Raw genomic sequence first — 269,792 nt, forward strand, 5'->3', positions numbered from 1 at the left:
CTCGTTCAGACAGAAAGTGTTAAGGGGGGATTTGCAAAAGCACTTGGGTGATGCAGAAGTCCCATTGACCTTCAGTGTGAATAGGGCACCTTGTTTAAACACTTATGAAAATCCCATCTCTTAAACTTTATTCTAAGCAAACTAGGACAGGATCAATGTGTTATATTGTGCATATGTATATGTGTTTATACAGCACTTAACATGATAGGCCCTGATCCTTGACTGCGGTCTATAGGCACTGCTGTGATATAAACCAGAACAATTGCTAAGTGCATATCTTCATGAGGTAGAGTTCCTTCAACCTGGAAGAAAGTGGATCAAAAGTTCTATATTTAGAACTATAACTAGTAACATGGCTTTGAGAGACAAGCCCAGAAATTGAGTCCACCAAAAATGGTACCAATAGATTGTGTTTCTAATAGGATGGTCTTGTGAAGTGAAGAGCTTTAAAAGATATCAAATTTAAATGGATTCCATTTTTTCTATGTATTCCAATAAAGGCATTTAACTAATGAAGTCACATGAACAAAAATCTCAAACAAGCCACATGACTCTAAACAGCTCCAATAAGGATTGGGTAGATCTGCAAGGAGCCAATTACAACAGGCTATCTGGGAAAGATCAAAGATATTGAGCAATATTTTAGTTGTGCTCAGTCTTCAAATATATGGAGATGAAATGAAACACAAATGAAATTCCAGTGAAACAATAATACTCTGTAATTCTATAGCAATTTTCCTTCAAAGCATTCACAAAAATTAATTCATGAAAGCTAAGGTAGGTATGGGATGTAGATAGGGTGACCACACGTCCTGATTTTATCGAGACTGTCCTGATATTTACTTGTTTGTCTCGCGTCCCGACCGATGTTCAGTCGGGACACAAATTGTCCTGATATTTTGCCTTCCGGCACACAGGCGGAGGAGGCTCATGCCCCCAACTCAGCCCCGGCCCTGCCCTGCCTCTGCCCCCTCCCTGCCCCATTGTATCCCTCCCCAAATCCCCGCCCTGGCCCCGCCTTTTCCACAAGCATGCCGCATTCCTCCTTCTCCCCCTCCCTCCTAGCCCTTGCGCCGCTATACAGCTGATTAGCGCAAACCTGGGAGGGAGGGGGGAGAAGCAGGATGTGGCAGACCGCTCAAGTGAGGCGGAGGTGAGCTGGGGCGGTGGGGGGCAGGGAGCTGCTGGTGGGTGCTCAGCCCCCACCAATTTTTCTTATGCTCCAGTGGCTCTTTTTTTTTGGCTCCGCCGGCACCCCGCCCCCACCCCCCATGTCCCAATATTTCATGTCTCTCTTCTGGTCATCCTAGATGGAGAGAGATCAGGCACCAAAATGCAGCCACTTCCGCAGTAGAACACAGCAGCTGTGTAGAAAAGCAAAGAAATACCACAAAACAATTTTGAAAATTAAAAAAATTAACCCACAAAACTCTGCACCCACTGACATCATATTCTAATACATTCAATTGTTTTCCAGTGATAGCTTAATAATTTTATAGAGATTTAGTTAGGACTGAAAAATGCCTAAATAATGATCAGTAAAACCTTAACTCACATTCTAAGCGAGTAGTCTCATTGAAATAAATGACTACTTATACAAATGCTACTCAGTGAGAGTAAGGGCAGCAGAAGTGGGCACTATATTTGATCATTTCTGTTTGATCCATACATGAATTCTGCTTCACCTGTTACAGTCCTGTGTTAGCGAGTTCTATGTATAGTCTCTCTTTGCTACCTCTACACAAAGAACATAAAAATAGCTATTATTGAGTTGAACCAACGGTACATCTAACCCAGCATCCTGACTCCAACACTACCCACTGTCAAAGGGAATGAAAAGAACAGAGAAATTTCGAGTGATCTATCCCTTGTTGTCCAGTACCTGCTTCTGACAGTTGGAGGTTTATGTACACTGAGAGCATGGGTTTGTGTCCCTGACTATCTTGTCTAATAGCCATTGATGGGCCTAACCTCCATGAATTTATCTAGTTCTTTTTCTGAATCCAGTTATAATTTTGGCCTTCACTACACGCCCTCGCAACAAGTTCCACAGATAGATAGTATGTTGTGTGAAAAAATACTTCCTTTTGTTTTAAAACTGCTGCTTATTAATTTCATTGGGTGGCTACTGGTTCTTGTGTTATGTGAAGGGGTAACTAACACTTCCTTATTCACTTTCTCCACACCATTTGTGATTTTATAGATCTCTATCATATCCCCACCTTAGTCTCATTTCTAAGCTGAACAGTCCCAGTCTTTTAAAATCTCTCCTCATATGGAAGCTGTTCCATACCCCTAATCATTTCTGTTCCCCTTCTCTGTACTTTTTTCAATTCCAATATATCTATTTTTGAGATGGGGTGACCAAAACTACATGCAGTATTCAATCTATGAGAGTGCCATGGATTTATATAGTGGCATGGTGATATTTTCTATATTCTTATCTATCCCTATGGTTACTTTCTCTCTTCCTACCCATTCTCCACCCATCTCAAATGCAGACCTTCTTTTCAATAAGTGACCAAGCAACACTGCAGTTCTTTTATACACTACACAATAGCAACCTAATAATATCTATTTAGTCATATCAGACAAGTTCACATTTTTGACAATATTACTTAGGAAACTGCATCTCTAAAAGACTGCATGACAAAAGTCACAATGGGGGAAACACTCAACATTTAATAAAATGACAAGAAAATGTGAAATTCAGTAACTTTCTGAGAAGTGTTGTATGTTGCTCATTTAATCTGGGTTCTGCTATTTGGTGTATGGTAGAAGGAAGAGACTTTGGGAGTCCTTGTAGGAATGGCTCACATCACTCTGTATCAGCTGTTGACATACAAATACCCTAGTAATGAAAATATTTTCATTCTTTCATAACGACATTCCCTGTCTTGTTTAATCTTATTTTCTCTTTCCTTAAAAACAAGCTTCTGTGTGGTTTTTCCACGCTAAGAGAAAGTACGGATCTAATGCCATACCTGTAGAAGCCTTGCATGCCAATATATCTTCTTAGGAACACAGAAAAAAGAAAATGAACTGATGGAATAATAATTACATTGGGTTTTTTGGGGGGAAGGGAGGTTGGGCAAAACCAGGACATTTATACCAATAAAAATGGATTTTAAAACATTCGAAAACAGTGCTTTCTGGTCTGCTTAATCCTATTTTAACTTAGTATAATGCTAAGCAGTCATTCTGTTGCTGTAGTGTCATCACTGCAAGCTACAGTAAGGCAAAAAAAAGGACAGTTTTGCAAATTTCCAGAAATTTTGCAAGACAGCTTGTTTTACACAGTTTTACAACACTCCACTGCATTCACAAATAATTCCAAAAAGCACATGGATAGTCAGAAAACCAAGTTATTAAAGAGACGGTTTGATGGGAGTTTTATCTATGTTGGACTTCAGGATCAGACCCAGTAACTATGAGCACATAGTGGAGAGCAAAATAGGGAGAAAAAGCCCCTTGACATGCAGAAGTGGGAGGAGCAGTGCCTTCCTGCACGGTCCCCTTGTAATCTCATGGGAAATACCAATTTAAAATAATGCTCACTAGGATATCATCATCTTATGGTATTGCCCCTCCTATCACTCCCTGCAGGGAACTGCCACTGCAAGCAACCATGCCAGTGTAGGTCCTCTTTCCAGGCAGCTTGGAAACTAGTGTGCAATCATCTCCACAAGGATGGCTTCTGGGAGGTATCCTAGCTATCCATGGGATGTATGGGGTTGCACCCCTATTCTGTTCTACAAGCCAATAAAGCCTGACTTCTTTCTACCAGATCCTGATGAATTCCATCTAATGCATGGTACTTCTTGACCCCAAGCTGATTTTTCCACCCACACCCATGAAGGGAATGAACTGGCCCTATATCAATAACAAAATTTTAGAGCTCCATCTCTCCACCCACTTAGAGTCATAGACTTTAAGGTAAGAAGGGACCAATATGATCATCTAGTCTGACCTCCTGCACAATGCAGGCTGCAGAATCTCACCCATTCACTCCTGCAACAAACCCCTAACCTATGTCTGAGCCACTGAAGTCCTCAAATCATGGTTTAAAGACTTCAAGGTGCAAAGAATCCTCTAGCAAGTGACCTGTGCCCCATGCTGCAGAGGAAGGCAACCCCCGGCCCCGTGCCTCTGCCAATCTGCCCTGGAGGAAAATTCCTTCCGACCCCAAATATGGCGATCAGATAAACCCTGAGCATGTGGGCAAGACTGACCAGCCAGTACCCAGGAAAGAATTCTCTGCAGTAACTCAGATCCCACCCCATCTAATAAATAAGAAGAAACAAAGAAAGAAGAAGTGGGGCCGCTATACACTGAGGATGGAATGGAGGTTAAGGATAACCTAGGCATAGCCCAACATCTAAACAAGTACTTTGCCTCAGTTTTTAATAAGACTAGTGAGGAATCTAGCGATGATGGAGGGATGATAAACGGGAATGAGGATATAGAAGTGGATATTACCGCAACTGAGGTAGAGGCCGTACTTGAACAGCTCAATGGGACGAAGTCGGAGGGCCCGGACAATCTCCATCCGAGGATATTAAAGGAACTGGCGTGTGAAATTGCGAGCCCGTTAGCGAGAATTTTTAAGCAATCGATAAACTCGGGGGTTGTGCCGTATGACTGGAGGATTGCTAATGTAGTTCCTATTTTTAAGAAAGGGAATAAAAGTGATCCGGGTAATTATAGGCCTGTTAGCTTGACGTCTGTAGTATGTAAGGTCTTGGAAAAAATTTTAAGGGAGAAAGTAGTTAAGGACATAGAGGTCAATGGTAATTGGGACGAATTGCAACACGGATTTACTAAAGGTAGATCGTGTCAAACCAATCTGATCTCCTTCTTTGAGAAGGTGACGGATTACTTAGATAAAGGAAATGCAGTAGATATAATTTACCTAGATTTCAGTAAGGCGTTCGACACGGTTCCGCCTGGGGAACTGTTAGTTAAATTGGAAAAGATGGGGATGAATATGAAAGTTGTAAGGTGGATAAGGAACTGGTTAAAGGGGAGACTCCAGCGGGTTGTATTGAAAGGTGAACTGTCAGGCTGGATGGAGGTCACTAGTGGAGTCCCTCAAGGATCGGTTTTGGGACCGATGTTATTTAACCTTTTTATTACTGACCTTGGCACCAAGAGCGGGAATGTGCTAATAAAGTTTGCGGATGACACAAAGCTGGGGGGTATTGCTAACACGGAGAAGGACAGGGATACTATTCAGGAAGATCTGAACCACCTTGTAAACTGGAGTAATAGAAATAGTATGAAATACAATAGTGAAAAGTGCAAGGTCATGCACTTAGGAATTAATAATAAGAATTTTGGATATACGTTGGGGGCGCATCAGTTGGAAGCAACGGAGGAGGAGAAGGACCTTGGGGTACTGGTTGATAGCAGGATGACTATGAGTCGCCAATGTGATACGGCTGTTAAAAAAGCAAATGCGATTTTGGGATGCATCAGGCGGGGTATTTCCTGCAAGGATAAGGAGGTGTTAGTACCGTTATATAAGGCGTTGGTGAGACCCCATCTGGAATACTGTGTGCAGTTCTGGTGTCCCATGTTCAAGAAGGATGAATTCAAACTGGAACAGGTTCAGAGACGGGCTACAAGGATGATCCGAGGAATGGAAAACCTGCCTTATGAAAGGAGACTCAAAGAGCTTGGCTTGTTTAGCCTGGCCAAAAGAAGGCTGCGGGGGGATATGCTTGCTCTATATAAATATATCAGGGGGGTTAACGTTAGGGAGGGAGAGGAATTATTTAAGTTTAGTACTAATGTAGGCACGAGGACGAATGGGTATAAACTGGATATTAGGAAGTTTAGACTTGAAATTAGACGAAGGTTTCTAACCATTAGGGGAGTGAAGTTCTGGAACAGCCTTCCGAGGGAAGTAGTAGGGGCAAAAGACTTTTCTGGCTTTAAGACAAAGCTTGATAAGTATATGGAGGGGATGTTATGATAGGATCGTTAATTTGGGCAATTGATCTTGGATTACCACCAGATAAGTCTGCTCAATGGTCTGCGGGGAGATGTTGGATGGGATGGGAACTGAGTTACTGCAGAGAATTCCTTCTTGGGTGCTGGCTGGTGAGTCTTGCCCACATGCTCAGGGTTTAGCTGATCGCCATATTTGGGGTCGGGAAGGAATTTTCCTCCAGGGCGGATTGGCAGGGGCCCTGGAGGTTTTTCGCCTTCCCTTGCAGCGTGGGGCACGGGTCGCTTGCTGGTGGATTCTCTGCAGCTTGAGGTCTTCAAACCAATTTTGAGGATTTCAATAACTCGGTCCTGGGTTAGGGGTTGTTATAAGATTGGATGGGTGGGGTTCTGTGGCCTGCCTTGTGCAGGAGGTCAGACTAGATGATCATATTGGTCCCTTCTGACCTATGAGTCTATGAGTCTATGAGTCTATAAGACAAATTGGTAGCTGGAACTTGAAGTGTAGAGAAGTGTCAACTATAGAGGCTTAAGCCTAGTAATTAGCTGAACCATTGCAGGAAGGTACAATGAACAGCTGGACAACAAAATCAAAAAGCATTCTCTTTTATTCCATTCTCAGTCATATTGTGTAAGAGGCAATGGAGAGGTAAACGTGACAACATGTAGCTTTCTCCTTTCTTTTGTGAAATTAAGTCTGCTGTGTCAGTATCTAAGGCACCTGACACCTAAGAACCTAAATACTGAATAAAGGTGTTCACATGTCTCTTGCTACAGCTACTGAAAAAACAAACACAACACAACACAACACACACACACACACACACACACACACACACACACACACAAACAAACAAACAAACAAACCCCACCATCTCATTTTGCAACAATTTTGCTCATCTTGGAATCTGGCCATGTGGCTGAGAATCTGTGGTAATCAGAATAGAAACTATAGCTGACCCTGAGGAATCCCAAGCTCAGAGGTAGGTTTAAATCCATATTAGGTAGTTTGGATGTTCCAAATTAAAAATAATTTAAAAAATATGACTGAATAGAATTCCTACTTCCAACATGTGGTTTCTACCCATGCCTCTTCCTTTTTTGAACAGGGTAATTCTGAGACCTTTTGTGGCAGAGATTATATTTATTTTTTTCTTCCTTTTATTCATGCCAGTGTTGTACAGCTTTCAGATATTTGATACTTCTTTATTCTTAGACAACGACACTGTAGTGCTGACTGGACAATCACTTGCAGGCTTGTAAGCTAACTTTTATTTTTTGCCTATTGCTTTTGAATGTTTAGAACTCACCTTTCTGCAAGGCTAGTTATTTTATGAATATGGGAGTGACTATGCAGATAAGATTATATAGAGTGAAGTGACTATGCTAACGTCTGTGTTTAACCTCAGAGTAATGCCCAGTAACTAGATGTTTTCAGAAGCCTGAGCAGAGTTAGACTGAGCTGAATACTTGCTAACACAATTAAATGCTGTGCCTTTTCCCAACACACCCCACTCCTGAGCACTTACTTTAAATAACTTTACACTTACCTACTGCAGCATTACGGCAACTTCTACATCCATGATATGAAACATGATGCAAAGTCTCTCCCATGGGACTTTTGCCTCCACCCACATCCTGTTGCCCAGGTTGTTACATTCCTTTCTACACCCTGTCACTATCACACTTCAGTGCCTAGAAACAGGTGTAAGAAGATTAAAAACCCTCCAGAAGGGCCATTCAGCTGGGATTTTCATCTGTTTTCACCTTCCTCTTTGCCACTCCTATATGTCAACATATCTTGAGCAGATGGTGGTGGGAAGCTCCATCTCAGTTCATTTTATGCTGTTTCTTATGCACAATGGGTGCATTAAGTATTGGCTGTTTCGTGGGACTGGAGAGCAAGTAAGAAGTAAGGTTTCTAATATCCCTTGAGCTAGATGTCACCTTTATGGTTATAATAGTATCAATTCTTCAGATCAACTCTAGTAGTTATTTTTACCCTGGTTCTATATATGTGATTAGCTAGCTTTCTGGAAATTCCACATAGGATGACAGACTTCAAAGGCAGGGGGTACTTGTCTCCACTGGGAAGTTTACCAAAATAGCTATTCTGGAATAAATATCTTGGAATAGTTGTTTTGGTAAATTTCCAAGTGTAAACAAGCCCTAATAGTTAAAGTGATTTAATGACAAAGCATTGTTTCATCACTAACTGAAAGCTGGTGGTCTGTGTGACATGAATTGGTGGTTTCACTCTAGTTCCTGGTAGAAAGCTGTCCACATAAACCCCACTATTACAATCAGCATCCTAGATGGCAGTCTCACCAGAGATAAAAACTGAAGGAGCACTGAGAACAAATGACCTTTCCTCATCCCTGGAGATGTATCTTTCATGTGAGAGTGGTATCGATGGGACAAAGTGAGGAAGCTCTAACTACCACTGGCGATGTCACATCCCCTCTGAGCAGAGAGGCTGATCAGGCTCCACTTAAAGAAACATGAGCAGCCAGAGTGGAAAGGGGGTCTGCTCTGTCACAGGGCTTGTTCCAGGAATGGGACGGCATAGGAAAAGAGAGCCATAGGGACTGGCCCAGAGCTTTGAGGTCTGAACTTTTGGAGGTTTTTCTGAGATCTCATGAGGGTCCCATCTCTTTCTTTCTTTCTTTCTAAGCTAAGGCTGCTCTTATGATAAAAAGCTCACAGGTGAATACACAGCAAACAAGACAATGTAGCAAAAGTGTTCTTGTTGGGGCTGGTTGCAATTTATTGATCAGTGGTGGTAAATGTCCATTTCATTGAACACACACAAACTGATACTATTTCCATCGATAACTGAAATGTACAGATAGGCATAGAAAGAATAATGCTGCCTGAGCATTGTTAATTTTGTATATTTTGTATAACTTTGTATATTTTGACATGTGATGTTGAAAATTTGTGGTTTAATGGTTATGAAACTTTACCTTTTTGAATGTCAAGGTCTACTATCAATAATTATCTGATGCCCCCTCCCATCATTTCCCACTACTATGAAAGTTTAAAATCGATGACAATTAAAAAAAAAGCTTAAAAATAAACATTGATATTATCTGTTAAAATTACCAAAATTAAAAATTGGATTATGCCAACCTACCCCTAAAATGTCAATCCATATCTTAGTTTTAATTTTGTTGGGGGAAGCTAAGGGGGAAAATATTTTTAGCTGCAGTAAATGTGTTTAATTAAAAATATAAATGATTTACTAAACAATTTAATTGTGTTTCCAAGCCAGTGTTGGAAATGTTTGTTTACAAACTTCCAGCAAAGTTTCTCAAAATTTCTCAAAAATATGGGGAAGGGACTTCAGAGTTTGACATAGCGGACTGAAGCACTCCAGTGACTCTAGCTCCCAGTTTGGCCCCTTTCATTAACTTGATATTCATTTTAAAATAGAGATCTTTTCCAAGTACTTCTTATTTCTACCTGCCCCAGGTATGGACAGTCCTGTATGAAAGCCTCAGTCTAGTCACGAAAGGGGAAAGCATTCCTCGCTATGCATTTCAAGTTCTGCATAGAATTTTGGCCATTTTGGGCAGAGGTCCAGAGCCCTCCCATAGCTCTTATTGAACCATGGTTTATTCAGGAGCCAGGCAGTTTCACCTGGATAGCTACCCTAACCCCTTACATATAATACAAGTGGTTGTTCCTAAATCCCCTCACAGTGTTGAGAAAATCATGTAAAGTAATGCTGACTGGGTCAGCGCTAACTTTTCTGGGGGTGTCCTCCTGCCCTGGCTATTTGTCAGGTAGAACCAATGCCCTAGAAGGCAGCCCAAGCTCTGCGAAGCACTACTGGCTTTGGGGATGAGGCTACCAGGAAGCACTGAATATTTAGAATTTCCACCTAAATCCATAGAGTCTAGAATGTCACAGAGACTCATGGACAGTTTCTCCTCTGTTCTGAAATTCCAGACAAGATATCCAAGTCACAAAAAGAAAAAACTTAAATCTCTATCTGAGCAGTTCAGCCATGATGAGTGGGAACAGGGAGCATGCTCTGGGATGACTCAGCAGAAACACAGCACCAGTCCAAAGGCCTATTCAGCAGAAGAGAACTTTCATAACCATGTATCACAACAAAACCAAGATATCCCTAGCCTGTGAAATCAACCCAGTTCACAGAATCTGAACGCAGAGCCCTGCCTTTGCACAGGGAATTCTCTCACTTCTCTTCCCCACACCTGCTCAAATCAGGAATCCTTCCTATGTTTCTTCCCCTGCGCACAGGTCCGGCTCCAGGCACCAGCTTATCAAGCAGGTGCTTGGGGTGGCAACTCGAGAGTGGGGCGGCACTTTCAGGGATTCGGCAGCAATTCAGCAGAGGGTCCCTCATTCCCGCTCCCAGTGAAGGACCTCCCGCTGAATTGCCGCAGGTCACGATCACGGCTTTTTTTTTTTTTTTTTTTGGCTGCTTGGGGTGGCAAAACCCCCGGAGCCGGCCCTGCCTGCGCACATGGCAGAGATGGGGAAAGTAAATACAGAGTTAGCCCTGTGTGTACGGATGACCTCATAGCCCCATGCTGTGGTTTGCATCCTATATCCACATTTCAAGCTTTAACCTTTAAGTGCCAAGTCAAACTGCAATAATGCAAAAGTTGCCTAAGATACACATAGTCTCACTGAAGAATACCAGATTCAATATTGCCAGTTCTTGTGATTTTATTGTGTCTCATGAATTTCAGTGTTTTTGTTAAAGACCAGCTCCTGGAGTAATGGGATTACATGAGATCTCATATTTCATTTTTTAAAAAAGTTTCTAGTTCTCATGGCTGGACAGAAAAGTTTGAAAATGGGACCCCTCAAGGCTGAAAAAAGCAGAATGCAGAGGATTTTTTTTTAATAATGTGGTTTAAAAATTATTTCTCATGATTTTGGGTGGCCCTGATTCATGTTTAAAAAAAAAACAAAAAACAAACAAACAAACAAAAAACTTGTGATTACAATATTGCAGAATAGAAAGGCTGATATTTAAGATAGAGGATATGTGGACTGTTTCTTCCATAGTAGGAAGCTAGGCAGGACAGAACTGGAGAAATTGCTGGGCAAAAGCTTTGCAATGATGTCAAAGATGTGCAGTTCAAGAGAAAATACTCTTTATTCACTGTTTTGAAGAAAAAAATTTTCCTTTTAATTCTTTACCATTACTGCATGGCAGAGATAGCAAAATCAAATCAGAAATCAGAGTATGAGAAAATGGCTTGAATTCTTCAGGTATGTGCAAAGCTGCTGGATAAAGATTCTAATTGATTCACACTACAGTCACTACAAAATACTGCTGAAACTCAGCTGGCACTGTACCTGACAGACTCGAGATCAGGGGAAGTAGAATTCTATCAGATTTCCACATCTTCCAGCACTTGTGATATCCCTCCTCCGAGCTGCTGTGCTTTCTGAGAGGGCTGTTCAACTGTGCTGAGGATGTCTGCTTGAACAAGAGGTGCACATTTCTCCTAGAAAACAGAGACACTAATGTTTTAAATAAGTAATTTGCCTTCAGATATTAAATAGTCTAGTCGCATTCCAGCACTGATATCTATGAACACTGCCATGATTTTAAATTTTTCTGTAAAAGCATGGATAAAAGCATTAAATATGTTTACTATGATAGATATCTAGATAGATATAAGGAAGAATGTTTTCTGAAGTATTTACCAAAAGTGTTTTAGAAATTTTGTGTAGTTTTAAAACGTAACCCATTTTAATACACTTTAAATGTAGTGATTCTCTTCAAACCAGTATTGTTTTAAAGGCACTGAATTAAGAAGTGTACCACTGGCTTCCCACAAAATTACTTTATTGCATCATTGTCAATGTATTTAAAATAAATGTGACAGACAGTATCTGGTATTCAAAGGGATCTCACACAAATAGATTTATACTAATTCCTAGTGGAAACTAGTCCACAATACTAAACTGTTTCTTTTAGCATGGTTGTCAACCATCATAGAAGTGAGGTCCAGAACTGGCGAGATACAGAATTGCAGGTTTGGACTGAAGTACATTGACTGAACTTTGCAGAAAGGCTACACAGCTCCTGGCTGCACTAAGCCTAGAGCAAGCCAATGCTATGATGTATCCATGAACAATAAATTCACTGTCAAAATAAAAATGTCATTAGATCTAGGTCAAGTACCAGACTCTTTAAAAGAGATTTACAGTAGTTTGAAATAGTAACATTAAACATTAACACTTTTTTCAGGATGAGGTAAAAATATATAAGTTGCCACTGACGTTAAACCCTGTTACATATTTTATTTTGCTTTATGAAATAAGTTTATCACTGGATAAATTTAAAAACAGATTTATAACTGAAAGAGTCTAACTATGGCCCTGATCCTACAGTTGGACCCCACCTGGGCAAATCCAATTTTAGAAGTAGGGCCTTAAAGGGGCTCCATTATATTTAAGTTTAAATACATTTGAGCAGTTAAAATCATTCAGTTTGTAACTATATTTAAAGTTTATTCAGAGTCCTAATGAAATTACATCCATATACTGACATCCTTGTCCTTGTATAGTGGATCACATTGGTCCATGGTATTCAGTGTGTGAATTGCCATTCCTTTTCTGTTTTGTTTTTTAAAGTTTAGAAACATGGGGTAACTAGAACAGGAAACCTTTCCCCCCGCACCCTCCACCTTAAATTATTTCCTGTCAGTCCTTAGAAAAAGCAAACTCATCTTTCAGAGCTTGAAGAAAGAACTTTGGGTGGCTGGTGTGTGGAGAGGGAATAACAGGAAGGGGAGGATAAGTAGAGAGCTAATTAGGCCCTTTACACTTTGCCACTGTGGTCAGCATGCCATAGATAAGATTGCTTTACTACAGATACTCTGTCTGCCCCTTCCTCTCTTTCATTTGCTTTATTTTCTGAATGTGATCATGTCAGATGTGATTCCTGACCTATGCCCAGGGATAACAGAATGACCTTTTTTCAGCCTCTGCCTCCACCCCACAGCCACTCAGGAACGCTGCATTTATATGTTCCCTTATATCGTCATCACTTCCCATTTGCAGTGATAGAAAGAAGTCATTTTCCATTGCTGGCTTTCATAATTTTTTTAAAAAAATAATCATTAGGAAGAGCAAATGCTGAGTGGATCTTCAACAATGTCACTTATTTATTGGTCACCATTTCCTTAGTAAATTTGTCATATTCATAATTCAGTGAAAGTGACATGTTATATAAAGCACAGTACCTTTTTAAAGCCGCACACATTTAATTATTATATCCTTCTTTAAGAGAAAGTAAATTCCACGCAGTAGCCCTGTAAGAAGATCATATGTGGTTGTGTCGGCAATGACTATTGTACTGTGTATGCACTATACAGATCATACATATACATCCATGGCATATTCACACTTTACAGACTACATTTTCAGCTGTGGGCACTAAGTTTGGGGACAAAGTTTGTGCTCTCACCCAATTTAGAAACAAACATGCCTTTGTATCCATCCAGTGACAGCCCAGGCACACTAGGATTATGCATACCTTCCCAAGTTTGTGTGCTCCATTGTCAACATGCAAGTGTAAACAATTTTCGTGTGCACAAACTGGGTAGATGATGACTGATTAGCACACACTGGGTCAGATTTTTGCACACTGAGTACGCAAACTTGCATGTGCACACTTAAAGGCCAGATTAAAACCACTTTTCAAAATCAAGCTCTTATTGAGGTCTAGAGTATCACCTGTAACACACCAAAGAGTTATGTCTCACTGAATTAATGCCTTGAGAAAAGTACAGCTGTATACACAAGAGATATTGGATCAGGCTGGCTACCAGGCTGGGAATTTATTCTACTTACTATGCGCAATTATGCTACTTTACTTCGTTACAATACTAATCTTTGATGAAATATCATGGCTAACTCTTGTATGCTGAGTCGTTCCACCAGTTTATAGAAAGTTTGTCTGTGACCTTGACTAGAGTGTTCACTACCTGCTACAGTGGTTGCATGTAAAAATGTATATTGGTTTAAGAGATTTTGCTGGTTCCAGCAGTATTCTCCATTTTGAGCATAGTGAATCTGTCTAAAATTGGTAGAATGACAGAACCCAAGTTCAACCACTGATCAAGCAACCACGGTAGTGTTTTACCTTTTAGAAATGGTAAAGATCAGATGCTGTGCCCTGAATCTGGCCTCTTAGCAACCCTGGAGTAGCATAAAGGGGCCAGAACCTGACTTCAGACAATCAGTCCAGAATTCCCCCAGTAAGGGCGAGGAGAAGGAAGCCCGCAAATGACATAAGGGTGGTGGAGCAGTCTCTTTTGCCACCTACCTCAGCCCAGAGGTGAGTGAAACAGGGCTCAGTTCAACTCTCACTATTCACAGCTGCTGTGTGTCCCTTTAGGACCATAACCAGATGTTACAAATTAGAGCAGCATCTACATTGCTTAAATTCATGTTGGGGTAGTTTGAGAACTAGGAAGCCATAAACTAGCTCCCCCTCAGCCCTCCCACACACAGCAAACTTGACACAGGAGACAGCTGCTGGAAGAAGGACCAGCTGAGAGGAAGTGTTGGCAGCCAGGGTGGGTGATGCTCAGAAATTTTTCTGCCTAAAACCACATCTTCCTCTCATGCTCCTAGCTGTGTCAGGCATCCTCTGTTACCTCCCTCCTGTCCCCTGGATGAACAGATGGGGTAGTGGAGATGTCACTTTCCTGTCTGTCTGTGGGGAGGTAAAGTTTACAGCTGACCCCTTATTCCAAACCTGTCAAGTCTTCCCAGTTGGCTGGGACACCACAACAATTTCAACTTCTTGAGACATAGACCTGCAGAAACGCTCTAGTCTTCACTTTTAAGGGTATGATTGCTCTAGGCAGTATCTTGAAGGCAAGAGTGTGTTCCAGGATGCCAATCATAAACTACCTGCTGGAATGACTCACCACAGAGATACAGCCTAGAGCATAATCCCTTCCCACTTACCCATGGCCATGGTCTCAATGTTTCAGCTAGCATAACACTCAGCTGTGCTCTCTCCATGGCAACAGGGGCCTGGTAGTAATCAGAGAATAGCGGCTCGTTCCATGGATCAGAAAGCAGCTTCAAGACAGTGGCAGTCAGAGACCCCACAGCTACCAAGAAGCTGCAAGTGAGGTAATGCATATTCAAATGTTCATATTAAGTCACTAATCTTTTAACATAAAAGATTTCTGGACCTTCATTCAGCCTTAACTGGTAAAGTTCTCCCTTGCCTGGTATGGGATCTCAGTGTAACTCCTCCTCCAGAAGGCTGCCAGCTCAGTCAGTGATCAGGTTTCTGTGTTTGATGTGCACTGCTCTGCCTAAAATCAAAGTGAGGGGGGAGTGCTGAGCCTCATTAGTGAGCTTCAGTAGAAGACTATGTAATAGCTTCTTTAACAACTGAAAAGACGAAAATGATATTGTAGACGACCTGATACAATAGCAGTAAGCAGCCTTTATATATATAGTACTAACATGGTCCTCCTGATTATTATTGAACACAGTGAAAGCAGATTGGGTACCATTTCTGTGGCAGGGAGATGAGGATGATGAAAGGCAATGCAAGCATCATTGCAAGGTCGGCAAACCTCCCTTAAAATGATTTTTTCTATTTATATTTCTATGAAGTTCCAATCCAGAATCTAAACCTCTCCAAAAATATTACAAAAGTAAAGAGCAGGCCACTTGCTTCCCCTTTTTTAGAACAGCTCAACCTCAGGAAAGGCATAATTGAGCCCTACAAAATTGAGCCCTCTGAATTTCAGACACTTTCAACTGACCTGTAATTTAATTCCATCCCCTCCTGAATTAAATTAAAAATGAATTTCCTTTTCAGTTGTTTTCTCACAAGTAACAGTTCTCCAGAGCACGGGCTACAACACAAATGCCCAGCTCCCCAGTTCTGAAAAAAAGAAGGGTGTTAAAGGTTAACAAGTGCATGTACACTAGAAATGGGCCTCAGCAGCCAAATTTGGTCCTGAAACTGTGAACCAAGCACTCCACTTCCCTAAAATTCAGGGGTGTTTGGATGCAAGGTTTTGGTTCATTCACATGTATCATATCTTATAAAAAGGCCATTCTACTCTCTTGTAGCGAACAGGTAGGGAGACTAGACGGATGGTGCAACTTGCATGCACACATTCTGGGATCGTCTGAGGAGCTGACAACAATAGCATTGTTGCCAATGTTTACAGAGCTATAATATTTTTCATTAGCATTTCAAAATTAAAATTGTAAAGGTATAGAATGCAAACTTTGAGTCTTATTACAATCATGATTTTTTCTTGTAACATAGTTTCTCCATGTCAGTTGTATTCTGATGTCTTTAACTAGCAGTCATGGTAAAGTAGAAAACTCAGGTTTTCCTTCTGACACATCATATTTCATTCCCAGGTTGCTCTAAGGTACAAAAGCTTCCCTCCATCCCCGGCTCTGTCCCCATTCCACCCCTTCCATGAGGCCCCGCCCCTCCCTTGCTTCTTCCCGCCCTCATTCCAACCCCTTCCCCAAAGTCCTCACCCCAACTCCGCCTAGGGTGACCAGATGTCCTGATTTTATAGGGACAGTCCTGATTTTGGGGGATTTTTCTTACATAGGCACCTATTACACCCCAACCCTGGTCCTGATTTTTCATACTTGCTGTCTGGTCACCCTAACTCTTCCCCCTCCCTGCCCCTATTCAAACCCCTTTCCCAAATCCCTATCCCTGCCTCGCCTCTTCTCTGCCTCCTCCCCTGAGTGCGCAGCTCCCCGCTCCTCCCATCTCCCTCCAGGAAAGCACTAAGCATCTGGGAAGCACCTGGAGGTAGGCAGAGGAGCAGGGATGTAGCACGATGGGGGGAAGAGGAAAAGAGAGGGAGGTGGGTGAGTGGAGTTTGGCCGCCACAGGAAATAACTCCAGGGGAGCTTGGTGGGCCACAGGAAATAAGCCCGAGGGCCACATATTTGAGACCCCTGCTCTAATATCATATTTATTTAGAAGAATTACACAATCTGGGCAGATTGGTAGGATATTTCAGGTAGCTTGTGAAAGTTGAGTGCGTGGGGAGGGCACACAAAAAGCATATTCCAAAAAATGTTTGTTTTCCTCCACTGCTATCAAACTTTTCAAGTAAAAATGTTACCATAGTTGCACTTCAGCTAGGAGTTAAAGATGTTTCACTGTGCACTGAAGAGAGAGGGTTTTTTTTTCATGCTCCCAAAGTATGTTTCTAATTTAAGTTTGAAAAAATATTTCCATTGTGCCATATATGCAGTAACTTAAAACCAAAATGAAAGGATTAAAATTAGGACTGTGCAGAACGGTTTGAATTAAATTCAGGTAGTGGGAAAGACTGCCGTATCTAACGAGCCCATACTCACGGAGCTTTTTGGCCAAGAGGCAAATTAAAGCTTAGCAATTTCTACCTGCCAAGTCTGTAGTGATTTTGAAGACTTGATTCATCTTTAAAAATAAATAATGTAAATTGATATTGGAAACTTGCCTACCCAGGCAGTCTTCTTTCAGTCACCTGTCTTCTCTCTCCCCCATCCCCATATGAACATTACAGTAATGGTCCAAAATATTTATGCTGACATTTTCAAAAACAGCCTCAGGTATTTAGACACTTGTTCCACTTAAGTTGAGGGGAGATGTGATAGTCTTCTAGACTGCTTTGAAAATTTCAACATATCACTTACAATAGTGTTACCATAGAAGATTGGACCCTGATTGTAGAATACTGTATACTCCTATTCCTCCATTCCATCCCATCGCACATCTGCAAATTCCTCCACCTTGCCAGGATACTCACCAGCCACTAGTTCCACTTAGGATAATTTAAATTTATGATCTATATCAGTACTACAGTTAATATGGCCTGAATCCTAAATCTTCCACAATGTACTACATACAGTCATGCCCTTGAGTGGATTACACCAGGGCAGAAGGAGATAAAGACAGCCAGTGTTTTGATTTGAGGAGATCAAGCTCCGCAGCCTGAGGGTAAGAAAATTCTACCTTTCAGGAAAGGAATGAGTGCTAGAGAGATACTGAGGGTATGTCTACACTACGGGATTATTCCGATTTTACAGAAACCGTTTTTTTTAAACAGATTGTATAAAGTTGAGTGCACGCGGCCACACTAAGCACATTAATTCGGCGGTGTGCGTCCATGTACCGACGCTAGTGTCAATTTCCGGAGTGTTGCACTGTTGGTAGCTATCCCATAGTTCCCGCAGTCTCCCCCGCCCCTTGAAATTCTAGGTTGAGATCCCAGAGCCTGATGGGGCAAAAAACATTGTCGCGGGTGGTTCTGGGTACAGCCTCACCCCTCCTTCTGTGAAGGTGGCAGACAACCGTTTCGCGCCTTTTCTCCTGGCTGAACTGTGCAAATGCCACAGCACAGCAAGCTTAGACCCTGCTCAGATCAAGACCGCAATCATGGACGTTGTAAACACCTCGTGCATTACCATGCAGTCTATGCTGAACCAGGACCTGCAAAACCAGGCGAGGAGGAGGCAGCTACGGCAGCGTGGCGACGAGAGTGATGAGGACATGGACACAGAATTCTCTCAAACTGCGGGCCCCTGCGCTTTGGAGATCCTGATGGTAATGGGGCAGGCTGTAGCCATTGAACGCCGATTTTGGGTCCGGGAAACAAGCACAGACTGGTGGGACCGCATAGTTTTGCAGGTTTCGGACGATTCGCAGGGGCTGCGAAACTTTTGCATGCGTAAGAGCACTTTCATGGAACTTTGTGACTTGCTTTCCTCTGCCCTGAAATGCCATAATACCAAGATGAGAGCAGCCTTCACAGTTGAAAAGCGAGTGGCAATAGCCCTCTGGAAGCTTGCAACGCCAGACAGCTACTGGTCAGTCGGGAATCAATTTGGAGTGGGAAAATCTACTGTGGGGGCTGCTGTTATGCAAGTAGCCAAAGCAATCATTAAGCTGCTGCTGTTATGCAAGTAGCCAAAGCAATCATTAAGCTGCTGCTACGAAAGGTAGTGACTCTGGGAAATGCGCAGGTCATAGTGGATGGCTTTGCTGCAATGGGATTCCCTAACTGTGGTGGGGCGATAGATGGAACCCATATCCCTATCTTGGCACCGGAGCACCAGGGCACCCGGTACATAAACCGCAAGGGGTACTTTTCAATGGTGCTGCAAGCACTTGTGGATTACAAGAGACGTTTCATCAATATCCACGTGGGATGGCCAGGAAGGGTTCATGACGCTCGCGTCTTCAGGAACACTACTATGTTTAAAGAGCTCCAGCAAGGGAATTACTTCCCAGATCACAAAAAATAACAGTTGGGGATGTTGAAATGCTTGTAGTTATCCTGGGGGACGCAGCCTACCCCTTGATGCCATGGCTCATGAAGCCATACACAGGCAGCCTGGACAGTAGTCAGGAGTTGTTTGACTACAGGCTGAGCAAGTGCAGAATGGTGGTAGAATGTGCATTGGGCTGTTTAAAGGCACTCTGGCGCACATTACTGACTCACTTAGACCTCAGCTAAACCAATGTCCCCTTTGTTGTTGCTGCTTGCTGTGTGCTCCACAATCTCTGTGAGAGTAAGGGGGAGACCTTTATGGTGGGGTGGGAGGCTGAGGCAAATCACCTGGCCGCTAATTATGCACAGCCAGACACCAGGGCAATTAGAAGAGCACACCAGGAAGCGGTGCGCATCAAAGAAGCTTTGAAAACGAGTTTCATCACCGGCCAGGGTACGGTCTGACTGCTGTTTGTTTCCCCTTGTTGAACCCCCCACACTTGATTGACTCATTCCCTGTAAGTAACCCACCTTCCCGCTTCAATTACAGCTTTCTTAAGGAAATAAAGTCACTATTGTTTAAAAATCATGTATTCTTTATTAATTCATTATAAAAAGAGGGAGAGAACTGACAAGGTAGCCCAGGTGTGGTTTGGAAGGAGGATAGGAGGGAAGGAAAAGGCCACTAAAAAAATTTCAAAGTAATGACAGCCTTTGGGTTGGGCTGTCCACGGGGGTGGAGTGGGCGGGTGCACGGAGTCTTTCCCCACGCGTTCTTACATGTCTGGGTGAGGAGGATATGGAACATGGTGAGAGTGGTTACACAGGGGCTGCAGCGGCACTCTGTGATCCTGCTGCTGTTCCTGAAGCTCCACCAGATGCTGGAGCATGTCAGTTTGATCACACAGCAGCCCCAGCGTTGCATCCCGCCACCACTGATCTTCCTGCCTACAGCTCTAATCTTCCTGCCGCCACCTCTCATTTTGAGCGTCCTTCCTGTCCTCACGTTGGTCCCTCTTGTCCTCACGTTCACTGGCATCTTTCCTGTAATTTGATACTACGTCCTTCCACTCATTCAGATGAGCTTTTTCACTGCGAGTCACTTCCATGATTTCCGAGAACATTTCGTCTCGCGTCTTTTTTTTCCTCCGCCTTATCTGAGATAGCCTTCGGGATGGAGTAGGAAGGCTTGAAAAATTTGCAGCTGCATGAGGGAGGGAAAAAAGGGAGAGAAGTATTTTAAAAGATACATTTTACAGAACACTGGTTATACTCTTTCACAGTGAACAACACTATTCACCTTACACAGCACATGTGATTTCACTACAAGGTCGCATTTTGCATCTTAACTTTGAGTGCCTGGGCTCTGGTGTTACAGATCTCACAGACACAGGTCCGGGCATCAGAATTCAGCTTGCATGCGGCCATGGTAAGCCATTGTCTTTCGGCTTCTGCAACCTTCATATGCACAGTGCCCTCCTTTCCCAAATACCAAGCAAATCCCGTTGAGTGCTGCTGCTTTCCTGTTAACATGCAGCAGCAGAAACCACCCCCCCATCCAATTCTCTGGGATGATCGCTTTACCCCTCCCCCTACCGCATGGCTGGTATCATGGAAGATCCCTGCTAGCCAAACACGAAAAAGCTCAGCGCCAATCACTCCCCCTCCCCCTGCTTGGCTACCTGCAAGGAAGGATTTCTTTTAAGCAACAGGCAAACAGCCCAGTAGGAATGGCCATGTCTGTCCCCTTAATTAAATTCCTGAATTTCAACCAGGTTACCATGAACGATATCACTCTCCTGAGGATAACACAGCGAGATAAAGAACGGATGTTGCTTGAATGCCAGCAAACACCGGGATCATACGCAGCTAGGCTTTGTCATACAATGATACCAGATTACTTGCTACATGCATGGCGTGGTCAGATGTCCTACCATGGAGGACGGAATAAGGCTGCCTTGCCCAGAAACCTTCTGCAAAGGCTTTTGGAGTACTCCAGGAGAGCTTAATGGAGATGTCCCTGGAGCATTTCCGCTCCATCCCCAGACATGTTAACAGACTTTTCCAATAACTGTACTGGCCGCGAATGCATCCCAAAGTCCTCAGGGCAAATTAATCATTAAAAAACGCTTGCTTTTAAACCATGTTTTATATTTACAAAAGGTACACTCACCAGAGGTTGCTTCCATGGCTTCATTGTCTGGGCTAGTGGCTTGGGAGGGCTGGGACGGTCATTCCGTCTGGGTCAGAAAAAGCTCCTGGCTGTTGGGGCTAACGGAGTGCTGTGTGCTCTCTGCAAGCCCGTCCTCCTCTTCTTCCTCCTCATCTTCCCTGTCTGCAGAATCCTCAGCCATGGCTGAGATTACCACCCCCGTTTGGAATCCACGGACAGGGGTCGGGTACTGGTGGCGGACCCCCTCCCCTAGAATTGCATGCAGCTCAGCGTAGAAGCGGCATGTTTTCAGCCCAGCCCCGGACCTTCCCTTTACTGCTTTGGTTTTCTGGTAGGCTTGTGTGAGCTCCTTCACTTTCACATGGCACTGTACTGAGTCCCTGGTGTGGCCTCTCTGCATCATGGCCTGGGAAATTTTTTCAAATGTTTTTTCATATCGTCTTTTGGAACGGAGTTCTGTTAGCACGGAATCCTCTCCCCATATAGCGATCAGATCCAGTACCTCCCATGTGGTCTATGCTGGAGCTCTTTTTCGATTCTCAAGAGACTGCGTTGTGTCCTGTGCTGATGAGCTCTGCGTGGTCACCTGTGCTGATCAGAGCTCCATGCTGGCCAAAGGAAATGAAATTCAAAAGTTCGTGGGGCTTTTCCTGTCTACCTGGCCAGCACATCCGAATTCAGATGGCTTTCCAGAGCAGTCACAATGGTGCACTGTGGGATACCGCCCGAAGGCCAATACCGTCAATTTGCGGCCACACTAACCCTAATCCGACATGGCAATACCGATTTCAGTGCTACTCCCCTTGTCGGGGAGGAGTACAGAAACTGGTTTAAAGAGCCCTTTATATCGATATAAAGGGCCTCGTTGTGTGGACGAGTTCAGGGTTAAATCGGTTTAACAGTGCTAAATTCGGTTTAAACGCGTAGTGTAGACCAGGCCTAAGAGGGGCTTAACTTGAGAGCTCTCAAAAACAGTAATATACATTCTTTTTAGTACTCTTTATTTGGAAAAGGATACAGCAAAAGATACCTCAGATGAATACTGTATTTTCCACCATACAGCTTAAACTTTTTTTAACAGTACTATATAGTCAGCAGTCTGGCCCACACAAAATAATCATTGCTCTGCTCAGAATACTTACACCCGCAGAATTGTATTCAAAGCAGTATCATTGTGTCAGTCTAGAGACAAACAATTGCCACTTGCTTTTGATTTTGAGGCAGTATCACAGTGAACAAGCTGTACCAATGGATGATTTGAAGCCATGTGGCCAACTCTTGACATTTTTTCACAAGTCTTACAATATTTCCTATTTTTCTTAAAGCCTCAGCTTCTGGAGTCAGGTCATTACACGACAGTCTCAACTTCCATTTGTGAACACATTCAGTTTCTAAACCTCATAGCTGAAGAACAGAGTCTAAAAATGTAATCTGAATGTAATGGCTCAGAAACCAGAAGTCAAATAAAGAATATAGAATTTATTTTTTAGAATTCATTATTGAAGTCAATCTCATGATTTTGGGGGCCTGACTCCCAATTTTTGAACATTTGGGGCTTGGAGTACCCTGAAGCTTCCTGAAAACAGCTAATGAGAAATCTAATTATGTTGCTTAAATTCACCAGACTATTTATTCACAGTAGCACTACTGAGGACTGTAAGAGTTTGAAGGATTGGGCCTTACTGTAAGAGAAAATGAACAATGATAAACATTATAAAGAAACGTGGGTGAGGTAAATCTTTTATTGAACCAACTTCTGTTGGTGAAAGAGACAAGCTTTCAAGCTTACACAAGTCTCTACTTCAGGTTAATGATCAAGGAAGGGAAGAAAAAAAGCACTAAAATTACAATAAAAGAAATCTGGATGTTTTGTTTAGTTATGCACTGTTTCTTTGACACCATTTCAGTAAGTGAAATAATTAACCCCTGAAAGCCAGTACATACCACTGCTCTTAACTGGGAAGAGAAGAGGGCAGGGATGGCTGACGATAGAGGAGAGATGGTGCTGAATTAGGTGCTGATTCTGCAAGTTTCTCTGAGTGGATGAATATCTGTATGTGTGCAGAGCCCCACTGATGTCAATGGGCCTACCTGCAGAAACAGTGGTGTGTTCACCTGGATTTATTTGCAGGATCAGGACCTTACTATGTAATGCAGCTGCAGTGTTCTGTGCCACCATGTGAGGAGAGCAAGCAAAGAGGAGTGCAAGGATGCAAACTATCTTATTTCTGAAACATTTCAACTGGCATGTCAATGACCTTTGCTCTCCAAATCCTTTTCAGTATCATGGAATATTTATAGCTATTTGTGTGGATGTTGGAGTATTCATGTGCCAGACAAAAATTAAAGCTGCATTATAACTAGAGCTGTTCAAAAACTAGTATTTTTTGGTTCACTAGCAATTCTGAACAAATAAAAAAAATATATATAACAAACCAGAAAACCAAAACAAAACATATTGAAGGATCCAACAAAGGCAAATTTTTCAGCAAAACAAAAAGTTCAAAATTTCAGTTCAGGCTAAACAAGCTATTTTTTTAAATTAAAGTAAGTTTCCAAATTAAAAGTAGTTTCAAATTGAAAAATTAAAATGTTTCATTTCAAAAGTGTCAAAACAAAATATTTTGATTTTTCTGAATTGAATGTTTTTTTTTAACCCAGCCAAAACAATTCAGCAAACTAGACATGAATTTGAAAAATGTTTCATTGTTGCAAAATCTGCATTTTTCACTGAAAAAAGTTTTGGCTGAAAAATGTCTCAGTTCTAATGAGAATTATCTCTAGAAAATATCAGTCTCTTCCTTTCTCCCTTTAATTTGGCTCCTTGCAGCAAGAGGGAGACTGCTGGTTGATTCCTCCCACATTAGGTGTTATTTTATGGTTGTTTAAAGAAATACATGTTTAAACAGAGGCCTTGTGGCCAACAGTAGAGGTGAAATTCAGCCTGAACATGAACTCTTGTGGAGACTTGTTCCATAACTTTAGACATTTCACTGATAAGAATCTTCTCATACAATCACAAGATTAAACTTGGCCTCTCAGTCTAAACTGAGTATCTAGCAAGCAGGGTGGAGAGTGTAGAGAGACTGTTCTTGAGGTAACCCAGATCCAGTTCATTCATGATCTTGACAATGAAAATGGACCTTAAACAAGACCATACATTTGATTGTCAGGCAATCCAGTGCATGAAGCACTGGTATGAAGTGTTCACACAATTTGACATTGGTCAGGAATTGGGCTCCTGCATGTTAATACTCGTTTTGGGTGGGCAGGGGTAGCAGAACATGGAGCTCCAAGGTTTTTCAGGAAGCTAAGACTGGCTCTTCACTATGGGTGATGTTTTTACATCTAAGGCTTGGTCTACACTACGTGTTTATACCGATTTTAGCAGCGTTAAACCGATTTAATGCCGCACCCGTCCACACTACGATGCCCTTTAAATTGATATAAAGGGCTCTTTAAATCGGTTTCTGTACTCCTCCTCAACGAGAGGAGAAGCGCTAAAATCGGTATTATTATATCGGATTAGGGTTAGTGTGGCCGCAAATCGATGGTATTGGCCTCCAGGCCGTATCCCACAGAGCACCACTGACCGCTCTGGACAGCTATCTGAACTCGGATGCACTGGCCAGGTAGACAGGAAAAGCCCCGCGAACTTTTGAATTTCATTTCCTGTTTGGCCAGCGTGGAGCTCTGATCAGCACAGGTGACCACGCAGAGCTCATCAGCACAGGTAACAATGCAGTCTCCTGAGAATAGAAAAAGAGCTCCAGCATGGACCACACGGGAAGTACTGGATCTGATCGCTATATGGGGAGAGGATTCAGTGCTAACAGAACTCCTTTCAAAAAGACGAAATGAAAAAACTTTTGAAAAAATTTCCAAGACCAGGAAGGAGAGAGGCCACAACAAGGACTCAGTGCAGTGCAGAGTGAAAGTGAAGGAGCTCAGACAAGCCAACCAGAAAACCAGAGAGGCAAACAGAAGGTCTAGGGCAGGGCTGAAAACATGCCGCTTCTACGCTGAGCTGCATGCAATTTTAGGGGGCTGCGCCACCACTACCCTCCCCCCATCCTTGGATTCCGTGGTGGGGGTTGTAATCTCAGCCAGGCCTGAGGATTATGCGGACAGGGAAGGTGAGGAGGAGGAAGAGGAGGACAAGCTTGCAGAGAGCACACAGCACTCCGTTAGCCCCAACAGCCAGGAGCTTTTTCTGACCCAGACGGAATGACCGTCCCAGCCCTCCCAACCCACTAGCCCAGACAGTGAAGCCATGGAAGCGACCTCTGGTGAGTGTACCTTTGGTGAATGTACCTTTGTAAATATAAAACATGGTTTAAAAGCACGCTTTTTTTAATGATTGATTTGCCCTGAGGGCTTGGGATGCATTTGCGGGCAGTAAAGTTACTGGAAAAGTTTGTTAACATGTCTGGGGATGGAGCGGAAATCCTCCAGGGACATCTCCATGAAGCGCTCCTAGAGGTACTCCAAAAGCCTTTGCAGAAGGTTTCTGGGCAAGGCAGCCTTGTTCTGTCCACTATGGTAGGACACTTTACCACGCCATGCATGTAGCAAGTAATCGGGTATCATTGCATGACAAAGCATAGCTGCGTATGGTCCCGGTGATTGCAGGCATTCAAGATACATCCGTTCTTTATCTCGCTCTGTTATCCTCAGCAAAGTGATATCGTTCATGGTAACCTGGTTGAAATTCAGGAATTTAACTAAGGGGACAGAGATGGCCTTTTTCCTACAGGGGTGTTTGCCTGTTGCTTACAAGAAATCCTTCCTTGCATGTAGCCAAGCAAGGGGAGGGGAGGAAGGATAGTGCTGAGCTTTCTCGCGTTTGGCTAGCAGGAATCTTCCCAGCTACCAGCCATGTAGTGGAGGGGAAGGGGGGTGATTAGCAGTGATCTTCCATGATACCAGCCATGCAGTGGGAGGAGGGGGTAAAGCGATCATCCTAGAGAATTGGAGGGGGGTGGGGGTGGCTTCTGTGAATGGAAGTGAAGGCTGCTGAAGCCGAAAGACAATGGCTTACCATGGCCGCATGCAAGCTGAATTCTGATGCCCAGACCTGTGTCTGTGAGATCTGTAACACCAGAGCCCAGGCACTCAAAGTTAAGATGCAAAATGAGACCTTGTAGTGAAATCACATGTGCTGTGTAAGGTGAATAGTGTTGTTCACTATGAAAGAGTATAACCATTGTTCTGTAAAATGTATCTTTTTAAATACTTCTCTCCCTTTCTTCCCTCCCTCATGCAGCTGCACATTTTTCAAGCCTTCCTACTCCATCCCGAAGGCTAGCTCAGATATGGGAGAGGAAGAAGAGGACGCGAGATGAAATGTTCTCTGAAATCTTGGAAGTAACCCGCAATGAAAGAGCTCATCTGAATGAGTGGAAGGACGTGGTATCAAATTACAGGAAAGATGCCAGTGAACGTGAGGACAGGAGAGACGCTCGAGATGAGAGGTGGCGGCAGGAAGATCAGAGGTGTAGGCAGGAAGATCAGCAGCGGCAGAATGAAATGCTGGGGCTGCTGCATGATCAAACTGACATCCTCCGACGTCTGGTGGAGCTTCAGGAAGAGCAGCGAGGTCACAGAGTGCCGCTGCAGCCCCTGTGTCACCACCCTCAGAACTCACCATGTTCCATATCTTCCTCACCCAGATGTGTAAAAATGCATGGGGGAAAGCTTTGTGCACCCACCCACTCCACCCCCGTGGACAGCCCAACCAAAAGGCTGTCATTACATTGAAATGATTTTAGAGGCCTTTTCCTTCCCTCCTATCCTCCTTCAAAACCGCACCCTTGCCAGTTCTCTCCCTCTTTTTATAATGAGCTTTTTAATAAAGAATACATCATTTTTAAACGATAGTGACTTTATTTTCTTAAGAAAGCTGTAATCGAAGGGGGAGGGTGGGTTGCTTACAGGGAATGAGTCAATCAAGGGGGTGGGGTTCATCAAGGGGAAACAAACACAGCAATCACACCGTACCCTGGCCCGTGATGAAACTTGTTTTCAAAGCTTCTCTGATGCGCACCGGTTCCCGGTGTTCTCTTTTAATCGCCTTGGTGTCTGGCTGCACGTAATCAGTGGCCAGGTGATTTGCCTCAGCCTCCCACTCTGCCATAAAGGTCTCCCCCTTACTTTCACAGAGATTGTGGAGCACACAGCAAGCAGCAACAACAAAGGGGACATTGGTTTGGCTGAGGTCTGAGCGAGTGAGTAATGTGCACCAGCGCACCTTTAAACAGCCAAATGCACATTCTACCACTATTCCGCACTTGCTCAGCCTGTAGTTGAACAGTTCCTGACCACGGTCCAGGCTGCCTGTGTATGGCTTCATGAGCCATGGCATCAAGGGGTAGGCTGGGTCCCCCAGGATAACTACAGGCATTTCAACATCCCCAACAGTTATTTTCTGGTCTGGGAAGTAAATTCCTTGCTGCAGCATTTTAAACAAAGCAGTGCTTCTGAAGACGCGAGCGTCATGAACCCTTCCTGGCCATCCCACGTGGATGTTGGTGAAACGTCCCTTGTGATCCACCATTGCTTGCAGCACCATTGAAAAGTACCCCTTGCGGTTTACGTACTGGGTGGCCTGGTGCGCCGGTGCCAAGATAGATGGAACCCATATCCCTATCGCCCCACCACAGTTAGGGAATCCCATTGCAGCAAAGACATCCACTATGGCCTGCACGTTTCCTAGAGTCACAACCTTTTGTAGCAGCAACTTAGTGATTGCTTTGGCTACTTGCATCACAGCAGCCCCCACAGTAGATTTTCCCACTCCAAACTGATTCCCGACTGACCGGTAGCTGTCTGGCATTGCAAGCTTCAACAGGGCTATTGCCACTCGCTTATCCACTGTGAGGGCTGCTCTCATCTTGGTATTATGGCGTTTCAGGGCAGGGGAAAGCAAGTCACAAAGTTCCATGAAAGTGCTCTTACGCATGCAAAAGTTTCGCAGCCCCTGCGAATCGTCCCACACCTGCAAAACTATGCTGTCCCACCAGTCTGTGCTTGTTTCTCGGGTCCAAAATCGGCGTTCAATGGGTACAACCTGCCCCATTACCAGCAGGAGCTCCAAAGCACAGGGGCCCGCAGTTAAGGAGAATTCAGTTTCCATGTCCTCATCACTCTTGTCGCCGCGCTGCCGTAGCCGCCTCCTCCTCCTCGCCTGGCTTTGCAGTTCATGGTTCACCATAGACTGCAAGAGAATGCATGAGGTGTTTAAAACCTTCACGATCGCGATATTGATTTGAGCGGGGTCCATGCTTGCAGTGCTATGGCGTCTGCACAGTTCACCCAGGAAAAAAGGTGCGAAACGATTGTCTGCTGCTTTCACTTAGGAAGGGGTGAGGCTGTACCCAGAACCACCCGCGACAATGATTTTTGCCCATCAGGCACTGGGCTCTCTAACCAGAATTCCAAGAGGCGGGGGAGACTGAGGGAACTATGGGATAGCTGCGGGATAGCTACCCACAGTGCAACGCTCCAGAAATCGACGTTAGCCTCAGACCATGGACGCACACCGCCGAATTAATGTAGCTAGTGTGGCCGCGCGCAATCGACTTTATACTATCTGTTTTATAAAACCAGTTTATGTTAAATCGAATTTATCCCATAGTGTAGACGTACCCTAAGACTCTAACACTGAAATGTTCTTGGAAGTGAGGCATTGTTCATTCTTTCAGAGTAGGGTCCTTAAGCAGCAGACTACATCTCTCTTTGTGTAAAATGATCAGTATTGTCTCCCCTCTGCCCCCACAGAATTACAAATATACTGTATCCAGTATTAACTCCTGTTTACATGGCCAACACCTGTGGAAACTGAATGCTACTTTTTAATTTTTATTTTTGGATCTCTGATATGAGTGCTTCTGCCATTCTTATTCTAACAGTGTTTCACTTATATCACAAGGACAAGTGGTCTGCAATAGGAGTATGTTCACAATAAGAACTTGCTCAGCACACCAGGGCATAGTTATATTTATTTTCCTTTTTCAAGGAACAATCTAATTCTGTCAAGGTGATAAAGATTACAGCATGACGATGTGATGAGAAATCAGCAGTAACAAAAAATATGCTACACTAATTTACCAGTGCAATTCTCTGCTTAGCTTGGGGTGTTTGCAGGTGTGAGAAAGTTAGCAGATAGAATCTTATGCTATATAGAAAGAGGAACTGTAAGGATGATATGGGCTATAATCAATATAAATCCAAAACCTTCTCTCAACTAACCCCAATTCTCAGGGCTATCCCCATATCACTCAAGTTTAGTACACTTCAGCTTTCGATGTTGTAAACTTACTGCAGGTCAAATTGAAATAGGCACTATGTATAATGAAAGCATACAAGATTAAGGGAAACTTGCATAATGTGTGGGCGCAGAATGGCATTCAGCTTCGCAAATAGGCAGTGTGATGTAGATGCCTACTTCTGGAAATTTGAAAAAATATATGTGTATATTTAAATCACTCAAATCTTTAAGTATGTTGAAAAATCAGGTCCATTGAAAATGATTTCTAGAGAGAGATTCCACAGTATCTAACACTGCAAGCCACTGACTGCAGCCGAAGGTTGCCAGTCCAGTTTCTCTTGCTGCCCTCTGATCTCTCAGTTTGCAATGGGGGCACTGCAACTCTAGATCAATTCCTCTGTCATGCTGTGGTTCTTCAGAGAGTCATACCTTTAGTTCACAATCTCATCCTTTCACATCTTTGTTGCTTTATATTACTGTCAACATCAGCATGTTCTCTCTGCTACTCTGCACCTAACCACATAGGCTGCTAGCTGAAGCTTAAAATTCCTAGATAACAGAGCTAGTTTGTAACCAGGCCTAATGAGCTATTTTTTGCTCTCTCATCTATGCACTTGTGACACAAAGAACACCTAGCACTTCCAAAGGGTGAAGGTTCCTCTGCTGCTTCAGCACACAGAACCTCCAGGATTTTTGAGAGCTCCTTATCCTAATAATGCCAGCACTCCTTTTAGTTATTACAGAAGTTTATGAGAGCTCTAAGTTCCTGTTGACAGCAATAGTTCAATAGCCACATCGGAGAATTGACAGTCCCCTTACAAATTGCTCTTAGGCAGGTAACTGTTCCTATGACACATCTAAAGATTTGATCTATAATTATCACTGAATATTTCTACACCAATATCATCAGTTCTGTTTACTGCCTCCATGAAGCCAGCACAGAGAATGGAACGCTGAAGGGGTGTTTGTATTAATTCGTTTTTTTTTTAAAATCTGGGGCCTGATTCTATAGTCCTCACTCATTTGAGTAATTTCAGTGAACTAAAAGGAGCTACTCTCGTGTGAGTAAGGTTGTCAGGATTGGGCATCTGGTTAAAATTAGGAGGCTTTTCTCTGTAATGTAATAATTTTAAGGTACATTTTTGGGTATGTGTTTAAAACCTTTGAATATGTCCCTTTAAAACCAGATGTCTGCTATTAGGATTTCATTACTGCACACTGCAAGTGATTTTGGCAGGACTGAGTGACAATTAATACAAATTCTTGTGGGATTGATGCAGCACATGACATCATATAGTAAATCTTTTTCATTTGTACCCAATCAGTAATTGTCTGAGTAATGAACCCAATTGAAAAATCCAATTACATAATGCAGTGCTTTCTGAGTAATAATTTATTGTGTCATATTAACTTTTAGTACTGCAAGTATTCATGGTTAATTCAGCATTTGTCATATGATATTTGAAAGAAAGCCTACTAATTTGATTCTTTGGGAGAGATTTTAATTATTAATATCAATAGAGGATATTGATTTAAAAATACTTTGGACAGAGGAACCAGGTAAGATACTAGCAACAGTTAAAGAAAAGTTGCAATCAGTTGGCTCAGAGCAATGTTCTGAAAGGTCATGTAACAAGCACTTAGCAAAATGTAATTAAAAATAAAGTTCTCATTACAAGTGACATTTTGGAGCCAATTCCTAATGGGAACAGCTTTCAGAAAAGTGACATCATTGGTGACACTGGTAGGATAGGGAGCCAGTGGGAAAGTAACTGCTTTGCAGACAGAAAACATCTTTTTTTAAAAAAACAAGAGGATTAAACATTCACATTTTCTTTTTGGATACACATTAATTTACAATCTCTTACATGAGGTTCCCACAATACTAGGGCCACAAATGATGTCGCTTTTCAGCAAGATGTCCCCTGGGAACAGTAGTCTCAGAGATGCCATTTGCAATTAAAGACTTTATTTTGAAAAACAGTTAATGGTTTATAGATGCTGAGAAGTGGTTCTCATCATAAGAGCTTTCGGAATATAGATGAGCAGCAAAACAGGTGTAGGTTCCTTTGAGTTTATAACTCATTCTGTCTGAAGCCATCTTTAAGCCATCTTTAAGGCTCTGGTTGCACCCAGCCACCCACCCACCGAGAGCAGTTTAACTAAGGGTGTGTTTTCAAAGTGACATTAAAATTGGGGTGTAGACACATTTCAGTTTAGCTTAATCTATATTACCAGGCTAAGCTAAATTGAAATAAGACAAATTGAAATAAGAGTGTCTATGTGTGGACTTGCTTCAGTTTCACAAAATTGCTTTTAAAACCACACTTTTAGTTAAACTGGTGCCTATGTGTATAGACAGCGTCTTGCATCATAAATAATCTCTAGGATCTGTGCCCTTACTCTGACCAACTCCTTTGTGTTAAGCATCTGGTTTCTGCATGAAATTACTCTATTTGATTAAGGTTTATTTGCTCTTCTTTCTGTTTAGGTATTTCTATCACATAGATATGATGGTGATGGAGGCTGAGTAGTTCAAACATTAATCCGTCTTCAGAACAGCCCTTTGATGTATTAGTCCAACTTTACAGTTAGGCAACTGAAGCACAGAGATATTAAAGACCAGCTTTTCAAAAAGCTCACCCCTCATTTAGGTATCAGAGTTGTAATCAGAAATGTGCACATAACATTGTATTATTATTGTCCTGTCATAGGAGAAATTTAAAGAAATTCTCTACTACAAGTGGGTGTGGGTTTGGCTGAGTCTGAAGAAATGGTCACAAATATCTTGGATTATGGAACATATCTCAAATATCCATATTTCTTCCTTAGTCTGTCTCATACAATAGCTAGAAAGAGCTGAACATATGATATCTAGAGAGCTGAACAGTCCATATTATTTCTTCACACTTCACTGCTTCTCCTACTTGCTTGCATTAAGGATGGATGTGGTATTCCATTTGGAAAGAGACATATCAAGACAGAGGCTTAACAAATGAAACAAAAATTTAAACATCAAGAACTCGTGTCTCTTCAGTGGTCTAGAACAATTCTGCCACAATCTTCAATTACTCTGTCTAGCCAGACTGTAGTAATGCATTAAAACAAAAACAGGAAAAGTCATTCTGTACTATTTTCAGAACCAGCCTCCAAAATAAAATATTTTAAAAAGCACTTTTTGTCTAATTAAGATTGAGCACTCAGTAGCAGAAGCTTTAAACATGTAATCTTATGTCAGATGGGATCATTTCAGTAACCTAGGCTGGTGAAGTCCCCCATTCTTATCTTTCAGTATGACCTCACATGGATAAATCAATTATATAACCAGAAAAGGGTCACAGTCATTGTTGATTACTACTTTATTACAGTTCAATAAAGCCAGTAAAGTACAGTTGTCATTTTGAAAGATTCTTTAGCTACCTCATAACAATTAGTTCCTACCTTTTTCAGAAATACATCTTTTCAAATTATCTAGCATGAAAAAAAACTTTTCGATGGCAGCAAAGACTTCATTACAACATGTAACTTTCTCTTTCATAGTATTGGGGGAGAAATATTAAAATGGTGAACTCAGAGGAGCAGGATAGAGGTATAAAATTGTCTTAGCTCCATTGACTTCAACAGTTCTGATAAGTTACACTAGAAGAGAACCTGACACAAAAATCAAATCTGAAAACACTATTAATATTGTATTCTAGTTTGTTACAAATAACAGATGTTCAAAAGTTCAGAGAAAAAATAATGAGCATTACAGTCCTTAGATATTGTGAATATTTTATTCTATGTGTTTATATGCAATATAATATTGTACTTGGTTACTTAAAATAGCAGCCAATAGAAAAATTATTGAAAACATACTTACCAGTACTTTACATATTAATTCCACAGGTGAAGCAGTTCAAAAGCTATTCTGCCCTCTGTCAGTTTTTGAATGGTTCCACTATTAGTCCCAATTTTCAGCAAAGGTAAAAACAACTGGAATTTCCACATCTTATTTTAGTGCACATGAATTTGTATCAACAAATATATTCACATTATAATTTGCATCACAGCAGAAAAAAAGGGTGCATAGCATCCTGAAGGAATAAAAGAGAAAGCTATCAAGGTGTGCCGACTCCAATGGTTCTCATCTAGAGAAATTAAAATTCAGCATAGGGTATAGAATTACACTGCTTGATGCTGCATAATTTTCAAAGCTTACTATGCCATAAATATCCAGTCAGAATCCCGTGGTTCTGTTGTAATCCTCGTTAGTGTTTCTACTTGCCTAAAAACCTTACTTTTACATTCTACTGTTTTTCAGCTCTTTTCCGCTCTCAATTTTGTTTTCTTTCTTAAACTGCATGCATTTTACATCTGTAAGGCAGGTACAGCTGAGATCTGTGTCAGAGCTTGAACCAAAAGAGATAATCCTGGAGACATGCTCTAAAAGACACTACTGTAATCATAAATCCAAGGAGGTGGATGATAGCCTATGATAATAAATTCTTGCAAACGAAAACAGTAAGCAGTTGTCCCAGTTAATATGTGATTTTCTTGCTTCACTTCTGTTGAATGTATCGCAGTAGATTTTTTTTCTTGTATAATAGATTAAACCAGAATTTTGCATATGTTCTATTGGTGTCAGCACAAACAAGATGAGCCTAGTTTAAAAATCTTTAATACATAAAAAATCCTTCAAGGATTATATCTGTAAACATTTCTAGCAATTGCTGTTTTCTGTTGCCCGGGAGTCTTGTCCATGCCACAAAAGCTTCATTCAGAGGCCTCTGCTCCATAAAACATAAGTGCTTTTTAGGCAGTTTTCTATTACACAGGCCAAACCACCTCACAAACAGAGTAATCCTGGATGAAGAAATTGTTAAAACTGTAGAGGGCTAAATCCTCTCACTTTGCATAAAGTGCACGTACACAGGAGTGAGGCAGTGTGGTGTAGTGGCTAGGGCACTGAACTGGGGCTAAGAGACCAGGGTCTAACTACCTTGGTCTGTCAGTAACGTGCTGTGACACCTTGGTTCCTCTATTTCCCTTCTTGTTCTCAACCACTGTCTGGGTTGTCTAGTTAGATTGTATGGTTTCTGCTTCCCAAGAGGCTAGAAACAAAGGAAACTATGGGTGTGTGCAGTGCTGAGCACAATGGGATTCTGATCTCATTTGAGGTCTGTATGTCCTGCCATAATATAAAAATAATGTGATCCTTAAGCCTTACTTCCAGGCTGAGGAAGGCCTGGGCAAAACCTCTGTATCCACCTCACCTCCAGTTAGGAGGGGACTGGCCAGTGGAGCTGATTTCTCAATCATTATCTGCTGGCAAAGTCCTCCTTGCAGATCAAGCCTCTGAAGAACTGTGCTCAATAATATGCTGGGGTTGCAGATGCTCAAAATTGGGCATCATCCCACATGTGCAGCAGAACCTGACACATTAGTACACAGGAGCTGTGAGCCATTGGAGAGGGATGGGGAGGGTGTTTGGCTCACGCAGAGCAAATCTTTATGCCTGAGCCTGCTTCTTATTTTTCCATTTTTCTTTCATTCAACCAAATAAGATATTGGCAGCATCGCTCACAAAATCTAAGTCTGCATGTTGCTGAAATGAAGTGTAACCGGGCAGCCTCACCCCCGCACGCCTCCTGCTGGTCACTTCAGGAATTAGCTCAATATTAGAGCTCAGAGCACCCTCTGCAGGCCAGTAATCCACCTCAACTGGCCCCCGTGTCACTCCCTGGACCCGGTGCCCTTTTACATGGGGTTCTGCCCCCTGGCAGCAACCCCTTTTCCTTAGGGTTTCCCCTCCCTGGAACCCCCCTCCCCGCCTCTATCCCCACTTTGCTTCAGTATTGACTACTGCCAGTCATTGTCTAGCCCCATGCCCTGGGGCAGACTGCAGTATCAGCCACTCATCATCAGCAAAGGGGTTTGGACCTGCTGCCTTGGCCTACCCCTGGGTTGCACCCTGCAACCCCAGTACCTCTTGGCCAAATCCTGGCCTGGGGCTTTCCAGGCAGGAGCTCCCCAGCTCCACTGCCTTTCCCCAGCCCTGCTCCACGCTAGGTACCTTGTCTAGTTTCCAGCAGCCAGGCCCTTCTCCCTCTACAGCCAGAGGAAGATTCTCTTTGCTTCTGGCTCCCCTAGCCTTCTTATACAGCCTTATTGCTCAGTTTGGGGCATGGCCCTCAGCTGCAGCCACTCCCGCCATCAGCCCAGGCTTCTCGCTCCAGCTACAGCCCCCCTCCTGGGCTGTTTTAAGCTGCAAAGGGCAGGAGCGGATAACCACCCCACTACATGAAGTTTGGCATTTAGCGTAAAAGATTATATCGAGGTTTGAGGCAGACAGAAAAACACCCGAAGAAGCTTAGCAGTTCAGTACACCTATTTGCATATGTATGGCAGCTTCATTAGACAGCACCAAGATTTCCCTCATGAAATTTTTAGCATTGTACAAAAAATGTGGTTTTGTAAATAGTTGGAATGCTCTTTTTTCTTTTGTAACTCTAGATATAAATGCTCTAATATAGCCCCATCATCTCCAAAATTGTTACACACCATTTTCTGGACATGTCCTGGAGTTTGGACTACTGGGGTACAAATAATAGTGTGCACCAAAGAACTGCACTGTAACTCCCCTGCGTGGATGGTACGTGCACAAACTAAAATGTTCCTACTTCACGTTAGTCCTCTTTAAACAGGAATAAGTTATGTTACTGCAAAGTATGAACCTTTCAGTTTGTACCTGCAGTGTCCACACAGGTGTTACAGCACAGTACATTGGTGTGCGCTGTTATTCACATCCCCATAATCTGAATTTGAGGGCATGCCTTTAGCCTCATGTTACAAAAAGAGAAAATAGAGCTGAAAATTGCAAAGTCCTCTATTCTCAGATTTAAAATAGCAGCTGCGTCCCATTTTGCAGCAGATGTACTGCAGATGGCTGACTTGGGGGCCTGATCCTGCAAGATGCGGAGCGCCCTTGACTCTCATGGGTGTCATTTGGACTGGAGAATGTTGGAGCTTGTCTACATTTACCAGAGGATTGACACCGTGGCAATCAATGCATCGGAGGTCTATTTAGCGGGTCTAGTGAAGACCCGCTAAATTGACTGCCAATCACGCTCCTGAGAGTGTCTCCTGTTGACGTCGCATAGTGTGGACCCCGCTGTAAGTAGATCTAAGCTATGTCGATTTGAGTTACGCTATTCATGTAACTCAAATTGCATAGTTTATATCGACTTTTCACTTTAGTGTAGACAAGGCCTCAAACTCCTCTCAAAGGCACTCAGGAAGAGTGAAACATGTAACATGCTAGATTGAAATGGACTTTTCTGAAACTGCATGGTAGCCCTTTTATGACATTGCTTGTGATGCTGGCAACAGTCAGTCTATAATTTCAGACTTTGGGCTTTTCATCCTGCTACAGTACTGGTTTTAATAATCAAAAGTTAGCATTTCAGAGTTTTATTCAGGTAACAGACCTGAGCAATCAATGGCTATTCAGCAGGAGGCTGCTGAAATTAACCTCCCTTCTCCACAATATCACTAACAACTGATATTTGTCCAGCAAGTACCAGTCACAGGCAGGAGGTTTATAGATGTTGTATGCACTTTTCAAAAATTAGGTGCCCAGTGAAAGGTGCCGAGTTAGCCACACTACATACTTAATTCCATTCTCTATCCAATGACTTTGTGCAACATAGGCAGTGGCAGGGCTAGCCTTTCCCATAAGAGTGCTTCTGCCATATTCCAGAGGGGCCTCTTCTGTGGTAAAAGGATAAATTCATCTCTATGCTCATTTAATCCACAGCTAGGTTGTCAAATGTGATACTGGCTTTTCTGACGTGAGTATTATAAACTGGACAGAAACCAGCATCTCATTTCACATAGGAAAGCTGAACTGCCATCAGATGGTAACTATTATTGTTTAGTATAACTTTGGCTTACATCAGTACCAGTGACCTAGATAAAAGGCTCTATATCCCATTACCAATCCCGTGAGTCATCCAATCCTTAATAATCAGATCTTTAATTTCAGATATAATTTACTGTATTTATACACACAAGAAATGCTTCTCATGTACTTTCAGGATGCTACCTTTAGACAAGTGGGTTCAGATATCTATTATAAGATTCAAGTTCTGGAGATGTGAATAGTGTATGACACATTAAACACTCTTACTTTGAATACTTTAGTTCTTCTAAATGAGTAGACAGTGCATATCTATTTTATTGTTGACCTCTGAGGTCAGCACTGGTGTCAGTGCATTGTGCATTCCAGCAGGGCCGGCTTTAACAAGCGCGGGGCCCGATTTGTACTCACCCAGCGGTGCTCCGGATCTTCGGCGGCACTTTGGCAGCAGTTCCTTCGCTCGCTCCAAGCCTTCCATGGCACTCAAGGACTCGCTGTTGAAATGCTGCCGAAGACCTGGAGCAAGTGAAGGGCCTGCTGCCGAAATGTCACCGAAGTCCCCAGGAGTGCCACCAGGTGAGTAAAAATTAAAAAGGCGCTGGCGCAGGGCCATCTTAGGCACAGGGCCCGATTCGGGGGAATCGGGTGAATCGGCCTAAAGCTGGCCCTGCATTCCAGCAGATATCCACCATGAAATTGTACTCTGGTAAATACTGGTGAGGTTTGGGAGAGGGAGGGAGAAGACTGAGAGTCCTCTTGAATGGGCTTTCTATAGCCTGCATGCATTCACTGTATTATGTCTGGGCCCATCTGTGGGAACGTGGGCTAGGAGCTAGGATTTTTGCCATTGTGAGTCAAAGAAACAACTATGGAATATACACTACAGCAGGCGAGAGAACATGAACTAAAAAGAATCTCCTGTAGTAGGTACTTTACTGACTGATTGTCTCTTTCACTGAACACTGTTAAACCAGCAAACTGAATGAGGCAAGGGGTCCTGTAGAAATAACAGCATTGATCATGAAATTCAAGACTGATTGTGATGCATATACATAAGGAGGCAGAGTTAAGGTTACCAAGGCAATCTAAATTTTGGCATTTCCTAATTTGAGTGCTTCACTTTGCAACCTTGATATTTGCAGATAGGTTTTTGAAATGCAATGTTATTTTACAAAACTATATGGGCCAGATTCTGCCACCTTTACTCACATTGAGTGCTACCAAAATAAATAGGAATATTTGTAGAGTAAGAAGCTACTTAATATGAGTAAGGGTGGCAGAATCTGGCCTGATCTTAATATAAGTGAATTTACAAGTAATTTCCTTGACTTCAAGTGTATTTTAAAGAAAACCTTTTTTCTAGTTTAGAAGTTTCTCACCTTCTACCATCTGATGGAATTACCCAATATTACAAATACAGTATGGATTTTTATGAAGACTTGACAATAACATGCATGTATTTAGCCACTTTAAGTGACTCTTGGTAATAAAGAAAAATACCTTTTTTTAAACTTGATTGCTTTTATGCTAGCTAACAAGATACATAGGAGAACTTTAGGTTTGAACGTAATATATACAGCCTTGAGGGGTTTTATTTTATTTTTAAGATAATCCATCTGAAAACTGAGGCTCATTCTATGTCTGTTCATACTGACTACTAACTGGGATTATTGTACTATGACCCAATTGCTATTTATGTTATCAGTGCATGCAATAATTTCATTAGTGGAATTTAGCTTCCAGATTCATTTCATAATCCCCATGTCTATTACTTAGAGAGGAAAAAAGCACAAATCAAGATGACATTTTAAAAAGTGTAGCTGAGACTGGTCTTGTAGGAACCTCTAAATCCTTTCCCATATTAAATACCTTATCTCAGAAGCAGAGTACCAGCCATTTAGGAAAATTAAAGAGGGAGATAGCAAGGAGAGACAGCAGATGATAAAGTGCAATAGTAGTTCCAGTCATGTAGATAATGAAGGGACCCAGCACATGGCCTTTTCAGTTTATCCCTCTCTCAGCTTATCCTTCATCTGCTTACATTCAAATGGGTAAGTCATTATTAAAATGATTTTGAAATGGGGTGCTCTAGTTTCATATGACTTATTTGTGTGTATCCTATAATACAAAATACTTGGTAAATCTTTTGGCAGGCAGGTGATGTAGACTTTTACCATTATAATTCAGTTTGGGATTTGATTTCTAAATGGTGGCTGATCACTAATACTTATATTTAATTGAACTTTACTTACTGCTCAAGACATGTTTGTTTGTGTAGCAGAACCCATTGTATGGTGAACCACTGCCTGTAACAGACAGGGTTCTACACTATAAAGTATTGCACACTTTCTGCAAGGTGATCAACACCTGCTGTTCTAGAAGATAATGGATGCTGAGGGCATATTGAAGGATGGGACCCTTATTCTTTAGTATTACCAGAGACATACTCTTTGTGATGCTTACATTTGCTCTGGGAAAGTACACTATGGGGAAAGTAATGCTTGATTGCATTTAAAGCATTCCAGTTTTACTTCAGATAACTAGAAAATGTTACCTCAGTGTCGGTGGCATTCCCTATATATATTATTTTGCATAAATGAATGCTGAAAATACTGGATTAATATCCTTTAGTTAACCAAAGGAAACCTGGAACATTTTTAATAGCAACTGCTACATGCTATGCATGCATGTAGAGTCTCTTCACAGGCTTCCATGTGTGGGCCTGACAATTTTTTGTGGGGTTCTAAAATTAAATACTCCTCTAACTTTCTTCCTCACATCATGTCTGCTTCTCTACCCTGACAAAATGTAAAAGCATCCCTTAATTCTTGGCCCTTCTTGATATTGCTTCCCCCCTTCATGACTTATGTTGATTCCTCAGCACAGTCCAAGTGCCCACCCAGTTTCCCACTCCATTTCTTTTGATCCTACTTTGGTTTCCAGGTCAGGACAACCTAAGCACTTGTGTGCTATAAGACTTTTCTGGGGAGACTTCTGCCAATCTCAGGCAGTTAGGGAGACCAACAGCGGCTCCATAACATCCTCCTTGGGTAACAGCTCCCTTGTATCCTTCCCTTTCCACCTCCTCTCCTATCTGGTGTGGACTGGTGATTGCTGACAGTCACTGCAGCATGAAAACGCCCTTCTACAGCAGCTGACTCTACTTTTAACTCTCATAATGTTCAACATGAAATACTTTTATATCTGCCAAGAACCAAGGAGAGAGTAGTACAAAGGGAGAAAGCACCTGTTTCAGAAGAGTGCCCCCTACTGTAGCAATTAGATGGAGGCAGACCTTCAAAGATTGGGTAGTGGTAGCTGTGAGTAAAAGTTGGGTTCCCCCTCACATCCAAAGCAGTTGATCAGCACTGCCCTATTTGTTTAGCTTCTTAACATTCTGTGTTATGGGGTTTCTTTCTCATTCTTTCATTGGTGAGGATATATAAGAAGTAGAAGGTCGACCCCCTTCCAAACACAGTAGATGCCCTGGGCCTCAGCACTGGCTCCCTAGCAAGCAATGTGGGTCCTGGAGAACTCACATTGTCAAGAAAAGGAGCTTTCCTGCCATCTCTGAGAATTCCACCCTACCTGACTCTCCCACTTCCATCTCCTCCCGCTAATGAGGCAGAAGAGATGATCAGGTAAAATGTTAGGAAACATTGGGTTTTGATCCTTCTGGCATTGAAATCCATGGCAAAATGCCCAGTGATTTCAATGGAAGCAGGATTGGGCCCTCAATCATTAATTTTTAAACAGAATTGCATTATTTAACAAGGGAAAAACCGACTAAGAACATTAGCAAGAACATAATGTAATTTCAGATAGTATGTAAATATTTTACTTTTTAAACACAAATGAATTAACATGTCTGCACTGCATAAATTGTAAAAATATTTGCAAAAGTTAACTTTCTAGCTGAGTTAAATCAAGTGAAGTTTTACCTTTCATCGGCCAGCCCATTTCTTTGTTATTTTTTACGCCAAGATGAAATGGATATCTTAAACATCAAAACAACTCAGTCTTACATTCTGCTTACATGCCACTAACAATACCTCTTGCCACCTGTAGGTCACTGGTTCAGAGGTGAACAGGTCAATTCTGTCAGTTCTTCAAATCTAAATCTGGGAATCCTCAGTGCTTAAAGGTTTTGAGATCAGCTTCTTCAAGTCACCAAAGTTCCTTGCCACAGGTGCACACTTCTATTGTAACTAATTGCTACACAGATTGTGGAGATTTTTCTTCAAGTGATAGCCTTTTGAAGTTAACGTGTGTGCTTTCCTGTGACTATATACCACGGATTAAATGGTGACACCATTGCTTACACAAATGATCTGTATCTATGGGATCTGGGTTGGAAAGAAAGCAATGGACTTCCTGTGAATAATCATTGCCTAAAGCATTGAGTAATAAAGATGAAATTTTCAGCATCCTCTGTTCGTGAAAGGAAAAAACTGAAAATGAAATGGATTATTCTGTTTATTAGAAATGTTTGCACCTTGGAGGGCTTTGTTAATTTTTACATGAAGATCAGGCTAAACAAAGTCTTGTAAAATAACTAATTAAAAAGGGAGGCGTTAACTTGATTGAGAGTACAAAGATTCAAAGCTATGGTTCTTTGCCTTAGGGCTAGATTGAGTTTTTAGGCTCAGTCCTGTGTAAGAGGTGGTATGCAGCTGCATCATCCAAGGATTAGCCTTTGGAGAGCGTTGCGACTCAGCCCCTACTCCCAGGAATAAGCAAGACACAGGAGCCCCTTTCTACGTTTCTTCATGTTTTGATGCATCAGGACGATGAAAACACCAAAATGCAATGCAAGAACATCAGGCTGAGGGTCCCTGAAAGTGGCTGTTATAAATTACTATTTTAAAGAGCAAAGTACATTGATCTCTCAATTTTCTTATTCTGTCCACTGAAATCACTGAAGTGTACAGTGGCTATGCCATAACTCTATAAAGTTTCAAGTTCCAGTGTTTGTACCTGTGACCATCAGCTGATTTAATACTAGTCACAAACTATAGTGTTGTCTTCCAGTTTCCCAGTGACCTGTCTGGACCTGATGGGTCTTTAGATATATTTAGTAATGTCAACACCTAACTCTTTCCCCCACCCTGTTAAGAAACTCAGTCCCATCAACATAGCACACACAAATGACTCCATATGCATCATTTAAGATGAATGAAACTAGATTATATTACATTCCAAATCATACAGTTTCAAGATTAAATGATAAAAAATAATTTTACCTTTTGAACCTGCATTTCAAACTTATGGGCTAGATTCTGCCAGTTTTATTCACCTTAAGTAGTACCTTACTCTGTAAATAGTCCCATTAATTTAAATGAACTACTTGTGGAGTAAAGTATTAACAAAAAGAAGTCAAGCTCTGCCATACACACCTTGATGTATTATGGATCGGAATGGCTTTAAATAGCACTTCCTAATATCTTCAGAAGTTTCCCTCCCTAGTGACATAAACACTGGTATTTACTGATTTATATTTTCTTTAGGATTCTAGGGCCAGATCTTCCACTGGTGTAAATTGGCATAGCTCCACTGAAATCAACTGAGCTAAGTCAGTTTACACCAGTTTAGGATCTGCTCCTAATCTTTAAATCATTAAGTCAATGTAATGCTATTCTTTCTCTGAGCTTCTGATACTATAGTTTCAGATGGCATCAACTCATTTAAGTACTGCATTTAACTCTGAGCCATATGCTAACTTGGACACATTCCTTATCTTTCATCTAGATCCTGATTAAACTGTAAGGAGCTGCTTGGTTAGCACTGAGTTTCTCATAGCATGTAATGAGTTTCAATGTCTCAACACATCCTCAGTTCCTACACACCTGATGTGTAATTTGTCATTCAGACACAGAAAAACATAGTTAAAGTAGTTGCAATAATTAAGCCACGTATATGTTTTCTGTAATAAAAACAGGTCATCGGCTATATATATTTATAGGCATAAAATTCTAATACTTATTAAACTAACATTAAGTCCATATTCTACAAATCTATAGAATTTCACCCTCGAGGGTAAAGTAAATGGCAAGACATAATTGACTTCACTGAAGTGTTGTCTCAGAATTCTTTATTTCAAGCTGCTCTCAGATGTAAATCATTTTTACACCTTGAAAGCTTACAGCAAAAAACTGTCCTTTCTGCCTTAGAAAGCTGACTTTTCACAATTTATCAGAATCTGTTCTTTTGGTGATCCCGTTGGCCCTGTATCATACCAAAAGTGCTTTGGAATAAGAGGCGTAAGGCCCAGTTTTTTTACCAAAGGTTCACTCCAAGATTTAGCAATTCTTTCTCCAGCCTACAGTTGTTTGAAACAGGACAGAAGTTACTTTTTATTGACATGAGCAGCCATATGATTTGAAATACATAACTAATGTTACCTGATTCACCAGGTCTTTAACTTTATTACCCTGTATGAGATTACAAATGACAAGCATGATTATGTTTATGTTTACAACTGGTTGAAATTTTTTGACTTTCAACAATTGAAAAAACATGAACATTTTCAGTGTAAGCTATGTGAAAGTGTCCCCTCAGTTTTTTATCCTGCTATGGAATGTCATTAGATTTTTCTAATTTTGAAATGTCAAACATTAGAATTTTGGGGAAAAAAAAGGGGGGAGAAAGTTTTAAAAAAAAAAAAGGTCACTGGCTCTGTAGAATTTAACCTCAGGTACTCACAGGTAAAGTGACCCAATAGACTGTAACTCCTGAAACAGGACAGAAGAAGAGAAGCAATCTCTTGGAGAACTGGGGAATAGCCCACTTAGTGCTTTATAAAATCAAAGCTAATGGTTGTAATTGCACTAGGAAGGGAATATGTAGCTAATGCAACATATATCACATAGGTGGTTAAGTGGTTATATTACCTATCCCTAACCAAGAAGTAGGCTGCTGCATTCTGCAGTAGCAGAAGTTTATAGGTGCATTTCAAGGTTTATAATCAGTATATTGGGCCCAATTCTGCCCTCAGGGGGTACAGCTTTAATCCCAATTGACATCCAGGATGTCACATTTAAGTAATGAAGAGAATTTAGTCCATTATCTACAATATATTCACTAACCAAGAGCATTTGTATTGGGTAGATGCTCTCACTAGTCAATACCATCAGACTGTTAACACATTATTTATTCTTTGTTATCTTAACTCATAAGAGGCCGAGTCACAGACCTAATTGTTAAAAGGTGTAATATCTGCTCATTGACAAATCACCACATGAATTGGCATGCATAAAGAAGAGAAAATGGGGAATATATACTAGGATTAGAAAAGAAGCTAGCTCTTTTAAATATTAAGTTTCATCTTCATGAAAAATATATTGTAATCAGTCTTCTTATTTCCAGGCTCTCTCAATAATTTTTCAGAAACAACTTGATGCCAATGGGAGAAATACAAAGTGAATAAAAATTGTTCTATTGTGAAGTATGTTTCATGAAACAAAATCATACATGCAGATGTTAAATCATGCTGTATTTGAGCTCCTTCCATGTCAGAATAGAATTTCTCATGGTATACTTCACAATGATGCAGCCCAATAATATATTAATTGTCTTATCCGATGAATTGTAGTACTGCTAGTGATTTATTATCACGTGGCTTATTTTTACATTTCTTATTAATCAAAGATGTTCTGGAGTGAAATGTCATTGATGGCTTAACATGAGGAGACCAGACTACTATAGGGAAAAAGCAAATTACTTCTCATTAACAGACCAAGTACCATAGTTTTATCCTCTTTTGTCTGGAATATTAAAATGTCTTTTCAGGCCACATCCCACCCTCCAACACTGCTTATTTCCCTAGTTAATTAGCTCTTTAATCAGTTCCTTCTGCTTCTGAGAGCACTAGTAATTGAACTGGACTTCACGCAGTAAATCACGGTTAGAGATTAAAGAAATACTGCACCAAGGTGGTTAAGAAACATTTATAGTTTACAGATCTGGCATGTGAATGTGGAACATTTTCAGACACAAGCCACTCTAAAGGTTGGACATTTAGAATATTTCAGTCTTTTCTTTCCTAAGATTGCCATTCATAGCTGAAGAAACTGAAAATATACTCAACTTCGTTTGAAATTCCCTGTGCTGGATTGTTATGGTGCTTCCCATTGCAATAAAAAGGGTTAAGTGCTCACTAGGACCAAAACCTGTAGCCTGCTCTGAGTTCATCTCTTTCGTTAAAGTCAATGAAAAATTTGCCTGAACAAGTTCTACAGGATTGGGCCTATACTGCAGGTTTTTAAGATTTCCATGAGCACTCAGTGTTGGCCTAACTCTGCTCCACTGAAGTCAATCACGGTCAACAGAAATTGACCTCAGTGGGGACAGAGTTAGGCCAACACTGAGTGCTTTTGAAAATCCCGCCATCAAAGTTGCCTTGATATATTATATGGGGAACACACAATAAAATAAAGGCTGAGGCATCACAGTGTGCTTTGTTCATTTATTAGACAAAGGTGCTTTATGGTTTCAGATTTTGTAATACTCCATAGTATACTAGTACATTTTCAGTAGAATAGTTTGTGCAAGTAGCAAAGTCTCAGTAATTGTATTAAACCTCACTACTGTACTTTGGTATCAAATCTTTGCTCAGAACGAGGGGGAGCCATGACTTTTTGGTGGGTATGTAAACTAACCTACCAATTATCATGGTTCAGCTGTACTTAATTGTGCTATGCCTGATGCAATATAAGACATAATGGGACTGTTTCTAAGTGGAAGTTATTTGCTCTTGATCCATTTATTATAAATATTTCAAACATTTAGACAACAAAATATACAGATTGAACAAACTGGATGGGTCAAAAGGGGATAGTAACCATTACTGTATTCACCTCTTCAGGATGTTACAAGGCTTCATGTTTGTAAAGTGACATATCTATGCCTCAGTTTCCCTTTTTTATAAACTATGAAGATTGTTACTTACATTCCTTTGTAAAGTACTAAGATCTATAGAAGATAAGCACTCCATAAGAGCTAAGTACAATTATTACCACAGAGTAGTATTGTGGGAATTCATTTCACATCAGTTCCTCCATTGCACTTGGAGGATTAAACATTTTAACAACCAAGAGGTACCTGAAGAGCTACATTTCAGCAGCTGAACGACTGTGAGCCAGGCTAGTTTTAGGATAAATTCTGCTCTCATTCAGAGCCCTTCCATTGACATCAGTGGGTTTGGGATCAGGCTCTTATTCTCTCAGGGAGAGACGACAGGTGAGCAGCATTAGAGAATTTAAGAGAATATTAAGACTCAGAAAGGAGAAGGGTTAAACTTTTCTGACTGTGTGTGTATTCCTGTCAGATTCTTGTCTACTCTCTGTAGTTATCCTGTTGTATGGATTCTGGGAGTGGGGTTGGATAACCCTGTCCCCTTCCAGTATTAAGCAGTATCCCAACCCATATAAAACATACCAGGTCTAGTGCAACTACTTGGACATCAGTTTCAATTTCACTAACTATGAATACTCAAACTTAGCTTTCTATGTGCAGCAGTGCTAGTAAAGCTTGAGTGTCTGAATGTTTATGGACAGCCAGTGTAGAAGAGGAACTGGCATGACTTGCAAATTAATTTTTACATTCCAATGAATAACTACTGGAAAATGTGCTATTTCACTTGCTGTACCATTTAATCTTGTACAAATGGAAGCCAGGCCATTTTGTATCTGTGAAACCTGTCTATGGAATTCTCTGCCAAATAAAGTTTGAGATGCCCAGTCACACACTTTATGTAAGTGTTTAAGACAAGACTTTATTTATTTAAGGCAAGACTGTTGATTTTAACTCCTTCTCCATGCTGATAAATGTTATTGTTTAGTTTGTACAGTGCCCTGTGGTACTGTTGTGAAGGACACAATGTAACGATAAGTTGTTGATGACTGTGTCTTCTTTGTTATTTAGGAGATGCGAGAAGAAATTAATTAATAACTGATTTTCAAATGAGACATCGCTAGCACACAAGCATCTAGGCACTAATTAGCTTAAACATGCTTGTTTGATTTCCCAGGCAGTGACTTTGGGAATTAAGGACTCTGTTCAAAATAGCTGTCACTAAATAACTATGTACATGATTAAAACATAAGGTTATTAGAGAAATCTTAGCTAAAAAGTAGACAAGCTGGATAGATACCAGTTGCCGTGTGTTTTATTTTTAAATCATGGCTATGTCCCATCCTGCATTGGTGATTTAGATGACAAAGACAATGTTTCTTCTCTGTCAGGAGAGTAAATTAGTGGTTAAAGAACAGGATTACCAGTCACCAGATTTACATTCTACTCCCATCTTTACCATTGAATGAGCAGATGAGTCTGAGGCCACGTCCACACTACAGAGTAAAATCGAAATTAATAAAATCGATTTTATAAAACAGGTTTTATAAAATCGATTTTACGCGTCCACACTAGGGCACATTACTTTGGTGGTGTGCGTCCATGGTCCCAGGCTACCATCGATTTCCGGAGCGGTGCACTCTGGGTAGCTCAGTAAAAGAATGGGACCAATAACTTCGATTTCCGTCCACACTAACCCTAAATCGATATAGTAATATTGATTTTAGGGTTACTCCTCTCATTGAGCAGGAGTACAGAAATCGATTTTAAGACCCCTTAAAATCGATTTTAAGTGCCTTGTAGTGTGGACGGGTACAGCGTTAAATCGATTTAACACTGTTTAAATCGATTTAACGCTGTAGTGTGGACCAGGCCTGAGTAAGTCACTTGACCCTTGTTCCTTTGCACTGCCATCTGAAAAATGGAGATTCTATGATAACATTTACCTACTGTACCTTGTGTGTGGTGCACTAAAGCACTCAGAGCCTCCTGCAAGTTATCTTATTAAAGTACTAGGCCCTGATTCAGCAAGCAATCTCTGTTCAGCAAAGCACCTGAGCATTTGCCAGATAACTTGTTGAACTGGAGTCTTATTGCAAAAATATCAGGACAGATCTAAAGAGATCCAAAATAATTGCTTTTATGGGCCCTGCCCTGTGTGGTCCGTGCTAAGTTCTATTTTTCTCACCATTCTTATCATTAATAGTTTTAAATAGCACTTATTGGTATTTATACCCTAAAATTTCATATGGGCGCATCTTTCAGATCACAACTGACAGTTACATAAAAATTCTGACCCCCTCTACCAACCACTAATCACATGACACTTAATCTAAACCAAAGACAAACTGTTTAGCTATGAATGTATTTTCCTAGCCAGTGTCTAGATGTAATAATGGTTTTCAGAATGTGTGGGTCTGGCTCACTTCAAGCGGTTTTGCTCCTTCCTTGACTCCAGCTGCAAACTGCTAAACACATACTTTTTTAGGTCATTATGGCCTAATGTCTGTGGCATTACATTATTTCAGTGACATATCTTTGAACATACCGTAATTCCAAAAACTGCAGGTCATCTTTTAGCTAACTAGAAAGCAGGATTTTATATTAACTCCATCCTTTGCCTGTCTTTATTTTTTTTAAAAAGAGTGCTATGGAACTTCCCTTTCCCATTATTTTACATCCCTTCTTGGTAATGTGTCTTTTAAATTTGCCCTATTAGGGAAAACCATTGCTAGTGACAAAAAATGCACCACCACTGAGAACATCTTCCATCCCAATAAATGCCGGCACAGAGCCAGCAACAGAGAATAGCTCAAACACAACATGCATAACCAGAGATTCCTAAAAATGGAAACATTGCCAAAGATGACTTTTTTTTAAGCCACAGGCCAAGAGAGGATGACAGTTTGTCTTTGAACTGGTAATTTTTATGGTACTTTTCAAAAAGAAAAAAGGAAGGATTTTAACTTGTATTTTAACTCTCGATTTGGCAGAGTGAACCATTAAGGCATACATAGGCCATAGTGAGCCAATGTACTACCTTACCCAAAGAGGTATTAAATCTTAATTAGCTAAAAAGTGAAGTGAATTTGGTGGCCTCTATTTAAGATGAGTACAATCTGGAATAGCAAAATAATTGAGAGTCAGGAGTGAGGTGTATTGGTTGAACTCTGTGGTGATAGCTGCCTAATGGACAGTATATACAACTGGGACTCAGAAGACATGGATTCTAGTCCCAGTTCAGCCAATGGCCTGCTGTGTGATCTTGAGTCAATCATTTCACCTCCTTCTGCCTCAGTTTCCCCATCAGTAAAATGGGGCTATGATATTGACCTCTTTTGTAATTGATGAAGAGTACAATATCAGATGTAGGTATTATCATCACCCAGGACTTTCATTTCCAGATACACTAAAATCAACAAACTCAAATTGAAATTCTACTATAACCTGATGCTCCTTGTTGAGGGTCCTTAATGGAAGTTTTGTGATTTTCCATTATTAGGACATTAGGGAGCCAGACACATTGGATCACATTGGATCACAGCCTGTTAAAACATGACTTTTCTAAACCTGATCATTCCAGTTCAGTTCCGATTATTCAGATGCACAAAGTCTTGTATGAATTGGCTCCCATGGACTGTCATTCCCTTTTGTTGCAAAGTTCCCAGATTTCGCAGTAATTTAGGAGCAGAATGTGACTAAGTGAGACTGCTCACCAATAGGCATAAGGCACACAATCTGGCCCTTATGCAGTAGAATGACATTTCAGTGTGCTTACTTTTTAGAAGTGAATGTTTGTAAATTGCTCCATTTGGGCAGCTTCACTCCTATGAAAATCTTTCAGGCATTTCCTCACCACAGCTTGTTTATCAGTTGAAATCTCCTGAGACACATATCATCTCCTGGACAGAAACCACACTAGTATTTTTCACACACAAAGTATGTAATATTCTGCAAAAATTTAAGCTACATGGTGTGTAAATGAAGAATAATGTGCATTGTTCCATTGTGAGATCTGGAGGGAAGATGCCTAAAAAGAAATGAACTCCTTCCTTATTCCATAACCCACTGTTGACATTGAAAACAGGAGTAGCAGGACAAATACGAATAAGAGTGCAGTGATTTTCTTTCTAAACGAACAAAGTGCAGATGTAATATGAACGTTACATGAAATGGGCAAGATTGTCAGAGCCCCTGCAACCCAGGCACATTCAGACTGAAACTCCAGTTGGGGAGAGCAAGGGCTACTTGCCATAGACTCCACTGTGAGCTAGTGGGCAGGGAAGGGCAGTTCTGACACCCTGCCTTGGCCACTCATCAGCCAGCCACATCAGGGGAGTGAGCTGCTCCATGAAATGGTGTGCAGTGACTTGCTCCCTACCCAGAAGAAGAGGGGAGCATGGGAGGAGTCGCAACTCATTTTCTGGGCTGCTCCTGGGGCAAAGCAGTGATTTCATCCCCTACTCTAGCCCTGTGAGAGTCAGGTTTAGGCTAAGAGGAAGCCAGATTGCTCCCTTCAAGAGAGACAACTGAGGGAGGGAGAGAGGCTGTGGAGAAGGAAACTTGTGAAAGTTTTCCTCGATCGTTCTTTAAGGGGCAAGTACTCCTCACTGCCTCTACTAAACTGGCAAAGGGGTTGGCTCCAAAACCTGAGAGTTCCCAAGATCTGTGTTGCTCTCAGGAAAACCTACTGGAGGTAAGCCCTCTGTGGGCACTGGGGACACCTCTCCTCCATGAAGAGGTGGGGAGTTACCTGTCAAAGTGACAGCTTTCCAATCAATTTTTGAAGCAGCAGTATAAGATTCTCAAGTGTTCAGAGACATCGCCTTCCTCACCCACTAACTTCTCATTCCTTCTGCCAAGCTCCATGAAGCTGGTTATTATGGCATTTCAAGCTATGAGGCACTGAAAAATCTATCAAGAAAGCCTGTTTCCCAGGAGAATTCCTGCAGAATCAAGAGCTTTGGATAAGGCAAGTTTTGGATGTATATCCGAATTAAACCCAAACATCTTAATATTTCCCATTTATTAAATCCAAACGTATTTGATACGCTTAAACTCACATTGTATTCTGTCAGACAGAAAATAGCAATTTGCTGCTCCAAATAATCCAACAATTTATGTTGGATGATTAATCGGAATAATGCTTATCCAAAAAAAAAATCACATTTTTATTTAAATTTCAAGACAATAAGGACTTGATTCAGAGCCCAATGAAGCCTATGGGAGGTCTTACAGTGACTACAATGGACTTTAGACTGGCTCCAAATTATTTTCCTGTATTGATATGTTCATCCACTGAAGCCTGAGTCTACTGTTCATTTGTTCACACTACCGCTTTCAAAACTGATGAGTTAAAACTTACTCTCAAGGCCAGATATCAATAGGTAAACTGAATAATGAGACTTGTTTTCCTTACATTGGTTTTGACCTTGGTGAAATCTTTCTTGCTCTCTCATTTTCTTTGCAAAAAAAAAGTGAGAAAAGGGTCTCATTTTTTTTCAGTATTGGAATGAAAATAAATTCAGAACCTCAAAATTTCTCATGAAACCAAATTACTGTTTTCTGACCAGCCCAAGTCATCTCATACCTGCTCCAGACATCTTCATACCATACTATGTTGTGCATTCCTTCTTGTTTTTGATAAATGCAAACCAAACTCAGGCTCATGCCAAAAGTGATTGTGGAACTAACAATATCCAGGCCATTCTTTGTAAAACAAACCTAAATTGCATTTTGACATTATTTACCAAACATACACAATAATTTGCCTCTCCTGCTCCATCCCTCTCCCCCAGCTGTAATTAGTCTTACTTCTCAACTGAAATTGAAATCTAGGCAATGAATAGTTATACTTGTATTACAATACTACTACAATGGCAAAATATTAACTATAAGATGTTATTTACACCTCTTATTGGCTCATAAATGAGCCTTTCAGTTGCATTATTCACCATTAATCAGTGCCTAAGGATGAAGTTAGTTCTCCAGCTTCATAGGTATTATGTTACAAATCTATTTTGCAATCATTCTATCAATTGCCAATTATATGAACTAATTGAGATTAAACCATTTCTAAACTGCTCCTGTGCTATCCAACATTACAATTGATTCCAGAGTTCCATTCTAGGAATCTGTATAAAGTATCCCAAACCATGGGCTTTAATCAAAACATCTCCCTTTTTAATTGGTCACAGTTACATACTGCATACTGTAGAACATGATTATATATAAAAATTTAACTGGTTTGCATAGTTTTTCATCAGGGAAATAAAGCCAATTGCATGCATTGCGAGTATTTAAAAGATAATTCATAATCCTACAGAAAAACAAGCTCGTCTAGTATTATTATGCTATTTTTGTCCTTACTATTTTTACTATACATAGCGTATCTACAGCTGGGCAAGTAAAGGGAAAAATTCTTCATGAATTTTAATCACAAAATTATTCGTCCATCTTTATAAAGTGGGCAATTAATGAAAATGATAGTTACTGAAATTTTTAAAAGATTATGAAGTTTGTTGAATAATTTATTCAATAAATAATATTAAAACCCCACTATCTGTGAATGCAGGTTTCACAGTTATCATAGATTCTAAGTAGAAAAGCTGGTTGTTAACAGACTCTCTGCATCAGGATTCTCATCTCTGTAATACTCTAAGGGCCAGATTTTCAAGTGCTCAGCACCCATAAATGGGAGATTTTTCAAAAGCGCTCACCTTCCAGCAGCTCCCATTGTGACACATTGCACTGAGAACTTTTGAAATTCTGGCCAATAATGTTGGTGCTCAAAGAGAAGCTTAGCTCTTTTGTAAGAGAATCCAGCACCTGCAATTTGAGCCAGATTTGAAATCTGGCCCTTGATTTCACAGGAAGCTAAAATCTGCACTAAGAACTTAATTCAATGCTCACTGAAGGCACTGGAAAGGCTCCCAACTCTTTCTGTTCAAAGTAAGTGATTTTACATCAGGCTTGTCTACACTATGAATTTTTTGCTCCCACCATTGGTACCACTAGTGCTGCTCTCTCACTCCTAGCACTATGTTTCAAATCCAACATGTGAAAGGGAAAATAAATCACCACTCTGATGAAAAATGAAAGGGGAAAAAACACATCCACAATGCGTTTAGATTCTAATGTACCATACTATGTGTTCGATCAGTTGATTCAGAGTGGTCCAAGTTAACTAATAAATCTTATTTCAACAAGGGTGCTAAGGTAATGATCCAAAATATTACAGTAACAATAATGAACGTTGTGATGTGTTGGATTATTACCATAGAATACTGTATGATTTCTATTTTTAAAAGGGAAATAAATATATAGAAAAGTTGTGATCATTTCCCTGCAACGCATGAAATGCAAGGCAAAATAATCAGTGTTTGGCAAACACTCTGGGACTATCTTTTTGTGTTTCTAATAATTATGAAATAATGGAAAGCTAATAAAATGTCTTAATAGAAGTGAATATCTTTAAAATATTCAATATATAAACAAGAGAAATATTAAACATGAAGACAGAAAAATAATGGAAATATTAAAGCACATAAGCCACATAAGATTTGTGATCTCCTAAAAATCTAAGCAGTTCTGGGTCTAAGGTCAGTACTTGGTTGAGAGATTCAAGTACTACAGAAAGCTATGTAAATCAGTAGTTGCCACTCTTTCCTGTGAATTAGCATGAAACAAAGACCTGGTCTACACTACGGGTTTATACTGAATTTAGCAGTGTTAAACCGATTTAACCCTGCACCCGTCCACACAACGAAGCCCATTATATCGATATAAAGGGCTCTTAAAACCGATTTCTGTAATCCTCCTTGACGAGGGGAGTAGCGCTGAAATCGGTGTTGCCATGTCGGATTAGGGTTAGTGTGGCCGCAATTTGACGGTATTGGCCTCCGGGCAGTATCCCACAGTGCACCATTGTGACAGCTCTGGAAAGCCATCTGAACTCGGATGCACTGGCCAGGTAGACAGGAAAAGCCCCGTGAACTTTTGAATTTCATTTCCTGTTTGGCCAGCGTGGAGAGCTCACCAGCACAGGTGACCACGCAGAGCTCATCAGCACAGGTAACAATGCAGTCTCCGGAGAATCAAAAAAGAACTCCAGCATAGACTGCACGGGAGGTACTGGATCTGATCGCTGTATGGAGAGAGGATTCCGTGCCAACAGAACTCCGTTCCAAAAGACGAAATGAAAAAAACATTTGAAAAAATTTGCAAGGCCATGATGCAGAGAGGCCACACCAGGGACTCAGTACAGTGCCATGTGAAAGTGAAGGAGCTCAGACAAGCCTACCAGAAAACCAAAGCAGTAAAGGGAAGGTCTGGGACAGGGCCGAAAACATGCCGCTTCTACGCTGAGCTGCATGCAATTCTAGGGGGGTCCGCCACCACTACCCCACCCCTGTCTGTGGATTCTGAGGGGGGGTGGTAATTTCAGCCATGACTGAGGATTCTGCAAATGGGGAAGATGAGGAGGAGGAAGAGGAGGACGAGCTTGCAGAGAGCACACAGCACTCCGTTCTCCCCAACAGCCAGGAGCTTTTTCTCACGCTGATGGAATTACCCTCCCAGCCGTCCCAAGCCACTAGCCCAGACAATGAAGCCATGGAAGGGACCTTTGGGGAGTGTACCTTTGTAAATATAAAACATGGTTTAAAAGCAAGTATTTTTTAATTATTAATTTGCCCTGAGGACTTGGGATGCATTCGCGGCCAGTACAGTTATTGGAAAAGTCTGTTAACATGTCTGGGGATGGAGCGGAAATCCTCCAGGGACATCTCCATGAAGCTCTCCTGGAGGTACTCCGAAAGCCTTTGCAGAAGGTTTCTGGGCAGGGCAGCCTTATTCCGTCCTCCATGGTAGGACACTTGACCACGCCATGCATGTAGCAAGTAATCTGGTATCATTGCATGACAAAGCCTAGCTGCATATGATCCCGGTGTTTGCTGGCATTCAAGCAACATCCGTTCTTTATCTCGCTGTGTTATCCTCAGGAGAGTGATATCGTTCATGGTAACCTGGCTGAAATTCAGGAATTTAATTAAGAGGACAGAGATGGCCATTCCTACTGGGCTTTTTGCCTGTTGCTTAAAAGAAATCCTTCCCTGCGGGTAGCCAAGCAGGGGGAAAAAGGGAGGGGTGATTGGCGCTGAGCTTTTTTGCGTTTGGCTAGCAGAGATCTTCCCTGCTACCAGCCACACGGTTGGGGGGAGAGGGGAGTGTTTAGCACTGATCTTCCATGATACCAGCCACACGGTGGGGGGAGGGGTAAAGTGATCATCTTAGAGAATTGGATGGGGGGGTGATTTCTGCTGCTGCACGTTAACAGGAAAGAAGCAGCACTCAACGGGCTTTGCTTGCTATTTGGGAAAGGAGGGCGCTGGATATATGAAGGCTGCAGAAGACGAAAGACAATGGCTTACTATGGATGTATGCAAGCCGAATTCTGCTGCCCGGACCTGCGTCTGTGAGATCTCTAACACCAGAGCCGCAGACACTCAATATTAAGATGCAAAATGCAACTTTGTAGTGAAATCACATGTGCTATGTGAGGTGAATAGTGTTGTTCACCATGAAAGAGTATAACCATTGTTCTGTAAAATGTATCTTTTTAAATACTTCTCTCCCTTTTTTCCCTCCCTCCTGCAGCTGCAAATTTTTCAAATCTCCCTCCTCCATCCCTCAGGATCCAAAAAAAGACGCGAGACGAAATGTTCTCGGAAATCATGGAAGTGACCCCCAATGAAAGAGCTCATCTGAATGAGTGGAAGGAAGTGGTATCAAAGTACAAGAAAGATGCCAGTGACCGTGAGGACAGGAGGGATGAACCTGAGGACAGGAGGGACGCTCGAGATGAGAGGAGAGACGCTCTAGATAAGAGGTGGTGGCAGGAAGATCAGTGGTGGCGGGATGCAGCGTTGGGGCTGCTGCATGATCAAACTGACATGCTGCAGCGTATGGTGGCGCTTCAGGAAAGGCAGCAGGAACTTAAGAGTGCTGCTGCAGCCCCCGTATAACCAACCTCCCCCCTCACCATGTTCCTTAGCCTTCTCACCCACCAGACGAGTAAGAATGCGTGGGGGGGAGGCTCCATGCACCTGCCCACTCCACGCCAGTGGACAGCCCAACCAAAAGACTGTCATTATTATGACATTTTTAGTGGCCTTTTCCTTCCCTCCTATCCTCCTCCCAAACCCCACCCGGGCTACCGTGTCAGTTCTTCCCCTCTTTTTATAATTAATTAATAAAGAATACATGATTTTTAAACGAGAGTGACTTTATTTCCTTAGAAAGCAAGTTGTGTTTGAAGGCGGGGGGATGGCTTACATGGAATTGTCCCTGCCTGCAGGTATATGGGATCTTGGGGAGCAATTACCACAGAGGTGGGGTGCCAATTAATTTCTTTATTAAAGGGAAGAAGAAGTGGAGGGTATTTAACAATGAAATGTGATGGGATGAGGTGTATAAGGTGTTTACAATAGACTACGATGGGGGGGTTCTTCTTATTGAACAGTGTAGGGAGTTTTAACAGTGGATTACAGTAAGTGGGGTTCAGCACAATGGGATACAGTACAGTCAATAAGCAACTTAACTTTATATAGGAACAACTCTAGATACAGTGTGGAATGCAAAACGTACCCAAAAAAAATGCAAAATAAAATGGTAGCTTCTATATAAAAATGGTATACAAAGTATATTAGAAAAATGGAGGCAACTAATGGGGTGTTATAACCACAAGTAAAATGTGAGTCACAGTGCAATAATAGAATATGAGTGATAAGTGAAATTATGCAATGTAGAAAATTACTGACTTAATTTGTGAGGCTCTGATAGCAAGAGTGTACCTAAAAGCTGGGTCAAGAAACAGGAGGGGGGAGGGGAGTGAGTGATTAGTGGTATCTGAGGAGAGGAGAGTGCAGCTGCAAGCAGCGAGAGACTCTGAAGCCCAGAGCAGCAGTCTTCGGGAGCCTGCGGGCTGGAGGTATGGGAGACAAGAGCAGCTGGCGCGCACTTAAGGGGACTCTGGGAGCAGCAAGAGGGGAGGGCGCTGAACGTGTAAGCGATGGGAAGGCACGTGGAGAATGGGGGAGACGGCTGAGTGAAGAAACAGGCTGCAGCAGCGGAGTGAAGACAAACGGAGCAGTGTGATGGTGATCTTTGGTAGGGGAGGGGCAGCGGAGGAGCGGGGGCACGAACACAGGGGATACAGGGAGAGGCAGCAGAGAGGTGTAAAGAAGGGCTAGAGGGACACCCAACAAAAAAAGGAAAGAAAGCAGCAAAGGGTTTGGGAAGTTACACGGGGCGGGGGGAAGCAGCAAGGGGTTACAACAGGGAGACACGAAGAAGTACACGGGGGGGAGATTGAAGCGGGGGAAAACAGATACGGGAAAGTTCAGGGAGAGATTGGGACAGCGGGAAGACGAATTCAAGCAGTAAAAACCTGATCTATCCTCTAACTTAATCAAACTTATATAAATTACAAGCAGTTTATACAAAGTAATAAAACAGGTACAGAATACAACCAGACAATGGCTTTTTTAAATCTATCTTAATCAACGACTAGGCAAAACAACAAATATCACAATTCTAAGCAAACTATAACAAGCAACTACACAGAGCAAGAAAACAGCAAACTATAACAAGTCAGGTGAAACTTACAAGCTCTACAATCTTAGCAAACTATGATTTATTAAACTAAAAAGCAAAACCTACGGTGCACCTTATGCTATGGGGAAGTTACAGAGGGCAGAGTGGTATGTGCCCAGGATACAGCTCCCAAGGCAGCCCCTAAGGAAGCCAAGGGATGGTGGCTGCAGCAGTGGATACAGCTGAAAGCAGGGAGCAGAGCTTAGCAGCGGCACAAGCTTATTTTTAGCAACAAAGCCCCGGTGGAGTTTAAGAGAGGTATTAAGACACAGACCAAGGTTTAGCTTGAGTCTGTGTGCTAGGGAAACAGAGCCAGCAGCTAAAGTAATAAAATAAAAGTATGGAAAGTTTCACAGAGGGATTCTTACCAGTCCCCAAGGTAGCAGCAAAGGCAGAAGCAACAGCAACATCAGAAGAAGCAAGGAGGGCTCGGTACAGTCTCGATAATCAGGAGATCTCTCAGGCAGCAATTCGTTCTTCATGGGGGGGGGGTTAAAAATCAGGGATAAGCTGAAAAATAAAACGAGAGTGGAGAAAGGACCCCCCCAAACCCCTGGCTGATCAGGCCAGGTAGCAATGCAGGAACCTTTCTGATGTTTGTTTAAAAAATGTCTGTTTTTAAAGGCAAAGTTAAGCAGTTTCCCGCCAGTAATCCTGATAGGCTCCCTCTGTCACAGGGGAGGAGGCACAGGGAAAAAACTGCAGGTGAGCACAGAGACATGCCTGGGCAGAGTCCTGTGCAATAGGTGAGCACATGAGGCCTATGACTCATGCCCAGGATCTTAAAAACACAATAGGTCTTGCAGCTCTGGACATTGCCTGCCCTACACCAAGCCCAGGTTCAACAAGTTGATAACAGGACTAACCCTTTGAACAGGGCAGTGGTCCCACTTAGCACGCAGCACAAGTGGCCATCCCTTTGAGAAGGGCAATGGCTCTTGGTAAACAACTTAAGGGGCCCTCCCTTTGAGAAGGGCAGTGGCCCTGGTAAACAACTTAACAGCCAGGGAGGGGCGGCCACAGGAGGAGAACAAAAACAAAGTGGAGTATGGGGACAGCTGTAAGAAACAAAATGGAATAGGGGGATAGGTGTAACAGACAGGAATGAGTCAATCAAGGGGTGGTGGGTTTCATCAAGGAGAAACAAATACAACAGTCACATTGTACCCTGGCCAGTGATGAAACTGGTTTTCAAAGCTTTTCTAATGTGCAGCGCTTCCTGGTGTGCTCTTCTAATCACCCTGGTGTCTGGCTGTGCATAATCAGCAGCCAGGTGTTTTGCCTCAGCCTCCCACCCCGCCATAAATGTCTCCCCCTTACTCTCACAGAGATTGTGGAGCACACAGCAAACAGCAACAACAAAGGGAACATTGGTTTGGCTGCGGTCTGAGTGAGCCAGTAATGTGCACCAGCACGCCTTTAAACGGCCAAATGCACATTCTACCACTATTCTGCACTTTCTCAGCCTGTAGTTGAATAGCTCCTGACTCTGTCCAGGCTGCCTGTGTATGACTTCATGAGCTATGGCATCAAGGGGTAGGCTAGGTCCCCCAGGATACCTACAGGCATTTCAACATCCCCAACTGTTATTTTCTGGTCTGGGAAGTAATTCCCTTGCTGCAGCCATTTAAACAGAGTAGCGTTCCTGAAGATGCGAGCGTCATGAACCCTTCCCGGCCATCCCACGTGGATGTTGGTGAAACGTCCTTTGTGATCCACAACTGCTTGCAGCACCATTGAAAAATACCCCTTGCGGTTTATGTACTGGGTCCCTGGTGCTCCGGTGCCAAGATAGGGATATGAGTTCCATCTATCGCCCCACCACAGTTAGGGAATCCCATTGCTGCAAAGCCATCCACTATGACCTGCACATTTCCCAGAGTCACTACCTTTTGTAGCAGCAGCTTAATGATTGCTTTGGCTACTTGCATCACAGCAGCCCCCACAGTAGATTTTCCCACTCCAAATTGATTCCCGACTGTCCGGGAGCTGTCTGGCATTGCAGTCTTCCAGAGGGCTATTGCCACTCGCTTCTCAACTGTGAGGGCTGCTCTCATCTTGGTATTCTGGCGTTTTAGGGCAGGGGAAAGCAAGTCACAAAGTTCCATGAAAGTGCCTTTACGCATGCGAAAGTTTCGCAGCCACTGGGAATCGTCCCACACCTGCAACACTATGCGGTCCCACCAGTCTGTGCTTGTTTCCCGGACCCAAAATTGGCGTTCCATGGCTAGAACCTGCCCCATTACCAGCAGGATCTCCAACGCGCCAGAGCCTGCAGTTTGAGAAAATTCTGTGTCCATGTCCTTATCACTCTCGTCACCGCTCTGCCGTAGCCGCCTCCTCCTCGCCTGGCTCTGCAGGTCCCGGTTCAGCATAGACTGCACGAGAATGTGTGAGGTCTCTAAAACATCCATGATTGCTGTCTTGAGCTCAGCAGGGTCCATGCTTGCCGTGGTATGGTGTCTGCACAATTCACCCAGGAAAAAAGACACGAAACGGTTATCTGCAGCTGCTTTCATGGAGGGAGGGGTAAGGCTGTACCCAGAAGCACAAGTGACAATATTTTTTGCCCCATCAGGCACTGGGATCTCAACCCAGAATTCCAGTGGGCGGGGGAGACTGTGCGAACTATGGGATAGCTACCCACAGTGTAACACTCCGGAAATCGACGGTAGCCTCGGTACATGGACGCACACCGCTGAATTACTGTGCTTAGTGTGGCCGCGTGACTCGACTTTATACAATCTGTTTTAAAAAAATGGTTTCTGTAAAATCGGAATAATCCCGTAGTGTAGACATACCCAAAGCTTCAGCATGATGTTAGCAGGCATGGAACTACAGGAGTTAATTCAGGGAAGTCTTAAGGCCTGTGTTATGCATGAGGTCACACTAGAAGATCACAGTGGTCCCTTCTGCTTTATAATATATGACCACACATCAGTAGTGGCAAAAGTGATCTCTACGTAGAGTTTATAAATTAGGTATCTGATCTGCAATAAACCCGTTGTTGGTAGACATTTGTACAGAGCTCATTGCAGAATCGCAAAAATTACTTTGTAATATCTCAACACCACTTTAGCGTCTTTGGATGAATATTGTTACATAAATGAAAAAAAATTAGTTTACAACCAGTCACTGTAATAACCAATATATATTTACTATGTTTGGGTCTGAGCTGAAGCCCAATGAAGCCAATAGGAATCTTGCCAGTCACTTTAATGGGTATTATCATCAGGCTTTATTTTCAGCTAAAGATAAATATAATATAGCCATTAGAATTGGAGTCAAAAATACCCACTCCAAACTTTTTCCAAATGCTATTGGGCTGTGAAGATGTGTGTGTGTAGTCCTCAGTGGTGGCATGGGATTGTACTGGGTTGAATCTATTCTGATCAACATCTATTACTATGCAGCACTATCATGAGTCAGCTAATGAAAGAGATATAGGAGATGAAGAGAAGACTGGGGCAGTAGCAAGGAGAGAATGCTTCTTACAGGCCAAGTCCTGCTCATTGTATTCACCTGAGTAGTTCCATCGTGTGGGAGAAGATAGAGGGAGAAGGCTGCTGCTAATAACAAAAACAACAGGTAGTCTCAGTGCTTCATCCAAGATCATTACTCTCACTTCGTGACAAGGTGATGAATTCTGGAGATGGCCAAAACATTGTTAGTTGCTTTCCCTTTCTTCTAGTCTCTTAGTTAGTACATACTATTCTAAGTACCTCTTTGAACTCCCTACTGCCAGAGTGACATTGAAAAAGCTAAGTAGCCATTGACTTAGTACAACTGCATCACATTTTTGTTGATGTTAGTAACAGAGATTAATGCTATGTTGCTCATGTTCTTCACAAAAAGTTACTTTGCCAGAAACACATGACAGTGGCTGCAAGTAGTTTGACAAATTTACATGGATCTCTCTGCAGAGATTGAAGCTGGTTCCATATGTTTTTGCTAAATTGTCTGTGTAATTTTATGATTTTTTTGATAATCAAATTTCACATCCTATAAAAGTCCACTGGCAATGGTGACAATAGAAGAGTTATTAGAAGCACTGCTTTTATTATTGTTCATTACAGCACCCACCAGTGTTCTCTGTGTTGTGAACTGCCTAGAAAGAGGTGCCCATGCCGTAAACAGTATCTCTAATTTGGACAAGAACTGAGTGAGAGCAACAGGCAGTGGGGAATGAACGGAGGTTTGGAATGCAAAAGGTACAAACATTAGGTACTATATACTAGCTTAGCTATCTCATGCACATATCTTGAACTTTGACTGATGTGCAAGACTAGACTATTAATACCTAGTATTTATATACACAACACACACATCCTTTCATCAAGAAGAAAGAACACAATTTTAGGCCATGTTTTCAAAATATAGGAGCCTAAGTTCTGGTTTAGGCTCCTAAATATGTAGGCTGGTTCTCAGAAGTACAGAGCACATTCAGTAGCTCCCATTTAAGTCAGCTGGATGAGTTCAGTACTTTTGAAAATCAGCCCACTTATTCAGAATCCTAAATCAGGATTTAGGCTCCCTGTTTTTCAAAAATCTTGGCCCTTGATGCTGTTGTTTACTTGCTAATAGATGTGTATAGCCCTATTGCACTTTAATTTGAAGTAAATATTTATTCTTTATCAATGGAAAAAAATCCATTGCCCATGAAACAATATCTGGGTTTCACTCAAGAAGCAATCTAGGTTCATGGACAGTGTTTAATCTGGTATGATACATAGCAGACTAATACAGTATCTGCTCTCTTAACGTAGTTATGTTCCTGAAAAATGCGACTTTAAGTGAAACGATGTTAAGCAAATCCAATTTCCTCATAAGAATGAATGTAAATGTGGGGGTTAGGTTGCAGGGAAATTTTTTTTTGCCATACAATACAGTACAGTACTATAGTTGGGAGGTGCCCCTGCCTTACCCCACACAGGCACAGCCCACTGGCACTGGAGACAATGAGGCAAGCAAGGAGGCTGAAGGTGCCGTAGGCTAGGAAAAGCACGTTGTGCAGCAGCAGCGGCAGCTTTCACTACTCTGCAAGCACCAGGGGCAGGGGGCTCAACCCGTTCCCCCAAACCCCCATCCTTAACCTGCCTTTTCTTTCCCCCCCCCTTTACTCCGCATGCCACATCCTTGCTCCTCTCCCATCTCTTCCCTGCCTCCTGCCCGCAGCAATCAGCTGGCTTGCAGCATTCAGGAAGCGCATGCTCCCTCTCCCTCCCCTGACTCCTGAACATTGCAAGCCAGCTGATTGCCGTGGGCAGGAGAAGGGGGGACGAGGGGGAAGACACCGATCTGTGGGGTCTGCCGGCAGGCAGGAGGCACTGTGTGGGGGCACAGGAGAGCTGATGGGGGGCTGCCAGCTGTGGACAAAGCAGGCAGCCAAACGACATTATAACGAAGCATTGCACAATTTTAAACTGGGGGAGGGATAGCTCAGTGGTTTGAGCATTGGCCTACTAAACCCAGGGTTGTGAATTCAATCCTTCGGGGGTCATTTGGGGAACTGGGGTAAAAATCTGGGGATTGGTCCTGCTTTGAGCAGGGGGTTGGACTAAATGACCTCCTGAGGTCCCTTCCAACCTTGATATTCTATGAAATGGAGCATGTTCTGTAACTGAACAGGGACATAAGATTAAAACAACATTAAGCAAGAGGATGTTAAGTGGGGAGTTACTGTATTAACTTTTCTTTGTGAACAAGAGTGTGTCTATACTTACCACAACAGAGCAGGGATCAGATGACATCATCTTTAAGTACACTGGGATATGTAACTTGTAACCAAGAGGGCCTTTGAAGAGTTACTTTCACTTGACTTTCATGAGATACAGGGCCTGAAGATTCAACACCCATTGAAGTCAATGAAAAGATTGCTATACACTTCAACGGCTCTGAATTTGGCTCATAATCTGTATCCTTCTGTGATTCAGTATATACTAACTCTAATATACTAAAATGTATGTTGAAATAGTCTTCCTATTGAATGAATTTACTTTATCAATACTGTGCTCAATTAACACAGGAAAATATCCAACGCTTTTATTGTCAGAGTGCCTTAATAGTTATCAGAAACATCTCATTACACAAGATCAGCAATGGAAAGTGTATAATACATTTACTAAACACTCTCACGTTTTTGGTTAATAAAAGAGACTGCTGCTTTTCAGAATGGTCTTGTCTGTATCCCTAGAGTAGCCATTACCAAAGGAACATCCAGGTGTTGCTGAGCTTTAACAGAAGAGCAGACCTGGAATGAATGGAATTCTACTCCACTGCCCACCCCAGCTGCCACTGCCTTTTGTTCCCCTGCATCCTATTTTCTCTCAACTACAGCCATGTCCCATTTCTGAACAAATGACAGACAGCTCCCAAAACTTGACCACCTGGCCTTTATCAATAGGCAAAACCTTAAAGCCCCCAGGACCTGGGCCAGATGGAAAGTAAAATTCAGCAGCAATCATCAACAAAGGCACTTGAACATTACGAAGTTGTTGTAACTTCTTGGCAAAATTTGGTATTCTTTACTGACAGGTCAGCACTAAGGATAAATCATGTTCTGCAGGAATGTATATCAACACTTCTCCATTCAGTGCTAATTGTTATTCTATACTCATGTCACTTACAAATATCATCTTGGCAAAACAGAATTTGTAAATTACTGCAGTTTCATACAACAATCTCTTACACACAGCGAACAAAGTACCTGAGGTAAAATGCAATTTTCTCAGTCAATGTCTCATTAATGGATGAAACAGCCTATGTACAATAATCTACCACAAACAATGCCAGTTCCTCCAAAAGCTGAGATCAAGTCAGAGCTAAGTATACTAGTGCTGCATTCTTTATGATAATCAAAACTTGACAGTACAGATTTATTGTACACATAATCCATGAATACTGATAAATCTCCAGTGTTGATTAAAAAATGTTAAAGCATTAAAAATCTCTTGGCACTTTGAGCATTGATTAATCTTTTATTTGCTGTTCGATGAGTTTCAAAGATTTCCTATTACTCAAAATACTATTAATATGCTATCAGTTATATTATAAAGCATGTTTAAAAGTTGATTGCAAACATAAGGTATTGTGTTAATATTTATTCTTCTTTGAGTACTTGCTCATAACAATTCCAGTTAGGTGTTTGCGCATGCCGCATGCACGGATATCAAAAACTTCTTCCCTAGCAGCTACCTGTAGGGCTGGCTGTGGAGCCCCTTAGAGTGGCGCCGATATGGCACTCTATATATGACCCTGCCGGCCCGACCCCTCTTCAGTTCCTTCTTACTGCCTCTGAGGGTTGTTGGAAGAGTGTCTCCTGTTATCAAGTGCTCCACTACTCCCTAGCTTTTTCTTATCTTTGTACAGTTACCTTTGTTAGTTAATCATTAGTAGTTATCTTAGTGTTAAGTGTAGCATAGTTATCTTAGGCCTGGTCTACACTACGAGTTTAGGTCGAAATTACCAGCATTAAATCGAATTAATCCTGCACCCGTCCACACAACGAAGCCATTTTTGTTGATGTAAAGGGCTCTTAAAATCTATTTCCGTACTCCTCCCCAATGAGGGGAGTAGCACTGAAATCGACATTGCAGGTTCGAATTAGGATTAGTGTGGATGCAATTCGACAGTATTGGTGGTATCGATATTGGAGCTATCCCACAGTGCACCTTGTGACCGCTCTGGACAGCAATCTGAACTCGGATGCACTGGCCAGGTAGACAGGAAAAGCCCTGAGAACTTTTGAATTTCATTTCCTGTTTGCCCAGTGTGGAGAGCTGATCAGCACAGGTGACCATGCAGAGCTCATCAGCACAGGTGACCATGCAGTCCCAGAATCGAAAAAGAGCTCCAGCAAGGACTGTATGGGAGGTACTGGCTCTGATCGCTGTATGGGGAGACGAATCCATCAGAACTCTGTTCCAAAAGATGGAATGCCAAAACATTTGAAAAAATCTCCAAGGCCTTGATGGATAGAGGCCACAACAGGGACTCAATACAGTGCTGCGTGAAACTTAAGAAGCTGAGACAAGCGTACCAGAAATCCAGAGAATCAAATGGATGCTCTGGGACAGAGCCGCAGACATGCCGCTTCTATGCTGCTTCTTTGCTGAGCTGCAGGCAATTATAGGGGGGGCGCCACCACTACTCTACTCCTGTCTGTGGACTCCGATGATGGGGTACTGTCAGTCCGCCATGCCTGAGGATTTTGCAGATGGGGAAGATGAGGAGGACGAGGACGAGGACAAGGACGAGGACGAGGTTGAGGAGAGCACATAGCACACCATTCTCCCCGACAGCCAGGATCTTTTTCTCACCCTGCCTGACTGAAATACATTCCCAACCCTACCAAGGTGGTATCCCAGACCAGGAAGCTGTAGAAGGGACCTCTGCTGAGTGTACCTTTGTAAATATAAAACATGGTTTAAAAGCAAGTGTTTTTTAATGATTAATTTGCCCTGAGGACTTGGGATGCATTCGCGGCCAGTACAGCTACTGGAAAAGTCTGTTAACGTGTCTGGGGATGGAGCAGAAATCCTCCAGGGACATCTCCATGAAGCTGTCCTGGAGGTACTCTAAAAGCCTTTGTAGAAGATTTCTGGGGAGAGAAGCCTTATTCCGTTCTCCATGGTAGGACACTTTACCATGCCATGATGGGGCTGTAAGCATTATCACATAGATCGTGTGGAGATAAATGCTACAGGAAGTACCACCTTGTAAGATTGAACTGACAGCTTCCCTTGTGACTCCTATTTAAGCCCAGGATGAATTCCAGGAAGCATCCATGCATCAAGGTGGACTTCCTTGCCAGCCATAGTGATGGACCTGCCTCTTGGCTAGTTCTTGGATTCCTAACTCCAGCTCAGACCCTTGACTTCCACTCTTGAGCTCTAACTCTGATGTTCCTGATCCCTGGCTTCGATACTTGGTTCCTGACCCCAGCTCTGATCTTTGGCTCTGACTCCCGGATCCTGATGTCAGCTCTGATCTTTGGTGTTGTTCCAGGCCTTTGATCACCACTGCTGTGACCTTTAAACCTGACCACCCAAGCCTGGGTTGTGACAGTAAATCGTAAAAACACCACATTTTTCTAAATTAGGTTGGGCATTCAGCAAGGATGCATTGCTTCTCTAGACCTCTTCAGTGCCATCACAGACTATGTGCTTAACCAGACAATGGATTGCTCAGCAGCAAAAGATGGCCTGAAAATTAATTGGGGTAAAACCAAAATTCTTCCAGTCGGTGATTTCTAACATGCTGTGGGCTCTAGCATCTCAGTGGGTTACAACCTGGTAGAGATTGTTGGTGATTTCACTTACCTTGTCTCTGTTGTTAACACCTTGGGAAGCACAGAGAAAGAACTTAAAGCCCACACTGCAAAAGCATCATCACTAATGGGGTGCAGCACCAAGAAGTTCTTTCACTAACCAAACACCCTGATAAGTAGAGAGACAAAGCTGAGGATATATAATGCTTCGGTGCCCAGTATTCTGAGCTATGGGACTGGAACATAGCCTCTCACTGTCGAGATTGAAAAGAAGTTGGACACCATTCAGATGAAGCATCTCTGAATGATTGAAAACATCAAATGATACTAATTCATGCTGAATGAAGAGATCTGTTTTCTAACTAAATAGGTCACCCTCTCCAAAAGGTTGCCCAACCCTCTCTGAGTTGGTACGGTCATCTCAGAATGCCTATCGCCTTCCCTGTGAGACTCATCAACTTTGATTCAATGAAATCAGGATGGAAAAGACTCCTCTGAAGACCTAAAATGTTTGGATGGTGTGAACACCTGTCCCTTACAGGCATCGTTTCCCATAACATGCTAGATTTGTCTCAGGACAGAATATCATGGATAATTCATGTTTGGTCACCTCTACACTGTCCAAATGATAGCATAACAACTATTCTAACCTCTCAGATATATCACAGATTAATGCTAATTAAGTACTCTTTCTTGTGGGATCTCACATCCAGGGTATGTCAGGATTCCATTCTGATCCCACTCCTGTTTAAAGTATTAAAGTTTGACACCTCCTTGGGGAAAAGGAGTAGGACTGGTCAACAATTTTTAATCATCTCTTTCACTTAAACAAAACATTTCACTTAAAGTGGTTACTTTCCTTGAAAATTTTCAGTTTTCAGCAGCACATTTTTGGATGAACAAAAAATTGGGGGGGAGGGGAATAAAACTGCCAATAAACTTTAGCCCAAAATCTGACATGCTTTTGGTTTTCTATTTTTAATTTTTTCAATAGAGTCAAAATTTGGTTTGGGAGAGGGAAGAGAGAGAGAAAAATTTCTGACTATTGCTAGAAATTAGAGCATTTTGAAATGCTTTGGGCAATTATACTAATAGCATCTTGTCAAGATGGTTGAAAATCTTGGGTCCTTACTAGATATACCCTTGTGCTCTTCCCCAGTGTTTGGCTGGTCAAAAGGCTGAGGATGATATGGATCATGACCCAGATACTTATGTCTTTGACACCTTCATGCTGTTTGATTGCAATGTACTCTATTTGAGGTTATCCTTGAAGACCACCCAGAAGCATCAGCTGGTGCAGAATTCTGCTACCAACATGCTATGTGGAAAGAAGCCACTATCACCATATAACAACTGTGCTCAATGTTCTGCTCTGCCTAGCCTTTTGCTTGGTGCCAATCAGTGTGCAGGCTGCATCCTATAAAGGCTGAATAGCCTGGCAGCTGATTACTTGAAGTTGCCTCTCCCCTATACCACATCACGGGTTGCTTCTGCCATAACTTCCTTTGATAAAACCTTTAGGAGTGGAGGCAGATCATTTTGAGTAAAAGATCAAATTCATTCCTTCTGGCAGTTTGTCAGACCCAGAACTTGGTAGGGCACAGTGCACATTTGTTATGGCAGGTTTTTAATTACACCTTTTATGCAGATGTGATATAGCTCCATGTGTGAGAGTAATGCAGCTTATGCACGGCAAAAGAGTAGAGTTTTACAAATTTAGGCCAGACCTCAGCTTGTGTAAATTAACATAGTTTCATTGACTTGAATGGAACTTTGTCTATTTATAACAGCTGAGTATCTGACCCTTCATGGGATAGTATTAAATGTGTATTTTATAAAAATTGCAAGTTCTATAGCAATAAGTATCCTACAGAAATGTCTTCCCCCCTGGTTTTCCCCCTACCCCATCCAGAGCACATGATGTTACTAAACTGCTGGTGAACTTTTAGAAGAAGCAGACCATGTGTCGGCCTGTGTTAAACACATGAAACCTTGAAAATATTAGAAGGTTGCAGACTTTGGAACTGTGAACTTCAGCTGGAACTTCCTGCCGACTGCTTTCCTAGTTAGAAGGCATCAGGTCGAGTTTTGTGCTTTGCAGCATACGGCATGTCTGATCACAATTGACAGACTGCTTTAAAAGCATGCAGCACTGATGAACGCTTAACCTGCTGCATGATATAATTTTAAAAAACAGTTTCTGACCTTGGTCTGTGGACAAAGAAAAGAAAACTGTGTTTCCATTGCTTTAAGGGACATCTGTTTAGATGATAATTCTATTTGCACAATTTAATATTTATAAATGATAATGGCATTTTTGCTCCAAATCCATTTGTTTGACTGTGTCAATTCACTGTTTAATTTGAAATAAAATATAATTGAATACCACCAAACAGCCACTAAAAATAGCATAGTTAAGTTTTTAAACAGTATTCTCCATCAGTCTTCAAGATGATCATACAAATTATATATTGTTCAAATGATATATTTGTTTTAAATTCAGTAAACACCAATATAATGTCATTTAGATAAAATTAATGTAATCAAATTGTTCTAATGAATCCTGCTTAGTATTCACCTCACAAGCCCCAGCATCACATGACTGCTTTACACTGAGCTGGTGTAAATCAGCAGAGCTCTGCAAAGAGATTGAAATGGAACTATGCTCATGTCTACCAGCTGAAGAGATGGCAAATCGTTTTTATGCTGCAGACTGACTTCAGAGCAAGGAGTGTCATGTTGAATAGCTAAAATGGATGACCTCAGAAAGTTCTGAACTCCCCTGCCCTGTACCAAAGAGCTAAATGCTGATGCCCTTACTCATGTTGACCTAGACTTTACTCCACTAGCAGCCCTATGGAAGACAACGGGACTCTTCTCTGAGTAAGCTACTATTCACTGTGGAACCAAGGTATTAGAATTTGGATCTAAGTTAGGGCCTGATCCATTCTTTCTGTTACTTCTGTGGGTCCTAGATTGGCTTGTTAGATATCTTGTGTACACAAAGCAATATTACCTAGAGCCAGTTAGTTTTATGGAAGAGACTTTAAACTTCCTTTGTGTGAATGTAGGTCTCATGAAAATATGGGAATAATGAACAGCACTGCCAGCTCTGCCCTGATCTGAAATAACCCTTCTATTGCACTCCTGAATCTCTTTTGAGCAGACACTACCAAACTGGGAGTCTATTTACCCAAGCAGAAGGGAGCTGGGGTCCAGAGATTTGTGCCAGAAGAAGCACAGACTAAAGAGAGGTGGCTCTGTGGCATGTTCTCCGTTTTCCCTTAGCTGTAGAGAAGAAATCCTGATCCAAGATTTGGGAGGGCTTGGAGGCTAGCTGCAATTTCATGGGAGAAAGCAATGCCTTCAATAGCTAGCGTTACTTGCCATCTCCATTTTGTGGACCTCCAACACTTGATAGGGGGCAGGGCTGAAAGCCCTTGAGGGAGCAGTATAGTGGAGAGGAACAGGGAACAAAAGAAGGATATAGGGTGGAAGTAAGCAGCCTCTGTGCAGATGCATTTTGCTTTCAGTAGGTTGCCTAAGATCCCAAGAGAAGAGTTAGAGACTAGCCCCAGCCCCCATATGAGAAGGAAGGGAAGAAGGCTAAGATAGTTAAACATATGGAGTTTCAACTTCGCTATGCTGGAACAACCTTCCTATGGGATCAAAGGACAAAGAATAATGAGGCAGGTAGATGGGGTGGGGATGGATGGGATGACAGTATCAAACTTATCCTTTCATTTCATTGACATGATCTCAGTCCATGGCTTGGACACAATAGAACACCGAGAGAGTAGCCTGGAGGAAAAATTGACCCAAAAAGGAAATGTTCAGCTCTTGTGTTTTATTCCTGTTTATCAAACAGAACTCTCAACATTTCCAAACAGAAGATTTCCATTAATTTCTCTTTATATGTACGCATTTGTATAGAAAACAATCGAAAGCGTACTAAAAACGTCAACCACTTACCATGCTAGAGAAACAAGTGCCTTCATTGCTGCGGTTATTTTGTTTCTTTTTAAACCATTACCCCTCTTTGACCCAAGTTCAGGGCCTTGCAGAAGTGTTTCCATTAGGATGAGAAATCGGTGATAGGAGTCAGGAGTATTCTTGGTGTCATCTTGTTAATTTACAGAAATGTGCACAAAGTCCTGTCTCCCTGAATGCAGTAGAAACAAACAGCAACAGAAATTGCTACTCCAATGAGCTTTGGACCCTAACCTGCACCAGAGCAGGGAAGTGAAAGGGGGTAGAGGGAGAGAGAAACTGAGTTAATTCAGGGATTTTCACAGTACAATATACTGTTTCCATGTGCGCATGCATGGGGAGAGAATGATCCCATTGCAAAGATTTTTGGTAAGCCATATACAATACCATGCGCAAAATGATACAACTACAACAGATTTATGGCTGAACATAGACCATTAATTCACAACCACATTGTTACAAGATTATTTGGCTCCGTATGGCATTATTAAAAGCTAAAGCCCCAATCCTGAAAACAAATAAGCATGTGCTTAACTTTATGTTTATTATGAGTAGCTCTGCTGAACTCAATGAGACCATCCGCACGCATATTATTAAGCACTTACATAATTATCTGTAGCATCCAGGCCATAATTTCAGTCCAAGAAAGACTATACTCTCCACTGTCCCTCAGCGTTAACTTCTACCCAAGGTAAATTCTTCCAGCATGCTTACTATTATGAAAGGATCACGTAGAATATAATGGAAAATGATCACCTTTGAGCCATCCTATAGAATTCAATGGCAATAACATCCCTGCAATAGAATTATATAGGATAGTTCATAAACCTTTAGAAAGCAATCAATCTCTATTACATTTTATTGCTTTTTAATATAGTTTCTATAGATTCCTATCACATTTTATAGTTTAGTCCCTATCAAGTTCTACAGGACTTGCCTCATAGAAATACACTGGACCAATTCTTTGCTTTCTCCTTCTCCTTGTGTTATGGGGGATGGACTTTACCCCTTCATACAAGAGGCCCCTAATTCCATTTAAGAGATTTTAGGGAATCTGCAAAAGCATCAGCAAATGATATGTTATTGTTTACAATTGCCGATTAAAGCCCTGATCCTGCAACAAAGTCCACACAAGCAGGTCCCTGCCCTCGTGCAGCGCCCCTTTGACTTCAGTGGGGTTCTGAATAGGTACAGTGCTCCACCCAGATGGAGCCCATTTTGGGATTGGGGTGAAAATCAAGGTACTACATTTTTCCTATGTTTTTAATCCATTTTTCCCGAAATGGTTGTTTGGACTCTTCTCCTGTTTGGAAGTCTGACACTGAAATCAAGCTCTGCTAGATTTTATTTTTATCAGGTTGTTCTTGCATGCTGGGAAGCTGCTATTTACTCTGTTGTTTTTAACAGAGTACTAAAGAGTTTTTGGTTTAAGACAGACATGCAAAGATTCAGTGAGCCTGCAAATAAACAAAAGAATATGAGGATAGATGCCTTTTGGGTTAACATTTTATAAAAACTTTTCAAAGTTAAAACCAAATTAATTTGATGCCATCCCTTTAAGGAAAAAAAACGGAACATTTACACAAGAGAGATTTAATGCCCCATTTGCAAGAACAGTTTTTACATGATTTGTGTATGATTAATGGAGGAAAAAAGCTTCAAAGGGGGTTTTCTTCACTGAATCCCCCATAAATTATGCTGCTTTCCAATAATACTGCACTTGTCTGAAGTTTCTCAACCCCTCTTGATGTGCCTGCTTAATGTTCTCCCATCTGAATTTGCCACAGATGCGCAGGTCCAGCAGGGGGTAGAAGTCAGCTGGAAAAAGGAGCAGTCAATGCATATGCCAAGTGATTAAAGATAGTGCAAGATTCATGTAACATGCATTTTAAAAAAGTGATGACATTTAGGAAGCTATATATTCTAACCAGCAGATTTATCAGAACCAAAGAGGGTGCTCAAACAACTGTGTTTTTCTATTTGTGCTGTGGGATAAATTTGGGAAGGGGTAGGCTGTGAAATAAGTTTCATACAACGATAAGCAAAGGAGAGTGATTCTGACGATGATACATTTGGAACTTAGGAACTTGACAGTTATTTAGGACCTTTCAGTTTACAAACCTGATGAACTGTGGTCTACTTTTAAAACTCTAGACATCATTTGGCTGGGAAGATGGTAGCAGCTGCATGCAGTACCAAACATATACAGCATTCGTCAGAAAAAGATGTGGAAATAACCACAGCCCATAAGCAGCACAACACAAACACCAAAAATAATGCAAATGTATTTGGCATTGGTTATTTAGTCCTAGCCAGCATGTGTAAGAACAACTATTACTTCCAATAGTACTTACATCATCTTCTATATGATGCTCAAAACAGGGTGGGGTTTGGGGTTGTTGTTTTTTTTACAAAACCCAGTTGTCACCCATTGCCTGAAAATACGATGGTTGATCTAACTCCCATTGAAATCAGGTCCTTAATGTATATGAGTAGTTCCATAAGAGGGCAGAAGAGACAGTGGAATATATATCATAGTGACTTCTATGAAGTTTTGCAAACTTTTAGTTGTGAGACGAGGGAATATAATACAAAAATATGATACCTACTCAATTTCAGAGTTACAAATAATGTTCCAGTTATAGTTCTGCTTCAGACTAAACAATATACAGGTAAGCTTTTCCCTTCACATCTTTATAATAAAACAAAATACATCATTAAAAATGGTTACAATCCAGGTCAGAGAAAATAAGTGTTTTATATTCAATAATCTGGTGGATTACATGTTATTCAATAGTTTGATGTTGGAGTAACATTTTAATTAAGGTTCTATTTAAGATGTTGTTCTCTCTTTATCTTTTTATTTAGACACTGCCTATCACTCTAGTGCCCAGGCAATGAATATTTATTATTATTATTATTATTATTGAAAGGGTTACTATATCTATCCACATTCTTTAACATAGAAGAAAGCACCTTTCAAAATACATTAGTACAGTAATACAATTCGTTTTAAGTGATGATGCTGTTATTAGACATATCCTAATTTAGGTAGGGTTAAAACAAAGTATGTGCTCATTTAGAAACAATGTGCCCCAACGTCAATGAGTGTTTTTTCCATTGATTTCAGTGGCTGTGGACTGGGCCTTTAGTAGGACAAATTTTGTGCTCACTTATACCTTGTAAAGGCAGTGGGTTAGCCCTGTCAGAAATAACAAACCCAAAACATCTGTGCATAATTTGGTCCTGAGTAATGTAAGGTGACCCTTAAAACATCATCTAATTTAAAATAATTGAATGGTCAAGATAACATCAGAACTGAAATATTGTTACATTCTAGCATAAGTAGTCATTTAATAAAGTGGTGCTAGTTTTTGTGTACAAATATAAGTTTGCTTACACATGCCCTCATGATGATTCTTCTAAGCCAACAGAAGCTTTGGAACTCAAGGCCCGATTTGTATCTGATGCAACTCAAATAAAGGCAGTTTGGCTGCACAAAGTTTGTCAGGTACGTATGTATCCCTCTGAGTATATGACTACGAATAGCATCAGTAAATACACTAATGATTATAGAAATTACAAGGGCTACCAACTGTGATAGTTCAGAGCATAACTTGGGAAGGCTATTTGCCAGCAGATATATATACTTTGCAAGATGTGTGTGTGTGTGTGTGTGTGTGTGTGTGTGTGTGTGTGTGTGTGTGAGAGAGAGAGAGAGAGAGAGAGCGAGAGAAGGAGGAGGAAGAGTTAGTCTTCCTCTCAAGTATTAGCTAGAGGCAGGAACTACTCACAGAGCAGTTATCAATGTTTTGCTGTCAAACCTCGAAGGTGTATCTAGTGGGATCTTTCAGGGGTCTTGGGTCCAGTACGATTCACTATTTTCATGAATGACTCAGATTAATGAGTGCAGAGTATGCTTATAAAATTTGCAGATGACACCAAGCTGGGAGGCATTGCAAGCACTTTGGAGGACAGAATTAGAATTCAAAAGGACCTTAATATATCACAGAGTTGGTCTGAAATTAACAAGATGAAATTCAGTAAGACAACTACAAGGTACTTCACTTAGGAAGGAAAAATCAAATGCACAACTACAAAATGGGGAATAACCTGCTAGGTGATCATACTGCTGAAAAGGATCTGAGAGCTACAGTGGATCACAAATTGAATATGAGCCAACAATGTGACACAGTACCAAAAAATGCTAATATCATTCTAGGATGTATTAACAGGTGTGTTGTATGTAAAACAAAGCAGGTAATTGTCATATTCTGCTCAGCACTGGTGAGGCCACAGTTGGAGTACTGTGTCCAGTTCTAGGCACCCAACTTTAGGAAAGATGTAGATAATTGGAGAGAGTCTAGAGGAGAGCAACAAAAATGATAAAAGGTTTAGAAAACTTGATTTATGAGGAAAGGTTCAAAAATTGGGCATGGTCAGTTTTGAGAAAAGAAGATTAAAAGGGAGATCTGATAACAGTCTTCAAATATGTTAAGGGTTGTTATAAAGATGTCAGGGATCATTTGTTCTCCATGTCCACAGAAGGCAGGTCAAGAAGTATTGGGTACCATCTGCAGCAAGGCAGATTAAGGTTAGATATTATTTTCGACTAGAAGGGTAGTTAAACTGTACAATGGGATTCCGACAGAGACTGGAATCTCAGTTCCTGTAGGTTTTTAAGAACAAGTTGGATAATCACCTGTCAGGGATGGCCTAGGTTTACTCGGTCCTACCTCAGCACAGGGGGCAGGATTTGAAGACCTTTCAAAGGTCCCTTCCAGCCTGACATTTCTATGATTTGACTGTACACAAGGGATTACGATTAAGTTAATATGAAGTTAACTTAATTTAATATGGAAAAAAACTAAAAACGTTTCTGGGCTAGTGGCTTGGTGACAAGACACTGAGCTGCTGCAGCAAAGACTCTACAGTGAAGCATGGCCTTTGGATTCTGTCTTAAGGAGGGAGTTAAAGGTGCTTACCAGAGGCTGAGTATGTTGCACCTCCCTAAGTAACCTCCCTGCCAGATGATTCACCAAACTGTACTGCAAGATACGGTATATAGAGATGGCTCATGCTTATCATTCACCTCACTCTCTGCAGCCAGAATTGAAGAGTTACATTTGTAGCTGCTGATGTGTTGTGGGACAAGGTCAATACCAGAAAAGTAATGGTGGCCCAGAAGAAAGAAATAGGGATAGAGGTAACGTGAGGAACTCATCGGGACCAACTTTTGAATCAGAGCCAGATGCAGCAAAGAATAGCTCATGTATGGATGCCTAGAGGATGGAAGAGCATCACATATAAAACAACTATAATATTAATGTAATTAAGTAAATTTTCCACATTCTGCAGATAATGAACTATACTATTCAAATGCCAAATTGTAGGAGATGTTCTTCTAACTTAGACCATTTTATGTTTCTCAGGTTGTTATGGTTTGGCATGACTCCCAAAGTTTTATGTTTGGTATTCACTCAGTTGATCTTTCAGCTCCAAGTACTGGTATCATGTTAAATAGCTGTACTAGACAGGATAGCATAATGTTTACACATTTCCTCCCAAATACATGATGATGGGGATGTAAATCCCCAAAGATGAGTCCTTCAATGATCACTCCTGGGTCCAAACTCCTTAACATTTTAAAAATATAATCCTATTGTCATATTTAAAAAAACCAGTGGAAAGTAAATGTAAAAGTCTACATTAATGTAATATTAGGACTGAACAAAAGCCAGAAGTCAAGGAGTTCAGAGTCAAGGTTCCCAACTCTTAAATGACAGAGGGCAGCATTATCAGAATTACAATAGGGTCTTTAATTATATTATCATGTAATAGACTATTTTGGCCACTGGGTTTAGTTCAAAGGGCAATTACTGACACTAAATATGACCAGTGCATAGGTGACATCCACAGCAAACCCAGACAGGCGACAACAGTGAGCAGCCTGCTCCTGCAGATGGAAGAACGGAAGAGTCATAGAATGCATAGAGTTGGAGTGACCTTTCTTCTCCTGCATCATAGCATATTTGGCAAATGCTACTTCCTACATTGGTTCTGGCTCTTGGGAATAGTGGTGCAGTTAGTTCTTTATTCTTAGCAGTATCATATGGGAACTCTCCCTGAAAAGCTGAAACAGATACCTTAAACATGTGTTTGTTCATATGTGAGATTCTATTTCCTAAAGAGCATTTCCCCATAAAGATCTGTAAGGAATGACTGAGGATTCCTATAAGTCGTGTAATGGTTTGGGATGATCTTTTTCCTAAGAAAGCTCTCTCTTGGCTCTTAAAGAGATGACACATTTTGATTTCCTCACTAGTGAAACTAATTTAAAATGTCACAAAGCTAAAACATTTTTTCAAAGAGTACAGATAAAATGCATGGGGCCATCCGCAGTTTCAAGGCTCAGTATGCACTTATTTTTATTTAGATACAAACACAAAAGAATCCAGAGAGCCAATTCTCCCTTTGAAGATGCAACTGAATTAAGGATATTCCTTTAGGACAAAAGCAGGAGGATTGATCTCCCATATAAGAGAAGAGGTGATCTTATCTCTCCCACCCTTTATAGGAGAGAAAGAGATTCTTTCTGGTATTCTTGGGAGGTCTGGTAGATTTACATTTTTGGCTTAGACGAGTTTGCAACTTCCTAGCATCACACTGATATTGGAGATTCTACAATCACACACAATATTTTTCTTCCTGCAAAATCAGACGGCATGTGAGAGCAGAAAGTAATCATAATAGTGGATCCAGAAACATATCATTCACAATATGTTTGATCTACATAAAATTGGCATTAGTGTAATAATTCTCTGATTTATTTAGAAGTTTTCTTTCAGTGATTTCAAAGGATTTTTCCAGGATTAATTACTGTAAATACAATTCCCAGAGCAGGCTTGTAAGGTACATAAGCACTATAGCTACTTTTACGGTTGAGTTAACTATATGAATGAGTCAATATCAGGAGCTCAAAACCAAACTCGTTCAAATATGGACAGGTATGGAGAAGGCAGTTTGGAGTCAAATCACCAGATCCAGACCTATGTCTACTGCTTTGGTTCCCAAGCATATACATACAAGATCTATTTCCTGATTCAGATTCGGGTGTGGCCAAAACCTAGTAAATACAGCTGATCTCTCAAAAGTTCAACTAAGTAAGATGCTGGAATTCTCACAAGTTCAAGTGGTCTTCCAAGTTTCCCACTATTTCAGGTCAATCTCTTACAATAATTTATTTCCCAGACAAATTGTGCAAATTAGACTAATGTTTCTGTGCAGCAGTCTCCTGTGGTCCATTACTACTTGCAGTACTAGGTTGCAAAGCTGACGTTATGTTAGTTGTGCTCATTTTAGGGCTGTTCCCTAGCATCTGCATAAACAAGCCTTTCTGGAAGATGAAGACTCTATCTTACTTCTGCTTCTGTTATGATTGCTCATTTATTCATGCAATTGAAGACTTGCAATGTCTTCAACAGGCTTTGGATCAGGCCATTTGTGTGCACATGACTATGACAGGCAATTTTTAATGGTTTACTACTTAATGTTATTAACCCAGCAGGAGCATACACTTCTTCCCAAAGCCCTTCTCTACACCTTCACAGATATGGGTGACTAGGCATCCATAGACCAAAATTTTAAAAAATAAGTGCCTAAAGTTAGGAACTCATGGCCATATTTTGCACCTAAAAAGTGGCCTGATTTTCTTAAGTGCTGAGCATCCCATAGTTGTCACTGACTCCACCAAGCTCTGTATATTGGCAAGGTCAATTTGGCAGACAATAGGGAGTAGAGTGACCAGACAGAAATGTGAAAAATAGGGACAGCGGGTGGGAGGTAATAGGAGACTATTTAAGAAAAAGACCCAAAAATCGAGACTGTCCCTATAAAATCGGGACATCTGGTCACCCTAATAGGGAGATGGTTATTACAATCCTAGCAATCATTTCCTTTCACTTTCACATTTTTCTAGATAGATTCTATGTGGACAGTCCTTTACCTACCCAATCTCTGAATCTGTGTGACAAATTACAGAATCATAGGAGATCATTGATTTCCTTAATTGCATGTGTGACAATTTGTGAACTACATACAAATATAATTATTTCCTGTATTTATGCATGTTTTACAAATACTTTTTACACTAAAAGAAGTGACAGCCCTTGAGTGGACTCATGAAACTTGAATTTAATCTCTATCATGTAATACACAGTATACATTGACTATATGTGTGTTTTATTTTAACTGATGGTTGGTGACATTCAGCAGCTTGATAAACACTGCAGACATGCTCAAAAAAGGGGTTATATAGCACTTGTCATGTTCCAAATGAACAATGGGTTTGATTTGCTCTGTTGGCAGAACTCAAGGTGTATGCACAGGTGACAAAAAATCTGTCCAACTCAGGAGACTGAATTAACTTCAACACCCTTTGAATGGAGGGCTCTAAAGCCAGCTCAGCTCAGAGTGGCTGGGGTCAGGCAAGAAGGAGGCAGGACTGGGGCAGCCAGGAAATGGACTGACAGTATTTCTCAGAGGTAGCCTACTCCTGAAGGTCTTCCAAGGTGGGAAAAGGTGCTGCCGCCTTCTGTCTAGCTAGGAGTTGAATTCCTCCTCTGGCACTGCTTCCCTTGTGGGCACAGAGGGGTGCAAAATGCACTCGCCTCCACCAGCAACGTGAAGCAAGTCTATTTTCTAATTAGACCTCATAGCACCATGTGAGGTAGGTAAATAAGTGTAATCCTTCTGCCAGGTGTTGTTGGCAGCAACTAGGGCTAAGTTCAACTAGTTAGGGGTCCATCTTAAAAGTAACACAGTGCTACCACTAGCAAGGGCCTCCATCTAGAATTTCTGGGATCACTAGATGCTTTCTCAGGGTACCCCTTACTAGATAATACTTCCCCCTCTCAATCACTAAGTGTGCATGTGTGAAACTGCTGCAAAAGAGATTTGTTGCCCCTTCTTGTCAGTCAAAGATGGGAGAGATGCTGGCAGCAAATTATCTACTGCTCTGATCTATCTGATGAGCAAGCTATTGTCATAACCTTAGTCCCAGATTTGGACCTTAGCGTCCAAAATATGGGGGTTAGCATGAAAACCTCCAAGCTTAGTTACCAGCTTGGACCTGGTACCTGCTGCCACCACCCAAAAAATTAGAGTGTTTTGGGGCACTCTGGTCCCCCTGGAAAACCTTCCCTGGGGACCCCAAGACCCAAATCCCTTGAGTCTCAAAACAGAGGGAAATAATCCTTTTTCCCTTCCAAAATCAGGCTAGCAAATCCAACACACAGATCTCCCCCCTGATTTCTTCCTCCCACCAATTCCCTGGTGAGTACAGACTCAATTTCCCTGAAGTAAAGAAAAACTCCAACAGGTCTTAAAAGAAAGCTTTATATAAAAAGAAAGAAAAATACATACAAATGGTCTCTCTGTATTAAGATGATACAATACAGGGTCAATTGCTTAAAAGAATATTGAATAAACAGCCTTATTCAAAAAGAATACAAATTAAAGCACTCCAGCACTTATATTCATGCAAATACCACAGAAAAGAAACCATATAACTTACTATCTGATCTCTTTGTCCTTACACTTAGAAACAGAAGACTAGAAAGTAGAAACTACTTCTCCAAAGCTCAGAGAAAGCAGGCAGACAGACAAAAGACCCAGACACTCAATTCCCTCCACCCAAAGTTGAAAAAATCCGGTTTCCTGATTGGTCCTCTGGTCAGGTGCTTCAGGTGAAAGAGACATTAACCCTTAGCTATCTGTTTATGACAGCTATACAGAGAATTATTTGCATAAGCAGCAAAAACAGGTTCCCATTCAGTAATTAAATTTGGAATCTTTCACTTCTGGGTCACTGGCTCAGCTCCAGCTCCGATGGGAAGTAGCTGAAAGTTGTTACTTGATGAGTGTTTGGTTGCCAATATTAAATGTGTTGGTCATTTCGGTCCAGTTGCTAATAGGAAAATGATCATCTCACACAAACTGTCACCTAGCTAAGCAATTTCTTTATTATTAATAGTTTATTATTCTTTGACACTGTCAATGGAGATATCAAAAAAGACACCTGCTTCTATTGTTTAGAGCAGGGAACCGGGATTCACTATTTTTATTGCCAGGTTGGCACGGTCTTCTTGAATGACCTTGATTAAATCATGCAACCTGTAAATCAAGTTAACTAGCTTCACTCATGTCTGAAATAGTTATATTCAGCTGTTGCATAGTGAATCTGCATGCTGTGTGAGAAGAGTTAAATAATTAATGGTTAAAAATTTTGGAGCTCCTTTTATCAATGAGGCTCGTTAAGCACAAAGCATAATTATTTATTGGCCCTATTTGAAGATACAGAGGTTTAGATGCTAGTTTATCTTTCAAGTTTCATCCATGACTGAAGTTCTCTCCCTCAATCTTTCCTCAGCACGGAGGCTCCTTCTGGTGAATGTGAAGCAATAATACACCAAATGTGTTATCAAGAGACTATTATATATACCATGATCATTAACTGTAAAATGTCTCTTTCATAATGTTTCACTACTTGCCTGACAGGATAAGGAAAACAGGAACGACAAGATGAAGTTACTGATAACCATGGGAGGAAGAGAGGATATCTAACTAAGCTTGAATTTTAGATGTTTCCACATCATGCTGGCATATGCAAGAGCCACTGTGGTTATCACACAATTACTGTTGTTTTAGAGCACTGATTTGATTAAAAAACATCAACAAAAGCCAGACTTAAGTAATGTTATGATTATTACAGATGCCATGAAGTGCTAAGAAATATGAAGAAAGGGTTGATAATCCGTTGATGGAAAGAATTTAACTTCTACTTACCCAGAATTTGCCTACATGAATAAAGCATCTGGTAAATGTTGAGACAGAAAGCAGAGAATACATACATGAGTGGAAAGAGAGCAGGGAGAATTGTCTTGTTATTGTGACACAGAATGAGTCATTTGAATTCTATGCCTCAGTTTCCACATCTTCAAAATGGGGATCTGCCTCACTGGGGTGTTGTGAGACTAAATTCAACAATGCTTGCACAAGAAGAAAGATGGTCTTGTGGTCAAGGAGCTCAACTGGGACTCAGGACTTTGAGGTTCACCCTGCTGCTTTCTGTGGGATGTTGGGCAAGTGACTTAAGGAAAATCATGGCCTCACTAAAGTCAATGGGAATTTTGCCACTGACTTTGATAGGGCCAGAATTTCACTTCATCTCTTTGTGCTTCAGTTCCTTATCTCTAATATAGGAACAATAGTATTTCCCTTGTTTGTTTTGTCTATTTGGATTGTAAGCTCTTTGGGGCAGGAGCTGCCTCTCACTATGTGCATATACAGTGTTTAGCACACTGAGGCCTCAATCTCAGTTGAGGTCTCTATGGACCACTCTAACACAAATAACAGGAGTAAAATGCTTTGAGGGCCTCCCAGAGAAAGTGGTGTATATACAACTCAATCCACATTTTTCCTCATATTACAAAGGTTTCTATTGTTCTAATAGAGTGCTGCATTCTTCAGTATGGTCAGAAGAAAGATCCTGTGCTCTTGAACGCTGAAGATAGCTGTCAGCACCTAGCATATCAGCAAAGTTCCTAAGGACCTGATTGAAAGCCCACTGAAATCAATGGGACCCTCTGCTGCTTTCCATGGGCTTGGGATCATGCCAGGAACAGCTCTGCTATCTAAGTAAGGTAGTTGTTGGCTCCAGAAAAAAATTAATTATTGATAAACTCACACATTGATAGTAATCTTCTGAAGCAGGTTTGTAACAACAAACTCTGAGTCATACACTGAGATATATACACAGCGTGAAAAGGAAATTGGGTAAATATTTATGTTAGTTAATTGTGTTTATGTTAAAAAGTTACAGTGTTTGTTTAATGTCTTTGGGAAATCTGTAAACTTGGCTTCTGGATAAAGGCCTTCACCATAATGTTTAGTGTTACTGCCATGCGAACCTGTCATTCACTTGTAACACTTCTGTGGAAAAACCCATGACTATTGCTCTCTCAGGTATCCTCACACAATAAGACAGTACCTTTATAGGTGCTTTGAAACAGCCACTGAAGCAGTTCAAATGGTTCCATACAAGCAGGAAAGGGAGTTTTAGTTTTATTCGGCAGACTGTTCTATTATTCTACCCTTACATCCTCATTGCCCAAAAAGGGCTTTTTATATGGAAAGAAAGTGAAAGCCTGACTAGATTTGATTTTCTGCTGATTTGCAAATCCTTTCCTTGAGTCCCCTCTAACTGGCAAGACAGGCAAGGGTAACAATCATGCTAAAGCAAGTTTTCAGTTAGAGATGGTCTGGACTCTGCCACTTTACACCAGCAGAGAATTTGGCCCAAAGTGTTTGAGTCTAGATTAGACCGAGGTTAGGGTTTGGAATGGAAAGAAGCAAAGGATTTAATGGCATTGAAATTCATGACCTGTTTGTAATGTTCCAAGTTCCATTGAAGTCTATGGGAATCTTTCCACTGATTTTAGTAAGACTGGATCAGGCCTTAAACACTCACGAGTCAAGAGAAAAGGCATCACACCTTTATTAACTGAATAAGGACCTTGTTCAGTTTGACTCTGCTCAGTCTTCTGGATGGATCTAGCTCAGAATTGGCATTGTTTATACATTAGTATAAATGCACCCATATTAAAATCCCTTGCCTAAGCATTCCCATGCTAGAAACTTGATAAAACTTATTCTTACACTGTTCTCATGAGATTCTGGATGAGAATGGTAAAAATCTCATGAGGTCAACTGTTCTCACTATTCATCCACCATCTGGTTCTCTCTCCTTCAAGCATGTGCTTCTGTTTCTTGACAGTATTCACCATTAAAATGTTAAGATTCTGTCTTTGGGAACAGCTGATGTTAACAAAACATTCACAGGATTCCCTATGCTTGGTAATATTGTAGTTATTTGCAAAAGCATTTGCAAAAATTGCACTAGCCATGATCATGTAGCAATAGATTCTTTGCTTAGTAGCTTAAAAGACAACTCTCTATTCCTTACTATGGCTTATTACAGTCCAGCTTGCTACTGCACTTGTTCTGTACGTAGACCCTGATCCAGCAAAGCACTTAAGCACATGTACACCTTTAAGCATGTGTGTACTCTTCATGAAATTCAATAGGACTGTGCACATGCTTGAAGTTAAATGCATGCTTCAACACTTTGCTGGATTGCAGCCTTGTTCCACTGCTGTCCAGTGTAAATTGTGAATAAGTAACCAGTGCAGAATACGCCTTGGAAATGCATGAGAATCAAAATGAATTTTGACCTCATGGTGCACATAAGGATGCTTTATTTATTAAAAAGTCCATCATATTTTCTGTATATTCTTTCACAAGAAGAAGAATTTAATGGTGAGAACAAGCTGACATTGTTGAAGTTTGGCCTTAGAATGCAAGATAAATTTCAAATTCTTTATATCAATTGTTTTTAATAAGAAATGTAAACGAGCTGGATCGTTTTGCAGTGTCCTGGAACAGGGCCTTCCATTAATAATGATACGGCAGTCAGGGATTTACATAGTTGGTAGATCAAAAGTATTTTCTCACACCACATCTCATTTTGAACGAGGACTATTATGGATTATGAAAGACTGATTTAAATTGGGCTTTAAGGTCACCACCATTTAATCTCACTCTTATCCCACTATAGAAAATCGGGCAATAACATTTGAATGATAACATTTATAGTATAAACTTGAAAAAAGCTGACTGTCCATCACTTTAAATTAAAAGTAAACCTACCAAGATATTAGTACTGAAATTAGTACAGAGAACCTATAAAGAAAGGATTGTTTATGAGTAAGGCTGTAGATTGGGGCTCAGATGATTTGGGATCAAATGTTGGCATTACCACAGACTCTTTGTGATCTGGGGCAAATCATTTAGAGTGTTTTTTTCAAAAGTACCTAGTAGCTAGAATTTTAAAGGTATTGAGGTACCTAAAGAAACAGATAGGGCACCTAATGGGATTTTTAAATGCACCATGGAACCTAACTCCCACGGACAACTAAGTGCCTTTGAAAATCCTACTAAGAACCTATCTGCATCTTTAGGCAACTAAATAGCTTTAAAAATCTGGCCCTCAATGACTTAGGAGCCAATGTCCCATTTTCAGAAGTGACTTAGCCAGTTAGGAGCCTCATTGAAAGTCAGTTGGATTTAGGTTCCAAAGTACCAAAATAATTTTTGAAAGTGGACGTAGATTTGTTTGAAAATTGTACCCTTGATCTGACAGTGCCTCAGTTCCCTTCTGCAAAAGGGGGATCTTATGACTTTATCTTTTGTATGCAGTGTGGAAGCTCTTAAGGGCTTACAAAAATATCTGTTACTATATGACTGTACAGCACCTAGCCCAACGGGACTACAATTAAGTCAATGGGTCTACTTATGTGCTTAAAGTTCGGTACATGCTTAAGTTCTTTCCTAAATTCACCATGGGCAAGTAATGCCTGACTAACCTAATTGCCTTCTATGACGAGATAACTGGCTCTGTGGATGAGGGGAAAGCAGTGGACATGTTATTCCTAGACTTTAGCAAAGCTTTTGATACGCCCAGATGATTCAGGGGGCCTGGGGTCTTCGGCGGCAGGGCTGAAGACCCGACACGGGACCCGCCGCCAAAGTGCCAGAAGGACTCCCCGCCACGGGTCTTTGGGGCACTTCAGCAGTGGGTCCTGGAGAGGAAGGACCCCCTGCTGCTGAATTGCCAATGATGACCTGGAGCAGAAGCAGCTCCGGGGACCCAGGCCCTGCAAGAGTTTTCTGGGGCCCATGGAGCGAGTGAAGGACCCCGCTCCAAGGCCCCCGAAAAACTCTTGTGGGGGCCCCTGCAGGGCCCAGAGCCTGGGGCAAATTGCCCCTCTGGACGGCCCTGGTGATCAATGGCTCCAAGTCTAGTTGGCAGCCAGCATCAAGCGGAGTGCCCCAAGGGTCAGTCCTGGGGGCTGGTTTTGTTCAATATCTTCATTAATGATCTAGAGGATGGTGAGGACTGCACCCTCAGCAAGTTTGCAGATTACACTAAACTGGAAGGAGTGGTAGATACACTGGAGGGTAGGGATAGAATACAGAGGGACCTAGACAAATTAGAGGATTAGGCCAAAAGAAATCTGAAGAGGTTCAACAAGGACAAGTGCAGAGTTCTGCACTTAGGACAGAAGAATCCCATTAACTGGTACAGACTAGGGACCGAATGCCTGGGCAGCAGTTCTGCAGAAAAGGACCTAGGGCAGGGGTGGGCAAACTTTTTGGGCCAAAGGCCACTTCTGGGTAAGGAGATTGTAGGCAGGGCCGGGGCAGGAGGTTGGGGTGTGTGAGGGCGTGTGGTCTGCAGGAAGAGGTTCAGGGCAAGAGGTTGGGGTGCAGAAGGGGTGCAGGGTGTACGAGAGGGCTCCGGGCAGGGGGTTGGAGTGCAGGGGGGTGCTGGGTGTACAAGGAGGCCAATGGGAGTTGTATGGGGTTGTGCCTGGAGGCAACACATGGAGCCCTCTGTACTCCCACCTGGGGGCCGCAGTGATGTGGTGCTGGTGGCGCCGCAGGCCGGATCCAAAGCTCTGAGGGCCCAGATGCAGCCCACAGGTCATAGTTTGCCCACCCCTGACCTAGAAGTTACAGTGGATGAGAAGCTGGATATGAGTCAACAGTGTGCCCTTGTTGCCAAGAAGGCTAACAGCATTTTGGGCTATATAAGTAGGGGCTTTGCCAGCAGATTGAACGACATGATCATTCCCCTCTATTCGACATTGGTGAGGCCTCATCTGGAGTACTGTGTTCAGTTTTGCCCCCTCCCCCCGCAGCTCCCACTACAAGAAGGATGTGGAAAAATTGGAGAGAGTCCAGCAGAGGGCTACGAAAGTGATTAGGGAGCTGGAGCACATGACTTATGAGGAGAGGCTGAGGGAACTGGGATTGCTTAGTCTGCAGAAGAGAAGAATGAGGGGGGATTTGATAGCTGCTTTCAACTACCTGAAAGGGGGTTCCAAAGAGGATGGATCTAGACTGTTCTCAGTGGTACTAGATGACAGAACAAGGAGTAATGGTCTCAAGGTGCAGTGGGGGAGGTTTAGGTTAGATATTAGGAAAAACTTTTTCACTAGAAGGATGGTGAAGCACTGGAATGGGTTACATCGTGGAATCTCCTTCCTTAGAGGTTTTTAAGGTCAGACTTGACAAAGCCTTGGCTGGGATGATTTAGTTGGTGTTTAGTCCTGCTTTGAGCAGGGGATTGGACTAGATGACCTCTTGAGGTCCCTTCCAACCCTGATATTCTATTATTCTAAATCAGGGCCATAGTACTTACTGTCAAGAGGTGTCCTGTTGACTTCAATGGGACTATGCAGGTTAGTAAATTTACAGGACTGGGTCCTGAGTAACTTGTGAAAATCAAACATGTCTACAGCCAGCACTTATTGCTCTCGCAAACTCCCTCTTCCCCAACAGTACTTTTAAGATTTTAATTGATTGGGACTGGAAAAAAACTGCAACTCAGCAGGCTTATTTGAAGTAATGGATAATCTCCTAATATATGGCATTGATATTACTGCCCCCTTTGGGATTAAGAACCACAAAGCCCTGAGGGATACAGGAAAGTGTAGTCTGTGAAAGCAAGAAGTCAGGTCACACCATAAGCATGACTAGTGAAGACGCTGGAATCTGACAGTACATGGACGCAGCTTCCACAGCACACATGGCTTGGTAAATGTCAGCACCAAAGTCAGCATTCTGCTAAGAAATAAATATCCACAGAAAGGAATTTCATAGATCTTGCGTTACCAAGACTCCACAGCTTTCCTTCTTGGATCACTTTTCTAAAAGTGTTTTTTTTTAATCACACATTTGCAGGAATTTAGGGCCACATCTTACAAACACTCAATACCAGGCCTCGTGCTTACTAACATGAATAGTTTCAGTGACATACTGTAATGCAGGGATAGTCAATAGGCAGACCATGACCCAAATCCAGACCACCAAATGTTTTTGAACAAACTCCAAAATCTTTATTTACTTATGATAAGTATTGCTATTTTTTTAATTATGTTCTCTGGAGTCTGGACATTGACTATACCTTACCCTAGAAATTTGGACCCTAACAAAAAATAATTGACTACCCCTACCGTTATGGGTCCAATGGAATGTGCATTTCCAGTAGTAATGTAAAAACATGGCAGCCACTAACCATCTGAAAAAGCAGCAAAGAGTCTGAAGTATTCACAGGTAGATCAGGAATTTTGAGAGGCCATACCATGAGTGTATAAACAGGAAAATACCAAAGTATCTAGTCTCTAATTTTAGGTTTTAAAAGGTGCTGCATAATTACTCGTGTGCCCACAAGCCCCAACATTATTTCTATGCCAGTTTAGGTTGTGCTTAGATTGCCTGATGAGATAAATGAGAGTAATCTGTCTCAGAGGACACATCTCGGAGGTTGTCTCTAAAGGTAGGCTGAAAGAGGTAGATGTTTTCCATCATCCATTGGTAGTGAGATGGTAGTAATATTCCCTCACCATCCAGATGTTCTCTATAATAGTTACATACTGCCTTCAAATGGGTGCTAGAGCCTGTAACACGTCAAATTCCATTTTGTTGATACAACCAACTTCAGCTCTTTCTGTCAAAGATGTTAGCATGCTATAATTAAACTTGGTCAGGATTTGAGAACCTCATTAAAATATATTCCTATCTCTTTTTTTACACTGTATTAGTCTATAACACTCCGGCACAAAAAACTAAAAAAAAATTAAAAAGCAATGATAGCTTCTAAACAATAGTAACAGTCTTACAAATATAAATATAAATTAGACTACACTAGTACATTAGGATTTCCAAACGTAAACAAATGCATTAAGACAGAACTTGGTTTTCTATATTAATTCTGTAGAAGATATATTATGGTCCTGGGGCAAAATGCAATTTGCAGTGTTGACTCTTGGCCACAGAGCAGGGATAGTGCTTAAAATTCTGAAAATATAGACTTAACACTAGATACAGACTTATCTTCAGAGCCAATGAATTTACTTTTGCCAAAACACTGGGGAGCTTTTTAAAAGGCTTTTTGCTTATTGGATGTAAGAAGAAGGGGACAAAGTAGTAACACTAATGAAATTGATGGTTTGTGAAATGTCTTACACACTGGGACAGAGCTGTTACAGTGTCCATGAGAAAGGCACTTCATCATGAAGCAGGGTGGATAAAAATCAATGATTTAAAAAAAAAATTAAAAAATCAGATATTTTTATTTAAATTGGATTTTTAAAATTTAAACCAGATTTTTTAAATAAAATGTGTTTTGAGGAAAAAACTTATCTAAAGATAGTTTTAATTAAGATACAATATAGCTCAAAGATATCTCATCATGGAGTAGGGATTATAAATTCTAATTCTATACTATGAGACAATATATTCATGTAATGTTTAAGGAAAGCTTTATAAATGAGTTCCAATAGTTGATGGATTAGGGACTCAGTTTTATTGGGCTTCAGGGGCTTTTGTATAGATTATTTAGGTTAATCTTTCTACCTACCCAATGGGACTCAGTACTCAGTCTAGAAGATACCATCGGAGATGCTGAGTTTTGCAGTTCTCAAACTGCAGATTTGTGTCTCCAGAGATAACATGCTTGTTAACAGCAAAAATGTTTTAAAATAAAATAAATTATATACAGAGGTGAGAAATAACAGACCTCAACTCTATTGTCCCTCTGCAAATTTGTGTACACAGAGTCAATCCCTTACCTCTTTCTAAAAGTGCAAAGTTTCAAAAAGTTCAATGAATAGAAGATTGTTGGGGGCAGAATAGATCTGACAAGGAGAAGAAATCTGGAGATAAATGGGGGAAGGGAGGGACAGGCAGTAGAAACAAAAGTGAAACAGTTTAAGCAGCATATTCAAGAAGTCTGGAGGCCTTTCTGGGGTGTAGCGTTCATTGATTTGAGATCTACCATACCATTCTCTCACTAGAAGGGAAAACCTATAATGGCAGCAGGCCATAAAAGAGACCCAGTTTGGGAATAAAAACCATTCAAGAAATCTATGTTTGCTGATAATGTTTTAAAGAAAGTCACACCAGTGAATGGGTGGAAGTCACTTAAGCACTTGGATTCAGAGACTGTTGAAGTGATAATTTCACTTTTAACAGCAGTAGCTTCTTCTGCTGGCATAAAAAGTATATTTTCATCCTTAAGACTAATTCATTCCAAATTGAGAAATCGTTTGGGACCTGAAAAAGCAGAAAAGCTTGTTTTTCTTTTCCAGATTATGAACAAACAGGAAAATGAAGGTGAAGATGACTGAGTTAGCTGCAGAAACCAATAGTTTTAAGTTTCTCATGTTGGCCTCACTGACATCGTTTATTTAATTATTTTTAAATTTCATTTAACTATTTTAGTTAAAAACAATATGTTAACAAAAACAAACCTGATTTTAAAAAATTGAATATTTAACTAAATTTAAAAATTCATATGCTTCTTTTGTTAAAATATTGTCTGCTGTTGAAGAAAAAAATCCAGAATACATAACATTGTTGTTTTAGTTAAATAAAACAATTTAAATATTTGTCTGATGTTCTCCTCCTAATACAGCATGGCAAGAAAATCCTCCAAATAATGTAGATAGTTCACCTCCCAATGACTTCATAAATATCTGCTTCAATTACTTTTGGTAAATGAAATAACCAAACAATCATTCATTTTCTGATATAGCTGTAAAACTAATCTGAAAAGTTTTCAAAATAAATCACTTTAAAAATGTATAGTGTGTACCTTCTAAAAATGAAGCCTACATCTATCTCTGAGTTGTGAAGAATATGTATTAAGGTTATAACAACCAACAAGAATGTACTTTTATGTAGAAATCCATGATTAAATTGAGTCTTCCTGATTAGTGATTTAAATCATGATTTAAATCAATTTGATTTAAATCAAATCCACGCTGTCATGAATTACTATAACATATAGTCATTAGCACCAAAAGTCAGGACTGTCCCTATAAAAATCGAGCCATCTTGTCACCTTAGATAAATGTGAAATAGAGGCCCATCCACTATGCTTTCTCTCAACTCTCATTTGTCTTCTATGCTCAGCAAGCACAATGCTATTCTCAGCTTGCCTATTGAAGGAGAGTAGACCATTTGTCAGGGACCTCTGCACCTTGTATGACCAGCAAGTCTATGGCTTGGTCTACATTACGCGTTTAAACCAATTTTAGCAGTGCTCTTTAAAAGGCTCTTTAAAGGGCTCTTTAAATCGGTTTCTGCACTTCTCCCCAACGAGAGGAGTAGCGCTAAAATCGGTATTACTGTATTGGATTAGGGTTAGTGTGGCTGCAAATCGACGATATTGGCCTCCAGGCGGTATCCCACAGTGCACCACTGTGACCGCTCTGGACAGCAATCTGAACTCGGATGCAGTGGCCAGGTAAACAGGAAAAGCCCCGCGAAATTTTGATTTTCATTTCCTGTTTGCCCAGCGTGGAGCTCTGATCAGCACAGGTGGCAATGCAGTCCCAAATCCAAAAAGAGCTCCAGTCCATACGGGAGATACTGGATCTGATCGCTGTATGGGGAAACAAATCTGTTCTATCAAAGCTCTGTTACAGAAGACGAAATGCCAAAGCGTTTGGAAAAAAAAATCTACAAGCTACACAGTGCTGCGTGACAAGCGTAACGGGAAGCCAGAGACTCAAATGGACGCTCATGGAGGGAGGCAAGGGGTACTGAGGACTCCAGCTACCCCACAGTCCCCAGCAGTCTCCGAAAAGTATTTGCATTCTTGGCTGAGCTCCCAATGCCTGTAGGTTCAAACACATTGTTCGGCTTGGTTCAGGGAATAGCTCGTCAATTTACTCCCTCCCCACCACATGAAAGAAAAGGTAAAGAAATCGTTTCTTGACTTCTTTCAATGTCACCCTATGTCTACTGAATGCTTCTGGTAGATGCGATGCTGCAGCAGTGAAGAGCAGTATCCACTCCTTTCCCCTGCCCGGTGGCAGACGGTGCAGTAGGACTGGTAGCCGTCCTTGTTATCAACCCGTGAGTGCTCCTGGCTGGCTTCAGGTGAGCCTGGCTGGGGGCGCCTGGGTGAAAATAGGAATGATTCTCGGTCATTCCCAATAGATGGTAGAGAACAGCTGGTAACCGTCCTCATCATAGCAACTGGGGACTGAGCTCCATCAGCCCCCTCCCTTTCATGTGTAAAGAAAAGATTCTGTCCTGCCTGGACTGTCATAGCAGCGGCATGCTGGGCTTCTCTCCCCCGCACTGCTTAATGTCCTGCCTGGACTGTCATAGCACCGGGAGGCTGCCTCCCCCTCATTTTATCTCACTAACAAGTCACTGTTTCTTATTCCTGCATTCTTTATAACTTCATGACACAAATGGGGGGGACACTGCCACGGTAGCCCAGGAAAGTTGGGGGACGAGGGAAGCAACGGGTGGGGTTGTTGCAGGGGCACCCCCTGTGAATGGCATGTAGCTCATCATTTCTGCGAGATCTGACACGGAGCAGCTGTGCTCTCTGATACACTGCTTCTCTAGTACACTCGCCCCATGTTCTAGGCAGGACTGACTCTATTTTTAGAAACCATAAAAGAGGGATTGACTCGGGGAGCCATTCCCAGTTTTGCCTTTGCGCCCCTGGCTGACCTCAGCCAGGGGCACCCATGATAGCAGCAGACAGTACAGAAGGACAGATAACCGTCATCTCATTGCCAGTTTACACCGGCAGCAGACGGTACAGAACAACTGGTAACCGTCTCTGCTATCATGCAAAAGCAAATGAATGCTGCTGTGTAGCGCTGGAGTATCGCCTCTGTCCGTGGCATCCAGTACACATACGGTGACTGTAAAAAAAAAAAGCTGAACGGGCTCCATGGTTGCTGTGCGATGGCGTCTGCCAGGGCAATCCAGGGAAAAAGGGCGCGAAATGATTGTCTGCCGTTGCTTTCCCAGAGGAAGGAATGAGTGACGACATTTACCCAGAACCATTCGCGACAATCATTTTTGCCCCATCAGCCACTGGGCTCTCAACCCAGAATTCTAAGGGGCGGGGGAGACTGTGGGAACTATGGGATAGCTACGGAATAGCTACCCACAGTGCAACGCTCTGGAAATCGACACTAGCCTTGGACCATGGAGGCACACCACCGAATTAATGTGCTTAGTGTGCCGCGTGCACTCGACTTTATACAATCTGTTTTATAAAACCGGTTTATGTAAAATCGGAATAATCTCGTAGTGTAGACGTACCCTATGATAGCATTTCCAGGAAGCCTGTAATGGAGGAAAAGGAGGCATCTAATAAAGTACTAAGTCAGTGTCAGTCTCTTTACTTGGAGAAGGCTAACACATCAAGGAGACGTAACTTATCGTCAGCAGAGAACATGAGGCTCTGTGGATCCATGATCCCACATATGACAATGGGAGTTTTCCCATTGTCTTCACTGTTCCAAAGAAAAGAGGAAACATTTTACAAACGGTGGTATGCCTACATGAATACCAGCTCCACTGACTAATAATTGATGTCTTATCGCTCTCCACAGTTAATCCTGATATCCTGTCACATAAGCTATGTGACATTTCTAAATCAAAACCTGTAAATATTTTTTGTAAATCCCCAAAAAGGTCATTTTCCTTGCTACTTAAATGCATTGCACAAGGGAGAAAATTGCTAGTTGGGGCATTACCCCAATAAATTGACATAGATTTCTTACAGTTGCACATAAATACAATGTTTTTTCCTTTTTTAATAAAACTAGGAAATTATAAAACAGAACCAAAGCAAATCTATATTAAAAGAATGCTATTGTGGTTGCAAAATCAAGCTGTCAACAGTCAGTTTTGCAAATTCACAGTGGCAGAGCTACCGATTTTAATTTTCCCTTTCATCACTCAAATTTTCCTAAATTGGAGATGTTTCAAAAAGTTAGAGTAGCAAAAGAAAAATGGGGAAACAAGTTTTAAAATAATCCTGTAGACATCATTCATTTTATTGTACTCAGTGGCAGAAAGGCTTGGGAGAACAACATTTGAAAATTCAAAATTCTGAAGATTAAAAAAAAAATCACAAAAAATTTGGAAAACACCCACAGAGATGGTTCAATTTCAAATTCGCCAAAACAAACTTTGACATTTTCAAAATTTTCTACATTTTTTTTTCATTTTTTAAAACTGTTCTATGACTGAGGCTGTTGGATATAGAACCACTGCTTAATTTGCTCTAAAAGCTGGAAAGAGGATAGTGAATGGAGTAGGGGCCTACAGGAAGAGAAAGAATGGTCTTGTTATTAAGGCAGCTAAATGCCACTCAGATCTAGCTTCTACCTTGTCTCTGCTCCTTTGAGTTGCTGGGCAAGTCTCAAACCACAGTTTTCACCAGGCTTTAAGAGACTGGGGCATAGGTGAGCTGGCCTAGCAGTCATGGCTTGGCTGGGATCTGCATGTCAGGGATGATAGTCACTGAGCAGGAGTCAGAGGAATCGCAAGAGTCAGGGTCAGAGTCAAGCCAGAGTCAGAGACCAGAGATAGCAGCAGGCCAGAGTCAGGCTTAGATCAGAAATCAGGAGACAAGGCAAAGTCTGGAGTCACAGCCAGCCAAAGTCTGTGTGGTTGCCCAGACATCTTCCAGGTGCAACCCATAGTGTTAAATAGGGCACCTGGACAATCAGAGGCCTGTGGGGTACATTTACTTTGGGTATCTTGGGAGGTACTACATGTGACACTAACTCTCCACAGTACTTCCTGGGTATAGCCCTGCATAGCCTCCTGTTGGCACTGTAGGAACATCAGGCACCCTAGATTCTGCTGGACTCAGGTTCTAGTCCACAGGGTCACTGAATTACCATTCTAAAGAAAATTGAGGGCTGGATAAGAAAGCTGATCTCTCAGGGACATATAGTCTTCCTGAATACAACTTTTTTTCCTCCTCCTGTTTCTTAGCATCTTTTTTAATTTTCAAAAGGTTAATGAGTCCTCTGCATTGCTTACAGCTTCTTTCATGACTATTTCAATAGGAGGGCAGAGTCACTTTGTTGCATTAAAGCTTCTATCTAACTGCACTGGGAGCCCAGTTTTCACTAGTCTAACATTTTGTGTGTGGGGTGATGGTGGGGTGCTTATAGACAAATCCTTGCTTGACCAAAAACCTTATTTTTTGGCCATGCATGATCCTGATCAAAAAAAAGGCGCGAGGGAGCTGTCATGTTCACAGAGCTCCCTGATCAATCCAACTGGGAAAGGAGCAGCATTGCTTTTATTTTAAAAGACTCATAAGATGTGTTTAATTTGGTTCTGTAGTTATTTGTTCAGCATGCAGTGCAAATTTTCCTGGCTAGAGACATGGGATATGGTAAACCTTTGCCTGGATCAATGTCCAACCTCTTTTAAGTTATTGAGAAAGTCACTCTCTCATAAAGTTCAGACCTGCCAGACTCAATAACTCTACAAAAATGTCCAGATGAAAATTGCTTCAAGCAATCCTAGTAGAAAGCCAGCACCTCACCCCTAGTTTAAAGTTATGATCCTTATCATAATTAATTCAATAAAGAAGTAATGTACTTCAACCTAGGCATAAAGAATAATTTTCTATCCTGACTGGTATAAACTTTCAACTAGGGACATTTAAACTCTGGACGTGATCTCTTACTGCAAATAATAAATTACAGACCCAGAGCCAGCAGGTTATAGCTGAAGCTGAACCTTTTTAAATATGTTGCTAAGTACAAGAGAAAAACGTAGACTATGTAGTTGTGATAAATTGCATCATGCTATTTATAAACATAGCAGAAACTGTTTCTCCACTGATAAATTAAGCAGTAATAGCTTGTTTTTAAGCTTTGAACAAGTAGAAAAGCAGTTCATATGATACTTATAAGCGGATATACCATCTATCATGAATTTAAAATCAATTTCCCCCTGTCATTGAAACATAGGATTATTTCAGTGTCAAAACAGACTAACACTTTCCCTGATAGAAATATTTGTTTGAAAGATCTAGATAATGTGCTTTTTAAGTATCATGTTTTCCAAGTCATCTCACTTTTCTCCCCTTGTTGTTTTGCATTTTTATTCTGTAGGTTTAACTTCTCCTTTGAAATATGGAGTTGATCCTGCTAAGCGCCTGTCCTGCAGGGCACTCAACATCTCCGGGGATCAGGCCATTGACTTTTGAATATGTACATAGCTACACCAGATACCTATGTGAAGATATCAGAACTTTATTTCTGTAAAAACTATGCGCACATACAACACTAGGCACGTAAGCAAACATGCAGATGAAAGATTAATACTATACATGAATATTATACTAGTTGATAATGCATTCAGTAATATTTCTGCACGTTGTTAGAAACAAAAAGTATTTAGCACTTAGTGAAAAAGATATAATGAGCCTGATTCTACTCTCACTTATATTGTGTTCACAAAGATATAACTCCATTAATTTTATAAAAAATTCTTGATTTCTATTGGTGTGAGGGGAAAATCAAGCCCAGTGATTGAATGCAGAAATATAAGATAGATTTCATATGGACACTTATCTAACTGCTTTTTTCCTTGTCTGTTGGCTTAAATTAAAGCAAATCTCTATGTCTTTAAATTGACAGTAAGCGTGCAAAGGAAAAAATAAGTGTGTATTTCTTTAAAGTTTAGCTTTCTATTTTATCATCTCATCTTACATTCTATCCCACTGCATTAAGTTGTTTCTGTGCTGCACTGTGACATAACTTGTTACGGTGTTAACAATTCCAAAACATGCAAATTGCTTTCCAAGACATCTTATCCAAAACAAAAAGCCCATTCTAACTAACTTATTTTGAATATTCCTGGATAATGTCTGTCAAAGTACCTGAAATACACTTTATTTACTACTTATAAAAATGGTATTTGTATATTATAATATCCATCATTTGTATTATCTCCATCTATAGCTATCCAGATTAATTCCTTCTCTAAAAATGTACAGAATAGAACCTCTGTATAGAAGCAAAATATGTTAGGTTCTAATTTTAAAATAATTAAATGCAATAAACATTTAAGTATTTAAAACTTGAAATATTAGGTTACATTTGTGCCTTAATACTTCTATAACAGTCAGGTACAAAGATAACTTAAAATTACTACTATAGATAATTAGTACATAAGAACACATATTATGCTCAATTCTGCAAACATTTATCCATGTGAAAAATCCCAGTCAGTGGGACAATATGTGTTTAAGGAATTCTTTCATGCATAGGTGCTGGACCAATATGTGGAGGTGCTGAGAGACATTGGACCAAACTGTAAATGCTGTATATGATGGAAGCCACTTCAAGCCAGGGGGTGAGGCAGCACCTTTAGCATCCCTAGTTCCAGCATCTATGCTTTCATGAGTGAGAGTTTGCTCATGTACAATACCGAGAACAGTAATGTTATAAAAGGTATTTTTTCCCCAGTTTTTTAATAGAATTTAAATAAAATGGCTTCCAGTATATTTTATAATTGCTGGCAATTGTTGTCACGGGCTTGGTAGGTTATTTTTAAGGATATTTTGATATAATTTAATTTTTATTTTTTCTCTTAGCAGTTTTGTCAGTCATGTGTTATGGGCAGGCCCATACAATCTTACTCACACAAACAGTCCTTATCCAATCATGTGAATAGTCCACATAATATATAATAGCTATGATTATTCACATGAGTAATTGCTTACAGGATTAGGCTCAGATAATGTAAATATACTCTTCAATGTTGGTAAAATATTTTAAAGATAATAATGTTCTGATTTCAGGTTCTTTTACTCTGACATTGGTTCCTGTTGAGAAGTATCTTGAAATAAATGTAAGTGTATATTTTATTACACACACACCACAAAATATTATCCAGCAATTAAACATTTAGAAGTTGAAATGAGTGCTCAGTTATTTACAGTACACATATAACAACACAAGACAAAGTGGAGATTGGTTGCTGTTACAACAAATGCATTTTAGTCAGAATGTTTGACCAACACTTGCAACCCTGCACCCCCAACCCCTTTGAGTCCCCCTTGGATTGATTAAATTGGCTCAAGATGACACCAATAATTGGCTCAAGATGCCGCTTCGACAGACCCAATGATCCATATCTTTGCATTCCCTAAAATCAGTCCTTTCAGCTCTGTGTTAGATTTAGGATGGTTTACATTGGCTCTGTCACAAACATTTTAATAAAGTCCCAGAGAAACCTCAAACTGGTGACATCATTGGATGGTGTTAAAAAAAAAGTTCCATTTAGTTGGTTAGCTGTTAGAATCTGGTCAGAATCTCTTTTTGCTATATTTTGTCATTCCATTATAATCACCTGCAAATAAAGACTATAATATTAAAAATGAGAACAAATAATGTAGGCTAATAAGGAGAAAGCCATTCTAAATGGTTTGACATCAAGTAGCAAAATGAAAAAACAAACAAACAGTTATTATATCCTAAGGCTAAGGGGTGTTAAGTGCTGGGTGTGTTACTTTTTTAGGTATTAGATGGATAAATCGCACTGAAAAGCACTGGCTGTCCTTATGAGACTATTGTAAAAACAGAGTAACATTATCAGACTCATCAAAAGGGATAATGTTCATTAAACCATTTTTTGAAAGTAAATTGCAAACCCACTAGTGAGTGCCAAGCCTGTAACCATCTAGACTCAGTTAACACAGTTTGGGCCTGATTCTCCTCTGGCTTAACACAGGTGTAAAGTATAGCAGTTCCACCGAAGTCAGTGGAGTAATCTCAGTGTAAAATATGTCAGATAAGTATCAGGCTCCTAATCTTTTACCATTGTATCCTTGTGGCTTTTTAAAAATTAGCATTTTCTATTGTTAACTTTCAATGGCACAAAGACAGGAGTCATTAAAGAGCACCATGATGCAGGCACTCTTGTTATCTGATATCTAGCCTCCTAGAGCTTTCCAGTTTTTGAGCTTAAACAGATGACAGTCCCTGTGTCATCAGATGTTATTACTTAATTACTTCTTGCAATGGACTTTACATAAAGGTTACTCTGAGTATTTTTTTCCACAACACATTGGAAAATTTGACATGCTTTCTTTGTCAAACTGCAGGGCTGATTTCACATCCAGTATTTCCTCAGAATCATCCATAAAATATGGAAATCACTAGTAATTTAGAGCCAAAGTCTGCTCTTAGTTAAAGCCAGAGTAACAGCCCAAGTTTGCAAGGTGCCAAGTGCATCCTCTGATTAATTATTATTTATATACAGTAGCATCTTGAGGCCCCAACCAAGATCCATTGTGCTCGGTGCTGTACAAACACATAGCGAGAGTGGTCCCTGCCTTGGAGAACTTGCAATCCAGACAAGATATACAAAGAGTAGAAGGAGAACCAGAAGCAAAGGGACTTGCCCAAGGTCACCCAGTGACAAAGCCAGGATGAGAATGCAGATCTCCTGACTCGTAGTCCAGTATCCTATCCACTATACCCCACTAGAGATTTCCTGATTCACTCTATTAGACACTATTACCCCTTTCACAGATGCTCAGCTCTTTACAAGATTGTGCCCTAAGTCCATTCAAGTCAACTGAGTTACTCTAGACTTGCACTGATGCAACTGTAAGCAGAATGTGGCCTTTAGTTTTATTACAACTGGAGGTCACAAAAAAGCCAAATGCAACCTTGGTCTCTATTATGCTTGAGATATTTTAAGCTTGTGAGGGTTCCCCCCAACTCCTTTTACAAAATAAATGATTGGGTGTGGCAGCTCAGCTAGCGTAAATCAGTGTAGCCCCATTGAAATACTATATTGACACTTGTCACCAAAAAACAGGGAGGCCTTTTGATCACTATAGCAAATTTTAGTTTCTCTCAAAATTAAATACAAATAAAGCAGCCTATCAAAACAGAGAAATATTTATTCTTAACACTTTATTTGAAGCACGATACCATTTCTTAACTAGCTGAAAAAATAAACAGACTTTCAAAACTAAATCAACTTTTTCATCAGCTGTAGCACCAGTGGTCAACATTAAATAAGCATATTAACAATGCTGTTCAAAAGGACACTAACATATTTTAAAGTAAATACTGTTTATTCTTTTCCTCCTTGTTCTGCTCCATTCCCAATAGATTTCACAGCAGAGAGATCAAAATATAGTAGTTGCTTTAAGACAAAAACCTCTTTTTGGAAAAATATTTCTTTTAAATATAACCAAAAGTCTTTTTTTTTTTTTAAGATTTTTTAAAACATTAGTCTAATTGCAAACATATTTCCAAAATAAAATAAAAAAGGTGATTTTCAGGTTTCAAGATGTAACAACTTTTTAAATTATCCAATACGCTGTCTTGATTCTGTACAAATGTTCCCTTCCTTCAAAGAGACAAAAAAGCACATACTGCCAGATCTGATTGTATGTAGAGAGTGGATCTGATCCCCTTGTCACTAAGGTTACTAATCAAATTTCCATCCAATATGCTCATGCAGGATTTCCTGATCAAACACTTAAATCTGCCCCCTCTGCACCCCCATTAGCTAACATGTTTTATATGTAGCGGGGTCATAAAAAGTGTAATTCCCTTAAAGAAACCTAATCCTGCACTCTTGTCAACTAGCAGATAGCTAATAATGCATCTTATATTTTTCTAACATCAATAGCATACCAGAAATTAAGATCTTATTTTAATCTCACAACAGATGTTTAAAACACAAGGTATCCCATATATACAGTAAGTGTATTTAAAAACAGCCAGGTGAAGAAATATGAAAGTTTCATTTGAAATTAAATTGTTTTCCCCAGGATAACATAAAATAGATTTAGTTTCAGCTGGCAATGGAAAACATGAATAACTTTTACAGTCTAAAAAGGGGTATAATTTTGTAGACATCAGTATTATTTCACTGTTGGACAAGGTGATAGATGAAGAGAACCTGAGGCAGGTTCTGCAAACAGAGTCGTTCTGAAATCCTGTTGAAGGTTACACAGTAGAACAGATATCCTTTAGTTCGACCCTTGCAACACATACATACCCATATACACACAAACATACATGCATTTATATATGAATGACACGTGACCTATTGGATCAATTGTATATTGGATCAATTTTTATGTTACAGCATTCTATCTATTTCATGCTGATAAATAAAGCATTTAAAGAAAAGAAGAAAATGATGCCCAATGTTTAAAAATAACTCAAATACAAATGTTACCTAATGAAGCTGTTTTTCATTCTTGAAACCACTTCATTTTTTATTTTTAAAAAAGCTTTTGAAGATGTGGCATGAATTTTCTTGGTTATTGCTTTTCCTTATTAATAGGTTGAATATGGTTTTCGTTAAAAAAATTAACTTTTCTGATGATCCTTTCTGAGGTCTGTGTGTATTTTTATTGAAAAAAAAAACCAAATAATGGTCACAATCAGACTGGGACAAGTGAGTCAGGAAATTTAACTTGACTTGTCCAACCCTGGTCTGAATCTATAAGGTTTACAAGGCCGGAGTTTGTCAGAATTCAGTGGATTATATGCATCTGAATGGCAAAACAGATTTAAAACACTGTCCATTCTGACTTAACATTTGCCCTGGAAACTGCCAGATTTCAATTAATACAAACTCCTCTATTGACTTTACTTTCATATTCAGTGATTCTGGGAACCAAAAGAAATTCTTGCCTATGTATGCTCTGGCTTTAAGAATTTCCCCTGATATACACTGATTTAACAATTGGGTTAATGCATAAAGAGAGTAAAGAAAATGTAATCCTTGTGTTTTCTATCCTCGTTAACAATACTGTATAAAGTCAGTGTAAAACAGTGACATTCATATGGATTTCCGTTGAAGAGTTTAAAAATATTTTGAGTATAACTGGATCATTTCAGCTACAGTAGGTGAAAATAAAAGTAATGACGAGAAAAGGTATTTAAGCATAAAAGTAACATTTTTAAAAATGTTTTATTTCAGGTTTTAATTGATTTTAAGCAACTTTATATTTAACAGAGTTAAAGAGGAAATGTATAAAGGGCTGATTTAATATAAATCACTTTTTTGTTCTAAAATATCCTTAATGGAAAACAAGTGCATGTTTTAGTGTTTAACCAGAATAAAATTTGATATAATGCTATCTGGGAGGCATACTGTACTGTAAAAGCATTTACAGATACCATGGGAATACCAGATATAACAATACTATTAAACAGTCTACTTAATGTGCTAAAAATATTTTTTTCTTTTTTGTCAATGAGGTTTTTCAGTGTTCTTCCAAATATATAGGAATGTACACACTTTAAAAATTGAGATTATAAGTAAAACATTTTTTAGGTGGAGCTTATAGCTATTTAAATGAATTGATCTGATTTTATTTTTTTAAAAATCTCTTCATAGCACAGTTTAGAGGGGATTCAGGAAAACTGACTCTTTCAAACAATTCAGAAGAAGAACATGGACATTATATGTTTTCAATTGCTTATGTATAAAACACAAGTTCTGTTTACTTATAAGGTTGCAAGTTTCTCTGTTTCACAATTAATGTCTTTTTATATCTAGTAAATATCTTTGTGATCTTAACTTTTTTCTTTAATATTCATCATTTTCAGTATATTTCTTTCAGGAATTTTATCAAATCAGCCCAGTCATTTAAAAAAAAAATTAGCTTAAACTTCCAAATGGTAATTTGAGTCTGAGAGAGAGATTTCAAATGAAAACAGCAACGAGTTATGCGAAGGCAGCTGATATTGCATCATACTCCCAAATCTTCTTTAAATTAACTCTGTCAAGGGGCTACATTGAAAGAAGGAGATTTTGTGTGTATGTGTGTCAGATAAAGAAAAAGGTTGGAACAATATCAGTTTACTGCAAGATCCAAAAGATCATTTGGTTTTATTCCAAGAAGCAATGCTTTTTTTTAAAGCTATAACTACACACATGTATTACTTTAATCGTTTTTTTTCCTTACCCTTTGCAATACAACCCATTCTCTACTGATTGCAGTACCTCCAGAAACTAGATGAGTGGATCTTGTCTAAGATAAAAGCAATGGAAATTTAGAGCTCTTGTCTCACAGAAACTGTATCCACTGGGTATATAAAAGAGTGCTTTGTTTCAGGAATACTTGAACTGATTTTACTTTGTGTGTGGGACATGTAGAAGAGATGGTATAAAGTGGATATTTGGTATGCACCAAGAATTGTGTCTGTATCATTAAAATATATCTAACAAGTATGAATACTGAGCACTGAAAATTATGACTTTGGTATATCATCACAGACTGCACGCAACTCTTGTAAACATTCTGTGGAGTGCAGTTAAAAAGGGAAAAAAATGAAGTTAACAGAAATGTTAAATCCTAGGATAATTCCTATTAAAACAAGAGACACAAAAAATGATCTACTGCCTCTTTAGGCCTCACAAGATTTCCACATTTGCCAATGCAGCCAGCTACAAAAGACAGCCAGAACCAAGAGGCCTTACACAGAGTTCAGCCAGGGTGTAAAATACAGATCAAAATGATGCATAAAGGAAAATTCTTCTGAGATTTATAGCAGCCAGCTACTACACCCCTCACATGGCTACAGTGTTGTTGCTAGTCGAATTAAATGCCAGGAACACATGTAGGATGCAACAGATCGACAAAAGAAGAAGGAAGTGTATAAATATTAGAATTGCAGAGGTGAATGCTTGTTTTGTAATGATCTGGTGATTAGATAAGTAATTTATGTCTCAATATAGTAATATACAAGTCTTCCTAAGCAGTTAAAGTTCAGTTAATACATAAAGATTTTCTGGTGAAACTCAGAATAGAAAACATGATAATTCATTTTAATTATTTTTAAGAATGTTATTCCTCCACTCAGTGTGCATCTTCCATAAGAGGGGAATGAAAGACTGATGCAGTTTTCTATATAATGTCATAACCTCTTTTCTCACTGGGCTTTATCTACCTACCTACCTGTATGTACTCCAGCACTGTAATATGTGAGCATCCCACAGTGAATTAATCCTCCACACCACTGTGACGCAGGGAATGATTATCACCCTCATTTTACAGATATCGATCTCAGGCATAGAAATTAAGGGATTTCTCAGGTTACACAAGAACCCTTTCACAGAGGCAGAAGCTGAAGCCAGGTCTTTTGAGTTCCAGTCTAGCACCTTCACCACAAAACCATCCTTCCTTTCTCAAGTTCATTTGCTTTCATATGTCATCCTTGGAGGAGATTTGCACTGAGCAGCTTTCCATAGACACAGGAAGTCATGCTTGGTGGTACTTTGATCTTTGTGATGATCTATGGTATATCTCAGTAGAAGTCCAGACTGAAAGGTCATACCTTCAAGAACCTTCCCAGCAGCACTCAAACCACTGATGAGGATATCACATATTTCAATCTTTCCTAGCCCTTTTAAAAATTTTTGGGCTTGTCTACACTGTGCCTTAGCTCGTACAAGTGGAGGGTAAATTTTAGTCCCCACTACCGTGTCACACACTAACTGGAGCAGGTGGATCATGCTGGCACACACTATAAGGTGCTCTACTGCATGTTAATGTAGTACTGTTTGAAACAGGTCTACATTATTGAATGCTAGGGAGCTTTTTGTCCATGCCAGCAGGGTCTACACAGGCCAGTTAGTACATGACACACTAGTGCAGACTTAAATCTACACCCCTCTGGTGTGGACTAACCACCATGCAGACAAACCCTTAAAAAACATTGGTGCTTTTGCTTTTGCAAATATCCTAGGTCTTCAAGGACACTTCATCCATTTAAAGCCTGAGTAATAAGAATCTATGCAAGAGAAGTGCAAGTGAGGTAGCGTGATGAACTCCAACTTCAACTCTAGGCCAGGGCAAAAATCCAACCCAGCAGCCCCTACTCCAGTCTATGGACCAGACTAGCGAACTGCAGCCCCTTGCGCCACTTGCATGCATGATCAATGACACTGGCGGATTTGTGTATATTCAGAACCTATGGTCCATTCTTCATTGAAACCCTTCATGAGTGCATATGCAAAGCTCTTAGATACCCTTTCTACAGTGAGAGTATGGAGCACCCGCCTCTCTGCCCCCAGTTTATAGACACAGCATGAGGTACAAATAAATGATGGGAAGGGTCATCAGAAGGCTCCCTGAATCATAGGTGATTTTTAACCAGTCTTTCAAAGATAGAGGGGGGACTTTCAAAGAGAGTTAGGCCCTTAACTGCCATTTGTGTGAGGCCCTGACCTATTGGGGGAAGGACGGGGGGGCAAAAAAGGGACATTTGCCTCCCCAGTCTTCAAGGGCCCCAACTGTCAGAAAGACTAAAATACAGTGAAACAAGATGGTTACTCACCTTTGTAACTGTTGTTCTTCGAGATGTGTTGCTCATATCCATTCCAGTTAGGTGTGTGCGCGCCACGTGCACGTTCGTCGGAAGATTTTTACCCTAGCAACACTCGGTGGGTCAGCTGGGCACCCCCTGGAGTGGCGCCGCTATGGCGCCGGATATATACCCCTGCCAACCCAGCCACCCTTCAGTTCCTTCTTGCCGGCTACTCCGACAGCGGGGAAGGAGGGTGGGTTTGGAATGGATATGAGCAACACATCTCGAAGAACAACAGTTACAAAGGTGAGTAACCATCTTTTCTTCTTCGAGTGCTTGCTCATATCCATTCCAGTTAGATGATTCCCAAGCCTTACGTAGGTGGTGGGGTCGGAGTGAATTGTGGCAGAATGTAAAACTGCTGAGTCAGAGGCTGCAGCATCTCTTGACTGTTGAACCAGAGCATAATGCGAAGCAAAGGTATGGACCGAGGACCATGGAGCTGCGCGACAGATCTCGTGGGTAGGAACACGAGCCAGCAAGGCGGCAGATGAAGCCTGAGCCCTGGTAGAAGGCACGGTGATGTGGCTTGGGGAAATATGAGCCAAATCATAACAAGTGCGGATGCACGCCATCACCCAAGATGAGATCCTCAGAGGAAACGGGTAGGCCTATCCTTTGGTCTGCTACTGCGACAGAGAGTTGGGGGGGGGTTACGAAATGGTTTTGTCCGTTCAATATAAAATGTGAGTGCTCTACGGATGTCCAGGGAGTGCAACTGTTGCTCCTGTCACATTGAGTGTGGTTAACATGAAAGGCCGAAACCACCTTAGGGAGGAAAGCCAGGTGTGGTCGTAACTGCACCTTGTCTTTGTGGAACATAGCGTACGGCGGAACCACCGTAAGAGCCCTGAGCTCGGAGACTTGTCTGGCCGATGTAATGGCTACGAGGAAAGCTGTCTTCCAAGACAGGTATAGCAGCGAGCAGGTCGCTAACGGCTCGAATGGGGGAGACATAAGTCTGATTAAAACCAGGTTGAGGTCCCAGGTTGGGGCTGAGCGGCGTACTTGAGGGTATAAGCGCTCCAAGCCCTTGAGGAACCTCGAAACCATAGTGTGAGAGAACACAGAACGCCCACCTTAGCCTGAGTGGAAGGTAGAGATGGCTGCTAAGTGTACCCTCAGTGATGATACAGTTAGGCCCTGCTGTTTTAGGCCAGGGGTAGTCCAAAATAGAGGGGATGGAGACCTCAGTAGGAGTAAGATCAAGCATTTCGCACCTGTAGGAGAAACGCTTCCACTCGACCAAGTACGTTGACCAGGTGGAAGGCTTCCTGCTACCCTGGTTTAGCCACGCAGCAGCCACATCGTGAGGTGAAGAGACTGCAGGTCCTGGTGGCGAAGCCTGCCATGGTCCTGAGTGATGAGGTCTGGGTGGAGCGGCAGGGTAATTGGGTTGGCTATCGACAGGTCAAGCAACGTAGTGTATCAGTGCTGCCTGGATGATCATAATGATGCGCGCTCTGCCCCTGCGGAGTTTCAGCAGGACCCTATGAATCAACGGGAATGGTGGGAAGGCATAAAGGAGTTGGCCTTTCCACGGCATCAGGAAAGCGTTCGAGATCGATCCCGGGGAGAGACCTTGGAAGGAGCAGAACATCTGGCATGTCCTGTTCTCGCTATAAGCAAACAGGTCTATGTGGGGAAAAAATCCCCACTTCTGGAAAACAGAATGCATTACATCGGGGCAGATCGACCACTCGTGAGATAGGAAAGATCTGCCGAGTCAATGCGCCAAGGTGTTCCGAACGCCTGGGAGAAAGGACGCTACCAGATTTATCGAGTGGGCTATGCAAAAGCCCCAGACATGGATGGCCTCCTGACAAAAGGGGGAGGACCATGTCCCTCCCTGGTTGTTTATGTAGCACATGGCCGTTGTGTTGGCTGTAAACACTGAGACACCACGGCCTTGCAGCTGCTGCTGGAACCCCTGGCACACCAGGCGGACTGCTCTCATTTTTGGACATTTATGTGAAATGCCAGCTCCTGAGAAGACCAAAGGCCTTAAGCTCGAAGGTGACCAAAGTGAGCACCCCAGCCGAGAGATGACGCGTCCGTTGTCAGGGACATTGAGGGCTGGGACGGATGGAACAGCATCCCTGCACACACCAGGGAGGGAGTTAGCCACCATTCTAGGGAGTCTAGGGTGCTCGAGGGAATAGTTACTATCGTGACCATTGGGTCCCTGTCCGGGCGGTACACCGAGTTGAGCCAAACTTGAAGAGGACAGAGGCGGAGCCTGGCGTGTTTGGTTACAAACTTGCAGGCAGCCATGGGACCCAGGAGACTGAGACAAGTGCGAGCCGAGGTCGTTGGGAAAGTCTGCAGACCTCGGATGATTGTTGCCATCGCCTGAAACCACGGCTGTGGTAAGCCGGCTCCGGCTAGATCGGAGTCCAGGATAGCTCCTATGAAGGCTAACCTCTGCGTTGGAACCAGAGTGGATTTTTCTATAGTGATCATCAGGCCTAGTCGTGTGAATAGGTTGTTGACGATGCCCACATGCTGAGTGATTTGTGTCTCGGAGTCTCCTCGGATAAGCCAATCATCCAGATATGGAAAAACACATATCTGACATCGGCGGAGGTAGGCGGCGACTACGGCTATACACTTGGTCAATACCCATGGGGCTGTAGAAAGCCAAACAGCAGGACCGTAAACTGGAAGTACTGATGGTTGGCTAGAAAGCGGAGGTATCTTGTGTGCGGAAGGAAGATGGCAATGTGAAAGTCGCGTCCTTCATATCGAGGGCGGCTTACCAGTCTCCAGGATCCAAGGATGGGATAATGGTTCCCAGGGATACCATGCGGAACTTCAACCTTATCATAAACTGGTTGGGTCCTCGCAGGTCTAGGATAGGTCTGAGACCCCTGTTCGACTTGGGGATTAGGGAATAATGGGAGTAAAACCCCTTACCCCTTTTGTCCATCGGCGTCTGCACCTCTTGTAAGAGGAATTGCTTGTGAGAGGGATCCCTGAATAGGGACAGGGTTGGAACAAATTGGAGGTGGTACCCATATTCCCCTGTGCGTAGGACCCAGCGATCTGAAGTTAACTGGGACCCCGCCAGGAGGAAGTAGGAGTGGGATCCCAGCCTGTAATTGGTACGCCGCCCTCAGGCGCACCTTCGAAAGTTCATCTTTGGCCCCAGTGGTGGTTGCGAAGGACCTTGATCTTGGCCCTCTTGGGGTCCTGACGGTCGTCTGCGACCACCTCGGCCACGCCACCTACCAAAGTCCTGTCTCTAGCTAGGCACAGAGTACGGCAGTGTGGCTGGGGACGGAAAGGCCTGCGTTTGGTCAGCGGCGTATGCACGCTGAGAGAGCGCATTAGGACCCTGTTGTCCTTCAGGCTTTGCAGCCTGGGGCAGTCTTTGCCGCGAAGAGGCCTTTACCATCAAATGGTAAGTCCTGAATGGTATACTGCAGCTCCAGTGGGAGGTTTGAAACCTGAAGCTATGAGATGCACCTCATGGCAACACCCGAGGCCAGAGTCCTGGCTGCTGAGTCTGCTGCATCCAATGAGGCCTGGAGGGAAGTTCTGGCCACCTTTTTTCCCTTCCTCCAAGAGGGCAGCGAACTCTTGGCGGGAATCTTGAGGGAGAAGCTCCATAAACTTACCCACCGCCACCCAGGTGTTATAATTATAGCAGCTAAGCAAGGCTTGTTGATTTGCCACCCAGAGCTGTAAGGCCCCTGCAGAGTACACCTTGCGGCCGAGTAGGTTCATTCGCCTAGCCTCCTTCGATTTCGGGGCTGGCGCCTGCTGGCCATGGCATTCCCTCTCCTTAACCGACTGAACGACTAGTGGGCAGGGAGGAGGATGGAGATACAAGTAGTCATACCCTTTAGAGGGCACCATATATTTACGCTCGACTCCCCTGGCTGCAGGAGGGATAGAGGCTGGGGACTGCCATATAGTATCGGCATTCGCCTGGATGGTCCGAATAAACGGGTAGGGCCCCTCTAGCGGGGCATTCGGCGATAGAATGTGCACTACCAGGTCCTCTACCTCCAGGACCTCCTCCACCTGGAGGTCCATATTGAGTGCTACCCTCCTTAGCAGGTCCTGATGGGCTCTCAGGTTGTTGGTGGACACATCAGAATTGCGGTCCTGAGCATAAGAGCTGTCCACATGGGATGACACTGATGCGTGTCTGGATGGCCATGGAGGTGCTGAAAAGCCATGGGCAGAGTCTCTGTCTCTATTGGACCTTGCCCAACTCGGCACCGGGGACCGGTGCCTGGAGGCATACCGGTACCTGGAACGAGATCCGGACTTGCGGCCAGAGCAGTGCCAGGAGGTTGACCAAGATATCGAGGCTCGAGGTCGGGAGTGGCTACGGGAGTCACGATGCCTGTAGTGGTGCCGGGAGCTGGAACGGTGCCGAGAATAGCGGGTCAGCGAACGGGATACCGATCGGTGCAGTGAGTGCGACCGGTACCGAGGAGGAGAACAGCACCGGGACAGCAAGTGGCGTTGGGAGCGAGAGTGCTGAGAAGACCTGGAGCATCTGCGGGACCGTGATCATGAATGGTGCCACTCTGCTGTGCCGACAGAGGATGGTCTTATCAAGGGAGGCTTGCCAAGAGACTGCATTACCTGCACCGGCGGTGCCGGGGGTTCAGGCAGCATCGACTCCGTCATGGCAATGAGATCCCTCGCCGTTGGGAATGTCTCCGGCGTGGAGGGAATAGTAAGCTCAACTACAGCGCGTACCGGGGAGCTGTCAGGCACCAGATTCGATAGCCTTGGCAGTACCGGCGCGGTCCGGTGCCATGGAGGCGCTTCTGCCTGCCGAGTGACCAGCGCTCGGTGCCGAAGGTGGAGGGGTAAGTGAAAGTCCCGCTCCTTTTTGTTCTCGGCTTAAAAGCCTTGCAAATGGGGCACTTAGCTGTCAAGTGCGATTCCCCAAGGCACTTCAAACAGGAGTCGTGCAGATCTCCTGTCGGCATCGGTTTGTGGCAGGCCGAGCCCAGTTTGAAACCCGGTGAGCCGGGCATGGGCTCCGGCACTGGGTGCGGGGAAGGGGCTACTCCCCGAACACCACTAATTATTACTAAACTAACTATGCTAGTAAAGAAAAAACGTGTAACTATATATATATATATATATATATATATATATTATATATATATATATATATATATATATATATAAACCCTCTCACCCCTCACCCCCCTCTCACCCCTATATAAAAGGATTATAACTATATAACTATATACACAATAACGAACGAGAACTACATGTAGCTAGGGAAGTGGAAGTCAGCTAAGCCGCGCTCCACTGTTCCAACGACCGACACGGGCGGTAAGAAGGAACTGAAGGGTGGCTGGGTCGGCAGGGGTATATATCTGGCGCCATAGCGGCGCCACTCCAGGGGGCGCCCAGCCGACCCACCGAGTGTTGCTAGGGTAAAAATCTTCCGACGAACGTGCACGTGGCACGCACACACCTAACTGGAATGGATATGAGCAAGCACTCGAAGAACCCGTTATAACGCAATGTTTGGGGTCCAAAAACTTCCATCGCGCTAAATGCAGGGTCATGGTATAGCGGGGTTTCAAACCAGTCAGTTTGTCAGTGGTCCCCAAAGCAGTGCATTGATGTGTGCCACCTAGTGCCTAGTGCCTAGTGCCTAGTGCCCATCAGGGGAAAGGAGCCGTGGCCACCCATCTGCCGGGGTCAGAGATCTCCGAGGCTGCAGGTGCTGGTGCTCTCTGTCCCCGGCAGGTGTGGGGCCGCAGCTTCTCTCCGGTTTCAAGAGGAGCCGCGGCTCCCTGCCTGCCGGAGACAGAGAACTCCAGGGCTGCGGGCGCCGGTGCTCTCTGTCCCTGGCAGGTGTGGGGCCACGGCTTCTCTCCAGCTTCAAGAGGAGCCGCAGCTCCCCACCTGCCGGGGACAGAGAACTCCGGAGCTGCGGGCGCCAGTGCTCTCTGTCCCCGGCAGGTGCTGGGCCGCAGCTTCTTTCTGGCTTCAAGAGAAGCCGCGACCCCGCGCCTGCCAGGGACAGAGAAATCCGAGGCTGTGGGTGCTGGTGCTCTCTGTCCCCGGCAGGCGGGGAGCCATGGCTCCTCTTGAAACTGGAGAGAAGCCGCGGCCCCGCACCTGCCGGGGACAGAGAGCACTGGTGCCCACAGCCCCAGAGAAGCCGGAGAGAAGCTGCGGCCCCACGCCTGCTGGGGACAGAGAGCACCAGCCCTGCAGCCTTGGAGTTCTCTGTGCCCGGCAGGCGCAGGGCTGCAGCTTCTCTCCCCTGCCATGGTGTTGGGGACCACTGGTACAATACTGTATTATGCCTTAAAGGGGAGCCAACCTATGTTCACATTATATGCGATTTTGCGTTATGGAGGGACGCGTTATTGCGAGGTTTGAGTGTCTATGCAATATGTGCAGTGTTGTTGTAGCTGTGTTGATCGCAGGGTATTAGTGACACAAGGTGGGTGAGGTAATATCGTTTATTGGACCAGTTTCTGTACTCACTGTCCCAGACCTGAAGAAGAGCTCTGTGTAAGCTCTATAGCTTGTCACTTCCATCAACAGGAGATGGTCCAATACAACATGTTCCTTTTCCCACCTTGTCTCTACAATAAGTACAATTATCCTTTATATAAAACCACTACAAAACTACTCACACAGAAGCAAAAAATTTTACTTTTAAAAACTCTTAAAATCCAAGATTTTCCTCGAGATCTACCTAGCTTATGGACTCCTGAAAAGTTTTTGTTTTTTAAATAGTGATATCCAGGGCCCCCAAAATACCCAATTGCACCCTTATAATGGGATTATAGAACCGGTCCTAATTTGTGTCTTTGAAAATCTCACACAGAGATCTCTGCCTTCCATGCTGCAGAATTAACCATTTACCCTTCCATCTTTCAGACTAAATTCTACCTGTGATCACTGTAATCCCTGTTTATCACAAGCAGCATATAGTCCACATCCTGTAATTCAGGGGTGGCCAACCTGTGGCTCTGGAGCCACATGCGGCTCTTCAGAAGTTAATATGTGGTTCCTTGAACAGGCACCGACTCCGGGGCTGGAGCTACAGGAGCCAACTTTCCAATGTGTTGGGGGGTGCTCACTGCTCAACTCCTGGCTCTGCCACAGGCCCTGCCCCCATTCCATCGCTTCCAACCCCCTCCCTTGAGCCTGCCAAGCCCTCGCTCCTCCTCCATAATGCCTTCTGCATGCCACAAAACAGCTGATCAGGAGGTGCAGGGAGGGAGGAGGCACTGATCAGTGGGGCAGCCGGTGGGCAGGAGGTGCTGGGAGCAGGGGGTTGGAACTGATGGGGGGCTACTGACATATTACTGTGGCTCTTTGGCAATATACATTGGGAAATTCTGGCTCCTTCTCAGGCTCAGGTTGGCCACCTCCGCTTTAAATGTTTCGTAAGGCACTGAAATTGTCCTCATTCAGACATGCTGTATCGGGATTTTGGTTTTAAGCGGGTTTGAATAAATATTGTAATACCACTTCATCAGAGCAGATGGGGAAATAGAATGGTAAATTGGAAAATGCCACAAAACAACAATACCTTTTACATAGATCTATGGCTGAAAAGCACTCAGATAATTTTAAAAGGGTGGATAAGCATGAAAATGGAGGCCCAGAGAGCGTGTGATTTGTTCAAGGTCACCCAACTAATTAGTGACAGAATTCAGAATAGACCAAATTCTTGACATCATAAAAAAATCTCTTTTAAAACAAAAGCTTTGATTCTGACATGTCATTACATGACTCAAGCAGCCTGGGCCCAAGACATTTGCCTATTAAGCCAATGCCTTAATCCATCCCTAGTGATACCCACTGGTAGAGACTGCCAGAGGGGGCTGTGGTGAAGTCTTTCTTGCAACTGTAGATCCCAGGGTTTGTGATCCCAGATTGGCATGTAGGTCTTTGATCGTTTGGAGAGTTTTTAATGGTATAAAACCTATCTTCATGACCTTTAGGTGATTGACTCTAGCCACATTTTGGCATAAGAAGTGTTACCACCAACTCTGGCTATATTTGGTGGTTTCCTTATCGCTCAAGGAGTCATGTTATTACAGAAGACTCTCAGTTTTCATTTAAAAAAAATAGTTTCTAGCCTGCATAGTGGAAGAGAAAAGCTAGAAAATATGAGCTCTAAAGATTCAAAAACTATAAGGCAAATAAATAAACTTAAAATTGATTATTTTTTGATTTGTGATTTTTAAATCAATCTCACGATTTCTTGGGGTCTAATCCATTATTTCTGACCACTTAGGGCTGGCAATACTGTGCAAGAAGAACTATACACCAATTGTTTAAACAAATAAATAAATAATAAACAAGTAAAGTTGAAACCATCATATCAAAATTCAGTAGTACGTTAAATAGGGCTTTCTTTGTGGAGGTAGGATGGAGGGAGAAGGCAATTAGTTTTAAAACAACCAACACTGGAGGAGGAGAATACAAAATGCCAGGACTCTTAAGAAGACTCAAGAAAATTCATTTTCCATGTACTCTTTCACCGGCAAATTACAGAATGTATCATTCCCTGTTCTGTTTCTGCCTGGTTCACTTCTTGATCACACAACAGCAGCAGAGTAAGTAGCTTTCTAACAGGGGAATGTAGGATGAAATCAATACATTAGAGGGCTTAAAAACAACCCTTTAAAAATAAACTTCTATTTTATTGCTAACGGTGATTTCTCCTTACATTTATGCAATCACAATTCAAATAAACCTGTACTACCATTTCTGCTAGTAAGTTACAAGGGATGAAAGCTGCCAAAAAACAAACATAGAAATGAATAAAAATAGAAACCAAAACCCAGAATCCCTAATTGAAAAATAACAATTGTCATTTAGTGAAGCTTCAGCTTCAGTGAAATAACTGTTCAAATTTGTCAGTTAGTGCATGTTCCCTACTTTTGTTTTTACAATGGTTGAAATTAAATTAGTCAAATTAAACATTATATCTCTCCAAAAGCAACACGCTGAAAATTAGAGAAGCCTAAATTGCAAAACATATAACAAAAAAAAAAAAATCAGCTTGTTCTGCTCAGTGTACATACTAATGTCATAAATATGGCTATGGGGTACTTATAATTGGCTAATTAGCTGAAATTTAAAAGAAATGCTGTTGCAGAAATAGAAAAGCACAACATTCTCCTAAAAAGTGAATGCTCAGTCTGCATGGGAATTTTTCCTGAGTGATGACTGCAAATTTGTGCCCTTAATGTATTTTTTTAATCTCTTACCTCATATGAAAACAAATAAGAACCTCTGTGATAGCTGATGTAAGCTATTAATTTGGATGAAACCAAAATCGCAATTAAAGGGGAAAAAAATAATACAGCCCCAGGCTTTGTCTTTTTTCTGCAGAGTTCTGTTCCCAGTTTACTGAAACTTCAGCTCCCAGGCTATAACAACTGTATCAGGAATTTCTTAGCACTAACCCCCTTACCATCTCACTCCAGTACTTTCACAGAAGCTCTGAATGCTCTGATTGAAAACACCGATAAAGACCCCACACAATCTCTCTCTTCAATATAGCACTACAAAATATATACCCAAATCCTAACAAATAACTGAGATTCTGAACTCAAAACAGGGTTTGCTCCAGCTTAGGCCACGTCTATGCAGGGCTTTAAAGGGATTTTTCATCAGTTGTTTTACACACAGTTTAATGCACAAGGAATTAAAATCTAAGCAAAAAAAAGTACCCTATTCACAAAAGTGTTTGAATGTGATTTTTTTTTGGAAACATGACAGAATTTTGATCGCAGTGTGAACAGTACCTTTGTGTTGCTATAACTACTTCAATATAGCCGGCACGGTACGAGAGATTGAACACAGAGCATAAGGAGGTCTTGAATTCTGATCCCAGCTCCACTACTGATTCACTGCATTGGCCTGGGCAAGTCACTTCATCCCTTTGCTTCAGTTTCCTTCCCTGTAAAATGGGGATGATAATATTTACTAGAGCTGGCTGGAGAAAGCTAATTCCATTCCATGACAACTTCCAAGGTTTAAAACTTTGTTTCTGTTCCACATTGGGGTGCAGACAAAAACCTTCAAACATTTTAGCAAAATAGAATTGTGTCAAGTGCTGGTTTTGGATCAAAAAGGTCAGGTTTGGGGTTCAGGTCTGAAAGAGAGAGAGAGAGAGAAAGACACAGTGTTTAAGGCCAGAAAGGAACACTAGATCATAGAGTCTGACCTCTAGTATATCGCAAGCCAGAAATATCACCGTGCACCCACACATTAAACCCAACAACTTCTCTCGTCTCAAAGTAACCAGAGATTCCACCCAAGACCTCGGAAACCTTCCAACTGAAAACTTTATTGAAACTAATTAATTTCCACAAATCCTCTCAGCTTCAAAACAGCCTTTTTCAACAAAAACACTTATTGTCAAAAATATTCCAACTTGTTCTAATGTTTACCTACAGCACAGAGGGGTTGAGAGTCAGTTTTTGTGCCATGCAGCATCTTGAATAGGGAAGCATTATTTAAGTGTGGTTAGTAGTACAGATCATATTGACAGCGGGCACCCTACTACAGTTCCAGTCCCCCCCAGTTTGAATGAGATATTCATGACACAACATGCAATTCTGGTGCATAGGTTGAGTGGCCATCCAAAAACATAATAAGCATTATATAGACAATACCCTGACATTAGAAATCATACTTATTAGTCACAACATTTTTATTCTCTCCTTTATATGAAGATCTGCAGATGTTAGGAGGCAACTGAAGCAACATCAGTATAATCCAAAAGAGATGAACATTCCCTATTTTCAATTTTACAGTCTAACAAAATTTAACCAGCATCCTCTCATAAATCAACACCATTCTGCAACAAATTATTTTTGATCTTTTGCAAAAACTGACTCCAAACTAGGGAAGGAAGAATAGAAACATGTCAACAAAGAGTCGGGGAGAAGGGTCAGTATGATATGCAATGAGTCAACTTTCAGTCCTAGTTTGTTTCTTCTATGTTATGATCCTTGTCTAGAGCTGTGTTTCCCAAACTTGGGATGCTGCTTGTGTAGGGAAAGCCCCTGGTGGGCCGGGAAGGTTTGTTTATCTGCTGCCTTCACAGGTCTGGCCGATTGCAGCTCCCACTGGCTGCTGTTCGCTGCTCCAGGACAATGGGGGCTGCAGGAAGCAGCGCAGGCTGAGGGACATACTGGCTGCCGCTTCCAGCAGCTCCCATTGGCCTGGAGCAGCGAACTGTGACCACTGGGAGCCATGATCCGCCAGACTTCCAGATGCGGTAGGTGAACAAACCGGCCCGGCCTGCCAGGGGCTTTCCCTACACAAACAGTGTCCCAAGTTTGGGAAACACTGGTCTAGAGCAATGTTTTGGATAGTGTTAAATTACTAGAATGCTGATGTTTAGCCCCAGAATGCATGTGATGTATAATAAAAAAAAAAAGACTGAGGTTTTCCCAATAGACAATGGAAGCTTCAGCTCCTTTTTTCACAAAATTTCTAAAATAGTGACCCTTCTGTTAGCATGGATGGCTGGACTGAAATATGGGGAGAAAACAGCAGCTAGCCCTTTTGAAGTCTATATAGTTTATAGTGCATGCAGCAAGCAGATTTCCATCACAAACCCTTTGACCAGCAATGGCGCTTACTCCATGGGAGTTTTTATGGGCTTTTCCCACAAGAATGAAGTAGACTTCTTCCAAGCAGATAGGATCTTCTTTTTACATCAAGATTCATATCTTTTGGCACAAGGTTGTCTGTAAGAAAAAGCAGACCTTGCACTTACATTTCTGGATTGTACTTGGCTAGAATACTTAAGAAACCAACGGTCTCCAGCAATACTGTTCTTAACTAACTTTGTAGTCAGCCCTTATTGTCCAGGCACATAGCTTTTAGTTAATTTGATCTTGTGCTTTTTCCATAATGTTTTTCCATCCTAGCTTCCAGCTTATTACGTTTAGCAGAGATTCCCTCCATTTTATTTTTCCACAGAGGAGATGGCAGCAGAGAAGATCTTGCACCAGCATTGCTTGGACAGGAATAGCCACTCAATGAACATAAAGAGATGCAGCTGACCATGTGACGCCGTGAGAAGTCTGTGGTTCCTGATGATCATTTTTCATTATAGTTTTTAGATTTTACTGATCCTCAAATACACTCCTACCAAGCCCGAGTTTGAGGTGCAATCCATCATGCTAACCCCACACAGAACTGGTGTAATGACCACCGTCTTTGGGAACATATCAGGATTTGAACCAGGGACCTCCAGAGCTAAAAAGCATGAATTACAGCAGGTTGAACTAATGATCCAAAGTGCTGTCTAGCTACCGCTGTAATTGCCTCCTATCTGCAGACCAGCCCATGACACACATCAAAGGATTATATCTACAGACCTCCTCAAACAAATATATTTCCAGCTACCTGAACACCATCCTTTTCCCCCCAAAAAATGTCCCCTGTTCTTCCCATCGTTTTGTGATTTTCAGGAGGTCTAATGGCAACTGCTTTCTCTGCTCTATATTGGGTTGAGTGGTTGGGTCTTTGTAGAGGACTCTGCTAATTCCATCTCTTCAGAGGCCATCTACAGCATTCCAATTCCCAAAGGTCTTTGGGAGGCAGTAAGCGTCTGTAAGCAGAGTCAGGATGAGCTGTACTCTGACATCTGGTGGTGAATTGTGGCAAGTTGTGAAAAAGAACTTCAGGGGCTGGTCTTGTTTGCACAGGCACACCCTCCCCACCTAGCATGAGCCCATAGCTGCCCAAATGGTCACTTTGGCTGCTGTGGGATCCCCAGTTTCTCTGTTATTGGGGCAGGAAGAATAAAGTGTTGTTACCCTGATTATGTGAATAAGCCAGTGGAACTGTTTTATGACAGAGGGACTTACCATCAACTAAGTAGCACTCGCTGGACAAGAGACATGGTTCCAAAACCCAGTGAATTGAGAGACGCTGGGGACAGGTATTTGTACCTAATGGTATTGTTATAAATGGATAGTTAAGAGTTAATGGAACAGAAGTACTTCATATCTCTTTTGCCCGTAAAGAGTTAACAAGATCAGTGAGCCAGGCTGTCACCTGACCAGAGGACCAATCAGGGGACAGGATACTTTCAAATCTTGAGGGAGGGAAGTTTGTGTGTGTGCTGTTAGTTTTTGGTTGTTGTTCTCTCTGGGTTCTGAGAGTGACCAGACGTGCAACCAGGTTTCTCTCCAATCTCTCTGATACAGTCTCTTATATGTCCAGAATAGTAAGGACTAGGTAGATAAAGCGAGTTAGGCTTATGTTTGTTTTCTTTATTTGCAAATGTGTATTTGGCTGGGAGGAGTTCAAATGTGTATTTGGCTGGAAAGAGTTCAAATTTGTATTTTGCTGAAGGGATTTTAATTTGTACTTGTATACTTAGGCTGGGAGGGTATTCCCAGTATCTATAGCTGAAAGACCCTGTAACATATTCCATCTTAAATTTAGAAAGATAATTTTTACTGTTTTTCCCTCTTTAATTAAAAGCTTTTCTTGTTTAAGAACCTGATTGGTTTTTTATTCTGGTGAGACCCCAGGGGACTGGGTCTGGATCCACCAGGGAACTGGTGGGGAGAAAGGAGGGGAGGGGGATAGAAAGGTTAAATTTCTCTCTGTGTTAGGATTACTTTCTCTCTCAGGGAGAGTCTGGGAGGGGGAGAGAGAAGGAGAGGGGAAGGTGAATTTTCCTCTCTGTTTTAAGATTCAAGGAGTTTGAATCACAGTGATCTTCCAGGGTAACCCAGGGAGGGGAAGTCTGGGAGAGGCAACGGTGAGGGAAAGGGTTTACTTTCCTTGTGTTAAGATCCAGAGGGACTGGGGGTCCCCGGGCAAGGTTTTGGGGGGACCAGAGTGTACCAGGCACTGGAATTCCTGGTTGGTGGCAGCGCTACAAGTACTAAGCTGGTAATTGAGCTTAGAGGAATTCATGCTGGTACCCCATCTTTTGGACGCTAAGGTTCAGAGTGGGGAATTATACCATGACATGTATGCTGTCCCCGCACCCCCCAGAGGCCTGAAACACCCATTGCACCTCCTCCTCTCTCCACTGTTGAATAGCAGAGCTAATTATGATTCCATTAAGAGTCTAGTTACAGGCTGCTCTGCTGAATTCACTTTGGGCCAATGGTGCACCAGCAATGGGGCTCTCCTACTACAAGCAGAAATCACTAAGAGCTGAAATCACTAAAGAGCTAAAATTACTAAGAGCTAAGATCACTGAGTGCTGCATTAACTAGTGGGGGAGTCTGAAGATATATTGCTAAGCAGCTGGCAGAGCGGAGCAGTTTTTGGGATGGTTGGAGCAGCCCAAAGTACAGCGAATGAAGTGAAGTGGTGCAGAGTGGAGCAGTTCGTGGGATGGCTGGAGCGGCTCACGGGACGGCTAGTGGAGTGGAGTGGCTCATGGTGAAGGCTGCAGCAGAACCCCACAGAGAGGCAGGGCAGTCAGCTTCGGACCACGTAAGGTGCCCCTTAACACCCCGTGTGCCCCTTTCTTCCTCCCCATTTCCATCCAGCTGGCGGGGGGGGTAGAACTCTGCAGATAAACTTTTGAACTCTGGGGCTGCACTGACCAGGGACAGAGACTTTTGGGGTGTTGGACTTTTGGGACTTTGGGGTGATCTTTTCGGTGGTTGGACTTAAGACCCTGAGGGGAAAAGGATACTGCAAAACTTACTTGGGGGTGGGTCTTTTGCTCGTGGTTTGTGTTATGAATCCTGTTTGTGGTCTTTCCCCAACATAATGCCACATTGTTTCCCTCCTTTATTAAAAGGATTTTGCTACACTCAGACTCTTTCTTGCCAGAGGGGAAGTATTGCCTCCTAGAGGTGCCAGGGCGGTGGTATGTAATTGTCACAAGTTACTGGGTGGGAGCTCGAGCCGGTTTTGCATTGCGTTATTGAAACGGAACCCCTAGATACTGAACCCGGCCCTTGTTGCTGCCAACTCAGATGGGAAGAAGGGTTACACGTCAATAGCAGGAGTGGGGAAAAACATCATTGTTGTGACCACCCAACTGAGCTGAAGGCAAAGGTGCTCTGTATCGCTAGTGCAATAGGAACCATTTTGTTTGGCCCTGCCACTTTTGCACTGCCCACTTACGCTCCTCAGAAGCTTCCTATGAACTGGTCAGCAGCTCATCTTATGGGGGACCAACCATTGATGTGCCCTTCAACCCCAGGAACAACATGGGGTTACAAGGAACTATCTACAGGGATACATAAGGCTTTTAGGACTTCCTGGCTAGGGTACTACAACTCATGCTAGCTGGGTTGAAGGTAATTGACGCACAAAGGCTTCAACTGATGCAGCTCATAGCAGCCTGTATCACTAAGAACAAGATAAATACACAGTATCAAAACAGTGTTTCACAGATTTCTCTAGTTTCCCCTCCATTTCAGCACTGAATTCAATAACTTAGTCCTACTCTCAGTGTTGCCAACTTTCATAATGTTGTCCTGAGTCTCATGATAATTGGTATTTTCCTGGTATTTTTCACAGAAATCAGATATTAGGAATGGCAATATACAAAAACCTATAGGAGAACACTTCAATCTCCCTGGACACACAATAGCAGATTTAAAGGTAGCCATCCTGCAGCAAAAAAACTTCAGGACCGGACTTCAAAGAGAAACTGCTGAGCTTCAGTTCATCTGCAAATTTGACACCATCAGCTCAGGATTAAACAAAGTCTGTGAATGGCTAGCCAACTACAAAACCAGTTTTTCCTCCCTTGGTTTTCACACCTCAACTGCTAGAAGAGGACCTCATCCTCCCTGATTGAACTAACCTTGTTATCTCTAGCCTGCTCCTTGCTTGCATATATATACCTGCTCATGGAAATTTCCACCACACGCATCCAACGAAGTGGGTATTCACCCACAAAAGCTCTATGCTCCAATTCGTCTGTTAGTCTATAAGGTGCCACAGGACTCTGGTATTTTCCTTAAAGCTCCAGCTCCTGAAGGCATATGGTTAAGTGAGAAGATGACACTTTTTTCTTTTTAAAGTAAGTTTCTTGCCCACATGTTTCTGGAGAAAAACTCAATGATGTAACCCTAAAGACTCACAGCCAGATGGCAAATAAAAAGAATACAAAATGCATAGATGCTGGAACTAGAGATGCGAGAGCTGCTACTGCCACCCCCAGCTTGAAGTAGTTTCTATTATATACAAGCAGCAAAGAGTCCTGTGGCATCTTATAGACTAACAGATGTATTGGAGCATGACCTTATGTGGGTGAATACCCATTTTGTCGGACGCATGCACGAAAGCTCATGCTCCAATAAGTCTGTTAGTCTATAAGGTGTCACAGGACTCTTTGCTGCTTTTACAGATCCAGACTAACACAGCTACCCCTTTGATACTTGATTATATACAAGGTTTACATTTGGGTTCAATGGCTCTCAGCACTCCCACTATAAAAATTGTTCCAGCATCCCACCAAAAAATATTATTTTTAAGCCTTTTGTGATTTTTTGGGGGATCTGACTCATGAGTTTTGAGTGCTGGAAGTTTGCAATACTGGAATCTAAAAGTTTCATTTTAATGATTTAGGGCTTTGGTTGTTTCAGAGACTCCCTTATCACCCGTGACTTTCCGAGACATTTGCCCTCCAAAGGAACAATAGAGCTCTAGAGATCCAACACAAGAGACTTTAACGTGCAAGCTACAGTGGGATCCCAGTTATGCATTTTCTTGCCAGAGGAGATCAAACTGAATCCAACCATGACTTAGATCAAAATGTAAAATACACCTTCTCAATTAACCTCTTCCTCAATAGCATCTGCTATTTAAAATAATTCTATACCCTTACTGAAGTCTCAAAAATCAGAGAAAAATGCCTCCTTAGACTTTTTGTGCTTTCTTCTTAATTATTGTGCAGAACCTACATCCTCATGAAGAAAGATGCCTTAGCAGTGTCATAGAAAGGTTAGACAAACAACCTCACAGGTGGATCCTATGGTAAGGGATAACATGCACTCTTCATTTGAAAAAAAATTCCACCAGTCTGAAGATTGTTTTAAGGAGGTTGCACCTACTGGGAAAAGGGAGTGTGTTACACCTACAGAGTAAAGTTGTAGTTGTGGAGCTATACAGGCAGCTAACATAACAGCTGGGCACTGGGGGTGTTAATCACTCTCATGCTACAAAGCTGACAATGTTTGACCTAGATGAGGCTGCTAGAAGGTTGCTCAACAGCTGCTTGTAACCTCTTAGAAGAGCATACACTTAGTCCAGGAGGATTTCCAGTTCTTCAGGTACTTTACTTCTACAATACTCCCCAGCACAATTCCACTTGGAATGCTTGCACACCATAGCTGAATGCCTCAATCCAAGTGCAGTAATCATCTGAACTAAAAAGCAGTGTGTTTTGGATGTACGTCTCGAACAGCCTCAAAGAATCATTATTTCATTTCCTTAAATTCAGACTATAAGCAGTCATGTGTCAAACTCTTATATAATGAAGTCCAGGGGTCCCTCTGCAGTCTCCCATTTCACCATCAGGGGGGTCCTTTCAATCTCTCACTTGAGTTCAGTGCCAAGGAGGGGGGTCAACTGTTAACTAAAAAATTTGGTTCCGTCATCACCCATGGCCTCTCGCACACACAAAAGGAGAAGGGAGGGTGAGAGAAGGGGTGCGGCGGGGGAAAGAACAAAAGAGAAAGGGAAGAAATAGGAAAGCAGGGAGAATAGGATCACTGAGCAAGTTTCATAGGAGGGAGTTTCACAGGACAGAGCACTTGCTGTTGCTGACTCAGAAAAACTGAACAAGTTAAGAGTCCTTTTTTAAGCTCAGGGAGGGAAGAAGAGAAGAGGAAGCTGTTGAAAAACTGGTAGTTATGGATTCATTCTGCTTCCTACTCCATAGCGACTGCAAAAATCTTTATGGTGCAAAAACATGGGGTCAGAGCTCTGGATACGTGATGTAAGAGTCCTAGAATTTGATCGTCTGACTTGTAAGAGCCTTTTTCAGCTCTTCTGAGAACCCTAACATAGTCCCTTATAGCAAAAAGGGAGAAGAGCAGAGAGCAACATTGTCAAGGGAAAAATTATCATTCAATCATATGTGGTAATTAGTCTAACACTAGGCATCAGGCATTTTTTTATGCTATCACTTGTAGTACAAATTACAACAGTAATTCCATTTAACATGAACTAAGATATATCAGATGTAACCATAAAGAGATAGTGCAAGTATTGTCTATGCACCTACATTTAAAAAATCATTAGCTGTCGGCATACATCTTTTTAAACGTGCCTTGATTATATAAACAATGCTTGCAGCTGTTCTGGGATTAAATAAAATGGACCATTTCGCCATATCTGCTGCTGAAAGATTTAAACAAGGTAGTAAAAAAAGAGTAATGTTTAATAGAAGGTATATTAAATTTAGCAAGAGACAAACTGTTTTATCTGCTTTGCAGCATGAATGAGAGGCCCTGACACTGGAAAAGCAATGGGAACATTAATAACCACAAATGGGCAGGATTTTGGTTTTATGCCTAAACTGAAAGATAGGACAGTAGGATTTTGATTTTGTGAAGGTCTTTGCAAGGTACTGGAAACCTTAATGCAATCAGGGGTTCTTACTTCTGAGGGAATATGCAGTAATCTACACAGAGCAGTAGACACAAGGATATTTCAGACTACATTTTTTTTTGTAAATGGGGGTTTGAAAAATCCAAGTTTTATTGTATTTAGATGCCCTGGGGCTCCCCCTCCAGTGGCGGCTGGAGCAGCCACTACCTCTCCACCCCTGCGGCTGGGCTCCCAGGGGCTTCCCCCAGCAGCTAGTTCAGCGGGCCCCCAGGGCTGCCCCCACCCCGGCAGCTGGTGCTGTGGGCTCCGCCCCCACAGGCCCTCGCTCCCCCCGCAGATACAATCAGGGGTATTTATGGAATGAGTCATAGACAGGTCATGGGCTGTGATTTTTTGTTTCTTGCCCGTCACCTGTCCGTGTCTTTTACTAAAAATGTCCATGATTAAATCATAGCCTTAATTATTACTCAGTTCTGTGTGTATGGTTTATTGACATTTACCAATAAAATATAATCCTTTCAAGCCTACCCATGATTCACCAGAATTTCCCCTCTTGGAAAGGAGATGTGATATATTATGGGAACCCTTGGTTGTGGTTGTTCATGGGAGATGTAGTCCAGCTGGGAGTCTGTTTCCAGAGGAGAATGGGGACATCTGAGGCAAGCAAGCTATGAATCTCAGGAGGCACCATGGCAGCATTTTCAAGTTGAAATATTTCAGTTTGGGGCCATTCTGTTTTTTGATGCACAGTTGAAGTTTTCCATGTAAACCAGATATTTTTTTGTGAAAAAATTCATTTTGTCAAAACCCAATATTCCACCGGAAACTACTCTGATGGAAAGGTTTTAACTAGCCCTACTCAGTAGCCATTTCTCTTCCTCCCCCTAAAAAAATCTCACAGGCCACAGGAGAGGATAAAATCCTGGAATAGGCTAGTCTAGAACAAGAGACATCATATTCATTCTCCTTCACTACAGCCAGTTAAGAACTAGAGGTGGAAGTCCTCTGAGCTGACTGGAAAGCATAGGGTAAATCTGGTAAAAGAGCTCACATAAATACCTTTTGTTTGTCCAAACAGGAGTACCTGATTATCTCTCAAAGTCTAGGTTACAAACATTTTCCTGAAGAGTGCAGTACATTAGGCAGCTATGTTAACCATTGAATAATCAGGTTAGAAGGTGGATGAGTTTTTGTGAAACCTCTAGGCATCAGTTTCACAAAACTGCATTTAGACAACTCAGTTTCTGCCATCAAAAAATTCCTGTGGCATAAGATAGTAATTTGGCCCATTAACCACTCCATAGTGTTAGGTGTGTTGTCACGTGAGACACTCTGAGTGAAATCCTGGCCCTACTGAAGTTGCCTCCTGCCTCCAATCTGCCCGTGATGCCAGTCTCGATCACCTACTCATTACATTTTAAAAATAAGTACCTTTGTGTTCTCCCATGTTGCTACTCATACTTGGGAACAGCTCCTTGTAAACATCTGTAAAACTCCCTCTCCTTAAAACTTTCCTTTGCTGTGATGCATTAAAAAAACAAAAAAAGCCCCACACACGCTGGTGCATTGATGCCACTGCCTTTCATGCTGAGCAACATGGTCTCATTGTTTCATTGTTCCTCCCCATGTCATAGTATAATTCCCAAATCTGAACCTTAGCGTCCAAAATATGGGTACTAGCATGAATTCCCCTAAGCTTAATTACCAGCTTAGATCTGATAGGCTGCCACCAATCAGGATTCTGAGTACCTGATAAACTCTAGTCTCCCCAAACCTTCCCTGGGGACCCCAAGAGCCAAATTCCTTGAGTCTCACAACAAAGGGAAATAAACCATTCCCTCCCCCCTCTTTTCCTCCTCCCAGATCTTTCCTGCCCTGGGTACACTAGGAGACCACCGTGATTCAATTCCTTGAATCACCCCTTCCCCGGAGAGAGATACAGAGATAAACGCAGAGAGCAGGTTTTTCTTCCCTCCTCCCTTCCCTTTCCTTTCTCCCATCAATTCCCTGGTGAATGCAGACTCCTTTCCCTGGAGTCTTACAAAAGATAACCAAAAAAAAAAAAAAATCAGTTAGATTCTAGAAAAAAGAGGAAAACTTTAATAAAGAAGGAAAAACATAAAAATTGTCTCTGTAATCAAGATGGTAAATATACAGGGTTTTTATAGCTTATAGACAATAGAAAGAAGCTTTCTCCAGCAGAAACACAATTTAAGCTACTTCCAGCAAGTACACAACTGCAAATAAGAAAAACAAGTTAAAAGACTATAACCGCCTTTTTACTTACTAACTATTCTGAATAGATAAGAGACTGTAGCAGAGACATTGGCAGAAACCTGGTTGCACCTCTAGTCCTGTCCAGGACCCAGAGAGAACAACGTACAAACCCCAAATCCACAAACAAAGGCTTCCCTCCACCCAGATTTGAAGGTATCTTGTCTCCTGATTGGTCCTCTGGTCAGGTGTTGCAGGTCACACTGTTTGTTAACCCTTTACAGGTGAAAGAGACATTAACCCTTAGCTATCTGTTTATGACACCCCACCTGTGTGCAGTGACGGGTTAGCCACTGGCCAATGAGGCCTGTGCCCAGGGGTCCCAGCCAATTGGGAAAAATGGGCACCCCTGTGCCCTGCCCCTGCTCCCCAGCAGGAGTGCTTGGGGAGAGAGAGGGGAACTGCAGGTAGAAGGAGTGGGGAGGCACCCTCCCACTTGCCAGGGCCAGCTCCAGGCACCAGCTTAGCAAGCAGGTGCTAGACTTTTTTTTTTCTTTTGGGCTGCTTGGGGCGGCAAAACCCCTGGAGCCGGCCCTGCCACTTGCTCTGACCCAGGGCCCTACAAACCCTTAATCCGCCTCTGTCTGTATCCATCTGTTGTCTCTTGTCTTACAGTTAGACTGTAAGCTCTTTAGGGCAGGGCCTGTAGTTTTGTATATCACCTACACAGTGGAGTACTGGTCCATACGCAGGGATCCTAGATGCTATGGTAATACAAATAATAATTGAAGTCAATGGGGTTCTGTCATTGACTTCAATGGAGAGAGGAATTCAGCCTCTCTCTGCCAGTTTTTGCGGGTTTCCATTTAATGCTCCAGTTGTTGATGACAGTTGAGTCCCCAAACATCCCTGCCCCACTGAAATTTTGCACTGTAGAGGATAAAGAAACGTAAATCTCCACAAAAAGGAGATGCAAGAGACAGTTTTGCTTCAATTTTGTCTGGTTTCTTGGGCCTCCCAACTGTGGTGGCCTGTATTTATATTTTTCTGGATACTGTAAAGCTGCAAAACCTCATTGGAGAACTACAGTAATAACAAAATAATATGGCAACTGAGATAGAGATATTAGTAACAATTTCTCCTGCCCTGGTACGTGCAGAATTAAGCCCTTAGAGTTGCAAATGGGACAAGATTTCAGAATGGCAAAGCACCAAAATACTTCTTTCCTATTTTACAAATTGTTTGCTTATGTGGGTACAAGTTGTTATGCTTGGAGTCCTTTAACTGTGGTGTTAAACTACCTTCAGCTGTTCATCAAAGCCCATGCTAGGCTCCATTCCATACTGGTAAGAAAGAAATATGAAAATTTCAGTTATTTTAAGCATTAATTCTGAAAGGGATCTGCCTCATAGAATCCCATTAAAGTCAGGGAGTCTCAGGGCAAAGAGTATCAGATTGGAAGATCAAAGTTTTAATTTGTAAAATATAAATCTTACTAGAGGTAGGAAGGATCTTTGCAATACTTTTCTTGCATGCTATTTTCAATAAATAAATATTAATCTGCAGTATTTCAAATTTATTATAAAGTACTAAAAAGCTGTCCTAGGATAAGGCAAGCTAACAAAAGCTTTTGTAGGTCTCTGTTCCACTTACAGACCAACAAAACCCTTGGAATGGGATATACATTTCTGCTATCACACACACAATGAAAATCATAATTATTTATCAGGTTCATTAATTTGCTTTAGTGAGATCTGAAACTCAGACTATCTATAGCAGTGCTGAAATAGCACCCACGTCAAATACTTTGTATGTTGTTAGTCAAAGGTGAGAACTGAGACATGTTCCCACAAGCCACATGGTCCTTGCTGTGTAAAATGATCTGACATCTGCACCTTGAAAGAAGAGAGGAAAGAATTCATTTACAAAATCTAACAGCAAGCTATTAGGCCTCCATCCTAATAACTAAGGTCTTGCCTATACTATAGAGCAGAGATTCTCAAACTGTGGTCCATGGACCACCAGTGGTACACGAGCTCCATTCAGGTGGTCCACGGATAGTTCCCTCGGAGGTGCGCACCTCGGCGGCCACACATGAGAGAATGAAGGGCCACCCACCTAATTAGTGGAGCTGTATGGGTGTGCCTTCACTAATTAGGTACCCGGACCCTAGACAAGATGCACATGTAAGGTGAGGGGGTGGCCTTGGTGGGAAGAGGTGGGAGGGGGCAGTGGGATGAGAAGAGGGGAGGGGGAGAATTCAGCAAGTACAGGGCTGCGGTGGCCAGAGAAAGGCGACTTTCTCCAGCTCCAGGGCTGCAGCTGCCAGCGAGAGACCCCCCTCCTTCCCAACCTCAGTTCAGGGGCTGCTGTGGCAGGGGACAGAGAGAGAGACCCCCCACCCTCTTTCCCAGCCCCAGCTCGGGGGCTGCCACAGCAGGGGAGAGAGTGCACATCCATCGCATTAGAAAGGTAAGACTACTGATATTAAAATATGAGTTGTGTGTTTTTATTTGTAGAACAAAAAAAAATTATTTTTTTTCTTAGGTAGCACTTTTAGCCAAAGCACTTTACAATAGTTAGCTAACAGGTACAAACAACATTTGGAAAGATCATTAAGTGGTCTGCCAAGACCCTCAGCAATTTTCAAGAGGTCCATGAAAAAAAAAATTGAGAATCACTGCTATAGAGCCTTTGCCACTACAACTATGCTGTCAAAGCCCCCTAGTGGAGACGCGCCACCTGCCAGCAAAAGGAGCTGTTCTACTGGTATAGCTACACCACCTCCTTAGAACATATTAGGTATGCCGACAAAAGCACTTGGTTGGTAAAGTTGTGTCTATACTGGAGTTTTTGCCGGCATAGTTATGTGTGTAATTTTTTCCCATACACCTAGCCAACAAAACCATGCCAGCAAAACTCTGTAGTTTAGGCCAAGGCAGTATGTGCTTAATTTTAAGAATGTGAATAATCTCACTGACTTCAGTGGGATTGCTCCTGGGCTTAAAGTTAAGCACATGCATATTTGCCAGATGTTTACTTTTTTTCACAATTTGTTAACGTGGATTTATTTTTGGCAGATATTATGACTTGCTAGGATTGTATCAAGGGAACTCAGATCTCCACTAGAGTTCTGGAGTAGGAAATGGGGAAGGAGTGTATGTGAATTTCCGTTTTGCTTGCTAATAAATTTTTGTTTGTCCCTTTGTTTTAAAGAGGTAACCTGTGCAATCTTGAGCCATGCACCTCTCCGACTATGGCAGGAAGCAAGTGAATGAAACAGTTGTTTTGAGAAACCTTATAATTATGAAAAGTTTGGAGTATTTCAATTAAATTCTACTTATATTTTACATTTCCTGAGAGGCTAAATGTATATGGTAGTAAGTAACCTAAACACCATGTAGCTTGATTAAAAAGTATGCAGCCTGGTTTCCACACTGATTGGGTGTTTGTTCCATGAACTAATTAATGAGAGCTGGAACAAGGTTACTCATTCTGGTTATCATCAGCACTCCTTGTTACTGAATTAAGACATGCCTAAAGCCTGAAGTTTACATATGGAGGGGAAGTGGCTCCTGACCTTAGGCACCTCAGAAACACCGGGCGCTGTAGTTTAGTGAGCAGGTGGATGTTTTGTTTGGGTACAATTATCTGTAATTGGCTGAATTGAAGTTTGTGATTTTAAGGGCTTCTAAAAATTATTTAAATGGGTTATAAGTTGTCTCTTTCTGTGGACACTACATGCAAGTAAATGGGGTAATTATAATAAAGAGGTGGTTTTTCATGAACTTTTTTGATGGGTTACTAACGGTAAAAGCTTCCTCTTAGAAAGAAGGCTGGGTTAACAGCCAAAAGTATTTTTCCCCTCTAGCAGTGATCAGACAGAAACCTGGTTCAAGTAAGGAGTCCTGAGCTGTAAGTTCTATGCCAGCATCAGTTACACCTAATGCAGAACTCCTTAGCTAGGTACTGGTAGTGCCTATATTTTGTAGTTTCATAGTCTTTTCTGTTCATAACCATGCAAAACCAATAATACACAATGGGCAGCTCTACATTAGAACTGCTACACAGGTGCAGCTGTACCGATGCAGCTGCCCTGCTGTAGCGTGGCTGGTGAAGACACACTGTGACGACTAGAGAGTGCTCTCCCATCGGCATAATTGCTCCACCTCTGCGAGAGGTAGAAGCTATGTCAGCAGGAGAGTGTCTCCCACCAACACCATGCCGGTGTGGACAGCATTTAGGTAGCAGTAACTTGCATCACCAAGGGTGGTGTCTTTTTCCCTGTGCGACATAAGTTACATCGACTCAAGCGGTAATGTAGACCCGCCCAGAGCAAGCCATGTCCAATAAAAATTGTTGTACGTTGGAAAAGAAAATCAGAATCTTTGTTTGGTGCCCAATATTGCCAGTGTCACAAATAATGGCACTTGGCAGAAAGCGATAAACACAAGAACAACAACTTTCATATCTTTATAGTTTAAAATGTAAATCAGAGAAGTCTGTTGCAATGCAGAGAGCTGGACCTATGTTTCCCAGGTGCCAAGCTAGTACTCTGACCACTGGACCTGCCTTTCTCCCTAAACCTCATGACTTCCCTTTGAGGAAGTGGGGTATAGAATGTGTATTATTTCATTGAGTCTGCATGCAAAGATTATGAAAGAATCATTTTCCCCTTAAAAGAAAAAAATAACATCCAAAGGGTTGATGGGAGGAAGCTAGTCCAGAAATGTGCATACTTTTTCTGTTCTCACCACCCAAAAAGTAACTGCATATTTCCTGATACAGCCAATAGTTGGCATGAGTATCAACATGGGATCCATTTCAAAAAGGTTGCTTGGGTCTAATAAACATGAAAGTGACAATTTACTTCATGCCAGCAATACTGTGCATTACATATCCTCCTAAATGTTGACATTGCATGAAATTCAGAAAAACATAATAAATGGAGAAGTTCTCTGTGAACTGTTATGAAATGTGAGAATAACAGTTGTGAAGTGTTACATTTCTGTTGTGCAGTGGTTAAGTGAATGCTTATAAAATAAAACCTCATGATAACTGATCACATGAACAGATGCCTGTGTATATTAGTTTGTAATTTTCAGCTGTTCTGCCTGAAGGTGCTGATGAATTATTCCTCTTTCAGATTACCATATTAGTAATTTAGCATTATCTTCATTAAATTGCTTTCACAACTTTCTCCCTCATTTCCTCATAGTAGCTCGTGCTCTCAAAGCTGTGAAATATAGTGTTTTTAATATTTTTGCAGTTAGTATAACTTTATGGTCTTAGATGGGTACCTGTGTAACATTCAGGGCTGGATTTAGGCATAGGCCCTATTGGCCTGTGACTGAAGGCCCACGTCCTGGAGTCCTGTGATTAAATCAAAATCTCAACTTTCATTTAAATAAAAAAGCCTCATGGTTGAGATGAAAACATGATCCAAGGGCAACCAATGAAGTAAATGTCCACCAGAGTCTGCAGACAGTCTCAAATAATAGAGCTGAGAGGCATTAACTATCCTATTCATCTCAGCAGGATTGTTCTAGGGGTGACCCCACTAATATCATCCTAGCAGAGGACTGTGTGTGAGACAGAAAGAGAAGAATACACTGGGCCCTCTCCATTCACCAAAGCAGATACGTTCCGGCTGCTGAGTCAACAGTAGGAGACACCCTATTGACACCTCTGATTTGCCAGGATGAGAGGATCTCTGCTACTCTCATTTCCATTGACAGCCAATTGGAAGTAGGCTCCTAAGCACCCATATGGGACTTGAATGTCCAAGTAACCTAGAAACTTTTGAAATATTTACTCCATATTTAAAACACTTTACTGTAGGGCTTAGTTAGACAGCAAGCACTGAGCATCTTCTAAATTGAGGTGGATTCTGATATAATTACTAACATTTGCAATGTGCCAATACTGCATTCAGTACTGTAACAGAGACAAAATACACACAGACACATCCTGCCTCCATGAGTTTAAATTTATGAATCTGATGTAACTCCCACTGAAGTCGTAGGGAGTCTTTCCATTGATTGCAATGGGAGTTTGTGCAGGCCCTAAGCAAGGACGTCCATAATATCCTCATGAGCAGTTTTCATGAATTAGTGCATGCAGCAGAGAATCCAAGGCAACAATTTCTCTCTAAGTAACTTAAAATATCAATACAGTCTATAGCCCCTACGTTTTGTTTGATCTCTGCAAGAATGAAGCTGATTTTTGACAATAACAATAAAAATAGAAAAGAAAGCGCAGAATGGATTGGGATAGGCCAGGTTTTATATGGGAACCATTCTATCTTCACAGCCTTTGTAAGGAAAGGTGTAAGGCCAACACACTACTCAAAGATGCTGAAATATGATGTTGGTGTATGTGCTTTTTAAAATATATGCATGAAAGAGAGCCACTCAAATGATTCCCTTTTGTAATAAAATAGTTTAGCGCTCAGGGTAAAAAAGTATTCATAACTAGTTTTAAAGCTAATTGTTAAGTATCCAGCTGTTTATCTTTATTGTCTTTTGTTTTGGATCTAGTTAGCTGAGCATCTGTTATACAAAGCAAAAGGGTGGGATGGACAGAATTAAACCAAATATGAGATTTTTAAAAACATCTGTTGTCAAAGGCCATTGTTAATTTCTCTCTCTTTTAAAATCTGTACCTATTGCCTCTCTGTTTACTTTGCACAGAACCAGGAAATTCCCCAAATATTCAATAGTAAGAGATTTTGGATTCCTTGTGCACTGTTTCATTGTACATGTTAAGAACAAACATTTTTTAAAAGGTCAGGCAATTTGACTTTTACATTCAGCTTCATGAGTCAGTTATGTCCAAGTTAAAAGGAAGTTAATAGTAATATTATATTTGATGTGTCTCCAAGCAAAGCTTTCACAGCTTTGATAGCTGACACACAGAGAATGTACGTAGATGACTTAGTTATTTTGCCAAATTTTTCACTGTCTTCTGTAGAATCTAAATAAATAAAATAAATCCCATTAATGACAATAACCCCTTATTTTATATAAATGTTTGAGCATCTCTATTCTCCAACAGACATGGGCACCTTAGTGGTACACTTTATATTATGTCTCATGCCACTGGTAAATAAGAGCGACAAAATTTCCTCAATGGGACACTGCTCCAGTGGTCACCTGGCTTCTTATCACTTGCCTTTGCTCTACAGTTGCCCCACCCATGTCTGGCACTGCAGTTATTTTGAGTGCTTGCCCATCAGTCAAATAGGTGGCAGGGCTCTGGAGAAGTTGCCCACTAAAACATCATTCTCTTGAATGATGCAACTCACATAATTACCATTTATTTCAGTGAAATACAATGGCTTTTCAGAAGGTCCACTTGGAGGAATCTGTCAGTTATCTAGTTTCAATACCTGAAAGAATTGTAAAACAAAAGTCCAAGCATTGGGTCGAGAGAACTTTTTATCAGGATGGAAGTTCGTCTTGGAATGAACTGTTACATGCATTTGTCTTAACTGCTTCTACTGATCTTTCCCATGCACTGACCTTCCTGATTTTTTGAATAAATGTAATAGTGGAGCTCTCCAAAGACAACCTTGTAATCTTGCAGGCCAATGACAGAAGAGGGATATATTTTCAAGTGTTCTGAGCCAGTTATTCCCAAGGATATTTCCTATGGCAGACCTAGCAAGTATGGGAGCTTCTATAGTATTATTTTATGCTCAAATATGTCAAAAGACTGGAAGGATAGCTGACAAAAAATATGTCCCCAAAGCTCAAGAATGATGCAGCTTGTCATTTCTCTTTACTCAGCATGGTGAAAAACCAGGAAATAGTCTATTATTAATTGCCATTGCTGATACGTAGATGGTGTTGATCTGGAGAGAATTTACAGTCTGTTGAGTCCCCCAGCTAATGTCCACCTAAATATTGCCTAAAAATGCACTGCTATTTGGCCAGTAATAAAACAAAACTTGACTTGCAAGATCTAAAAATCTCTCATTTTCCACATAGCTCTAACTTGAGGGGAATTTCACTTCGCTTCATTTTAAACGTTGATATGTGTATAGTCATTATAATCCATTTTTTTGCACTTATATCTTCAAGTATCTCACACTGCTTTACAAATGAGGTTTAGGATTATTACTGTTAACTTCAGTTGAGGAAACAGAGGCACAGAGAGGGCATTTACTGGCCCAAAATGCCAGAATGAGTCAGAGAGAGTTAGGAATACAACAAAGATGCCAATTGCTCTAACCACTGGATGTTGCTGTCTCCAAGTCCTTCCAACACAGTGGAAAAAATACAAAGGATTTTTTTTAAGTTCAGTTGACTTATGAAATGCAATTTTTCAAAGCTAATGTAGATGGACTGCATGATTTCTATTGCCAGCAGGGTAAAATATGTCAACAAACTTGCAGCAAAAAGATAAGAGATTAATAATGGCTACTGAATAGTGGATTAATCTATTTTTTCTCATTTTTTTCACATAACCTTAAGAAACAACCCTGCAATGATATGCAGCCTTCATTTTTGGGTTCCTGCTCTATGAAATAGTGCACTGGACCTAGATGCATTAAATAATTCCTGAAAGCATATCATAGATTATAGAGCTTTTGAATAGGCAAGTCTTTATAATTTGCAAGTATGGGAAGAAAATGAATCACAGAGTATAACTGATATTGGAGATTTCTTAGATTTTCATTTCTATGAGAAATGACATGGGCTAGGTGCAGCGTAAACTCTGTTTTACTGTCACATGATGCAGTCATATCACTTAAATAGGCTTGGAAGGATTTTTTACAATTGCGGGAAATTATTGGGGTGGGGTCAGAGTTATTTAATGAGAGTAGATGTTGAGTTCAAAACGCTAAAGCTTTATAACCATTAAAACACAAATTGCCAACATCACATGTTAAAATATACAAAGTAAATATTCTTAAATCAAATTCTAAAATTCTGAAACAGCATTTTTCTTTCTGCGCCTATCTGCAAATTTTGATTATTATCCATGGAAATATTTTTCCATCAGTTTATGTGTACAGTTTATTGACATTTACCAATAAAAGTCTAATCCTTCCAAGCCTATATATAACTGAGAAGGTAGGAAAATTTTGGCAGAAATGTCATTGAAGTCTGCATGTGTTCAAAGACAACTAAGGAAATAAACACCCCACAGCAATCCTAAATATATCTAAATTATATGTCACTCTTGAAAGTACTTACAAAATCTCTTGCAAATCCAACCAAGTTCCAATTAGTTCTTTATTATTTAGTTTGCAAAGCAACGTTTTTAATCTAATTGCACATGAGCAAGAGTTTAAAAAAATATTTATGATGTAGGAAAAACTAGCCCATGATTTGATTTGTAGAGAAAAATGTGGCTAATGAATAAATTAGATTTCAATCTTTATGGCTATAATTCTATAAGGAAGTGACAAAGCTGTTGAAAGCAGAGATGATGTATCGTCCATTATTATGAAATTGATTATGTTACAAGATAATTACATAGAAACTGATGTAAATGGTAACCCAACAGCATTCACAATTGTAAAAATCCATTTGCTAACGGCTTTGCATACAATTATTTCAAAAAAATATTTAGATGCAATATGAAGAGATTACATGGGATTAGACAAATCTGTTGTGGATAATTTAGTAATTCCAATACTTTGTACAATGAGAAATTGTTTAAAACTCCAATGATAGCTGCATAGAAAGAATCATAAAATTACAATTTAGTTCTCAGAACATAGTCATCAAAGGACACCAGGCAAGGGACATTTCTTTGCTGATATTCAAGTGCAGTGATTGCTAGCTACCCTTGGCACTAACTTGAAATGAATACTGTCAGCTCTCTAATATGAATAAATTATTTTCAGTACTGAGGTGAAATAATTGAGGCCAGTTTCCACCCTCCTTTGACTTCTTCTGCACCATTCCAATCTGAGCTAGTGAGAACTATGCTTGCATATGCTAGGGTGTAATTTGGCCATTGGTGTGGTGTTGGTGATGCTATAATAAAATAACCCAATTTGGTCCACTGGGACCTAATAAACCCCTATGAGATCAGTGACAGGCTTTTCATTGACTTTAATCAGAGTTGGATTGGACCCTTGTTACATTTTCCTATTTGTTATCTTTAGATGATAACTCAAATGTAGTTATTCCTACTTAGGCAGGCTTATGCAAAGGTTCAGTTCAGTTTTCTATGACATTGAATATCCTCTATAATCTATTACACAAGGTTATCCTAGAAGAGTACCACACATTTTACAGTTAGCAATCAATTCTATTGCATAATCTCTCACCCATTCCATTCCACCAGTAATATCATCCTTCATTATCTGCTTGCCCACTTCTCCTGCAAGCATCTGCATATTGCTTTCCATGATGCTCCCCTCCCCAGATTAATCTTTAAGGCCAGTACTATGTCCTTCTCTAAATATCTCCTCAGGATCTACTTCTGCTGTGATGCCTACAATAAATTACCAACCGATCATGACTAGGCAACTGGCCAGAAGGGATTAATAATATTCATACCTCTAGTTTATTTATTTGAAAATAAAATGTTTTTATTTACTTAATCCTACTAGTAATCACATCCCCCGAATATGTTACCATATGTTCCATAAGACAACTCTTAAATTCTGAGTGGTAAAATCCTGGCCTCTCAGAGTCAGTCAATGGGAGTTTTGCCATAATTTCAACAGGATCAGGATTTCATCCAACAATTTGTTTAAATCGTTCTCTTAGCATGTGGCTTAATTAAAAAGGAAATACTGAAACTCTCCAAATATGACCAATAGGAATGAGAAAGTAGATAATTCTACAAAAGCTGACCTTTTAAGTGCCATTATCCAATTAAAAACAGTTTAAAATAAGCAAATTTCAGCCATAATTTAGGGTTCCATATATAAATGTTCTATAAAGGGTTAAAAGTATGAACAGATGGTGTAAAGATATTACAGGCATGAGTAGCCTCTGTTATAAATGGTTATAAGCACATGAGCAAATGGTATTATAGATGGTCATAAATCCTGATTATAAGCAATCTAATGATCTGCTGGAGTCTATAGGTTGATTACCTATTTATTAAAACATCTATTAAATCATGCATTAACAGAGGACAAAGAAAGTTGACCCATGAGATTGCGGGATACTTTTGGTGGACTCCCAGAGCACAAGTTGAATGGCGCTGTGTCTACACTGAAAAACAACAGGGCTTGAACTCTGGGTCCCAGCTTGACTCAAGCTTCATACCCACTGGGTCCTTGGACCCTGCAATTTGTGTATAGATATAAGGGGGGGTTAGGCTTGAACCTGAGTTCAAACCCTGGGCTTACATTGCAGTGTACACATACCCTATGTTGACTGGCATAAAGTCCTTTAAAGCATTCTGGGAGTTTATGATTCGGAATAAAGTGTGTAGAGGGGGCTTTGAAATCTCTGGCCTCCACTCAAAGAACCCCTCAAAATATCAACTGCTTACAGTAATAATTAAAAACAAAGAATTGCCCCATGCAGGGATTAATCTAATTAATCTACACAGCAAGGTACTTAGATATTATCACCAGAGAAAATTCTCCAGTCTCTACTTTGTATTTCTGATCTCCATTCTGAATAAGCAAAAAATCACTCCACTCTGAGATGGAAGCTCTGGACCCTGAGCATGCTCAGTAAGAATTTAGGATTTCTCTAAAAAAAAAAAAAATTAAAAAAGGTACCCTGGCAGAAAGCCCAGAATTTCCAAGAGGTCACCTTTGCAAAAAGCCAAGTGTGTATAGGGCACAGGCGCCGACTCCAGGGCTGGAGCACCCACAGAAAAAAATAGTGGGAGCTTAGCACCCAAATTCCCTCCTCCACTCCAGTGCCTCATGCCTGCAGGCAGCCCTGCAGATTAACTCCTACCCCTCCCCCCAGCGCCTCCCTCCCACCGCAATCAGATGTTTCCTGGCATGCAGGAGGTACTGGGAGGAGGGGAGACAGGGCATGCTCAGGGGAGGGGGTGGAACTAAATGGGAAGAGGTGGAGCGGGAGCAGGAAGAGGTGGGGTAAGGACTTTGGAGAAGGGGTGGGTGGGGACGGGACCGGGGATGGAGCAGGGGGTTGAGCACCCCCGGGGCTTGGAGGAAGTTGGCGCCTATGGTGTAGGGGTTGCAGAGTCCAAACTTGAAGTAAGGAACGACAATGAGCATATGCAAGAAAGGAAGGGGTGACAGAGAGGTCGTTCAGTTAAGCTGGTCAGAACCCAGTCATATCAGCCACAACCTATTTTAAAGGTCAAACCTGACAATCAGAATTCGGAGGTAATGGTCAAGACTGAACATGTGCAAGTGAGGTAGCTGTAGCCAAGAATAGGAAACTATATAAAGGCAGATATACAATGTAGCATAAAAGGCCAGCTGCCTGTAACATTTTTGAGAGTTTGGAGGCTGCGTCTGAAGAGGCAAGACCCGTGCAGGAGGAGCCGAAGAGCCAGCAAGAAAAGCCAAAAACAAACTGCTGCAAAAAGAGAGAGAGAGAGGAAAGCTGGAGTGGAACAAAATTGACTGACCAGGAGCTGAACAGCACCAACAGTGCTTCGATTTTTAAAGAAAGCAGCAATGCGTTTATAGAGTAAGCTTAATATTCTTTTAATTATTAGTTTTAGTATTAGTTTAGGATAGTTTTTATAATATTTAATATGCATGTGATAGAGAAACACACATCTCATTCTCTCGTCCACTCACGCCCTTTCTCTACCTACGCTACATTGATGACATCTTCATCATCTGGACCCATGGAAAGGAGACTCTGGAAAAATTCCACCACGAATTCAACAGCTTCCACCCCACCATCAACCTCAGCCTGGACCAATCTACGCAGGAAGTCCACTTCCTAGACCCCACGGTGCAAATAAGTGACAGTCATGTTACCACCACCCTATACCGAAAACCCACCGACTGCTATGCCTACCTTCATGCCTCCAGCTTCCATCCCAGACACACCACACGATCCATTGTCTACAGCCAAGCACTGAGGTACAACCGCATCTGCTCCAACCCCTCAGGCAGAGACCAACACCTACAAAATCTTCAACAAGCATTCTCAAAACTACAATACCCACATGAGGCAATAAGGAAACAGATCAATAGAGCCAGACGTGTACCCAGAAGCCTCCTACTGCAAGACAAGTCCAAGAAAGAAACCAACAGGACTCCACTGGCCATTAGATACAGTCCCCAGCTAAAACCTCTCCAACATATCATCAGCGATCTACAACCCATCCTGGACAATGATCCCTCACTTTCACAGGCCTTAGGTGGCAGGCCAGTCCTCACCCACAGACAACCTGAAGCATATTCTCACCAGTAACTACACACTGCACCATAGTAACTCTAACTCAAGAACCAATCCACGCAACAAACCTCAATGCCAACTCTGCCAACTTATCTACACCAGTGACACCCACAGGACCTAACCAGATCAGCCACACCATCACTGGTTCATTCACCTGCACGTCCACCAATGTAATATACACGATCACATGCCAGCAATGCCCCTCTGCTATGTACATCGGCCAAATTGGACAGTCCCTACATAAAAGGATAAATGGATACAAATCAGATATTAGGAATGGCAATATACAAAAACCTGTAGGAGAACACTTCCATCTCCCTGGATACACAATAGCAGATTTAAAGGTAGCTGTCCTGCAGCAAAAAATCTTCAGGCCCAGACTTCAAAGAGCAACTGCTGAGCTTCAGTTCATTTGCAAATTTGATACCATCAGCTCAGGATTAAACAAAGACTGTGAATGGCTAGCCAACTACAAAAGCAGTTTCACCTCCCTTGGTGTTCACACCTCAACTGCTAGAAGAGGGCCTCTCATCCTCCTTGATTGAACTAACCTCGTTATCTCTAGCCTGATTCTTGCTTACATATTTATATCTGAGTCTGGAAATTTCCACTACAGGCATCCGACGAAGTGGGTATTCACCCACAAAAGCTCATGCTCCAATACATCTGTTAGTCTATAAGGTGCCACAGGACTCTTTGCTGTGGTTTTAACTGTATTTTATCTATGTAAACTTTAAAGCAATTTAAGATCTGCTGTGGGCAACTTGTTGCAAATTGGCCAGTTGCAACAAATTGCTTTATCTAGTATCATTTGAACTATATGCTATCATGGTTCAAGTGCTCTTTAACTTGCAATAAGGAATTTGTGTCTCAGGGATTTTGTGCTTTATTTAGGATTTTTAGGATACACTGTATATGGGATTATTAGATATGTTAATAAAAAGATACTTTGTTTTGGAAAGATTACTGCCTGTCTCAATTACTTTATTGGAAGGTTATATCTGTGTCTTTTGAGTGTTTCCTTAGAAGCCCTGGGAACTTTTACCTCAGGAAGAATGGATTAAGGGGGGAATAGGCAAGTTCGTATAGCAGCACCCCAAAACTCATTTTACAGGATAACATCATGTAGTACTAAAGTTGTCCTACTTCAGAGAAGTACTTAAGCATACACCTAATTTTAAGCATATGAATAGTTCTATTGATTTCACGTGATTTCTATGGGACTACTACAGTTGCCAACTTTGTAATATTTAAAAACTGGACACTCCAACAGGAATGCCAGAACTTCCCCTGCCCCATCATTTCCCCTCAAGGCTCTGCCCCTTCCCCAGGCCCCATCTCTGCCCTGGACCTTCACCTGAGGTCACGCCCCACCTCTTCCCCCAAGGCCCCATCCCCCATTTGCTCCTCTTCCCCCCTTTCCACTGTCGCTCTCTGCTTTTACATTCTTCCTCCCCTCCCCCCTACCCTACCACTGCCGCCACCTGGGTTGGGGTGGACTCACCTGCGCAGGGGGAGCTGCAGCCACCCCATGCAGGTAGGAGGCGGTCCTGGCTGAGTAGGGGCTGGCATGAGTGATAACCCAGTGCCTCCCTGGCTCTCCAGCCTGCAGTAGCGAGACTTTGGGTCTCCGTTCAGTAGATCTGACTGACCACTGTCAGTTCCCCTTTTCAAATAGACTTTCAAACCAGGCATCTGGCAACCCTAGGGGCCAACTCATGTGCTTAAATGCTTAGCAAGGCATTTTTGGTGCATGCTGAATCAGGGCCCTGTAACAATTAGAAAATTGAAACTACCCAGAAAAAGTTTGTGAAAAAACAGAAATGGTTTTAACTCTTTGTTTCAAGAGAAAAAAAATTCATAACATGAAACTGTCAGTCACTAATATCCAGACACTCAATTTTCCTGTGCAAAAGAAACCATACACACACAAATGGCTTTCATTATTTAACTGCAGCTTTAAAAACTTTAGTCTTTTTCCCTGTGGAAAATCATAAGTCAAATTCAAATTTAAACCAGTTTAAAACCTTAGCTCCTGTCAGCACCTTTGTTTATATTAACATTATAGACATGAAATGCACTAAAATAAGAATAATGGTATACTGTCTTAAGAGTACATTGTTAACTTAGGCCTCACACAAAAACCGGGGAAGACAGGCTGAAGATTGTAAATGATTTTTATGTGTTTCTTATATTTATGTGAGCGGATTTTTTCTATCGATTTAACAGTTGCTCTTCGAATTCCTAAATATCTTTTCATCAAGCTGTTTCTTCAGGGTATTCTCTGCCTATCGAGGGCCAGATTTTCAAAAGGACTCAGCAAACAGGTGCACCACTGGGTATTGAGTCTTTTTTAAAACTGGACCCCAAGCTGTTTCAGAAACCTGTCCCTAAATATATAGAGCCAAGATTTCAGTTCTAGTCAGTGAACCTCAGACCCCTGTGACTTATTTCGCCAACCAAAGAACGTCCTTAGGAAGAAATTTAACCAACCTGTAAAACAAACCAGCTAACAACAGGGGAACAGAGATGATAGAAAAAGTCTTAGAACTGGTGGATAAGTGACCTTGGACAAACCCCAATATGGAATTTCATTAATCTTTCTGAATAGAAGCAAACTAGTCAAGTGACCAAAATCTTACCTTGAGAATAAAATTCAGGTTTGTTTCCACACTGAGTTTTGAAATTAATGTTTGTTAAGCACTTTAAGATTAAAAAAAAATGCACTGTTGGGATTATTTTCCTGAAGCCTGGAGAGATCAAGGGATTAGTAAAGCAACGTACAGTGAAGCATTTTACCTCCTGAGTCAATGATTCAAATGATGCCCAAAACACTAAGTGATTAATATGCGATGGCTATGTGAAATAAGCCTGTAACCTTTGTGCAATTTCTGATGGACAGATGTCCATAATATGGTGCCAGTGCTTAGCACTTGCCACTTGCTGAAAAAAAATCAGGCCTTCTTAAGGTATCTCAAGTTAGACATCCAAAATCACTAGTCACTTTTGAAATGTAGGTTAGTACTTCATAAGAGAATGAATCTGTTTCTGTATTCCTGATCCTGATGCATTCAAAACTCCCACCTACTTGTATGAAAGATTTTTGGCAGCAACAGTAGTGCAGTGCTAAGACCAGTATTAGATTTGTAAAGAGCTATACAGAAGAAAAATGCAATGTAAGTGTATATTATTTCAGCATATTTCCTGGCATTTACAGTTTTATGTGCTACTGCAATATAAGTATAATAATAGTTATAGTTTAGTAATAATAAACATATCCACACGTTTTCAAAGATGGGAACACAACCTCAGCTAGTGTAAATTGGCATAGCCCCTCTGAAATCACCTTGAAGTCACTGAGCATTTTGCCCTTGGTTTCCCTGGTATCAGGATTATAAATTTACAACTATTACACCTGCTGTGTCAATTGAGGACTTTTTACAGATGAGGTTTTGGAAACAGTCTTGCGTTATGAGTTAATTGTTCTAGCATTAATCTTGATTTTCTTCTTTGGTGGTCCTCTACATTCTTTACTGAGATTCTTCTTGATTCACAAATTATTAAAAAAAGCCTTAAAAGAACTGAAAATATTTGAAAACTAGGTGAGATTGCATTTCCTTTTAGGTAAAGTTTGCTGATGAGAATGATTACCACAACAGAAGTAGTTTCCTTCTACTTTTTATCAATTTGTTTTTGGTCTTAGGACATTATTTCCTCAGTAGAAAGGTATAACAAGAAGGGTAAGACATCAGAATTAATGAGATAAAGTTAATTATTGTTGGATAGTCAATTTGTGGAAGCAAGATGCAATTAATTGCTCTATTTAGTCTAATAGTTTTCATGATGAGTTTACTTATGACTGATGACTGTCTTAACTGGAATGGGGTTCAAGTTTTGTATTTTTTAAATGGAGGGTAAAACAAATTATGCTGTGGGTATCCTAGTATGAAGGGCCTCTGTGATGGAGTTGATAATGTCAAGGAACAATGTTCATAGGAAAACACTTTTCACAAAGACTACTTTCTGGTTTTTGAATTTTGTTTTTAAAGACTGCACTGGAGCAGGTACTCTGAAGCTGAATTTAGCATACTGGTATCCTGTTTTGCTTTGGCAGTCTGAATGTGGGTATTGCAAACACACAGTCTGGATGCTCCAAATGCTTACACTTATAGACCTGTGACTGGTCTCCTCCACTATTTAATTCAATGAGAATTTTGCCAGCATCTAGAGTGGAAACAGGATCAGGACAATATAGCATGTTTCATCTGTGGATCTAAAAGAACCATATCAACAGAGCTGGATGGAAAATTGTTTTCGTATTCTCTGAGAATTTTGAGATTTTAAAAATATTTTGCTTTATTAATCATTTTGTTTTGATGACTTCAAAATGTTAAATTTTGACTTTAACTTTTTTAAAAAAAATCAGCTTTTTTAAAACTACAGATTAACTTAAAATTTGGAAACAAAACAGAATGTTTCAACAATTTGACAACTTTTTTCCCCCAAAAAAGTTTTCAGAAGGGAAGTTTGTCAAAAGCAACCCTTTCCCACAAACCATTTTAATGAATTGGTATTCAACAAAACAGTTAATAAAAATTTCATAACTATTCATACTTAATATTATTTAAATAAGATTCACACCACTCTTGGGAGATTGCAAGTGTTCTATGCACTTTACAGATAGGTAAACCGAAGTACAGAGAGGTTATCTGTCTTTGGTCGTGAACACTGAAATTAATTCAGACAAATCTCATGCAAAGATATTTTTAAGTTCAAGAACCTCCCACAGAAGCTGAAAGTAAAACATATTGCTTTCTCTGGATAATGTTCAAAACTCGTTTCTGATATTATACATATTTTGCTGAACCTTGTGATAACTTTGTAACAAACACACAGTGCACTAAGCTTAGTGAAACTCCCGTTTTACCTTTGCCACTTTGGTTTCCAAAAAATCCTTCTCTTAAAATGAAACTAGCAGGGAGTGAAACCATGATATGACTTCAAACTGATGGGTAAGTTTGAATAACACATGTAATCCAAAACCAGCAATTCTTACAGAATTGTAGTTTTGATCTGAAATCAATACATCCATTTCCTAATTATTTTAACCGTGACAACAAATGAATTATTACTGTTGGAATAAATACATTTTCATTTAGATTCTCTGGATAACCCTCAAAGGGTTAATGAGCTTCTTAAAATACAAATAAGGTGTTACTAAATGTACATATGATACTAATGAGCTACAATACAGAAAATACAGTACAAATAATAAAGTGGATTTATTGCCATTAGCTCAGGGCCATTAACAAAACATCCATTAAATCAATCACTAGTCAGATTTTCTTAATTTAGCATAACGATACTCTAAACAATCTCATTTTATTTTGTCATGTGCTTTTTCTTTTAAAAAAAAGCTCACTGTGTTCTACTCAGTGGAATTTGTCCTTCTGTGGCAGTTTATTTAGGAAGTATGCTTTGCCTCCCTGCTCATGCCATCTTTCAAATCCTCAACAGCACACTCTCTGTGGAACTCCCATCTCTTCACAAAGCTCAGCTAACTATAATCAGTATGACTGGACCTTCTTCCACACAGTCTTCCAAAAGTAATTATTGTACATATTAAATTCCCTTCTCACTGCTACCCAGATCACATTCTTTAAACAACTATGTAATAAATTACCCTTCCCAAATTCCTTCTCACTTTCCTCTTTCTCTTGCCTCATTTTCTTACATCCGTCAATGTCTATGACCTTTACTTTGGATTTGGAGGCAGAGTCACAGCCGGTATAAGTCACTGGAGCATATAATGGATTTACACCAACTGAGAATCTAGTCATCAGTGTCAAGATTCTATTGCACCACTTACATGGAGGGATCCCAGTGAATCATCACACTAACTACTTTGCAGGGCACAGGAAGAGAATGATCAGATAGAGGTTTATATATTGATTGTGTGACTGTGTTACAATGTCTTGTAGGCCATTTGATAAGATTACAAAAGTTACAGCAATTCAATGAGGAATGTAAAAGACACACAATGTCTAGCAAGCTACTTCATTACATTATTTTGTTACAAATGAATTGAAATTGGAGTAGGTAATTTTATTCTATTACAAAAAAACCCACCTGCATAAGCGCTACCAATTCAAATGCCAAGTTTCCGACACTCTGTAGGACTGGTTATAGAATTGTTCTCAACTATACTTTGCTCTCATTTGCCTTCAAAAATAGTAAGATAAAGCTATATCTGAACAGTTAAGCTTTCTGGAAAAGACAAGAAGGCGAGCCCATGCCTCATCAGTGAGATATAAATTCCAAAGTTGAAGTTTGTGTCCCATTTTTCTTTGTTATCAGTCACTGGTGCATCCCTATTTAGATTCACATGGGACTGTGGTTCAGTTTTCATGTTGTGAATCTGACCTGCCCCAGCTGCAATTCACTTATCTACATTCAATTTTTTACAGTGTAATCTTCAGCACTTGCATTTTAATTGCTTGGAAACGCAGAGTTGTTTTGGTTCAGTCAAACCACAGAGGCGACATTTATCACAACCGTTACATTGCGAACTGGTTCAGTTCTCACCAAAAGGAACTGTTATTCCCATCAGTGACATTGTGTTCTGAAAACAAGGCTACTGATTTGGCTAAAGTAAACAAAACAGCCTCTCTCACTCCAAGATAGCTACTAGACTCTCATCTCAACTGCAGAATAGAAGGGAGGTGCCAAAGGACCAAGGATATTACAGCTTCTGGAGGACCATGTTACTGATATAGGGCCCAGTTCATAGTGAGTGAAAGAAAGTTGCTTCATTTAGTTCTGTCCTTCTCATGGATAAAAAAGAACCTTAAGACTTCTTTATAAGAAAACAATATGATCCATATTTATGTTGGGGCTACTGTAAAATGTAAATATGGCTTAATAATACTATTCCTGCTCATGTATAATCACCAGAGGGGAGGTAGGGCAGAGAGAGCATCATTGTTTAGGCTACAGGTGGTTGTATCACATGGGGGCGGGGGAGGAATCAAAAAATTATTTTAAGAGCCTAAAGTTAGGTTCCTAAATCCATGGTTAGGTAGCCACCTGATTTTCAGGGGAGAGCACCCAGCAAGTCGACACTTTTGAAACTCAGGAAGTTGCCTAAATACCAGCCTATCTTTAGGCTTTTATTTTTGAAAATCTTGGCTTGGTGTTGTTGGGATTTTGTGGTTCCCAATGAGTCAGATGCTGGGGAGAATCAAGGGTCTTCGATTCAATTCAACAAGGCTTTATTCAATGTGCACAAAGGAAGCGCCCCTGGTACAAAAATCAGGCAGAGTCCCTCCAGCAAGGAGCCCCTCCCATTGCTATTTTATAGCACATGGCACTTACACAACAATTTACATAACACAAACCTTTAACCAATCATATTTAACCTTTCTATATATGGATTTGTTCATCACATGCCCATAGTTCTCCATTCCACTTGCTGAGCTCACCCTCCTCCCGTTGGCCTTCTCCAGAATGTTCCCAGGGTGGCGAGCCACAGCATGCTTCCCTATGCATAAGCACCCTGCAAACCACATTTTATCGAAAATGAACACAAGCATACCCTTCAGTATCATAAGTGGTCTTCGCTGGTGGTCTCAGAAGAGAAATCAAGGACTGAATGGGCATGGGATAGGAATTTCAAAAATGTCAGCACTGGCCTAACTTTGTTCCCACTAAAGCCAGTGGCAAAACACCCACTGAGATCAATAGGAATCAGTCAGGCCAGCATTTCTGAAAATCCAACCCATGGAGACAACTACTTTTCTTCCTAATCAGGGTTATCACACATTGGTGGAATGCCATAAGGACACTTACACTGCCACTATGTGTGCTGTACCCCCATTCTATTGCTAAACAGGAGACTCTAATGACAAGGACTTAGATCCTGCAACTTCTTCCTGCATGGCTCCAGTACACAGCTCTGTTGAAGTTAGTTAGCAGGGACAGAGAGTGCTATTTTTTCCAGGTTTCAGAGTAGGAGCTGTGTTAGTCTGTAGCCGCAAAAAGAACAGGAATACTGTGGCACCTTTGAGACTAACAAATTTATTTGAGCATAAGCTTGAGTGTGCTACGGACCACTTCATCAGATGCATAGAATGGAACATATAGTAAGAAATATATATACATACAGAGAACGTGAAAAGGTGGAAGTAGCCACACCAACTGTAAGAGGCTAATTAAGATGAGCTATTATCAGCAGGAGAAAAAAGACTTTTGTAGTGATAATCAAGATGGCCCATTTTAGACAGTTGACAAGAAGTGGGCTGTAGCCCATGAAAGCTTATGCTCAAATACATTTGTTAGTCTCTAATGTGCCACAAGTACTCCTGTTCTTTTTGCTAATTTTTCCAGATCCTGAAAACTGAGGCCCACATTTTTTAAAAGAAGATTTGACAGGGTACAGGCAGAAGCAACACACTATTATCCTGCAAAACTCCATGTTACCTAACAAACTCAGAAAGATGTTCCTCTTGATTTAATTATAGCTCAATTGTTTTTGAAGCTTCCTAAGGTAGAGCCAGCTTCTGACATTGTTACTCACCTCGAGTGTACCTGGTTTGCTTTGATGTCACTGACACCACTTGTGGATTAAGGTGGCGCTCCATACTGTTGCAGCCCTAAGGTCTTTATCCCAACATGGTGTCTGTATGGCCAATTGTCAGTCATCTAAAGGTCACACTGGTACTATGTGCAACACCGTGGTGCGGTGTGCAACATTAGAGTGCCGTGTGCATTTTCCCGCTCTTTTTCCTGGTCACCTAGGGGTCAGGCTAGTGTCGTGTGCAGTCTCCTGTTCTTCTGCCTGGTAACCCAGGGGTCAGGTTAGTGCTGTGTGCATAACACCAGCGTGCCGTGGGCAAAGGGACCCAATCTGACCAATCATAGTTCAGTTCAAACGGTCAGATTAGGGTTGTGTGCAAAACTATGCTAGTGTGCTGGGTGCAGCTTCTAGCAGCTTCTAGTGTGCCGTGTGCAAATTCTATCTACGTAGGGGGCAACAGCTCGGAACCTGGAGGGCGTAAGAGCTAGGGACCAATCAGATCCTGACAAGTGTAAAAAGGGCCTTTGGATAAAACCATGCCTCATGCCAGGATCTGCAGGAGTATCCACGTACTGACTGAAGGAGCTGATCAACCCTTCGGCCAGGGGTCTCCTCCAGATATAGCCGGCTCGGGACGTGTCGTTTTATTGCTTTTTTCAACGTTATCTTCTACGGATTCGGTACGCTTCTGGTGTCTGTTCTGCTGGTTAGCTGCGCCTGGAATACGGTACTTACTTTCTAATTTTCCTTTCTGTGCTTTGCTTGGCCTCTTCTCCTTTCCCCTCTCTTGTTTGGTACAGAACCGCATATATTGTTATCTGATGTGAAGTTGTGTATATATGGTATATAAAAACTGAGTTCTTGTATTGACTCCTATTGAAGTTAATTGGTGTATTTAATAGTAGTACTTGGTTAGTGTGCACACAGTTTATTTTATTTGGTGTATTCGTTTACCTTTTCCTAAAGAGCAGTTAATTTTGAATTATTTGGTTCCTTGTTGATAAATGTAAATAGATTGTTTCAGGTTGTGTAAAGGTTTCTTGTTCCAATAGTACTGTTAGTTGGTAAAAGTGCTCCTCCCCAGCCCAAGTTGTGATTTTCTCCCTGTTAATAAACTGCCACGTGGTGTTTTGAAATTTACATTTGTCTGGTGTTAATTTTCCTCTCTCAATCAAACAATTCACTGAACCTGCATTAGGGACGGACACGTACAAGTATGGGTATCACAATTTGGCCCTTTAACATTAACTGAGGTCCAGTCTTTCAACCTTTCTAAATATTCTTACTTCACAGATTTTTATGCAGAACATCCTTAGCTACTGAATTTAATGGAGTTGTGAAAAATGTTACTGATGAGCAGAAAGCCAGTTCCATTAGAGAAATATTACAATATCTGTCACTTGCACCACTATGATTCAGTTTCTTGGCATTGAAGGGTATGATTGTGTTTATTTTAAATAAAATGTGGTTTACAGGGTGCTTATGCATAGGGAAGCATGCTGTGGCTCACCGACCTAGGAACATTCTGGAGAAGGCCACAGGGAGGGGTGAGAGCTCGGCATGTGGACTGGAGCACTATGAGCATGTGATAAACAAACCCATATATGGGTTTGTTTAACTCTGATTGGTTAAGGTTCATGTTATGTAAGTTGTTATATAACTTGTTATATAAGCACCATGTGCTATAAAGTAGCGAGGGGAGGGGCTCCTTGCTGGAGGGACTCTGCCTGATTCTTTGTACCAGGGGCTCTCTTTGTGCACACGCTGAATAAAGCTTTATTGAATTGAATCGCATTGGATCAAAGTCCCATGATTTCTACCCAGCATCAGACTCACTGGGAACCACCAAATCCCAACAGCATCTACATACTTGTAGTCTATTTAGATTTTGTAATAATTTTCATGTTCCCCCTCCCACTTCTGCGGTTGTATTAACTGTAATGTGCAAGCAAATTCTTCATGTGGTGTTTTAAGAACTAATATTATATATATAAATATTTGTATAAAAAAGCTTGGATCTCAGAATAACTCCATGACCAAAAGCTGATGAAACCCCCAAATGATTATGTCACTCTGTTAGCTCCATTTCATTATACTGAAAATATGGGATTAAATGCAGCATTTACAAGGTGCTGCCCAAAACTGGGCTAGAAACTTCCTGAGAACAAGTTTACTCCTCAGAATGCTATTATAACCTCATTCTGGTCCAACTGGAAACACATGTCTCAGTGGTCTCTTTTGTGCTTTATGTTGGCATTTCTGAATTTTGAGCCTGAACTCAAAACTGCAGAATCAAATCAGAGGGAAAGTAAAAAGGGAAGTGGCAATAGAAGAATAGTAGCCAATCTTTCTCACATCACAAAGTGGTTTGGTTCAGTTTCAGTTACTTGGGCAGGTGTGTAGGGGGAATTCATATTTTATGCAGGCTAGTGTGTTGAACTCTACAGCATCCACTATGCTCATGGGTGGAGGAGGGCGGGAGAGAGAAAGACACACCGAGATAGAGAGTAAATAGTGATCCATTGATAATTTGCACTATATTCAAAAAGCTAAGTACTGTATGTACCTGCTTAATAAGGATTCAATGGCACATACAGCTTGTTTTCTATCAGTTTACTGACCAGAGTTCCATACCACAGAACAGATGTTCTGAACTCAGATTGGATTTCAGTTACCTGAGCTAGTACTTTTATCTTGCCTAATTCTGCATAAACTTGAACTCACAAATTCTGTGTGTTTTCCCCTATATTTATATGTCATTACATATGTTGTTTCCCAAAAGTGGGTGAAGCTTCAAACAGTCTCTAAGCCTGGAAGAACAGAGATGTTGCCCTACGCCTGAACTAAGTTCAGCAGTGCTTAAGTCCTATGGAAAGAAATCAAACAGAGCAGAGTTTCAGGTATCTGGTCCCAGAGCTGTAATCATTATGTATTAGTTCTGATTAGACCAGCGTATTAGAATGGAGCAGGGCTACACACCATGACTGCTAAAATGTCCAATCACATTTGTCAAATGTTATGTTGCATTCATATCAGGAACACCATACCAAGCTCACATTTCTGATTCTGGAAAAGACCTGGAGAAATCTGTCATCTACCTACATTTGGTCAGGAAATAAATACTGTTTTATATAGTTGTGCTTTCAAAAGCAACCAGACTGTTTTGTTTTTAATGTGAAGGAGTTTTTATTTAAGATGGATTTTTCTTTGCCTACGGTTTCTTCTGGCTCAATTGTTTTGGCTCTCATTTTTTTAAAAAATTATTAATTGCCAGGACACTGTCTCCTTCAAGAGAGGAAGGATGATCTTGTGGTTAAGGCACAAGACTATAACTCAGAAGATTGAGATCTGCATTCTGGTTCTTGTCTTTGTTTTGGACAAACCTTTTAACCTTTCTGTGCTTTCATTTATCCCTCTCATAGGGACACTGAGAGACTTAATTCACCAAATGATATAAAGCACCTTGAGAGTTTTAGCTGCAAAGCATTTCAGTGCTGGCAAAGTTATTATTCAGAGAAGGTGACACTTTTGTCCAGCTATGCTGAAAGAAGGACAGGAGACACTTGATATGGATTTAATCAAGCCGCAACTCTACTATTAGATGTCTGGAACTACCTGGCAGATAAAAGTGTACAGTGCATGTAACCCCTGGTTTATTCTGTAATTATCTGGGGGGCATCCACTAGCTGCCCCTCATTTTTCCATCCCAGTCCTTCCAGTAAATCCGTTGCCAGGACCTTACCTCCACCCTCCCATTGTAGGAGGGTTAAGTAGGCTATAAGAAAGCGGGGTTGGCTCTCTGCCATTCCAACAAAAGGAGTCCCAAGCCGCCCATCATTCCATTCCTTTAACCAGCACCTCCTTTTTAAGTCCTTTACCAGGCCATTTATCTGGTCACTGGATGCCTTCCCTATGCAGTACCTGCACTGGACATCTGCCCCACACTTACAAAATGAGTTGCGACATACAGCCTACCACCTTTTGTGCTCTCCATAATAGGTCTTCCCTGACCCTTGCTGTGGGGAAGGCAAAAAAACCCCACTCCACCAAAGTCAATAAGGTGCGTCCTCAGTATACGTTGGGGTAGTGCTCTTGAAAAGGACGATGGACACCAAAATAACATATACCAGGGACCTGCTGATACAATGGTGGCATAGGCAGGAGGGAACACCTGGGTGGACGGGCAATGACGGATATGAGCAATCAGGCCACCTCTCCCCCACTCCAGCAGGCTTTGCGGGAGGTGGGGGGAGGGAAGATGCTCTTGCCAGGGGCTCCTAGAAAAACTGTGGGGAGCCATAAAAATGTGTGACCGCGCCACCCCACCTGCTCTGCCCCCCCCCCACCTGGCCTCGGCTCAAGGCTTGCCCTGCTCCGTCCGCCTGGTGCTCCTGCCGAGGAGCAGGATTGGGGCCCAAGGGCTTGCCCCACTCCACCAGGTGCTCCTGCCGGGGAGTGGGATCGGGGTGCAGGGCCTCGCCCTACTCTGCCTGGCACTCCAGCTGGGGATTGGGGCACGGGGACTTGTCTTGCTCTCAGGGAAGTGGGATTGGGGTGCAAGGGCTTACCCCGCTCTTCCCAGCAGCGGAGTGGGATCTGGGTACGAGGGCTTGTCCTGCTCTATCTGCCCAGCGCTCCTGCCAGGAAGTGGAGTTGGGAGCTTGCCCCGCTCCACCTACCCAGCACTCCATCTGGGGAGCAGGGTTGGGGCGCAAGGACTTGCCCCATTCCCCCTGCCCAGCACCTGGAAGCCCCCACACCCTAACCCCGCTCCTCAGCAGGAGGGCCGGGTAAGTGGAGTGCGGCAAGCACCTGACCCCACTCCACGGCTGGAGTGCCAGAGCTGGGAAAACCACTGCATCCCAATCCCGCTTGCCGGCTGGAGCACCAGGCAGGTGGTGTGGGGCAAGCACTGGGCAGGAGCAGTGCCAGGACTGGGAGGGTGGGCCTGGATATAAAGTGGCTATGCATATCTGTTACTCATCAATAGGGAAACGTGTTTTAATTCACGTTGGTCCCGATCCTCATATCCCTCCTTTGCAACTTACAGTACAATTCTGCAAATGAGGGATGTGTGGATTGGGACTGACGTGAATCAAAACACGCTCCCCTATTGATGGGTAAGAGGGAGATGTATACCGGGGACCCCCTGTATGGTGGTCGGCAAAAATTCCTTTCCAGCCCCTTAAAAAGGAGCGACTAGTGCAATGACCACAGCAGGTTCAAACCCCAGCTCATAATCACACCTCAAGGTGCTGCCTTGCCTGCTACATGGAGAAAAGGGTTTCCAGTGCCAGGGCTTGCACCTTTAAAGCCTTCTGCCCTTACATTCTCAGGGGGTGAGTCAGTGCTGCAAAGCTGACACCTCCCACCCTTTTGCAGCAGGTTCTCACCTTGTCTCTTCCCCCTCCCTTCCCCCCCCCCCCGGCCATAAAGTACTACTGCCTTCCTCTGGCAAACCCTTCCCCCTTCCCCTCTCCCCCAGCTTTAGGTGCAGCGCAGTCATTCTGAAAACTGGAGTTGAACACAAAGGTAAAGTGACCATATTTTCAAAATAAAAAACCTATGCCATCATGTGCCAGCAATGGCCCTCCACTATGTACATCAACCAAACTGGACAATCCCTACTTAAAAGGATAAATGGACACAAGTCGATATTAGGAATGGCAATATACAAAAACCTGTAGCAGAACACTTCAACCTCCCTGGATATACAATAGCAGATTTAAAGGTAGCCATCTTACAGCAAAAAAACTTCAGGACCAGACTCCAAAGAGAAACTGCTGAGCTTCAGTTCATCTGCAAATTTGACAATATCAGCTCAGGATTAAACAAAGACTGTGAATGGCTAGCCAGCTACAAAAGCAGTTTCTCCTCCCTTGGTGTTCACACCTCAACTGCTAGAAGAGGGCCTCATCCTCTCTGACTGAACTAACCTCGTTATCTCTAGACTGATTCTTGCCTGCATATTTATACCTCCCTCTGGAAATTTCCACCACATGCGTCTGACGAAGTGAGTATTCACCCACAAAAGCTTATGCTCCAATACGTCTGTTAGTCTATAAGTCTGTCGCTTTTTATAGACCCAGACTAACATGCTACTCATCTGATACAAGACACGTGTATGTCCACATGTTTTTTAGTACTGCAAAATATTCCTACAAAACATAAAAATATTCTTTTTAAAAATATGTGCTTGAGTTGTGTTCTTCCAGCTTCTGAATCAATGATTACACATGCATACTCCTTGATCTAGAGGTTTTTCTAGGAATCTAGTTTTCTGAATGAGTTTACCATGAAATGTTGAACAAGGATTCTTAACATTCCTAGAGCAAAAGAAGAGCTCTGACAGTATCTACACTTATTTTACATTTCTCTTCACTTCAGACTATACATAATGCTAAACACTTGTTCCATTGGACTGCTTTTTCCTGGTAAACACAGAGCACTTCTACTTGGCATGTCAATACATCTTGAACAAACATTTCTGAGTTATAAAATATCCAAATGTTTTGATTGATTAAATTAAAAATTGGGATATTGCAGTTGTCTTTCAGAAGGGTCCTGAGATAGTAAGATATTACATGATAAAACATGACTGTCATGTCCAATAAGACATAATATACCTTCTAAATGTTATCAACTTTGTTGATGTTTATTTTAAAAAGCAGTTTCTCACCTAGATGTTATATTTTGAAATGTCACTTTCTTAGAGGTCCATCGAAAGGGACCCTGACGATGTACTAATATGCATTCCTTTTGAGGCTTTCAGCCAGATAGATACCAAAGCAACTTACAAGAAGGACTATTCAAACTACAGTATGTACCAGATTCACCATTGTATGACTCTAGATTTATGCTAGTGTAAATCCAGTGAAATCAATTGCAATAAAGTTCCTCCTCTACCTTGGTGAGTCCTGCGCTTATTGGAAGGTCCTGCTCTTACTGGCGGATTTGCTCGCTTCAGAGATTCACCATGTGGGTCAGGAAACAGCCCAGAAACCTTCCCCTCTGATAAAAGCCACAGTCCAGGTCAGTTCCTCCTGTATCTGATGAGGAGTTGGGAGGTTTGGGGGGAACCTGGGCCTGCCTTCTACTCTGGCTTCCAGCCCAGGGCTCTGTGGACTGCAGCTGTCTAGAGTGCTTCCTGGTACAGCTGCGTGACAGCTACAACTCCCTGGGCTACTTCCCTATGGCATCCTCCCAACACCTTCTTTATCCTCACCACAGAACCTTTCTCCTGGTGTCTGATAACGCTTGTACTCCTCAGTCCTCCAGCAATAGGCCTTCTCACTCTCAGCTCCTAGTACCTCTTGCTCTGAAGAGAGGCCCTTTTTAACTCAGGTGCCCTGATTAGCCAGCCTGTCCTAATTGATTCTAGCAGTTTCTTCTTAATTGGCTCCAGGTGTCCTAATTAGCCTTCCTGCCTTAGTTGGTTCCAGCAAGTTCCTGCTTGTTCTGGAACTGCCCCTGTTACCTTACCCAGGAAAAATGGATCTACTTAATCTGGGACTAATATATCTGCCTTCGAACACTCTCCTGCAGCCATCTGGCCTGACCCTGTCACACAACATTTACACTATGTAAAACTGGATTAACAGTATGAGAGTCAATTTCCTTATATATTCCAAGACAAGAACTACATTAAAATGTAGATAAGGTTGAGACTACTACCACATATCAGTAATTTAGGTTAAAATACTGTCATGAGCTAGGTGAAACTGTGTTATGGGTTGAGTTAAAACCTTCTTAAAACTGATGTGTGAATGCATCCTTCACTTAAGATAGTTGTAAGAAACACTTAGGGGGCCACATCTACAATAAGGTCCAACAGAATCTGCCCAGAAACTAGCACCATGTGGGCACAGAGTTCCACTCAGTATTGCAATCAGGGAGTGTGTGTGTATGTCTACACTGGCAGAGTTACAGCATCACTCAGAGAGCGCTGAAGGGAAACCGCTGTTGTGTGTTCACACTGACAGCTGCCTGTGCTATAGTGTGTTCACATTTGCGGCACTTGCAGTGGTATTTGGAGCGGTGCACTCCGGGCAGCTAACCCACAAAGCATCTCTTCCTCTTCTGCCGCTAAGAATTCTGGGAAGGCAGAGGGGGTTGCGGGGCATCCTGGGTCCTGTTCCAATGCCCCATAATGCACTGCTTTGCATCCCAGCAATGCCTGTGCTTCTGTCCGCATTTGGCACCATCTTTCAATGATTTATGTACTGCATACTCTGTCTCTTCAGTCTGCAGGAATGGATCCCAAACTGTTGGCCAATATGCTGCTCGCTCTGACTAACATGTCACCAGTGGCAGGGGAATTATTCCTTAAACTACAAAGGCAAGAGGAGTGAGACATTGATCTCACCATGCGTACTAGCTATGACATGAGATTGCTTGTGGCATTCATGGAGGTGCTGATCACAGTGGAACAAGCACTGAGTGGGTGGGATCACATCATCATGCATATCTGGGATGACAAGCAGTGGCTGCAGAACTTTCAGATGAGAAAAGAAACATTCATGGGACCGTGTGATGAGCTCACCCCAGACCTGTGGCACCAGGACACAAGAATGAGAGCTGCCCTGCCATTGGAGAAGCACATGGAAATTACACTTTGGAAGCTGGCTATTCCAGATTTCTACCAATTGGTTGCTAACTAGTTCAGAGTGGGAAAGTTGACCTTTGGGCTGATGTTGATGGAAGTGTGCAGGGCCATTAATCACATCCTGCTCCGAAAGACTGTGACTCTGGGCAACATGCATGACATTGTGGATGGCTTTGCACAAATGGGCTTCCCTAATTGCGGAGGGGCGATAGATGGGACGCATATTCCAATTCTGGCACCAGATCATCTAGCCACAGAGTACATTAATCGGAATGGGTATTTCTCAATGGTTCTCCAGGTGCTTGTGGATCACCGGGGGGGTTTCATGGACATTAACGCAGGCTGGTCCAGAAAGATGCATGACACACAACTTTCGGAAAACTGGTCTGTTCAGGAAGCTGCAAGCAGGGACTTTTTTCCTGGACCAGAAGATGACGATAGGGGAAGACAAAATGCCCATTGGGATCCTGGAGACCCCGCCTACCCCTTAATGCCGTGGCTTATGAAGCCATACACGGGGCACCTTGAAAACAGCAAGGAACAGTTCAACAACAGGCTGAGCAAATGCAGAATAACTGTTGTGTATGCTTTTGGCTGTTTAAAGGCCTGCTGGTGATGCCTATACGGGAAGCTGGACCTGGTGGACGACAATATTCCTATGCTTCTAGTTGCATGCTGTATGCTCCATAATATTTGTGAAGGTAAGGGTGAAAGCTTCACTCAGCGCCTGGAGACTGAATGTGAACAGCCAGAGACCAGGGCTATTAGAGGGGCGCAGTGTGGGGTCAGAAGGATCAGGGATGCCTTGAGGCAGCAATTTGAAGCTGAAAGCCACGAATATTTGTTGCTATGCTCGGGAGTGTAGTAAATGTAATGCTAGGAGATGATTGTGATTGGTGCAGATGATGTAATATGAAGGTTTAAGATAATTGTCTGTGCTTTGCAGGGCTCTGTTTGCTTCAATTAATAGAATAAAGATTGCTTTCAAATGCATGCAATTCTTTTATTAAAAAACACCAACTGGAGGAGAGAGTCAAACAAAAAAACCACATCAGCTCTGAGGCGGACGTGGAGAGGGAAGGTCCCAGGAGGAGGTGGGGTCCCGGGACGGCTAAAAATTTGTATATGTCCAGGGATCATATCCAACCTTCTCATTTGGAGTACAGAGCAGGGGGTACTGTACTTCAGCAGGGCCAAACTGCAGAGGGATGGGTGTTGAGTGCAGTGGGTTCTGGGAGTCCACAGGGCTGGACTGTGAGGAGGAAGGCGTGGAATGCTGCTGGTACAGACTGGAGCCAGGAGGTTGATAAGAGTGTGCTGGTGGTGTCTGGGGGGGTGCATGGGAAAGAGTTTTGTGACAGTGGCTGCAGGGGAGGGCAGGCGCGGAGCTGCTCGGTTTGCAGTGCTAGTATTGCCTGGAACATGTTCGCTTGGTTCTCCATAATATTTAAGAGATGCTCTTTGTGGCTTCATTCTGGCATGCTGCGTTCTCCTTTCGGTTCCTCTTCTCACTGTCCCGACACTCCTTCGATTCCTGTTTTTTGGCCGCAGAGTACATCATAATGTCACAACGAAAGTCCTCCTTAGTTCTTCATGGCCACTTTCTAATTCTTCACAGCCATTCAGCTGGCAATAACAAAGAGGGAGGCTGGGCTCCCAAGGTCACCTTTGTGAAGCCAAAACGCAACATTTTACAGAAGCAGTGTTGTTTGCAACACACAGAACACTGATTCAGTGATTTAAAACACAGCCAGTATTCACATATCTGTCACTAACTGGCTGACCCCAGGCAAGCACACATGGGCCACAAGACCCCCAAAATGGTGAGTAGCCGCAGGGGCAGGGTAAATCGGTGTTCCCAGACCCTGCTGCACACTGGTCATGTGGCTCTTGGGGACAGCCAGCACTGTGCGGGGTGGGCTGATAATCATTCCTGTCCCCATATTTTCTATAGGCTGTGATCATTATGGAAGATATCTCGCTGCTGAGTGTGAGCAGGGAATCAAGGGAAGGTCTTCTCCAAGACTGTGGCTTCCGCCATGGCCCTTATGTGGCTCACCTGTGTGCAGCAATGGTCTCCCACTCCCACCCCATGACGACACAGTGGTGCAGGAAAGGTACCATTAATGGGGCAAGAAACAAAGCAGCTTTGAGGAAGAACCTGTGGCAGCGGATTTCTCAGTATCTCCATGAGAGTTTCCTGGAGATCTCTGAGGTCAATTCCCACATACTGAGGGAGTCAATCAACAGCCTGTTCCACACCACTAGACTAGGCATGTAGTGGTACATGCATCATATAGACACAAGTCTGCTTTCTGCAACCCTCCTGCTCCCAACAACTCACTTCAGTGATTCCCAAAATCAAATCCACTTACCAGAGACCTCCTCTCATGTTTGCGCTTTGCCAAGATCCGACATTTGTGACTGGCTAGCCTCCTCAGGGGTAAAAAAGAGCTCCTGGCTGCATGCATCTCTGATCGCCAAGTCATCCTCTGCCTCTGGGTCGCATTCCCCATCCACATCCTTGTCCAAGATTTCCTTCTCCTGGCTCGGTCCACTCTCGACTGGCATGCAAGCCACCGAAGTATCCACAATGGCCTTCACAGTGGAGGTGGGGTCACCACCAAGTATTGCATCCAGCTCTTTGTAGAACCAGCAGCTTGTGGGCACAGCACCGGAGCAGCAGTTTGCCTCCTGTGTCTTGTGGTAGGTGTTCCGCAGCTCCTTCACTTTGACCCTGCATTGCAGTGTGTCCCAGTCATGGCCCCTTTCTGTCATGCATCGGGAAATCTGTCCATAGGTGGTATAATTCCTATGGCTGGAGTGCAGCTGGGACTGGACAGCCCACACCCTCCAAATGCTGATGAAGTCCAGCAGCTCAGCATTGCTCCATGCAGGGGATCGCTTGGTGTGTGGAGCAGGCATAGCCACCTGGAAAGATGCGCTGAGACCACTGCATGCGCCACCAAACAGGAAGAGGACTTTCAAAATTCCAAAGGAATTTATGGGATGGGGATGACAATTGGTCACCTAAGGGCAGGGCAGTAGAGTTTAAACCGATGACTCAGAGAGACAAGAACAGGCATTGTGGAACACCTCTCTGAGGCCAGTCGCAGCACTGTAATCGACCAGGGTGTCTACACTGGCACCATGGTGCTGTACCCCCAGTGCAGAAAGCTGTACGCCTCTCATCGGGGTGGTTTTTATACAGCGCTGCAACTGCACAGTTTCTGCACACTAAGTGGCTTGGCAGTGTGTAAGCCTTGGGAGTTACAACACAGAGAACTGCTTTACTGCACAGAAACTTGCCAGTGTAGACAGACAGACACTAAAAATGGAAACTGGGAGAGATCGAGAGGCAGGAAGAGAACCAAGCGGGCACCTGTAAGCACAATGTGATCCTGGAAAAAGCTAGAGAGAGCATTTTTGGATCTGTTGGCTAAAGGGGCTTGGGGCTGTAAACTAAGAAACTACTCCTTCTGTTCTTGTTTCATTCAGAGAAGCAGGCCTTTGTACATTCCTTGTAAATAAACAAGGTTGCATCTTAGAAAATACCAGACTCCATCAATTTCTACTTCCATCTGGAACATCCCAAGGGCCCCAAACTTTGACTCAGGTCAAAAAGGGGCAACAGTACATTACAATGATGTTGTGTTTATCCCCAAACAAAGCATTATAAATTCCTGCAATTCAGAATTAAAGTTACATCTAAAAGAAGGCCAAACATGTTAAGGTATAGCAACACATTCTTAGGGCATTCAAACAACCCTAACTCTGCCCTGTAGTGACACTATCCAATAAACATATTATTATGATTAGCACATTTTAGTTCTTGTCAACCAAGTTAGATTAAACTGATTTTAAACACATTTTCCACTCCCATTGTGTCACTACAGGGCACAGTTATGATTGTTGGGTGATGGCAATCAATCATTCTACATGGATTTCTCTGTAGTAGAACATGATCTGTCAGCCTCTGCTGAAGGAAAAACTTTCAGTTATGAAAAATAACAGGAAAAAATATCTTTAATCCTAAAGTATCTTCAAATGTAATGTATGCACAAGATTTCAGTGGATTTTAACTATCAGGGAAGTTTGATGGCACCTATGTTGTTATTAAGATCACTCAGGAGAAAGAAATGGTGTGATTCTGGGTGCTAAATTTCTTAAAGGACCACTTTACTTGTAAAGTCTCAGCAAATGTATTCTTTACTCAGAGACTAAGCGTGGTAGTTTCAGGGAGGACATGTTGTATTCTTCAGATGAAAGAAAATGGCCGATTCCCTACTTCATATTGCAAGGTTCTGAGTACTCTATCCCATATCAACAAAACTTGAAGCATAGGAAGGGTTGACTTCATTAAGGCAACTTGTTGGCCTAAATACTTTGTTGGATTGGTTCCAGAGTGGATAACACCTTGCAATATTGAGCCTAAAGTACAAAACTCAACCTCAAATATGGAGCTATGACCAGAACTTCCATAATTAAGCTGTGAGTATATGCTAGTAAGCTAAGGAAAAAATATTACAAGAATATTGTAACTGCTATTCCAAAAACAAGGTTACAAACCCTATAAATTCAGATTTAAAGTTAAACTTAACATGCCTGGATTTCTACTAAAGTGTGGATATGCACAGCTGAGGAACTCAAACAACCTTAACTCTGCCCTGTTGTGACACCATAAGGGGAACATATGACAATAACCCAATGTATTTTAAGAATGAGTTGCATCCAACCACTGAAGTACATTTTCATAATCACATTGTTAATGTATTTGTACTATGTACTCTGAAATGCAATGTCTAGGAATTTCCTAAAATTATTGTTTAAATTATTAAAAAATACATGAATACTAAATAAGAAAACCAAAGAGGATGTAACTATGTGATATCTCCAAATAAACTGAATAGAAAATATTGCGCAGCAACTTTAAACATTTTTGTAATTTTTCATTTTTAAGGTACAGTCCTTGCATCACTGACTATGCAAATAAGCTAGAGGAGAAGATTTATAATTGGTTTAGTCACTGTACTTCTGATGTCAAAGTGGCCACACTGAAGAGAGATGTGAATTATTGACCCGGTTCCACATGGGAAACTGTTAGTTAAATTGGAAAAGATGGGGATGAATATGAAAGTTGTAAGGTGGATAAGGAACTGGTTAAAGGGGAGACTCCAGCGGGTCGTATTGAAGGGTGAACTGTCAGGCTGGAAGGAGGTCACTAGTGGAGTCCCTCAAGGATCGGTTTTGGGATCGATCTTATTTAACCTTTTTGTTACTGACCTTGGCACAAAGAGCGGGAATGTGCTAATAAAGTTTGCGGATGACACAAAGCTGGGGGGTATTGCTAGCACGGAGAAGGACAGGGATACTATTCAGGAAGATCTGGACCACCTTGTAAACTGGAGTAATAGTAATAGGATGAAATACAATAGTGAAAAGTGCAAGGTCATGCACTTAGGGATTAATAATAAGAATTTTAGATATACGTTGGGGACGCATCAGTTGGAAGCGACAGAGGAGGAGAAGGACCTTGGGGTATTGGTTGATAGCAGGATGACTATGAGCCGCCAATGCGATACGGCTGTTAAAAAAGCAAATGCGATTTTAGGATGCATCAGGCGAGGTATTTCCAGCAAGGATAAGGAGGTGTTAGTACCGTTATATAAGGCACTGGTGAGACCCCATCTGGAATATTGTGTGCAGTTTTGGTGTCCCATGTTTAAGAAGGATGAATTCAAACTGGAACAGGTCCAGAGACGGGCTACTAGGATGATCCGAGGAATGGAAAACCTGCCTTATGAAAGGAGACTCAAAGAGCTTGGCTTGTTTAGCCTGGCCAAAAGAAGGCTGCGGGGAGATATGCTTGCTCTATATAAATATATCAGGGGAGTTAACGTTAGGGAGGGAGAGGAATTATTTAAGTTTAGTACTAATGTAGGCACGAGGACGAATGGGTACAAACTGGATATTAGGAAGTTTAGACTTGAAATTAGACGAAGGTTTCTAACCATTAGGGGAGTGAAGTTCTGGAACAGCCTTCCGAGGGAAGTAATAGGGGCAAAAGACTTATCTGGCTTTAAGACTAAGCTTGATAATATATAGATGGGATGTTATGATAGGATAGTTTAATTTGGGCAATTGATCTTGTATTATCACCAGATAAGTCTGCTCAATGGTCTGCGGGGAGATGTTGGATGGGATGGGAACTGAGTTACTGCAGAGAATTCCTTCTTGGGTGCTGGCTGGTGAGTCTTGCCGACATGCTCAGGGTTTAGCTGATCGCCATATTTGGGGTCGGGAAGGAATTTTCCTCCAGGGCGGATTGGCAGGGGCCCTGGAGGTTTTTCGCCTTCCCCTGCAGCGTGGGGCATGGGTCGCTTGCTGGTGGATTCTCTGCAGCTTGAGGTCTTCAAACCAATTTTGAAGATTTCAATAACTCAGTCCTGGGTTAGGGGTTGTTATAAAAGTGGATGGGTAGGGTTCTGTGACCTGCCTTGTGCACGAGGTCTGACTAGATGATCATATTGGTCCCTTCTGACCTATGAGTCTATGAGACCTGGCCCTGTCTACTAATGATAATTGTAACAATTAAATACAATTGTTAATAGCTTGATTACAATCTAATCTCTTCAATTATAGTTTATGTACCAGATTTTCAATAAATTTTAGAAAGTTTAAAGACTGTTATTCTATTGGAGCAAAAAAGCTTTGACATCAAGCGATAATTTATTAAACGGTCCATTTTTATTAGTTTCAGTTAAAATTAATAGATTTACTTGTATATTCTCAGAAAATTCATTATATGCTCAAAAGAGTAAAGGGCTTTACCACTACTGAACTGCAGACATTTCTGGTGTAAAATACTTCAGCAATTCTATCCTTTGTTACTTTGAAATAAGTAAGTGTCAGGGTGAGCAAGTGGCCAGTCATTGCTATTTTAATTATTTTTAAATTTGTCAGTTTTGAAAACCTTCATCAGACCTGCTCTTTTTCTTCCTCTTTGCAAGTAAAAGCCAACCCAGGTATTCTCCTATACCAGTGGCTGTAGCTTCCTAAGGAGAAATGAAGGACTTCTGTGTCAGCATCCCACAGATCTAAGGCCCAACTCCTGCAACAAGCACTATTCAGGCAGATCCCCGCATCCAGATGGAGCACCAATGAATTCAATGAGGCTCTACATTGGCACAGAATACCCTTATACAGGGCTCACTGCAGACTTGGGACCTAAGATATACAAGGAAGGGAAAAGTACCTGCTCCTCTTTCCTCCCCACCAAATAATCTGTAGCAGACAGGGAAATTGGATTGCTATTTGCAATCAATGAGACAGAAAGCCAGCTGGGAGCACCTAACCATCCCAAATTCATATTATAATAATTTTTAAAGAGCCCTAAAATTCTCATTTACTCACCTGCTATTAAAAAAGTGCAGCCACAGCTTAACAGTTTAGAACAGGAAAGGAAGAATATTATATCCAGCTGAAACTACAGGGGGAACTTATATTAGCAGGATATAATTAGCTAAGTTGGAATTTGGCCAGGACACTAGGGTTAACATCCTTATGCTTATAAAAAGTGTCATGGGATCTTTAATGATCACATGTGGTCAAGACCTTAGTTCTCCCTCTCACAAAAACCACAAGTGTTAAATCATTATTTTCTTTGTTATTCTCTCTCATTTTGTCATTAGCCATCAAAACCTCTTCTGGTATCATAGGCTCACTTTATATATACCTTTGTCACTTGTAACAAGAAATTTCACTGTAATATTAGTTACCAACATTTTTTTAAATTGTAAAGTACTGCTGGATCATCTTTGAAATTAAATCCTGTCAACAGACGATATAGCCTATTATAGATCTTAGTAGCTTTAATCTTATTCAGTCCATGGCTATGGAAATCAACAAGTGTCTATAGTCACAAAATAAGATTGATTGCTTTTCTTTCTGTGTTTAGTCCTAATGACCTACTGTCGAAAGCTATGAACATGGGAATTTCAAAGTTTGATAAATTGTATATAGACAAACATACTTTGCTAAATGTCAGAATTTCAAGGAATCTGCAATGGAATGTTACAGGGAGTAAACGCTAGACATAAACTCACTCTTCCCAGTTATCTGTAACTAGCCAATTCTCAGTACCTTTGGTTCTCCAACTGGCTTCTTTGCATCCACAGAGATAGCTGTTTAATTGCTTTAGCTGATTAGCCTTCACAGCTGCATCTGTAGTGAGGAGGCTCCTTTTAAAATTAACTCATCTATCAATCAGCAAAGTAATTTGCTAAGGTGAAAATGCAACTGCTGAACTATACACTTATCAACACTGAAACAGCGGAGATCTTCTCTGGGAAAATGTATTTTTATATTTGCTGGAATAATTATAGCTTTCCCCCAAACACTTATAACATCAGTATAATTACTAGCTGACAGGGCATAAAAATATTTTAACAGTATTTTGAACTTTCTTTTTCTTGCCTTCTCCCCACATACAATCCTACATTCCACCAAAATTGCCAAAGAAAACCTTCTTATTTTAATATGTAATGAAAGTCTGTCACACATCAAAGGCACTTTGGGCTTATGTCACAGATTTGAAACTTAGTGATAGCTAATTTTCTAACCACAAAGTAGTCTCCAGTCCAGTCTCAAGTAATGCCACCATTTAGTCTGCTACCCAGGAAAACCTCTCTCCTCACGCAACATTTGTCTATTCACTGCCAGAAGCTCAGTAACCATTCTTTTTGCCAGCCACATTTATATGTTGCCACATTCAAATGTGGAGACACAAGAACTCCTACAAAATATCCAGCAGCAAAAGTTAGTAGGTTCTACCAGGCAGCCAGTTTGAAAACTCTCATCCTGCTGAGCTGAGCTGTTCATTACCAGCCCACTGCTGATTGACAAGCTGTTCATCCTGTCAGCGAACAGCTACCCTGCCCTGCCCTACTTCCAAAATCTTCCCAAACTTGAGCAGCAAGGTGGATAGGAAAAGGGTAAGAGAGGCAGCCTCCTCTAATACAGCTGTGTTTTTAATGAAAGGGACAGAGGCCCAGATCCTCAACAGAATTTAAAGCACCTAGCTCTCAAATCACTGGGAGCTAAGCACATAAACACCTCTGAAGATCTGGGCTGGAGCACCTAGCCTGTGCAGGACCAACAGCTGCATCCACCCATTGTAGTGAGGAAACAGATTCTTGCCATACAAATAGAGATACAAGTTGAGAGACAGACTAGAGGGTCTGTTGAGGAGAGAGCTTTTCTCCACATCCATGTTGTTGTTTTTTTTCACAGCTCCCCAGCTCTGGCTGCTGAATGCCAGATTCTGTCATTAGCCTGGTGAGACATGGAGATTTTTTGACATAACTGACATACTCTTTTCCACCCAAAATCCACCATGTACCAGGTGACTTTCTTGGAGGAAGCATCTATTTTGTGATTTCCACAGTGGGCACTATTAAATTGGGTTCCTGGTTTTGTTTCCCATTTATTACAGTTTATTGTCCCTGTCTTTGGCACTCACCCTCTTTTTTCTTTATTGAAGGTGTTTGGAGAGGTGTAATTCTCTGATTTTTTATTTACAAAACCACACTTCAATGTGCTGGTCACTTGGTGTGCCAGGATCTTTTATTTTCTATTCCCAGAGCATGGAGAGCAAGGGTCTAAGTGGGAGCTTGAGTAAAAACTTTATTTAGTTTAGGAACCTCTAAAGTGTGACCAAAAGGAAATATTCTGGTGTCCCTACAACCTGGCCTCTAATACTGTCTGGAACACCCAACATTAGGGCACACATGTAATAGGCTGAAAAAATGGTTACATAAGACCAAATGGGACAGGTAGAAAGTAGGAGGACAAACATGTTGGATTGTGCCGGGGTGTCACTACTACCCATTATTTTGTTCACTGACCTTGCCATTTTGCTTAAGCAAAGCTTTTAAGATAGAAATACAGCTCACTCCTGTTGGATCTTAATTAAAGATCTTGTTGCCTGTATTATTGTATTTCTAATGATCTTCTGGAGGCTTGAAAAAATATCAGAACAGACCAGGACCAATTGGTGAAAGCTGCCATTATATTTTCTTCATGATAAATCAGCATCAGAGCAATTTCAGAGACTAGGGTGGGCCTAATGCATCCTACCATTATGAGCAGTTTTGTATTCAGTTGGGTATTCAAAATGTTGCAGAGGGCTAAGTAGAGGCAGAGCACCCAGCAAGGGTTCAGTGTAGTACACTTCCCCACAGGGGGCCTGAATCAGCTCCTTAGGAAATGCCTGCAAATCCAGAAAATAAATTGTTTCACATTTCCACCAATCTACCTTTTCCAAGTGTTGTAGAAATATAAACGTTCTGTCCAGAGTAAAATAGAGATGCACTGCTCAGAGCTCTCTCAATCTGGCAGTCAAGCTGTCAGCTTGCTTCAGCATAGTACAGCTGGAAACAGCTGCCAGTGGTGTTTATTAGGTCTAGCTTGACTTGGCTTGGCTTTCTAACTACAGAAGAAATTGACCATGATTCAGATATTGTCACATAAAATGACAAAAATTCCAGCCTGTCTGTGGTTCTTTGAAGACCTTGTATACTTGTGTCACAGGGATATAATTTATTATTTCTGAGCATATGGGACAATTCTGCAATCTGCACAATAAAGGAAATGGCTTGTGTGGCAATTCCTCCTCCTTCCTCCAAGCCAAGGAAGATGATTAAGGTGGACTGCTGCTGCCTTTGTACGATTAAGTGAAAATCAAAGTATTCCATACATATACACCACAGAATAATAATGTACTTCTGCTTCATCTCTTCTTAGAAGTCAAAATATACAATGCAATTTTGTAGACTATTATGCTGGTGTGTGGTAAACAGAAACTTCAATCTCCATGTGATCACAAGACCAGAATCAAGTTCTCTCTCATGATGAGTGAGACTGCATCATATCTATGTACGTTTGCTGTAACTATGTAAATAGGTTAGGGATAAAAGAAGATCTATACTGGATCAAACCAGTGGTTCATCTAATCTGGTATCTTGATGGTCAGTACCAGAAGCTACAGAAGAAATATCCTCATGATAGGCAAGTAGGAACAAACTTTCCCTACACTTTCAAGATTGCAAATCTTGTTATTGGGATTAGAAACTATTATCTTTCCACAGCAGAGGCTTCTCTGTGAGTCTTCCACATTGGAATTTAGGGAAAAGTTTTTGTTTTCTTGTTGTGGTTAAGTACTTGCCAGAGTACTTTTAGATGCTAAAGAGCTTACACTTACTGTCAGCCCTATTAAAAAGAAAGTAGGGCATATGAAAATATTAATGAAAGATGAACACGTTCACTAATGTATACATCAACAATTATGCAGTGGGCCACTTTAGTGCCTCAGATTTCTAATTTAGCCTCTGACATCAGTAATTTACAGCAGTAAAATGGAAATACACTACCCTGATATGAGGTGAATTTCAGCTTCATATTAGGGATGTCAAGAAGTATGACCAAGACAAGAGAAAAATGTTAGCTAACACAGCCTACTTTAGTTTAGGATAGGTAGCGATTAGCTTTAGGCTATTAATCCACTTGAAATAAATCAATAGTTGATGCTGTGACATACAAAGGTAAGACCCAGGCTGTTTTATTTACCTACGTCCTACCTGCCCTGGTGCAAACCTTTTGTGCCCTACTATTCTCCTATTGAAGCTAATGGGAGTTTTGTCATTGACTTCAATGTAAACAAGTTAAGACCTTGTGTCCATGCAGAGCTTATTGTAGGACCAGAGCCTTAGTTGTACAGTGATTTTGTAAAGTATTTTGGGGCAAAATTTGTACAGAGTAAAGTAACAGGAAGAGAGGAAATTAACAGGATCTAATCAGGTGCAATCCAGTAACAAGAGGCAGAATATTTTAGAGGTTACTATTGCAAGTTTATATGCAATATGCTGGTAAATATTACTGCTATAATTCAATGTACTTCAGTATTCCCTCCATACTCATTTAGGGCTATTTCCCAGGAGCTAATTGAGAGGAAAGTGGAAACCTTGACAACAGCTGTGAGCTGGCAAAACAAAAATAAATCCAAAATATGCAATGTGTGATGTAATCCACATGATCAGACAGCATGTCAGACTCATTTTGGGCTTTGCTGTGTTACCGATACACATTTTATTCAACAGTACATCTTATAATCAGGGTTTGAACTAAATCATTTTAAAAGAGAAGAGAATAGAACATTAGATAAAAATTCTGCTCCTGTTGCCTATAGCTTTTTCTAGATTTTTATCAGGCTGGAAGAATTTGTAAGGTTTTTAACTCTTCCATGGATCTAATTTGCATTCATTTTATCCTCCAGTCCATTTTTAAAAGGGGGGGTTAAGCTTTTTTGTATCTATAATCCTGAGTCTCTTTTCTGTATGCAGTACAACTACACTTCCTGTATGGGCACTGACCCATAACTGTGAACAGATGTGCTTCTTCGGTACAGACGGAGGTTACAGATGTTCTCTGCCAGAAAAACTGCTGTTATTTCAGTGCAGCAAGAGGAACTTAGAGCACCTTGACCCATCCAAGGAACACCTTACCCTTTGCTTTACTGTGCTGCCAGGTTTTTCTTCTTTTCACATAATGTCGTTGATGAAGCTTTAATGTGTGGGAGACAAGGCTATTGCTGTTTATCAAGCCCTTTGAAATGTCCAAAAACTTTGCCAGAACTGGGAAGCACAAGTTTTATTGAACTGACTCTGCAGTGAACTCTCTACACTAGGGGTGCTTCCCTTGTCCCTCTCCTCCCCTCCATAGGCTTTATTACAAAGTGGCAGTTGCCTCAGTTGACACACCACTCTTGCTGCTCTTCTGATTGGGGGCTGCTGCACAGAATTTTTTGGTTTGAGGAGGGAGACTTTTTTTCAAATACAGCTTCTTCACAATTTTGAGCCACTCACTGCATTGCTCCTTTGTATCTGATGTCATTTCTACATCACACTGAGGAGATGCATGTGATACAGGCATGGAAAAAACAGGACAGGGAAAATAGTCCAGCAGCAGACAAACCTGCATTAACAATTGACATTCCCACTCTGTTGGTAGTTTCCCTCATTCAGAAGAAAGGCTCCTGGCCAGGTGCAGAAGACCTTTTAATTGTCACTGCTATTGGAGGTTGGTTTCTAATTTCATGCTAACATCTGTCACTAGACTTAGCCCAAAGAATCTATCAAGAGACATTTTTATAAAGAATTGTCTCAGCAACCACCTTGTTAGAGCCAACAAACTCTGCCAATGAGAAACATCCAATGGAAGGAAACTAAAAAAAGTTTCTGTGCTTCAGTGGCATCTGGTCAAGCAATACATAGAAATTGTTTACTTTACAGATAATAAAAGAAGTTCAATTTATTCTTGTTCTATTTCATATAAGAGATAAAGGATTTTTTTCTTTCTTTAGTATTACAAGAGGTAAAAATAACTTTAGCCAAAATTTCTACAAGCAACCTGTTGTTTTTTTGTTGAATGCATTAGCTTTCTACGCAAAGGCAGATTGTATGCTAGATTAATTATATTTTATTTACTTCCATTCTTCATTCCTGACCCCTTTTTCCACCTTTTTTCACTCAACTCCTAGGATACTGTTCTCAAGGTAGAATTATAAATCTGGACACCTACACAATATTCTGTGAGGAATTCACTTTATTTTCCTTACCTTACATTACAGCACACATATGTAATACATAGATATGGTTGAATGACAATTCCTTATAAAACACTCAATTGACATGACTGTTATTTCATTTTGTGTGCCACTGCACAAAAAGCCAAGTCAACACTCTTCAAACTCTACTGTGGCCTTTCAGAGTCCTAACCACAAGTTCTGGCATACAAACAAGTTCACAGATTAGCAAACAATGGTGCCTGGTAAAGTATCAGTCTTTGCAACAGAACATCAGAGCTGCCCATTCTCAAACCCTGCCTCCTTTCGTGCAGCAGAAACACCAGTCCCACTAGCTCAGGCCCTTAGAAAGCTACAGAGGCGAGGACAAGGTGTGTTCCATTGCAAATGATCTCTTTTTGAACATAGAGAAACTTTACTGACAATACAGTGAACTGTTCATATTGCAAATGAACTCTCCATCCCCTACCTACTCTAGTAGATCTGAAAGATTTTCAAAGTGGATACAAACCTGTACATGTAGCTTCTTAGGATGAGGGCTCTGATCCTGCGTCTTGTGTGCGGGCAGACCCTTGCTCCTGCACTGAGTCCCATGGAGTCCAGTTCAGTCTCACCTAGCCGAACTGGCTCTGCAGTACAAGTACGTGTAAGGAAAAAAAAAGTGTCAGTCTTTAATTTGGTCACTACAGTAAGCAGCTGGAGGACTCTGAATACACACAGAGTAAGAAGGAGCTGTTTTGCAGAGTAGACTCAAACTTTAAAGGTGCATCAGGCCACATATTCTTCTACAATCTGATGAGAAGGGCTGGGCTTATACATGCTTCATCGGGTTTGGCTGTACTTCTGACTGGGTATAATATCTTCCCCTCTAAGGTTCCGGTCCTGCAACTGGATACAGACTGACTCTTGAACCTGCACAGAACCCCACTGACTATGTTATCTTCCTTCTTTACAATAATTTATGATATAAATGAATATTGTTTTGTATGCGTTTACTTAGTACTGTACAAATAAAAGAAAAATCACAACCAATTTTCTTGTCTATGCTTAGCAAAGTGCACATGGCTAAAATGTTCACTGTATTCCTGTCCCTAAGCCTCAAATGGCATCTTACTCAAGTATCATTTTGGAAATTAATTTTTGTAAAAAGAAAGGGGTTTGTGAGTCTCTGCCAAATCAGCTAGGAAGTAAAATAGAAAGATGACAAAACCCAACATTTTTAATGATGTGTCGAAAGAAAATGATGTTATGTGGTTCTCCAGTTGCACCCAGCTGTTAAACAGCGATACTTCTAATTCTTCAATCTGTACACAGTATCCCCAAACTAAAAGCTGTCTAACAGCCTGTGGATTTGTGGGTTTTTGTTAATTGTGTCTGAACTAAGATCATCTAATTATAAAATAGATATTCTTCAGAAGAAATCAGACTTATAAAAAACAGTATGAAAAGAACCTAATGATTTATTGGAGTGACAATATTAAGTACAATTGCACAAAGCACACGGAGCCATTTAAATCAATGTCCCTAAATGTGGAGTAATATTCCCTGTGAGTAAGGATGACAGAGTCTAGTCCATACTGTTTTACATGTTCCTTCACTTGTTTTAATTTCAACTTTTTCAAGCAAAACAATGACAGAATCTGATAATCATATTACCTTAGATTTATATAGCATCACACTCTAAAGAACAACAAACCTCTCTTCAAAGATAATTTAGTATTTTTAAGATGAGACAGATGTTAAGGGGGAGATTTTCAAAGGCCCAAAGGGAAGGTAGATACCTAGCTCTCATTGAAAGTCATTTGTGTTTTTGACAATCTCTCTCTACATGACCTGACCAAGGTCATACAAGGCCAAATTGTGATACCCTTATACTGAGCAGTACCTTACATCCTAAGTGATCTCAATCAAAGTCACTGGGTCTACTTGTGCAGTAAGGCACTGCTCAGAGTGAGTAAGGGATCACGTTACACAGTGAGTAAGTGGTAAAGAACAAGCAGACCTCATGAATACTGAGTCCCAGTCAGTAAAAATATTGTCTGTAGGTGCATAATAAAATCCTGGAACTTCAAACTATACTGTTTACCTAAAATAAAGCTGTGTCTTCATTCATGTCTAATACCCTAGGACAATAGACAGTAAATAGATTTCTATATTCAAAATCTAGACTAAGGCTTATATGTTACCAGACCAAAGAGAAAATGTATTTACTGTATCTCTTCCTATATAGTTTGCAATTTTGTATGTAAAAGTACAGGGATGTAGCTAAACTTTTATAATGCTCTCTAGAATGTAGGCCTAGATGGCAGGGAGTTAGGTGCCTAAATATCTTTCAGGATTAGGGTCATAACTCTTTGATTCAATAAAATGAGAGAAAGTGTGGTCAAGAGGAGGAAAGCCTAGTATCTCAGGGCCAAGGCACTTGGTGCAGACATTTGGCTCCACTGGCACTGTTACCTACGCTCTTTGGTGCATTAGACAGCAGCTTCAGGAAGCCAAATATTTTCACTTATATTTATATACCTTCCAATGACACACCCCACCTTCTCCACTGACATACCTGCTATGCTAGAGCTTCTTAGGAGATCTGTTGAAGGCAGCCATATGGCTGTCTTACCCAGTGCCTACATTAGAGGAACACTTCCCAAGCCAGCTATGACACTCTGGCCCTTTTATTTTTTCCTATATAACCTATAAACGTGGTTGGTGATCAAAGTTTGGTTGTTCAGGGCAGGAAAATGTGGTGGTAGAAAGGGAGGTAGTTGAGGCTGAGAAGGGCAATAGGTGAGTGGAATACAGATGGGGTTTTGAATGAATGAATTGCTTATTTCCTTGCCTTTTATACTTTGCATTAATAGCTTATGTAGTCTAGGAACCTTAATTCAAAGGTAACAAAGTGTGTGTTGAGAAACACGCATACATATGTACTCACACATACACCCTTTGGACTCTGTTGATATTTGTTTCTTAAAAAATAATTTCCTAATATTTTGATCCCTGAAGAGGACTCATCAGAAGCTGACAGACAGGATCCCTCCCTCATCAACTGTAAAATTAATCAAAACACAGTTCCTTATTCAAAGAGACACTCAAATTTAAATTATATCTTTTGTGAGATTACTTTTCCTAATGCTTTGTTGCAGTCTAAATTTGATAACCACCTGGTTTAGGAACCTTCAACTTTACACTGTTTTAAGCCTGCAGTTCCATATCTGGATCTCTGCCACTTCATTTCCACATTCATCAAAGCTTTGTGTGGGGGAACAAGATACACCATCTCCTCCAACTCTTCAGTCCAGTAAAAAGCAGATGGCTAATTAAGTAGACTGTCACTTTTTAAACTTTTATTTTTTATCTTCTGAAGCATTAGGCCCTGATCCTGTGCAGGGATCAACCCCATGGAGCTCACTGCAGTACTGAAGCCTTCATTTTCTTTTTAATCTATGCAAAGGCGGCTCTAGACATTTCGCCGCCCCAAGCATGGCGGCATGCCACGGGGGGCGCTCTGCCGGTCGCCGGTCCCGCAGCTTCGGTGGACCTCTCGCAGGCGCAGGACCAGCGGACCCTCCACAGGCATGCCGCCCCAAGCACGCGCTTGGCGTGCTGGGGCCTGGAGCCGCCGCTGAATCTATGTACAATAGAGGATAATCTCTTTCCCACGAGGCATCAGATAGATCTATTCACTTACCTACATGGAACATATTTAACCCCTGATAGAATGCATACAGTAAAAACGATTTGCTATTCTAACTCTGAGAGAAAGGGTATCATCCTGCCTCCTGTCCGCATGGTGAACACTGAAGTCAATGGGAATTCTGGATACAAAGAGGTTGCAGGTTGGTGCCTATAGACTGCAATACATTTTGTACTGTAACAGGTGTATTTGGGTTTGTTACGGAGATTGCCAAGTTCAGGTACCTCATCTAACATAATAGCAATCACTGCCATTTATGACTAAGTATGTTAATAAGCAACTTAATTGGCCACCTTCCCTAGACTTCAAGACTAGGAGTTTCAAATGTGCCTAACTGCCATTGGAGTTGGTGTCAAATTCCTTTAGGCCCCTTTGAAAAATCCCAGACTAAATACTGTTTTGTGCCACTTCCTGAAGTCTTTTCACACGTCAGTGCAATCTTTATTTAGTTGCAGATCTGATTGACATTACAATGACTACACTGAAAAGATGTATCTTCACTGTCCCATTCAGTTCGGGAATTTAGCAGTCAGGTTACTCTTCTCTGAATGCTTCAATACCCCTTTGCTTTCTGAGTTGAGAGTTTTTGCATATCACTGCTGCATTCCAATGAGTAAGGTCACAGTACAAGAGATTCAAAACTATGAAAAAAACACCCAATTTATTTTTTATGAAAAACATGGTTTGTAGAATAAATTCATTTTATAAATCTGCTATTCTATAGTTCTGTTTATTTTAGCTCCAGTGGTCTCCACTAAACAGTCAACTTTTACCAAAAGTGGTAACACCAAGTGGCTTCTGCAATACTGTACTTAGGTCCTGCTCAGCAAGATACTTAAGCATATTTACAATTTTAAGCATGTGTGTATCTCACTGACTTTCAGAGGACTATACATGCGCGTAAAGTTCCATATGTTCTTAATCATCTTGCTAAATCAGAGCCTTACTGATTTGATCCTACTCCCCTTGAAGGCAATGGCAAAACTAAAGTTGACTGCAATGAGCACATGCAGCCCCTAAATTTTTACTTTAGTTATGGGGACAGATATCACTGAGCGGTGGTTGCTGCCTTTTTTGAGAGAGAGAGAGCTATTCTTGTATCTATAAAATATTCTGGGTCTCATCATCACTTCCTTAAATACCTTTAGAACCAAATCTTTCAACAATTCAACCAAGGTCTATGACGATTTTGCAGGCAAGGAGATTGCAGATCTGGTACCAGATTTTTGTTTTATATGTGCTTTAAGTATCACTCTTTATGTAGATAAGTGGGTGCTTAGCACAGCCCATTTCCCCCTGAGTTAGTAGAATTTCTGTTAAGTTATTTGGGAGTAATTTAGATAACAAAAAGGTAGAATGGAATTCCATAAGCTGCATTGCATTATAAATGCCATCAAGACAGGCTGAAAATTACTGATCCTGCTTCAGTTGGAATTTGTACAAGTAATGTTATCTAAAGAATAAACATATGATGGCAAACTGAGCAGTACAGAATGAAAGCTAGGAAAGCTGAAGCTGGAGGCAAAGTAACTAAAAATTATCATATGTTCAGCCATATATCTGAATGTCTATCTAGATACCTTATGAGCAAACTACAGTCCTCTGATTTTCCTATGACAAATCACAATAAAGTATCTATAAAATGTTACCACTCAATTTTAGCTGCACAATGACATATGATGAAGAGTGCATCAGTCTTTCATGTTACAAAATGCCACATGTGCACAAGCAGATATATGTTTTATGAATCAAAGAGGTACTGTAGAAGTATATTTATTATTGTAGCATAGCTATTTATAAGCTGATTCATACCAAATTTCTCCACAGTATGTTGTTTAGATTAGCAGAAGTATGAGCAACTGTGATGTTGGCAGGGAAATCAGGCAGTGAATTTCTGTGTATCCAAACTATCCCTGGTTAATTCAAAATATCTGCTTTTATTTAGTACTACATTTGCTCAAAGCATGAACAGTATAGGTATTGAATGGTAACAGTATTTCATACAGTATCCATTGCATGTGTGTTGGACAGCACATCATAAAGTGTTTGTGATGGGACTAACCTAACACAGAACAATATGATGTAATATGCAGTATAGTAACTGTAATGAAAGGCTATCAGAAAGACAATATGCTGTGTAACGTCTTCCTCAGCAAACTAAAAGAGGATGGGAGGCCTTGTGGTTAATGTATAAGCCTGGGAGACAGGAAATCTGGGATTTATTCCTGGCTCTGTCTTGGATTTCCTGTACACCTTTGGGAAAGTCTCTTTGGGGTACATTTCAGTCAGGTTGCCTGCCATTGGATGGGGGCGAGGATGGTAATCTGTGCTCACATTTTGGCACCCGCACCTCATTGTGGGCTGAGATATTCGCACTTCCACAGATGCCTACCTGATCTGCACAAGGTGCAAACATTGTGAATGCATCTTTTGGGCCCATAATCTCTGAAGTTAGCAGAACAAGTCTCACCAGATATGGCTCTTGGGTGATTATGAGCAGCCAAGTAAAACATTTTGAGCAATGGAAAAATGAGCAATGAAAAAAAGGTTAGAAACAATTTTGATTTAGGATTTTAATTGGCCTTGTAAAAAGAAGCATTTATTAAACTTCTGAAGTTAAAAAAATGCTAGTCCCTTTAATACTAGAACTAACTCCTCAATTTCAAAATAACTGTTCAATCTTTTACATTTAGGTGATGGAGACTGGAATCTTATTCCAGCTTTAAGCAATTCTCTTGGTTTCAGCTCAGTGGGATTTTGGATCTGGGAGATCTCCCTCTGCTCTAAAGCACTTATAAAGAGGGACATGTGAACTGGAATATCTAGGCACAACCTCTGGCTCCTTCTTTCTGGTCTAAAGCATTTCCATAACTGAAGAATCACATCTTTTGTTTAATAAATAATTTTTAATATATTTATAGACTGGGATCAGGTTTCCAGAAGACCTTGGCTCCCATTTAGGCACTTCAGTGAAGTGTCTAGTTTCTCAAAAGTACTGATCACCACCCAACAGCTCCTGTTGATCTCACTGGGAGCTGCTGGGTATGGATGAGTACTTCTGAAAATATGGATATTTATTTAGGTGACTAAACGGGAGCTGTTAAGTGCTGAGCTCTTTTGAAAATCTGAACCATAAATGACTGCTCTAAGTAATGGCAACTGGTCCCAGCAGCAGAGTTCTCCAGAATGTCCATAAAAATATGTTCTGCACTCCCAGTCTTGTCATTTTCCATCTGGCTCCTGGCCCTAACCCTAGAATGTCCCCTGCGCCAGGATTTGCAAAGGGACTGCACATAGTGCCTGTACTGGAGAGATCTTCCCCAAATGGCTAGGGTGGCATACAGGTGCCACAGCAAAGGCAACAGTTTCTGGGTGACATTATCTATTGAAGTGAGCTGGGAAACATACAGAAGGCTAGAGTTTATGCCATACAGGTCAATATCCCATGGAATTTATAGTAAATATTTTGCATGAATTTTTTTTTTTTTTAGAAATGGACTTTAGCAATAATGTTTTTGTTGAGTGATAATAGGGATAGTTTATCTCACTGCTGTAAGTCAAAAGAAACTATTGCCTACTATGGAGGAGATTTGTAGCAGATTTGTACAGCAGAGCACAATTCAAAACAGTTGCACTGAGAGGGAGGCATGTAACTCAGCGGACATGTACAGTTCACACTGCTGGGTTTCTTGTGGGTTTGGGATGGAAATAGATCCAGAATAGTGTTAATCTATGTAGGGGAGAGAAGCATGGTGGTAAGTAGGTGTATCCCAGACAAATTCCAACTTGGGTATTTACATTCTGCCTATCTAAACTCCCTCCTGCAACTCCCATTGAATGTGGTGGTCCCAACAATCATGTAGTTTTGCACTGGACTACTAGACACTTTCTGCAGTTTTACCACGAGTGACATTATTTCTGTGTACTCTCAATACTGCATAAGCTACTTTGACATCTTTCTAGATAAAATAAAATGTAAGATACTGTTATAACATTGATACTACAATGACCAGAAGACTCAGCTTGGGTCAGCCTGCTACTTTCTAACAAAAATAGAAAGCGAAAATGAAAAGCATATTGATATAATTTCCCCACTACAGATACATCAACTGTAGGCAAAAGAAATCCTTCATACTAAGACATCATCAGCTTAATTTGACAACAATAAGCCCTGACATGTAGCAGCAGGCACATGTGCTGGTGGACGACCCAGCCTCTCAACTGTTTTTTTCCACTGCAGCCTGACCATAAAAAGATACTCAGTGTTTGTCTCCAGCAATTCTGCAGGACTTTCTTCAATAATGAAACATAAGGAAATTCCTCACAATCAAAGCTAACTTATGGGAAAATAAAATGCACAAGAACATGACAGCCCAGCAGAAGACTAATCACTTGTCTGCCCCAAAGGCTGTTCAACAGCTAACAGCCAACCTAAGACAGGGTGCTGCTGACCCATCTTTACTAAAGACATGTGATCTAAAGTGTGACATCTAGATTTGGAAGTTGACAAGGTCAAACCACCTGGAATAGGGTGCACACTGGCATAAAACAAACCTTTTTTAATTTTCTGAATGCTTTTAAACTCCCATGACTATTAACAAAAGACCATAGCCTCATTTTGATAAGCATCTGTGTTGTATCTGAAAGGTATCATGTTCAAATCCTATCAAGGATGAAGCACTATTGACTTTTTCCATCAATTACAAATTAATTCTGATCACTTTTTAGGTGACTAAAAGAAGCAATGAGAGCTGATGAAAGAACCTTTCATGTTAAAAAAAACAAGTTGGAAAATTAATTATTCGATTATGCCATGATGTGGGGCCAGAGACTTGGGTACATTACAGATGCTTTGTGTCACATTTCAGCTGCAATAGCAAAGAAAATAGCTCAAAGAGGTTGACCCCACTCATCTTCTCTGCAGCCGGTATAGCACAGAAGGCAAGGCACAGTTACCAAAAAGTGGGCTTATTCAGGGTGCAATTCCACACCACAGTGATCTTGAGCTAGGTGTTTGTCCCCTTATTCGGAGCTATTGTCATACAAATCACATTTGTAAATCTGCACCCACATGCCATCTTTGCATTGCACATTTTGTGAAGCGCTTCAGCTACAGAGACAGACCAGATCCAGAAAAGTATTTAGAATCATAACTTCCACTGAAATCAATGTTTGCAGTATTGTTGTAGCTGTATTGGTCCCAGGATACGACAGGTAAGGTGGGTGTGAGGTAATATCTTTTATTGGACCAATTTCTGTTACTTCAGCAATTGAACCATTAAAAGATATTCCCTCATCCATCTTGTCTCTCTATTGAAATAGATGGATGTTAGGAGCCTAAATATCTTTGTGGGTCTGGTCCAAATTGTCAAATTCACCACTTGCTTATGCAGGGGAAATATCTTTGTCTTGGCCCAGAGTTGGAGTTTCTACTTAATAACTAGCACTACTGTAGAGTGACATACAGTAACTTACTTTATTTAATGTGCCCTTTCCAGCTCCTTTTATCATGTGGTATATGGCATAAGCCCTTTTTTATTATTCTGCAGTTCACCTTTGACACTAGTTTTGCTGTTATAAAGGGTATGAACAAGATCCACAGCAGGTGTAAATCAGTCTGTCCCTCAACTTCAGTGAAACTATGCCAGTTTACACAAGCTGAAGATCTAGCTCTGTTTTTGTATTTAGAAAAGTGCAAACGATCTATCGTTTATTCTGAAAAGAGATGACAATTTTCCCATTCTTTCTAATTACTGAACTTTGACATCCCTAGATGATTCCTTCAACATCAGGGTTTGTTTATAATGCAGTCACTGTTACATTGGTTTAGTTTATTATTCATCCATTTGAATTTTGTGTTCCAAGGATGTTTCACTGAACATTCACTGTAAGACCTTCAACTATGACCACCCACATCCTGAAATTCTCTCACATAATCTGAGGTCTTTCCTTTTGTTGGGACAGAGTAAATAAGTAATAAATTCAAAATCTTTTACAAAAACAGACCACATACATTTTTTTCCAGCCACGTGTATTAATCCTACAGAATAACTTATGGTATTCTGAAAATTTGTGGGCTTTTTTGTACTGTGTATTTTTTATATATATATGGACCTATTGTTGAGAACTTTAGTTCAATCCACATAGAGGAAATCCAGCTACCACAGCTCAGGATGTCCTGTTGCTATGAAGGATGTTGGCCACTGATTGGCCAGTCTGTCATTGGAAATATAGCTATTTATGAGAGACATTTTTGTCATTTTACCACTACTAAAGAACAGCAATTTCTAAAAATTCATTTTGTGAGAGGCTCTCTTTTAATAAACTAAGAATTATTGAAGGAGACTGGGGGAAATACAAACCCTGAGGGTCTCAGTAGGAGAGCACCTTGTCCTGATTTTGACATTGTGTAGGGGGAAAATAAAACAAAAACAATTAGCTCTGTAAATAGCAAAGGGATGTCTTCAAGTCACCAGCAGTGATCCCAGAAGCCAACTGCTGTTCCCAGGGGATCTCTATGGACTGGGTTGCCTTCCAATCCAGATCCTAGCCCAGTCCTGTGCGTTCCTAGGAGCAGAATTCCTGTAGAGTGGGTGGGTTGGAGTTCTTACCTCTCCAGCCTGGCCAGGCTGAGGGAAAGCAGCTGTGCTTCTGACTAATCTACTCAGTCAGAACAGATGGACCTCATTAGCCCGATAACCCATCAAGGAACAAAAACGGCTGGTCTCCTGTCAGATGGGAGAAACAGAAGGTCCTTTGGGGAGAGGCTCCTGATGAACAGTTGGCTTGTGAAGGCAATGTGGACACAGCTTGGGGTTTAAGGTCTCCTTAAAACCTCTCTTTTGCTTGTATTAAAAGGTTGGTTGCTACAGAAAGGATGAATACAGTTCAGTAATTAATCTGGACATTGTTTGTTAAATGACTCAAAATGAAGTCAAATAAATACAACTCCTAAAAAGGAAGGATTCTCTTTCATGAGCAAATACTGCGGGGACTGTCTCTTCAGTGCTGCTGTCTCAGGCCTTCTACAGATATTCAATATTAACTTGAGTTGATTTAGATCTTTACTAATCTTCCTGTAGGAGGGCGGTCTATTGCACAGAGGTCTTTTACTAACCATGTTCTTGGAAAGAACAGCCCAGTTCCTCAGGTTTAGCCTTGTCTTGCCTGCAGACATCAAGGCCGGCTCTATAGTTTTCGCCACTCCAAGCAGCGCACCAAATTGCCGCCATGGACAGCGGGGGCAGTCCCTGTGCCCTTAGAAATTCCAAATAAAAAAAAGTGTTGACCACCTCTATAGGCTTGTCAGAATCAACCAAACTACTTCTGAAAAGCTTTCATCAAAAGGTTTGTAAGTCCTAATTAAAATGAATAAAACAACATGTAGAAGAAGTGACACACACATGGCAGGGTGGGAAGATCCATAAGCAAGATGGAGACATACAAAAGTAAAATATAGATGGGGAAAGGGTTCCGGTGGCAGTAGAAGGGTGTATGTGAGTGAGAGAGAGGTCCCCCAATGCACTAAACCTACCTAATTAGGGCCTGATTCTGGATCCAGCCCTTGAGCAACATTTATGCACTCTGTATACAAATGAAGTGATTCTGAATACTTTGCTTTCTGTTTTAAGCTATCCAAAATAAAATACTAATTAAATAGGAGTAATTACACTCAGTCCTATACAACAGATTTCACCACAGAATGTTTTTTTCCAAACAACTTTTGTTTAAAATATTAACATTTCCCCCCTCTCTTCAAAGACTTGCATTGTGTTAAAGGTCATTTGAGGGGAGATGGGAGGTTGGCATACTGGCCACATTATTTCTTCCTGTTCTACAGTAAGGAACATTCTGATGATATCAGGAACTGAAAATTCCCCTTTTCTGTAGATTTGTCAGCTTGATAGGATTACAGTAGATGAAAGGAAAGCAAATGATGTACTCACTAGTCTAACAAAGAAATGTTCCCCATTAATCACACTGCAGGAAAATCGTGTCTGCAATGCATTCGTACTTTTCAGGACAGAAACTGAAAATTTCAGTGTTTTAATTGTTTTCATAATAAAGACACAATATTACAAATATTTTTAGAGGATGAAGATTCTTTCATGTATGAAAGTTCTGCTACTGTAGTTTTTGTGAGACAAAGTCGGACAGTGCCATCTAGCGTTCCTTTGGTGATAAAGGGTATTGTATTTGTGTTGAGGATTTAGCTTTAAGATTGTAGCAACAGATGTTCCAAATTACTTGGGTAGCAATGCATGCTGACCAGATTTGAATTTTCAGGTATATAGCGCTACCAGTTACTACAATCCCAGCTATTAACAATAAGACCACGTACTATCAGGAACTGGTATTCTCATTTGAGAAACGTGAGAGAAAATACCAGGTTTTATTCTTTAGAAGAGTAACTGAATGTGAACTAAGCATCATTTAACTATAATCCTGCCAACAGCACAACTGGTATAAGATGAACAAGACAGCTGTATCTGCAGCACACAGTGCAGTATATGTGATTAAGTATTCTGAAAGAAGTCAGTATTTAGAAGATGGTTGCATAAGCGTGTAGTGAAAAATATCAGACAACTTATTCGAAAGTTGCCTGGCTTTCTGGCCATTGCTAATCTCTACACTTTCAGTTGCAAGTGATCCATTCTTATTCATAGCAAAGAAGTGCACAACACAAGTATATATGGCTGGTTTAGGGCCCAATCCTGCAAACCCTTACAGTGCTCAGTATAGTTCAGATGGTCACAGAATATGGAGAACTTGAGTCCCGTGAAATTAAGGCTATAGGAATGCAATAAGAAAGAGGCAATAAGTTGTTGTGTGGATTGTTTGCCTTCCAATAAAAATCTATGGAAGCTACACGGGGATTTGCAGGGGGAAGCGGGAGCCCGGCATGTGGCATCCTCTCACCAGCAGCTGGGGCTCCCCCATTAAGCAGGCCCATCGAACCCTCATCCTGACAAGTCCCACCCCCCTTTACATGGACCCCTCTGACGAGACCCATCTACACCCCTCTGATCCCCAACCAGCTGCACCTGGACCCCCACCCCACAAGCCCCACTCCCCCAACACCCAGACCCCCCCACTAAGCCACACACAACCAACCAGACACCCCTGCTCAGCCTCATCTCCCCACACCCAGACCCCCCACCCCCACTGAGCCCTAACCACTTACACCTGGATCTTGCAGAGTCCCATTGTCCCTGCAGCCAAAACCCCTCAATGAGCCTCTGTGCATCCAGATCTCCCCCTGAGCTGCCCACACCCAGACTGCCCCACACAGAAACCTCATACCCCACACCTGGATCCCCCCACATTAAGCCCCTTTACACTTGGGTCCTGCTGGGCTGAGCCTACCCACCCACACCTGGTGCACTGGGCACAGATGGTGTCATAAACAGATAGTTAAGGGTTAACGTCTCTTTTACCTGTAAAGGGTTAACAAACAGTGACCTGCAACACCTGACCAGAGGACCAATCAGAAAACAAGATACTTTCAAATCTCGGTGGAGGGAAACCTTTGTTTGTGTTTTTTGGGTTTTGCTTTGTTCTCTCTGGGCTCTGAGAGTGACCACACGTACCTACAGGCTCTCTAATCTTCTATTCCAATGTTGTAAGTATAAAGGTAGAAAGGTGGTATAGTCTTTTTATTTGTTTTCCTTTATGTGCAAATGTGTATTTGGCTGGAAGTATTTTAAATTGTATTTCTATTGGAGGAGGCTATTTCTCCAATTTCTTAAGCTGACAGACCCTGTAACTTTTTACCATCTAAATTGCAGATAGACCTTTTACTTTTTTCTTTCTTTTTATTAAAAGTTTTGCTTTTAAGACCTGTCTGATTTTTTTTCCCCTGTTGAGGTTCAAGGGAATTGAGTTTGTATTTAACAGGGAAGGAGAAGGGAGGGGAAGGGTGGAATCCCTTTGTTTTAGATTCATGGAGTGTGAATCTGTCTCTCTCTCCAGGAGACCTAATTTCTCGGTGTTGTGATTCAAGGGGTTTGGATCACAGTAATCTTCCAGGGTAATCCAGGGAGGGGAAGGCTGACAAAAGCAATGGTGAGGAAAGGGGTTTACTTTCCTTGTGTTAAGATCCAGGGGGTCTGGGTCTTGAGGGTCCCCACGGAAGGTTTTGGGGGGATCAGAGTGTATCAGGCACTTGAATTCCTGATTGGTAGCAGCTTATCAGATCTAAGCAGGTAATTAAGCTTAGGGTAATTCATGCTAGTACCCATATTTTGGATGCTAAGGTTCAGAATTGGGAAAGACACTATGACAGATGGGCAGGACCCCAGGTGTTTCTGGGGTAGGCCAGGCCCTTGCACTGTGTCAGGATCAGGTACCGAGTGGGGAGGAGGGGGCTTTAGGGTGATCTCCCACCTCTGTGCAGATGGTTTGTACTCCCCACTGCCATGCTGGAGCCACATTTATTTATTGACAAATAAAATTTGCAGAATTTTAAAATATTGTGCACAGAATTTTAAATGTTCTAGCACAGAATTCCCTCAGGAGTAAACTGCTGAGCAATACCAATACTAAGTAATGGGGGGCAGTGGAGGGAGGGAAGTGAAAAACTGGTTTTGATAGATAGTCACTTTAGTCCAGATTCTTATCTGTGATGTCCCCTTTGTGCTGCTCCAAAGGGGGTGGAATCTGGCTTTCTCCCTCTTGCTGGGGATCAAGGTTATTTACATCTTTAAGTCTTTGTAGGATTAGGGCCTGAGTTTATAGATGGTATTATCATGCTTTTACTGCAAATTGAGAGAGGAAATTTTGAGTTCTATTTAATGGCTGTCATGGGAACATACTGTTCCAGTTGTAGAAAAAGATGCCTAAACCAGACAGCAAGTGAAACATTCAAACTGCATACAGGCAGAGTCCAGCACTTCCAACTTTGAAATTTAACTTTAGGTTTACCAGCTACAGCATATGAAATATCTCAGGTTCAGCACATCTCCAGAATTATGCTTGTATTAGGGATGCCTTCCATCCCTAAATAAATATATCCCACACTTGGACTCCGCATCTTGTACATTCATTTCTGACAAGTGGGGGCAGCCAGCATGGAGCGTGTGAGGCAAACCCAAGCCTGCAATTTTTACATTCCTGTGAGTGATATTTCTTCTGGAGTACTGGCAGGGGCTTTGTTTGTTTGGATTTTTTATTATACTTTCTTTTAGAAACTCACTGCCACATCTCCCCAACTGCTCCAGCTGTGTTATTTATTTTATTTAAATATGTAGAATGTCTATACTGAATACTAGGCATTTACACTAGTCCAAGTTTAAAAACAGACATATTAATGATCATATTGTGCACTGTATACCAGAATGTTTAAGCAATAGGAAAAAAAAATCAGACACACTGGATGAGACAATAGATTAGCAAACTGATGGACTAGTTTGATTACAGATGTCTAGCTGCACACTTGCTTTCACAGAATTAAAGCCACCTGTGATTCTTTAATAGCCAATTTTAAAAGTGGGCTTTGCAATATACATATAGATCACAGTCTCACCAGTATAAATTGAAGTAGTTTTCTTCCTGATATGGCTCTCCTGGAATCAGCTACTGACATCTCATCTCTGTACTGTGTGAAATTCTTCTTTCAGGATTTGATCCAAAGATAATGGAAAGAAAGACTTCCATCCGGCTTTGGATCAGGTCACTAACTACACCTAGCAACTCACGTGATATCAAGAGAGTTACATGGGTGTAACTGTAAGCAAAAATGCTGTCCAATAATTATGTTTAGTTAAAACAATTATATGTGTATTGTATTTTTTATTTCTAATATCTTGACTTGCTGGGTTGGAGTAAAATAAGAGCAGTGAACATAGCCAGGGACTGTTATTGTAAGATGAAGACTGAAACAAGTAGCTGACTATTCATTTAATTTTGGGAATAAAGGCAACCTTTAGTTTTGACCAGTAGACTCAAAAATACATTGAGGATATTGGAGAGGTACTTGCTCTTTTCAAGTGAAAAAAAGGAAGTACTGTCAGAGACAGAGGTGGGGTTGGAAGAAATTGGTAAACTAAGCAGCAACAAGTCACCAAGAGCCAAGGGTATTCCTCTGAGTTCTGAAGGAACTGAAGAATGAAGTGACTGAGCTTGCTAACAAAATTACACAATCTCTTATTAAAATCAGCTATTAAAATCTGCGAACTACAGGATAACAAATATTGCACCTAACAAAGAGGTGGTAGAGTGATTCTGGGAATTCCTGACTAATTTTATAGTTTAATATTGGGTGAACTGATTGAAACAATTATAAAACATCTAGATCAGTGGTTCCTGTCATGGCGCCCGCCAGGGCATTTATGTGCGCCCGCCTGGTGCTCAGCAGGGGAAAGAAGCCGCAGCCCTGTGGTTGCCAGAGACAGAGAACTCCAGGGCTGCGGGTGCTGGTGCTCTCTGTCCCCAGCGGCTTCTTCCAGCCCCGCGCCTGCCGGGGACAGAGAACTCCAGGGCTGCGGGCACCGGTGCTCTCTGTACCCTGCAGGCACGGGGGCGTGGCTTCTCTCCGGCTTCAAGAAGAGAAATCACGGTCCCACACCTGCTGGGCACAGAGAATTCTGAGGCTGCAGAGAAGCCACGGCCCCGCGCCTGCCGGGCACCGAGAACTTCAGGGCTGCAGGGCTGCCACCAAAAAAACCTCAAAAAAACACTCTGCCTCTGCAGAATGGACCGAATGATGCCCCGTAGCATGTGCTGACACAGGCACCTGCTTGGTCCACTGGTGCCTGGAGCCAGCCCTGTATGTGAGTATTCTTCATGTACTGATACTGCTGTTTTCTTGTGCTTTGCAATTTATTATTTTTTTAACATTTTGCTCCAAAATGAGTGGTTCAAATAAGAGACAACATACGTATTATTTCAATCCAGAGTGGGAAGAATATTAAATATGATGTACAAATACAAAATAAGCCTTGAAAAATTGTTGGCACCCGCCACACTCTTCTGAAAACATGAATGTGCTACTGGCCACAAGAAGGTTGGGGACCACTGGTCTAGATGAACTGGGACAAACCAGCACAGCTTCTTTAAAATAAAATTATACCTCTCCAGTCTACCAGAGTACTTTGAGAGTGTCAACAAAATAATAGCTAAAGGAGAACAAATAGATACAATTGATTGGGGTTTTCACAAGACCTTTGGCAGAATCCTTCACAAGAGGCTCATGGTGTCAGAGGGTAACGTCAGAAAATGGGCTATGAGAGAAGATAAAAAGTAGGGTTAAATAGCTAATATATATATATATTGTACTAAAGTTGCTCTGAGACTGACCTCCAGCCTATTTTGAATGATACAGAATCATAGGACTGGAAGGGACCTTGAGAAGTCATCTAGCCAAGTCCCATGCCTCCTAGCCGGACTAAGTATTATCTAGACCAGTAGTTCTTAACCTTTACTACAGCCTGAACCCCTTTGGTTCTCAAAAATATATTCTCACGCCCCTTATCAAAAATTGTTGAAGTAGGTCAGTTCTTTAAACTAAGATATATCATAATTAAAGAATGAAAGAGAGAGAATTATATATTTATTTTAATTTTGCAGTTAAAATTTAACACAGTAATAGTTAAAAAATGTAAAATGTTAATAAATACATAGGTTTGATGTATCAGAGGGGTAGCCGTGTTAGTCTGGATCTGTAAAAGCAGCAAAGAATCCTGTGGCACCTTATAGACTAACAGACGTTTTGGAGCATGAGCTTTCGTGGGTGAATACCCACTTCCTCAGATGCATGTAGTGGAAATTTCCAGGGGCAGGTATATATATGCAGGCAAGCTAGAGATAATGAGGTAGTTCAGTCAAGGAGGATGAGGCCCTGTTCTAGCAGTTGAGGTGTGAAAACCAAGGGAGGAGAAACTGGTTTTGTAATTGGCAAGCCATTCACAGTCTTTGTTTAATCCTGAGCTGATGGTGTCAAATTTGCAGATGAACTGAAGCTCAGCAGTTTCTCTTTGAAGTCTGGTCCTGAAGTTTTTTTGCTGCAGGGTGGCCACCTTAAGGTCTGCTACAGTGTGGCCAGGGAGGTTGAAGTGTTCTCCTACAGGTTTTTGTATATTGCCATGCCTAATATCTGATTTGTGTCCGTTTATCCTTTTTCGTAGCGACTGTCCAGTTTGGCCGATGTACATAGCAGAGGGGCATTGCTGGCACATGATGGCGTATATTACATTGGTGGATGTGCAGGTGAATGAACCGGTGATGGTGTGGCTGATCTGGTTAGGTCCTGTGATGGTGTCGCTGGTGTAGATATGTGGGCAGAGTTGGCATCGAGGTTTGTTGCATGGATGGTTCCTGAGCTAGAGTTCCTATGGTGCAGTGTGCAGTTACTGGTGAGAATATGTTTCAGGTTGGCAGGTTGCCTGTGGGTGAGGACTGGCCTGCCACCTAAGGCCTGTGAAAATGTGGGATCATTGTCCAGGATGGGTTGTAGATCCCTGATGATGCGTTGGAGAGGTTTTAGCTGGGGACTGTATGTGATGGCCAGTGGAGTCCTGTTGGTTTCTTTCTTGTGTTTGTCTTGCAGTAGGAGGCTTCTGGGTACACGTCTGGCTCTGTTGATCTCTTTCTTTATTTCCTCATTGTAGTTTTGAGAATGCTTGGTGGAGATTTTGTAGGTGTTGGTCTCTGTCTGAGGGGTTAGAGCAGATGCGGTTGTACCTCAGTGCTTGGCTGAAGACAATGGATCGTGTGATGTGCCCGGGATGGAAGCTGGAGGCATGAAGGTAGGCATAGTGGTCGGTAGGTTTTCGATATAGGGTGGTGGTAATGTGCTCCATCACTTATTTGCACTGTGGTATCTAGGAAGTGGACCTCCCATGTAGATTGGCTGAGGCTGATGGTGGATTGGAAGCTGTTGAAATCATGGTGGAATTTTTCCAGACTCTCCTTCCCATGGGTCCAGATGATGAAGATGTCATCAATGTAGTGTAGGTAGAGAAGGGGTGTGAGTGGACGAGAGCTGAGGAAGCGTTGTTCCAGGTCGGCCATAAAAATATTGGCATATTGTGTGGCCATGCGGGTGCCCATAGCGGTGCCACTGATCTGGAGATATATATTGTCATCAAATTTGAAATAGTTGTGTGTGATGATAAAGGCACAGAGTTCAGCAGCCAGTTGTGCTGTGGCATCATCAGGGATACTGTTCCTGACAGCTTGTATTCCATCTCTGTGTGGGATGTTCGTGTAGAGAGCCTCTACATCCATGGTGGCTAGGATGGTGTTTTCTGGAAGGTCACCAATGCATTGTAGTTTCCTCAGGAAATCAGTGGTGTCACGGAGATAGCTGGGAGTGCTGGTGGCATAGGGTCTGAGTAGAAAGTCCACATATCCAGACAGTCCTTCAGTGAGAGTGCCAATGCCCGAGATGATGGGGCATCCAGGATTTCCGGGTTTGTGGATCTTGGGTAGTAGATAGAGTAACCCTGGTCGGGGCTCTAAGGGTATGTTGATTTGTTCCGGTGTTAGTGTAGGGAGTGTCCTGAGTAGATGTTGCAGTTTCTTAGAGTATTCCTCAGTGGGATCTGAGGGAAGTGGCCTGTAGAATTTGGTGTTGGAGAGTTGTCTGGCAGCCTTCTTGTGGTAGTCAGACCTGTTCATGATGACAACAGCACCTCCTTTATCAGCCTCTTTGATGATAATGTCTGGGTGGTTTCTGAGGCTGTGGATGGCATTGCGTTCTGCACGACTTAGGTTATGAGGCAAGCGATGTTGTTTTTCCACAATTTCTGCCTGTGCACGTTGGCGGAAGCATTCAATGTAGAGGTCCAGACTGTCATTTCGACCTTCAGGAGGAGTCCATGTGGAGTTCTTCTTCCTGTGCTGTTGGTGGGAGTGTACCAGTGCACTGTTCAGTGTTGTCCTGAAAGTATTCTTTGAGTCGGAGACGGCGAAAGTAGGCTTCCAGATCGCCGCAGAACTGTATCATGTTGGTGGGGTTGGCAGGGCAGAAAGAGAGTCCCCGAGATAGGACAGACTTTTCTTCTGGGCTGAGTGTGTTGTTGGATAGATTGACGATATTGCTGGGTGGGTTGGGGGTACCACGATTGTGGCCCCATGAGGCAGGTAGGAGTTTAGCTTACAGTCCTTTTTCCTTTGTAGAGAGGTGAAGTGAGTAATGTAGATCTCCTGTCTTATTTTAGTGAAGTCCGTTTTTATGGAAGTTTGGTTATTAATGAGAGTCTCCAGGTTGGAGAGCTCTTTTTTGATGTTTTCCTGTTTGCTGTATAGGATGCTGATCAGGTGGTTCCTCAGTTTTTTTTATAGAGTATGGCATAATCTCTCACTGTGGTCTGTGTAGTATGTAGATAGCAGTGGATTTTTTATCTTTGGTCCATTTGGTATATGATATCTGTCTGTATTTGTGCAAGTTTCTTCATGAGGTTGATGGATTTCCACTCTATACTGCTAAATGCAGTGCCTTGCATGGTGTCAAGTATCAGAGGGTAGCCGTGTTAGTCTGGATCTGTAAAAGCAGACTAGGTTTGATGAAACAAAGTAGTTGTACTTATGTGCCTGTGATTAATTTGTGTTTTCGATGATTTACTTTCTAAAAAATCTGGCATGTCTCACACCCCTAGAAAGGGCATCTCGCACCCCCAGGGCGTGAGTGTACCCCAGGTTAAGAACCACTGATCTACCATCCCTGACAGGTCTTTGTCTAATCAGCTCTTAAAAATCTCCAATGGCAGAGATTCCACAACTTCCCTACACAGTTTATTCCAGTGCTTAACCAGCCCGACAGTTAGGAAGTTTTTCCTAATGTCAAACCTAAACCACCCTTGCTGCAATTTAAACCCATTGCTTCATATCCTATCCTCAGAGGTTAACAAGAACATTTTTTCTCTCTCCTCCTTCTAACAACCTTTTATGTCGTTGAAAAGTGTTACGCTGCCCGCCCTCCCCCTGGCCTCCTCTTCTTCAGACTAAATAAACCCAATTTTTTCAATCTTCCCTCACAGGTCATATTTTCAAAACCTTGAATCATTTTTGTTGCTTTTCTCTGGACTTTCTCCAATTTGTCCACATCTTTCCCGAAATGTGGCGCCCAAAACTGGACGCAATACTCCAGCTGAGGCCTGATCAGTGAAGAGTAGAGCAGAAGAATTACTTCTCATGTCCTGCTTACAACATTCTTGCTAATACATCCCAGAATTGTTCACTTTTTCTTTTTGCGCCAGTGTTATCCTGTTGACTCATATTTAACTTGTGGTTCACTATGACCCCCCCCCAGATCTCTTTCCACAGCACTCCTTCCTAGGCAGTCATTTCCTATTTTGTATGCATGCAACTGATTGGTCCTTCCTAAGTGGAGTACTTTTCATTTGTCCTTACTGAATTTCATCCTAATTTACCACTATTTGTTCTTAATATAAGTTTTACATACAATTCATATAAGACCCCAAAAGAATCAATAACCTTTATTTGAACACTATAGACCTAATCCAAAATTCACTGAAGATAACACAAAGACTTCCAGTGGCTTCAGTGGGCTTTGGAACAGCCCTAACAGAATGACAAAGTAAGCAATATGAACTTGAGTGGGATTCATTTATCTAGTACAGAAGTGGGCAAACTACAGCCCGGGGCCACATCTGGCCCTTCAGACATTTTAATCCAGCCCTTGAGCTCCTGCCAAGGAGCGGAGTCCAGGGCTTGCCCCGCTCCCTGTGTGCCATGACTCCGCGCAGCTCCTGGAAGCAGCAGCATGTCCCGCCTCCAACTCCTATGCACAGGGGCAGCCAGGGGGCTCTGAGCATTGCCCTCGTCCCACACGCCGCCTATGCGCCGCCCATGGCTGGGAATGCGGCCAATGGGAGCTGCAGGGGTGGCGCCTGTAGACAGGGCACTGCCCCCGCCCCTGCCATGGGAGGCGCTGGGTGGCGCCATTGCCCACGCCGCCCATGGCTGGGAATGCAGCCAATGGGAGCTGCAGGGGTGGCGCCTGTAGACAAGGCATTGCGTAGAGATGCCTGGCCGGAGAGGGGACATGCTGTTGCTTCCAGGAGCTGCTTCAGATAATCGCTGCTCGGAGCTTGCAGCCTGTACCCCCTCTCCTAGCCCTGATCTCCCTCCTGCCCTCTGAAACCCTCAGTCCCAGCCCAGAGCACTCTCCTGCACCCTCAACTCCTCATCTCCAGCCCCACCCCAAAGCCCACACCCCCAGCTGGAGCACTCATCCCGCTCACCACCCCAACCCCCTACCCACTCTGGAGCCCCCTCCCACACCCTGAACTCCTAATTTCTGGCCCCATTCCAGAGCCCTCACCCCCTCCCACACCCCAACTCCCAATTTTATGAGAATTCATGGCCCACGATACAATTTCTATGCCCAGATGTGTCCCTTGGGCCAAAAGGTTTGCCCACCCCCGTTCTAGTACAAACATTTTACATTATTTCAGTTGTTGGAGTCAATATTTGTATATACATTTATAATTATTAATGTGAGATAATGGAAGCTTTGTGAGGGACAAAGGCAAATTTGGGGTCATTAATGTCAGTAGTTAATAAATTTACATTCACATCCATTAATGAACTTTAATTCTCAATAGATCTTTGAAAACTCCATCATGCCCTCTTGTGGCCCAGGAATATAACACAAGTACACAGTGCTTCATTTTAGTCTAAATTAAAAATAAAAGAGCCAAAGATGTTTTTATCAGAGTGCATACATTTCTTCTTAATGTGTTTTGCTTTTTTTTCATATCTGCAGTGTAAATTACAAACAAGTCATATAATTTAGGCACAAGTAAAATACTAAGGTATATTTTCTCTTCTATATTTACTAATTATACTCATCAGAGAGCAGCAGATAAGGAAAATTTAGAAAACCATTTTGTGTATTTCACCCTTTTTCATCACTAACAGTGTATATATAGATTATAGGAGACAGATGAGAGAGACCTGTTAGATCACTGATGCCATCCACCTACTTATATAGGACAGAGAGATGCACTTGAGATCAGGGTAATTTAATTTCTTCAGACATCTCCATAACCACTGCAGTCTACCACTGGCAAATAATCTCTAGTCTGGCATAAATGAAGCAGTAGTGAAGTGGCTGTTTGTCCCGCTGTTGGGACAGTCACAGTTCAGTTTGGCAATGTCAATAGACAATTCCACATTTAGTCTCTGTTTCAGGTTACATCTGAGCAGGCTCTGGGTGCAGATAGCATTCCTGCCTTCTGTATCCATGCTGTCAAGTTTCAAAATTCAGACGCTGGACCATGGAGCAGCGTCAGTACCAGTAAAGTCTCCAGGATGCAAAACGGCCACTATGACCCTACAAAACAGGAGATTATGGGGTTTTTTTGGCTTTAAAAAAAAAGTCTATAATCCTCTGTGGAAGTGGAGATAAAAATTGCTTTTGGCACAGTCATCTGCTGCTGTGTGACTGTGGGACAGCTGCCTAGAAAGTTTCAATCAAAGGGCAATGCTAAAAGATGGTTAGGCAGAGTGAGAGGTGGATTTGGGGCAAATCAACAATCATTTTTCCTTAAACTGAAGTGACAGATATATAGTAATTTATTTAGTACTATTGTCCACTTTTAAATATTGCTCCAGTTAGCTGAGCAGGTAAAACAAAATTCAGCAATGAACCTTGTACCATAGATGGAATCCACAAGAGGGGAAAAAAGCAGGCAATTAAATATATTATTTTACCACTGAACTATATTATTTCATTCAAGACATTTTTTACAAGCTTATTAACCTTTGTAAATGTCATCTCCATCACACTTCAGTACTCTCTCTCCTTAGTAAGAAATAACTTCTCATCAGACTAATGGATGCAGATCTGATGGAAACAACTTCCAACCTAGTCCAATGTGTCCCTCAGAAAAATGTTCCACAGAACTGCCAGATTCTCTCTTATCAGGAACAAGCAAAACAAATTAATTTTTCAAAATCATCCCATCAAACGTGGACACGCAGCACACTTACACTGGGTGCAGTCTGTTTCCTCTTAAAGAGCAGCTGGAAATACAGCTATAAACCATTACATTTTGCATTTTAAAGTGTTTATGCCAGAGAAGAATCCTTCCTTTCCTGAAGTTATTTCTCTTGCTGATTTTAGTGCTCATGAAGGACGTCAGATTGAAGCCTTGTAGATTGAAGGCCTCCATTTATCTAGCTACCAAGCAGGGACACTAAAGAGAGCAGCAAGGCAGATTTTTTTGCCCACACACTTCCTCCATGAGACTCTAACCAACCCAGGAAAGACAATTCAGTCTCCATGGACATTTAATCATTTTTCCTCCTGAAACTGCCAGCAAAAAGGGCAATTAACATGAACTGTGGAGGTAATTTTGTGTTGTTGACACTTAAAGAGAATCCAAACTTTGACCACCAATGTTTTTCACATGGCACACCAAGCAGACATCAGCTGGTTACAACTTTTTGTAAGCAACTGTCCTGGGCAGAATTCAGAACACCAACAGATAACAAAACAGCCCATGTCCCATTACCAATTGTTAGACTATTCAGTATCCCATCCTTGTGAAATCCCTTAAGTGTATAACTGTAAATCAACACTGGCTACTACACGCACTCTCTCAAAATCATTGCCTTACTCTGCCTCTGAACTAAACAAAAATCCCATCCACCAACCTGGTATAATCACTTTTTAAAAAAACCCATAAGGTGTAGTAACTAGCTATACCTCCATCTATAGTATTTGGTATTTTCTTTCTCCGACTGGCCAAAAGGCTAATCCTCACAGCAGCTGTTACTACTCCAGTACAGAATGAATGTGAATGTAACTTCTCAAGGATCTAGTCTAATAAATTCTGTTGTTGCTTCAAGCACCTCTGTGAATTAAAATGAATGTTGGATTGCCATCCAAATGCATGAACAGGTCTGAAGTGGCTTTTAGGCATGTAGCCAAATAACTTCCCAATCCCCTTATAGGGTATAGCTCTCACTCCAGAGATCTTCCTAGCAAAAGTTGAAAGACAAGCTCTTTTCCATTTCCTCAAAACTATGTTTTAATTTTCTTAGCATCATTCAAATAAATTAAACACAATAATTACATTATAACAACAGTAAGAACCAGATCTCCACTGTTACACTCTCCTAACCCCAGTGATTTCACTTGATTTGTATCACGGTAACTGAAGAGAAGGTGTCCTTTTGGGTCTGTTTTGCAATGAAAAAAAAGCTATGATAGACAAGGCTAAAGCTGAAACTCAAACATACTGTGTCCAAGTACTGGAATAAAATAAGAACATTCCAATACAATCACAACCCATTATTACAACCAAAATATATTTTAAGATGTTGCTTAACTTCAGCCTAACTACAATCAAGACATGCTTTAAAACTTTTTCTCCCAAAATTTTAATTCCCATTTTTCAAGAGGCATGCAAAGAATTTAGGCAGAATTAACAAAGCACTTAAGCATATGCTAATTTTAAGCCACTTGGAAGTTAATGGAAATTAAGCATATATTTAATTTTAATCATGCACTTGGGTATTTTGCTGGTTCATGGCTTTAATCTGTGACTGAAAGACAGAGGAGGAATTATGAAGGCTGGCTGTGGCATTTGGGGGCATATAGTTTGTCTATTTCCATCTTTACTCTTGCTGAGTGTGCAGTGATTATCAGCAGAGAACAGGAATGCGAACCCATGTACCTTAAGAAAAAGCTTGTGCAGTATTTTAAGACCTACTATGTAAGAGCAGTTAGTAATGTTATAATAGTTTAGCTAATAGGGAGTTCTCTTTAGTTCAGGTGGTAGAAGCCTATGATTTTGGAGCAGACGGTATTTCTATTATAGTGTGAATTGAGTATACTAAGTAAGAAGTCCATAAAGACATTGGTAGAAGTAGGCCAGGGTTCAGCAACCTTTCAGAAGTGGTGTGCCAAGTCTTCATTTATTCCCTCTGATTTAAGGTTTTGCGTGCCAGTAATACATTTTAATGTTTTTAGAAAGTCTCTTTCTATAAGTCTATAATATATAACTAAACTATTGGTGTGTGTAAAGTAAATAAGGGTTTTTAAATGATTAAGAAATTTCATTTAAAATTAAATTAAAATGCAGAGCCCCCAGACCAGTGGCCAGGACCTGGGCAGTGTGAATGCCACTGAAAATCAGCTCGTGGCACGCGTGCCATAGGTTGCCTACCCCTGAAGTAGGCAATGAAATGTGCTGTCCTTTAAAAATGGATTGCAAAGGTTGAATGGCAGGTCATTGGCTTCTTACTGACATTCCAGAAGGAGGAAACCTAGCAACAAGTATAAGGGTACTACAGTAAATCTAGCATGAGATGAAAGTTGAAGAGAAAAATAATGGTACAGCAAGGAAAACCAAGATAGATAGAAAAAGTACATGGAGATTGAGAGAAGCAGCTATAAAGTTCCAGAGTTCAGGGCTTTTAGAAGTAAAGCTAGAAACAACATTTTATCAAGAAGTAGTTTTAATCAAAGCACAGAGGGAGGAGCTGAAATATAAAATTGCTTCTCACAATAAATTTTTGGGCAGTCTCAGAGTGTGGCCATCAATTTTTGCTGGTGGCCACTCTAACAATTTTTCCTAAAATACTTAATTAACTTTAGGAAAAACAAATAAATATGCACATATACACGTCCAAGTGCCGACCCGTCTCTCTGTCCCTGCCTTCCGCGGCCCTTCAGCCAGAGCCTGCCCTAGAGAAGGTGGGTTGGGAACTCACTGGATGCCTGTGGAGTCCCAGGTTCCCTGTGCTGCAGCCAGGTGGGAGCAGGGGAGCGCCTTGGCGACTGAATGCCACAGCCACCACCACTCACAAGAGCCACCTATGGTGGCATGCACACTGGCCCCATCTGTCTCCAGAGGTGCTGCCTGGAGCCCCTGAGGAGACTGCATGGTTCTAGACAGGAGGGATAGCTCAGTGGTTTGAGCATTAACCTGCTAAATCTAGGGTTGTGAGTTCAATCCTTGAGGGGGCCACTTAGGGATCTGGGGCAAAATCAGTACTTGGTCTTGGTAGTAAAGGCAAGAGGCTGGACTTCATGATCTTTTGGGGTCCCTTCCAGCTCTATGAGATAGGTATATTTCCATTTATTATTATTAGGGCACCAACGCAAACATCACAATGACACATCTTGCTGCACTGAGTAACAGCTATTCAGGAGCAACAGCTGGGTGATACAGGGAGGGGCTGCTGCTGCTGCTGCTTTCTGGGAGGGGAGACTGAGGTTACCCTTAAGGGGAATAACTGCCTATGGGAGCTGTGACTTGACCTGTTCATGGGCAGACGAACCTTTAAATTGTGCCCCTCTACTATCAACGTATGCAGATTGGGGGAGAAAATGCCCACCCCATGCTCCTCCCCAATCTCTGTCCATGCTTTAGAGGCTGTTGTGGCCACAAAAAAGTCCACTTGTGGCACTATTTGAGAAATTCTGAGTGTTTAAGATATTTAAACAATAAGGAGGGAAAATTAGGGCAGATACCTGAAAATCTTCAATAAGTGACATCTTTAGGAATCATTGGCAAGACTGCAGACTGGAACAGCTAGCACACCACCACTTCAGTATCATGAGGATTAAATTGTTACCATTTAAAGAACTGGCCATGCAACAAAAGCAAACTAAGTTTACAAACTGGATTTAACAGGAAGCCCAAGGGATAATTTCTAATTCGATCTAATGTTAATTTATTATGCTGTGCCTCACAGTTTCAGAGGAACTATGCCCCCCAGCAGATCTTAGCTCAGCACCTGCAGTTTTGCTTTCTCACAGGACTACGATAGGGTTATCAGAGACCAGCCAGCCCTCACAAACCAGGACAGATTTACTTTTAGGACAAAAGCATTAGAGAAATGTAGCATATATGTGTAGGTATTTGCTAGGTAAGATCTAAGTAAGACATAGGTAAAAGTTAGAACACTAATGCAATAACCCTACAGGTCTCAAAGCCTGTAAGGCAATAGCTTAGCCAAATTGAAGCATAAAGTCCAAAAGTCTTAGCATAAATAGCAACAAGGAATAAACCTAAGGCACAAGAGAAAGTGCTGTAATAAACACATATGACTGCTGATAGGTAATTGCAGAATATCAGTTTATGCTAGTTTTGAATATTTTAGGATAGGAACATCAGAAGATGTACAACTTCAATAATGTTATGGTAACAACTGACATATATGATAATGACCTAGAGGTAAATGACATATTAACCTATAAGAAAAGAGCACTCCAACATTATGAGGGTGAGGAAGTTTAGATACAGATTGAGGAGGTTTATCATCCTTATGAATATTAATGGTAGCCAGAGAACTTTATAATAAACTATCCAGGGCTCCAGCCATTGGGATCTTCTTGGCTTGCCAGAGACAGGACCACTTGAGGATCACCTGTCTCATCAATCCTAGGAATGGTGTCACTATACAAATGCTCTGATGGGAGATGTATTGATCATTTTGTACTATCTCTACCCACTTTGCTGGGTTAGAGTGTTTGTAATTTTGCTGACTATGTTAATTAAAGTATTACAAGGATAGAAGGCCTTTCCCTACTGTGACTGTCTCTCTCACGCACACTTGACTCCTCGTAATAACTAATACTTCTGATTACGAGGCAAAACCCTGTCAAAACTTCAAAGTGTAAATTGGGATTCCTAACTGATCAATATAATTAATTGGACATCACTAGATCAGGCAACAGAAGACGTATCATAAAACAATAAAAGATTTATATGCTTGCTAAGAGACTCCACACAGAGTTTTCCACACAGAGACTCTGCAAGGTTCTAAAGTCCTTCAAACCCTTCCAGCAGGGTTTTCCTTTGTGGTTAATTCAAGTTAGTTCATGTCAGTTTGTTCAAGCTGTCCTCATTATTTGTCTCTGTGGCCTTGAACCTGGTCTAAGTCAGTAGATGCATGTCATCCCAGGCAGGGCTGGTGCAAGGATGTTTCGCACCCTAGGCGAAACTTCCACCTTGCACTCTCCCTCCGCCGCGGCCCTGCCCTGAGGTGCCTCCCCCATCCCCTGCGGCAGCTCCCCACCCTCCCCATATCCTGAGGCAAGCCCCCCGGCCCCAGCTCACCCCTACTCCGCCTCCTCCCCAGCGCACACCGAGGTTGCTTCACTTCTCCTGCCTCCCAGGCTTGCGGCACCCATCAGCTTAGGTGCCGCAAGCCTGGGAGGCAGGAGAAGTGAAGCAGCTCACCCCTGCCCCTGGCGTGCTTGGGGAGGAGGTGGGGCAGGAGTGAGCTGGGGCGTGGAATTCCTCTGCATGCCTGTCAAGGTATTTTTCCCACTTTGAACTTTAGCGTCCTAAAAGTAGGGACCTGCATGTACCCTTCTAAGCTTAATTCCTAGCTTAGCTCTGATAGCGCTGGCACCAACCAGAAATTCCAGTGTCTGGTACACTCCCTGTCCCCCCAAATCCTTCCCTGGGGGACCCAGGACCCAAACTCCTTGGGTCTTAAAACAAGGAGAAATAAACCGTTCCCTCTCCTTCCCCCTCCCAGACTTTCCCCTCCCTGGGTTACCTTGAGAGGCTACACTGATCCAAACTCCTTGGATCTTAAAACAGAGAGGAATTAACCTTCCGCCCCATCTGCTTTCCCCCCACCAATCCCCTAGTGAGTTTAGACCCAATCCCCTTGGGTCTTAAACAAGGAAAAAAAATCAATCAATCAGGTTCTTAAAAAAGAAAGCTTTTAATTAAAGAAAGAAAAAGTAAAAATTATCTCTGTAAAACCAGGATGGAAAATGTTTACAGGGTCTTCAGCTTATATAGACTAGAGGGACTCCCTCCCCCTTAGCCTAAGATACATGTTACAGCAAACAGAGGTAAAAATTCTTCCAGCAAAATACACATTTGCAAGTTAAGAAAACAAACATAAGACTATTCCGCCTTTTCTAGCTAGTACTTACTATTTTGAACATGAGAGACTGTTTCAGAAAGATTGGAGAAAGACCTGGTTGCACATCTGGCCCCTTAGCCCCAAGAGCGAACAAAGAACAAAAAAAAACAGCACAAACAAAGACTTCCCTCCACCAAGATTTGAAAGTATCTTGTCCCCTCATTGGTCCTCTGGTCAGGTGTCAGCCAGGTTCACTGAGCTTCTTAACCCTTTACAGGTAAAAGAGACATTAACCCTTAACTATCTGTTTATGACAGTGCCGCCCGCCCCCCACTTGCTGCAGGCGGCCCTCCCCCCGATCCCTGCCCCAGCTCCCTCCGCCTAAATGCCAGCAGCGACCGGGGCGGCCGAAGATCCGGCTGCTGTGGTCGCTGCCGAAGAAAATGCCGCCCCCCCCCCAAATCCTAACGCCCCAGGTGACTGCCTAGGTTGCCTAAATGGTTGCACCGGCCCTGATCCCAGGTGGTGCTACTTGTCTGGAATTGTTTACCTGTCCCAGGTTCTGCAGTAGGTACCCCAAACTGATATTAGTTCCTGGAAGGAGATCAGTAATTCATCTCAGAAAGCCAGTATACAATCTCTGGATCACAGACATACAAACCTTTATGAAGTTGATAAGTATTTCAAAGATACTGAATGTGTCTGTAATATGTGAGAGAGAAAATGGGTGAGGTTGCATCTTTTTCTGGACTAACTTCTGTTTGTGAAAGAGACAAACTTTCAAGCTACACAGACCTGAAGAAGAGCTCTGTGTATTGTCTCTTACACCAACCGAATCTGGTCCAATAAAAGTTATTACCTCATCCATCTCGTCTCTCCAATATCCTGGGACCAACATGGCTACAACAACTTCATAATATGTCACATTTTGCACTGTTATTAGGAGAGAAGGGAATGGCATTTGGTATATTATTTTTAAGTTCTGGGGAAAGGCCTATATTGTTAACGCTTTTGTTTTCTCCCTTTCTTTTCCTTAATAAAACCATTTTATCCTCCAACTGAACAATTCTTGAGTGCATCAGTTCATGTTCTCTCATTTCATTGGTGGTGTAATTGAAAGAGAGAGGAAGATGTGTCCACCACACTATTCCCTATTTCACAGGTCATGAGATGTAGAAGTTAAAAGGAGTAAAGCAAACCTGGTGCTAGAATCTGCTTTGTTCAGGAAGTGGGTTCCCAAGATCATGGGTTAAGATGATTGGAAGTTAGCAGATATCGCTGTTCAATTTACAGAAGATAAAGACAGCTAGTCACTTGGTCTGGAGAGTAGGGATGGTAAGTAACCATACTCTTTAGCTGCTTAGTGCTAAAGGATAGCTATTTCAGGAGGAAAGAGTCATCATTTTTTGTAGGACTCAGGGTTTTTTTTAAAAATTGAATGGGATGTGCAAAAGCCCACACTCTAGACAGCACAAACTTGTCTATACTCTGCTGCCAGAAGTGCATGCATTTTGATAGTGGATTGGGGCCTAAAGATAAAAAGTAGTTAGACATTTCTCTATGGACATTAATGTCCAGTTTTATGTCCATATGTATTTTTAAGTGCTCTAGTATAGCAGTGTTTTGGGGAACATGTTGGGCAGAAGCAGACATGGACACAGTGCAATTCACTCTGATAATCATCAGCTGGTGAAATGTAGAGAAACTCCGAGGCTCTGAAAAGAAAAACAGTAGAAAAAAAACAGAGCAACCAGCTCTACTCCATAAGAAGGAAGCCAGTGCTACAAAACTTTTAAAGTTGGTCAATAATTATATTTTAAAGGAAATAATTTTAAGACCTACTAACATACATATTTTGATTTTTTTCTATTAGATCATAATATTTCATGTGCTATACAAAGAACCAGCCATCTAGTAAAGAGACTGCACCCCTAACATATGATGTAAAGAGGGAAATAAAGTGGTTAAAGCAAAAGTGCCATCTTAATTTTATGAATATCATCTCAAATTTTCTTCTGTGATACATGGTCAAACTCAGAAGACAAACTCAGAAAACGAGGAAGGCACCAAACCAGCTAGTCAGATGGAAATTGTACCATATTACAAGTTCCACAAATATGATGTATAGTAGAATATAAATTAATAACACAAACCTGCAAATTTAATCTCCTATTTTCATTTTTCCTTTGAAATACTCTACTACATAAGACAGAGAAGTAGACAGACAGTGGCTCTAGCCTGGTCATTTAAGTAGGAAATTAAGAAAGATGACTGTACTTTTAGATATTTATAATTTTTATGGATACTCACGTTCTTCTTTGTCACACATAGTTAAGATGCCAAGACAACAAGAGGCCACAGCATAAGATGACCAAGCAGCTACCCATGGTGACTATGCCAAGTCCAATTCTTTAGGAATAAGGTAGGATTTGTAGAACATAGATTACTTTGTGACAATAAAATCCATGTTTTGTCTTCTCTCTCCTTTTCTTTTACCTACCTAAACTTATCAGCCTGCCAACCATGAAACAGCCTCTGCCATTTCACCTACTGTAAGCATACTATTAAAAACATAATGTCCCTTTTTCTTCCCCCTCCTCTCTCCCAGATGATGTAATTCCTTTTGTGACATGATGCCAACAAGAGACAGCAACCCAACACACCAGTGGGAGAAGACCCAAACCAACTAATGAAAATAGAACCTATTCAAATAACATTTTGTATAAGTCACAGGTTGTATTAAAATGAAAACAACACACGTTTTAACAGTTTTTCGCTGTTTCATGTCTTTTAATCCTCAAGCCAACTATGCCTCTAGGAAACAGGATCTGCCACATAAAGAATTCTGTAAATCTGATATTACTGAGGGTTACAATTTCATTTGTTTATAAATATGCTTGGCATTTATGACTTTTATCTTTCTAAAGACTAAATACCACAGGCTGCATGGAGGGCATAAGAAGACTAAAACCATCACAAGTCAGATAGCTACTGCTTCCAGAAAAGAGAAGAAAACTGGTATCTCAACTCAAGAGACATTCTTTCCTAAGGAAATTGATTTTTAAGTCATTAACATACATGATTAATTTGCCCATTTCTTTGGAATTATACCTTTCTATGTGCCAGACAGAGAACTTGCCATTTAGGATATGGATTTATCCCCTAATAGGTCATGAAAGTCTCAAATTCATAAAGAAAACAATAGCATTTTAATATTATGTAAATTACTACAGAATTTCCCCCTCTCAGGCAGATAATAAAGCTCAGAACAAGACAAATACCGATACCAGAAGCTGATTATGCGGAAACCAGATAAAATAGCCAGCAAGAAAATTATGCCACATCATGTTTTCTGTATATATGATAGTAGTTATGGAATATGGATTAGTTAGAGTCAGCAACATTCAAGTTTTAGTCACCTTTTCTTTTCCATTTTAACCATTCCACTGCACCTGCTAGCAAACATACCAACTAGGAGACATCCTCCATCCTTTTAATAGGATCTGTCATGTGACAAGGAAAGAAAATAGTGAGGCAAATCATTCCATTCACTTTTAAACAAAGTCCTTATTGAAGGATATGTGGCACTTTGCTTAAAAATAAATGGGGCATGATGTTGTTAATATTTCTTAATTTTATGTGGATTTTAGATTTTTCCCTGTCTCACAGTCATGCTCCCAATTTAGGAAGCCAGAAACTCAACTTCTCAAACCAATCGCACAGGATCTCAACCAGAGAACCAGAAAGAGAAACACTTGAACATTTCCAAATCAAAAGGAGTATTTTAAAAATTTGTGTTCTGTGAAAAGTTTGATGTTGTGGCTTTTTTTGTCTGGATGAAAACAATTTCCAAAATATTGGAGTTTCCCAGAGTGTGGAAATTCTGTTTGTTGATCAGCTCTGTAAGGTATGATTTGTAGAATGTGGATTATTTTCAAGAAAATAATTGATATTTTAATTGACTCTTCTTTTCTTATTTTTTTCCATCCCAGTTTATCAAACAAGCAAGTCTGCTGTCCATATGAGACTGTCATATCAGATTTGGTATGTTATTATTGTAAACACAATGCATTTACAATGTCTGTTGTAATGTTTTCTTTGAATTTTTTAAAACAAATTAAACTGAAGCATTTTCCGATTTTCCCCAGTGTAACCCATGTGCCTAATAGGGAGATATCTCTTTAAGAGACCCATTGGGGAAGGTAGAGTGAGTTGTGTCTGGGTCATTGTTGCTAGGCAGATTAAGCACGCCACAGCCAGAAGCTTCTGGAATTGGGTGTGGTAGTTTTGGGTATGCTCCAACAGGTTCCCTGTTGCTGGGTCAAGGCCAGGAGTCAGGGCAGCTGCTTTGCAAAAGGCTATGTGCCCTGTGTGAGTTGGGAGAAGCTGAATCCAGGAGCAGAAAGCAGGCTGTTGTCCCCAACTCTGAAATATTTTGCAGCAGGTTAGTGATATTGTTACCCTCTAACAGGGAAGCATGGGCAATGCTACTTATAGGAAGGGGAAATTGGGAGGGGGAGAACTTATTTTTTAATTGTATGCTTTGAATGTTGTTTTGATTTTTGCCAAACTGTTCTAGTTAAATTGTCTCAACTAGTCTGAGTCACCAACTTTTCTTTAAATGTAGTAATGGGGAAAGAGTCATTTATATTTTGCTAATCTCAGTTTTGTATTTTCTTGTAACAGGGTTTTCTTTAAATCTATGCACTTAACTGAGTGTTTGGTTAATCAGTTAGTTGACTGGCTAGCAATGATTTCAGCAGAGGAAGAGTCTGTATGGATTCCAGCTGAAGATTCCTACAAGCAAGTGGAGGGAAGATGTTGTTTTAGACTCAGCAGACTGTACAGATTTGGTGATGAAAGCCTCTGAGACTTAGGTGAACAAAACCTAAGCTTTTGGGAACTTGCAGTTTTTTCTCACTGTATTTCTGTGGGGACTGAGCTGTTCAGATTTTAATTTTTCTTTGTTTATGTATAACTGTGAAGATGTCATCAGTGGATTATAAAATAGGAATGTCATGCTGTAAAAATTAGATTATAAAATCTTATTATAAAGAAACATTATTTAAATAAATTCATTTTAGTTCCTTTGGGACTTGAATGTGGAGAGATGGAACTCCAGGTCTCCAGCTACTTTCTATGGGAGCTGGGGTTCTTAAATCACTGGAGATGGGAAATGATGTGAACTCTAGCTCACCCAAAGGTTACACTAATACTATTGTAATCCTTGCTTTGACAATAAGCTACCACCCCTTTTAGCCAGTGGTCCACACAAGCTAGTCAAAAGAGAACCTGTGTTAAATAACATTCTCTATAAGAACCAACTCCAGGATGATGGTTACTGTGTCAGTGAAAACAACATGTACATTTTAATTACTTTTTCTTTTTCTGCATCTGATGAGTCCACAGGCTCTGCCACAAACAAGTTTCTGTAAGTATGACGTTATTACGGATACAAGGTGTAGAAGTGTCACTCACCAGCCAGCACAATCCAGAATGGCATAGCAGGGTCTTCTCTTCCAGCACACCCTGCAAACAGTTGTTGCAGCAGTGTACTACTTGTGATTCAGTTCTCCAGCTAGTTCACGTACAGTCCCACCCCTTCAGGGGTAACAGAGTCCTATGGAACAAGAATCCACCAGTCTCATATTACGTCTTCAGCCTGAGCCTAGACCTGCAAAAGGATCTTTGAGTTACCTTCCTCGGGGCACTTGTGGGGGAACCCAAGCCCTTCCTTTTACTCTAGCTTTCAGCCCAGGGACCCTGTAGCAAGCAGCTAAGATCTGTCTAATCAAGCCCTCTGGGGCTACCTCTTTAGTCTGTCTCTAGGTTTTTCCCATAGCCCCTTCCCAGGTTTGTATTTCCATAGATCCCAGAGGAAAAACAGACTAGTAACAGAGAACAAAGGAAGCATAAAAGTTCTGTACCAGGCCTATCTACCAGTCCTCAACCCCCAGAAGATCCTGGAATCTAAAAGCAGTTAGAAAGATTCTGGCCCCAGCCAGGCTTTCTTTCAGGTAGTCTCTGGATGGCTACTAAGACCTAGGCTTTCTTTCTAGTGGAACCACACAAAAGGTTCATTCCTTTTCTAAACCAACCATCACTGTACAGAGCTTTCCTGCTTTCAGTCCCCTCTTTCCAGGCTTATCATCTCTCACGAGTATAGCAGAGGAGGTCTGATTGAGCCCACACTTTCTCATTAACCCCTTTCTGGCTAGTGCCCACAATACTCCCAAGGGATTGGGGGCTTTTTGTTGCGTTTTCAGAAAATATATTTTACAAACTTACTTTTGATACTAGTTTATATAGAAGACCCAGTTCCCAAAACTGCAGAGAGAAGCAGGGGGAGAAACAACCAGCAGTGATCAGCCTAATGACTGACCATGGCAGGCAGAAGTAAACTGCTGCTTAGAGCTGGTCTAAAATTTTCTGACAAAACATTTTTTCCATTGGACATCAGTTCATCAAAATGAAAACACTCCATGGGAATGTGTCTGTTTGACCAAATTTTGTTTTGATAATAAAGTTTTAAAAATAAGAGTTGCAATAAGAGTCAACTGTCGCAAAAGGGCATGTTTTGATTTTTTCATTTCAAAGTGGCTTTTCATTTAGAAATCTATGTATTTGTTGTGTCTGAATTATCTGTCTATTGCATTTCAGCCACTGCTCTGAGCTGGAATCCACTTTTTTTTTCCCCTCAGGAAACTTCAAAAATTTCGACTGTTTGTTCCAATCCAGAGGTTCCCGCTCCTCCCAAACGTTGCATTTCTAACACATCTCTACGCCTGCCTCCGCCCTCCCAAGGCTACGTATCTAGATTTAGAAAACTGACCTCAATGAATATTAATATTCTCAATAGCTCCGCCTCTGGCAGTGTCCCATGGCAGACACTGACCCGCCCCCTCCCCGACTCTTCCCCTCCCGCCATCGTCTTGAGGCCTAGTACTGACGGAGTGTCCCCGGGACTACACGTCCCAGCGAGCCTAGCGCGGTCACCCGGAAGCCGCTTTGTGGGCGAGGCGGACAGAGTAGCGCACCAACATGGCGGGTTTCGGAGCGCCCAGGTGGCGCTTTCTGTGGCGCTGCGCGGCATCTCCTCTCGCGCTCCGGCGCCCAGGGCGAGCCCTGTTGTGGAGCCGCGGGTACGGCCAGGACGCGGGTTCGGAGGCCAGTAGGTTCTGGGCGCGCCGCGAGCCCCTAGCCTGAGGGAGGGACACGGAGCGAGGCGGGAAGCGAGCGGGTGGGTGTGTTGGCGCAGCCCAGCGTCGTGCGACGGGGTGAGGGGCTGGGAGCTGTGCTACGAGCCGAACCTCGTCTCCGTCCGCGTCCGCTTGGGCCCTTGGACCTCGGGCAACAGCCCAGTCCCCGACCCCGCGCCACCCGCTCCCGGTCCTGGGTGGGAAAGCCCTGGCTCGGTAGTGCAGGCTGACTGGAAAGCCGTGGAGAGCCTGCAGTGACAGAGCTGTGCCACCCCGTCGAGGGTGCTGGAACAATTTGCGTAGTGGGGTGCTGAGAGCTATTGAACCAAACTAAACCCTATACATGACGGAAACCACTTCAAGCCCCGGGGGTGTGGCAGTACTAGTTCCAGCACCTATGCACCCCTTCATCTTCTGAATGCTTGGAGATCTCGGGTGGGACAGGATAAACACAAACTCAGTCTGTTGTAGACCTGAAAATGCTCCAAAGTGATTCTTTCCTGAGCACTGCCTAACTTGCTAACATCAGTATGTTTTGGAGTTTTACCTTCTAGACTAATGCCTTGAATTTTGAAAGTACTGAAGGAACTTGTCACTTGCACACTTCACTTCTTGGTCTGTTTCATTCTCGGCTGGCATATGCCTAAACTACACAGGTCTGGTAGTCAGACCTTTGAGTCTATTGGATGTTAGTCTAAGCACAAGAAAATAATCTAACTTTTATAAATCTCTTTCAGACAAAAAAAAGTCAGATGTCACAAAGCCTTGTTTTATGGATGAACTGGTTCAGAGTTTACTCTCTAAGATGACAGGGTTGGATTTACAGAAGGTTTTTAGACCCATTAAACAGGAGCTTAAGCCACCCACTTACAAGTTAATGACAGAAAAACAACTAGCAGAGGTATGGTGCCTTTTTTTTTTTTTAAGATATATTTGTTTAATCAAAAGGTTTACAACAGCTAAAGCTCTTGTATACTTTAACAAACACAGCTGTCATAGTGACAGACCTATGTTAAACATTATCTAAAATATATTTGAAATTCTGTGCACTACTACACCATTCCAGCCCATTTTATAAATAAAATATATTTTACTGGTACTCTTAAGTTACGGTCAATTTCTTTGATTACTTTCTTCTATGTGGGGAGTTGAATGTCAGTAGGCATACACTTTTCAAAAGATTAATGGGAAATGTTACCAGGAAAACAAAATTTAAAACATATATTTTTTAATTTGTTTAATATCTCTGAAATTCAGTACCAAATCTAATCAAACAGTGTGAATCAGACTCCTGATTTCTTTGTTCTTACCGGTTATGTCCTTAGCAGTCTGTCTTTGTTTAGTAAAAGACTGTAGTAGGTTGATAACTTCACAATCATTAAGGCCTGTGCAAAAGTTGAGATTCAGCATAACTGTAGGGTGAAATACAATTTTTTTTTTTTTTTTTTAAGGAGAATGAAACCTATGGTAAATTAACAGAAAAAAGGCACGGCAACTTGGGCACAGATATATTGTAGTACCAGAAATGTGTTTAACTTTTTTAATTGACAAGATTTCAATGTAGTGACATCCTTTTAAGTATCTCAGAAGATATTTTGCCTTGAAGTCTCTTTCTCCTTTTCTCTTTGGTTTTGGTTTATTATATATGGATGGGAGTAAACTGCATATAGTTCTGTTCCTCTGGAATGATGATTTTTTAAATTAAACTTCATTTTTTTCTTTGAGGCTCTGTGTGTGTGTGTTTTCTATGTATGTTTGTTTCATGTCTAAACTACCTAAAATTCTGGAAGTTTTTGTCCGCAGTGTCTTCTCTGTTCCCTGGCTGAACCTCTGGATGGTTGAGATTCCTAACTTAAGCCAGTTTTGTTACTACCACAATCCTGGGTCTTTCCTAAGCGTGTGGTAATGTTATAATGCACCTTGGTTAGAAATCTATCTAGGGACTTAGCTGAAATAAATTAGGTGACTTCAGCACCTTCCTTATTCTCTTTGAATCTATTGTCCACCTTTCCCAATTTCTGGTCTTCTGTCAGAAGCACTCAGGTGTCTGACAAAGCAGTGTTTTTAAGTCAGATGGTATATTATTTATTTAAGAATTGCCTGCATAGTATTTTAGCCAGCCTGTGTCTCTCTCCAGAGTACATTTCAGTGTAGTAAAAGTTGAGGGAAGTTTATTTTTTAAACATGTTCTTACTGGTGCTGAATTACTCTCCAACACAGTGTGATATTTCATTGTAAAGTTACTGGATTTTCTTTTTTTAGGCCACAAGAAAAGCCATTGAGGAAGCTAAAGAACTATTAAAAATGCCCCCTGTTCTGAGTGAGCGAGAGCCAATTGATGATGTGTTAGCAGAAGACAGGATCCTGGAAGGAACTGAAACTATCAAATATGTGTTTACTGATACAACTTACAGCACTCCACATCGTGTGAGTAACTTATTAGTATATTCTGCAAAAGAGCTTCTTAACTATTTACTTGCAACTTCAAAGGAACAGTCTTGGGTTTAAATAAAATGTTATCGCAGTTCAACCTCAGGTAAGTACAGTATAAAATTACAAGGAAACATTTATTGCTGGCACAACTAAAAATTACGTTCTGATGCTGTAGTACAGGAATTTCTCTTGAAGGGAAAGGAGGGGAGTGAGATCTCATTTTGGGGTGTTCAGAAGAAAGCCAGATATTTGCAATTATTCAGTAAGTGTTCAGTGAATTTCCTTGTAACTAGTTTTTTCCATCTCTAGAACATGACTAACAAGCATAAATATGAATGACATTGGACAAGTTTATAGTTGTGAACAGGAAAGCCTTTTTCTAGCATTTCTGCTTATCCTGAGCTGCTGTGCAGGAGGATTTTTCCCAGCCAGATTTCTCACCTTACCTCTGAATACTAAGGGAAAAACTAAGAAAAAGATGAAATATGAAAAAAAAAAAATCCCCCTTGATTTCAGGAGCGTTTCATTGTAGTTAGAGAACCAAGTGGTGTGTTACGTAAGGCCACCTGGGAAGAACGGGACAGGATGATTCAGGTGTACTTCCCGAGAGAGGGACGCAAACTTGTTCCACCACCAATATTCAAGGATGAAAACCTTAAGGTAATTATGTTTTTGGCTTTGTGAAGATTCATCACTAGTGCTGTTCTTCTGGTATAGTGTGATTCTGAAAGGAAAGTTTAGAACTGTGTTGCAAAGGCCTGTTTTTTGTACCAGTTCAGTGATACTGGTTTAGAAACCTGTAGCGTGCATGCAGTTAGTCTTGTATGAAGATATTTATTGGCATAGCTCACTTTCATAAATTTACAGGTCTGGTAGTCAGGAACAAGCAAATTTTGTGCAGATGAATCAGATGGAATGAGTTGTCTGTTACAGGTACACACTTAACTACTGTGTGTACTAACAAGACTACATGCCTGACCTGAAGCTGAAACTGCAATGTGGCTTCTGGCAAATAAATTGTTTTTCTTTTCTTTCATGTATTTCATTTAATTACTGCAGTAAGGAATCTGAGGGCAATTATTGCACTCATGTGGCTTGTCATTCTTGGCCTTGTACTTTGTTGACATTTCCTGAGAGGTGTCATTACCTAAAATAGAAATGTACTGGCTGTTTAATAATAGAAATGGTTATTCATTTTAGAATAAGGAGTAATATAAAATTTATTCCTGAATTACAACTATCATTTTAGACTGTGTTTCGTGAGGACCGTCATGAAGAGGTACTTAACCTGTGTATTGCACAGTTTGAGCCAGATTCAGCTGACTATATCAGAGTAAGTCTGTTTTATTATTTCTAATAGGAAGGCTAATGCCAATGACAACTTGTAGGTTTTCATTTATGAGAGTATGAATTCTCTGTGGACCATAACTCTTGAAAAATCATATTGCCTTTTAATAGCTGCATAGATTTAAAAAAAAGCAGCTGGAAATTTAGTGAAAAGTATGTAAGGGTCTTAATGTGTGTCTATGAGACCAGCATGTTATGAAAACAAAAAAAAAGTCATTGACCAATTGTATCTAACTCTGATTCTATATTTTCACATTTTCTTTTTGTAACATTGCTATACAAGATGTTTACCATTTCAAAACAAATTCAACTTTAGTGAACATAAACAAAATTGTATAATATGTACAAAATTCTGGTAAGTTAAAGGGACACTACCAACTTGATATCTAGTGAATGTAATGCGTTAAAAATGGCTTCAGATACTACACTTACCCCAGCTATAGGCTCTTTGTCAATATTTTTCTCTCCATTGTGGCTATGTGAAAGACCCACACAGATTGACAGTGTTGTCAATTACACAAATTAAGCGAACTAAAAATCTCTTAACTACTTACAGTGATGAGATTCCCAGAAAATTTTTGTAAGTATAAATTAGTGTCACTTAACCGTAGTGAGCAATGAACCAGCAAAAATATAAGCTTTGAAATATGAATATTGAATTTTATACTGTTAACATTAAGATATTCTCCTGCATACAGTTAGGCATGTGTGTAATTTTATTTGTATAATAGTCCCATTGACTTCAGTAAGACAACTCAAATGAGTAGAGTTATCTTATATTTACAAAATTTGACTGGAGCAGACACAAATTGACCTTAAGATTCCAAGTGAAAAAAGTAAGTGGTACTTTTGTCAGTATTAACTACTTGAAATTATTTAGGGGTACAAGTTAAGATTTATAAATATTAATTCCTAACTTCAAGCCATGCCTGTGGCCTGATCTTCAAAATTGCCAAGTGCTCAGTAACTCCCAGTTGGAATAAAGAATTTAATGTTCTACCTCTCCATTTTGTTTAACTCTTGGAACTTGTATTCTTAATTCAAGTGCACGATATAGTTGTAAAACTTGTGTTCATTGAAAATGTACAAGAACATAGTTCCATATTTAGCAGTGTTTCCCTTCTTAACCTTTCCTATACTCTACTGTAAGATTAGTTATTTTGAGCCTGATGGACACTTACACTGAATAGCATCTTACCACAGCAGTTCCTTGAAATCCACGTTAAACCATTCCCATAACCCAAACATTGAAGCTTCCTGCTATGTCAGAACTTAAAAGTGAAACTGATTTACAAACCAAAGAGTAATTGTCTGTTTTTATTATTCAAACTGGGATATAGTGTGAAAAAGAAGCTTAAGTAGATATAGTTGAAAAAGGCAAATTTGACTTCTAAAAAAAATTTTTTTCATGAACTATTAACACATTTTACCTCACAGCATCAATTGAAGCTTTGAGGTCTGAGACTGCAGGTGCTCTGCTGGTTCCTTGCATAGATATGACAAGCATACATCTGCTTCCTTCCTGCTTTTTTTCCTCAAAGCTTAGTGTGTAGATCCTGTCACTTGAGCATAGCTAAGGAGTAGACGAAAGGCTTCAAACTAACATTTTCACACAGTAATGAAAGGATTAGTTGTGACTGTATTTCCCTCTAATTAATTTACCTCCTAGAATTAGGATATCTCAATGCGCTGTTATCTAAAATTAAGACTTTTACATACAATAACCTAGGTTTGACATTGCTTTGAGGCCATCTGTGTGCTGTCAGCACTATTCTAGACCTTTGCAGGTGTTGCAAAGATAAATCTTTATAACTCTTCTGGCAGTTCAGCAAGATTTGGAGGTTAACAGGATTATAAACTAAAATCTCATTCTGGGTAGGTTCATCATCAGACATATGAGGACATTGATAAACATGCCAAATATGATCTTCTACGTTCAACAAGACACTTCGGAGGAATGGTCTGGTATCTGGTAAATAGGAAGAAGACGGATGGCTTATTAATCGATATGATCCAGAGAAATTTGTAAGTGCTGTTTGGACACTAGATTTGCTTTGTTTCCCTAGCATAAAAACAGTTAAAATAAAATCTGATTTCAAATAGTCATGAAAATACCTACTGCAAAATATTTTTTGCTGTGATTTTTGGTTTATGCGAATGAATATGCATGCAAAAAAGTTATGGGTTGTATTGAGCAAATACTGACCTGTACCTCTTAGTTCCTGCAGAATTTAACTTAAACTGTAATTTTTTTTTATAACTGTTGGCACATCTTAACTCAGTGGAGTGTTAAGACTCAATCTTAAATTACATGTATATTTTATAAACTGATCACTTCATGATTTTAAGTGGCATTTTAGGATTGGCCTTATAGTTTAGGAGGACAGGGTGAAAATGAAGTACAGTAACTCCTTTCTTAATGTTGTAGTTATGTTCCTGAAAAATGCGACTTTATGCAAAATGTTAAACAAATCCAATTTCCCTATAAAAATAATGTAAATGGTGGGGGGAGGGGTTAGGTTCCAGGGAAATTTTTTTTTCACTAGACAAATGACTCAGTGTAAAGGGTTAACATGTTAACAAGGCAGCACAAATGGAGGGAGGGGAAACAGCATGGCAGAGACACACTCACCCTGTGTGTGAGAAATGTGCATTGCCCTTTTAAGTACGCTGACCTCACTCTAAGTATATTGCCTTAAGTAGATCAGCAAGTTTCCTCCATCCTATGGAGATGGGGTAAGTGGGGGGCAGGGGGACACCCTGATGTTAGCCCCTCTCTTCCTCCCCCCCCTGCACAGTAAGCAGGAGGCTCCTGGGAACAGCTCCAAGGTAGAGGACAGGAGCAGCACGTTATGGCAATGGGGGGAGGAACAGCTGAACTGCCAGCAGTTGATAGGCTGCTGGTCCCCTGGATCCAAGCCCCCACCAGCTAGCTCCAACAGGCTGCTCTTTCTGCAAGCAGTGGACAAAGCAGCTGGCTGCCAAACAAGGTTATAAGGGAGTATGTTCGCTTATTGATCAGCAGTGAAATTACATTAACCAGGATGACCTTAAGTGAGGAGTTACTGTATCATTAGTCCTTATTGTATACGTACTCAAATTGGGGAAATGACTGACTTTTTGGGCAGTTGGTGGTTTTTGCCCTGGAGTTTCCAGGGCCTTAGTGAGGTACTTTACTTGTGTAAGAGCATCTGCACTAAACATGTCTCATCCCAGCCCCTTTCTTGAACACCAGAAAAAAAAAACTATTCCAGCAGAGCAGTTTCAGCTAACACTAGCTGAGACTACCATATGGCTTTTAAGTAGCTGCTAATACACTTTTTAAATTTACAAATCCATCTTTAAAACTCCAAAACAACCTTGATGGAAATGTTGGTGCAAGACCAGGGATAGTTGATACATGTTCTTAAATAGATGACACATCATGACTGATACTCTCCAGTTCCCACTGTTTCACTTGTCCATTAAAATCAAGTATGTTTTGTACCCTACAAAAAATCTAAAATCCTAGTTTTAAATGGGAGATGGGACTGTGATAGTGGCTCCCACATTGACTGAAATTAATCTCAAGGAAGTCATTTTTCCCTAAGTTCAGTAGTGTGTGAGGCTTACAATTAATTATGTAGGACTGGACAATATTTAAAGGAAATCTATTTGAAGAACTCCAGTTACTAAAAAACTGTCTTCCCTTTCTGCTTTTTTGTGAGGTGATAAGTAGTCCTAAATGTAGATAACATGATTAATTCTCATTTGCTTTTGAGTTAAATTTTGGGAGATGTTAGTTTCCCTATTAAAAATAACTGACTCACATTAGATCAGAGAAAGCTCTGGAAACTGACTGGATTGCTAGCAATTTTACACTCCAGGATTGGTGAAGATAAATATTCCCCTTTTTTGGCAGAATACAGAGCTATTGTGTATTTTGAAACATATGCTAGGGAGAGACTAATAGCACAGGCCTTAAACAAGACATAGCATAGGTCAGTGCTCCTTAGCATTCTTATTCTGCATATAACAAAGAATGTGACACCACTGATATAGAAGCTCACTTACACTGTGGAGATGTGTTCAAATTTTTGCTTGGATCTTAGTTATGGGCTGGTATACCTACATACTTTCACACACTTGTACTAACACAATGCTACAGTATTTTAAAAAATAACTGAGAAATGAGTCTTAACTTGTTTTTAGAATAGATGATGCTACATGCTTAATCAACCTCTATCATATGCTCCATCCTGACTGTCAATCAGCAAAAGAAGTTAAAGAAGAGGACGCTTATGGAGTAGATTTAATCAAGGTATAGTACATTTTTCTGCTTTGGATATAATAATGGAAAGGTGAGATTCACATTGATACCTACTTTCTTTATAGCTAGCCACAAAGTCTTAGTTCTTTAAGGAACGCTCCTTAACTAGCTAAATGTTTATACACTCATATTTGCATGTATGTATAAAATCACTACACCTGACTTACCACTTACTTTGTTAAAATTGTTATGCTGCGATGCCACAAGGAATAGTGTTGTACAATTTCTGATGCATAGAAGGAATTCTTCTGTACCCTCTGTCACCATTTTAATAGCTGTTGTCTTTAACAGGTGTTCATGAAAACAGAATCAAAGAAGGTAGGATATATAGAGCTGGCTCTTCAGGCCTATCAAGAAGCATTGGCTAGTTCAGCAGCTTTGTGAAATAAAAAGGGCTTATTTAATCAAGTATTAATATTCAAGCATTCCATCATGTTAACATCTGAGAAGTACAAAATGTTGCTAATGCTGTATAGAACTCTAAAATAAACACAAGTGACTGAGGTATGTGGTTCAGACTCTTCATAAAATAGCAAACTGTAGCTACCAAGGAATCAGTAGGGTGATGCAAATTAGTTCCTTTACAAGAATTCTGCAACTAGAAAACTAGCATGTCACTCTTGCTAAACAGGTCAGTACTAAAACAAACAGTTTGTTTTTACACTTGAAAAACTGGCCTTTAGAGAAGCACCAGACCACAAGTGGAAGAGGTGAATGCAGTCATTAAGTATGAGAGAGGATGACTACTACACAATACCTTTATATAGTTGAAAAGGGACACTTCTGCATGCAACTTTGTGTTAAACTTGTGTTCAAGTTAATTTATTTCAAGGCAAGATGAACATTAGTACAGCAGTTTTGATTCTTTGCACAGGTTAGTTTAAAGCAGGGGTAGGCAACCTGTGGCACAAGAGCTGATTTTCAGTGGCACTCACTTGCATTTTAATTTAATTTTAAATGAAGCTTCTTAAGCATTTTAAAAACCTTATTTACTTTACAGACAACAATAGTTTAGTCATACATTATAGACTTATAGAAAGAGACTTAAAAATGTTAATGAAACCTTAAATCTGAGTGAATAAATGAAGACTCAGCACACCACTTCTGAAAGGTTGCCAACCCCTGGTTTAAAGAGTGAGGCAGTAGATAAACTGACTTGAATTAGGTGTCAGCCCCTTATATCTAAGCCTTAATGCAGTGAAGCTACATGTGACCTCTGATATAAGTTAACAAAAAAGTTTATTCAGCTAAACCTTCATAGGCAGTTGCCCAGCAGCGGTTAGAGTAATAAGTCACTTAGGGCAGCTGGGGTAAGTGATCCAGTTTACCAGATACCTGTCACTTTAGAAAAAGTATGCTACTGCTGTTTAACACTGTAGGTGCCCACCTGAAGATAAACCAGTTCTAAATGCTGTAGTTACAGATGCTCAGCTCACCTGAAAAAGTAGCATGTTGCACACATAGATGTAGGCTAAACTGCACTATAAGGAAATGGTATCCTGGCTTTCTTGCCTTTTACTCCACTCAGATTGTAGGTCATGGTTGCTTTAATACCTTAATATAATGTTCCCTATAAGCATTCTTCCCTAGAAGGGGTAAGCAAGAATACAAGTGGAATTCTTAAGTGTCTCTTTAAAACACTTTATTTTGAGTTTCTCTTGATAAATGTGACAGAGCTTAGGGAGAACTGCTTAGTTGCTACACTAAATGAATTTCAAAATGTTGCAATCTGAAAATTCTCTATGTGCAGCTGATAGGCATACTGTACCAGTGTTGTCCAGCTTCAGTATAAAAATCAAGCTAGTTTCCAATCGCTGTAGTCCATATAAATGTAATTCCTCTGTGTAACAATTATGAATTAAAGGATTTGGTCACAAATAAAAATCAAGTTCAGTCATCCAAGATCTCTTCATCCAGATTGATATCTGTAGTATCAATATCCTCCAGATCCAAGTTATCCAAATCATCATCCAAGTCTAGTAGTGCCTGAGAGAAGGAAGGCATTTAGGGTTAGGTGCCAGGAAGAAAGAAATGTTATTAGTTATATATGTTGTAAATCCTTTAGTGGGTGATGTTTGCAAACAAACTTTGATGCAGCTCTTTAGACCCAGCCACAAATACTGCTGCAATTTAAAACTACAAATAGAAACTGCATTGCTACTTGGAGTAGATACCTTCTGTTAAACATACTCTACTACTGCATGTGCAGCTGTTCGACTACATGGGACCTACTTTTGATTGAGCGAGCACACACACCCTTTCCTAGCTGGGCATTTTGCAAACTTCAACACTGACTAGTGGTAAGTTAGTATCCTCACAAAATAAAGTGAAACTTTACGGTACAGTAGTCCAGATATGCTAATCTACGTATCACCTTTTCCCTGGGAGATCATCAAATATCAAAACTTGTGCGTTTCAGATTAGCTTTCCTTCCCATCTCAGAGCTATACTTTTGAAACTGAAGTATACCTTTTCATCTTTTGTCATTGGAAGAGGATCAGAGTTTCCTGGAACTGGAGGAGCCACTACTGGTTTAGGAGATGGAACTAATTCTTCCTCTTCAGATTCCTTATGAGATGAAAATGAGATTTCATATTCACAAGTCTTTTTATATTTATTTAAAGCTCTGCCTAAAAGTCCGAATTAAAAATGCTAGCAAATCATGCCTTCTCGCAAAGGTTTGGTTTTTTCCACTTAAAGTCTCTAAGGTTTCCCTAAGTAGCTTTTGAACAGCACTTTCCAGTTGCTGACATTTGATTTTAGGCTTCTCTTGTTACAGTGGAAGTCACAACTGAGACCACAAAATAATGCAACTTTTTACACAACAGCAGCATAGAAGCTTCTCATATTTTCAATTTAAGAAGTTTCAGTTCACTTTGGAATTTTGTTCTTGATTTATGTTTTCCAACATAAATCAAGGTTTATTTAGGGTTTACTATGGTAGAAGATAAATAGGACCCTTTGTTTTTTATTTTTCCTGGGATTTTCAGTGTTTACTACAACAAAAACAGCTGAAAAATCAGTGTAAAAGTCTAATAATTTTTCTAGGTAAATATCAATTTATTTTGGTGGACAGCAGGATGGAAAAAAGTATTCAGTAGATTAATGCTCTGAACAGAAATCAATGTGGTTTGCTGCAAAACTGAAATAGAAATCAAAACTATGCCACCTCAGAGTTAAGAAAACAATACATCTATTCAAATAAAAAGTTTGATTTGGGGATTAAACAGTTTACTGTTGTAGATGGAGTTATTTGACACTAAAATGGGTTATCTTTAAACTACTAGCTAACCACTTGAAATGGTGGGCATGAGCTTCATCAGTACATTCAGATGCACATGCGCTTGTGCCAGTTTGTTTATTATGTGTATCTTCTAGACTAACACAACCTTACTTCAACAGGCAGCTTTGCATATACACAGATTAATGTATTATCATACATATATTGTGCAATGTATTGTATTTTCCTAATAAAATGAGGTTTTATATCTTTGAATGATATAAAAGTAGGGTTAAAATCTGAAAAACACTTTGTAAAACTGGTGATTTTTAAAGTAAAATGAAGGGGCTTAAAGATGAAGAATGTGCCTACAGCAGAAGGTTCAATTTACTCCCTGGGCCTTCTACAGGATGCTTGGAAGGGGGAACATTTAATGGCATAAGTCTGAGAAACACAAAGCAGGACTAGGTCAGCATTCTCTCTCTCATTAAGAGTTCAGGGACAGTTGGTTGTGTGGTTTAAAGCTCTCAAAAGGTAGTACCTGCTTAAAAAGGCAGGCCTTCCAATTACTGCAGGAGAAATGGAAACTGATTTCCCTATCTGGCAATTTGTGCTATTTTATAGTAGTACACTGGCTATTAAAGAGGTTAATTTATCTAGTCATGATTTAAAAATGTGTTATCACTTTAGACTACTTAAGTTTCAGGCTGTTGGAAACAGTACCACAAAGGAAGACCTAGCTCTGAGTGATTCATCCTGCTGAAATTTATTAGATATTTGCACTTGTAATCAGAGCAACAAGCTATTCCTCAGATGTAGCAACCATACAAGATGTACCACTAAGAATTTCTCACAATCTTTCAGAAATCAAAGAACCGTCGTTTAGCTCACAATACCAAACTTAGTTTGTTTTTGATGTCATGTTCTTATTTCTAGTGCCCCAGTTGAAGTACCACAACTTATGCTAGTGGAACAATCTGTCAGTAATAGCTCAAGAGGTCAATAAAACTTGTGAAAGTATATTTTGATGAGGCAAGAGAAATGTGACCCGAAGTAGTAACAAAAGCAAACTAGAGCAATAATTTGTCCATTAAAGGTGGGTGTAGTGTCCCCAGAGCAGCTGCTATATTGCATAATACCAGATCCTCTTCATCCTGGAACTTTATTGTACAGTTGTATCACTGACCTGGGATACTACTACTCCTGAAGGTTTGAAACCTTTTGCTTCTTCCAGTAAATTTCTTTCTTCATTTGGCTAACAAAACAGTAGAGAGAAAAATACTCTTACATGAAAGTTCTTGCAGTAAAAAATTAAAATATCAGAGCTCCATGTATGGAATCATTTATATTAATGAAAACAAAATATATTACTTACAGTGACAAGTGGGTATTCCTTAGCTGGCCGTAAGTCAGTATGAGTTTCCTTTACGTAGTCTTCAACAACAAAAGCTTCTTTTAATCCAGGGAAGAGGTTTTCATACTCTGTGGGATCAGCTAGGGACTCTGCAGCTTTCTGATTGACTTTAGAGAGATTCTCTCGCCACATTTTTACAACCCTGTTAAACGAACAGATATGCTGTAAGCAAAAAGTTTTTAAAGGAACGTACTTCTATTTTAAATACATTAAAAAGTTACCTTGAAACTTGGCTTGGCAAATATGTACGTGCTAAGAAGGCAGCTTCTGGCAAACGACCAGTTTTAATCAAGAGTTCCAAACAACAGTCAACTCTGGAAGGTTAAATATTGAAGTTGTCAATACAGTAACACTTTTTTTCTGTTAAAATACAGAAAAGCAAGTATTGCATTTAATTTATACTTTATGATAAAGTTGCTGAAGTAATGAAAACAAAATGTTAAGTCTTTCTGCTCAAAAGATGTAGGATCATCAGTCTTTCTGAAAGGCCACTTGCAGTAACTGGTAGGCACCCCAGAGTAAGCAAAATGTAGCATGGAACTTTAATCCTGAATTTCATTTTGAGAAAGTTTTATGGTCAAGTACAATCCTAGTATAACATTATAACCAAGAGTTCTGCCAGGGATTAATTTGGCATTGATCTAATTTGTGTTTTTAGTCTCTCTCAAATATGACTTAGAAAAATACTAGGTAAACCTTATATTCAAAGTAATACTGAGTTGATAGAACAAAAATAAGGTACCAGTCCACTAACCAAAAAATTTATATACATGCTTTATGACCCATTGGAACTTTACAGATTAGAGTGGCTTTAGTATTATTTCGGCTGATACAGAAGACAAAGCCCAGTTCTACTTTAAGTCAGCAGCGGTTTTGCCATTGGCTGCAATGAGAAACATCTTTCCTTTTCTCATTGAAGAGGAATCAGCGTGATCTAACATCTCTGCACCATGAATTAAGATTTATAATCTTGTTCTGGAGGTACAGGAATTTGAGTGAGGTGTTCTGACAAGGCCAAAAAATGTCAAATGTCTTCATAATTTTACCAAAACAAAATAGCTCTTTGTAAGACTAAGTTTTAGCAGACAGGAGAATTGTAATGAAATGTCAAAGATTTTTCTTCTAATAAAAGAAATTTCAAAATATCAAGCTTGTCACATTAAAAACTGAGCGCTTTTGATTTTGTTTAAAATAAAGCATTTGAAAGCTCCAGAGCACAGCAAACTGTGTAGAGCCACCAGTCTCTTGGCATTCTTGATTGAGATGATGCCCTTCCCCCTTTCACCATCTTAAATTTTTGAGTAAATAGTTTATATCAAGGCTTCCATCCCTGTATGACCACAACAAATTTATCTTTTGCTTTAAAAAAAAAAAAAGTGTGTGGGGGGTGTCAGTTATCAAACTTCTCCCTAAAATGGAAGCGACAGATCCTCCATTGTACCCAGGCTAGTGAGCACTAATAAGCATGTCCAGTTACATTACATTATAGCAACAACTCCCAATTAGAACAGTCTGTTAGTCACATGATGCCGGCTCTCTTCCATTTTATAAGGGATAGCTAAACAACAGGAAAATATTCTATTTCCACATAAGCAATTGTAGCATACCTATGGCAGCCATCTGATTAGGAATTTGAGGTGTGGTCCACTTCAGTCTGAGTATTATAAAAATAGTGAACGTGAACATGAACACAATTCAAGCCTCGCTTTGCTACTTACTTTCCCTGCAAAAAGTAGCTCATAAAAGCTACATTGTTCTTGCCATCTTTTTCTGCTCCCTCTGCTAGCTTGTTCACCATGTTAGCATTTCCTGAAGCAGTGGCCAATAGCAATAAACCTCCATAGTCCTGTGCATGGTGCAGACACTCCTGGGCTAAGCCGAACTGGCATTTACTGATGGCAAGCTCAGCAAGTTGCTTCCACTTCTGTTCTGACTGTAAGAGATTTTCCATATTTAAGTGTTTTAAATTAAAGACCAACACATTTTTCACATTATGGTTTTCTTTTTTAAAAGAAAGACTTCTTTGAAAACTGCAGATTAGCAGGAGTATAAGTTCAGTCAAGTTCAGGTCTCCTGTCCCAACTTCATTTTTATTAAAAAATAACCTAACAAAATCTTAGCCTTACGTATAAGTCACTGTCAAGTCACAGGCAATCCAAAAAAAATTCACAGAAACCTGTGACCTGTCCATGACTTTTACTAAAAATAAAAGTGACAAAATAGGGAGTAGGAGGGTCCAACACCCACCACTGCTGTGGCTTGCAGTGGCTGGGGAGAGGGGCCCCTGCCGCTGTGGCAGCTGGGAGCTACGGGGCAGGAGGCTCCCAGCTGCAGAGAGTTCCCCAGCTGCCCATGGCAGCTGAGAGCTCTGGGGCCCCCGCTGCATGACAGCTCCAGCCCCACAGCCGAAGCAGAAAATGTCATGGAGATCTCTGGCAGTCACAGATTCCATGACTTCCATAACATAATTGTAGCTTACTTATATGTATTTTCCCCTGCACTCAGGATGTTGGAGTTCAAATATCCGACCAAGATGCCAATATAACGGCTATAGATTAACACAGTTGTAGCACCACACAGACTATTTTATACACACACAGTTTCAGTGACTTTCATGTGGCAACTAGTAGGATCTTCCCTTTAGTAAGGGGAGGAAAGCAAGATGAAGAAGGCACATTAGAGTATTGCCAACCTGGTGTTTAGTAATTTTTTGTTTTAAAACTAAGACTTTCAAAATATTTGTAATAATAAAAAAGCATATTGTAACTTAATTATGTGTCCATCCTTAACTTCAAGATGGACACTTTGTTCCTCTTACAAAATAACACGAATGACAAGGGAGATGATAAATCATCTTCTATTGGATCAACAATGGCGGGGAGAGGGATAGCTCAGTGGTTTGAGCATTGACCTGCTAAATCCAGGGTTTTGAGCTCAATCCTTGAGGGGGCATAAATCTGCCTGGAGATTGGTCCTGCTCTGAGCAGGGGGTTGGACTAGATGACCTCCTGAGGTCCCTTCCATCCCTGATACTCTATGAACGTCTGTTGGTGGAAGGGAAAAAAATTTTAAGCTTACACAAAGCTCCTCTTCAGGTCTTGGAAAGATAACCAGCACGTCAAAGATCAATCAAAATTGGTACAGACTGCTAAGCGTAAGTAGTTCACACATACTGTAGGAGATCACGTGAAGCGGGCAATTAAAGAGACTATCCTCAAAGTTAGTTATGGGCCAGATCATCTATACTGAGCACTAGAAGTGGAGTCTTGGTGTTCAGCACCTGCAACTGGCAAGTCTTTGGAGTCAGTACCCATCCATTCAGAAGTCCTGCTTCTATGCACCAATTCCTGGCTGCATTTCCCTTCCTTCTAGTCTCCACTGTAGCTCCAGTAAGAGCACACAAAATTGGAAGGCAGTTGTGATCCTGACCAAATATGTATTCTCAGGAAATTTAGGTAGGTTTCCAGAGGGACAGCAAACAGAACATCCTCCCTCCCAACCCACAGAGCTCAAATCCCTATACAGCACCTCCAGAAAAGTTTCCTCTGGTCACTGGAGGGCGGGGGGAAGGGGGGGAAGACAGTGCAGGCTCAAGGATCTGATCTCCATCCCCAGATCCTGATCCCTCCCCTTTACATGAGGCCTAGTCCTCTGTTAAATTTATCCCAAGATGTGCAGGTTTTGCAGTATGAACTTGACTTCCTGTTAAAATTAATCTTATGTTTACCTCTGCTTCCACTGCAAGCTGGTATGCAATCTTTAATTCTCCAAGCTGAAGAGCAAGCTCAAAGCGATGTTCAGGATCTGTGGATACTGCAAGGGCTTGTTGTTTGAAGCCCTAAAAAGATTTTTCAAGAGTCAAATTGTAGTCTATCAAGTTCATCAGCAATCTCTGAAATTTCATTCTGAACACCAAATCATCTCCCTTTTCCCAAGCCAAATTGACTGTTGTATAAAGAACAGAAATGACTGCTTCATTCTTAATTACTAATGTACAATATTTAGTAACAATTTTTTTAATAAGTGTTTGGTTTATGCATGCAGTAATGTGAGAATTCCCTACTGAGTAAACTGAAAGGTTAAATTGGAATTACAATTTACATTTACACTGTTTACAGTTGCAGAAACAGTTCTCTTGCCTGTTTTTCAAGAAAATGTGCAACTCTGGTCCTCTGTTCCTTTGGAATTGTAGGAAGAACTTTGTCAGCCATACCAAAGTCTCTCCTCATTACTGCTGTCTGGTACTCGAGCACAGAGACCAACAAGGAGTAACTGACGATGTTTAGCTCTTTATCACCCAGATAAAGCCTGTTGTCCTTGGGGATATACCCTAATAGATACATCGTCCTATAACAAAAACAATTTTCAACAGAAGATTCAGTAGATTTTATGATAGCAAGACAGTACTTACTATTCTAAAACTTACTGCAGTTTTACTAATGAAAGACGTACTATTAGACAATTTTTATTATTCTGTGCAATATTGCAGCAATGTTACTCAATATACATTAAACTCATGTGGTTAGAAAAAACTAGTGCATGCTAAGAAGTCAAACAACTTAGTGACAAGTTGAACTGTTTCATAACATGTTTTAAAAAGCATTACAAAATATATTGACAGAAGAATATAAATACATCTCACCTATCCAAATGGGCAATAGTGACAATTTCTCCTCCAACATAGTAATTCAGTCTGTTCACAGAACTGGTGTAAATAAAACAGTCGCCAACCCACAACCCTGTTTTTACAATCTCCTGAATCTCACCAAGAACCTGCCACAAAAAAAATAAAGCAATTTTGGTGATTAAAAAAACTAAAACACACCAGCTACATATAAACATTAGGACTGGGACAGCCATGAAAAGCTCCCCCCGCTCCCAGGTGAGTTTAAACACTCCATCCTCCACAACAGGGCAAGTTAAAGATGGAATTCTAGATACAAACTGGAAACATGCACATTTGTTTTAACATTTACAAATATATTCAGTAAAAAGCTTTCACGGAGGATTATTAAAATCTGGATTAAATTATTCCATTTTTGACCTGGACTATGTACAGCAATAGGTAGAAAAAAAAATCTTTGTTAATACTGCTGTCTGATTTACTTGTTAGACAAGGGCACAGCATTTTCTTCTTAAGTGCTTGTTAAGAACATTATTCAGCACATACCCACTAACCAAGTCTTGAACTTTAATTAAATTTCAACATTTGAAAATTGAAGAACTTGCACTACTATTTCACCCAGTTTTATGTCTGAAAATAATAATTTTAGTTACCGTATATACTCATTCATTAGCCTGTTCATTTATAAGCTGACCCCCCAAGATAGTTAGGTAAAAATAGCAAAAATTGTATGACCCTTTCATAAGCCGACCCTATATTTCAGGGGTTGGAAAATTTTGGCTCCCGGCCCATCAGGGTAAGCTTCTGGCAGGTCAGGACACTTTGTTTACTTGCAGCATCTGCAGGCACGGACCCCCTCAGCTCTTAGTGTCTGTGGTTTGCCGTTCCCAGCCAATGGGAACTGCGGGACGTCCCGACCCGCCAGCGGCTTACTCTGACAGGTCGGGAGCCAAAGTCTGCCGACCTCTGCTATATTTTAAAAGCTGGCATCACAAGAAACACTCAAAAGTTTTGCTAGAATTATTTTCATGTAATCTAATTAAAAATCTGTTATAATAACTAAACAAATATGTATTCACCTTCAAAATTACAGTAAATATTTAAAATCAGTAAATGGATATTTAAAAACAAGTCTCCTAGAACAATATGAGACTTTAAAAAGTCTTAAAATCCTTCAAAGTCTGAATCAGTCTCTGATTCACCAAACAGTTCATTAAACTCTGCTTCAGTCACAGGTGCCCCTGCATTGTCATTGTAGATGTCGGGAGCGTCATCTTCAGAGTCAGATTCCTTATCATCAGCAACCTCTGTTGTGTCATTATCAAATATGGCATCATCTTCTGACCCGTCGAGTGCATTGCTGAGACAGCATTTCCTAAATGATTTTTCTACCATTTCTGAGGGAATGGACACCCACACATCCTTGATCCACTGGGCGAGCAGACTGATTTCGGGCTTCATAAGATTCCCGCCTTTTGTCAACTTCACCATGCCTGAGCACATCCATTCAGACCACATTTTACGTAGCCTGTCTTTAGGCAGACATCAAGTGGTTGTAGAACTGAAGTTAAGCCTCTAGGTATTACAGCCAAAGTAGTTTTCATATTTTTGGCCACATTTTTCACCTCATCCATCTTGTGTGCCCTGAACATGTCCCGAACGAGCATAGCAGGTTTCTTGAAAAGTGCTCCTGGTCTCTTATTCCACACTTTTTCCAGCCATTCAATAGTCCCACTTTCATCCATCCATCCCTTTTCATGGGACAATGACACCAGCAGGAAATTTCATGTTTTTAAGCAAGGTTTTTCTTTTAAAAAACCACCACCACAACAGAAGGGAGTTTTCTCATGGCCAGTAGTTTTAATTAAAACTGTTTTTTCACCAACCAGTTACCGTTCTGTTGCTCAGGAGATTGAATGTCATTGGTGTTTCATCCATATTTCCTATTTGTGACATTTCACATGCATATTCCTTTCAATATTTTATAATAAACCTTTGGAAAGATTCGATTTTTTTCTGCCAGATCTCTAGGCAGCTTTTGCGCTATCTTTGTTCGCTGACTAAGACAGAGACCATGACAGTTCGTGAAGCGAGTACATCAACCTGCTGATGCAACAAACGCTGACGGCTTTACTGATGTGTATTTGTCATCTTTCGACATTTGCAGAGCACACAGACGAATTCCAGTTCTAGTAACAATATACCCATTTGTCGACATTCAACAACTCAATTATTGAGATCCTTCTCTAGCTCAGGAAATGAAGCGCACCTCGTTGGACATTTTTTCTTGCTTCTTGGCATGTCTTTTAGTGTTTTTTCCCCACCCCCACCATTCTCTTACTTGCTTCTCACTGATACAGAATTCATGAGCAGCAGCACAATTATTGTTTGCTTCTGCATATTCAACAACTTTAAGGTTGAACGCTGCATGATAAGACCTTTTTCTTTTGATTTCACCGTTCATCTTAAATACTAGTATGAAAATAGATCGTTATTATAGTTATAGATTTTGTAGGACTTTATATAGGAATGTTACCTGCTTTATCACTGTCAAATTATTACTGTTCTTTGTTTATTTCAAAGCAGCCCTGTAGATTGGCATGTCTCTAGGGATAACAGACTATTTCAATTTTATTAGAGATTCCATCAATTCTGCACGTTATATTTTCATATTGGCTCAAGGACTTGTGAGGTCCATTTCAAGCCACTCTAGTCCACTAAACAAAGGCTTTGCAACTTTAAAAGGCTGCAGTATTGACATGAATAAATGGGTCGGCAAACTTTGGCTCCCAGCCTGTCAGGGTAAGCCACTGGCAGGATGTTTTGTTTACCTGGAACATCTGCAGGCCTGGAGCCCCTCAGCTGCCTGTGGCTGCAGTTCACTCTTCCCAGCCAATGAAAGCTGCGAGAAGTGAACAGTGAACCGTGGCTACAGGGAGATGAGGGGCTCCAGGCCTGCAGATGCTCCAGGAAAACAAAACGACAATGTATTAGATATTCAATGATTCCAGAGAGTTTAAAAATCATCAAATTTTGGTGTAGACCTCTTTATAAGCTGACTCCTACTCTCTGATGCATCACTTTTTTACCAATAATATTCTACTTATGAACGAGTATATACGGTTTATTAGAACAGTGGTTCTCAACCAGGGGTCCAGGGCCCATGAGCAGGTTTCAGGGGATCCACCAAAATAAACTCAAGAGCAGGGCTGGTGTTAGACTTGCTGGGGCCCAGGGCAAAAAGCCAAAGCCGAAGCCCGAGCCCTGCCAAGGCCTAAAAGTCAAAGCCAGAACAACTAGCTTCCTAGGGTCCTCTGTGGTGTGGGGCCCTGGGCAATTGCCCTGCTTGCTACTACCTAACGCTGGCCTTGGCTTTTAATCTATTGGATATGCAGAAGAATAGTTGTGGCACAGGTGGGCTGTGGAATTTTTTTAGCGTGTTGGGGGGACAAGGGGGCTCAGAAAGAAAAAGGTTGAGAACCCCTGTATTAGAACACAATGCTGTAGGAGTTAAAGTAGAAAAATGGTAACAATTTTTTTTTTTAAAAGACATCTTTACATTTATTATAAAGGCCAAGATCTTTTATACCAAGTTTCAACCAGAAACAAATTTTTCTCCGTTAGCTGCTAACACCTCAAAATAGAATTTCCAACAGATGTTAGGGCACGTTTATAGTAAGACTATAGTAATAATTATTCTGCATGATATGCTAACCTTTTACAGACTAAAAGTCAGCTATTACTGCACTCAAGGTTTGATCCAAAGTACACTGCCCTAACTGCATTCCCACTTTTAACAGCAGTTACCTCAAAGGCATCTTCAATACCATCTTCAGTGACTCCCTCATGAGTTTCTTGCGCCGCTGCAACTTTTTCAGAGAGATATTTCAGAATGAAGAATGATTCCTCTGTGGCAATACAGACCAGCTCACCCGAGTCAGACCAGAAAATCTAAATAAATAAAAACAAAAAATAGCATTTACATTTTAAGGTGCTGTGCTAAGAAAGGAGGACACACATGTTTTATCAAAATATTTGTTCAGTTGCACATCCAGTGTAGGGGTTTAGAAGACAGTGTCTAGGTAAGAGTCCTTCTACTACAAAAAAAATATAAAAAATTTATTTTTTTATCTTTAACAGCTTCATGAGATTAACAAATTCAGAAAAGCCTGTAGTATATTCTAAATGCATCCCTGATATGACAGGTTTTATATATATATACACATATATATATATATATACACACACACACACACACACACACACAGAGTGACATCTGACAAAACTCACATGTTTGGGCTGAATTTCGATTCTGCGTATCAATTCTGTGTTATCCCAGTCATAAAATGCCAAGCCATTAACAGATCTGACACCCAGTAAGAAACCTCCATAGATACCTGCAAAGAATAGCAAATGTGGAATTAGTATTTCACTAGCAAATATTTTTTCCAGCAAAAGAGTTAAGATCTGTAATCTAGCAGATTTAGGAAATACAAATAAAACCCACCCTCTGCACCAAAATCAGGTTTAAAGGACTTCTTCTCTTTGAAGTTCTTAAATATCTTTACAACGCTGTTGCTCTCCCTGATTGCATACCTAAATAAATACACAGAAAAATGCACCATTACAAAACTATTATCCAGACAAGATAGCAAAATGTTATATTGTACAGCCATAAAGAACTGCTATTAACTACTAGACATGTAGGCTACTATATTTAATATTTCTTCAAAATTAAAAGTGCATTCAATATATAAAAGTTTCATGTAATCCAAGCTATAGAATGCTCGTTACTCAATCCAGCTGATAACTTTCAGACCAGTTTACAGTTTGGGTAGTCTGGAAATTAGCAGAAATACATTTGTTTAATACAACGCAAAATAAAAACCACACTTACTCTGAAGAATCATGTGCCCATACGAATTCCTGTGCAGAACCAAAACTCTTGTTCCTCAGAGCCATAGCTGTGTAAATGATGTATTCACCATCCCCACATACTACTACAAACCTAAAGATTGAGAAAAAGAATATGTTGGGGTGGAAATTGTGTGCAGAGACTAATGGGGGTCACTAGAAGTAGATCAGTCATCTGAAAGTATATTTTTCTTGTATGGCATATTTGTAAATTTTGAAGTGTCAAGAATTCTGTTTTGCAATGGAAAAACAAAACAAAACAAAAAACAACCTATTACCGTCCATTAGGGTTGTGCTGAATGGTCTGAGGATAGATTTCGCAGCTCCCCATATCCTTTACAGCCAGTGGCAATCTTTCTCCATCTTTAATTTCAGCATCTCCCATAGCTTTCAAGTTAGCCTGTTGCACCTCTGAGTGTTTAGCCCAAATAATTTTTCCATTTGAATCCATAGACATGGCAGGTTCTTCACGGCCAAGCTAATAAGAACAGCATATAAAGATAGTAAAAACTAAGCATCTTCAGGCCATTAAGTTGTTCAAATTTAATTTCATTCACTTCAAATACTTACAGCTCTTTTGGAATATGCCAATAAATTGAAGTGCCCATTTTTTTTAATCACTTCACAGGCTGTCTCAGTATTAAAGAATAGCTTAGTAACAGAAGTTTGTGGCAATGGGCCACCATTTTCATGTATGCTTTCCAATTTAATATTAAGATACCTTAACAATAATGCTGCCCTCATCATAACCCAAAGCCACATTATTGGATCCTCTCAGACTGGCCACGCACCACACCCTCTCCATGCCATAGTTGAGTGTACTTTCCAAGCGGTACGTGCTCGAATGCCAAATGCGGACAGTTCCTGTAGAAAAAGATGTATGCAATTTCAGTCTTCTCTCTCAGTACTAGGGCTATTAAACATTATGGCATTTAACAACAAGAATCCAAAGACCACATATGAAACTAACACTTGTAATTTAAACTTTAGTGAAATAGAACCTTAATCTTTCAATTTCAGCAGTCTCACTGATGCTTGTGGGGGATATTTGGTATCTCCCACAAGTGTCACAGAGGCCAAAGGAGGGAAATCAGCACAGAAGAATCTCTTGGTGGAGCTTGAGGGATCACAGGGAGAAGAAATTAGGCGCTCCAAGCTGGCAGGCAGCTCTCACATGGCTGTGCAGAGACAGTGAGATGGAGTTTAACTGACTGGGGCCTCACTGCTTGCAGATGCCCTAGGCATCTCAGCAGCAGTACTCCTGCAGTTCCTGCCTTCCTCCTAGCCATGTCCTTCCACGCCCTCCCATGGGTTAGATTCACCTTTATCTGGGGTTTCCAAAAGAAGTACTCAAGGATATGAATGTGGAGGAAGATTGGAATTATTTTAAGTCAAAGCTGCAGAAACGATCTGAAGCCTGTATCCCAAGCAAGGGGGAAAATTCATAGGGAAGGGCTGCAGACCAACCTGGATGAGCAAGCATCTCAAACCAGTGATTAAGAGAAAGCAAAAAGCCTACATGGGATGGATCAAGGAAAGCCAGCTCTTGAAGATCAGAAAGTGTAGGGATAAAGTGAACTGCCAAAAGCCAAGCAAAGCTGGACCTTGCAAAGGGAATTGAAACCAATAGTAACCAGTTCTATAGCCATATAAATAAAAAAGAAAAACAAGGAAACTAATCCTTCCAAGTCTACAAAAGGGTATGTAACCCGCCCTACTGTTCATGTATATTAAGTCTCAGAAAACGTAAAGTTACCATCTTCTGAGCCTGTGATTATGATTGGCAGCTCAGGGTGGAAGCTGACACAGGATACATTTTGAGCATGTCCCTCCAGAGTTTGCACACAGGTTTTATTCTGTAAGAAGAGAAGAACAAGAAAACAAAACATTAACACTGCAATTTTCTCAGATCACTATCTTCAAAGAAATTTAATATAAGAATTATGTAAGCATGTCTTTAGTCTTATTTCTGTAATCTTTACTTCTGCTTCAGTTTGTTCAAAGAACAGCATACTCTAGAGTCTGTCTTAAGACAAAACCCCAACCACCAAAAATGAATTTGTTTCCATTAGTGTAGCTGCTTCTCCGTTTCCTAAGCTAACTGGGTCCCTATCTACAAAACACTTCGTTGAGAGCAAGATGCCTCAATATATTAAGAGAAGGCTCGTTAGTGCCTGTACTTTTTGCTTCAGTTCCTGAAAGACAAACAAAGATCTGCATAGAGTCACAAGGGAAAACCAAGCCTAGTGCTATCTTTGTCCCACAGGCTCAACCTTTTCTTCTCTACTCCTATAGCATTCAGCTCAGGCCACAGACTTATGAATGCAGCAAAGAATCCTGTGGCACCTTATAGACTAACAGACGTTTTGGAGCATGAGCTTTCGTGGGTGAATACCCACTTCTTCAGATGCATGTGGTGGAAATATCCAGGGGCAGGTATATATATGCTAGCAAGCAAGCTAGAGATAACGAGGTCAGTTCAATCAGGGAGGATGAGGCCCTGTTCTAGCAGTTGAGGTGTGAAAACCAAGAGAGGAGAAACTGGTTCTGTAGTTGGCAAGCCATTCACAGTCTTTGTTCAATCCTGAGCTGACGGTGTCAAATTTGCAGATGAACTGAAGCTCAGCAGTTTCTCTTTGAAGTCTGGTCCTGAAGTTTTTTTGCTGCAGGATGGCCACCTTAAGGTCTGCAATAGTGTGGCCAGGGAGGTTGAAGTGCTCTCCTACAGGTTTTTGTATATTGCCATTCCTAATGTCTGATTTGTGTCCGTTTATCCTTTTCCGTCTGTTAGTCTATAAGGTGCCACAGGATTCTTTGCTGCTTTTACAGATCCAGACTAACACGGCTACCCCTCTGATACTAGACTTATGAATGGATAACTTCCCCATCAATACCCAAGCAACACATACCTAGCTAGTGGGGGGAAGGAAATCACAGATGGATGGGACAAGGAACATAAGTAAGAACAAAAAGATGGAATGCAACAAGGAGGCAGAAGAAAACAGACAAAATGATTGGAGAGAACAAGTGGATACAAAAGGAGACAATTATTTTCTGGACATACAGTAAAGCAGGGATGGGTAAACTACATCCCGGGGGCTGCATCCAGCTCTCCAGACATTTTAATCTGGCCCTCGACCTCCCACCAGAGAGTGGGGTCTAGGGCTTGCCCTGCTCTGGGACTCCAGCCTTGGAGCAGGGTCAGGGACTTACCCTGCTCTGCATGGTTCCCAGAAGCAGTGGCATGTCCCCACTTCGGCTTCTACACATAGGGACAGCCAAGGGGCTACACACGCTGCTCCTGGCCCCACAGCTCCAACTGGCCGGGAATCACAGCCAATGGGAGCTGCAGGGGCAGCGCCTGTGAACGGGGCAGCCTGCAGAGCTGCTTGGCCACGCCTCAGCGTAAGGAGCCAGAGGGGGGACATGCTGCTGCTCCTGGGAGGTGCCTGAGGTAAGCACCACCTGGATTCTTGCACCCGGACCCCCTCCAAACTCCTTGGTCCCAGCCCAGAGCACCCTCCTGCAACCCAACCCCTCATCTTGAGCCCAACCCCAAAGCCTGTACCCCCCAGGCAGAGCCCCGACCCCTTCCTGCACCCCAACCCTCAATTTTGTGAGCATTCATGGCCCGCCATACAATTTCCATACCCAGACGTGGCCCTCAGACCAAAAAGTTTGCCAACCCCTGCAGTAAGGGGAGAGGGCGAGCATGTGGGTACCCAATCAATTGCAAGGTGATTGGTCACAAAATTTAAAAAAATGGGATGCATTACTCTACAAGAAAGTAACTCCAATATTATTCAAGACAAAGTTAACTTTTAACATTCAGATTTAAGGTGATTTCCATATTTCACATCTGGTAAAACAGAATGTTACTCATAATTTTTAAGCATACTACTTTTAGTTCAGTTTTTCCAGAAAAATACATCACAGAAGCTCTCTATTTTCTATTCCAAGATATGAAAACTCCAGAATATTTTTCACCTCCATCCCTTTCCCTCAATTTCCATGCCTTTGCTGCTGATGGTGCCCAACTAAATTAATCTACTAAAGTATTCACGAAGAGGTGAACACATTGTACCTGGTAATCCCAAATCTTGACAAGGCGATCATCTGCTCCTGAAATGAGGTAAGGCTTGTCTCCGCCACTATAATAATCGATGCAGTTCACTCCCTTTTCATGGCCTTCCAAAGTGAAGTTGGGTGAAGAAGAACCAAGCTGCCACACCTTGCAAAGAAAAAGATCACCATACCTAAGTACTCATCTTGCCCTCATGGGCCAGCACAACCAGACAGAATGAACTCTGAATAGTGCATTCTTAAAAAATTCTAGAGATAGGAAAGATACAACTAAGAAGTCTGTACCACAGCATCCTGATTTCTTAAATGCAATGAAAAAAAAATCTAATTACACTTTGGGCCAATATTTCAAAGCAATAAAATAGCTTTGTCCTTCAATGGTCTCTCTTACATGTTAAATCCCTCTGCATGTATGTACATATCATATTTACACACACCATGTCACCTTGTATGTCCTAAGCTTACTATTGTTTCAGAAATCTGAAGTTCGAGTCAGAATTATACATATATCCTTTAGTTGTTAGTGTGGATTTTAGAGTCACAAATCTAAAATACTAAATGACGGTTTGTTAAATGGATCAGGTTTCAGGTACATCGTGTCCCTAGGTGAAAACTTTGCCTCCTCGCTACCATACCAAATCCCATTCACACATACCCATTAATCGTAACAGCTGAAGGAATCTTGAAGCATAGGTGGCCCTTTCTACAGTCCTAATATATAACGAAGGCTCCAAGTGAACATGGGGAAATCTCAGTGCCCGGATGGCCCCATGAACCCAGTATTGCAGGAAAGGGAAGTGAGACTCTCAGTACAGATACTCTGCTATCTTTCATTTCCCTAAAACAGACTCTGAAAGTGGACGATTCTGACAGTAAAGTTTCACTCCCCAACTCTTATTGATAATCCAAATGGAATCACAAGAGTCCATACATTTCTGCCAGTGATTCACATTTCAAAGATCAAATACAATAGCTAATCTTGAGATTTCACAGATATATAAAGTGTTTATGCAGGCTCTGATGATTGTTCAACAAACTATAACTTGACTTATGTCATTCCAATTTAGATATGTCCTTGTATATAGTATACAGTATTACTGCACATATATTTGTTTTATGAATTTAAATTTTTCTGTTGTCTGTACGGCTGTATTTATTCTGTCTGGTAATTATTTATTAAAGTTTTTAAAAGGTATATTTATTGTACCTTAATCGTCCTATCCAAAGAGGCACTGGCAAACTGGTTATTATCCTTTGGGTTTATGACAATCTGCATAACATAATGAGTGTGTCCTTCAAACACCTGAGAACAAGACCATTTTTTATCCCAGTCCCAGAGTTTAATAAGCATGTCATCTGGAAAAAAAATTCAAGTTAGGTATATGAATATTTAAAACTATCTTTTTAAAACAAAATCCTCAGTAACCCAATTTTCAAGGCCTGTCCATCCTAAAGGGAAGTGTTGCTACTACCAAAATGGACTATACTCAGAAGACTGTTTACCCTGAGAGGCAGGGGGATGGCTATAGGGAATGCAAGGGTTGGTTTTAGTTCCCCCCACCCCACCCATGCCCCAAAGACAGACATACCCAGGCTTCAGTTTAATGCAGAGGACTATCTAGCTTGCCAGAGGTAAGAACCTAGTAATAGTCCAGGCTGCTTAGCATAGCTAAACATTTGGTTCCTACTTCAGAGCCATTCAGTGTTCTCTTAAAGAGGACATTGGTGCTGGAGAATTGTACCGTTCTCCTTCTTTAATGAAAGTCTGAAAGATTTCTTCTAAAAAAGGTAGCAGTGGTGTGAAGAAACTTTAACCCCTCTCCCCCCACCCAAAAAAACCCCCCAAAAAACAAAAACACACTGTGGCAATTTAGGGAGACATCACAAAAGTCAGAGTGAAAGCTGAGCAATTGACAGGAAAGTGATTTTAAATTACTGTTTCAAACACTGGTATTTTTGTTAACACCTCTAAGTCAGGGACTAGTTAATATTTAGGAGAAAGGAATGTTATTAAAACCTCAACACACACTCTCTTCAATTAGGAGGGTGTACATTATCAGCTGTCATAACCAAGACTTCCCCCAGGACTGCCAATCATTGTTTTTCAACAGTTTGCTTTATGTTTTGAAAGTGAAATCTAAAGGGAATTTGTGAGCAACATAGCCCATAGCTCCTGTACAGCTCCAGTGACCTACAAACATCTTGGAAGCACCTAGTCTGGAACTCTGAAAAATGAGTAGTTGCGGAAAGGGTCAAGTTTCAAAGATAAGCATCAAAGCAAACACTGGAATCCTGAAGAGAATTTCTTCTGTTGTTAGCATAAGGATTTAGGGCTTGTTTACGTGACCAGCTAGTCTGCAGCAAGCTGGGGTGTGAATCTACCCCTCACTAGTCTGCTACAAACTAACTGTCCATGTCAACCCTGCTTAAGCACACTAACAGTTCCTTGCTGTGCTTTGATCTAGTCCCCACATGGACAGTTAGTGCATGGCAGGCTAGTATGGAGCAGATTCACACCCCAGCTTGCTGCAGACTAACTGTTCACGCAGACAAGTCCTTAGATTGCCTATTTTGTTTCTCACTGTTTTCTGCTGTTTTCTACATGATTTAGTCTCTTGCTTTATTGGTTATGTACTACCTTGAAAACAAAAAGGTACAAAAGGGATGAACAGCCTAATTCGGCACACACTAAGACATACTGAATTAAGCAAAAACTGCTTACACGCAGATCCTTGACTCTGCATAAAGCCTCCATTCCATCTAGTGGCTCCCAAACTTGTTCTACCGCTTGTGCAGGGAAAGCCCCTGGTGGGCCGGGCTGGTTTGTTTACCTGCTGCGTCCGCAGGTTCAGCTAATAGCAGCTCCCACTGGCCACGGTTCGCTGCTCCAGGCCAATGGGAGCTGCTGGAAGCGGCGTGGGCCAAGGGATGTGCTAGCTGCCCTTCCTGCAGCCCCCACTGGCCTGGAGCAGTGATCGGCCGAACCTGTGGACGCAGCAGGTAAACAGATCGGCCCGTTTGGGAACCACTGATCTAGAGTGTAATCCAGCTATTCTTCTCACTGTTCTTGCAATATAGTCAGTTCAGCTATACTGTTTCTTTTGTTTTCAGGAGATACTACACCTCGGTTTGTTCTCTTAAACTCTCGCTCTGAAATGCACGCAGCATTCTTCTTTTTGCTTCTAGGCATCTTGAAAACTAGCTCTTCCCTTTAACTTCCAAAAGAAAATCTGACAGGCCAGTGCCTACTTTTTTCCCCCTTTAAAGATGATGATGAGTATCAGGCTCAGTCAGAGCACTAATTAATCTCAGACACTTCTAAGGACTACACATCAATACTAAAGGATCAAGATAACAGTTAAATTTGCTTACTAGGGAATCTAAATTGAATGTTGTGAGCACAGCATGAAGCCAACAATTCTGTCTGATGAAAGGACATTATGTTTAAAGTGTAAAACAATAGGACAACTCCAATATCACTCACGTTGCATCTTACTATGAAAACACTACAGTGCTTCTAGTTTTAACCAGCAAAATGACATTAATCTTGATATATGTCAAACCCAAGTATGGCATGTCAATCTGCCAAACAGCAGATCATTAGCATGTAAATGAACTTATTGTTTGGCAGATATTAAGCAACTAGACCTTCAGTTCTTCTTTGACAAGAGCTTAACTTATTACATTTCAAATCCTAAGTAAAGTTGAGATTCCATTAAAAACATGAAACTAGCTTGGAAAGAAATAATTTGAGATGACAAATGAGAAGTAGGCTACTTGCTCAAGAATTCTTATTTCAGCAAAAACAGTACAAGCCATGTAGTTTCTCATTGTTTATAAGACAATAGTCTGAACAGAGTTGTGAGAGAAAAATCAAATTATACTGAAAATCTCTTACCACTGCTAGTTAGAATGAAAGGCTGAGTAGGATGTACAGCAATGCAACGAATATAATCGGAGTGTGCTTCGAACAGGTGAACTCTTTCCAAGGTATTGTAATTGAAAACTCTAATTTGCATGTCATCCTGTAGATAAGAAAATAAAGACACTAAGATCAGCTTCTCTATGAAAGTATTTCACATTAAATAAAGGCTAATATTCCATCTTCAGAGATTCTTCATCCATAAAGTTCTTTAAGAACTGCATGAAAGAAGTCTCAAGAAAGGAAACAATGCCAGCTAGCGTAATTATTCTGACACAGTTTTGGTTCAGAAATTTACATTACATGATCCTATTTTAAGGCATTTATAACTATGAAGAATTCATCTATGATCAAAGTTTCTCAAAGCTGGTCTTAGCCCAAAAGGTCACTTTTTTTAATTTAAGCAAAGTCTAAAGTTCCTTTAGACATTTTCACATTATGTGAGCATGAAAAAGTGTTTTCCATGCATTAAGGGTTTTGTTCTGCTCCCATTAAAGTCAATGGGGAAAATTTACATTGATATCAATGATATAAGATAACTGAAAAAGGCACTGCCAACTTGGATTTCTTTTTAACTGACTATTTAGGAAATAATGCCCCAAAACAAAAAATAAAACCAAGTCCTCTCCGCCCCCCAAAAAACAACCACCACCATTTTAAAGCTCTTAAATATGATGTCCTGAAATCTTTACGTTTTTAATCAATTTTTAAACCATGTTAACTTGGGAGCATAAAGATATTTAGGATAAAATTTTCAAAAGGTTTAGATGCAAAGGGCAGGGCAGAAAGCCTCCTATCCCAGGTCAACAGACTTGGCTCATGCTTCCATACTAAAAATACCTGTGTAGACAGCACTGTAAAGTTGCAGCTTGGGTTGCAGCACAGGCTCTGAAACCCACGCTCCTCCCTAGACTTCAAAGCCCGAGTTCCAGCCTGAGCCAAACCTGTACACAGCAATTTTTGACATGGTAGCACGAACCTTGCAAACCTGAGTCTGTCAACCCATGATGGAAGGCTCGCAGCCACAAGCTCTTTAGACATACCCTTAGGGTCTTAACAGCTTGTGTACAAGGAGAAACAACGAGCACTAGAGGGGTGTGATTTCTAAAGTGCACTGGTCTGCATAGATTCTGTGGGCAAAAACTAAGTTTGCATGGGCCAGTTAGTGTGCAACACACTGGTGCAGTTCAGAAATCACACCCTTGTAGTGACATTGCTGTTCTATGCAGACAAGTCCTAAGTCTCACAAAGTCACTGGGACGAGGTACTTTTGAAAACTTTATCCTAAATGTTTTGAAGGAAGCAACATAACATATGCTGGGTTCGGCCTACTCCCTTCTCCTTCCATATATATGCCTATTTGTTACCCCTTCAGTATCAGCTTTCTAACTTCTGTCACTAGCAGGCAACATCTTTCAGAGCTAGAAAAAAGCTTGCATGTGAGCTTCCCCCCAGAGATGTGTATAAGTGTTATTATGCCAATGCACAGAACAGAGAACATAGACAATGAACAAGACAACAAAAAATGACAAGAAACTCGAAGTATATGATAGCAAAGTAAGAGTACAAATTTTTCTACTAAATTTTCTTTTATGGAAATCTTAGCTTTTACTTGTTTCTGTGGTAGATACAAAATTTTCAGGCAAAAAAAAGTGATTTTCAAGTTGACTGTCCATTTAATACATTCATTTAAAAAATATAAATGCATCATGGACAATTTTCAATGGGGTCAAAGGCATTTGACCCTTTTGAAGACTTATTCAGAAATCGTAACAGATAGATATTGTGTATGCCCAGCATGTTTTCAACTTTAATTGCCAATTCAGACACACATATTGCATGCATATCTGGATGCATATTAAAATATAACTTCATTTCAGTGATTGGATATGAGGGCAATATGATTTAAATGACAGATTAAAAATGTAACATGGAAATAATGCTTATTTCAGTGGTTACAAATAGAGATACAAGCATGTGTCAATGTACTTATCTGCAACTCTGCTTCTGTAAATATTAAAAAGGCTGACAAATATGCATGCAAAACTAATTCAGACTTTCTTCTTTAGTAATACAATGTTAGGGTTGAAAATATAAAAAACAAAACAATTATATACAAGATATATAAACACACACACACATTTTACAGCCTGTAAGGTATATACTTTGTGACATCAGCTGTTACACTTTGCTGACTTTTCATAACTGCAAGACTAGAATGGATTTATTAAGCACATTTTAGTATGGAAAGAAGTACATTCAATGGATAAAAGTGGATTAGTGTTCTAAAAGTGAACAAAAATTTCTCTGAAGATTCTGTATTAAAAATAATTGAGGAAGAACATAGAAAACAAGAAACTTTTAAAATTGTATTATCTTCAATAGTCCAAGTCCTTTAGCCTAATTATAGTGACATTGTTAATATACTGTGCATACCACATCTTTTAACCACTGCCAGAAATTATCTGAGTTGGTAATATAGATTGGGCCTAAATATAAAGTAAACCACCAATTTATATTTTTCTGTTTTTAAAATGAATGGCACTTTAAAGCTCAGACTTTCTATTCAATGGCTTTAGGAGAATGTTTTGGGGAAACGAACAGCTATAAACTGTTATCTTCTTCCAGTGTACAAGTTAATATCGAACCACACTTCTGGATGGTGTGTAAGGGTGCAACGACGTAAAGAGAAAAGTGGGGGAATGTATATGAAACAGACAAACAGAAAATGACAACTTACAGCTCCGGTCACAACCCAGTTTTTTCTTGCCACAAATTTTGCAGCTCTGACTGGCAGGTCACATACTTCAAAGGTCTTCACTAGAGTCTAAAATTGGAAATATTAGGGTATATTACTGAGAAAGTGTCAGTTTTTAAATCTGTTCAGCATTTCTTAAAACAGACCACTTTTGAATAGTTGCAAGTTTAAGAATGGTCAAGGAGCTCCTAGAGAAATGGATCAGTACTTCTTTTTAACAGGTAAGGGGAGGTATTTATACTCTGGTGCAGCTCTGCATAATCTTAAAACATTTAATACCTTCTGGAATAAACTAAAATGAAAATAATTTGCAAAAAATAAATCACACTGTATATAGTTAATAAACTCTGGAATTTATGTGATCTCCATAGGCCTTTCTTTAGACTGTTTCTTAATGTTTGTGGTATCACCTGAACAACATATGCTGAGGCATCACACAGATTGCAAACAAATGAGCCTCAAATTCAGGGAGATTGAACAGAAAAAAATAAGTTCAAGATCAATTTTGTGCTTCACATCCCTACTACTCTCAATATTCAGGGCATTTAGCATATAAACAGAAAGCTCAGTGATGGGTTAACATCCTAATCTATCTGCTTTATATCATGGTACTTATTTGTCTCTGAGGCTACAATTTAAAAATGCACCACCTTTCAGTACATTGATCTTTAATGCCGCTTACAGTTAAGTGCTGTCATGAACCCCATGAGCCTCCTGAAGACACTTGGTGATTCAGCAAATTATAGTTTTTTGTTTTGCCTTCTTAAACAAAAAAAAACAGTGATTATTATTATTAAAAGTTCTTTCCATATATTTGCTGCAGAAAAATGTGCTTCCGATATTACTATCTTCAGGATACACATATCAATGAATTACCATATTGCTACACTGCACACACTCCTATTTCTAATTAGAAATAGAATACAGTAGAAAAAGTTTACCTGTGTTTCATGATTCCAAACACAGACACTGCCATTGTACAGGCTAGCTAACATCCATGGTTCGGTGGGGTGCAAGTCCACACTCTTTACTCGGTCAGATCGAGCTGTTAGTTTTCGCTTAATGTCGAGTCGGAGAGGCTAGAGATCAGAAAAATTAAGAATGCTAAGTTATTCTTCAACTTAAAAATGGCATGGAACTGTTTTAACATATATGCAGTGTAAATAAGAAAAAAACTGAAGGTTAGACCTAAAATAAAACCAGTCAGTTCTGTTTTGCCGGCACATATCTCACACGTTCCTTATCTTATCTACTTGTTTACTCAGTTCTTGTAAGAGTGTCTTTGGAATATAAACAAATACTGGCTCTGAGTGGCATCATTCCCACTGAGTTCTCTGGAGCAGGACAAGGTCCAAGTAGGATGTAGAGGATTGTTCTTGTGCATTATTTCTTTAATCCACATGAATATATTGCTTGTGAAGAGGTCCTGATCTGCACAACTGGAAAATGTATCTAGAGAATAAGCTCAAGAAAAGGAAGGGCAGTGCATGCTTCCAGACAACATCCTACCCAGTATGACCATAAACCTATACTGAGCAGATAGGGAATAGACAAAGCCACCTCAAATGCAAAAGAGTTGGCAAGTTTCAAGGTCCATTCTCTCCTTTGTACTTCTGTTGTGAATGTAGTGAGGAAGTCAGTTATCACAGACTGTGATGTGTAATGGAGACACCTGTCCATTAGGAATTGAAGGGAGTCTGACAACTCCTTTAAAAAAAAAAATCAAACACAGAAGCCAATGATAGTTTTAAAAGAAGTACTAGAAAGTAAAAAAAGAACTTTAAATCTTCCATTATACCCTGATTTTGACTTCACCTATAACTCTGGCAATACAAAACCAAATTACCTAAAATTTCCACTGGTTGAATTCATGCCAAAGTAATTTTTCTAGAATGAGGCATTTCATAATGTGGAAGTTCTAAAAATGGTGACCTTATTTACTACTCAGTAACACCTATTTCTGCTGGTGACAGACACAAGCTTTCAAGTCACACAGAGCAGATCTGAAGCTCTGCATGGCTCAGGGTATGTCTTCACTACCCGCCGTATCGGTGGGTAGCAATCGATTGCTCGGGGATCGATATATCGCATCTCGTCTAGAGGTGATGTATCGATTCCCGAAGGCACTTATATCGATTCCGTAACTCCACCAACCCGAACGGAGTTGCGGAATCGACAGGGGGAGCCACGGACATCGATCCCACGCCATGAGGACGGTAATTCGATCTTAGATACTTCTACTTCAGCTACGTTATTCACATACCTGAAGTTGCGTATCTAAGATCGATTTTCCCCCGTAGTGTAGACCAGCCCTCAAAAGCTGGTGTCTCTCACTAACAGAAGTTGGTCCAATAACAGCTATTACCTCACCCACTGTGTCTCTGTAATACCAATGAGCTGCACCTTTAACTGTCTGATTACTGTACCCCTTTCAGGAAGCTGATTGGTCTTGCATACCCCAAGTTTCACCTCACTGGAAAACTATTTGTATTTTCATGTCTGATTTTGTAAGCAAGTGTCACAGCCACACTGTTACTGAGAAATTGCTTTCTCATTTTTACCATATAATTATAAAACAAATCAAACCTCCCCTCCCCCCAGTTGAGAAACACTGATATAGTATGTAGAGCAGCATAAACAAGCCATCATTTGTAGGAAGTTTTAATTTGTACTGATTTCGCTAGTGCTTTTCATATAGCCTATTGTAAAACCAGGCAAATAGGTAGGTGAGTTGATGTATTCCCTGGAAGACCTGTGTACCCCGAGGGGTGCGCATACCCCCGGCTGAGAACCACTGATCTGACACCCTGACCCGGTTCCCTCAGCACATCCGCTCCTAGCATCTCACGGGGGATTAATACCTGTCACGCACCGTCCGCACAGCCTCAGGGACAGAGCTGACCTGCAGGAGCGGGGAGCGCCTGGGGATGGGGGTCTAGTTCCTTTACAGCCCCCAAGAGACGGGAACCCTGCACACCCCCATCACCTGTATATCCCGGCCCACCCCGCGCCCGGCGGCCACCCTCTGCCCCCCACCCCCCGGCGAGCTGCGCCAGCCCCGGGGAGACAAGGCCCGGCCCGAGCTGGCCCTGCGGCCGGACTCACCATGGTTCCACAGCCTCCCACTCAGCAGCAGCTCAGACGTCGCTCTCCGAGCTCAACTGACCGACGTGGAGCTTCCGGCCCAGCCGCTCTCGCGACATGTAGAATGAAAACGAGAAGACCGTTCACAAGCGCTTCCGCAGCTCAACCATCGCGGGACTGGGACTACTTGTTCCCATGGCGCCTGTGGGGCCAGAGGCCCCTGCCTACTGTACTTAAACCAATGTACGACGCACTATCAGCTTCCCCCGGAGGGAGGGAGGGAGGGAGGGGGGGGCGGCTACCAAACCCCAGAAGAGGGGCCTAATGGGAATTATAGTTCCTTCGTGCCGTAAAGCATGCTGGGACATGTAGTCTTTGCACCGTGAATCGAGAACGGCGGCATCGGTCCGGTGCGCCGCGATGCATGCTGGGAACTGTGGTTTCCATACGGGAGGAAACCGAGGAGCTGTCATGGCCGCTGCTGCCTGCCTGATAAGGGTTAGGGCTTCCCTTCGTCATCCCTGCTACAGAAGCGGTGGCCTGGTTGTTCACAGAGTGAGCGGGACCCTCTTCCCCACCGCAGCGCGGAGCCCTGCACTGATGCTCCCCAGGGTTCCTGGCACTGGCGATAGACTGGAGCGTGGCTATGGCAGACAGGGCGTGCCCCTGTGTTCCCACATGCCTGGGGTTGGCAGCTTTCTAATCACACAACACTGGACACCTTAGCCCCGCCTCTTCTCAGAGGCCCCGCCTCAATATCCCTCCCTTGGTGGCTCGCTGTCCTCCAGGCTCACTGGGCAGGGGCAGGGGGTTGAGGTGGTGGGGGCTCTAACTGAGGGTACAGGCTCCAGAGTGGGGCCAGAAATGAGGGGTTCAGGGTATGGGAGGAGGCTCTGAGCCAGGGCAGGGAGTTGGGATGTGTGAGGGGGTGCAGGCGCTAGGGATGAGGTGTTTAGGGTGCAGGAAGGGACACCAGGCTGGGAGTAGGGCCTAGAGATTCAGAGTGTGGGCAGGGGCTGCAGGTTGAGGCAGGGGTTTGGAGCATAGGGAGGGGTGAGGGCTCTGGGCTGAGGGTGAAAGCTCTAGGGTGGGGCTAGGCATAACGTGTTTGGGGTGCAGGAGGGGATGCCAGACTGGAGGTGGGGCAGAGGGATTCAGCATGTGGGCGAGGGCTGCAGGTTGAGGCAGGGGGTTGGGGTGCAGGAGGGGTATGGGTTCTGGGCTGGGGATGAGAGGTTTGAGGTGCAGGAGGGGGCTTCGGGTTTGGGGGTCTCAGGGCTAGGGCAGGGGGTTGGAGCGCAGGCTTACCTCAGGCAGCTCCTGATCAGCGAGGCTAAGGCAGGCTCCCTGCCTGTTCTGGCTCCACACTGTGCCCCGCAAATGGTCAGCAGTTCCAGTTCCAAAGCAGGGGGTACCAGGAGGCTCCACATGCTGCTCTCGCCCAGAGGCACCCGCACTTTCCAGCCAGTGGGAGTGCAGAGCTGGTGTTCAGGGCAGGGGCAGCACGTGGAGCTCTCTGTGGGCCCCCGCCTAGGAACCGGACCTGCTCACCGCTTCCAGGGTGCAACACAGAGCCAGGACAGGTAGGGACTTGCCTGCCTTAGACCCACAGCACCGCCAACCAAACTTTTAACAGCCCAGTCAGCGGTGCAGACTGGAACCACCAGGGTCCCTTTTCAACTGGGTATTGCAGTCGAAAACCCGGCACTTGGCAACCCTGCACAGGCCATGGTGCCTCAGGCTGCCCCCAGAGCCAAGGTCATGCAAGCTCCCTCACTTTTGCCCCTTCTTGGGGTGGACTTAGTTTGGGTCCAGTCTTATCCCTCAGGTTCCTCTATTTAGCAGTGAGCATAGCGATGCTGAGTTGATCAGACTCAAACATAAGGAGTGGTCATAGGGCAGAGGTGGACAAACTACAGCCCATGGGTCACATCCGGCCCGTGGGACCATCCTGTCCAGCCAAGGAGGCTAGCCCCCGGCTCCTTCCCGGCTGTTCCCCTTGCCCGCAGCCTCAGCTTGCCATACCACCTTCCTGCCCCTGCGCTCTAGACTGTGCGGTGGCGTGGCTGGCTCTGGCCAGGCGGCGCAGCTGCCAGTCCTGGTGCTCTGAGGGGCATGGTAAGAGCGTAGAGAGCGGGGGGGGGGGGTTGGATAAGGGGCAGGAGGAGCCAGGGGGCAGTCAGGGGACAGGGAGCAGGGGGGATTGGATAGGGGATGGAGCTCCAGGGGGGGCAGTTAGGGGCGGGCGGTCCTGGGAGGGGGTGGTCAAGGGACAAGGAGCAGGGGGGCTTGGATGGGTCGGAGGTTCTGAGGGGGGCAGGATGTGGGAGGGAGCTGACGGGGAGGGGACCAGGCTGTTTGGGGAGGCATAGCCTTCCCTACCTGCCTCTCCATACAGTTTCAGAACCCCGATGTGGCCCTCAGGCCAAAAAGTTTGCCCACCCCTGGTACAGGGCGTAACACACACTCAGTCACACAGCAGATCTCTTCCTTTATAACATTGTTACATTTATTTCACTTTGATCACTTTGTAGGAACCAATCTCAGTACAAAATGCACAGTCCCTGCATATCTTGTACCTCATCTTATGTTCCTGACTTATTTTATCCATTGTTATCTCGTCCACTATAAATGGTTCCTTGAGTGTTCACCCCATCTTAGCTAGTACAAATACTGTGTTTCCAGCCTGTTGATCCATTTATCTCCCTTATCCTGTCTCCCAAGAAATGGGGCCTCATCCAGGTCCACTTACTCATCTCAAGCCAGGCCTACACCTGTGAACTGGTATCACTATGAATCAGGCTCAGAATTGCAATGCCATGCTAGCCCTCTCATTGTGCCTCCATTCACAACCCTGAGAGGGTAGATGGGTCTCTTTGCCCATGCAGTTTTTTGCTTCTCCAGTGAGAGACTGTTAAACTGCCATCACAATTAGCTCACCTTATGTGCTGTAAGGAACTGTCCACTTGCACTGCACTGAAAGGCTTTCAACCCATTTCACGAAAGTCTTGCGTAGATACTTCAATATTCATGTACTTGAAATTGCTACAGAGTTGGGCCAAATTCAGATTAGCAACCAAAATGCAAAAGGTTGTGTCATCTATGCCCATGGCAACCCAGAACAACCCAGAACAAAATGAAATAGAAACGGTACAATCAATGTCAGATTTCTACTCAAACACAACACCACTATGTGATAAACCCTCACTGTTCATTTCCACTGGCACTGTTGCCAGAGGACTTACAACCCTGTCTCTAGTAAATTATAAAGATCATTTGAGTCTAGCAATGAAGGAAATAATTACAAGAATAGCCATTTTTATCTCCAGTTTCACAGTTATTTCTATTATGGATACAGCTCAAATACCCAAATGAGGATTGGAATCTCATTGTGCTGGACACTGTACAAACACAGAAGAAAAACAGTACCTGCTTTAGAGCATTTACAGTCTGAAAGCCACAAGAATGAATGCCTGGGATCATGTCAAGGCTGAGTTCGTAGGCTGGCTTTTCCCCAGCCTGCTTTTTACCCAAAAATAAGAGAAATCAAAACAGTCTTGTGTTTTTACTGGTTAGGATATACAGTAACTCCTCTCTTAATGTTGTCCCGGTTAATGTCACTTCATTGCTGATCAGTTAGGGAACAAGCTCGTTTAAAGTTGCTCAGTGCTTCCTTATAACTTAGTTTGGCAGCTGCCTGCTTTGTCCACTGCTTGCAGGATTCTCTGGAAGAGCAGCCCCTCCTTGTGGGGATTAGAACTGCGGGGGAGGGGCAGCAGTCCCCCTCCCCCTCTAAATTCTTTGTAAGGCATATGGCATGGCAGCTGCCCAGCCCCAGTTCAGCTGTCCCTCCCTTCACTGCCATGCTGCTCCTGCCCTGCCTTGGAGCTGCTCCCCAGAGCTTCCTGCAGGAGGGGGGGAGAGGGGTTCTGATATCAGGATGTTCCCCTTCTCCGCAAAGCAGGGGGGAGGGGACAGGGCTCAGGGGCAGAAAGGAGGGAGCTTGGTGAAAGCTGTTGCTTCCTGTCTGAACTGGCTGATCTGCTTAAAAGAGCAACATACTTGAAGTGGGGTCAGTGTACTTAGAGGGGCAATGTACATCTCTCTCTCACTCATGCATGCACCCCTCAGCACTTTGGAAAGTCAGCACCTGTGCAGCTGTGCATGTGCTGTCAGGAGGAGGGAGTGGTGCACTCCAGCTGGATAACGTGGGCTCGTCATCATGTTCAGTTTTTGCAGGGAAGTGTTTGCAGCTACTGCTCTGCATCTATTGTGTTTCCTCCCTCCTGCCTCAGTCCATGCTGCCTTGTAGAGTGTGAGGCTACATTAACAACAGCGTATTAACCCTTGAGGGTTCAGCTGAGTGCTAGTTCATCATTCAGCAGCAAGGCATTCCCTGGGAAATATCCACCCTCTTACTCCACCACCTCAACCAAGCTTCACACTCATTCATTGCTGTGTAAAATATTAAACTGTTTGTTTAAAATTGTTTAAAACGTATACTGTATACGTATATAATGTCTTTTGACTGGAGACAAAAATTTCCCTGGAACCTCCCCCGCCCCCATTTACATTAATTCTTATGGGGAAATTAGATTCACTTAATATCATTTCGCATAAAGTCACATTTTTCAGAAACATAACTACAGCATTAAATGAGGAGTTACTGTAATCCTGATGAAAGAGAAAGAGAAGACAAGCTTGGGCAGGAGGATAAAAAGTCAGTGTTGCCATCCTGTATGATATTTGGTGTTTCTTAAAAAACCAAGCTCCTGGAGGCATGTGATGATGGGAATCTCAGCTTTCATTAAAAAGAACACTGTTTCTAGACCTCATAGTTGAGACACATGCTTGAAAACATGACCTGAGAGTGTTCTGTCACAAGTCCACTCAAGCACTGTCTCTTGGCCGTTCACCAGACTGTTGTGAAGGAATTCAGCCCCTGGAGTTTGAACAGAGCCCAGGCACCGTCCCTAGCTTGGGGAGCCCTAAGCACGCTCTCAGAGTGCAGATCCTCTGCCTAGCATCCCAGCCTGAGACCTTAGCACATGCAGTCCTTGTGTCAAATCCTTGGAACCAGTGCTAACTCCTCAGACTCCCCACTTAGCATCAACACCTCCCTCCCAGAGCTTCAGCTGAAGGTGTGAGCTCTCTGGGTTACCTCTTCAAGGGCCCACATAAGGTGTAGCACATAACCCACATAAATGTTGTACAGGACTTGCATACAACATTTCTCTTTAATAGCATGAGAAATACACAGACCTATACAAATAATAAACCACTCATTTTCCTACTTCAGTTTCCTCACTGCTCCACAGCATTCTTAGGACTGGGATCAGAGTCCTTGGTTAAGCCACAAGTCCATTCCAGTGTATGGCCTCTGTCCTGAAACATGGAGCCTTCTCTCCGCAGCTTGCCTTCCATTACGGTGGCTATCAACCCCCTTCCCCTCCTGTCTGCATGGTTCCTCTCTCACTCACCCCTACCCCCAAGCCCATCCCCCACAGTCCTTTTTATAACCTTCTTAATCACTTGTCACTTTGGCCTGCTTGGTAACTTTCCACTGCACCAAACCCCATCACCTATTGAGGGAAGTGGGAGAGAACTGGTTTCTCAACTCTCACACCCTCCTTAGCATGACCACTGTGGTTAGAGTTGTGAAGTTGTCATGACCCATTATTGTCCCTGCTCTAGCAGAGATCTGACAACCCTATCAGCTCATAGTAGGTACACATAGAAGGGCATTACTGATACATCAATTTTCATAGTAGTATAATGTCAGCCAGAATTCATAAGTTGTACATACGTTCCCTGAATCACCACATGTACCCTAATCTCTCAGAAACTAAAAGGCCAATAAAAAACCCAAGGCAATTCACAATTTTGGGGATCTGACATTTAAACACTTCAGTGTTTGTAATACTATAGGTCATGGAAGCATAAGGAGAGACTGAAGGAACAGAGTATCAAAGGGGTAGCCGTGTTAGTCTGGATCTGTAAAAGCAGCAAAGAGTCCTGTGGCACCTTATAGACTAACAGACATTTTGGAGCATGAGCTTTCATGGGTGAATACCCACTTCATCGGATACATGTAGTGGGAATTTCCAGGGGCAGTATATATATATGTGTGTATATATATGTGCATGAAGAGAGCTAGCAGAAAACATCAGTGCTGGAGAAAGAAGAGGAGTGTGCTAAGAAACCTGGAGGGAGTGGGTAGAGGGGAAGACCTATTGGATTTTTTTCTTTGGGGAAACTTAAGATCCTACACAGAGAGGCAAGAGGGTTTAAAGAAGGAGTCATAGGCAGCTGGTGGTTGTTGGGTTCCTCAAACGCCGCCCTTCAGGGAAAGTCTAGACACAATTCCCCCAACCACCACCACAACTTATGCAGTCAAGTTTCCTGCAAGTGGGGATATGGCAGAGGTCACCACACTTGGAGTGCAATGGATAAGCTTCACCCTGGGAAAACCACCTTGTAATCATAGTCTCTCCTCTGCCAGGTGAGTGAATGAGTGTAGGATTCCATAGAATACTCCTGAGGGAATTCTGTACCAAAAAATTAAAAATTCTACACCCAATATTTTAAAATTCTGCATATTTTGTCAAAATAAACACGATATAATCATGCCAGTTTCAATTATTTTGGTAATTATTTCAAAATACCTGCCAGCAAGTATATCTGTAGCAATACAGAGAACAAAGCAATTCTGGAAATATTTGACAAATAGATTAGTTACTAGGCATATTAATACAGAACTTTGAGTAATAATTAATTTAAACAACAATACAAAAGTGTATTTCCTGCACATCTCAGAAGCAGTGCAAGGGCTTGGGGGGAGTAGGGGTAATAGAGCAGCTGAAATTGAGGGAAGTAATTTCTGGGAAGGGGTCTGGGTGTGAACTTGGACAGTTGTTGGGTGTGGGAGCGAGAAGTATGGAACAGAGTTTTTTGGGCAGGAAGAGACTGTTAGGGAGTTAGAGAGCATCCCACCCCATGCAGACCCCTAGCCTTTTCCATTTAGTCGGGGACATAGGTCTCTGTGTGTCCCTGCACCCTCCCCATGTTTCCCTAACCTGCACTCCCATTCAGCAACAAAGTCAATACAGAAATAATATGCTTAACTGCTTGCTTATTTGTTACAGGATGTTTGTCTCATTAAAGATGCCCAGAAATGCATTTACATGGCAGTATCAAGTTGGCATTCCATAGCATTTTAAATGAAGCAAAAAACAGATTAACTGCATGATACGAATCTGTCTGGGTTTTCTGGTCAGTTTACTTTTTCTTAAATACTTGACGGCACACCTGGTCTTCACACATTAAATCCTACAGCAGTAAAACAATTGGTAAGTATATAGTGTTGCAAGCTACATTTCCTATATTTAGCTGCTTCCCATAAAAAAAAACCCACACTGAAAGACCAGCTGCTTCCTGCAGATTTCAGTAATTAGATTTTGACACTTGCATTAAACTTTAAAAAGTAATGTATGAAAATATACATGCATTGAAATTTCTCTATAGTGATGGGATTTGGCACACTTTAATATTAAAACATCCTATTATTGATTAGATGCACTGAAGTAACAAGGGAATTACAAAAAGAGGGTATAATTAAAACAGTAGTTAGTAGGAAACAATTACAATAGTATCAGAGGGGTTGCCGTGTTAGTCTGGATCTGTAAAAAGCGACAAAGAGTCCTGTGGCACCTTATAGATTAAAAGACATATTGGAGCATAAGCTTTCGTGGGCGAATACCCACTTCGTATTCATCCATGAAAGCTCATGCTCCAATACATCTGTTCAGTGATTTCCCTAGACCCCCCCCCAGGAGGGTTGTACACCTCCCCTGAATTTCCCCAACACCCCCCCTAGTTTTGTGAGCTAGTTACATACCAATTTAGAGACTGTTTGGAAATCTGAATTTAAACTGAAACATTAATATACACTTAAAAGCTTATACAGTGTATGATAAAATATGTGTATCTGAAGAAGTATACTAGATTTGAAAAGTATGAACATAGACTAGCTTCCTTGCTTCCTTATACAGCTGTTGTTTTTTTTTATGTCAGTGCATTCATGATGTTGGCCAACCTGATAATATCAAATGATGATTTGTAAGCAAAGTCTAAATGAGCTCTCCCTGACAGCTAGTGATGAGCTGGGGCTGTGGGGCCAGATTATATTTACATTCACACCTAATCTACCTAGGTATCCAGCAAACAGAGCTGTGTTGTCCAAGTGATAGATTTTGGCTGGGGTTGGGGGCGGGGGGGGGATGAAATGTTGTTCTTATTGTGAGTAAAGGGCAGTAGAACTGTACTTAGCCTGTGATGATTTGAAGGCATCAAGAGAGAGAGTGGGGATCTGTCCCTCTCCACTGTTTAAAGACAGAGCTGATTAGGCTCCATAGATAGTCTTTTGTTCTGTTAAGTGACCACTGCAGCTGAAATCACTGACAATCAGGTCTAAGTGCTTAGTCCTGTTGTGGGGACAGTGTTCCTGTGGGACAGCATTTTTGTGGAAGAGACAGCTCAGACTGCACTAGCAGCGAGGTTCCCCCAATGAGAGCTCAGCTGAAATGACTGAGAGCTGGTGGAACCTCAAGAGACCAACTCGCAGAGGTCACAGGGGCAGGTGGCAGCAGAAGGTGACTGCGCAGGGCCATTGGCAACAGAGCGGTGGAGTGAACGGTGGCACAACGAACAGACGTGGCCAGAGCAAACAGTGAGCAGCTGGAGGAACAAGCAAGGTGCCTTCTTGTCCCCCACCTGGAAGGTGTACTCACGTGAAAGCACCTCTGAACTCTGAGTCTACACTGACCAAAGACAACACTGGTGAGTGGAGTGCGGTGGAGGGAAAAGTGAGGGGCATGTTGAATAAACATTTGTTTGTTGGACTATATTTTAGTCACTTTGCTCCAGAATGCTAGATTTGTGACTGGGAATGGAAACTTATATAAATATGTTTCCTAGTAGGCCAAGCTTTTTAAAATGCATTATTTGCCAAGGTTGTTATCTCACATTGTTGCTATCTTGGGAGGTCATTATATTGGGGAGCTTCTGTACTAAACATTTTTATTATTATAATTAATTTTTACATAAGAATGGTCATACTGGGTCAGACCAATGGTCCATATAGCCCAGTACCCTGTCTTATAATAGTAGCCAATGCCAGAGGGAATGAACAGAACAGGTAATCATCAAGTGACCATCCCCTGTTGGCCATTCCCAGTTTCTGGCAAATGGGCTAGGGACACTCAGAGCATGGTATTGCATCCCTCCCCGTCCTGGCTAATAGCCACAGATGGACCTGTTCTCCAGGAATTTATCTAGTTGTTTTTATAATCCTGTTATAGTTTTGGTCTTCACAGCATCCCCTGGCAAAGAGTTCCCTGGGTTGACTTTATATTGTGTGAAGAAGTACTTCCTTTTGTTGTTTTAAAACCTGCTGCCTATTAATTTCATTGGGTGACTGCTAGTTCTTCTGTTATGTGAAGGATTAAATAAAATTTCGTTATTCACTTTCTTCGCACCAGTCAAGATTTTGTAGACCTCTATCATAACCCCATTAGTCATCTCTTTTCTAAGCTGAAAATTCCCAGTCATTTTAATCTCTCCTCCTGTTTCATATCCCTGATCATTTTAGTTGCCCATCTCTGTACCTTTTCCAATTCCAAGATATATTTTTTAGGATCGGTGACCAGATCTGCACACACTATTCAAGGTGTGGGCATACTATGGATTTATACAGAGGCAATGTGATATTTTCTGTCTTATTATCTGTCCCTTTCTTAATGATTCCCAACACTGTTTGCTTTTGTGACTGCTGCTGCACATTGAGTGGATGTTTTCAGAGAACAATCCACAATGACTCCATGATCTCTTTCATGAGTGTTAACAGCTAATTCAGATGCCATCATTTTGTATGTATAGTTGAGATTGCTTTCCAATGTGCATTACTTTGCATTTATCAACATTGAATTTAATTTGCCATTTTGTTGCCCAGTCACCCAGTTTTGTGAGATCCCTTTCTAGCTCTTCACAGTCTGCCTGGGACTTAACTATCTTGTATAGTTTTGTATCATCTGCAAATTTTGCCACCTCACTGTTTACCCATTTTTCCAGATGAATATGTTGAACAGTACTGGTCCCAGTACTGACCCCTCAAGGATACCACTATTTATCTCTCTCCATTCTGAAAACTGATAATTTATTCCTATCCTTTGTTTCCCATCTTTTAACCAATTACTGATCCATGAGAAGACTGCCCTCTTATCCCATGATGGCTTACTTTTCAAAAGTCAATTTAAATTAAACACATTTTTTTTAATTATTTTTTTTTAGAAATCTAGATGTGTTATGTGTTTTGGTGTAACTTGCATTTTCCTTATGTTAAATTTGCATAATCCTAACAAAACATTTACTTTATTCATATCTCTTTTATATATCTCATTGGACCTGACACCCCCCCTATAAATTTGAACACCCCCTCTAATTTCAATTCCTGGGGAAACCACTGCATCTGTTAGTCTATAAGGTGCCACAGGACTCTTTGTCGCTAATTACAATAGTGTTTCAGCAGCTAATGGCTTCCACCCTCCCAAGCTGTTGCCTCCCCGGACAGCATGTCCCTTAGCTCCTTCAAGGGACTTCCGACTTGAATCCTCATGCCAATAATTAGAACTTGTCAGTGAAATTGATATTGTAATAGGATAATAAGAGTCTGCCTATCAGCTGGTTTGGATATTGTATTTTGATGTATATTATATACATGCACACACACAGGTTATTGATCTTCGAATTGTACCAGGTTAAGGCAGTTTAACATGCCTATCACAAGCATCTACAGTGTAAATATGTAGCCTCTGGTAAGTTTATGTAATTGCATAGAATTAATTTTAACAAGACAATGTGAAAAAGGGGAAATGCTAAAGAAAGAAAACATCAGTGCACTTAACTAATCCTTACTTGATTAAATTTATAAGTCTGTATTATAGCCAACACTCCAGTTCCACTGTGGGAGAAATTCATATTGTACAAATTATCTATCTAGACCCAAATCTGGTGACATAAATATACAGTGTGCTGCTGCCTATTTCAGAAGGTATCTGAGTCCTTAGGGCCCAATGTTTTCCTGCCTGGGACTGTCTTTCCTGGAGTCCAGTATTAGGTAAACTCATTTATTTTTCTAAACTTCACTGACTGCCTTATTTTCTCTACAGGCCCATATGGCCTCTCAGGCTCACTGCATTTCCCTTTGGATCCCAGTTTATTAAGTCATCTGTTCAGTTTTTTTTAATAGCTACATTGCCATTAGCTTGTTGACTGTTTGCTAGATTCCCCTGAGAAATCTTGCAATTATTTTATGATCTAGATTATTGCATAATTCTAGCTAGAGTTTTGTTTTGTGGAATAAGCAAACACTTTGCTATAGAAGCTTTTTCCATCAGGTGAATACTGTGGTTGATTGTTGAGTGTTTATTTCAGAACTCAAATTCATTTAATAGATTCATAGATTCATAGACTCTAGGACTGGAAGGGACCTCGAGAGGTCATTGAGTCCAGTCCCCTGCCCTCATGGCAGGACCAAATACTGTCTAGACCATCCCTGATAGACATTTATCTAACCTACTCTTAAATATCTCCAGAGATGGAGATTCCACAACCTCCCTAGGCAATTTATTCCAGTGTTTAACTACCCTGACAGTTAGGAACTTTTTCCTAATGTCCAACCTAAATCTCCCTTGCTGCAGTTTAAGCCCATTGCTTCGTGTTCTATCATTAGAGGCTAAGGTGAACAAGTTTTCTCCCTCCTCCTGATGACACCCTTTTAGATACCTGAAAACTGCTATCATGTCCCCTCTCAGTCTTCTCTTTTCCAAACTAAATAAACCCAATTCTTTCAGCCTTCCTTCCTAGGTCATGTTCTCAAGACCTTTAATCATTCTTGTTGCTCTTCTCTGGACCCTCTCCAATTTCTAAACATCTTTCTTGAAATGCGGTGCCCAGAACTGGACACAATACTCCAGCTGAGGCCTAACCAGCGCAGAGTAGAGCGGAAGAATGACTTCTCATGTCTTGTTTACAACACACCTGTTAATGCATCCCAGAATCACGTTTGCTTTTTTTGCAACAGTATCACACTGTTGACTCATATTTAGCTTGTGGTCCACTATGAGGTACTATTAAATGGGAAGAGTTAATGGCTGCAGTGCAGTAGACTGAAGCAAAATCCTCAGAAGATATGTGGCTTAACAGGGAGGAAGGTGGAGATAAATTAAGCCCAGTGAGTGTTATGAAAGAGGTTATTAGCATTTAACAGCTATGTAAGAAAGATGATGGTAAACCCGCAACAAAAACTCCACCAAACCTGGAAACTATATGCTATGCTGTATCCCTGCAAATCAACTCTTACCACATGCAATTTGTCTCCTTCAATCCAAAGTTTTCAACTTGGTTTTTCTTTTCACCCTTCAGGACATATACTTGTTTATCACCACCCCAACTCACTAGCATCTGCAAGAATCAAATGATTAAATCCAATAAGATAACTATGATTTTTAGAAGACATTACACAAACTAAATCTAATGATGGAGGTGACATAACTATAGGACATGTTTGGGGGAAAAACTAAACAAAAAATCCCAAGTCCTTGTGTGTAGAGCAGGGGTCGGCAAGTTTTCAGAAGTGGTGTGCAGAGTTTTCATTTATTCACCCTAATTTAAGCTTTCGTGTGCCAATAATACATTTTAATGTTTTTAGAAGGTCTCTTTCTATAAGTCTTTAATATATAACTAAACTATTGTTGTATGTAAAGTAAATAAGGTTTTTAAAATGTTTAAGGAGTTTCATTTAAAATTAAATTAAAATGCAGAGCCCCCCAGACCAGTGGCCAGGACCTGGACAGTGAGAGTGCCACTGAAAATCAGTTCGCTTACTGCCTTTGGCACGTGTGCCATAAGTTTGCCTACCCCTGGTGTAGACAATCATGGCCCAACTGTCCCAAGGTGTAAAGTGCTTTGATGTTGTCAATGTTTTCCAGATATTTTGTCAAGGCTAATTCCCCACTCTGGCACTTCGAGTGCAAAAAGTGGGGACCCCACAAGGACTCTAAAAATTAATACTGGCCACTCCAGACCTGTATTATTCCCAAGGTTACAACTTTTTTCTGGCCTTGGCTTGGTAGATGCTGCCACCACTCAAATGCAGAACCTCTTTGCAAGCCCAGGAAGGCGCACTTGGGAATTGCTTCCTGTGGGGTATGCTCAAGCCCTTTCACCCCCCGGGGAAAAGCCAAATGAAAAAAAAGGAAATCAGCTAATTTAACAACATGTGCACAAACCTCTTAAGACACAAAAATCCAATTCTGTTCTTAAAAAAAGTAAATTTTATTTAAAAAAAGAGAAAGAAAATACATCTGCAAATTCAGGCTATTGCTTGGTTTTAAAAGAGCAGCTACAAGGATTAAGCACCAAGAATAGCTTTCTTGAAGTCCAGTTTAAAGGTTACAAGCAAAACAAAAGCACCTGGAGTTAGCACAGAGGAATCCACAAGCCAAAAATAAATAAAAGGGATAAACCTAATTGCATCTTCCTAGACATTTCCTGATCTACTTACATATCTGAGGTTTTAAATGAGTAGTTTCTAGGTATGATCCTGATGATTTTTTCATACGTGGCCCAAGCTTCTTACAGCTCTCAGGTAGCCCTGTCCACCTCTCCCCCAGAAAATAGAACAGACAGACAGAAACAAAAGGGGAATCTTTTCTCAATTTAAACAAGTTTTAGCCTTCCCATTGCCTCTTTTGCCAAGGTGCCCACTCACTGCTATGAATAGGTAAAAGGAAGTGCTACTTTTTAACCCTTTACAGGTAGAGCAATTAGAGAACAGCTAACAATAGGGATTTTATAGCTACTGGCTGGCTGTCCATAAAAGGGAGCTATCCCTCCGAACCTTCATTTATCACATGTATTAATATGTATTGGACATATAAAGAAAGGGAAGTCTTTACATGCTGCAGTAAAGAAATAGCGCTGTGTATTGGTGAAGCGCTGCCTACAGATAACATTGCCTAACATTTTTCATTATAAGCCCACATTTTCAGTTTATAATTTTGCCAAAAACTGTAACCCTTTGGGTTGATATTTTTCATTCCACCTGGCTGTTTCAATGTTTTTAAGCATCAGCAAAAGGATTTCATCGGTTTATTATTTTTCCTTAATGTCATTCTTGGAATCTTCCCTCTGTTAATATTTTTTCCAAACAAACAGTCTTTTTTTGAAGTGCTCTAGTGTCTCCATGCTTTGGTGCAAGAGGATAATTTGGGGTTAATTTTGCACATTCATCTACATTTGCTCAGGGTCTGAAAAGTTGTTCCTCACACATGCTCAGTAGAACTTGTTAGAGGTTTGCGGCTAAAGATCTGCAAATATGCCAACTCGATTGAGCATGCACTAACCCCTGCAGAGAACTGCTGCAACCATCATATCCTTTGAACTAAGGAAAACTGTGTTGAACTACTGAGCCAGGATATCATGAATTCTAGTCTCAGCTATTCCACTGTCTTGTGTGGATAATTTTGTTCACTTCACAGCTCTTACAACACAAGGCCTCGCACCATGGCCCTAGAAGGCAGGCATAAAACCCAGAAATACAGATTCTCAAACTTCTTGCTGGGCAGAAGCAGAAATAGTTGTGTATTTAGCAAATTCTTGTTGCATCACCTTTAGTGGCTGGTCCACACAGAGGATAACTGCTGATAGCTGCTATCAGTTATTCCATTAGCTCAAGCAGCAGAAGTCTTTTCTGTGATTCTAGAGGCTCTGGGTTTAAACCCTGCTGATGACCAATGTGGGGGTCAATATAATGTCTCGTACTGGAGATGGGCACAGGACATTGTGACATTCTATTATCAGCACAAGTGTTGAAAGGAATGGAAGTAGCAAATGATAACAACTTCCTGAAACACAGCTGACTGTGGTCCAGCTGTTTTAGGGGATAAGAAGAGAAAAAAACAGGAGGGTAGTTTAAGCAATGAATAGCTGAATTCAATAATTGAATGCATAAAACATGCAATTCAAAACCTCAGTGTGCAAGCACTGTGTCTGTGTAACACCCACTTACTTCCATAGGATTCTTGCAGGAACAGGCTCTCACTTAGAGCTGGTAATTTTGAAATAATCTGGAAGAAAAAAAAAAAGTCACGGTAGTGCAGATGAAGGCCCTGAGTCTTCATGCTGTTTTCTCACAGCATACAAATGGTGTAACAATCTAGAAAGTCAAATGAACTGCTCTTTAAAAATAAAGCTATATCATACTTATTCATTACGTTCAATAAGTTTTTTAATCGGGATATTTTGTGGCATGCCTGGTAGTAACCATTGTATAAATTCAGTGACACAAAGCTTAGTTAATACAGAGGTACGGTTGCCCTTTGGTATATTATACCCTTCTAGAACATAAAGTTCAGCTAAATGCAAACCTCTGGAAACAAGGAAATACACAATTAAGGTACATGCCAATGCAGCCTTTACTGTGCCCTCCTGGAGCTGGCAATAGCTAGGGGGTATTATCTGCATGCACTTCAGTTGCATTCACTGTGTTAGGTGTAGCTATACTGAATGGAAGAATTGGCTGGAAGAACTTGACGGAGGTGTGATTGTGATAGGAGATCTGAGCAGTCCTGAGCCCTGCTCCCTGTCCTCTCCCACCCCAATATGCATGATCAAAGGAGAGTGGTGCATGTGTACCTTGAGAGATCCAGCACTGAGTTCCATAGGTTGTGTCAGTAACAGTGCACTGGGCTCTTCTTGCCCTGCGGATTGTCAGCAGAGAGAGGATAGGAGAGTGGGTTTAACAATGGCTAAGTGAAAGTATAATGTTAGATAGCATCCTGTGCATAAGACTGGAGGGGTTATAAAGTTTAGCAGGTGTGGTTCTGTTTCAAAGAGTAGATACAGGGTACAGCTACACTTGCAAACGTAGAGCTCTTTGAGTTAAACTAGCCTTCGTAGAGCGCAGTAGGGAAAGTGCTGCAGTCTGTCCACACTGACAGCTGCAAGGGCAGTGACGTGTCCACATTTGCAGCACTTGCAACGGCCCTGGGAGCAGTGCATTGTGGGCAGCTATCCCACAGAGCACCTCTTCCCATTCTGGCACTGTGGCTTGTGGGAAGGGAAAGGGGCGAGGTATTCTGGGTCCTGTCCCAACACCCCATGATGGATCAGTTCGCATCCCAGAAATTCCTCTGCTTCCGTCCACAATTGGCGCCATCTTTCAACTTTTTTTGTACTGCGGGCTCTGTCTTCCCTTTTGGTCTGCAGGAACGGAGCCTGAACTGCTGAGAAAATATGCTGACAAGTCTCGCCAGCACATCACATTTGGCAGTCAAGTTATTCCTTAAGATCCAAAGTGACAGTGAGGACTCGAACGATGATATCGACTTGAGTAACGCATACGACACGAGATTGCTTGTGGCATTCACGGACATGCTCAGCACCGTGGAATGGCGCTTTTGGGCTCGGGAAACAAGCACCGAGTGGTGGGATCACATCGTCCTGCAAGTCTGGGATGACGAACAGTGGCTGCAGAACTTTCACGTAAGAAAAGCCACTTTCAAGGGACTGTGTGAGGAGCTCGCCCCCACCCTGCAGCACTAGAACATGAGATTGAGAGCTGCCCTGATGGTGGAGAAGCAGGTGGCTATTGCAGTATGGAAGCTGGCAACTCCAGACAGCTACTGATGGGTCACTAACCAGTTTGGAGTGGGGAGGTTAACCATTGGAATTGTGTTGATGCAAGTTTGCAGGGCCATTAATTGCATCCTGCTCAGAAGAACCATGACTTTGGGTAACGTGCATGACGTTGTGGCTGGCTTTGCACAAATGGGTTTCCCTAACTGCAGAGGGGCAATAGATGGGACGCATATTCCAATTCTGGCACCAGCCCACCTAGCCTCCGAGTACATTAATCGGAAGGGCTATTTCTCTATGGTTCTCCAGGCACTTGTGGATCACTGTGGGCATTTCATTGACCTTAATGCAGGCTGGCCCAGAAAGGTAAATGATGCACGCATCTTTTGGAATACAGCCTGTTCAGGAAGCTGCAAGCTGGGACTTTTTTCCTAGACCAGAAGATCACCATAGGGAAAGTCGAAATGCCCATTGTGATCCTTGGAGACCCCGCCTACCCTTTAATGCTGTGGCTCATGAAACCCTACACAAGGAGCCTTGACAGCAGCAAGAAGCAGTTCAACGACAGGCTGAGCCAGTGCAGAATGACTGTGGAGTGTGCTTTTGCCCATTTAAAGGGCCACTGGCACTCTCTGTATGAGAAGCTGGATCTGGCTGATGACAGCATCCCCACAGTTTTATCTGCATGCTGTACTCTCCATAACATTTGTGAAGGGAAGGGTGAAAGATTCACTCACGCATGGAACTTGGAGGTTCAACACCTGGAGGCTGAATTTGAACAGCCAGAAAGCAGGGCTATTAGAGGGGCCCAGCGTGGGGCTGCAAAAATTAGGGATGCCTTGAGGGAGCAATTTGAGACTGAAAGCCACCAGTAATGTCTGGTACCCTGCACAGGAGTGAAGTGCAGTGGTTCGAATGTGAGTAGTAATCTGTGTTTGCTATGTATGATACACTGACTTGCAGTGCCTATTGCTTTCCTGGGCTAAGGTATCTTATTTTATGCAATAATAAAGCGTTTTCAAAAGTAAAAAAATCCATGTATTGAAAAGAAACAGAACTGCTTGGGAAACAGAAAGGGCAGCAGGGTGGGGAATGGTACAATCACAGATTTATGTATGTCCTGTTGTCATACTCAGCCTTCCTGTTTGGAATGCTGTGCAATGAGTGCTGCAGTTTAGGATGGGTATACTGCATGGTAATAGGGGCTGAGTGCAGTGGGTAAGAGTAATAGTTTTAAGGGCTGGATGGTGAAGCTACAGGTGTTGGAGGCAGCTGATGGCGATAAGAACCCAGATGTTGGGGAAAGTGGGTTGGAGGTGACATAGGGGCACAAGGGAAAGAGTTTTGGGACAAGGACTATAGGGCTGGGAGGACGCGGTAGTGCTTTGCCTGCATGGCTACAGGCTCCTGGATCGAGTCCGCTTGGTGCTCCATAATGCTTATCAGCCGCTCTGTGCTTTGGTGCTGGTGATCCGCATTCTGCTGGCGGATCCTCCTTTCACTCTCCTGCCACTCCTGCACTTTTTGGTTTTCATTAAGGGAGTGCTGCATGCATGTCCTCTGCTTCTACATGGCCTCTTCCTGATTCTTTGCAGCCTCTTGGCCGGTGATAACACGGACAGCTGAGATCTCAAAGTTGCATCTGTAAAGGCAAAATGCAACACTTAGAGAGGGAGTTTTGTTCACACCAGACAGAGCAAGAATTCCTCTGTACTTAAGGGCAAGCACAGTCTACACAACAGCATAATTTGCCTTCCCAAAGCGAGTGTACATAACCCCCGAGAACCCCAAAATGGTGAGTAAGCACAGAGTCAAGGGGGACTGATTCTTTCATGGCTGTACTGTCCTCTCGGTTTCTGTGCCTTGGGGAGAGCTAACAGCTGCAGGGGCTCCCTATACTGAACATTGTCCCCACTTTTTCCACAGGAGTTCATCCTGGAAGATATCTCGCTGCTGAGGGTGACCTGGGAAGCAAGGAAGGGTCTTCTACTACAATGCGGCTTTCGCTCTGGCCCATATGCAGCTTGCCTGTGTGCAGCAATGGTTCCCCCTCCCCTCACGGCACAGTGGCACAGACATGTTAGCCTGACTGGGACAAGGACCATAGTGGCTCTCACACGAAACCTACACAAGCACATTGCCCAAATTCTGGATGAGACCTTTGAAGAGATCACTAAGGCCGATTACCGCGATGTGAGAGAGCACATCAACACCCTATTCCACATCTAGGCATGCGTGCAGCCTTAACCCTCCTCACCCCAAGAGCCTGCACCGAATAACTTCCTTCCCAAAATAAAAACCGCTTACTGAGAACCTTCTCTGGTGTTTGTCCTTCCCCAAACAGTGGCTGCTTTGACTGCTTACCTTCCTCGTGGCTTGAGAGCAGCTCCTGGCTGCATGCATCTAGGGATGCCAGGATGTCTTCCTCCTCCTCAGCACCCTCGATCCCACCTTGCTCCTCCCCCTGCCTTGTTGGACTGGGCTCTGAAGTGTCCATCGTGGTGCTCGGAGTGGAGGTGGGGTCACCCCCAAGTATCGCGTCCAGCTCTTTGTAGAAACAGCAGGTGGTGTGGGCAGCACTGGAGCAGCTGTTTGACTCACGGGCTTTTTGGTAGGCATTCTGCAGCTCCCTCACTTTAACGCTGCACTGCAGAGCATCCCGGTCATGGCCCTTTTCCATTACGTCCCTTAATATCTGCCCAAAGGCATCATAATTCCTACAGCTGGGGTGCAGCTATGACTGGACAGCTTCCTCCCCCGCAAACACTAATGAGGTCCAGCACGTCACCATTGCTCCATACTGGTGATTGCCTGGTGCGTGGCGGCACAGTCACCTGGAAAGATTTGCTGAGAGCACTCCACACCTGGCTGGGCAAACAGGAAGGGGATTTTCAAAATTCCCGGAGAATTTAAAGGCCGGGTCTGACGGTTGGTCACCTGAGGGCAGGGCAGTAAAGTTCAAAGTGATGACCACAGTGTCTAGAACAGGCATTGTGGGACAATGCGCTCTGATCTGGAGGCTAATCAGAGTGCATTAACAGACCAGGGCATCCACACTGGCGCAGCAGCACTCCACCAGGGGCACATCAAATATTATTCCACTCGCTGAGGTGGAGTACTGGGAGCGCTCTAGCTGCGGAGTCGGAGCACTCTACGTGTCTTGTCAGTATGGACACGTCATGAGTTAGAGCACACTGGGCTGCTTTAATGCGGGTAGCCATGCCCTAAGTGTTTGAGCACAGGCAGCTTCAGTATACTGCAGCTCAACTAAACAACAGTTTATACTCTGACCTAGGGTGGTCATGTGTCCTAAGTGATGTGCGTGATCTGCAAGGGCAAAGTGCAAGAATGTGTTTGTGTGTATTAGGACATTGCTTAAAGAGGTGTAGCACCCCCTCTCTACCTCATTATCTTCTTTAATGCCAATCTGCTTACAGGTTTTGATGGACAGGTCTAGGTTCTTCTGGATCCTGCCACCCACTCAGCAGGGTGTTTCTTCTTTATGTTTTCCAATTAATTTATTCAGCGGTGCCTCCATCCCCTTCACTCCATCCTGGAAGGGTCACCAGGGCAGCTTGGGAGGAAAATTCTAACCACAGGGTAATCCCCATTCACTTGCCAGATAGTTGGAGACTTCCAAGAAATAACACTAACATATACAATACATTTAACACAATAATTATATTAAACAGGAGACAAATATAACACTATTATTAGATTCACCACTGCCCACACTGTTAATACCTGTGACTTTCCCCAATCATGTGACTTGAGGTAGCAAATATAAGATTAGTGTCCTGTTGGTACGCATACTTTGCTGGGGCCTTTGATGATCTATAACCACAAAATTCTTCTCTGCAGTGGTTTAGCAGTGTGGCTGACTGGGTTCAGTACAGCATAAAGGACTCACAAATGGGAGAAGGTGGTAAATCCCTCCCCAGGTTTAATATGCCGCTGGTTATAAAATCCCCAAACCCTTACTCACTTGAGGACACAGTTCAGGGAGTTAGGAGGTCCCCAAAACAAATTCCCTGACTGACTAACTAAAAGATGGTGCACTCACAAACTCCATGAATGATCCTCAGGTTCAGAGATAACTCTGGACTCCTCAGTCACTGCAGAGGGGCTGATCTCTGCGGGCAGGGATCCTCTTCAGGCAGGAATCAGGCTGCTTCGGTCCCAGGATTTCCCCTAACCACAAAGGGGTGCAGGGTTCAAGGTGTACTAAAATCTGTACTAAAATCCAAACTGTAGTGTCCAAGCTTGGTGTCTAGACACACACACAGCAGGCAGCAGCCTTGAACTAGCAGACAGAGCAGAGCTGACCATGTGGTGACTGGTCTCACCTAGCGAGAGGCTAACTCATCCTGGCTGGGGAAGTTTCCCAGCAAAATTCTACACACTGGGAATCACCAGTAGGGAAGGAAAAACCCAGCTGAAGGATCTTGTTTTCAGGTACCTAGAGGTCAGTTCTCAGGGGGAATCCTGCATGCAGGCTTGGGACTCACCAGCTCCTCACACAGCCAGTCCTGCCCTTGCAGGTCCTGGATAAAAGAATAAAAAAAAAAACGGTCATGGGAAGAGTTATGTATAAATGCAACAGCTGTACTATTAGACCTACCCACAGAGGGTTTTAGGAATGGGCAACATCCATCCTGATTGAATTGGCCTCATTAACACTAGTAATTTTACCTCTGTTGATAGTCACCCCTTCTTGTCAACTGTTGGAAATAGGCCACTTCCACCTTGTTTGAACTGGCCCTGTTAGCACTGACCCCCCACTTGGTAAGGCAACTCCCATCTTTTCCATGTACTGTAATATATATACACCTGCCTACTGTATTTTTCACTCCATGCAGTTGATGAAGTGGGTTTTAGCCCACGAAAGCTTATGCCCAAATACATTTGTTAGTTTCTAAGGTGCCACAAGGACTCCTCGTTGTTTTTGCTGATACAGACTAACACGGCTACCCCTTTGAAACCTGTCAACACAGCAGAAAAAGGACTCCTAGGTGTAAATGACTTTCAGCTGGAGTATGTGGAGATTCACATTAGCTAGGTCAGTGGCTGTCAAACGAGAGTGTAGTCGTGATGGAGAGGGTAAATCTTGACTGAGAGAAAGCAATGAAATATGTTAAAGTCTTTACTGCTGACGATCTCTGTTAGGAAAATACCGAATTACACGGCTTGTGCAAATGTACAATTATTCTCAAATTATACTAACTAAAATATGGATATTGGCATTGAACTTCAAACATCATGACTTGCATCCTGCTGTTCCTCACAATACATCCATTTTGCTGTATATTTTAGTGCTATTATCTGAAATTAGCTCACCAGGCTACCACAGTATGTGAAATGCTTGTAAAAAAAGGGTCACAGAAATGCTTGCAAGAACCTGGATTTACTACCTGTTCCCATCATACGATGTGGGTCAAAGTACCAAACATCAATAGGAAGTCTCTCGTAGGTTTCTTTTACTTGCAGTGTCATACAAAGATGTGCATGCTGCAGAGAGTCATTAGATTAGCTGTTCATAGATTTTTATAGAAATGCTCAATACTGTGAACTGTATCAAAGCACTACCTTTAAAATCTTATTTTGTCTCAGTTCTCTCCAGTGAAACCATCCAACCATGATTCTCTTTTCATACATAAGGTTTTTGGCTGTAGTGGGGGGAAAAACTACTCCAACGTTTAACAGACTTGAAGGATGAACTTAGATATTTTCATCCAAATGCTGATTACCACTTAACTGAAGTTTTTTTAAAAAGAAAAATCCTGATTATTCACACATTGTTGGCAGTTATATTCTATAATCCGAATAGACCAAACAGTTTTCTTTAAGGTTCCAATACAAACATATTGGAGCTTCAGGATAAGTTTTCTGCACTAGGGAGGGAAAAAAAAATGCTCAGGCTTTGGAAAAATTCTGTAGTAACTGGCAGCATAGAGCTGTGTTCAAATGAACAATTCAAACTTTAATTTGAAGATAGAAAAACCATAAGTCTTGATTCATCAAGCTAATCTTGAACCTCATTTTCAATGTGAAACCTATCGAACAAGTCTACTAGCTTTGCTTATCTTTCAGTGTCAATTTAATCTAGAAGTATAATTTGTAGAAGTTTTTCAACCACATAATTTTCTGGCCAAAGTGATGTCAGAAATTTTTTAAGCGAGAAAATGATTAACAAGCTTTTGTGGTAAAATTTCAAAATAAAACAAATTGACATTTAACACTGAACATTTTGTTTGGAATTGTGCACTCCTTAATGGGGCACATGTAATGTAAAACAGCAGAATCTTGCAGAAAAAGGCATAAGATCCAGTGATTGGAGGGAAGCTGAAGCCAGGCAAATTCAGAAAAACATGTGCTTTGTTTTTTAAAAAGCGAGGGTAATTAATCATTGGCACAGCTTACCTAGGGACAGATTTGGTTCACCAACTGCAGTTTAAATCAAGACTAGATGCCTTTTTAAAAACAAAAAACAAAACAAACAAGCAAGCTATCTTGTGGGGGGGTCTTAGGAGGCAGCAGTCACAGGACAAGGAGTAGGGGGGTGGTTGGAGGTTCTGACAGGGGCAGTTGGGGGTGGGAAGTGGGAGGAAGTGGATGGAGGGCTCCCCCCCCCCCCATCCTCTCTTTTGATTGTTGAAATACGGTGATCCTAAGCCCTGCCACCTGACTGACTACATAGGCCAGCTCTTAAGCTAGCAGCAGCTTGCTGGCCTCTCAGTGCTCATGCTTACCAGAGTGGCTACCCCTGCCTTGAACTCCTCCGTGCCTGCTCCCCTGCTTGTTCCAGGTCCTGTCGTCTAGTTTGACCTGTGGCTTCTGACTATGAAGTCCAGCATGAGCACCTGCTCTAGCATCTAGTTCCTGCTCTCTGGCAGGATCCTTGGCTCTAGACTGATGCCTGCTCTGACCAGCAGGCCTGACACCCACTATGGCCACTAGGTTAGACTGCCCATGTCCCAGTCAGCTCACAGTGCAGGTAACTTTCATCACACTCCTTCTACTGTACTAATTCTGAGCCTCAAGGCCTTCAATGAACCTCTGAATTCTTGCCTGAGGCTGCCAATTGCATTAGGTATACAAATTACCTACAAGATGGCCTCAACACCAGCTCAGTTTATTGAGGCCACATTGTTTCATTATCTGCTCTTAGTCACAATCAGCTTTGCTTGGATTTGAACCAGAATTATGTGTGCAGTAAGGTTAACTACATGCTAATAAGAAGGCAGGTGTACATAAGTAAGGAGCACTCAGAAAAGGGAAGTAATTAGTGAAGGAGGAGTGGGAACTGGAGTAATGTAAAGTTACACTAGAACCTCAGAGGTATGTATTGACTAGTCAAATCACACACCTCATTTGGAACTGGAAGCATACAATCAAGCAGCAGAAAAGACAAAAAAGCAAATGCAGTACAGGACTGTGTTAAACTACTAATAAAATAAAAGGAAAGTTGAAAAAAATGTGACAAGGAAAGGAAATGATTTCTGTGCTTGTTTCATTTTAATTAAGATGATTGAAAGCAGCATTTTTCTTCTGCATAGGAAAGTTTGAGCTGTATTAAATCAATGTTCAGTTATAAACTTTTGAAAGAACCATAACGTTTTGTTCAGTTACAAACACTGAGTTACAAATAATCTCCATTCCTGAGGTGTTTGTAATTGAGGTTCTACTGCACTAAAATTTTACTCATTTGTGCTGCAGTCTCTTTAGGTTCATGTGATCCATTGGCTAAAGGGGTAGTAGTATTACATAAATGCTATAAAGCTAAGCTGAGTAGGAATGATCTTGATTTACTTGGTAATACTCATTTCAAGGCTTGATTTTTTAAATTATTTTCCTGGAGTATGTGGGCCTAATCCCACTCCCATTCAAGTCAGTGGCAAAATAATGGGCCCTTAAACTCAGGTGCAGCAAATTCAGAATGCAGTAGTCTGCATCCTCCAGGTTCGGAGTATAGGCTGTTTATTTTTATGAACTTCACAATGGCTTCCAGTACAGTTTCATGTGGATTTAAATGTTCTTGTATTGATTTTTAAGGCTTCAAATGGACTTGTTCCATCATAGTTACTCTTAAGGGATGGTTTGGCATATAGGTTAAGATTTGAAATCAGCCAATTTGTTTAGTTTGCTCAGAATACAATCTTGATATGTGAGCTATAGAGTTTTCTATATCAATGCTTCTTGGCTGAGGAGTATCCTTTCTTCAACTATTGGAAATGGTTAGTCCATATTGATGTGCACATGTAGATAAAAATGACAGGAAACATTTTTTCTAACTATCCTTGATTAAAGTTAGCTGTCTCATGGAACTGTAGAGTGTTCTGGGTAGTTTTTGGCATAAAGTTCTTTATAAAACTTGCATTTATCATCAATACAGAGTCAATCGGTTGCTTCAACTCTTTAAAGTGTTAAGTCAAATGTAGTGGATAAATTTTTTTTTGGTTGTAAGTTAAACTAGAGGGCTGATTCTCCAGTGCCTTCCCCACAGTGTAATAATGTACACATGTATAAAGTGGTTACTAGAGTAGGTGGTAGCATTTCATACCCATTGACTATTGACTGGCCTTATATTAAGGACAGATTTTGGAACACAATTTCTTCAGGTAGAAAGTGGCTCCGGTAATAGTTTACTTTAAAAAAAATTGGTGTCTCCCCCCACCTACAGTAGTTGTAAGATCTGTTTAATGTTTTTGGGAAAAGTTTAAAACAGTTATCACAGTTTGGAGCTTCATAACTAGATGGTATTTTAAACTTTCATTGTTTGAACTACAATCAGCAATCACCCAGAATTGTAGGCCGTGTGTGTGTGCATGCATGCTTACCTTTGTAATGGAGGCATTCCTTACCATAGCACAACAACATGTAATTTACTCACTACAGTAAGTGATTACAAAAGGCATATTAGAGTTCCCCTATATTAGAGTTACCCTTTTATTATAGTGTATTATACACACACATTGTCAGAGGCATGCATGGCACTTGCCATTTAAAGTTATGTTGAGCTATTTTCCTGTTCCTCTACTGTTTCCTGTAGAGTCTGCACTGTTAAGTCTTTCACAAAGAAAGTACAGTGGAATATGCCACTGATTATGACCCACCCATACAGCAGGACATTGGGGAAAGAAGTCTGTATATGGCTAACAGTGAGCTCCCTAACATATTACTTGCTTCTTATACACCTTGTGCATACACATAAGTGCTTAGCCAAAGGTGAAATTGTATGAAGGAGTATAACCCTCCCATACATGTGGGCATGGCTTAGTCCACATCCATTGCTGTGGGAGGTGAGGGAGATATGGAAACTGAGCAGGATTGAGGTTGGCCTAGGCACTGGTAATAGTGCAAGGAGATGAGGAAAGGCCAGGAGCCCAAGGAAGGTAGTAGGCTGGTGTTGCTGTACCTGGGAGAGGTAATCAGGAGTCTGATTGGATGTTGGGTGTCAGGAAAGGACGCACACTTAGGGTTTCCATAAAGCCAGTTGTTAGGCCAGGAAGCAGCTCTTAGATTTATCAGCTGGTGTTCTGCACTGTGGCTGGCAGTCAATAATGCCTATTTAGTCCTTGACATCAAGAGGAATGAATAGGCAACATGACTGAATTATCCTTGGCCATCTAAGAGAAGTAAAAAATTATTTCTAGGCTTATAGAGTGTCCCTCAAAGGCTTCATCTACATTAGACTAGGTTGGCCAGTCTACCTTATAACCAGTTTGGCAAGTGAAAAATTATAGCA

General features: G+C 41.6%; 2 protein-coding genes, 2 long non-coding RNA genes and 1 other non-coding gene across 8 annotated transcripts; 1 reads left to right on the forward strand and 4 right to left on the reverse strand.

Annotated features, from left to right (window-relative positions):
- Positions 1-114,648: 114,648 nt before the first annotated feature.
- LOC127056397 (uncharacterized) lies at positions 114,649-207,039 on the reverse strand. 3 transcript variants are annotated; one of them, XR_007775797.1, is made up of 3 exons: positions 206,878-207,039; positions 205,524-205,719; positions 114,649-115,584 (listed from the first exon to the last, which is right to left on the reverse strand). It is a non-coding gene; the product is annotated as an uncharacterized LOC127056397 (long non-coding RNA). The 3 variants fall into 3 exon arrangements; XR_007775795.1 differs by having other exon boundaries at positions 205,524-205,665; positions 206,878-207,026; XR_007775796.1 differs by lacking the exon at positions 114,649-115,584 and adding an exon at positions 171,018-171,171 and having other exon boundaries at positions 205,524-205,665; positions 206,878-207,023.
- Positions 207,040-207,045: 6 nt separating this feature from the next.
- Positions 207,046-215,837, forward strand: MRPS22 (mitochondrial ribosomal protein S22). The gene is made up of 8 exons (XM_050964102.1): positions 207,046-207,216; positions 207,982-208,145; positions 209,507-209,671; positions 210,194-210,337; positions 210,927-211,010; positions 212,904-213,049; positions 215,216-215,324; positions 215,625-215,837. Exons 1-8 carry the CDS (start codon positions 207,087-207,089, stop codon positions 215,715-215,717), a joined length of 1,035 nt encoding a protein of 344 aa, XP_050820059.1. The 5' UTR covers positions 207,046-207,086; the 3' UTR covers positions 215,718-215,837.
- On the reverse strand, positions 211,249-215,626 carry LOC127056395 (uncharacterized). Its single transcript, XR_007775793.1, has 2 exons — positions 215,501-215,626; positions 211,249-212,993 (listed from the first exon to the last, which is right to left on the reverse strand). It is a non-coding gene; the product is annotated as an uncharacterized LOC127056395 (long non-coding RNA).
- A 1,121-nt stretch (positions 215,838-216,958) lies between the features above and the next one.
- Positions 216,959-243,569, reverse strand: COPB2 (COPI coat complex subunit beta 2). Of its 2 annotated transcripts, XM_050964017.1 has the most exons (22): positions 243,374-243,567; positions 241,210-241,347; positions 240,251-240,337; positions 237,487-237,613; positions 234,796-234,944; positions 233,590-233,736; positions 231,262-231,361; positions 230,227-230,369; positions 229,784-229,983; positions 229,489-229,599; positions 229,099-229,187; positions 228,882-228,988; positions 228,399-228,542; positions 224,610-224,740; positions 224,107-224,314; positions 223,695-223,805; positions 221,686-221,900; positions 220,189-220,281; positions 219,929-220,109; positions 219,740-219,808; positions 217,803-217,901; positions 216,959-217,319 (listed from the first exon to the last, which is right to left on the reverse strand). In XM_050964017.1, exons 1-22 carry the CDS (start codon positions 243,374-243,376, stop codon positions 217,224-217,226), a joined length of 2,748 nt encoding a protein of 915 aa, XP_050819974.1. In that variant the 5' UTR covers positions 243,377-243,567; the 3' UTR covers positions 216,959-217,223. The 2 variants fall into 2 exon arrangements, with proteins under 2 accessions (XP_050819974.1, XP_050819976.1); XM_050964019.1 differs by lacking the exon at positions 217,803-217,901 and having other exon boundaries at positions 243,374-243,569.
- A 6,125-nt stretch (positions 243,570-249,694) lies between these two features.
- Positions 249,695-249,862, reverse strand: LOC127057346 (U1 spliceosomal RNA). The gene has a single exon (XR_007776076.1). It is a non-coding gene; the product is annotated as a U1 spliceosomal RNA (small nuclear RNA).
- Between the last annotated feature and the right edge of the window lie 19,930 nt (positions 249,863-269,792).

This window comes from Gopherus flavomarginatus, chromosome 8 (genome assembly GCF_025201925.1).
Source record: "Gopherus flavomarginatus isolate rGopFla2 chromosome 8, rGopFla2.mat.asm, whole genome shotgun sequence".
NCBI lineage: Eukaryota > Metazoa > Chordata > Testudines > Testudinidae > Gopherus > Gopherus flavomarginatus.

Coding starts and splice junctions, on each gene's coding strand:
- MRPS22 (XM_050964102.1), top strand. CDS start 207,087: ATGGCGGGTTTCGGAGCGCCCAGGTGGCGCTTTCTGTGGCGCTGCGCG. Junction 210,338..210,926: donor TCAAGGATGAAAACCTTAAG/GTAATTATGTTT, acceptor CTATCATTTTAG/ACTGTGTTTCGTGAGGACCG. Junction 213,050..215,215: donor GATATGATCCAGAGAAATTT/GTAAGTGCTGTT, acceptor ACTTGTTTTTAG/AATAGATGATGCTACATGCT.
- COPB2 (XM_050964017.1), bottom strand. Junction 237,614..240,250: donor ACTGGGTTGTGACCGGAGCT/GTAAGTTGTCAT, acceptor TCTTATCTACAG/GATGACATGCAAATTAGAGT. Junction 217,902..219,739: donor CAGGAGTAGTAGTATCCCAG/GTCAGTGATACA, acceptor TCATCTCATAAG/GAATCTGAAGAGGAAGAATT.